At 53.0% G+C, this 258,531-nt stretch overlaps 82 protein-coding genes and 2 non-coding genes across 84 annotated transcripts; 39 read left to right on the forward strand and 45 right to left on the reverse strand.

Moving 5' to 3' along the window:
* Positions 1-18: 18 nt before the first annotated feature.
* Positions 19-717, reverse strand: BDZ83DRAFT_651159 (polysaccharide deacetylase; the record flags this gene model as incomplete). The annotated part of the gene is made up of 1 exon (XM_060510434.1): positions 19-717. The coding sequence occupies one exon, from the start codon at positions 715-717 to the stop codon at positions 19-21; it is 699 nt and encodes a 232-aa protein (XP_060365575.1).
* A 952-nt stretch (positions 718-1,669) lies between these two features.
* Positions 1,670-2,704, forward strand: BDZ83DRAFT_619143 (glutathione-dependent formaldehyde-activating enzyme). Its single transcript, XM_060508102.1, has one exon. It carries the CDS (start codon positions 2,053-2,055, stop codon positions 2,494-2,496), a length of 444 nt encoding a protein of 147 aa, XP_060365576.1. The 5' UTR covers positions 1,670-2,052; the 3' UTR covers positions 2,497-2,704.
* A 1,418-nt stretch (positions 2,705-4,122) lies between these two features.
* BDZ83DRAFT_751570 (uncharacterized protein) lies at positions 4,123-4,812 on the reverse strand (the record flags this gene model as incomplete). Its single annotated transcript, XM_060514068.1, has 4 exons — positions 4,123-4,310; positions 4,365-4,506; positions 4,688-4,738; positions 4,807-4,812. The coding sequence occupies 4 exons, from the start codon at positions 4,810-4,812 to the stop codon at positions 4,123-4,125; spliced, it is 387 nt and encodes a 128-aa protein (XP_060365577.1).
* Positions 4,813-6,314: 1,502 nt separating this feature from the next.
* On the forward strand, positions 6,315-7,406 carry BDZ83DRAFT_791892 (uncharacterized protein; the record flags this gene model as incomplete). Its single annotated transcript, XM_060515742.1, has 3 exons — positions 6,315-7,166; positions 7,225-7,291; positions 7,376-7,406. Exons 1-3 carry the CDS (start codon positions 6,431-6,433, stop codon positions 7,404-7,406), a joined length of 834 nt encoding a protein of 277 aa, XP_060365578.1. The 5' UTR covers positions 6,315-6,430.
* Positions 7,407-8,094: 688 nt separating this feature from the next.
* BDZ83DRAFT_299348 (uncharacterized protein) lies at positions 8,095-9,366 on the reverse strand. Its single transcript, XM_060502238.1, has 3 exons — positions 8,984-9,366; positions 8,272-8,900; positions 8,095-8,217 (listed from the first exon to the last, which is right to left on the reverse strand). The coding sequence occupies exons 1-3, from the start codon at positions 9,219-9,221 to the stop codon at positions 8,113-8,115; spliced, it is 972 nt and encodes a 323-aa protein (XP_060365579.1). The 5' UTR covers positions 9,222-9,366; the 3' UTR covers positions 8,095-8,112.
* A 1,739-nt stretch (positions 9,367-11,105) lies between these two features.
* On the reverse strand, positions 11,106-12,032 carry BDZ83DRAFT_576223 (C2H2 type zinc-finger-domain-containing protein; the record flags this gene model as incomplete). The annotated part of the gene is made up of 1 exon (XM_060504900.1): positions 11,106-12,032. The coding sequence occupies one exon, from the start codon at positions 12,030-12,032 to the stop codon at positions 11,106-11,108; it is 927 nt and encodes a 308-aa protein (XP_060365580.1).
* Positions 12,033-13,839: 1,807 nt separating this feature from the next.
* BDZ83DRAFT_619151 (uncharacterized protein) lies at positions 13,840-16,322 on the reverse strand. Its single transcript, XM_060508103.1, has 4 exons — positions 15,166-16,322; positions 15,024-15,110; positions 14,177-14,953; positions 13,840-14,109 (listed from the first exon to the last, which is right to left on the reverse strand). Exons 1-4 carry the CDS (start codon positions 16,257-16,259, stop codon positions 13,908-13,910), a joined length of 2,160 nt encoding a protein of 719 aa, XP_060365581.1. The 5' UTR covers positions 16,260-16,322; the 3' UTR covers positions 13,840-13,907.
* Positions 16,323-16,786: 464 nt separating this feature from the next.
* BDZ83DRAFT_619153 (glycoside hydrolase superfamily) lies at positions 16,787-19,030 on the reverse strand. The gene is made up of 5 exons (XM_060508104.1): positions 18,613-19,030; positions 18,252-18,539; positions 17,690-18,194; positions 17,521-17,637; positions 16,787-17,464 (listed from the first exon to the last, which is right to left on the reverse strand). The coding sequence occupies exons 1-5, from the start codon at positions 18,685-18,687 to the stop codon at positions 16,872-16,874; spliced, it is 1,578 nt and encodes a 525-aa protein (XP_060365582.1). The 5' UTR covers positions 18,688-19,030; the 3' UTR covers positions 16,787-16,871.
* Positions 19,031-19,910: 880 nt separating this feature from the next.
* On the forward strand, positions 19,911-21,855 carry BDZ83DRAFT_698073 (lactose permease; the record flags this gene model as incomplete). The annotated part of the gene is made up of 5 exons (XM_060511390.1): positions 19,911-20,494; positions 20,562-20,842; positions 20,896-20,967; positions 21,029-21,076; positions 21,134-21,855. 5 exons carry the CDS (start codon positions 19,911-19,913, stop codon positions 21,766-21,768), a joined length of 1,620 nt encoding a protein of 539 aa, XP_060365583.1. The 3' UTR covers positions 21,769-21,855.
* A 369-nt stretch (positions 21,856-22,224) lies between these two features.
* On the reverse strand, positions 22,225-24,068 carry BDZ83DRAFT_740639 (cytochrome P450; the record flags this gene model as incomplete). The annotated part of the gene is made up of 7 exons (XM_060513067.1): positions 22,225-22,268; positions 22,405-22,455; positions 22,508-22,619; positions 22,703-23,328; positions 23,396-23,650; positions 23,711-23,748; positions 23,815-24,068. The coding sequence occupies 7 exons, from the start codon at positions 24,066-24,068 to the stop codon at positions 22,225-22,227; spliced, it is 1,380 nt and encodes a 459-aa protein (XP_060365584.1).
* Positions 24,069-24,607: 539 nt separating this feature from the next.
* BDZ83DRAFT_576146 (pectate lyase) lies at positions 24,608-25,582 on the reverse strand (the record flags this gene model as incomplete). The annotated part of the gene is made up of 3 exons (XM_060504895.1): positions 24,608-24,780; positions 24,863-24,997; positions 25,069-25,582. The coding sequence occupies 3 exons, from the start codon at positions 25,580-25,582 to the stop codon at positions 24,608-24,610; spliced, it is 822 nt and encodes a 273-aa protein (XP_060365585.1).
* A 455-nt stretch (positions 25,583-26,037) lies between these two features.
* BDZ83DRAFT_619158 (fungal-specific transcription factor domain-containing protein) lies at positions 26,038-29,215 on the reverse strand. The gene is made up of 11 exons (XM_060508105.1): positions 28,808-29,215; positions 28,715-28,748; positions 28,613-28,655; positions 28,557-28,561; positions 27,619-28,473; positions 27,418-27,551; positions 27,346-27,366; positions 27,215-27,293; positions 26,909-27,158; positions 26,683-26,851; positions 26,038-26,627 (listed from the first exon to the last, which is right to left on the reverse strand). The coding sequence occupies exons 2-11, from the start codon at positions 28,742-28,744 to the stop codon at positions 26,168-26,170; spliced, it is 2,046 nt and encodes a 681-aa protein (XP_060365586.1). The 5' UTR covers positions 28,745-28,748; positions 28,808-29,215; the 3' UTR covers positions 26,038-26,167.
* Positions 29,216-29,432: 217 nt separating this feature from the next.
* On the forward strand, positions 29,433-31,743 carry BDZ83DRAFT_740641 (FAD binding domain-containing protein; the record flags this gene model as incomplete). Its single annotated transcript, XM_060513068.1, has 8 exons — positions 29,433-29,610; positions 29,686-29,927; positions 29,998-30,108; positions 30,172-30,316; positions 30,370-30,524; positions 30,590-30,747; positions 30,808-31,156; positions 31,216-31,743. 8 exons carry the CDS (start codon positions 29,433-29,435, stop codon positions 31,741-31,743), a joined length of 1,866 nt encoding a protein of 621 aa, XP_060365587.1.
* Positions 31,744-33,625: 1,882 nt separating this feature from the next.
* Positions 33,626-34,129, forward strand: BDZ83DRAFT_529718 (uncharacterized protein; the record flags this gene model as incomplete). Its single annotated transcript, XM_060503318.1, has 1 exon — positions 33,626-34,129. A coding segment is annotated over one exon (504 nt), but the record flags the coding sequence as incomplete, so codon positions are not given.
* A 2,570-nt stretch (positions 34,130-36,699) lies between these two features.
* On the forward strand, positions 36,700-38,276 carry BDZ83DRAFT_576173 (major facilitator superfamily transporter; the record flags this gene model as incomplete). The annotated part of the gene is made up of 2 exons (XM_060504898.1): positions 36,700-36,895; positions 36,967-38,276. 2 exons carry the CDS (start codon positions 36,700-36,702, stop codon positions 38,274-38,276), a joined length of 1,506 nt encoding a protein of 501 aa, XP_060365589.1.
* A 4,343-nt stretch (positions 38,277-42,619) lies between these two features.
* BDZ83DRAFT_751582 (uncharacterized protein) lies at positions 42,620-43,094 on the reverse strand (the record flags this gene model as incomplete). Its single annotated transcript, XM_060514069.1, has 4 exons — positions 42,620-42,748; positions 42,808-42,834; positions 42,905-42,919; positions 42,981-43,094. The coding sequence occupies 4 exons, from the start codon at positions 43,092-43,094 to the stop codon at positions 42,620-42,622; spliced, it is 285 nt and encodes a 94-aa protein (XP_060365590.1).
* Positions 43,095-45,320: 2,226 nt separating this feature from the next.
* On the reverse strand, positions 45,321-48,029 carry BDZ83DRAFT_619167 (major facilitator superfamily transporter). The gene is made up of 5 exons (XM_060508106.1): positions 47,508-48,029; positions 46,895-47,375; positions 46,405-46,837; positions 46,109-46,350; positions 45,321-46,039 (listed from the first exon to the last, which is right to left on the reverse strand). Exons 1-5 carry the CDS (start codon positions 47,682-47,684, stop codon positions 45,786-45,788), a joined length of 1,587 nt encoding a protein of 528 aa, XP_060365591.1. The 5' UTR covers positions 47,685-48,029; the 3' UTR covers positions 45,321-45,785.
* A 2,348-nt stretch (positions 48,030-50,377) lies between these two features.
* On the reverse strand, positions 50,378-51,242 carry BDZ83DRAFT_299487 (uncharacterized protein). The gene has a single exon (XM_060502239.1). The coding sequence runs from the start codon at positions 50,987-50,989 to the stop codon at positions 50,507-50,509; it is 483 nt and encodes a 160-aa protein (XP_060365592.1). The 5' UTR covers positions 50,990-51,242; the 3' UTR covers positions 50,378-50,506.
* A 1,939-nt stretch (positions 51,243-53,181) lies between these two features.
* Positions 53,182-54,895, forward strand: BDZ83DRAFT_299516 (uncharacterized protein). The gene is made up of 5 exons (XM_060502240.1): positions 53,182-53,829; positions 53,959-54,117; positions 54,181-54,330; positions 54,392-54,503; positions 54,563-54,895. The coding sequence occupies exons 1-5, from the start codon at positions 53,492-53,494 to the stop codon at positions 54,824-54,826; spliced, it is 1,023 nt and encodes a 340-aa protein (XP_060365593.1). The 5' UTR covers positions 53,182-53,491; the 3' UTR covers positions 54,827-54,895.
* A 132-nt stretch (positions 54,896-55,027) lies between these two features.
* On the forward strand, positions 55,028-55,749 carry BDZ83DRAFT_730259 (uncharacterized protein). Its single transcript, XM_060512838.1, has one exon. The coding sequence runs from the start codon at positions 55,141-55,143 to the stop codon at positions 55,543-55,545; it is 405 nt and encodes a 134-aa protein (XP_060365594.1). The 5' UTR covers positions 55,028-55,140; the 3' UTR covers positions 55,546-55,749.
* On the reverse strand, positions 55,723-57,375 carry BDZ83DRAFT_719080 (FAD binding domain-containing protein; the record flags this gene model as incomplete). The annotated part of the gene is made up of 1 exon (XM_060512141.1): positions 55,723-57,375. One exon carries the CDS (start codon positions 57,373-57,375, stop codon positions 55,723-55,725), a length of 1,653 nt encoding a protein of 550 aa, XP_060365595.1.
* Positions 57,376-58,825: 1,450 nt separating this feature from the next.
* BDZ83DRAFT_740648 (ABC-2 type transporter) lies at positions 58,826-63,778 on the forward strand (the record flags this gene model as incomplete). Its single annotated transcript, XM_060513069.1, is given in 4 exon segments — positions 58,826-59,103; positions 59,113-62,073; positions 62,132-63,464; positions 63,477-63,778. Coding segments are annotated over 4 exon segments (4,863 nt in total). The 5' UTR covers positions 58,826-58,836.
* Positions 63,779-64,185: 407 nt separating this feature from the next.
* On the reverse strand, positions 64,186-65,583 carry BDZ83DRAFT_751588 (O-methyltransferase; the record flags this gene model as incomplete). The annotated part of the gene is made up of 1 exon (XM_060514070.1): positions 64,186-65,583. The coding sequence occupies one exon, from the start codon at positions 65,581-65,583 to the stop codon at positions 64,186-64,188; it is 1,398 nt and encodes a 465-aa protein (XP_060365597.1).
* Positions 65,584-67,072: 1,489 nt separating this feature from the next.
* On the forward strand, positions 67,073-68,188 carry BDZ83DRAFT_562046 (aromatic prenyltransferase; the record flags this gene model as incomplete). The annotated part of the gene is made up of 1 exon (XM_060503572.1): positions 67,073-68,188. A coding segment is annotated over one exon (1,116 nt), but the record flags the coding sequence as incomplete, so codon positions are not given.
* A 513-nt stretch (positions 68,189-68,701) lies between these two features.
* Positions 68,702-70,366, reverse strand: BDZ83DRAFT_719084 (cytochrome P450; the record flags this gene model as incomplete). The annotated part of the gene is made up of 2 exons (XM_060512142.1): positions 68,702-68,861; positions 68,940-70,366. The coding sequence occupies 2 exons, from the start codon at positions 70,364-70,366 to the stop codon at positions 68,702-68,704; spliced, it is 1,587 nt and encodes a 528-aa protein (XP_060365599.1).
* Positions 70,367-71,804: 1,438 nt separating this feature from the next.
* BDZ83DRAFT_576155 (uncharacterized protein) lies at positions 71,805-75,450 on the forward strand (the record flags this gene model as incomplete). The annotated part of the gene is made up of 3 exons (XM_060504896.1): positions 71,805-72,593; positions 72,685-74,070; positions 74,242-75,450. The coding sequence occupies 3 exons, from the start codon at positions 71,805-71,807 to the stop codon at positions 75,448-75,450; spliced, it is 3,384 nt and encodes a 1,127-aa protein (XP_060365600.1).
* BDZ83DRAFT_619184 (uncharacterized protein) lies at positions 75,330-77,141 on the reverse strand. Its single transcript, XM_060508107.1, has one exon. The coding sequence runs from the start codon at positions 76,948-76,950 to the stop codon at positions 75,787-75,789; it is 1,164 nt and encodes a 387-aa protein (XP_060365601.1). The 5' UTR covers positions 76,951-77,141; the 3' UTR covers positions 75,330-75,786.
* Positions 77,142-77,879: 738 nt separating this feature from the next.
* On the forward strand, positions 77,880-79,889 carry BDZ83DRAFT_556336 (L-serine dehydratase; the record flags this gene model as incomplete). The annotated part of the gene is made up of 1 exon (XM_060503521.1): positions 77,880-79,889. A coding segment is annotated over one exon (2,010 nt), but the record flags the coding sequence as incomplete, so codon positions are not given.
* A 625-nt stretch (positions 79,890-80,514) lies between these two features.
* BDZ83DRAFT_t133 lies at positions 80,515-80,635 on the forward strand. The gene has a single exon. It is a non-coding gene; the product is annotated as a tRNA-Leu (tRNA).
* A 1,514-nt stretch (positions 80,636-82,149) lies between these two features.
* On the forward strand, positions 82,150-83,937 carry BDZ83DRAFT_576231 (D-lactonohydrolase; the record flags this gene model as incomplete). The annotated part of the gene is made up of 7 exons (XM_060504901.1): positions 82,150-82,338; positions 82,425-82,579; positions 82,702-82,895; positions 82,959-83,066; positions 83,161-83,370; positions 83,454-83,550; positions 83,649-83,937. 7 exons carry the CDS (start codon positions 82,150-82,152, stop codon positions 83,935-83,937), a joined length of 1,242 nt encoding a protein of 413 aa, XP_060365603.1.
* A 620-nt stretch (positions 83,938-84,557) lies between these two features.
* BDZ83DRAFT_576291 (fungal-specific transcription factor domain-containing protein) lies at positions 84,558-86,989 on the reverse strand (the record flags this gene model as incomplete). The annotated part of the gene is made up of 7 exons (XM_060504908.1): positions 84,558-85,420; positions 85,468-85,663; positions 85,722-86,000; positions 86,054-86,085; positions 86,144-86,372; positions 86,429-86,825; positions 86,892-86,989. The coding sequence occupies 7 exons, from the start codon at positions 86,987-86,989 to the stop codon at positions 84,558-84,560; spliced, it is 2,094 nt and encodes a 697-aa protein (XP_060365604.1).
* Positions 86,990-88,394: 1,405 nt separating this feature from the next.
* On the forward strand, positions 88,395-89,651 carry BDZ83DRAFT_619205 (uncharacterized protein). The gene is made up of 2 exons (XM_060508108.1): positions 88,395-88,963; positions 89,037-89,651. Exons 1-2 carry the CDS (start codon positions 88,586-88,588, stop codon positions 89,538-89,540), a joined length of 882 nt encoding a protein of 293 aa, XP_060365605.1. The 5' UTR covers positions 88,395-88,585; the 3' UTR covers positions 89,541-89,651.
* Positions 89,652-90,649: 998 nt separating this feature from the next.
* On the forward strand, positions 90,650-94,351 carry BDZ83DRAFT_791915 (uncharacterized protein; the record flags this gene model as incomplete). The annotated part of the gene is made up of 3 exons (XM_060515744.1): positions 90,650-90,684; positions 90,743-93,404; positions 93,466-94,351. 3 exons carry the CDS (start codon positions 90,650-90,652, stop codon positions 94,108-94,110), a joined length of 3,342 nt encoding a protein of 1,113 aa, XP_060365606.1. The 3' UTR covers positions 94,111-94,351.
* Positions 94,352-94,689: 338 nt separating this feature from the next.
* Positions 94,690-101,032, reverse strand: BDZ83DRAFT_299698 (uncharacterized protein). The gene is made up of 4 exons (XM_060502241.1): positions 100,865-101,032; positions 96,347-100,798; positions 96,215-96,285; positions 94,690-96,165 (listed from the first exon to the last, which is right to left on the reverse strand). The coding sequence occupies exons 1-4, from the start codon at positions 100,879-100,881 to the stop codon at positions 94,736-94,738; spliced, it is 5,970 nt and encodes a 1,989-aa protein (XP_060365607.1). The 5' UTR covers positions 100,882-101,032; the 3' UTR covers positions 94,690-94,735.
* Positions 101,033-101,997: 965 nt separating this feature from the next.
* On the forward strand, positions 101,998-102,816 carry BDZ83DRAFT_619211 (uncharacterized protein). The gene is made up of 2 exons (XM_060508109.1): positions 101,998-102,324; positions 102,419-102,816. Exons 1-2 carry the CDS (start codon positions 102,214-102,216, stop codon positions 102,476-102,478), a joined length of 171 nt encoding a protein of 56 aa, XP_060365608.1. The 5' UTR covers positions 101,998-102,213; the 3' UTR covers positions 102,479-102,816.
* Positions 102,817-103,131: 315 nt separating this feature from the next.
* BDZ83DRAFT_299707 (uncharacterized protein) lies at positions 103,132-104,430 on the reverse strand. The gene is made up of 2 exons (XM_060502243.1): positions 103,285-104,430; positions 103,132-103,224 (listed from the first exon to the last, which is right to left on the reverse strand). Coding segments are annotated over exons 1-2 (777 nt in total). The 5' UTR covers positions 104,060-104,430; the 3' UTR covers positions 103,132-103,222.
* A 1,033-nt stretch (positions 104,431-105,463) lies between these two features.
* BDZ83DRAFT_751599 (uncharacterized protein) lies at positions 105,464-106,237 on the reverse strand (the record flags this gene model as incomplete). The annotated part of the gene is made up of 4 exons (XM_060514071.1): positions 105,464-105,579; positions 105,657-105,805; positions 105,864-105,973; positions 106,148-106,237. The coding sequence occupies 4 exons, from the start codon at positions 106,235-106,237 to the stop codon at positions 105,464-105,466; spliced, it is 465 nt and encodes a 154-aa protein (XP_060365610.1).
* Positions 106,238-109,182: 2,945 nt separating this feature from the next.
* Positions 109,183-111,299, forward strand: BDZ83DRAFT_299738 (major facilitator superfamily transporter). Its single transcript, XM_060502244.1, has 4 exons — positions 109,183-109,876; positions 109,931-109,964; positions 110,014-110,596; positions 110,670-111,299. The coding sequence occupies exons 1-4, from the start codon at positions 109,555-109,557 to the stop codon at positions 111,225-111,227; spliced, it is 1,497 nt and encodes a 498-aa protein (XP_060365611.1). The 5' UTR covers positions 109,183-109,554; the 3' UTR covers positions 111,228-111,299.
* A 1,559-nt stretch (positions 111,300-112,858) lies between these two features.
* On the reverse strand, positions 112,859-114,247 carry BDZ83DRAFT_751602 (mannosyl-3-phosphoglycerate synthase; the record flags this gene model as incomplete). Its single annotated transcript, XM_060514072.1, has 1 exon — positions 112,859-114,247. One exon carries the CDS (start codon positions 114,245-114,247, stop codon positions 112,859-112,861), a length of 1,389 nt encoding a protein of 462 aa, XP_060365612.1.
* Positions 114,248-115,992: 1,745 nt separating this feature from the next.
* BDZ83DRAFT_791920 (uncharacterized protein) lies at positions 115,993-116,977 on the reverse strand (the record flags this gene model as incomplete). Its single annotated transcript, XM_060515745.1, has 1 exon — positions 115,993-116,977. One exon carries the CDS (start codon positions 116,975-116,977, stop codon positions 116,225-116,227), a length of 753 nt encoding a protein of 250 aa, XP_060365613.1. The 3' UTR covers positions 115,993-116,224.
* An 873-nt stretch (positions 116,978-117,850) lies between these two features.
* On the reverse strand, positions 117,851-118,636 carry BDZ83DRAFT_776778 (uncharacterized protein; the record flags this gene model as incomplete). Its single annotated transcript, XM_060515469.1, has 1 exon — positions 117,851-118,636. The coding sequence occupies one exon, from the start codon at positions 118,634-118,636 to the stop codon at positions 117,851-117,853; it is 786 nt and encodes a 261-aa protein (XP_060365614.1).
* A 1,649-nt stretch (positions 118,637-120,285) lies between these two features.
* Positions 120,286-122,072, forward strand: BDZ83DRAFT_776783 (aldehyde reductase II; the record flags this gene model as incomplete). The annotated part of the gene is made up of 4 exons (XM_060515470.1): positions 120,286-120,877; positions 121,023-121,385; positions 121,524-121,652; positions 121,753-122,072. The coding sequence occupies exons 1-4, from the start codon at positions 120,622-120,624 to the stop codon at positions 122,070-122,072; spliced, it is 1,068 nt and encodes a 355-aa protein (XP_060365615.1). The 5' UTR covers positions 120,286-120,621.
* Positions 122,073-122,249: 177 nt separating this feature from the next.
* BDZ83DRAFT_576341 (uncharacterized protein) lies at positions 122,250-125,216 on the reverse strand (the record flags this gene model as incomplete). The annotated part of the gene is made up of 2 exons (XM_060504911.1): positions 122,250-124,971; positions 125,134-125,216. The coding sequence occupies 2 exons, from the start codon at positions 125,214-125,216 to the stop codon at positions 122,250-122,252; spliced, it is 2,805 nt and encodes a 934-aa protein (XP_060365616.1).
* A 4,976-nt stretch (positions 125,217-130,192) lies between these two features.
* On the reverse strand, positions 130,193-130,585 carry BDZ83DRAFT_751607 (uncharacterized protein; the record flags this gene model as incomplete). Its single annotated transcript, XM_060514073.1, has 1 exon — positions 130,193-130,585. One exon carries the CDS (start codon positions 130,583-130,585, stop codon positions 130,193-130,195), a length of 393 nt encoding a protein of 130 aa, XP_060365617.1.
* Positions 130,586-133,029: 2,444 nt separating this feature from the next.
* On the forward strand, positions 133,030-134,448 carry BDZ83DRAFT_751608 (glutathionylspermidine synthase; the record flags this gene model as incomplete). The annotated part of the gene is made up of 1 exon (XM_060514074.1): positions 133,030-134,448. The coding sequence occupies one exon, from the start codon at positions 133,030-133,032 to the stop codon at positions 134,446-134,448; it is 1,419 nt and encodes a 472-aa protein (XP_060365618.1).
* An 863-nt stretch (positions 134,449-135,311) lies between these two features.
* Positions 135,312-136,762, forward strand: BDZ83DRAFT_698136 (GANP/Nin1/mts3/eIF-3 p25 family protein). The gene is made up of 2 exons (XM_060511391.1): positions 135,312-136,116; positions 136,219-136,762. The coding sequence occupies exons 1-2, from the start codon at positions 135,565-135,567 to the stop codon at positions 136,498-136,500; spliced, it is 834 nt and encodes a 277-aa protein (XP_060365619.1). The 5' UTR covers positions 135,312-135,564; the 3' UTR covers positions 136,501-136,762.
* Positions 136,750-141,217, reverse strand: BDZ83DRAFT_299819 (coatomer WD associated region-domain-containing protein). The gene is made up of 6 exons (XM_060502245.1): positions 140,865-141,217; positions 140,736-140,785; positions 140,352-140,671; positions 138,394-140,292; positions 137,240-138,342; positions 136,750-137,187 (listed from the first exon to the last, which is right to left on the reverse strand). Exons 1-6 carry the CDS (start codon positions 140,892-140,894, stop codon positions 136,945-136,947), a joined length of 3,645 nt encoding a protein of 1,214 aa, XP_060365620.1. The 5' UTR covers positions 140,895-141,217; the 3' UTR covers positions 136,750-136,944.
* A 689-nt stretch (positions 141,218-141,906) lies between these two features.
* BDZ83DRAFT_751611 (UDP-glucose:glycoprotein glucosyltransferase) lies at positions 141,907-146,502 on the forward strand (the record flags this gene model as incomplete). Its single annotated transcript, XM_060514075.1, has 3 exons — positions 141,907-142,040; positions 142,106-143,279; positions 143,329-146,502. 3 exons carry the CDS (start codon positions 141,907-141,909, stop codon positions 146,500-146,502), a joined length of 4,482 nt encoding a protein of 1,493 aa, XP_060365621.1.
* Positions 146,503-146,619: 117 nt separating this feature from the next.
* On the reverse strand, positions 146,620-149,526 carry BDZ83DRAFT_619248 (DNA repair protein rhp54). Its single transcript, XM_060508110.1, has 2 exons — positions 149,366-149,526; positions 146,620-149,304 (listed from the first exon to the last, which is right to left on the reverse strand). Coding segments are annotated over exons 1-2 (2,409 nt in total). The 5' UTR covers positions 149,368-149,526; the 3' UTR covers positions 146,620-146,897.
* A 188-nt stretch (positions 149,527-149,714) lies between these two features.
* Positions 149,715-152,254, forward strand: BDZ83DRAFT_619249 (heterokaryon incompatibility protein). The gene has a single exon (XM_060508111.1). It carries the CDS (start codon positions 150,096-150,098, stop codon positions 152,175-152,177), a length of 2,082 nt encoding a protein of 693 aa, XP_060365623.1. The 5' UTR covers positions 149,715-150,095; the 3' UTR covers positions 152,178-152,254.
* A 683-nt stretch (positions 152,255-152,937) lies between these two features.
* On the forward strand, positions 152,938-153,258 carry BDZ83DRAFT_751614 (uncharacterized protein; the record flags this gene model as incomplete). Its single annotated transcript, XM_060514076.1, has 1 exon — positions 152,938-153,258. The coding sequence occupies one exon, from the start codon at positions 152,938-152,940 to the stop codon at positions 153,256-153,258; it is 321 nt and encodes a 106-aa protein (XP_060365624.1).
* Positions 153,259-153,344: 86 nt separating this feature from the next.
* On the forward strand, positions 153,345-154,358 carry BDZ83DRAFT_576368 (mitochondrial carrier domain-containing protein; the record flags this gene model as incomplete). Its single annotated transcript, XM_060504912.1, has 1 exon — positions 153,345-154,358. The coding sequence occupies one exon, from the start codon at positions 153,345-153,347 to the stop codon at positions 154,356-154,358; it is 1,014 nt and encodes a 337-aa protein (XP_060365625.1).
* A 332-nt stretch (positions 154,359-154,690) lies between these two features.
* Positions 154,691-155,697, forward strand: BDZ83DRAFT_751616 (methyltransferase; the record flags this gene model as incomplete). The annotated part of the gene is made up of 3 exons (XM_060514077.1): positions 154,691-154,749; positions 154,825-154,999; positions 155,080-155,697. 3 exons carry the CDS (start codon positions 154,691-154,693, stop codon positions 155,695-155,697), a joined length of 852 nt encoding a protein of 283 aa, XP_060365626.1.
* Positions 155,698-156,671: 974 nt separating this feature from the next.
* Positions 156,672-158,140, forward strand: BDZ83DRAFT_719101 (uncharacterized protein; the record flags this gene model as incomplete). The annotated part of the gene is made up of 2 exons (XM_060512143.1): positions 156,672-156,681; positions 157,233-158,140. 2 exons carry the CDS (start codon positions 156,672-156,674, stop codon positions 158,138-158,140), a joined length of 918 nt encoding a protein of 305 aa, XP_060365627.1.
* A 4,692-nt stretch (positions 158,141-162,832) lies between these two features.
* BDZ83DRAFT_719102 (uncharacterized protein) lies at positions 162,833-163,885 on the reverse strand (the record flags this gene model as incomplete). Its single annotated transcript, XM_060512144.1, has 1 exon — positions 162,833-163,885. The coding sequence occupies one exon, from the start codon at positions 163,883-163,885 to the stop codon at positions 162,833-162,835; it is 1,053 nt and encodes a 350-aa protein (XP_060365628.1).
* A 3,708-nt stretch (positions 163,886-167,593) lies between these two features.
* On the forward strand, positions 167,594-169,279 carry BDZ83DRAFT_651208 (uncharacterized protein; the record flags this gene model as incomplete). Its single annotated transcript, XM_060510435.1, has 2 exons — positions 167,594-167,687; positions 168,606-169,279. 2 exons carry the CDS (start codon positions 167,594-167,596, stop codon positions 169,277-169,279), a joined length of 768 nt encoding a protein of 255 aa, XP_060365629.1.
* Positions 169,280-170,814: 1,535 nt separating this feature from the next.
* On the reverse strand, positions 170,815-172,093 carry BDZ83DRAFT_619267 (uncharacterized protein). The gene has a single exon (XM_060508112.1). It carries the CDS (start codon positions 171,754-171,756, stop codon positions 170,923-170,925), a length of 834 nt encoding a protein of 277 aa, XP_060365630.1. The 5' UTR covers positions 171,757-172,093; the 3' UTR covers positions 170,815-170,922.
* Positions 172,094-174,104: 2,011 nt separating this feature from the next.
* Positions 174,105-175,637, reverse strand: BDZ83DRAFT_751621 (uncharacterized protein; the record flags this gene model as incomplete). Its single annotated transcript, XM_060514078.1, has 1 exon — positions 174,105-175,637. One exon carries the CDS (start codon positions 175,635-175,637, stop codon positions 174,105-174,107), a length of 1,533 nt encoding a protein of 510 aa, XP_060365631.1.
* A 2,459-nt stretch (positions 175,638-178,096) lies between these two features.
* BDZ83DRAFT_619269 (uncharacterized protein) lies at positions 178,097-182,858 on the reverse strand. The gene is made up of 5 exons (XM_060508113.1): positions 182,150-182,858; positions 181,988-182,090; positions 181,083-181,929; positions 180,460-181,019; positions 178,097-179,903 (listed from the first exon to the last, which is right to left on the reverse strand). The coding sequence occupies exons 1-5, from the start codon at positions 182,563-182,565 to the stop codon at positions 178,569-178,571; spliced, it is 3,261 nt and encodes a 1,086-aa protein (XP_060365632.1). The 5' UTR covers positions 182,566-182,858; the 3' UTR covers positions 178,097-178,568.
* Positions 182,859-184,263: 1,405 nt separating this feature from the next.
* Positions 184,264-185,524, forward strand: BDZ83DRAFT_576251 (OTU-like cysteine protease; the record flags this gene model as incomplete). Its single annotated transcript, XM_060504904.1, has 2 exons — positions 184,264-184,624; positions 184,686-185,524. 2 exons carry the CDS (start codon positions 184,264-184,266, stop codon positions 185,522-185,524), a joined length of 1,200 nt encoding a protein of 399 aa, XP_060365633.1.
* Positions 185,525-185,729: 205 nt separating this feature from the next.
* Positions 185,730-188,037, reverse strand: BDZ83DRAFT_300077 (acetamidase/Formamidase). The gene is made up of 8 exons (XM_060502246.1): positions 187,824-188,037; positions 187,743-187,761; positions 187,623-187,680; positions 187,327-187,557; positions 186,892-187,194; positions 186,695-186,783; positions 186,359-186,601; positions 185,730-186,230 (listed from the first exon to the last, which is right to left on the reverse strand). Exons 1-8 carry the CDS (start codon positions 187,896-187,898, stop codon positions 185,935-185,937), a joined length of 1,314 nt encoding a protein of 437 aa, XP_060365634.1. The 5' UTR covers positions 187,899-188,037; the 3' UTR covers positions 185,730-185,934.
* Positions 188,038-188,490: 453 nt separating this feature from the next.
* Positions 188,491-190,297, reverse strand: BDZ83DRAFT_300083 (transmembrane protein UsgS). The gene is made up of 4 exons (XM_060502247.1): positions 189,856-190,297; positions 189,661-189,767; positions 189,396-189,568; positions 188,491-189,341 (listed from the first exon to the last, which is right to left on the reverse strand). The coding sequence occupies exons 1-4, from the start codon at positions 190,019-190,021 to the stop codon at positions 188,600-188,602; spliced, it is 1,188 nt and encodes a 395-aa protein (XP_060365635.1). The 5' UTR covers positions 190,022-190,297; the 3' UTR covers positions 188,491-188,599.
* A 2,385-nt stretch (positions 190,298-192,682) lies between these two features.
* Positions 192,683-195,375, forward strand: BDZ83DRAFT_719108 (inheritance of peroxisomes protein 1-domain-containing protein; the record flags this gene model as incomplete). Its single annotated transcript, XM_060512145.1, has 2 exons — positions 192,683-192,935; positions 192,998-195,375. 2 exons carry the CDS (start codon positions 192,683-192,685, stop codon positions 195,373-195,375), a joined length of 2,631 nt encoding a protein of 876 aa, XP_060365636.1.
* A 1,060-nt stretch (positions 195,376-196,435) lies between these two features.
* On the forward strand, positions 196,436-197,976 carry BDZ83DRAFT_698176 (RTA1 domain-containing protein; the record flags this gene model as incomplete). Its single annotated transcript, XM_060511392.1, has 4 exons — positions 196,436-196,685; positions 196,742-196,841; positions 196,968-197,114; positions 197,205-197,976. Exons 1-4 carry the CDS (start codon positions 196,667-196,669, stop codon positions 197,974-197,976), a joined length of 1,038 nt encoding a protein of 345 aa, XP_060365637.1. The 5' UTR covers positions 196,436-196,666.
* Positions 197,977-199,443: 1,467 nt separating this feature from the next.
* Positions 199,444-202,629, reverse strand: BDZ83DRAFT_576246 (GATA zinc finger protein; the record flags this gene model as incomplete). The annotated part of the gene is made up of 2 exons (XM_060504903.1): positions 199,444-199,719; positions 199,783-202,629. The coding sequence occupies 2 exons, from the start codon at positions 202,627-202,629 to the stop codon at positions 199,444-199,446; spliced, it is 3,123 nt and encodes a 1,040-aa protein (XP_060365638.1).
* Positions 202,630-209,069: 6,440 nt separating this feature from the next.
* On the reverse strand, positions 209,070-212,719 carry BDZ83DRAFT_751629 (armadillo-type protein; the record flags this gene model as incomplete). Its single annotated transcript, XM_060514079.1, has 6 exons — positions 209,070-209,277; positions 209,338-211,409; positions 211,471-211,902; positions 211,959-212,134; positions 212,200-212,419; positions 212,537-212,719. The coding sequence occupies 6 exons, from the start codon at positions 212,717-212,719 to the stop codon at positions 209,070-209,072; spliced, it is 3,291 nt and encodes a 1,096-aa protein (XP_060365639.1).
* Positions 212,720-215,501: 2,782 nt separating this feature from the next.
* On the forward strand, positions 215,502-217,768 carry BDZ83DRAFT_300430 (uncharacterized protein). The gene is made up of 3 exons (XM_060502249.1): positions 215,502-216,135; positions 216,194-216,660; positions 216,712-217,768. Exons 1-3 carry the CDS (start codon positions 215,776-215,778, stop codon positions 217,355-217,357), a joined length of 1,473 nt encoding a protein of 490 aa, XP_060365640.1. The 5' UTR covers positions 215,502-215,775; the 3' UTR covers positions 217,358-217,768.
* A 710-nt stretch (positions 217,769-218,478) lies between these two features.
* On the reverse strand, positions 218,479-219,391 carry BDZ83DRAFT_619308 (CFEM domain-containing protein). Its single transcript, XM_060508114.1, has 4 exons — positions 219,172-219,391; positions 218,976-219,046; positions 218,842-218,904; positions 218,479-218,738 (listed from the first exon to the last, which is right to left on the reverse strand). Exons 1-4 carry the CDS (start codon positions 219,250-219,252, stop codon positions 218,681-218,683), a joined length of 273 nt encoding a protein of 90 aa, XP_060365641.1. The 5' UTR covers positions 219,253-219,391; the 3' UTR covers positions 218,479-218,680.
* A 1,841-nt stretch (positions 219,392-221,232) lies between these two features.
* Positions 221,233-221,323, reverse strand: BDZ83DRAFT_t134. Its single transcript has one exon. It is a non-coding gene; the product is annotated as a tRNA-Glu (tRNA).
* Positions 221,324-221,793: 470 nt separating this feature from the next.
* Positions 221,794-222,114, forward strand: BDZ83DRAFT_751632 (ribosome-assembly protein 3-domain-containing protein; the record flags this gene model as incomplete). The annotated part of the gene is made up of 1 exon (XM_060514080.1): positions 221,794-222,114. One exon carries the CDS (start codon positions 221,794-221,796, stop codon positions 222,112-222,114), a length of 321 nt encoding a protein of 106 aa, XP_060365642.1.
* A 461-nt stretch (positions 222,115-222,575) lies between these two features.
* Positions 222,576-225,183, reverse strand: BDZ83DRAFT_300465 (uncharacterized protein). Its single transcript, XM_060502250.1, has 6 exons — positions 224,803-225,183; positions 224,061-224,746; positions 223,895-224,008; positions 223,642-223,833; positions 223,198-223,584; positions 222,576-223,141 (listed from the first exon to the last, which is right to left on the reverse strand). Exons 1-6 carry the CDS (start codon positions 225,059-225,061, stop codon positions 222,971-222,973), a joined length of 1,809 nt encoding a protein of 602 aa, XP_060365643.1. The 5' UTR covers positions 225,062-225,183; the 3' UTR covers positions 222,576-222,970.
* Positions 225,184-226,869: 1,686 nt separating this feature from the next.
* Positions 226,870-227,824, forward strand: BDZ83DRAFT_651223 (uncharacterized protein; the record flags this gene model as incomplete). The annotated part of the gene is made up of 3 exons (XM_060510436.1): positions 226,870-227,007; positions 227,241-227,300; positions 227,462-227,824. 3 exons carry the CDS (start codon positions 226,870-226,872, stop codon positions 227,822-227,824), a joined length of 561 nt encoding a protein of 186 aa, XP_060365644.1.
* Positions 227,825-229,380: 1,556 nt separating this feature from the next.
* Positions 229,381-230,238, reverse strand: BDZ83DRAFT_651224 (metallo-beta-lactamase superfamily protein; the record flags this gene model as incomplete). The annotated part of the gene is made up of 1 exon (XM_060510437.1): positions 229,381-230,238. One exon carries the CDS (start codon positions 230,236-230,238, stop codon positions 229,381-229,383), a length of 858 nt encoding a protein of 285 aa, XP_060365645.1.
* Positions 230,239-231,520: 1,282 nt separating this feature from the next.
* Positions 231,521-233,424, forward strand: BDZ83DRAFT_576267 (ubiquitin carboxyl-terminal hydrolase; the record flags this gene model as incomplete). The annotated part of the gene is made up of 6 exons (XM_060504905.1): positions 231,521-231,605; positions 231,679-231,915; positions 231,966-232,080; positions 232,162-232,981; positions 233,038-233,233; positions 233,288-233,424. 6 exons carry the CDS (start codon positions 231,521-231,523, stop codon positions 233,422-233,424), a joined length of 1,590 nt encoding a protein of 529 aa, XP_060365646.1.
* A 285-nt stretch (positions 233,425-233,709) lies between these two features.
* On the reverse strand, positions 233,710-235,303 carry BDZ83DRAFT_619331 (putative N6-adenine methyltransferase-domain-containing protein). The gene is made up of 5 exons (XM_060508115.1): positions 234,979-235,303; positions 234,712-234,880; positions 234,458-234,574; positions 234,203-234,392; positions 233,710-234,097 (listed from the first exon to the last, which is right to left on the reverse strand). The coding sequence occupies exons 1-5, from the start codon at positions 235,008-235,010 to the stop codon at positions 233,868-233,870; spliced, it is 738 nt and encodes a 245-aa protein (XP_060365647.1). The 5' UTR covers positions 235,011-235,303; the 3' UTR covers positions 233,710-233,867.
* A 20-nt stretch (positions 235,304-235,323) lies between these two features.
* BDZ83DRAFT_619340 (NAD dependent epimerase/dehydratase) lies at positions 235,324-237,070 on the reverse strand. Its single transcript, XM_060508116.1, has 8 exons — positions 236,836-237,070; positions 236,763-236,776; positions 236,645-236,707; positions 236,495-236,589; positions 236,342-236,433; positions 235,988-236,288; positions 235,602-235,937; positions 235,324-235,546 (listed from the first exon to the last, which is right to left on the reverse strand). Exons 1-8 carry the CDS (start codon positions 236,961-236,963, stop codon positions 235,451-235,453), a joined length of 1,125 nt encoding a protein of 374 aa, XP_060365648.1. The 5' UTR covers positions 236,964-237,070; the 3' UTR covers positions 235,324-235,450.
* Positions 237,071-237,310: 240 nt separating this feature from the next.
* On the forward strand, positions 237,311-238,910 carry BDZ83DRAFT_619343 (PCI domain-containing protein). The gene is made up of 3 exons (XM_060508117.1): positions 237,311-237,783; positions 237,842-238,077; positions 238,145-238,910. Exons 1-3 carry the CDS (start codon positions 237,516-237,518, stop codon positions 238,784-238,786), a joined length of 1,146 nt encoding a protein of 381 aa, XP_060365649.1. The 5' UTR covers positions 237,311-237,515; the 3' UTR covers positions 238,787-238,910.
* Positions 238,911-241,335, reverse strand: BDZ83DRAFT_698205 (Gaa1-like protein). Its single transcript, XM_060511393.1, has 4 exons — positions 241,128-241,335; positions 240,799-241,048; positions 239,615-240,728; positions 238,911-239,551 (listed from the first exon to the last, which is right to left on the reverse strand). Exons 1-4 carry the CDS (start codon positions 241,141-241,143, stop codon positions 239,072-239,074), a joined length of 1,860 nt encoding a protein of 619 aa, XP_060365650.1. The 5' UTR covers positions 241,144-241,335; the 3' UTR covers positions 238,911-239,071.
* Positions 241,336-241,547: 212 nt separating this feature from the next.
* Positions 241,548-242,246, forward strand: BDZ83DRAFT_300790 (zinc finger-containing protein). Its single transcript, XM_060502252.1, has 3 exons — positions 241,548-241,678; positions 241,748-241,927; positions 242,017-242,246. The coding sequence occupies exons 1-3, from the start codon at positions 241,629-241,631 to the stop codon at positions 242,150-242,152; spliced, it is 366 nt and encodes a 121-aa protein (XP_060365651.1). The 5' UTR covers positions 241,548-241,628; the 3' UTR covers positions 242,153-242,246.
* A 141-nt stretch (positions 242,247-242,387) lies between these two features.
* BDZ83DRAFT_576232 (DASH complex subunit Dam1-domain-containing protein) lies at positions 242,388-243,260 on the reverse strand (the record flags this gene model as incomplete). The annotated part of the gene is made up of 4 exons (XM_060504902.1): positions 242,388-242,604; positions 242,670-242,727; positions 242,791-242,857; positions 242,928-243,260. The coding sequence occupies 4 exons, from the start codon at positions 243,258-243,260 to the stop codon at positions 242,388-242,390; spliced, it is 675 nt and encodes a 224-aa protein (XP_060365652.1).
* A 2,287-nt stretch (positions 243,261-245,547) lies between these two features.
* On the forward strand, positions 245,548-247,168 carry BDZ83DRAFT_576273 (CRAL/TRIO domain-containing protein; the record flags this gene model as incomplete). The annotated part of the gene is made up of 4 exons (XM_060504907.1): positions 245,548-246,306; positions 246,356-246,397; positions 246,454-246,553; positions 246,606-247,168. 4 exons carry the CDS (start codon positions 245,548-245,550, stop codon positions 247,166-247,168), a joined length of 1,464 nt encoding a protein of 487 aa, XP_060365653.1.
* A 169-nt stretch (positions 247,169-247,337) lies between these two features.
* On the reverse strand, positions 247,338-248,094 carry BDZ83DRAFT_576336 (HIT domain-containing protein; the record flags this gene model as incomplete). Its single annotated transcript, XM_060504910.1, has 6 exons — positions 247,338-247,445; positions 247,496-247,510; positions 247,568-247,660; positions 247,730-247,798; positions 247,857-247,939; positions 248,049-248,094. 6 exons carry the CDS (start codon positions 248,092-248,094, stop codon positions 247,338-247,340), a joined length of 414 nt encoding a protein of 137 aa, XP_060365654.1.
* Positions 248,095-249,211: 1,117 nt separating this feature from the next.
* On the forward strand, positions 249,212-249,930 carry BDZ83DRAFT_751643 (ran-interacting Mog1 protein; the record flags this gene model as incomplete). The annotated part of the gene is made up of 2 exons (XM_060514081.1): positions 249,212-249,288; positions 249,408-249,930. 2 exons carry the CDS (start codon positions 249,212-249,214, stop codon positions 249,928-249,930), a joined length of 600 nt encoding a protein of 199 aa, XP_060365655.1.
* A 1,914-nt stretch (positions 249,931-251,844) lies between these two features.
* BDZ83DRAFT_730308 (SprT-like family-domain-containing protein) lies at positions 251,845-254,137 on the reverse strand. Its single transcript, XM_060512839.1, has 2 exons — positions 253,055-254,137; positions 251,845-253,002 (listed from the first exon to the last, which is right to left on the reverse strand). The coding sequence occupies exons 1-2, from the start codon at positions 253,879-253,881 to the stop codon at positions 251,919-251,921; spliced, it is 1,911 nt and encodes a 636-aa protein (XP_060365656.1). The 5' UTR covers positions 253,882-254,137; the 3' UTR covers positions 251,845-251,918.
* Between the last annotated feature and the right edge of the window lie 4,394 nt (positions 254,138-258,531).

Here is a 258,531-nt window from a genome sequence, read left to right on the forward strand (position 1 = left end):
TGAGTATGCCCACGCACTTCACTTACCAACAGTAACCAGCTTGAGGTTGTTCTGCTTCGCCCAGTTGATCAACCACGGCGTCAAAGTCTGCACCGTGGTGGCGTAGGTCTCGTGCATGAGAGGGATATGTCCGTTGCCGCTCGCGCCAGCCGCAGTGAACTTGGCCTCGCTCTGCGCAGGCGTCTGCCCGTTCCAGTCGCCCGAGTCAACATCATCAGTGATGACCTTGTACCCCAGCGTCTTCATCGTCGACAACACGGATCCGCCAGTGGCGAGGTACGGTGGGCGCATGTACGCGGGCTTCTTGCCGATGATGTTGACCATCGCCTGTTCGAGCTTCTGCATCTCGGTCGTGAGCTGCGCCGTGGTCAAGCTGCCAAAGGTGGACGGGTGGGTCCAGGTGTGCGAGGCGATCTGGTGGCCAGAGTCGAAGGCCTTCTTGACGGCGGTGCGCTGGTTGTAGATGCAGCCGTAGAGGGTGCCCGTCATGAAGAAAGTGGCCTTGGCGCCGCCGTTGTTCAGGATGTCGACGAGCTGGGAAGTGTACTGGTACGGGCCATCGTCGTAGGCGAGGGCGAAAACGCCCGGCTTGGCGCACTTTTGGATCACGACTCCTGCGCTCGGGGCGCGCTTGATGAGTTCCATGGGGTTCTCGATGGGAATGGCGGCCGCGCTGGCGGCCATCAAGAGACCGGTGACGATAGTATCGAGAAGCATGATTGGCGAATCGGATTTTCCGTCGAAGAAGGTAGAGCAGTGAGAGAGCTGATGATGGTTGTAGACATCAAGCTTCAGAAACAGGAATGACCTGGCTGAGAAACTGTCTTATATATGCTTATTCAATAGATGCGCTCAACAGGCGATGATGAGCCCACACGAAGCACTTCAATCTCGTCACGACTAGAGAACGAAAAAGACGGGAACACCTCCTTTGTGGGGTCATTGGACATGGGGTGAACGGCCGGATGCGACCTCTTCGGGAGTTCGCTTCGTGGCCCAAGACGAACCTTGCTTCTCCCAGGGGCAAGATTTAAGAGTACCACGGCGCGAGGCCGGCAGTGAGGGGCCTCTAGGTGGCTCGATTCGACTACATTGGGTCAAGAGCAATCTAGATGAGCGTGCGGGAGGGAAGCCGGTGACAGCATTGATTGAGCAGTCTCATTTAGGCTCTTTTCCTGGTCGCGGGGTGCTTAATCTGGAACGGAGGGTCACGGTCAAAAGGGAGAATTTTTTGGCGGGGGTCTGATGGGCCACCCCGGCCGAGTTGACTGGGGTATATCAGGGCGGCTGCTATTCAGACGACGATGGTTTCTCCGCATATTGAACAGAACCAGACTTTTCAGCTCTTTGGGTGCCGGGGGAAGTTGTCCACGTGCTTTCTCAGAGCGGCTGAATCGGCATAGCGGCACCGGGTGTCGCCAAGGGTGAGATCTTCCGGATCCTGGGGAAGATTTGATTCTTAACCAGATGAAGTTGGTGATGTTGCAATGCGACTGTTCGTCCCGGCTAAATGAGAAAGCTTGAACACCAGCGATCACTGACGCGCTGAAGTTGGCACTAGTTCAGACCACACATGGCCGGGGGAAGGGAGCGCTCAGGGGCTCCAGGTCATGTCTGAGTGCTGACTCATCTCATATTCATCGCTAACTCACCTCAATCTCGTCTCACAGATCTATCTCACTGAAATATCAATCTCACCTCACAGTACCAATGGGCGAGTGAGGTGTATCCCCGCGAGCACTCATACACCGACGCAAATTTCAGTAATCAGGAAGTCGAGCTCAAAATGGGGAGCTCACGCGCCTGCAGGAAGCCAGCCAATCAACGATGACGACTTGATCGAGGCGAAAGTAGCTGATCGTTGGCGCCCTTCGCGTGTCAAACCTGAACAACCACCACAACATCCTCCAAAGTTGATGTTGATTCTGACTTATTTTCATTTCCGCAACTGGAAAACTATCTAACTGGAAGCCTACATCGTATTATCGAGAACGTCCACTACGCAACAGTTCCAACTTCAGTCTGTCAGCCGTTATCAGACTTCATCTCAAAATGGACGTGGAGTGTCAGTGCGGTACTGTCGAATTCAAGACCCCAGCACCAGAGCCCCTCGACATCTACTGCTGCCACTGCTCGCAATGTCGCAAACAATCCGCATCAGCCTTTGGTACATCGGCAATCTTCCCCGCCGATGGCCTCTTCCCACTCACGGATGATCTCAAGTCGAAGCTCCAGGTCTGGACTCGTCTCACAAAGAGCGGCGGGCACATGGACTGCTTCTTCTGCCGGCTATGCGGGACTCGGGTCTTTCATCGCACTTACGATGAGAATGGAGTACCTAAATCAACAGTCAGCATCAAAGGGGGACTTATTTTGGGGCTCAAGGTTGACAGGGGAAAGCATATTTGGACGAGCAGCGCGGTCGTGAGAATTTCTGATGATGCCGAGAGGTACGACGAATCACCGCCTGCAACGCCCGACAGTGGCCAGGATTGAAAGGCTTTCAAGGCCTCAAAATGAGCAAAAACATCTTCAGTCCTCATTCGGCTGTTCAAAGAAACTCGTCTCTTCAGGTAGGGTATGTTTGCATCCCGAATCTAGGTTACACATGCTCCTACTTGCTCCCCAGTGTCATCGTCTTGTCGACTGGGGTAAATTGGATGTAACACAGACTAGATGGTGTGTAATATTGACAATCCACGCTCCTATTAGGTAGTTTAATGCTTATCTCAATTTCCTAATGAATGAACATCTGGGTTATCCCTTCATAGCGATTTCCAGAGCACCTTAGCAATTCGACGGTAAGCAAGGAAGGCAATGTGATACTTCTGGCCAAGGGTCATCGTCTTTCAATAAACTATCCCCTCAACTACAAACTGACGTCAATTTACAGATACATAGTTTGATCATAGACAACAACGAATTATATATTAAATTGGCATTACTTTCCATTCAAACCCTCGTGAAAAACTTCGAAGGGACGCAAAGATTGAGAGTGACGTCCTGATATGGACGCAATCTAGCAGCTGTCGGGAAAAGCGACATTCCTTTGGCGACGAGTAAAGGCCTTTCTAGCCGCACGATAGGGCGATATCAGCGCAATAGACTTACGAAATTTCTTGCAAAGCACCGTAGGCACAAGTGAACGAAGTTCAAATCTCTATTTTCAGTACAATTAACAGCTTGACTATTAGGCAGCCAAATGACTAACGCTACCACAAGCGGCAAGCGGATAACTGCCACTCCAGCCGCATCCGTGGCTAAAGACCGAAGCAAAACCATTGAAGATAGCTATGTCATGTCGCCTATCGGGTTAAGAATGCAGACGAAGGCTTCCTGGCAGCGAAAGAAAGGGTATGTCGCAGTGCAGAAACCGGAGATCCTGAGAAAGACATACGCCGCCTGGCCACACAGGATCAGGTGACGAGGTGATAGTGTGGTGCTGATTACGGAGTCCACTTCTCCGCTTCCCACGGAGGGAAAGCGGGAGTAGCAGGCGTGTCAGAACAACCCGATACGAATTCTACGCCGGGCGGCAGTGGCATATTGAGGCTACCGGGACCGCCAGCGTTGAGGAACAATGCTCGAAAAGGCATGTATCTTTCAGAGTCACGTACAAGGACGTTTGCAGCAGTCATCCTGGCTCGACGGGAGTAGTCTGCCGTGATCTGACCGGCATTGGCACCGTAAGCTCCGGCCACAGTTGACGAGAATGTACCATCAAACCAAACAAACCCGAAATCATCAGGCACATCGATTGTCAGGAACCAAGTCTTCGCTTCGTTGAACTTTAGGTAGCCCCGGTGTTGAATCAGATCACACGAATTGCTCCACGTCGTGCCTGCCGGGCCACGCACTCCATAGATGTTTGTGGGACCTGTTTCGTCACCCGGGCTAGTACTCCATGAGACGAGCGGAGTAAAGCCTGTGCCAAGAGGCGTTCTACCTTGCATGACCGTAGTCAAGTTCAAGTCTGCTGCGCTTTGGGTCGAATCAGAGTACACCCGCAAGAGCTCTTGACAAGGCACAGAAGTTCGAGGAAAGACGTAGGTGGCGAACTCGACACCAGGAGTACACACAGGCGCAGCACTCGTGCTTGAGCTACTAGACGAGGAGCTTGAGCTAGCGGTAGTTGACGAGCTTGGGTTGCTCATTGATGGCGAAATAGTCGTGCTTGAGCTGCTGGACGAGGAACCCGAAGTAGCGGTACTTGAGGGGCTTGAGTTGATGGTGGATGAAATAGAGGGCAGACTGGATGTTCCCGAGGTACTTGAAGAGGTATCGGGCATGCTTGTCGAAGATGTTGATATCTCAATAGTTGTAGAATTCAAGAAGCGTGTCAAGGGGGAAGATCTTGGTTCAACTGTTGTCGATGTCTGGGTGAGAAAGGTCGTTGTCGATAATGATGATGAAGTTGAGACCGAGGACAATAAGGACGATGAGGGTGGCAATGATGATGACGGAAAAGATTGAAGAACTGTGTCCAATGCCGTTGACGTTGGTATGCTGGAGCTGGGTTTCAACGTCCCAAGCGACCCGATGACAACGCTAGAGGCTGTCGACGTAGAGCGGGACGATGTAACAAGGTCTTGAACTGACCCGCTTGGAGAAGTCGCAAAGGGATTACTTGTGGCGGTGATTGAAACTCCCACCGGATTCGAATTCGCTGTAATCGACGTTGTGATACCCTGACTAGACGAGCTAGGAAGTTGTATTTGGCCGTTTTGACACAAGTCGACTATCCCATGTGAATGTTAGCTTCGGCATCGTCAGGGTGGACAAGCTAAAGTTATTGGTGAACTTTACCTCCATATGCTAAGAGAGAAACTGGATCGCAATCAGGCGGTCGTGACGTAAAGGTGACGTGGACCTGTCCAGTAGTATCCTGACAGAAGCTTGCCTGGCTACCAGGGAGGGATGGATGGTAGAATCGAAGAATCCCATCGAAAACGTTGAATGTTGTTGTAATGGCGTTATTCGGTCGCATTCCCATAGCATTGAGAGGTTTATGGCTATCACCTGGAGAGTAATACACAGGTACGCCGCCGTCTAGTAATTCGCCAGCAACCAAGGAAAACACTGTTGCAGTGTTGCATAGCTGACGATCTGCGTTGGTGTTGTGGTTCACGAAACCACCCATTACCCTTTTCTTCAGATTTCGTTTCAAAGTCGAAGGTGGGCCTGGAGTAACGAAAAAGATCACAGTTTCAGCAACTTGCGCGGATGTCGACGTAGATGAACCGGAGCTAGTAGCAGTGGTCGGGGCTAGTCTGCTGGAGGTCAGACTGGCGGACGAAGTTGTGGTGAGTAGAGTCGACGAAGTATCAGATGCAGCGACCGAAAACGAAGAAAGTTGTGAAGTAGGTATTGTCAACGGGGTTGTTGCCGACGCACCAATCTGTTCCGTAACCGAGAGAGAAGTGCCCAGAGAAAAGCTTGAAGTTCCGGAAACCCCAGACGTAGGGTTTGTGGAAAGCTCAATGTTTGTTTCTGTTGACAAAGGTGCGCCAGCGATAGAAGTTGAGTTTGGGGTGGTCTCCAGTCCTGTTGAGCCAGCATCTATCGTCGTAGGCTCCAGGTAAGTCGATAAGTAAGTGAAGCACCATGTTGCTGATAAGTCATTCGCATGGTCAAAGGATGGTACAGACGCTGAGATAGTTTGCGGAAGGAAAAGTAACCTGAGTACAGAACGAGGTCTCATGATGGCAATTGCGATGGTGTCAATTATGTAAAACACATAATAGTGAGGGCTCTTCAACGCATCAGCAAATGGACGACATGATTGCCAGATACATATATGTCAAGGTCCAGCGCCGGGGAGCAAAAGGTCGCTCGTAATTGAAGCAATCAATACTAAGAGAAGATGCTCCACAATATTACAACGAGACATCAAATCTCAACTCCGCGGGACAGAAACTCTTATTTCAACGAGACATCAAGCCTCAGTATCAGACAATCAACTGATTGTAATTGACAAAAGACTGAGATGGAACGCAGTGAAACGTGAGGCGCGATTTAGGTATGTAGCTAGACCGAGAATAGCCTCACAAAACGCCACAATACCAGGCCTAGGCGGTCAGCGTCCCGACATCACGGTTGGGTCTGATATGTCCATTAAAACAAAGTTCCATATTTCAGCCAGCCACTAGGCAGCTCTCACATCGTTACGGCTCAAAGGCCGTCGGAACTTACGCATATGTACTCGGCGTTATTATATAATGAGAGACACATACACTTGTTGCTGAGCTCGCCTCTAAATACTTCCTCCAAGCGAATTTGGCAAGTCTGATGGCCGCATGCCCTCACACTACATCTACCGACATAAAGCGTTGTCATTTCTCACTGAAAGTTGAAGTCGATTGCTTTGATTCAGCGACCAAAGACAAATCCCTCCGTCAAGTTCTTCGTTATTATCATCGTTATTACAATAATGGAAGTCTCTTCTCAAACGACTCTCTTTGTGTGTCGTACTGCGACCATCGTCCAGTGCTTCACCAAGCAGCCATTCGCTCCGTTACGTGGCAGCTGCATGGCGACTCCCGCTGTCGGCTTACCAGCCGTCACAGGACAGCCCATCACCGTTCAACTACAGGCTCCAAATTGCAACAAATGCGGATGCGATACTTGCGTGCACACAGTCTTCTACACGACCGAATACGATGCTTTCTGTTCCACAGGCCTCGCTAAGCAGATGTATGCTGTCACGGAGACATATCGTGGGATGCCTTCGAAACCTACAGTGACATCTACCGGTGTCCCCTTCGGGTTTACCGCAGAAGTTCAGACCTGCACAACGTGTGGCCCGACTCCCGTCGTGGCAACAATCACACGTCCAGTGTCGGAGGTAGCGCAGGATGTCAGGGCGTCGGGGGTTATCACCATACCTGCTGGCATAGATCCTCAATACTCCCTGTTCAGCATGACCGACTTCCCAAGTGCAGCATTGCCATCCGAGTCTACACGTGTTACTGCTGCCCAAAACCCTCAAGGATTAGTTTTGCAATCCGGCTCGGCCCCCGGCGAGACTCTGCCTCTCAGCAAAGACACGTCACTAACGGCGAGCCTTCACGGAGCAGTGACGGCGCACGAGTCGAACCCAGAACAGGCCCCAACGATGGGATTGCTTGATTTGAGTGTCATGCCTTCGCTGCCAGCTACCACTTCACGTGAGTTTGTAATTTGCTGTTATTCTTTGGTCAAGAAATTAACACACAGCGTCATTAGTTCCTATTACCAATACAGTGAGCGGCTCTCTCAAGCAGTACGGCCCATCCGCCATTTATAAGTTTATGTTAGTTGCTGGGCTGGTCCTCATGGCGGCTCTAATGGGATGAGGCATATACACATTTGGTACACAGACTGAGTCTTTGACTAGTCTTTGGTCCTGGGTGAGCGATATTTCTTAAGGACGTGATCGGGGCAGAGACACAGCTTGTATGTACGTAGTGGTCTACATATAGAATCGGTAAAGTCTGCTATGAAATTTGTTGATCACGCAGTCAGTCTATTGTGCTCAGACGGCTTGTAAACATACTCCGTAACTACTTGCCCATATCTATGGGAAAGATAAAAACCTACAGTAAGTTCTAGCGCTTCTTGGTTCACCATACTCAAAGGCACTGTGCCAAGAATTTGGCTCTTGCCCGCTGATGGCCTGGAATGCGACTTTGGAGGACTAACCCCATGCAGCGATCAGCTCAATCCGTGCTGTTAGACAAGTTTGATACAAGCAATGATAAGGCTGAGACCACGGGTACTTTTCCCGATCGTTCCACCGTGAATCGGACGTTGCACAGCCCTTAGGCTTTGGAAAGATACGGATGGTATCGACGCACGCCATTGTCGTAAGAAATGCTTAGACATGTCTTTTCAGCGTTGTTGAATAGTGCTTCAAAGCAGGTCGGTGCAGACGAAACCCCTGTGCATCAGTCATCTTCACTTGACATGTATGACCTAGTATATGTACATGAAGCTCAATATTGTACATGAGAACGAGAATAACCTTCATAAATTTCACGACCCCCTCGAAATGAAGCGTACAAATGCCACCCAGGGAACCAGATTTGGGGACTCGTGATAGTCTACCTATGAATAAGCTCAAGTCATCATTCTTTAGGCGCGACGAGACTGAGAGCGCTGGCCGATGCTTCGCTTGGCGCTCATCATCTTGACACTCTCATCGTAGTCGGAGGTGCCATTGTTGGGATCGGCATCCTTCTGTATTGATATTAGTCCCGCTCTTTCCATCATTGCGTCGAGGGGACTACTTACCGCGTTCTCGGCGCCGCACTTGGAACCAGCATTGTACTTCCCATCAGGTCCATCTACACCAGCAAAGTCGCGCTTGCTGTTCGCCTTGAGCATGTTGGTAGCAGCCTCGGGCAACCACCCATTGATAAAGTCGCCGTGCGAGCAGAACGAGTTACCGCACGCAAGCTCAAAAGGCGGCGTGCCGTTCCATCCGTCCGGAAGCACCTTGCGGAGATCGTAGCGAATCGAGAACCGAAGCTGCGGCTGGCGCTTCATGCCCTCGGGGCACCGGTTCGCGGGCTTGAAGCCGTCCTTCCAGTTCTGAGTACCTGAGTAGGCCGACTCGAGCGTCTGCTCGTTGACACAGTCGTGGAAGAGGAGAAGGGTCTGCAGGTGCGTGGAGCAAGTCTTTGTCGGCCACGCCGCGACCTCTTTGCCCTCTTCTGTAGGGTCGCCTTCGCAGAACCATTGGATGCCGGCGAGTTCCTCGACGTCGGCTTGTGTGGTTCCCTTGGAGTTTCCGGCAACGGTTTTGTAGTTTTGGGGGATGGCGACTTCAGCGCTTTCAATGGCGACGTAGTAGGCGCTGAAGCGAGAGAAGGGGACTGGGGTCATGCCGGTGTCATTCTTGACGTACAGAGTTGGGACCCCTTCCGAGTTCAAGTCAGCAAGAGATCGTCTTGTGATTAGGGAAATGGCTGTGGCTTAAGAAAAGGGTTGGGCTTGAGTTTACAGTAAGAGGAGTAGTCATTGGGGTTCTCGGCAGTTGAGCAACCTGCCTGGAGCTCGGCAGAGGTGTTCGTGTTGAGAGTGACGCCATCGGAACCAAAGAAGGTGTGCATGTGGCTCTTGTACTGGCCCGGGATGACGACGGGATCGATATTCTTGCGCATGAAGGGCTCGGCCACGGCAATGGTGTATGCGTTGGCGATGCCAGCACCGGCAAGCAAAAGAGAAGTAGTAGGAAGCATCTTGAAGTGGTTTACAGGGAGTACGAAGAGAGGTGGAATGAAACGAACGGATATCACCAAACCTATCAAAGAGAGAGACACGGGATTGGGACTGGATGAAGGAAAGACAAGCTCACACTGACAGACCCAAAAGGCCTTACCTCCAAGAAGGCCAACAGCGTTTCTTTAGTATCTATCACCTTTACTCTTCCGAGCCGCCCGATCTCAACGTTTATTCGTCCCATCACTGCCGCCTCCCCAGCAGGTCCGCCGTGCATCCCGTGGGCCGTCGATCCCAGCAAGCTGTATCTCTGTAAGGGTGAAGATGCACCTATTCTGCGGGCCTGGGCAGTTGAAACGTAGTGACCGGCTGGGCAGCGCACTTCCAAAGCCTTCAGCGAATTGAAGTGTCACCTGAATACGGTAGAGCGCCTGGGATGGGGAGGGTACAGGCACCGCACGCCCATGACCTTAATTTCGATTCGAAACGTGCTTGACAGGGTGACAGGTACGCAAATTTTTTCCTAGGCCTTGTGAGTACCCATTAGGGCCAACGATACAGGCCTGCGGAGTGCACGGAGCAATCCAGCGGACTGGACTGCATCAACGGACAAAGTAGAGCGGCCTGTCGGACATTGTGCCGCCTTATCAAGTTTGTTTAATGGTGGGTGGAGGTGTGTAGATATGTACAATTAAGGTGTTGTAGGCAACCTTGTTTCCACTGCCGAGCAGTTTGATTTCAGACTCCAACGGGAGCAATCAACTGCTGACACCGGCACCTGTCAAATTGTTCGGACCTCATTCGTGCCCCCTAACCTCGAAACGGAGCCAGAATTACATAGCATTGTTGGATAAGTGACTTGCTCTAGAAGAGCCCAGAGAAAAAGGCTTAAGACTGAAGGCATAGTTAACTAGGTACTGGCTTTCATTTCTACGGCGCACATAACTCAACATTTACCCTTAAATCAACCCATGATACATGGAGCCGAAGGCATGCAAGTAGTACGTACTTCTTCGTACTTCGCTCTCGCTCTCTAGAAGGAGCCGGCAATCTTAAATTGGCAGCCACATGGCAAGGGAGCTCCCTTGCATCGCGGAGAGAAGCCGTGTTAACCCCTCCATCCATCCCCTGTACCCTCCACTGCATGCGTGCAGGGAAAGCTGCATCGCACATTGTAAAGCTGTGACGTTCTGCCTGCTGCGTTTTTTCATGATCTTAATAGCAATCGATATACGCCAGGTCATCTTCATAACCTTCGTTGGCACACAGAAAGAGGTTACATGTTTACACAGTCTTCGCGTGGTAAAGTAGCCAAGATGTCTGATTTAAGCGAGATAGTCCGCATCCCGCGAGAGTTATTCAGCACCCATTTCTCTTCCCAGAGTTCTTAGTTGGGCCGTCCCATTCTCGCTGAGAGGGCCACAGAACCATACATGTAGTGCGTGCATTCGGGCAAGACTATATGTAGAGCAGATTCCGCCCACAGTATCGTTCAATCAATTATTGGCCAAAGGCAAGTCCCAAATGGGGGGATTACATAGACGCCAGATAAACAAGAATTCCCCTTTTACCCTGTTCCGTGGGAGATCCAGGAATCGGCCAATCTGTCTGACGTTTGACAGGTCTCCATCAACATCAATCCAACGCAAGGTCAACCTAGTCGGTCTGCTGCATGACGTAGATGTTGGTTTAAAAGCGTGATTTCCGAACCTATATCAACATCCTTAAGCTCAATAGCAGTAGAGCTATTTGGGCCTGAATTGTCTCCAGCTATCGTCGGAATGCTTACAATGCCACGTCCAATTCTGCAAACAAGAAGATAACGGCAACGCATATCCATTCTTCAAGTAAATTGGCGCACAAGACAATGCCAACGTTCATTGAAATCCGATACAGCGCATTATCTATCCACACTGGTAGACAGGTGTTTCTGTGTTCCAGTACGCGTACAAGTTCTTGTTCCCCTTCCGATCAATCTTCCCCTGCCGGCGCCGTTTCTCCTTCTGTATCTTTTCCTCGTTCCTGTACTGCACTGCCAGCAGCGATCGCTGCTCCGACGCAGATAAGTGCATCAAGGCACTTCGATCATCCGCCCGCATGCTTGCTAGCTGTTTTGTAATCACTGCCTTCTCTCGCTTTTCTCTCTTCGACAGTGCCTGTGTCCCACCAGGATGCAGCGGGTCCTCGCTGAACTCCTCTTCATCGGATTTTACCCGGGCATATTCTAGCTGTGAAGGTGGGATTCGCATTCGACGTCTTAGGTGATTGATAGACAATCCCGTTTGTTCCGAGGACCGCTTGGATATGATCTTGCCCGACGGCAACCGAAGAGAGTCTTCATCAACCTGTAGCGGCTGTCGACTTGGACTTGCTGGCGCGTTCTGCATATCGCACTCCTCTTCGTCGCTCTCAAAGGCACTCACTTCATTGTCTGCCGCCTCTGAGAAAGTAAAGTCGTAAAAGTCGGCAAATTCGGAGTCTTGGTCTGCTGGGTCAAACCTGCAGTGACCTTTGCCGATCATGTGCTGTTGCACAGCTTGCACCGTTGTCCTCTCTGTCCCGCAATGCAGACATTCCCGGTATTCGAATATGACTAAGTGTAAGTACTTGAAGAGTGTTTCCAGGTCGACGACTAGATGTTGCCGATGTGGGATAAAGAGGCCGTGTGACCTTTGCATGTGAGCTACACTGACAAGGAAGTCTGGTGAGAGATTGGGGCAGAACAGGCACTGTCCAGAAATGAATAGTTGCATGGCCGCGTTGTGAGAGTCAATTAACTCTTTCGGGCAATATAGTATGTTGTTGTTATTCTGATCTGAGAGCGAGTCCATGGAATCCCAAAGTGGCGCAGCTGTTGCTGTGTTCGTTGCTGTAGTTGTTGCACCCGGCATTTATAAGTGGTTGTTTGAGTGAAATTAGCTTCTTGTCTTAGTCGTGAGAGGTGGCGGAACTGGATCCTATTATTGTATTGAAGAATTGAAGTCGTCTTTCCGAATGAATTGATAGAATGAAATAATTTCTGTTCGAATGATTCCCATGGTTATATAACTACGTTTATTCACAAAACCTTCAGATCACCAAGCTAGATGGCGCTGTGAGCATCGACAAGTTCTCAAGCCGGGGCTGATGGCGCAGAATCTGAGCCGCAGGACTAATCCTGTTCAGGCCGAGGATGTGCGCCATGATTGAGACGGTCCACTATAACAAGAAGAATCTGCCAATGAAGCCTTGGTTTCTCGTTGGCGAGGTATGATTCATAATGAACGATGCAGCCACTTTCGGTATTCTACCAATGAGCTGCGAGGTGACTCACCACAATACTTGAGACAAACATCAATGTCAAAGACCCTGAAACCGTTATTTCTCTTTTCTCGCATTCTGACTTAGACCTTGACTGAGCAATATTATCAGGAGATTGGGAGATCAGGAGCCGCAACTGGCCGAAAATAGCCGAGAGTCTAGCGGTGTTCACAATTGGTGCAACTTACGTTGTATATCCGGCAAAAGCCACGCAAAGACCACCGCTACAGTTACAAGCTCAGAGGTGCGGCTCAAGGAAATAAGTGCATTTGGCATTGATAACATTCAGTCACTATATCTGGTTTTGGTTGTCTTTCTGATGTATTCGAAACACTGAGTAGAAGACATCAATTATCGTCCGCATTGACCGGCGACAATCTGGCTAGACAACTCATTGGGCGGGATTTCCAACCCACAGCGACCGTCTGCGGAGCAAGTTCCTTTGAATGTCCCGTCAGTGCAGGCCTGGCCTGCGATGCCACCACCCTTCTTTTGGGGAGCTGTCAACATTGACGTTAGCATGCAAGTAAGTGCAGATAGAGTTGTTCGTGCAGAAAGCATTTGGTGGTAAGACATACTCGCATTGACAGAGGCGGTCAGCCCGAGGATCAAGAGAGCAGCATTTGCGAAGAACCTCATGTTTGATAGGTATCGTCCAAGTTGAGGATAAGTCAAAACTTTGTTAAGTTGGTGTTGGATGAAGGTAGTCCTATCAAGGTTTAAAGCAAAGAACAGATGTGAGAAGAGATGGTATTGTTCATAACAGAAAGATGCGAAACCAGCGCAGATGGCTTGAGTGGTAAATCAGGATGTTTAATGAGTTGTTGTTCTGGACAGTTTTGGCCCTTACTAGTAGGATCTTCGTCGCTACTTAAACATGAGGTAGATTTGTCAACAAGATTGTTACTTGCTGTATTCGAGTCTGTAGGGAAGTTTTCCTTTCCGACTTCGAGATCTTCAGTTGTCCATTCGCTTTCGGTTCCCATAGATTTGGCTTCGCTTACAGCGACTTGCAACGTCGCAAGTTTGGATGACATCCACGTTGACACCTCTCACTCTTTCAGATGAAACCTTCTCCACGTCTATTGAGTCAGCCACCCCGAGTACGCGTCTCTTCAACTTCTCCATGTGACCCAGGGAAATGGAATCACCCTTCGTCTGATCGACATGTGAAGTCGAAACAGTGCAGCAAAAGAAGCTTGGTATTGAGGTTTCCAAAAGACTTCATGTTAGGTAATTCGCACCGCGAAAACCACACAAAGAGTCTAATGGGGTTGGAAACCTTCTGTTGAAGTATGGCAGCTTTTGGCGTATAGTTAGCTCTATCCCCGGGCAGGTGTCTCTGTTACTGAGCATATTGTTTCCAAATCCGCGCGTTCCAGAATGCGACAGTGACGTGTCTTTGACTAAGCACTCATTCTATTCTTACAAGACGTCTCTAGTCTTTGCAATATGCTCAAATGCCACTCAAACTCCTTAACGCTAATGCTGAATCGCCGCAAATTGCGCGTTCCTACGAACATTGCCCCCTCGATATCTTCAGGCAGGATTTCTTTGAATACAGGGCACATCGTCGCCACTCGAAGTATGGTAACCATGGTGAAGGTCCTAAGCAGATGTCAACAACGAGTCTCAACAGAAGAAGCGCTCTGCAGCCTAAAGATTTCACACTTACACCATCCCTCCAGCGAATAATCCAGTGATGCTGTTCGCAGGATCAATGTCGAAAACGTTGATGAACCCTTTACATCCCTCTAGACACATTCTACACCGCTCCAATATCGCCTCCCGGCACGGATGTGTCTCGAAGTGCGCCATGTTCAACATCACGTACTCGATGAAAGGGCGATGAATGATATACTGTCCCGCATAGTACCGACCCTTGAGCCTCAGCACGTTCCACGGATTATTGCCCAATTCCTCAACTCTAATGATACCAGGCGTCATAGGAGAACTCGCATTCTCCGGCTGTTGCCCAGGCGTTCTTCTAGGCTGACTCGTGAGCAGGAAATCGGGGAGATTGCGGTAAAGCGCACCGTGATAGGACCAAAGATCCTCGGTGATCCGCAGTAGCCAGTTGGCGTAGTTGGTGCGCGTCATGCGGAACTGATCTTTGCTATCAAAGACGACGCTGTTGACTCGGTTGAGGAACCGCCGGATTGCCGCGTTGGTGCTGATTTGGAAGGCGACGAGTTCCTCAGTCCTGTAGAAGGACGACGATGCCGGACTCGCCACATCTGCTTCTGGTGTCGCCTGGGCCATGGTGAAGTCTTTGTGCTGCTTAGGTGTTTCAGGGGCTGGATAGGGCACAACGTCTTCGTATCGCGCTATACCTGACGGCAATGTGATAGAGATCTCGGACACAAAGTCGCCTTCGTAGATCAGAGCGACCCAAAAGAGTCTGCGGAAGGCGTCCGAGAACCCTTCATTGTTTCCTGCACCTGTGGCAGCTCTGTTCCTTGTTTCAGTAACCCAATTGCTCGCCGAAGGGAATTGCAAGCCTCTGAAGACTGAGTACACACCTTTTCGCGAGCGCCTCGCACTTGACAGCTGTTGCATGCGCCCAATGGAAAGAATCTGCTACTGCTCCATTCGCATTCATGTATAAACTGCAAGACGTCAGTTTCGGTAGAACAATGCGAAGACTATTAGCATGATTCTGACCTCGCCAACATCGTGCATTGTGCTGCCTCGAGGCTGATTTCAGATGATATGAACCCCAGTAACAACCGTGCTCTCCGCCAAAGTTGTTCATCAATCCCTGGAAAGTCTCCGATAATGCTCGATCTTATGGGTCTTTGGTGTTGACCCCCATCTCGGCCTGCTCTTTCATCTAATGAGATGCGATAGTCCCCGGTGCAGACAAAGGATCCCATGCAGAGCACTAACAACAACAGACAGTACCGGGACGGCGCAGTAAGAGGAGCGACTATGCTTGCAGTCTTTTCCGATGCTACTACCTCGTTGAAAGTTTCGACAATGTCCTCGGGGGAAAGGAGAGGAAAGAAGATGTTCACTTCGGCAAAGTACTCATGGATCACCTCCTGATACCGATCAGCGGCATCGATGGATACTGGGAGACTCCGGTCTTGAAATAATCTCCAAGACTCTGGGGGGCAAATCGAAAAATCTGTACCTGAATCTTTGCGGAAGAAGATGTCAGTTGCTTCCGCTGAGCGCAGCCCTCCTGGAAAAGCTGGCCGTGGCTGTGTTGGCTTCGAGTCCGTTTCTGATAGCAGCTGCTTTACTATCGGCCACTCAAAGACATGGTTCGCATTCGCTGTATGAGATAAAGGAATTGGAATTTGAGCATCTCCATCAGTGTTCCTTGTATGAACCGCGTCTGTTTGGTCCCTCATTGACGTTGAGTCAAGACCTGTCTCGGGCTGTGTACGGTGTGCCGATCCCGGAGTTGTCGCATGCCGTGTAGCTTGTGGTGACGGCGTATCTAAAGGCGGCTGTGAAACTTGCTGGTTCTGCTGTTGCTGTTGTCCAGAAAACACTGGTGAAGAAAGCAAGCGATCTTCCAACATCTGGATACGCTCCAACAAGATCCTGGTATTCTGCTCGATGCGCGGCTGGTTCGAGTCGCGGTAGACGCACTCTACGTTTTGCGTCACGCAAAGGCTGCACTTTGGCTTGGCAGCGTCGCATCGCGTCTTGCGGGCCCGGCAGTTGGTGCATGCCTGCCATACACGGCGTCGTGCCGGGAAGTAATGGGCCGCAGAGAAAGAGGAGGACGGCGCGGAGTCGTCCATGATCGTCCGCCCATCGGCATCGGGAGCACAAGGGTACGAAAGTGAGTTGTGCGATTTGCGGAGATGGAACTGGAAGATGCACTGGAGAAAAGGGGAATTTTGGCGGGATTTAACTGGTTGGGGCCCACGGTTTAAGTGACTTCAGGGGGTATTACGTGGGGAACTTCCCCGCTACTCCCCGGCTGTCCTAGTGCCGCGCGGCGCCGGGATCATGCCGGAGGTCTGTCCGTGATGTTCGGGGTTGGCGCCGGATTTTCGTGGCTTGCCAATACTCATCTAGCAACTACGGACGGCCTGGAGAATATCATTATATGAGGAACTCAGAGACTGTATGACGTACTACCTCAACGAAGAATCATGCCCTACATAACAAGACCTTCGCCTACCTACCTTAGGAAGCAGCAGCATTCGATCAATGCCAAGCAGAGCTAAGGGTTGGATGTCAATCTTTCTTGACTTGAGAAGACCAGAAAAGCCGCTGTAGGACATGTTGAAAGTGAGTTGAAGATTGGAGTTGAAAATATAGTCATCATTCTATTAAACTCAGATAACGCCATTGTATGCAATCCAGGCAGCCTCGTTATGATATCGAGGCCTATGAAAGTTTCGAGTTCATGAAGCAACAGCAACGGGAGTTGCAGTAGCCTGAGCAAGATGCTTCTTCTTTTCATCAGGCGCCAGCTCAAATACGCCAACCCCGGATACAGTCTCTTTAGGCTTTCCTTGTTCCTTCTCAACCTCTGAGGTAATCACCTTGCCCTCCAACCTCTTGTCCCCAGGCGTCATCGGTGCATAGAGGCTCAACAACTCATTCAGCCTCTCGCGCTGAACACAGTTCTCGTACTTCCAGCTGGCAGCAAGCTCGTCCAGCTCTTCAAACGTCTTGTCCTTGAAGTAATCGGCCCATTCGGGGATCATGTACTCCGTCATGGTGATGCCGCGGATGCCGCGGAACACGTGCATGTGCATGCGCCACTGCCACGGGTACTTCTTGTTGTATTGTGCGGGGACGTTGTCCTCGAACCACTTGTGAAGGGGGCCGAAGAGGTTGGGCTGGAGGTGTGCATCGTCGTAGGCCCAGCTGTCGACGGCGAGGTCGCGCTTCTTGCGGATCATCGGGCCGAGGAGCTTCAGCCATGCGGAATCGGGGGATAGGTAGGTCATGCCCATGACGTTGACGTCCTTGTAGGCCCAGATACTCCATGCTGCGGATAGACCTGTTAGCAAATGTTCGAAGATTTCGTGTGGCAAGTTATCTCACCAATGCCTTCGTCGGTATAGATTGCCATTTGCTTGTCAAGCATCTTGTACCGTTCCTCATTGTGCTCTTCGTAGTCTGGGTTGTACTCCTTTCGTTCGTAAATCGGACCGAATTCGCCTACGCCCTGATTGTTAGTAGCAGGTCTAATCATGCTTAAGGCCTTCCATACCGTTCCAGATCGGCACATTGTGCTCTTTCATGAAAGCAACCTTTCGGTCGTACATCTGGCGGATATAGGCATCCTGATCTGCAAGACCTTGGTATCTACCAATGCGATTCGGGAAGCCGAATCCACAGTAATCGTGCACCGCATATACAGAGTTATCGAACACCTTTGTGAAGCCGGAGAAGTCCATGCTAAACGTGTTGCCCTCGAGCCAGAGAATGTGTTCGGGATCAATGTCGCGGATGGCGGGGACGATGCGATCGTAGAAGGCGAGCAGACGAGTCCATTCGACGTCGGCGGGCTCATTGAGAGGGTTGTATCCTGCGATCCATGGGTTTCCCTTGTATCGCTTCGCTATCACCTGCCAATGGTTGATGACTCTGTCTTGAAAATGCTTGTGGTCCCAGAAGGCAGCGTAGCCAGTCGGGTTATCGGAATGCCAGTCTTGGTTCTGGCCACCGGGGGCGGAGTGAAGGTCGAGGATTGTGTAGATCTTGTACTTGGCGCACTACACGAAGAAACATTAGTCGAAAAGAAGACACCGAGAAACATTAAAGGAACCTACAATCTCAATTGCGCGATCAAGATGCTTGAAGCCTTCCTCTTTGATCACAAAGGGGTTCATGTCATCTTCGAAGTGGTGGTAGTTGAAGGACAGGCGGATGCAATTGAAGCCAATTGAGACAAGAAATTCAGCGTCTTTCTCGGTGAAGAAGTATTCGAGGAACTTGTCGAAGAAGAAATCGCACTTCTCCTTGCCGAGCACCTTCAGCAGTGCAGCACGAATCTGGTGCTCACGGCCGGGGAAGCCGTTCATGAAGTTCTCCATCAGCATCCAGCCACCGAGGGCCGTCTAAGTTGCGAACACCGGTCAGTAACTGATTCTCGGGCGCTCACGTGCTGGCTGTAAAGTCGTGGACACTTACGCCGCGGAGGAGGACGGCCTTGCCCTCAGCATCGACAATGCTGGAGCCAGACGTTCTGAGGATTCCGTTTGACATTGTTGCAATGAGATTGGATCAAAACGAGTGAGGATGACAGATTCAAGAACAGGAACCAGACAACCCCAAGGGCAAGTCCAGCTACTAAATAGGACCGTTCACATGTACGCAACGGTACCAAGCCAGAACCTCGTGGAATCCGTCACTCCCATTGCGGAGTCTGCGCATGACGTCCACACAACAGTCCCCATGGCGTCCCATCTTCTCTGAGTAAAGCATCGGTTGACTGAACTCGTACATACGCGCTGCCGAAAACCAACACGCGACCGAAAGTCCCCGCGTTGGACGTTCGGGGCAGACATCGATGCTTCCCCGACCCCACGTTCCCAAGTCGGGGGACTCATTTGGATGCCCCGCATAGCTTAGACGACGGACGACATCAACCGGAGGACTCAAAGGGCGCTAGGGGGAAGGTTTTGGATGCCCCGATAGTGCCCAGACCAGATCGGGGAAAGCATTTAGCTCCCCCGAAAGCTTATGATTCGTCAATCTTGTGGAAAAGAGGAACCAGAGATCTCATGCGTACTCCACACTATCGTCGGCCGACGCTACACATCTTGTGTTGTTCTCACTAGTTTACACGGTTTTGCTACCCTCCATTCTACGGAAACAATCGGACGAGTCAGACGAGCTTGACTTCATCCGCAACTCCTAATCGTTCGTTTCTCCTCAGAGACTTGTCTAGACAACTTCATCTTGTGATGCCCCGGATGTGGGGACCGAGTTTGCTTTTACCCCAGCCCCCGGATCTTCTCCGCATCCCATCATCCGACTTGACCTGCCAACCCCTGTCTTTGTCTCGATAGTTCCCAAGTCTTCCTCGGCAGGCAGAGTCTTTTGTCCCAGGCTTACGGTTCAGCCATCATTGTCGTCTGTGGGTGTGAAGGGTTAGCTTCCCGCGCCAATGGCAACATCGCTCAATTTGGATTTCTTCTTCGCCTAGACCCATATGCCGACTTCGTAACGCCGTCGCTTGACCAGACGACTTGACACCAATCCAAGGAGCAGAACCCAGCAGAGTCTCGGAGCGTTCTAGAGAGTTGTTGACATCTTTCCACCTCGGCAGCTCAATTTGACCACGCGCATATAAGGACACGCAAGATCCCAGCTATCTGGTTCCGGTTGTCAACTCAGAAGTTCATCTCCACTGCTGAGCCAACCTTGTCTCCTTTCTTCTGGCCAAGCTCTTGTCAATCTGTCTGTTCTTCCAAGATACTGCCACAATGAACTTCCTTCGCCAACGCCTCCCTGCCCCGAGGCAAGACCAGCAAGCCCGACAAGCTCGCCAGCAAGGCGGACCGGCGGCCGCGAGCGAGAGCTACCAACCCTCTCGCATCGCCCAACTCGCCCAGGAGTCTCCCATATGGTACAAATCCGCTGCCCGCCGAAAGCTCTACTTCCTTCTCTTTCCCGCCGCCGTCGTCTCTTACGCCACGAGCGGATACGATGGCTCGATGATGAACTCCCTCCAGACCGTGTCCTACTTTGACGACTTCTTCGACAACCCGCGCGGCGCGGTCCTCGGCTTAATGAGTGCCATCATGGCTTTGGGGAGCATCTGCTCCACGCCCATTGCTCCCTGGGTTGCTGATAAATTTGGACGACGATGGGGCATCACGACAGGAAGTTGCATCATGATCATTGGTGCGATCTTGCAGTGCGAGAGTACTGCCTTTGCCATGTTTGTGGTGAGCAGATTTATCCTTGGATTTGGTCTTTCTTTTGCAACGACTTCGGCGCCGAGTTTGGTTAGTGAGTTGTCGCATCCCAAGGATCGCGTCACCATCACAGCTATCTGCAATACCTGGTATGTACTCTCTTAACCAATCAGTTGGAGACAACGGGAATAAGGGCTGACGATGTGTGCTTGACAGTTGGTATGTCGGTAGTATCGCGGCAGCCTGGATCACCTATGGCACTCGAAACATCCCCAGCACCTGGTCTTGGCGAATCCCGTCACTTTTGCAGATGGCACCTAGTGTGGTACAGCTCGCAGCCATTTGGTTTGTCCCTGAGTCTCCTCGATGGCTCATCTCACATGATCGTGGGGATGAGGCCATGGAGGCTTTGAAACAATACCACGGCGAAGGTGAAGAGACGGAGTTAGTCAGATTGGAGTTTGAGGAGATCAGAGCCGCCATTGACAATGAAAAGAGTAAGCCAAAAGAGCCCATGAAGTATGGAACCATCTACTAATTGTCATCAAAGGACTTGGAAGCACTACTTGGGCATCAATGGTCAAAACCAAAGGCAACCGATACCGCATGTTCCTCGTTATTTGTAAGAAACTTGTCAAATCCTGCAAGATTTTGTCCCATTTTCATACTAACGGTTGGAATAGGCATGGGTTTCTTCTCGCAGTGGTCTGGTAACGGACTGATTGCTTACTGTAAGTAAACGACGATTCGCCTGGATCATCGCTTGATGCTGACATCAACCGGGCTAGACCTTTCGAGAATCATGGATACCGTCGGCATCACAAACAAGAACACCCAGGCTTTGGTCAATGGCCTACTCAATATCTGGAATTTCGGCCTTGCCCTGACAACTGCATTCTTCGTCGAACGTATCGGTCGCCGCCCTCTCTTCCGCATCTCAACCTGTGGCATGCTCGTGGTCTTCATCGGCTGGACCATCGCCTCAGCCCGTTTCGCCGAGACCAGTGCCAGCTCCGCCGGAATTGCCGTCATGGCCCTCATCTTCATCTACCAAGTCTTTTACTGCATCGCCTTCTCACCGTTGCCGGTCGCTTACTCCGTCGAGGTTTTGCCCTACTCCATTCGCGCCAAGGGCATGGCAACATACGTTTTCTCAACCAAGGCAGCCGTCTTCGTCAACCAATATGTCAACCCGATTGGAATTCAGAACATTGGATGGCGATTCTATATCGTCTATGTTGCTATCTTGGCTGTAGAGGCTTGCATCGCTTATGGATGGTTCCTGGAGACTAAGGGCAAAGCTTTGGAGGAAATTGCTGTAATCTTTGATGGTGAAGAAGCAAACGTCCGGATTGCGGAGAATGGAAAGGGACATGGCCCCATTGAGGTGGAGGAAACGGAGCATGCGACTTCCAAGGTCTAGTTTGAGCAGACTTTTCGACGCGATAAATCTCATGTGAGGCTAGACATGAATATTGGGAAATGATGATAAAGAGGCTAGAGTTAGCAGATCACATCATTACACAAGAAATAATTTGTTAAAAGTCTGGAATTTTATAAAAATTGATTCGTGAGAAACCAACTTGAGCTACTCTTAAGGTTGATAATTTACCATTCCGTATTAATGGACCTAATCCTGTCAAACCGGACCTGATGAGGGTGTGAACGTGTATTTCCTAGTCTAGAGCCAGCTACGAATGAATGGCGTCCGAACTTTGGACTTTGTGTCCCTCCCTGGTCGGCAGCTGTCTTCGTCGAAGCCTAACATCCAAGCCTTTCTGGGAAACAAACCAGCTGGAACAATGGTCAGCAAACCAATCAATTACATCATTCACGGTGGGATACCTACTAGCATTTATCCTCCAAGAATGCCTCAGGGTTAGTAAGCTCGAGATCGAAGTGCAGGAAGAGGGTCGGGATAAGCTTTACAGTAACATTGTCAGCAGAGAGCACAGCCAAGGGCGTTTAGGGATAGGACCTTGGCCATCTCCATCCAGCTAATATCTACGCCTATAAGTTAGTAACGCTATTGGACTCAAATGCTCGCGAGAGCACTTACTCCGACCAAGGCACACCCGGGCTCCGGATCCAAAGGCGAAGAAGAAACGGTCTATGTAGAATTTGGTCAGAAAGTGGAAGCACGACTAGTCATGGAACCTTACGCATATCGCCATTGTCCTCTTTGAGCCACCTCTCAGGGCGAAATTCATGAACATCTTGGCCATACACTTCCCTACTACGATGAACAACCCAAGGGTTGACGCCGACGACAGACTAAGCATGATGCATGTTAACAGCAGGATCCAAAGTATAGGTTTCATGTGACTTAGAGTCGTGAAGATTGAGACGATACTTACCCCGGCTGGCATATGGTAGCCACCAATATCATAGCCACTTTGGGGCACGACACGAGGAAGAGTCATGCCGACAGCAGGATGCACTCGCAAGCCTTCATACATCGCCGCTTGCAGGTAAGGCATATTCTCAGATTCTGCAACAGTAATCGGATCACTAAGCTTCCCTTGTCTCCAGTGCTCATCGACTTCCTCAACAAGTCGACGTTTCGCTTCAGGGTTCTTCAAAAGATGGTAGATGATTGACCGGATCGAAATTGCGGTTGTGTCACTTCCAGCGAATATGTTGGAATTCGCCATAGAGACCAAGTCAGAATAATGAAACTGTTCGGGTTTCTCTTTATGAACGGCAAACAGCTTCGTCAAGATGTCTTGGTGGTCGGATCCTCGGTCTTGTCTGGCGGCGACCTCGCGTGCAGCAAACTTACGCAGGCTTCCGTGACGAGATGCGATTCCGAGCCACGTCCCAATGAAGGGAGATAAGTAGTCAAAAGTCCAGTAAAGCCATGGAACTTGGCCGATCCAAGCGGCAGATCGTAGCGCAGTCTCGATTTGCTTGAAAGAGCCATCGTCGGACCCGACATCCATGAAGCCGAATCGCTTCGAGAAAGTGACTTCTCCTATCACATCTACGGAGACTTTCTATTAGTAAATCGTCTTTCGTGACTTGAGAGAAACCTGACGGAGAGATTGTACCAAAAGCAAAGAGTTGAACCCAGTTTCCTAGATCCACTGTTCTCCCAAGCATGCCGCCCAGCTTTTCGAGGAAGCCTTGGATGGCGCTGTCAACGTATGGCTCGAGTTCTTTCAAGGATGTCATTGCATATGGCCTACTGATGAGACGACGCTGGGCCGAGTGAACTCGATCATCTCGTTCAGGAAAAATGTCGAATTTACGCCTCCCCTGCCAGACGCTGTAAAAGTCGGACTTGCGGAACTTGGACCCCGCGCCTAAACATATTCACATTCAACGCTGACCTACAAAAGAATGATGATGTGTTGATCTCTTACCGTAGATTGTCTTTATGGACGTGAGATCCGAGATGCTCCTAGCAAAGAGTCCCCCAAAGTTTAGCTCTTGGCATTGCATTCGATCTATTGCCTGTATTGCTTACACTTCATTTGGCGCAAGGCGCACAATCTTGCCATGGACCTCATGCAGACGCATCGTCACAACGTGAAGATCACCAATATACGAGTGATACGCAAGCCATAGTCTTGAAAGACTGGCCCAGTAGGGTCCGGGAACTTTGGCGAATGGCGAGAACAGACGCTGGTAGAGAAGCCAAACAAATAGAAAGACTGTTGGTGTTATTTGAAGGGCCACCAGCAGATACCCTGACTGTTTCTGGTCATTCAAGTTGCTCATTATGTGAAGTTTACCATAGAGCGCCCGAGAGGTATACCGCAGGTGCGGCTCGGGTGGACGAAAAGCCATTATATCGAAAGGCACGGGCCTCTTCGGCATTTCCTGAGTTCATGTATAGAGCCGATTCACATGAATGGCTACAGGTAGTTAGAGTTTGATGTTGCGCACCTCTCTCGGGTTATCCGGCTGCTCCCCACGGGGCACTTATGTTGCACGAAGGCGATCGCGGTAAGATTTTGCGGGGTAAATGCATATGACTGAAGAGACGGAAGAAACGGAAACACTGGCCAGCCAACGAGGGTTGACCGAGATCATCGCGGCACATGGGCATGGTAAGCTGAGTGCCGGCCCCGCTCCGGCCGGCCCCGTTCCCTTCTTGGCCGTGCCGGACTCAATACCCCGGTCGAATCTTTTCAAGGAAGCAACAAAATAAGTATAGTTTCGGTATGATTATTTCTCGATTCAAGTTCATGGAACAAATTGTCTCCAAAGAGCAATCACGCCCATGACGGCAACAAGGTTAGGAAATAGAACTAATATCAAGACCAATCCTGACCGTTAACGACACAGTATGGGGCCAGGGCTCCCTCGCCAATCTCCCCAGCTTCACACGGCTTGACGCAACCTTCGTAGCGTGTGCAGATGACTCCAATTTTTGCGAGACAGTAGTTGGACAAAGTAGCAGTATCGCCATAGTTTTGATTTACTCCCACTAGCAGTCGTCAGCACGGAAAAGTTCCAAGGGTGAAAAACGCTCATCTCCTGGCTTGAGACTCATATTCCATGCAACTTACTAATTACTCCTTGTATTCCAACAAAATTGGTGATGTTGACATGTCGCTGGAACTGCTGGCTGCAATTGCCGCATGACCGGTAGAACTTCCCAAATTTGTTGGCATAGAAGCCGTCGATGTGCAGCCATCCCTCGCCTGCGAGTCAACGATATTAGGACTTTAATGCTTGGATCAATTGTCGCGGCGTCTCAGCTCTCAAGACTCACCGTTATGCTGGAAGACCTTATCACTGGCCTCTTTCGCTCCTCCGCCCCTGACGTATCTCGGTCCAGTACCTTTGAACGTAGCCGCGTCCTCGCACACATCTTCCCACCAAACGTTCTCAATGGTACAGGGACCGCGGCAGTGTACGCCCTCAGCTTGAGCAGGGCCAATGATGGCGTTCTTCAGCGTCGCCCCGCTCTCCAAGATGAATACAGCAGCAGCCTCATCTTGCTCGGTCTGGCCTTTGCAGTCGCCGGAGCTGCCTTTGCGGTCAAAGAGAGCCATACTGCCATCGAAGACCGCGTTGGCTGGGATCAGGGAGGCAGTAGGGAATGAGGTGCTTCCAGTGGCTGTTGGCCATTTCGTGTTGACCGATGGGTGTGGGCAAGGTACGCCTCCGGAGGCTTGCCATTTTATGGTGCTTGTTGAGGTCGTTCGGGTCGAGGTGGTTTTGGTCGACTGAGCGGAAACAAGGCCAATGGCAACCACTAGCCCTGAAATAGTGATAGAACGCATGATAGGTGTAATTCTAGACCGATAACTCAAGCATAGAGGGATGCGACGAGAGTTGCGAATTTGAATCTGATTTTATACATGTGAGGTATCTGTTGACTGACTTGGTCGATCTAACAAAAGAGCCATTGCGTGCGACCATGTTGCGTTACTGTGAGATCGAAACTGGTGGCAATATCTGGCGTTATTCGATGAATGCTAGTCGTGGTAAATTCATCATGAGTTTGTCCGCCAAGACCTGCAGACGCCCTCAAACTCCAAGAGTCCAACTCTGACATCTTGGTGAATCGAGGACTGCCAAGACTTGATGCAGCACCTAGCTGATCTCCCACCTTCTGACGGCTTTGCTTGTTCCACCAATCCCACCCAAATCAGGAAGCTGAGGAGTGCTCCAACGTAACACTAAGGCAATCTCGTGCATACTATGCGCATGCAGCCGAAAGGCTTATTCAGATTCACTGGGAAACGGACGGGGTCTATATCACTACAAGGCTAATTGGACTCTTTGCTCATCTAAGCGCATCGCCCTAGCCACTGAAACTATATGCTACTTGTATCATACGTGATGTCATGCTGTTGTTACAATGTTCATCTGAAGGCTGCATCAGACCACGCATTCCAATGCTCAAAATTCAAGAAGTTCCAAACAACATTAGGATCCACCAAGTTCGCATCAAAGTCCCCAGGAATCATAGCGTCTCCAAGCTCGGTGTCCCCCGGATGGAGGCCAATTCCATCTGACATGAATGCGGGAGAAGTCTGGATCAGCTGGTTAACATCATCGTGCATCCTTAGTGCGGGCTCGGCTTCCGTGGCCACGCTCGTCTGACGCTGTTGTACTGAATGTGTTTTCGCTGCGACGTTGAGCAGTTCTCTGACAATGTCGGCACATCGTCTAGCCACTGCGAGCATCTTCATTGCTTTGAAGATGTCGAGGCTCAGCTCGATGTTTTCCATGACCTCTTCGGCGGGGAAGGGGCAGATGTTGGAGATTAGGACGTGTAGCAGGACCATGCAGGCGTCTAGTAGGTACATACAGTTGTACCACCTGTTTCGAGTTAGCTGTGTTCGTGTTCGAAATCCAAGCAGTGTGAGAATGTTACCATGTCCTGAAGTAAGGTCTGTGAAGGTAGCTTGTGTGCATGAATTTGATGGTCTCCGTGGCAGCTTTTACACACGACTTGACGTGTCGCGAGACCGTGTTACGGTCCGCTTCTTGAGTCTTCGAGATGATGAATTGCCGGTGAAGAAGAATTCTGGCGTTCAGGAAACCTGCCCGTGTACATTAGTAAGACGAGCGCATTGGTACGCCGAGCTGGTGAAGCATACGTAGCTTGAGAACAGTCTTTTGCTTCATAGCAAATTCACTGTCTTCTAGCGATGATGTGTCGAAACGGAGCTGTCTTGGTAACCCAGACTTCCAATCATCCAACTCCCTGTCCAGGTTGAGCGCAGTCTGTGACAGCCTTTGGAAGGACGTGTGACTACTGTGCAGACCCAGGTTGTCTGTCATCCACATGAGAATCTTGGCTAAGTCAACCATAGGATTGATCAAACAATACGCCGAGTTGGGGAAATGCTTGGATATTTTCTTAGCAACATGCACTTGATCTTTTGGTTCGGGCCCAAACTCACCGAGGTTTTTGGAAACGGGATTGAGTAGGAGCTCGGAGCACGTAGTCCTGATTGACGCCCAGCAGAAAAACACATTTCGCTAACTGGTCAGCGTTCCGAATGAACAAAACCAAGTACGGTGCGCAACTTACATCTCGTGTGAGTAAAGAGACCTAGATAGGTTAGCACTACATACATTTACGAGCGTGTTCGCGATTGCCTACCACCAGAGCAAGCTTTCTGGGCTTGTCTCGGAACGTGTATTAGTCGGGATGCCCATGGCTGACGCAGTCCTTATCGCCATACCGCTATACATGTAGCAGCTATGAGGCTTCAACGCATTTTGACCAAATACCGACTGTAGTTTTGAAGTCAGTTAACTGGCTCAGAATACCTCGGCGTTGAACGTTTTGCCTGGAACTGACCATGAGAAATAGTGTCTGCGCGGTTTCAAGCGAACTCGACTCGCAAATGTCTTCAAGGTGGAGCCTTGACCTTTCGAAGAATCTTCTCGCCAGACGAATAGGTGGGTAGAGTGCCTCTTCGTCGCTGGTTTGTCCAGTGCGGTCCAGGAACTCTTTGGTGTGGTCTTCCATGAGTAAGGATGTCTCTCCTGCGGTAATAGCGCCGATAGCAATGACAACATTGTATAGTGCCAGAAACCTTGCTTCCCGACGCATTTGAGCGGAAATCATTATGTCTGGCCTTGAGAGCCTTGACCATATTTCTTCCTCACATCTCTTGAGAAAGGTCATCTGTTCGAGGATTGGGTGGATGTTGTGCAGATTTTGGAAGTACAGGCGAACACATTCCCGCTCAAGCTCCGTCGCGAACGCGGCATCCACCGCGCTGAGGACGACATCGGCAATAACGCCTTGCTGATAAGACTCCCTTCTGCCGCCATTGCTCTGCGGACTTGCCTTTGCAAATTGGTTCTGACCGAGAATGCGAGAGTCCGGGGGTGTCGAGTAATCCGAACTGTGCAGGAGATTTACAATGGAGCTTTGCTTCCGGTGCGTGCCGGCTTCCGGTTGCTTCTGGGTGTTCGCCCGAGAGCGAAGCCGGGCGAGGAAGTAGAATGTTCCCGTGGGTCCGTAAAACTCGGCCCCCTCGGTATGCTCGTTGACCTGGCCGAGGCCGTCTACTTCTTGTTCCGAAGATGTAGATGAACCTCTGTCCATGCGGCTTGGCTCTTGCGGGTTCAGCTGGATTGGGTTCTCGTGCTTAATTGGTTCATCTAGGCTAACTGGTGATGGATGAAGATGCTCAGGCAATGACGGCTGTGGCTGAGGTATCAGCTGAGGTTGAGGCTGCAAACGTTGTTGCAGGCGGCCGGTGGGATCGTATGAGGATGACCTCTTACTCGGTCTGTGGGATAAATTAGCCCCAATCAGAACTCATTATGTTCCTATGACATACGGGTCTTCCTGTCCTTCTTTGTACGAGCACGAGAATTCGTGTCCTTGAGGAGGCCATGTCAGTCCTCAAAAGTATCTATCCTGGGGAGGACAACACACTCACGAACACAGTTGGAGCATGGCGAACTACCATCACACTGAAGGGGATGTGGTCAACATGTCTGTTCGTTGAAGGCATCATCAGAGCTTTACCAACCTTGACTTTACGAGCCCGACATGTACCACAAGCTATCGGCGCACGAGGCCTTCGCTTCCTCTTGAGATTGTTACCAGAGTTCGGGTTGTCCGATGATCTAACGGCTGCAGTGGGGATCTCCGTCTCCATTTTGATAAGATCGCAAAAGCGCAGAGGCTTTGGAACTTTTGGTAAACGTCGAAAGAGGAAAGCACAAAAAAAGAAACGCGAACCATGAGCGGGGCTTCGGGGCTATGAGGCTACAGCTCACTAGTACGGCAGGCTGAGCGGAACGATCATCTGGGACATGCCATGCAGGGGGTTGGCCTTTGAGGGGTGTTTGTGAGACAAGGAAGCTTCGGTCAAAGTTTCTGAGCAGTGAGAGGATCACAAAGCGTCATGAACGTCGACGTCGCTCAGACCTTTACCCCAGAAAACTGGACGAATCGGAATGACTCGTTCGGAACCAATGCTTTCAGCGAATAGGAGGCCGTCCGTCGGAAACTGTTGCGCCTCAGATTGAAGTCTCCCAGCATATCCCATCGGCGTTCTTCCGCAATAAAGACGACCGTATTGTCGTCTTCCCCCGTTTCTTCAGCAGAGATAGTTCTGTCTTTTATAACAAACAGTTTGGCCGGCGGGAACGATGCTTGAAATCGCCCAGCCATCACGCCCAGAGGGCGCTTACAAGGTTGACTTCTCATCTTGTAATCTGAAACCAGACAATGTTCAAGTGGGAGATGTTTCAGTCGAGGTACCTGTTCTCATCGCAGGTGGTGGTCCGACTGGTCTGTTCACAGCATACATGTTGTCTAAACATGGTGGTAAGTATTGACACGTAGGCCTGTGCAATTGTGGGCTCTCCCAGTTCGATGGGGTAGAACGCTAACAGTCTACAGTGAAATCACTTCTCATTGAGAAGTATCCTGAACGGCTGGCTGCACCTAAAGCCCATGCATTGAGCCCAAGAACCCTTGAGATATGTAGACAATATGGACTTGACACAAGAGCAATACGTCAATTAGGGTCGCCTCGTGATGATGCCTACTGGGTCAATTTCTTGACAAATCTCACGGGCGAGAAGATTGGAGTCCTTCCGTATGAGCGGATGGACGCTGGTGTCCTGGAGAGTACACCTGAGGTATGGAAGCAATTGAATTTTCGTCACTAATTGTCTCCAAAGTCAATTACTTACACACGCATTACTGAAGATGATCCACAATATCCCGCAACCCGATTTTGAGAAATTCGTTGCAGAACATCTAGAAACTGACCCAAATGTTGAGATTCGAAAAGGGGTTGGTTTCATTTCGTGTGAGCAGGTAAGTAGAGAAAGTTTCGAGAACTTCCAGGTGCTCCAAGACAAGATATTGACTCCCACACAGCGAGGGGATAAAGTAACGACCGTCGTTGAAGAACGTTCCACGAAGCGTCGTTGGACAGTCACCTCCAGGCATGTTATTGGCTGTGATGGAGCGAAGAGCCAAGTCCGACGTTTTCTGGGAATTGAGACTGAGGGAGAAGATGGATGTAAGTTTTCTCATGGTTCGCGTCATGCAATTCAGCTTACAAAGGGGACGCAGACGAGACAATGATGACGATACATTTCAATGCAAATCTTCGGCCAATTGTGAAGAATGGGGTGGGGATGCTACATTGGATCGCGGACCCTGCTTGCTCTGGTTTTATCATTGCATATGATATAGATGGAAACCAGGTTTTGATCAGCAATTTTGATGTAAGTCGGATCATGTTCTTGCTCCCAAGGCTGATCTCTTCGTCTACTGACTTTGACCGGGCTAGTCAAAGAGACATCCTGTGGAATCATGGACGGAAGAACTCGCACATGCCACCGTGTCGGCCGCGATAGGACAAGGTATATCGATCCGGATTATGAGTTTTAGACCATGGGTATTGAGCCGCAAGGTGGCGAAGGAATACCGTCGTGGAAACGTGTTCTTGTGCGTATCATCCGTAAATTTTCCCGCACGATGGTAATGCACTAATCCTCATCGTCACAGGGTCGGCGACGCAGCACATTCATTCCCTCCAACCGGTGGCCTCGGCCTCAACTCTGGCCTGGCTGACGCGCACAATCTTGCCTACAAGGTCGCTGCCGTACACCAGGGTTGGGCAAATCCACGTATTCTCGACACTTATGAGACTGATAGACGACCCATTGCGGTCATTGCTGCAGCTCAGAGTGTCAAAAACGGAAAGTCCATCTTCTCTTTTCTCAAGGCCATCGGAACGGCCGATGTCGAAGACCTCAACGAGGCCCGGAAACGGATGTATGAAGCCATCCACGACCCGGCCAAGCAGGACTTAATCGCCGAGAAGGTCGAGGGACAACGTGAACATTTTGACAACGTAAGTGCATCTCCACCAGATTGGATTCTGGAAGTAGGCATTAACATAATCCTCTTCAGCTTGAAATTCACATTGGGTATGTGTACGGTGACACGAAGCCACCGGCGAATGCCTCGGACTTTACGCCAAAGTTCCAGTCTGGCGCCAGGTTGCCACATGCTTGGATCAAGTTCACAGAACTAAATGATCAACGGAAGATTTTGCACCAACCCATCGACACGTCGTATGTGAATGAGCTATCGAATGAGCAAATCGAGGCTCAACGCTATTCTACTCTTGACCTGGCGAGTACAGGTACATTCTCTCTCATTGTACCATGTCGAGGAGCTTGGAACCAACGGTTCGATGACTGCAAAAAGGCTCTTGGTAACAAATTGAGTTCTCGCCTTATGCTTTGGGGTGCAGACGTCGATTTCCAGTTTACTTCTGACAGTCACCAAAGACTGTACGATACGAAAGGTGGTTTCTCTGAGGGAAGTGCAGTTCTGGTTAGACCAGACCAGCATATCTTGGGTTGCATCAGCCCAGATGCATCGGCGAGTGACATCATCGCCCTCATTGCAGACCATGTCGATTTACAGCGTTAGAAGTACATACTTACGAGGAGTAATATTGGTACATTTACTGAATGAACTAGAACCGAATGATACCAAGACTGTTGCAAAAAGGATCAGAGACAATTAGTTTCAATGCATGATGATGTGGATGAGGTCTAGGGACAAGAGGTAATGTGAGGCTTCAGTAAAATCGAATATCTCAATAACAATATGGAAGCTTTGGATTGTGGTCATCCTTTCCTTTCAGTCCTGGGTATCGAACAACATTGAGTTCTGCCAAGTGGTCAAGCCAGCCACTGTATCTACTTCATGCAGGTCTCGTAACAATCCACCAGCTACCTTTATATATTGAATCAAGACAAATCAACTCAAATTCGATTTGCAGTTGACCATCGGACAGCCGGTGCCGTCAGATAACTCTCGACCTCTACAACGGGCATATCGCCAAGCGTTGATGAGCTCGCCTGCGAGTCGAAAGAGCGTCGGTTATTCGAACGCTGAGCCAAGACTCTCTTCGTTGCCTTTGAAGCAGGAGAAAGAGAGAAAGAAAAGCGTCTGCTCGAGCTGTGATGTTTTGTCGGTTAGTGTAAGTCTGATCAATGACATTGGGTACTAATTATGACCCGTTGGGTAAGAAGAACTTGGGTGCCATGGTTCTTATCAGTGAATTCTTCGATTCAGGTAAGTAATCTGATGATATTGGACTTCAACCGGTTTTACTGTTTGATCTCAAAGGATTTTGTTCCAATGATGTGCAACATTATTCAACCGCGAGACCTGGAGGGTTTATATAATGCTCGAAGACAGGGGAGTTTTCGAACTGGTGAGTTATGCTACTGCTCATGCGACGGAACAGACGCAAGCACGACATCATCCACGTCATCTCAGATTCCCGTAAGAAAGGATCATGAACATCATTTCCCCTACTTACTACCTACTCTGCCTGGTCCTGGATCATCACTGACTGAAGATCAAGTCACCGAACGTCGTCACGCCTTATCGCTCTCCCAACCAAAGATGGCCACCTGAAGCCGTGCATTGTCATGAGAATGGCTTAAAGTAGCTTGCGCCACTTTCAATGACGCGGGGTGAGCGCTTGTCGGGCGGTAGTGGTGGGATGTTCATAAAGCTCATGTTCACACGGTACGGCGCAGTCCAATCATACACTTCGCAATCAGCCTGATCGTCAGTCCCCAGACTATTCAAGACCCTTTTTGCATCACTCTGCCGATCGCTACATACACGATTGCTAAAGTCAATTGCACTGTTGCTTTTTGCGTATTACAATGGGGTCAGTGGCAGGTGGTGAGAAGCCCAGCCACTGGGCAAGAAGGCAGTCTAGGCAGAACTCTCTGGGGATTCTGAACATGCTACTTGATGATTTCTATAGTCTTCTACTGCTGGTTCGCGTACGGGGTAACACGCCAATCTTTCGCGGGGAACTTTTGACATCATCATAGCAGCACACAGACCTCAACAGGGAAACTTCCGGTCATCTCTGCTGGTCGCTTCCCATTCAGGCTAACCTAGACTCCGAGGGGTTGAGTTCGAGGAATGTTCCGGCGACGAGAGGACTTTACAATAATTGCAGGGTTACCAATAGTCTGAAAAATCGGTGCCGTTTCTGATTCATGTGTTCGTGCGGTGCAAAGCTTACCAAAAGCGATGCAGTTGCTGCCGTGCCTGCCTCACCGGCCTTTCCAGGCCCACATCGGACCGCCTCCGGGATTCTTCGGCACCGGTGACCCCCACGTCATCTCCGCCTTTCAAATTAGTCATCCCTGAAAACTTTGCAGACCCTGCCTCATTTCTTAGACATGCCAACGGATAACACCCTACAACACGGACAATATCTCACAGCACGACGGGAATAACTTCATAATCAGTCATGGATCCAAAGACTTTCCCCTCGGCACCTGCCGCACCGGCACTTCCGCCAAACGTCACAATCTTCTCACCATTCAAACCCAGCACAGCAAAAGCCCTGCTCAATGGCAGCATCTTCACACGGCTCACAGCCAACGCCCAGACCGAACCTTCAAAGCTCGAGGCCGCTCTCAGAGATGTCACTAGACCCGAGGTCAATGATACCTTCTGCTTCAGCCACCGCAACGTTGTCTTGATTTTCGATGGCAACAAGGACGGAGACGATGCTACGGATCAGCACCACGAGCACTTCCGACTCGTCTGCTTGGCGCTTAAGGACGCTGACATCAGCCTCGATGTTGCCGGTTGCATTTTTGATGCTCCTGAGGTCTTGCAGGCTGGATTCCAGTTAGATACGCTCAGCTCAGGCTCTGTTCTGGTCATCGACTTGATGGGCGGTGATGATGACGATGATGATTCGGACGAGGATGATGAGGCGGCCGCCGAAAGATTGCTTATGAGTGGGGACTCGGGCGCAACAATGTCCTGAGCCGAGAGCCACTGAATTACGGAAGACGAGCTTCACCATTCGGGAGCTGCCACGATGGCATTGAGAAGACTATCTGGTCTAGCGGCTCGCGGAACCACGAATGCAAGAATACCCGACTCTCAAAAGAAATTGTGCATTGAGCTTGGCTGCCGAGATCAATGCCAAACGTACAGCTCGTACGCCGATGGCACCAGAAGCAGGTATCATCAACTCAAGCATCTCAGGCACGCTGCGGCACTAGTAAGCCCAGGAAGAATGGGGGCTTCTTGGAAAAGCTAGGAAAGGCTTAATCAACCTTTCTGGTGCAGCCTTGAGCGTTAGCCCCCCGAGACGATCAGGCTCAAGTTTAAGTCCAACCAAAGCATCGGTGAGCGGATGGACTTTACTAGGTAAACCGGGACTCGAATTCTAGCCCCAGTACCTATTGGCCGGGACTTCGGTTGTGCCCTCAAGATATTGAGCCAATTTCTCCATCTTAGACAGTCCATCTATAGTCTCAAAGGTAGATCTTCATTCAACTCAGATGGCACATACTCGATATCTCAGTGCAACTCATAGGAACAATCACAGGTCACTCTTAGTGAACGGATGCAACGGACATTTTGCATCGCATTAAGAGTACGGCAGATGCTACACGGGGTTCTCGCCGGACCAGAGGTATTGTGCCCGGCGCTTTGAATCAAGGTTCCTAGTCTTAGCTGATGCGGGTTTTCAGGCCACCAACCAGATACTGAGCGAGCACCAGAAACAGTAAGAAGGGGGCCGACACAACCGGGAGGCTTGCAGCCTCGAGCAGGCCTACCCAAGCATCTACGGATCCTTCTTGTTCGGAGAAGCGGAAAAGATTTATAATCGAGAAGACCATCTCGTGATGAGTTCGGATTCGGGCCAAGGACGCCAAGCTCGGCGAACGGCTTTCAAGACATTCTTTACGGATACACTGGGGAAAGAAAAAAACTTCAATCTTGGCAAAGCGCCACCCTCGTCCCAAGTCTCTGGGCAACATCTTCTTTTGACGTGCATGGGGGATACTTATGCTACCCCAGGCGCCCAGGCCAGACTTCAACGTTGCGACGAGGATCTCAACCAGGTCCTCGGTCGGGAACCACGTTTTGTGGTGTCAGAGGAAATGGCACTGGAACGTCATCCTCAGGAATGTAGACAATATTTGCGACCACGTGAGCTGGTGGTTGCTTGGTTTTTAAAACATCCCCCTGGATTTTGCCTGGACGTTTAGGTCTTGAACGCATCTGGGCAGCAGACCTCGGAAAAGGCAGGAGATTTCGAACATTTCGAAACGGGCTCGCTCACGTCACTATTGTTTAAACTCCGCAAGACTCCGCGCCCCGTCGTTGGTCGAACGCAACCCTTGCCGGCCACACATCCCGAAATAGGAGTAGATCGCCGACAATCTTGACCGTAATCAGACAGGTCGTGCTCAGTCGGTGAGGACTTCATTGGATGATTCCATTCGGACCTTTCCCCACGCTGCCCACTTTGTATCTCTCCTCCTCCCCCAATCCCCGTCCCACCGCGCGCGGAGAAAGATGCTTGACACGCTTGAGTCTTTTCCAACGCCAGCCAGACGCAAGGCGATGGATCTCAACCGGCACTTGTCGCGAATTGGCGGCCAGCTAGCGGGACCATCCGGTGGAAACTTCGGTCCTACCTTGAATCAGAGACATTTGACCCCCAAAGTCGCGCGACTTTTGGTCTTCTCCCACTTTCAACCAAAGCCAAGAGCCAAGTTCAGAAACTGTGGGATTCCCCTTGGGGTGAAGCTGGGGGGACTGGAGTACGTGCAAGAAAAAAGTTGGGGGAGCGCTATTATCCCAAAGATTCCACTTCGGGGCCCTCCAGAACTCCAGCTGACCGTCAAATCCCAGACTTTTGGGGGCAATGGGGCAATTGGAAGCTGGTTCAACGGGTTCGTCCCCCCCCGGGATGCAAGGTGACGTTCCCCGCGGACGGAGGCGAGAACGAGCTCCGTGTAACGCGCGCACTCTCCAGTCTCTATTCGAGGTTTTCAAGTTGTCAATCTCAACCACTCCAAAAGATCAAGTCACTCGCTCCGCTGTTAACCCCGACCTGAACTTCCCCACGGATGGTCTTATCCTTCCCCACGTCATCCTGGTGCAGCCGAAGAAGCTCCATGTCCAATGCAGCAGCTATCGCGTTCGTTCCAAGCAGCCGCATGCCGCGACTCTGTGCCGAGAATCTGGACTGCAACTAGACCGAACTGGGGGACTGGAGACTCGTACCAGATCCCGGCCCATTCTCCAAAATTCTTACCTCTCACGCGCGTATACTCTTGCTGTGATGGGTGAAGCAGGTTTCACCCCACATAAAAATGTTGTTGAGGGGCGGTGGTTAAGTGTTTCCCCGCGACGATCGGGACTTGCCCGAAGCCTGGCACCGCTTTATAACTAATAGCTTTCCCATCGTCCTCCTTCCAGAGTTAACCTCGAGTCAATCCAGACGACCTCTTGATTCCTTCTTCCGTCTCCCATCCTCTTTCCTCGACACACTCTCCCCTAGTTGTGTAGAGATCCGACAGGACAGTCGCAAAGATGGACTCGACACAGAACGACAAGATCACCCAAGGCGCCGACTTCAAGGGCGCCGATGTCGATAATGTCGAGAACAACTACACCGACCCCAACGCGCCCCGGGCTATGAGCCCTGAGCGTCGCGCAGCAGTCGAGAAGAGCATGAAGCGCAAGCTTGACATGCGATGCTCTCTGTTCGTGCTCATCTACATCATGAGTATGTTCCACTCACCGAGATCTCATCTCACTTGATCGCAGACTTGTAAACTAACGCGGCATGCCCCTCAGACTACCTCGACAGAAATAACATCGCCGCCGCCCGTCTCCGCGGTCTGCAAGATGACCTGCAGCTGGACAACAACGAATACGCCACCTGCCTGAGTATTCTGTACGTCGGCTACATTCTCATGCAGATTCCCTCCAACATGGTCATCAACAAGATCTCCCGCCCGTCCTGGTACATCGCCGCCGCCATGTTGATCTGGGGCATGATCTCAACCCTCTCCGGCGTCACCACAAACTTTGGAGGCATGGTCGCCACCCGTTTCTGCCTGGGCTTCATCGAAGCCGCCTTCCTGCCCGGTGCCCTCATGATTCTGTCAAAGTGGTACACCCGCCGCGAACTCACCACCCGCAACGCCATCCTCTTCTGCGGTAACCTCATCTCCAATGCCTTCTCCGCCCTCATCGGCGCCGGTGTCCTTTCCAACATGCAGGGCGTCCTCGGCCACGCTGCCTGGCGCTGGCTCTTCTGGATCGAGGGTGCCGTCACCATGGGTGTCGCCATCTCCGCCGCCTTCATTCTTCCCGACTTGCCCACCAACTCCCGCGGCTTCACCGAGGAGGAGCTCTACGTCGCCCAGCTGCGCATGACTGAGGATGTCGGTGAGGCTGACGCCGACTCGGACGATATGGGCCCTCTCGACGGTCTCATCATGGCTGTCAAGGACGTCAAGATCTACATCATGATGCTGACCTTCACCGCCTACGTCGTCGGTCTCTCCTTCAACGCCTTCTTCCCTACCCTTACCCAGACCCTAGGCTTCGGCTACGTTCCCACCCTGCTCATGAGCTCCCCTCCCTGGGCCTTCTCCTGCCTTATCTCCCTCATTAACGCCTGGCACGCCGATCGCACCCAGGAGCGTTTCTGGCACATTGTCGGCCCTATCTGCGTCGGTCTCGTCGGTTTCGTCATCTCGATGTCGACTCTCAACGTCGCCGCGCGCTACGTCGCTCTCTTCCTCCAGGCTAGCTCGTACGCCGGCTTCATCGTCTTCTACTCCTGGATCTCCTCCTCGTTCCCGCGCCCCCCTGCCAAGCGTGCCGTTGCCATCGCCATGATCAACGCCTTCTCCCAGCTTGGTAATGTTGCCGGATCATACGTCTGGAACCTCAAGGAGAACGGCTTCCGTAAGAGCTACGGTATCGTCACTGCCATGTTCGGTATCACCATTGTCGGTTGCTACATCTTCAAGGTCATTCTTGACAAGTTGAACAAGGAGCTTGAGCAGAGCGAGGCAGCTGATACCGCCAACACCAGCGCGGAGGAGGCTGAGGCTTCGCACAGGCTGGGCAAGGGTTTCAGATACCTTGTTTAAGCGCTGCGAATTATTATGTGAAGTTGAAACCATGCGGTTTGATACCCAAAAGAGAGCGTATTGTACATTAAAACCTCAACCTTGCCATTCCTTTTCAGGCTCGTGTGAATCACGGGATGTGGCAAGACTTATGTCGATAGAATGGATTAATGCCATAATGAACTGAAACGCATAAAGCGAATCAAGTAAACTACCACTGAACACACAACCATCTTGCCCACTATCGTGAATCCATCCTAGTGTGTAAGTGAAGTCTGCGCTAAGAAATCCAGCGTCCCAGTCATGGGTCACGCCGCAAGACTCAAGCTGCAAATGGAGGGCAGAATTGGAGTAATTCCCCAAATCACAGGAAGAAGAAACTGCAGGAGCAAGTGGAGAAGAGAAATCTCAACTCTGCCAAGTATCGCATGGCCAACTTCTACCTCGTCAGCATTAACTCTGACCACATTTTACTCCCGACAATATGAAGACCAATCTCGCGATTCCCACTCCTCACCCGGCCAATCCCCGCGTTTTCCCAGATCCCGCACTTGTTGTTGACTAAAATACGGATACCTGGGGGAAGATTCCGGAGTCGGCCTTCACTCGGCCCTCCACGCCCTCCACACCGCCCCGCGTCTTGGATTCGGACTGTGACCGAGCACGAAAACCGGACGGTTGTCTCGAAGCAAGGATTTACTCCATGGACTAACTGATGGGTCTTTCGCGCCCCGCCATCTCCTCTTCTCCAAATTCCCACTCTCAGTCCCACATGGATTGCAGTTCGGGTGAGGATCCTTGGTCAACCGCGGGACTCGGGAGGCTGGGGCCTAAACTTTCGCCCACACCACGACCCCAGAAGGGAGTTCTCATAGCCGGACAGGCACGTTTGAGCGAGAGGCTTCACATCAGCAAAGCTCTCAGCAGGCACGGCACGTCGAATGAATTAGATCTGAAATACTCGTCTGTGGTCATTTCATGTTTTCTTTGAAATTGCGTAGAAACATTTGATGCCGCTACTGGATTTTCCTGAATAGAATCTCATTCCGGAATAGAGCCAAAAAAAAAAAAAAAACCTTGTGGTAGATGAGTCAGAATAAATCGCCAATTCGAACCAAGCACAGTTGTGAGAACAAGTTTCAACGGGGTGTGTGTTATAGGTATCTACTCACGAGTGCATGTACTTGAAACTACTTAGGAAACTTCTAGAGCCGCTTCTCAAATTTTACGACATTGACGTTATACGTACTAGCGATGTCTAAGGCTAAGCTTTTTGACACTTCAAGGGGCGATGTACCAACTCCAAGGCACCGGGATGACGACCAAGCCAATGGAATGAACCTTGATATGTTCCATTCGATCAACGCTGTTTCAAACCCGGGGTGTCGTCGAGAGGTACAGGGCCATGACTTGCATGCTGCATGACCATCCCGCCGGCATTGGCTGACGTAGACCACCGAACAAAGGTCCCCAGAGTAGTAGCCGATGGGAACTGGGATGGTTTGCCCCTCTTTGCTACATGAGCGGGAGTATCCGTAGACGCTCTTGATAGATGATCGATCCTGCGGCTCACCTTCCTTCTTCAACCCGGAAGCCACACGGTGCGATCTATTTGCAGACAAGCATGATGTGATTTTGCCTGGTGCCTTGGCTTATTCAGCCTTATGTCTTGGCTAACATTGGCTTATTGGCCAGCTCGGTTGGTTGGATCTGGCATCGTTTCTGTCAATAGTGGTTGTTATCATTGCCCACTGGCAATCCACCTCGATGGATTGACCATACGCGACCGAAAGATGACATGAGGATTAGACAAGGCCTACTAATATTCAAGCAGATCAACTAAGGCAAGGTTAGTTTCAATTTGGACGAGAAGGACCGTCCATAAGTTGCACAGTCAAACAAGTCACTTTCGTAGGTTATCCAAAACTAATACTCTCCTCTTCGGGCGTTCACACTTGGAAACACGACTTTAATACGCCATCTCACTGCTCGGCCAAGTTCAAGGTCCTTAAGTAGTGAGTAATTTGTTCAATCATGCCCGGGGGAAGTTGCGACTGATGTGGGATCAGAATTTAGCCGGTTTGTGATTTAGAAGGCACATGTTTATCCTCGGTCTAGCATAACCCGAATACTTATCCGCTCTCTTGCTTCTCAACTGGGGCTCGATATTTGTAAAGCCAGGGGTTGACCCCACATCACGATGGCATCTATGTTCAATTGGCTGCCAGTGCGGGTTATGTCGAAGTACCTGCTTTGGAGGATGTAGTACTTGGTTGAATCTTTCCTCGACAATATGGCATGAACCATAGAATGTATGAGGAGTGCCACAGATTCCTATAGATTACAAAGTTTTCCGCTCAAACCTTTGTCACTTGATGCTGTGTGAACCTGGGACAGGTGAGCTTATGCTCTTGAATTCGGGGTGATCCTTCAAAGCGAAAGGGCCTTTGAGTTAAGTGTGGTGTATTGAGGGAATAGATCAGATCGCACTCGGTGATGAAAGATCGTGAAATTGTGGGCACAAACACGGACTTATTCCCTCACTGCGATTTCCAGGCTGCCTCCCAAGTGCTGTGACATCTCCTAATTGCATCCTAAGGCAATTTCAAAGCCCAAGCTCTGCCATCTCTTCCTTATATCGGTAGTCGAAAACATTCAGGCGATGGCTCGGGGCGTCATCAACGAACTTTTGGCTGATGTGCGCCTCACCTGAACTTTTGATCGCCGACGGGGGATCACTAGCAGCATGCATGATGCTTCTGAGCCCTACCAGCTTGCATGTAGTGACACTTTCGCCGTCGTCTTACCAAATTAGGTTTATCAATCGGTAGTCGTGTTTTCATAACAGATACTCAGCTCGGTATTGCCACTGGCTCGAAGGTGTTTAGTCGTGGTTCATCACAAGATGCTTACGTCTCTTCCTCATGGAGCTGCGTCGGCCCATCAGTGAAGCCTTTAGTGGCAGACTTTTAGTAGTAGCAATTGCACATCTGGACATTATACCCCTTTAGTCATCTAGGTCAGGACTCCCCAGCGTCAAGTACGTGCCTAGTCGTGCTGTTCCCATTCTACTTGCCTAGACCGGGGAAACATGTCTGATGGTCCCCGACTACCACAACGTCAATGCTCATGCAACGGCCAATCGGCCATAATTCCGGAGTTCACTTCTAACGGCAATACATCACTTCACCGTTGATAAGTCATGGGCTGCAACAGAGTAGTTCGGATGACGCACGCTGTGACCCGAAGCAAGACTTCGTCGTACGCACTCGAGGCTTGAGCGCGTCGCTATATAACTTCAGGCCCCACTGGATCACAGAATATGTACTTAGAAAGGACTCACGTTACTGCAAATAATCAATCTCACGGAATTGCTCTAGATACATGTACTGTTCATCATCGGAACAAGAACGTAACATCTTGCTGCTATCGGCTCATCTCGAATGACCCCATCTAGAGAGATGAAGGCTCTCTCAACTCTTCTTATTATTGCGGCAACAATCACCCGTGTATCTGCTGCCCCAACAGTGGACGCGAAAAACCTGGTATCAGAATCGAGTCTCGGAGCGGAATACCACACATCCTGGTTAGAAGATCCGACCGTAAGGAACCCACCCCTTGCCTCAAGATTACACGAACTTGGACGTCGCAATTAGCTAACACATGATAGCAACCATGGCTTCGAAAAAGAGCGAGAGGACAAGGGGACCCTTGTGATCCTGGCAGAGGCGATTGTGTGACAGGCCTTGGGTGTTACGGATGCGGGGGACACTCGCCAGTGTGCCAGCGTGGGCCTGGGTCAAATTTGTGTTGTCACCGAGATGGCCAAGCTTCCGTGGCCATATGCGATAGAACGCAAGGATAGGATAGTGTCCAAATGTTCCATTAGGTGTTCTTTGGTATATATTCACGTTTATAATTCCTTCTCACCGTGACGAACATAGGTACTTAGATACCCCACGAGACAGATACAAGAAATACAGATATCCTATGTGTAGATCTATGTGTATGCACACGTTGTTGGTCATTGCGAGGAGTTTCTCCATGGGTTATACCAAGCTTTCGCTCAATTGAGGTACTTGCCCATCGATAGGGGATACTTCGTTGTCGTTCTTGGTATAACAAATGATCACAACTTTGATGAAGACCACTCTCCTCAATTTCTTTCTCAGGCATATATCTACACCCAGAACCCAACTTGTCTCAACAACATCGTGGCTTCACAGCTCCCTACACCTTATGATAGCAGCATGTCCATAAAGACCATTAACTAGTAATGTTCATTGAGACCAGCCCGAATCGTAGTGCGTTCGCGACGAGTGAGAACTAGTCAGGACCATGACGCATGCATGTACCCATCTCCTTTATTTTGGGGGACGTTTGGGCCTTCCGTTGGGTCTGCCGTTGGGCCTGCCGTTCGGCCTCCGGTTATTATTGTTATTGTTTGGGCGGCGAGGTGGTTTGCCACGGGCCTCGATGGTATCACCAAGCCCCTGTAATTATGAAATCAGTCGGGGGTCAAACATCGCTTGTGCCTTGTATCTGAGCTTACAGGGACGGCGTCAAGGTCAGGTTGTTCCTTTGGTCGAACTAGTCAGCTAAGAGCACCAATTGGGGACTTGAGCGAGGTAGAGTCGTAGAAATCTCACAAGTGCCTCGTTCCTCTAGTTCCCCAGATCCATTAGCATTCGATATTGCCACAGCTCGTTTGTTCAATCAATTTACCTCGGATAAGTCTTGAACATTAGCCCCGATTTGCCCGTTGGGAGCCGCCAGCGCAGCGGTGGCATAGAATGCAACGCCAAGGGCGACGATGGTTTTGAGGGAAGGGACGAGCATGTTGAATCTTTCTAGCCAAGTCTTGTTCGGTGTCCTGAAAGTTGTGTTTGTATGAGCTGTCTATGATACTAAGCTTTGGGGTCGGGAGTGGCCATCCATCCAATATTTATAGACATCAACTGCGTTGATCTTTACAAAAAAAACACAGGATTTAGAGTATGTTGCTTTCGACACCGTCCCATGCATGTGAACGTTCAACGCTCGTGGCCGATCGCCAACGAAGCCTCATACTTCGGTCAGAACGACATAGACTTTCGCCCACAAGTTTCAACAAGAAGTCTCCACGGCCAAGACTGCATGGCGATGGAGACATCAGAGGGGGGTTCGGCGTGGGACCAATACGCGACCCCCCGAGAACGAGTCACGGCATCCCCATCAACTGAATGTGCTAAAAGCACCTCCAACCAATGCGTACATATAGGAACTATACGCGAACCTGAAGATCTTAGTGTCAAGATTTCATATGCGACGAAGTCTGTTCTGGTGGTGTTGCTTGCGGCACACCTGAGAGGCTAAGAATAGTCCCGCGGACCTCTCACCCATCTCATCTTTGACGAAACATCTGCCTTGATCGAGACATGGGGCAGGGGTTCCTTCTCAGAGGCTCGGCAAAAGTCGACTTGTCTTGGTAGTTGGGGATCGGTGAGCCCCGTGTTCCGTTTCGTTCGGCACGATGGCACGGTTCATGATCGCCGCTGTCAAGAACTGCTCTTATGTAGATCAACATAAATTTCGTCAAATGATACTTCATAACGCCAAGTGCCTTAGACTCATTCTCGGATTTTCCATCAAAGTAGCTCGTTAACTCAACTGTCACAAAATAAGTTGCCCTCTGCTTTGAAGGCTGACACTTTTAACCCCTCATTTGCCTTGACTTCCCGCTTGTTGTACAGAACCAAAACTTGTTTGGACTCTATCCCGCCTCTCCCGCAAAGAGCCTCTTGTAACCCAAACTCAACAGTTTGCTTACCCTGTGACACCTTAAAAGTTGGAAAGTTTACATTGTTTGACAAGGAGTGTTTTGTTTGTCAGATTTTATTCAGACGAGCCTCGGCTCGAGAGGCCGGTGTCTTTGCCGATCGAATGTCTCAAATTGCTTGGCCTTTTGGGAAACACGACCAAATTGACACGGCATCACAGTGGAACAATCCGTGAAACGAATCACCTGGAGGGGATATACAGAATCCAATACCGCCAAGAGCGTCTGGACTGACGATGAATAATGAGGCTGACATTACACCCTGGTTAAAGTTGACGAGAACGATCACGTTGGGAGGGGGGCACAGGAGGGGCCATAGGGATATCATCAATGCATTGTAAGGCTGGGGGGAGCATGGACCGCGCGCGGGGAGCTGAGGCCAAGCGCGGTCCCGAGCTTTGATCTCCCGGCCCGCTAGACCGCCTAAAACTTCTCCCGACGGCAAGAGTTTCTGTTGGATTAGGAAGTTGGATGAGCTGCCGGGGCGATCTGCCCAAGGTTTGGACGACTAGCAAGAATGCCAAGGAGGGCATGGATGTTGCGTGCGTGATGGTAAGTAGATCACACTGCCTGCCGATGACCAATGCTCTCCCATTAGCAACCGAGAACACGTGCAAGTTGAGCAGGATGTTGCGCGACTTGTTTCGAGACTCCAGTCCAATGTAGAAGTAAACTTAAGAAGGAGACATTTCGAGGCGAGCCCAGGTCCAATAAGATCGGCAGAATTGTTCAACTACAGAGGGTTATGGCTAGTTTCCCCGCAAACATAGTGACTTGCCATGTTTTAAATCTCCGAGTAATAAGCAAGTGGTTCGAGTAAAGTTCTATGATAACACTACGATCCGTGACGATGAAATGGGTTTGACGGCCACCATCATTAGCAGTTTTACTTATGCTGCCGTAGTTTTGAGATCTTAGCTACGGTTTCTGCGATCGGCATATCCCACTTGGCATGAGGATGTGTCCTTCTTCTCTCATGATCCAATAGTCACCTGCTTTCATCTAGGATTCTAGAGTTACCGATGTCTGATCTTGCACGTATCTTGGCCCCTCTTTCTGCGACACCGAGAGCCCCGAGCTCTGCGGAAGGCCGAGCCGAAGGTGTGCAGAGCCAAGGCGTACGACAGCGAGCATCGGACAGCTCTCGTAAGGAATACAGATGATTCTCGATCATCTGTTAGTCACAGATGTTGGGGCTAGACATCTAATCACTTGTTGTTGGCGGACCTCCGCCTGCGGACATATCTGTCGTTATCAACCAGTACTAACTAGCTAGGCAAAGTAGGAATCGGGTAAAACTGGAGTTGAACGGGGGTATCGTATTTTGTAATGGAGCAATCAAACTTTCTAACATCTCGGCTGTTGACAACACGTCCAGCCGCGAAATCATGTTCCTCTCCGAAAATGAAGCATGCCTCTCAGTCTATGACGTCTAAGATGCTCTTCAGAACCGCAATAAAGACTTCTGAAACCAAGGAATTCATCGAGACCAAATCTAGAGTCCATCAACTTCTCGACACTGAGTTCTGTTGCAGAAGCAAACGAGATGGGAAGATTGGAGTCTTCTTGCCTTCCTCTCTCCAGCTAGTTTCGCTGCTACAGTGCCGTATCCAGTGGACAAGTCAGGCCGAGGTAATCCAAATATCTGGAGGCTACTTCCTTTCCGATGCGACACTACCAACCAAGCGTAAAGTAGAAAACTTCTAGCAAGTCTAGGAACTTCTCTTTCCATACGGCTCAAAGGGGAACAGAGCAGACACGCCGGCCATGACTCCAAACAGTGCCGCGCAGACATACAAAGGAACCGATGTTGCCGTGTTTCCACTGCTCGCAACGAAAGCAGACACAATGCCCATAAGACGGTTAAAGGCGACCGCGATACCGTTGCCCGTGGCGCGGTGAGCTGATGGGAAAACCTCGACGGTATATGCGTACAGTGTACCGTAGTAAATGTTGATTGCACATGCTGAATCCGCACGTCAGCTAGAATTTCTTCCAAGTTTTGAGGGGGCTTGGAATCAAGTTAAGTACTCACCAATCGCGCAACTGAGGCCGATGTTCTGGTCAGCAGTCGACACCGCTGTGTAACCAAAGAAGAACGCCATGGAGAGCAAAGCGCCAATGGCCATGGTGTACTTGCGGCCGATGTGAGGAAGATTAGCCAGGTAACCAGCGATGATCGGGCCAGGAATGCCAGATATATTGGTCAACGTGTAGTTTCGCCACGTCTCGAATGGCGTCTCGGTGCTATCCGGCACCCTCGAGGCAAGATATGATCTATCACTCTCGGTTAATCTCTTTCGCGTTCTTCAAAGTCTCGTGGCAACTTACGGCAGGAAGACATAAAACAAGGGATACGCCAGACCGATCAGCGTCCAAGACAGCCAAACCAAAACAGTGCTAAGCGTCATTCTCTTGGTGTAAAAGAGACCCTTGACGTGTGCGCCTAACTCGCGAAGCACAAACTTGAAGTTGTTTCTGCTCTGGCCAGCGTTCTTGATCTGCCCGCACGCCGTCAATTTCTCCAGCGTGAGCGAACAGGGTCGGTTGTACTTTTGCGCCATCTTTTGGTAGTTGCGCACCAGATCTTCATCGCGGCCGACGCTGAGAAGGTACTTTGGCGTCTCCTGCAGGCGCATGACAGTCACTCGCGCAACGGACGCGACAAAGACGAAGGCTCCCGAGGTGAAGGAGACGTAGCGCCAGCCAGGATTATTAGACCAGTTGCAATCCATGCCCTCAGTGCAGTTCCATCGCTCCTGGGCTGTGAAGGAGTCAGCATCTACTCAGCAGCAAAACCGGGAACGCCATCGCATCTTACTCAAGAATCCCCATGCAATGAAGCCCACCAGCGCCTGTCCGAAACCCCACCACAAGGCGAGCGCCGTTACCGTCCACTGCTTATTACTCGGGAGGAACTCGAGAAAGACCGTCGGATCGAGCACCAAGTTACCGCCAGCTCCAAACGCCGATAGCGCAGTGAAGAAGCCCCACGATTCGATATTCGGACTCGCACCCGAGACGATTGTCGCGAGGGACGTGATGAGCAGCGTGACGTTGAACGCGATCCTTCGCCCAATGATATCCGCGCCGAAGCCCCAAAAAATCGCTCCGATGAGCAGGCCCACGTAAAGCGAAACGGTGCCCGCGTTCGAGTAGGTGGACGGCTTGCCGAGTTCGAGCATTGCGCCCGCGTTTGTGACGGACTGGACCAGGGCGATGAGCGAGTCGACGGCGTACCCGAAGCCGTTGAGGACGAAGAGCTTCCAGTGGAAGTTTGTCCAGCCAATTTCATCGTTTGCCTGGGCTGGTTAGTCTCTGTAGATAAGTGGTTTGGCAGCATTGAGAGCTGTGTTGGCGGCGGACGTGTCTGGGTGAGAGACTCGTGAGCCCAGACTCTGGAAGCTTTTTTTGTTTTTTTGGTTGGTTCATACGTCATTGACGAGGTGCATTTTCATTGCGAGCACGGGGTCCTCGCCCTCGTTTTCCAGAATGTCTTTTGCCGAGCTGACGGAGGTGTCTTCGATGTCAGAGGCCGGGGCCCCGGAGTCGACCGTCTTCTTCTGCGTCGCCGGGTCGAACATCTTTGCGTCCGGTTCGTGGTGCATCATGAATTTGGATGCTCGGTGGTTGAGAGGGAGAGGAATGAGGCGAGGACGGGGAGAAGCGGAGCGACAGAACGAGAGAGGGAATTGGGCGTAACGAAAGCAGAAAAATGAAAAAAAAGGCAAAATTCAGACCAGTTTAAAAAGGTCCAAGTTGTCTTCACTGCGGGGTGATTTTGTGAGAGAGGAACGAACCTCAACCAATGTTACATGGCCGAGTGAAATTGGCGCAGGGCGAGAGTGTTCCACTATTGTACTTTTGGGATCATGTCGTTGAAGCTATCCTGTTCGTCGTCTGCCGGCCCGCTTCCTATCTCATTCGCTTGGTCCATCTCATAGCGCGATTAAGCTGCATGCTGAAAATGACATGGTTCTCTTGCGGCTGCCATGTTCAAGCGCGGCGTGTATTTCCCCGAGTACAGCAGAAAGCAAGGCACTAACACACCGAGAGCTTAGAAGACAGTGGGGATCTGAGCGAGCTGTCTGATCTATCATAGGTCAGACGGCGTAAAGCCGGGGGCTTCTCCGCCTTCGAAGACGAACTTAACGAGGTTACGAGACTCTAGCAAACGATATGGGCGATGTCTTATTGGACACAGCACTTGTCGAAGCACCGCTGACACCACTCTTGATGAAACGTTTCCGTTAGTGGTGCTTTGGCGGGAGGGCCATTCGCCAATGACGTGGACGAGCATCACCCCACGTGCGAGGCGAAATTGGAGCTCCTGTCGATGTTGGGAGCGGATCAGCGGGGAGGACACTTTGGAGAAGACACAGGCACACAGGGGAGCAGCGCGTTGGCCGCCGCACAAGGCGGCATCCTGGCGGGTCGGGATGAGCCTGTCTTCGATAAGAGAGGTGGCTCGCGGGCCGCCTAGGTCCCTACTGTAAACTGTCATCTTCTGCTTCGTACACAGTGAAGTAGGTGAAGTCATGTGACTTCTTCTGTTATTCCCGCACTTGAGGAGGGGAAATCAACTATTGGGAAAGATTACTGAGCTTGAGCTCAAGATAGGCCGTCTCCTTCTCCCCTCCCCGTTCCGTCCCCATATTTCCCTTGCTCCATCCTCGGCCGTTCCCCACCCGGTCCGTTCCGGGTTTCTCCGGGTTATTCCGGGGTTTGTCGCTCGGAGGGGCGGTCCGCTTCCGTCATTCCAGCATAAAAAGTCGCTGGTGTAAGACGGATCAGTCCGGCATATGGTTTTGCAAGTGATGCCCCTTGCTCTTAGTTTGCTTCTCATTACTGTTCGGCAGTTGTTAATCGTTATGGCGATAAAGAGATTTACGCAAGCCCGAGATAACATCCCACGTTCGAGATATCTTTCAATCTGAAGATATGCGTAACGGAATCGGGGTGTGGGGTGAAGTTCTTTATCTCATACGATATGGCGAATGCTGGATTCAGATATCATTCTCCACGCCGTCAGCCTCACCCACTACCTAAGTCTCATGCCTTAGCTATAGCAAGCAGAAACTATAGTGAAGTTCTAAGCAATGGGCATCACGGGTTGATGGCCATCTGAGTCTGGTGTCTCGACTGGGATAAACCAACCCGACGATAGTAATATCCTCCTGACTTACGGAGTCCGTTGAAGGTGGAACTCGAAATTCTGGTACGTTTTTGCTGGCATCCGAGTATATATTTTGCCCGAAGCATCTTACACATGACGTGATGGAACGAGCCATTCGTAGGGTCTAGATTTCCTGTCGGAAGCCATGCCATCGAGACAATGAATGAATCGTAGGATCACGGGGGCGACGAAGAATCAATTTATCAATGCTGAATACTACATGTAGATACGTGACGACGGATACTTTCATGTTTGAACTATGAAATGGCTGCATACCCCCATGGAATTACCGATGTAGTCCTCAAGCGATCCTCACGAATACCTCACTTGCGGATGGAGCTGGACTTCTAAGCCCCACGATTTTGGATGTTTCCATCGCTGATCGAGATTACAACGCATGGAGCACATGGAAACTCTCTTGGAAATACAGAAGAGCTCTACCAATACGAGACGACGTTGCCGCAATGTCGGCCAAATCGAATTTCGAATAACTCAATTAAGGCGAATGCGGGAGGAACATCGATGGGATGTTTTCGAAAACATCGGAGCAGGCAAATCTGGATATTCGTTGCCCGGCAACGCTCAGGGTTTATGTAGTCGCATCGAACATGCATGTTGAAAAGAAAGCTCGCAGCGCGAACAGCGAGGTGCTAGGGCTGTCGCGACGGGCAAGCAAAATTTATCGCGGCGTCGGTCCGACAATTTATTTTCCACCTCTGTAAAACTGATGCGGAATATGATTGTAGGTCCGGAGATGCTTAGAAGATCGCCGGACCGAGCATTTGGAACACCTCCAGTACGAATAGAGAACGTACTTGACACGCCGCCGACTACGTTTCTTGGCCAACATTCTTTTCCAGGCTTCAGCAGTCGCACCGGTGCTCGTGGACAATACAAACCAACGCGATGGTACACAGACACGGAATTGAGGATGCACGACGCGGAGTTCCCAATTCCCGAGGCGGCGACTTGGCGATGCCGTGACCAAAAGGGTTCTTAGAACATGGCCAAGATCGAAAGCAGAAGCTAATCACTGAAATCCCGTAAAGCTGCCGTACGGCATCCGCACGGCAAAGTTTGAGGCTTCAAAGGCAATTAGAGGATATGTCGCGAGTAGTGTGAAACCTTGCGCCTAAAACTTCAATTTTCTTCCAGGGGACTTGTTCGCTAGTTGCCATCCGTAGGAAACTCCCGTTCGCAAGCAAAGTTTGTGATACATGCGACTACGGAGTCCCGCTTTCTCACCGAAGTTTCTTCCTATCTTCCAGAGTTTGGCCGATCCTTAAAGTGAAACCCATAGTCTTTCTTTTCAGAGCCAGATCCTTTGGAAAATATCGCGTTTTCGTCGAGTCTTCTGGCTTCAATTACTCCAATATCAGGATTCACGACTTCCTTTTGCGGGTCTCTTACGGGTTCAACCAAGCTAAACCAGATACAAACAGCAGACAATTCCCGGTGGGCGCAACACTTGGCTGCCGCCGGGTGTAGCCGGGGCTCGGAGGCGCAGGCACGAGATCTGGGGGCACAAAGAACGACCTTCGGGCGCTGTGATTGCCGAAAACTGTGGCTGAATACTTCGCTTCGATCTGACATTAGACTGCCTCCAATGGAGATATGTGTATCCGTATGGCATGCAAAGCCTTGTGTAATTTTATCGATGGTTGCAACGAAGGCGCGAGGCCTAGAAGAGCGGACGAGCAGGGCCGAAATGGCAGACACGTCGAGTAAGAGTAAGCACATGCGCCGCTACACGGCAGGCAACGATTGCCGATCATTGAACATTGAACAAGCCTACGCGGGGGCCAGGGACTTTTCCAAAGGGGCCAGAAGGATGAACTCAGACATGATCAACCAATTTAGGCTCTATTCGAGAGTCCAAACAACGAGAGACAGAGCCTGCAGGGAAGATCACGACTGGCATGGACAGGACAGCATTGGGCAGCCTGCTGTCAGGCTGACACTGCGCTCACTGGGTTCACTGCACGTAATTTTGCGAAACGCAGATCATCCCGTCTCGCCCGTCCGCCCGTCTAGTCACGAGGGCATGAGACATCAGTCTAATAATGTTCTGGTTGTCTGACAGATGCGCATACGCTGCAGGTTTGTGACAACCCACTGGAGCTGGAAGCGATGCTACCACAGCCCTGATTACATCGACTTTTGGCCCATTTGTGTTCCCAACGCGGTCTAGGTAAAATGCTCTTTTAGAGGACTTTGGTGACTGACCAGTGAGTGAATGCTCGTGCACACCCAGCTCTCCATCGCCCCATCACCGGGGACTGGCGGCGTGCGGAGCTCTCAAGACGGACGGAGCTTCGACCCAAGTGCCCCGACGGAAATCCAATCTGTCAATAACCCTGCCATCGATGGGCTGGGCAGCAAGCTGACTGGGATTTCGTCGGCCAACGGGGCAGCTCTGCTAGACTGCTGTGGATATACCTAGACAGTGGACATTCTCTGCCAAGTTCTGGACCGATTCTGCCATCCGATGGTGCGGGCGGCATCGAGAGCGAAACGCTAGGACTCGATGAAGACCTGAGCCCGATTTTGGGTTCAAGATGGGTTCGACAAGCGGCCAAGCGCCAGTGCCAACCTCCCGAGGTCGGGCTTTAGTCTGAACTTAAAGAGACGCCGATGGGAAGAATGGCGGTTGATTACGAGGTTAGTATCCCTACCCTCACTGATAGAAAGTGAGAGGCGGGGACGCCGTTGTGCGCCGTTGGGCAGACGTATTGTTATCACGGTTCGCGTGAAGGTGTACAGATCAAAGTCCCCCTGAATCGGCAAATCGAAGAGTCTCTCACAGGACCCCAGAAGTCTCACGGAGAGGCAAGACATTTACTTTCTCCGTGCCGTCCTGTAATGTACGCCACCTGAGACTCGAGAGAGCGCGAGAAAAGTCTTCATTTCGACATCCGGTTCCCCGTTACGAAAGCGAATCACCAACGGCGCTTGGCTACATGGGTATCCCCATGCATCTCCATGCGGGGAAATTGGAACCATCGACCTGTTTAGTAGGTTAGGGCCCCGACAACCCGAGTGAAGGGCAGCAGAGCGGTGCAGAAAAGCGTTCCAGTGTGCCAGTATCCTAGGAGCTGAGCAGCTCGTCGTCACAATGGCGTACACCAAGTTCTTCGTACTAACTACGAATAGTTACCGACAGTCAGGCAGACAAGCGTGACAGGGCCCCTTGGTGTTGACCATCACGAAAAGTGGCCTGTCTTGTCGTTCGTTCGTTCCATGTAGCCCCTTGCGAAAACAATGCTGGCGACCCTTTACCATTCCCCCGGGCCATCGCGCGAATCACACCTCATGGACCGCAGTCTCGGATCATCATCAATGACCTTTTTGCTAAAGTTTAGCTGCATGCAAACTCGGCAACCATTTGGTCTTCCCTCAAAATACCCAACTCTCCCGCCCCCGTCTCCTACGACCTTCTCTCCTCCATTTTGCCCGTTTTGCTCTTCCTCCTCCTTCCTTCGCCTCTTCTGTGCCTCTCTAGTACAGGCACATGTAGTGTACCCTCCCTCCGACCTCCTCTTGTGCCTCCCTTGCGTCTCTCCCGCGCCTTTCCCAGGTCGAATCAACTTGAACCCCGCGCGGTCATCCAACAGAAGCTAGAATAAAACGGCTTGGCATTGGGCTGGGGTGGGGTGGTAGTAGCTGACTCAGAATCCACGTCCCTACCTACTTTTGCGAATCCCACTCCGTCCTCCCTTTTCCAAGCCATTCCTCGGCGGCTCATCTTTCAGCGACGGCCTTTTTGTGGTTGTTTCTTGCTCCGCCCCCGTCCTCCTCTTTAAACATCTGGCTGTGCCCTTTCTGGCCTTGTCAAGTTCGTCCCATCTGCGTTTCCCTTTTCCCCACACTTTGGACGTCAAAACGTTTCCCAAAAAAGGACAACCACCATCCGAATCCGTCCCTTATTCAGCGCACTGGGGGCCCCGAGACCTTGGGACCATCGGCCGTTTTCAGCCAAGGGGCAGACTGCGCAATCCGAATATCGTCAAAAAGAGAGCTTGTCAAGATTACATTGGGATACGGATATAGCAACCTGCGAAAGGAAGGGCCAGAACAACAGAGGACTTCCTCGAGGAAGGAAAAAGAGGCGTTTCGACAAAACGTACAACACAACAATGTCAGCACCAGCATAACGGCCCTCGTTGCCGCCGCGCCCCAGCAGCCAGCCATCAATTTCACACTGGAACCCGAATCCGACGACAAAGCATCACCAACACAGACATGTCGGCAGATGTGACCTTTGACATCGTCACGGCCAGCATCTGCGCCCTCCTCATCATCGTCCGCTGTGGCTACCGCATCCTCCTACGATGTAAAGTCCACGATACCTGCCATCGAATGTGGCACGTCGACGACGCCTACATGGCCTTTGCGCTCCTCCCGCTCATCGGCCGCACGACTTGCATCTCGCTCTCCTTCTACCTCAACCCAACGCACACGTATGATGCCGCCACCGAAGAGGCGGCCGCGGCGCGAAATCTCAATGTTGAGAAATTGGCAGAGTATTACGTCATCTCACACAAGCTGCTTATACCGGCTCGCATATTCTATGCATTATTGTATGTCGCTTACACCAACTTACCTGGATCTATCCCGCCTCACCCTGACTGTTGTGAGGGTGGCGGACTGCAATTCAAGGCGGTGTGTCTAACATTCGTTCACTGCTGACCGTGCCGCCTTTCGCATAGCTTGTGGTCGTTGAAGCTTTGCCTGCTCAACTTTTACTCTCGGTTTGTGGACATCTTTGGATGGGGCAAAGCCGTCACGAATGCTCTTTGGTGGTTTATTGTTGTTACGTTTTTTGTTATCTTGATACCCACTCTTGCGGAATGCCGGCCGCTTTACTTGTAAGTCTTTGCCTTTCTTTGTCGATGTAGAGGCCTGAACTCGTCTAACATGGCCATCCAAAGCATGTGGTCCCCTGATCCTACCGGCGCAAATACCTGCCATCGAGCCCTCGGAAACCTCGTCACAATGGCCGTCTTCAACATTGTTACCGATATCGCGCTTATTATCTTTCCCTTTCCCATCTTTCGCCACGTTAAACTCGACAGCAAAGTGTTCGTCTCCACCTATTGGATTCACCAATGCTAGATTATCTGATGACTAACACTTCTGTAGTAAGGTGCAGCTCGTACTCTTATTCAGCATCGCTGGCGTTGTTGTCGTCATCACCATCCTGCGACTGCCCATGATACTGAACCAGGCAGTATCACAAAGATCTCGGTCCATGGTAAGGATTTCTGTCAGCGTATCATAACTTACGATTGCCTGCTAAAGAGTTCTACCTAGTGGGCATCTATAGAGATACTTTGCGCCTGTATCGTCGCAAATACAGCATTCTTTTACGCGTTATTGAAAGATTATCAGCGAGGCCACGACTCTCGCGGGGCAAACTCGAGCTACGTGCAGCAGCCCGATTATTATATGCAAGCGATTCCTTCGCCAGAATTGCGGAGGGGATCCTCGGCGCGCTCCGATGGTTTGGAAGTGCCGGACCATTGGTCAAGGGAGAGCAGATCAAGTAGATCTAGTAACATTCCTATCATAGCATGAATGACGAGACGATGGCACGCATATTGCACGTGTCTACCATCCACGCGATGTTTCTAGGTTGCGACAAGGGACTCCAGTCTTTCTGCTAGCCTTGGAAGACATGTGAATGTTCGAGGATCCAATGAGGACTAGTGCTGACACTGATGTATTGACGTAAGGGGTGAATCAGCCAACTTGGAATGTCACTGCAACAAGCTACCAGCTTCATCACCAGCTTCAATCATCAAATCTCCACACAACCAGGCTCTACTCCGCTAAGCATCCGCACTCGTTAACCCGCCCCCTTCAGTGACGATATTCCAAGACCAGGCACGATGGCAGACATCTCTACCCTCTCTACCCTCTCATCCTACACCTTCGGCGGGCTCTGCATCCTCTCCGCCCTCCCGTTCGTCGGCGTCCCGTTTCCCAACCGCCGCGCCGCAGACTACTACGCCGGTAAAAGCGAGTGGATGTCGCAAATCTTTCGCCGGCGTCTGAGTCCTGGACAAGCCGGATACTTTGGCGCAGCTTTGCGCATCGCAGTCGGCGCCGCTGTCATAGTCCCCGAGACGAGGGAACCAGCGCTGCTCTTCAACGGGGCTGTGGTTACGTACGGGACCTTCAGGGCCTGTGTAGATCGGCGACCTATGCTTCCGCAGTGGGGAATGTTGGCAGCGATTGCGATTTGTCTTGGTCTTGAGCGTCTGTCGCAAGCTACTTTACTTAAGGAGGCCTGATTCGCGAAGAAGGGGGACTCTCATTCTAGACTGATGCTTGCTTCAAATTCTAGGATGGTCATGTGGCCGTGCCGTGCAGTGTATGAGTTCTGTTTGAACATGCTCATGATCATTATGTTACAAAACTGAGATTCCTGATATTGAAGTTTTCGAGACTATGCCATTGATTTTTTTCTTTTACACTTTTCCATGATTCAGATACTCTTTAACCGCATTATCTGCTTGCCCCGGACTATCTACATTCCCCAGCACACGGTGATCAGGTCTCACAACGATCCCTTTACCCGCCTTGATTACCGGCACGACACCATACCAGCTTTCGGGTAAACCGAGGCCTGCCACATCTACAGCCCAGTCGCAAGATGCGAATGCTGGATTCGCATAGTGTAGCACGGTAAACCGATCGTAGGGCACGATATCCAAGAGAGACAGCCCATCAGTCGTGTTTGCATGCGGCAGCCTCGCTCCAGGACAAGCTTGCGGCACATAGACCGTCGGATCATCAAGCAAAGCTTTCGTAACTGACGGCTCATCATAGACGAACCCAAGCTGGAGGGCAAGTGAGTCAAAGTGTCTACTGGCCTCCTTGACAGCTGCCCCCGCTGCAGCGGAAACGGCGCGGCGTTGGAGGAACGCATCCATGGTGAGATCCAATGCCGGAGCTTCTTGTGCCTTTGCTTCTTGGAATTGAATAGCGAGGCCAACGAGAGAGGTACTGACGGAGTAGAAAGCCGCCTCACTGGCCTTGGAGTACTCGAGATTCGCGAGTGCGACGGGTCTACGCTCGCGAGTGAAGCTGCCAAGAAGGTTTTCGGTGCCCTTCCCATTGATAACGGAAGCCAGCTTCCATACCAAGTTATGTGCGTCTGCGATGCCCGTGTTGAGACCCAGGCCACCTTGAGGCGGCAAGCTATGCGCGGCGTCGCCCACGAGGAATACGCGGTGTTTGGCGTCGCTATACGATGATGCCACGCGTGGTGCCGTCTCCCAGGTGGTACGGAGGACCTCCGAGTACTGCAGACCCGGGAGACAGGCCTCGATTGGTGGTACCTCTGACACGGGGCCCATGACGGGCGTAACGTGGACAAATGAGTCGTCAAGGTTGTGTGCGATAAACTCGCTGGGGTGCTCAGGATGGAAACAAAAGTAGAGCATGGCCTCGCGGCCCGGCGGGAGCGCGGCGCGTAGACTGCCTTTGCAGACGATGGATTGGTAGACGTGGCCTGGTCCCATGGATTCGAAGTCGATGCCGTCTGTCTTTGCTCGCACAGTCGAGTTTACCCCGTCGGCCCCGATGATGAATTCAGCCTGGATGCTGTGTCTCTTAGTGTTGCCGTCGTTTCCGCGTTCAGTGGAAGTGCTACATGAGACAACACAGCCAGCTTCCTCTGTGTCGGTGATGTCGACAGAATCGACCTGCCACCCCCTCTTGATTTGAGCGAGGCCCGTCTCAAGTACAGCCTTTTCAAGCAGCCGCTCCAGCTGCGGCTGCGGCCAGTTCACCAAGGGCTCAGCCGTCAAGTTGTGCATCTCGTCGTCTTGACGTTCGTATGGGAAGCTGCCAATCTCGGCATCGACTAGGCCGTAGACAAGCCGAACATGTCCGGCATCTTTTGGGTTGGCTGCTTGTTGTCGGATGTAGGCCACATCCAAACCAGCTTGGCGGAAGATTTCAAGCGTCGACGGGTTGATGGTGTGGGCTTTCGGGTGTTCTGATACGTTGTGGCGTCTCTCCAGGATGATGCACTCGATCTTTTGGCGGGCGAGAAGAAAGGCTGTGAACAAGCCCACCGGTCCTGCACCTGCGATGACGACGCGTGTTTTTTCCATTTTCTGATTGTGTCTTAGTGCCAAGGAACATATACGTAAGTAAGGTCACTTGTGATATCACAGTCATTTGATAACAATCACCTACTTACGCGTATGGCTATAGATGAATACGGAGAAGATATGATGTTACTCTTCGACCATGACAATAATGTGATGCGGGATATCCCAATACCCCTTTAAAAGGTTGAGCGTCTGATCTCTCTTTGACTACCTTGGCTGCAGCTAATAGGTCTATGCTTTTTTTGTCCTCTTCTGTTTCCACCAAGATCAAAGTGCGAACTTTACTATACCGAAGGGTACATATTTTGGCATAGACCATTCTTACTGAAGTTATATTCCATGATCCGACCAGGTCTCTTGCGGGAAATCTCCCTGGTGTGATTGGCCAGCGTTGCATGGGCCACAGGTTAGTTCAAGTTCTTCATTGCACAAAACGATTGACACCAAGCAGCCTAGCTCTTCTGTGACAGTCAGTCTTACCGATCTCAATGGAGACTTTCACCCGGCATACAACAGTTCAAGGGAGATATCGGTCAGTATTACTGTTCTGAGTCTGGCGCATAACAGAGTTTACGCTGTCATCATAAACCTTGGCGGCCGGTTCTGCCTTTCTCGGGAGCGTAAAGTAGGCCGGTTGCCGCTGGCTGCGTCAGTGCTCTAAGAATTCAATCAGTTCCCAAGTCGACGGATTCCCATGATGTCAAGACAGCCTTTCGCTCCCGTATCCGTAACCCCCCTCTTGATCGACGTTTAAACTCAAGATCACGGTCAAACAAGGTTTGTCGCGCGTTGACAGCGAGCGTCAAAGCTCTATGCGGCTCACACTGGGTTGCTTGCTTCCATGTGCCGGGCCATCCGTTCCAACGGACGGGCGGGAAATTCTATTCGAATACTCCGTACTCGCCAAGCTCGCATCCATTTCCTTCTAGCTGCTTACACATTCCCAACCTTATACTCAGATACCCAAACTATGGCCAGGGACTTTGCTTTCCGTTTTAGGTTCTTTAAACTTTCGTCCCAGTCGGAGTCACTCCCGACGCTAGATAACAAGGGCCGGGCTTAGACGCGAAATCCCGTCCCTACGTGCTGTCTGCAGCCGTTGTAGTTTGCTGCCACACCTCAGCGATCCATCCCATCTAAACAGTCCTGTCTGAGCAGTCACTTCGGCATGGTCCAGACCAGCACTCGAAATACTTAATGATAGGTATTAGCAGGCATTTAGCGCCTGACACATGTGTTTTCAGAGCCATGTGGTCATGGTCACTGCATGTTCAGTAATATAATTCTTCAAAGACAATTCAACTGATCCAAGATTGATATCGCAACTCACTTGAAGCTTCACTTTTTTTTCCCGTTGAAACACCCAGAGAGTTGAGGTTGATACAAGTGGACTTCGATAATAACGTTTTGCCAAACCGGCTTTTGCAGCTAGACACGTCTGCATTTCGGTCAACTACAGCCATGTCTAACGCACTCTCCACCGACGAAAAGGCAGAGAACGAGCGGCCAGTTCCACGGTCTTTGCGTCCATCTCGGCATCGCGCCTCTCTTCTTAGCTTTCCAGGCGCTCCACCTCCCAGTGACAATCGGCCTAGATCTGTACACATATCTGCGGACGAATACAAAGCCATTACAGATCTCGTCGATTTAGCAAAGTCTTTCCTCGAGAAACAACAACAAAATGGCGAAGCCTCATTATTTTCGACCCAAAGCGACTCTGTGCTAGACGTCTCAAAGGCTCCCAAGCAAGATGGGCCCCTCGACCCCTTTGGCAACAACTTTGACGCCCGGGAATGGGCCAAGGCATTTTATCGCCTCCGCTCCGACAGCTGCGAAGTGCGCAAGGCCGGCGTCGCCTATCGCAAGCTCAACGTCTCGGGCTACGGATCCGACACGGCCTTTCAAACAACGGTGGGCAACGCGTGGTGGCTCAAGGCCACTGGGGCCATGCGTGGCTTATTGCGTCTAAAGCGTCAACAGGTGCGCATCCTGCATGACCTCGAGGGAGTCGTCAACGATGGCGAGATGCTTTGCGTATTGGGTCCGCCTGGAAGTGGCTGTTCGACCTTTTTGCGTACGATGGCGGGAGACACGCAAGGCACCCAGGTAGCGGAGGATTCTCACCTCAACTACCGCGGCGTGAGTGCCGATGAGATGAAGCGGTACTTCAAAGGCGACGCCATTTACACTGCCGAAGAGGACGTTCACTTTCCAGCACTCTCGGTAGCAGACACACTCTTTTTCGCCGCGAGGGCGAGGGCTCCTAGGACTCGGCCCGCTGGGCTTTCTGCAGACGAGTATGCGACCTGGGTGCGTGACGTGACTATGGCCATGCTGGGGATCCAGCACACGATGCAGACACCAGTTGGCGGGACAGATGGCGACACAGTACGCGGCGTATCTGGTGGCGAGCGCAAGCGTGTGAGCATTGCTGAAGCGGCGCTGAGTTTCGCGCCGATCCAGTGCTGGGACAACAGCACGCGCGGGCTCGACAGCGCCGCGACTGTCGACCTTTGCAAAAATCTGCGCGTCCAGAGCGATATCATGGGCATGGTGAGCATGGTAGCCATTTACCAAGCACCCGAGGAGGCCTACGAGCTATTTGACAAAGTACTGGTTCTCTACGAAGGACGACAGATTTACTTTGGGAAGACGACGGAAGCCAAACGCTATTTCCAGCGGCTGGGCTTCGTTTGTCCTAAGATCCAGACGACACCGGACTTCCTGACATCCATGACCAGCCCAGCCGAGCGCGAGGGCATCGTCAAGCCCGGCTACGAGCAAAAGGTCCCGCGTACTCCGGACGAGTTCGCCGAGGCGTGGCGGACGAGTAGTCTCCGCCACAAGCTCGGCGAGGAACTAGACTCCTACGACGCATCCTTTTCCTTGAGCAGCAGTGGCCCGCGCAACTCACGCACACATTTTGCCGAATTCCTCGAGAGTAAGAAGAGTGATCAGTCTTGGATGCAACGATGGAAGTCCCCCTACACCCTCTCGTACCCACGCCAGGTCCTCCTATGTCTATGGCGCGCACTCGCGCTGCTCAAGGCTTCGCCACAGATGACGGTGATGATGCTCGTTCTTAACCTCTTCCAGACTCTCATCGTTGCCAGTGTCTTCTTCCGTCTGCCCGACACGGCCGAGTCCATCAAGTCGCGCAGCACGTTTCTCTTTACCGCTGCTCTGGTTAACGCCTTTGGATGCGTGCTTGAGGTGCCAGCTTTGTACGCTAAGCGCGCCATCGTCGAGAAGCATGTCCGGTACGCCTTATATCACGCCTCAGCCGAGGCTGTTGCCGATCTGGTTATGAGCTTGCCGTATAAGCTGCTCAACGCAATCACGGTCAATACAATTTTCTACTGGATGTGTAACATGCGCAACGAAGCCGGGTCCTTTGTGTTCTTCGTGCTGGTCCAGTTCGCTATGACCCTGGCCGTGAGCTTACTTTTCCGACTAGTTGCTTCCGTCACAAAGAGCCATACGGCGGCCCAGGCACCTTCAACCATCGTGTTGCTCACGCTGGCGCTCTACACCGGGTTCGCTGTCCCACCCGCGTACATCAAGCCATACGCCAAATGGATCGCCACGCTCAGCCCTGTGTCTTACGGGTTCGAGGCTCTAATGATCAATGAACTCGGCGACGGGCGCAAGTTTCCTTGCAAGACCTTTGTCCCATTTGGTCCGAACTACGAAATGGACGCCGCGAGTATGACCATGATGGCTCGGACGCGCGTGTGTGCCGCGCAGGGAGGCGTGCCGGGCGAGACATTCATCAACGGAAGCAAGTACATCACCGGCGCATTTCGGTATATGGACAGCCATCGATGGCGGAACGTCGGTATTGTCTTTGCATTTGCAGTCGCCTATCTTGTTCTGCATCTCATTGCCACAGAGATGGTGAGTAGCGCGAAGAGTAAAGGGGAGATGCTTGTCTTCCCTAGGGGCAAAGTCCCGACAAGGCGGACGGGAGAGCCAACTAGAGACGTGGAGGACCAAATCACCAAGGGGAAGACAGAAGCCCCCAGCGGCCATGACGCTGACGACAATGCCGACTTGACCATTGACCGTCAGACGGCCATATTCCACTGGAGCAATGTCTGCTACGAAGTCAAGCTCAAGAAGAAGGAGACGAAACGCATTTTGGATGGCGTAGACGGATGGTGCAAGCCGGGAACGCTCACTGCCCTCATGGGCGTTTCTGGCGCCGGCAAGACTACTCTCCTCGATGCCCTCGCCTCGCGTCTGTCTGTCGGTGTGGTTACGGGCGAGATGCTCGTTGATGGTGCTCCGCGCGACGCCTCCTTCCAGCAGAAGACGGGTTACGTCAAGCAGCAGGACCAACACCTTCTCACGTCAACGGTACGTGAGGCACTCACTTTCAGCGCCATTCTCCGCCAACCGGCCCGGTTTTCCCAGAAGCAGAAGATTGCATACGTCGACAAGGTGATTGAGATCCTGGGTATGGAAGAGTATGCGGATGCCGTCGTCGGCGTCCCCGGAGAGGGTCTCAATGTTGAGCAGCGCAAGAAGCTTACCATCGGTGTTGAACTGGCTGCTCGTCCTGCACTTCTGTTGTTTTTGGACGAGCCTACCTCGGGCTTGGATTCTCAGACAAGCTTATCGATCTGCACTTTGCTTGAGACGTTGAGACAAAACGGGCAGGCTATCTTGTGCACAATTCACCAGCCTTCAGCGACTGTAAGTTCTCTTCTGTTCCCCTTTTCCAGTGACTAGTACACTACTAACATGAAGACAGCTCTTTGAGAGGTTCGACAGACTTCTTCTCCTTGCTCGAGGCGGAAGGACTGTCTACTTTGGCCAGATTGGGCGCAACGCCAAGGTCCTGGTCGACTACTTTATCCGCAATGGCGGACCGCGACCCAAGAAGGGGAAGAATCCGGCCGAGTACATCCTTGAACAAGTCAAGGCTAGCGGAAGCGGGAAAAGCGACGTGGACTGGCCCGAAGTATGGCGACAAAGCACCGAGTATGAAGAGGTCAAGGCTCATCTGGCAAAACTCAAAGAAACAAAACACCAAGGCGCAGCACAACAACAGCAGCCACAGAACGATCCCCCTTTCGCCGCTCCTGTAATCACTCAGTTCTCCGAGGTGACCAGGCGATTGGCAAAGCACTACTGGCGCACCCCAAGTTACGTCTACGCAAAATTGCTCTTGACCTTTGGCTCGGCTCTCTTCATCGGCCTCTCGCTGCTCAACTTACCCAACACGCAGACAGGCATCACGATCCAGACCATCGCCATCTTCATGTTCCTCACAACGCACCTCAACCTGACACAACAGATTGTCCCCACATTCGTGTCCCAGCGCACACTCTATGAAGGACGTGAGCAGCCCTCGCGCACATACTCGTGGGCCGCTTTCATGGGCGCTCAAATGGTTGTAGAGATGGCCTATAACGCGCTCATGGCCCCGCCAGCGTTTGTAGCATGGTACTATCTGGTCGGGCTCCAACGCAACGCAGCAGAGACAAACGAAACCGCAGCTCGTGGTGGGCTTGCGGTCTTGTTCATGCTCGTCTTTTTCCTGCAAGCTAGTACCTTTGCGTACATGATTGGGGCGGCCTTCGACCTCGCCGACCAGGCCGCAGGCGTCGGCAATCTTTTGTTTGTTATGATGTTCATCTTCAACGGTATCCTCGGGACGCCACCCAAGTTCTGGGTATGGGTGTACCGCGTCAACCCCTTCACCTATCTCGTCGAGGGATTACTGGGTACCGGTCTTGCGAACGCCAAGATCCAATGTGCCGATAACGAGTTCCTGCTCGTGAATCCGCCTCTTGGACAGACGTGCGGCGAGTACTTGCAGCCCTTCATTGCCCAGGCGGGCGGATACCTCGCTGATCTCACTGTCTTGGACAACTGCAAGTATTGCACGACAAACAATACGAATCAGGTCCTGGCAGGGGTACATGTCGAGTTCAGCAACCGCTGGCGCGACTTGGGCATCTTGTTCGCGTACGTCTTCTTCAATGCTATTGCTGCTTTCGGGTTGTATTACATCCGTGTGCCCAAGCCAAAGAAAGATAATGGCAATGCATCACCATCAACATCGCCATCTCCCCAAGATGGTAGCAACATAGAACCTCCGCCCAAGTTTCCTATGGAAGAGTCGGAGAAGCAAGCGGAAAGGTCCTCTCAGACCACGCGAGCTGGCAAGGTTCTTGGATCACTTCGGTCGTCCATTCACGGCGGCTTACAGGGGCTTGGGGGTGGTGGAAAGAAGTACTGGGATGATGACTTGGAGAATGCCGACGATGCTCAAATAATTGGCAAGGAAGCAGAGTTGGGGTATTTGAGTGAGGGCGAAGAGGGGAACCGGGATGTTGATATTCGCGATTTCTCCATGCAAAGGTCGCCTGTGACTCCTCAATATTGGATTTGATGGGAGGAGGTTAATATGCTTGGTTGGAGTAATAGCTTAAATTGTACAGTTCTCTTGAAAGACCCATCTTGAATCTTGAGGTAGTTACTTAGTATTGGGATACTCACATATGGGCTCGAGTACGACCAGCATGAATGATACAATCAACAGGCTGTATACTCCGTACCGCTCACTGCTTGCTGGACCATCGTCCTAAAGCACGGCTTATTAGTTGTAAAATCACGAAATAATCGGTCTTGGACCGTTTGAAACAGGGAGTAAAATTATAGAAGATGGCCGCACGCCACACCAAGATTGATGGAGATGCTCGTATGCCAAATGAATGGAGAATTCGTCGTTGGAAATCATTCTCAAGCGATCTTTCAAACGAGAGATTGATTCAACAAGTCTGGTACCTATTTGAAGTACTAATGGCTAACATTCGTGCCAGTCACGCGATCCTCCCTCAGTCGACACTCAATGACATTTCCCAAACCCCGGCAAATCCACACCTTGACAATCTTCAATCCAGCCGCCTTGACAACACGATCCAAGTCTTGAAAAGTCCTCTGTCGACCGTTAGGACTAGCAGTCAAAACAAACCCTCCGATGAGCCCCATGGACTGGAACGCTCCGTAATTCTTCAACAATGGGGCAGGCGCATCAGGAAGCAGAGCGTCGCCGCACGTCGGGTGTGGTATGTACTCGCCAATAAGCAGGCGCGACTTCCCAGGTGTCATGGCGTTCCTAATGTGCGTGAACATGGTGGTCAAGTCCTTATCCTGCCAGTCGACAATGACGGACCGGAACCAGTACACGTCGGCGCCCTTGACAGGGTTTTCGTTGAAGAAGTCGTGGGGGGTGAGCTTGACCGCGCCCGAGGTCAACGCCTGCGGATCTGTCTTATTCCAGTGTGTTGTAGCGTGTGCGATCATGCCAGGCTGGTCCTGGACGATACCGACAAAGTCGTTCTTGTGGTGAGGGAAATTTGTACGCAAGGACTGGATTGAGCTGCCGAGTCCGCCACCAACATCAACGACCACGGCGCCGTTCCGAAGGGTGGTTTCCCAGGGATACCCGCGCACATCGGTCAGGCCGTGGAGATACTCGCCCAGGGAAGCGAGCCAAAAGTCGAAACAGTCGCGCCACTCGGGGTGCGCGTTGAGAAACTCGAACTGCCCCATACCCTTACCAATGCTCTTGGCAAACGCCGAGTCTCGCGGCTCGTAGCTGGCGCAAAGAACAGGATCCTTGAGGAGTCCAGGAAGCACATCGGCCGTTGGGAAGAGAAAAGAGGCGAAGCGAACAGAGTTGGCGAGACGTTCATCTGTGGCGAGGGCCGAGGACGCTTCATCGTTGGCGAAGACATCATGAGAGGTCTCGGAAAAGATGTGGTGGGCGCAGAGAGTCCGCATAACAAACCCCAGCTTGCTCGGGTCGGCGATGCCTGTCTTAGAAGCGAGAGCATCGAGTTTCATGGGGCCATTGGCAGCCAGGAGCTGGGGTATCTCCCACTCCACGACCATGTGAAGCGCGCGAGAAATGTAGTAGCTGTGGGCCAGATGGCCGAGACGCCATTGGGGCGTCAAGATTGCCGCCTCGAGCGAGGCCGTGGCAGCGATGACGCGTTTACGGGCCTCCTCGGCCTTGGGAGTTCTCGGGATTCGAACATCATGGTTCATCTTTGCTCCGTTGCTGACTGTAGCCTTACCGGCCGAAGAGGAAGACAGCTCGGCGATGAGGTCATTGGTTGAGGTGGTTAAGACGGCCAGAACCGAGCGGAGGTATGTGATTTGTTCATTTTGCTCAGCGATGCCGATGGCCATGTTGACTAAGAGTGACGAACGTCTCCTACCCCTGGTACTTGTTGACGTATTGGTATTGCGTATCACTTTTCTGTGTTTTTTTTCACCTGATTCACTCTTGAAGCCAGGATATTACCTGCAATTTGCTTTGCAAGTTGAGGTGATATAGCTCAGGGATAGTAATGATAGGAAGCCCAACGGACTTCGGGCTCGCCACTGCTTGTGTTGTATCAATGTAAATGACGTTTTCTTGTAGGGATATGAGTAATAGTCCCGGGCATCAGTGATTCCATTGCAGGGGGCTCTGAGCTATGAATATTCTAGAGAGCTTTAATGGTTATCCTGAGAGTGAGGTACTTTGAGTCAGTCTGTAAAGCTTCGTATTCGTGACCGGTCGGCTATCGTGAGAGCTCGGTTACCATGCGAGATTAAAGATGGCGGCGGTGGTTGCCATATGGTCCGATTGTCCGAACGCAAAGTCTATTAGACTTACTGTTTTCACACGGTGTTCTCACGAATCAGGAATCGCTGTGTTCTAGTCGTCCCCATTACACCTTGGCCTTGTCAAGATTATTGTTTCTACAATTCAAAGGTAGATGAAAACAGCATATTGCTTCAAAGCTCCTTTGCTTCACGTCAAATTGTGAATAGAGCCGCGCGGGGCAGATTTTCTCTTTCAGTCCGCGCCGGCGGCCAAGGTGTTCTGGAGAACGAACTCCGACGCCGTCGGGGCCGATTATTCAAGGCATATCCGTAAGCGGCCAACTATACGGGGAGATCCCCGCCTTGCATGAGGAAAGCGTTCTCACATGCATCAAGGTTAGGGCCCGTGGACCCGTCACGCCCGTCAACCTTACAAACCAGATACATCCCAAACTATAAGTGAACATCCCACCAGTTCGTCGAGGTGGCCCGCCCGCCCGAACAAGAATCTTACCTTCCGCGTGTTCCGCATGAAACATGTAGTTTAACTTCAAGTCCAGCCCTGTCACAAATCACGTCATATCGAGATGCCCATCATCCAGTTCTGGATTCCATGTCTAGACCAGGCCCTCGCCCCTTAACCTCAGGAACCCAGACACACCCTGATCAGTAATGAGTTTGGCCGTGCCTGCAAGCCGTACGCTTTCGCATTCGCTTTCCGAAAATGACCTAGCCTTAGTAGAGCGTTGGTTTTTCTCAACTGCAACAACCGATTGAGATACCTAAAGAGGCAACCCATTGTCAACTTAAGCATTCGACACATACAGGCCCAGCAAACAGTGACTCAAGCAAGCTCCAATATAGGAGCTTTGGTGACTCGAGGCACCCAAAAAGCCAGATCTAACCATCAAAGCGGAAAAGTCAACGTGATTACGGATAAACGCCAGAGAGTTAGGATATCAATTTTCGACCTCAATAGCCTCGAGAGGAAGATTATCACTCAACGATGGCCTATCAAGCTATTGGCACTGCCAAGCGGAACATCTACAACGAAGTTGACGCCCTCCCCTCCAATTATACTTCGATTTCGAAAGGAGGTCCTCCCGCCTCCTCATGGCTCCCTACCCTCCACAACACCCTTTCCTCGCTCCTTAGCTGGACGGGCTCCTACCGAGCTCACATCCAGGACGCTCATCTTGCCTTTGTGCGCGAAGCCGTGGTTCCCCGCCTGAAGCAGCCGCCTGTGGCGTCTGACAGGACAAACTACATTCTGACTCACAATCATTCTCCCTATGAAGCAAGCGTCGCCTTCTCATCTCGCAAAGATGCCAAGGTGCGATTCACGGTGCAGCCGCTGGTGGAGTCCAGCTCTGGACCTGCCGGTGATGATCCTCTAGGGCAGAAGGGACTGCGTCATAAGCTGGAGGGTCTGGCATCTGCTTGCAATGCGGATCGAACTTGGCTGGATGGCTTCCTTGATTCTGTCCTCCTTACTGAAGAAGAGGAGACCGGCTTGGTCGAAATGAAAGCTAATGATGCACTGCCGCGACAAATTTGCTATGCTGGGTTCGACCTCGAGTCCGAGGAGAATGCGACCATCAGCATGAAAGCGTACCTTTTCCCGCAACTCAAGGTTCTTGCAACTGGCCGGTCGCTGGTGGACATCACCGAATCCGTCACGACACGCCTCGCCGAGGGCGACCGGGCAATGTTAACCGCGTGGGAACTACTCAAAACGTATCTCATCTCTCAAGGTGAGGACAACATCAACATCTACTTCCTCGCCATCGACTGCCTGGCTCTCTCCATGAAGCCTCGCTTCAAGGTCTACGTACACACGCACGCCAACTCGCTCGCCTCAGCCCGTGACGTCTTCACACTAGGCGGCCGCCTCCCTGCCTCCTCGGCCGACTTTCTCCCACAGGTGTGGCCTTCACTCATGGACTTGGAAGACGTTTCCCCGGCCGAGATGGAAAGCTTGGAAAAGCCGCTCAACCAGCCGGACAGCAAGTATTGCGGGCTCTGCTTCGCCTTTGAGATGATGCCGGGCAAGACGGTTCCGCAGGTGAAAATGTACGTGCCCATCTGGCAGTATTCCCGTGACGAGCCTGGGGTCGTTGAGCGCTACGAGCAACTCCTTCGGACGCAGGGTATGATATCTGGGAAGTACGACTTTGGAGCTGCTGTTCGAGATGCTTTGTGAGTGATCTCTTATCCTTCCATCAACGCGGCTAATATGCGTATGAGCGTTAATGCTGACTCGTGGTTCTCTTCAATCTAAAAAGTGGCAAAAATAGAGAAACAGGCCTGCATACTATGGCATCGGTTTCCTCTTCTGGTAAGGGCATGGGGTTCAGCGCCTATTTCGGGCCAAAGTTTTGGGAACGAGCTTCATTAGACGACTTTGTAGGAGTCTAGCCAACCTTTATCGTACAAAGATGACGTATTTTGATCAAGAAAACATGGCAGTTAATTTGTCCTTCCAAACTGGGAGAACGTTAGATACAACATAATTCAACGCAGGAGCCAGACCTTAGAGCCCCATCGCCATTGGAGTATCATTGACTGCAGGGTATGCGGCTTGGTCATATCACATTGTGTTTCTAGCACCAGAAAGCATAGAAAAGCTCATTTTATAGTGCAGAACAGCTCAATCATGGATACGTATAATTTCGAATAACCTACTTGACCTATCACAGATGGAATCTTACATAGCCTAGTCATGTTTGCGAGGCACCAACTTGACCCATAGAGGGTGCTTGTCCCAAATGCCGTAGCTCTTTTGGTCCAACCAGTCAAAATTAGGGTCAGCCAGTTCCAGGTCGAAATTGTACAATAGACTGGCAACAATAAGTCTCATCTCGGGGTACGCAAGGCTATGCACAAGATTAGTCACTGGTTTCATTCTGGAAATAAAGATGAGGGAAGAAGTTAGAGGACAGGAGTGGACTCACTTCTTGCCGATACAGTCTCTCGGTCCCGCCGAAAATACCTTGACACAATCTCTCCGATCACTCGCATACTTCGCAGGCCGGTCCTTGTCGTCTAGCCATCGCTCAGGCACGAACTCCTCAGGCTCAACAAAGTTATCCGGATGGTGCGCAATCGCGTATAGTGGAATGTCAAGGCGCGTACCCGCTGGAACATTGCGGCCGCAGACGACACGACCTCCGGGAGGGACTATCCGCGGCATCGGTGTCGGCGCAGGCGGGTACACCCGCATGGCCTCCTCGATACACGCGTTGAGGTAGGGCAGCTTCCGCAATCGAGTGAAGTTCAAGTCCTCCAGTGAATCCTCAATGGCGCCGTCAAGCTCCGCGCGCAACGTGGCCATCTTGGACGGGTGTGTGAGAAGCAGGTAACTCAGGGCCGAAGTGGCGGCTGTTGTAGTCTCGGTGCCGCCAATCATGAACGTCGCGGCGTTGGAGTACATCTCGGCGCGCGAGATGCCCGGCTTCTTCTCGCTTCCGCTGTTCTGCATGATCATGGACCAGATGTCGCTGCCAGAGTCGTCGCCGCGGTCCAGGCGCTTGTCGACACGGTCCGTCGAGAAGCGGTTGTGTCGGGCGCGGCGCTCGCTGCTGCCGCCCCAGATGAGTTTGAGCAGCAGCGGGCCCAGGGGTGCGTGCCAACCCATCATAGTCATGCCGAGCGTGACTGTCTTGATGGTTGAGTATGTGTCGCGAACCCACTGGCGCGCCGAATGATCGCTCTCAAGCATGCCGAGCGGCTCGCCGTACATGAGGTCGCCCATGATATCGAAGGCGAGGTAGCTCAGCCACATCATGAGGTCGACGCGACCATCCCCATGGGCAGAAGAAGCAGAGGCTAGAGCAGGCTCCGCGTTCTCATCCGCCAGCTTGCTCATCAAGTTGCGAACGTGGCCCTGGACAAGACTCTCCTGCTTGAGCACGGCACGATCGGAAAAAGCGTGCGAGAATAAGCGCCGCTGCCGCTGATGGTCGGCATCGTTCTCGGCCCGCACGATGCCCTTCTCGGGCGCCGCCATGTCCGGCCCCAGTCCGACATAGTCCTTTGGCATATCGCCACCGCCGCCCGCTTTGGCGTAGATGTCGTGCCAGGCATCAGGATGGCTGTAGCTCAGCTCATTGGGGCCAATGCGCACAACGTGGCCGTACTGTTTGTGGAGTAGCAGAGGCCAGCTGTGGTTGGTACCGTGGGCGCGGTGCCAGAGCCATGGGATGGTGGTGATGCGCGCGAGTAAGGGCCCCGGGTATCCCGCCAGGGGATGGAGGGTCAGGTAGTAGATGGTGCGTAGGACGAAAAGTCCGAGAATGGCCGGGCCGAGAGTCCAGAGAAGTCTTTGAAGGACCGACAGGTTGATTAGGTGAGCGGTGCAAGGGATGATGTCGAGGAACATGACGAACTCGAGTTGTTAGTGAGCGGGGAGTTCTAGACCGAAGTTCCGAGGGACGTGCTGGTTCAAGTTGTTCTCTTTTTCGCTTTTTGACTTTCCTTCGTTCCGGATGGTACAAGTAGTAGTGGATTCTCTCCGAATCGCCGGGACAGAGGACCGATCTGAGGAGAAATATTGAAGACTCTAGAGAGGTTGTCGTCACTGTCCGAGTCCAGACTCTTCAACAATGAGGGGTGAAAATGACAACTGAAGCAGATATGGCCTGGGTTGTTACTAAGACCACAGTACGGCGGAAAGCGAGTATCCCAAAAAAGGATTTCCCCAACGGGCAACTCATATAATCGATAGACTCAACCCCGAAGCCGAAAGTGTACTGGGTGTCGCTATTTTCGCATTCGCAACGTCCGAGGGACCCGAAGCAAGGGGCAGGGCAGGGCAGAGGCGTTTTGACGTAGCCGTGTGCCTGAAGGGCCGTCAGCTTGAGATCAGAGGCTGGACGGGGAGGTTCGGTAAGAGTTCCGCGGGCCATGTATCTAGGTTCTTCCGAACTTCTGAAGTCGATCAAGAGAGCAGTGAGAGCTTTGAAAGGCTGGAAGCTTTCTCGCATAATTTCCCATATGACGGAATCGGACATTATCACAGGAGAATAATTTTCCTAGGTTCAAACTCTATCATCTTTAATGTTGGCGAGAAGGTTGCGCCAAGGCCCAAGGTGCCCCGTCATCCTGCGCTTGGACGAGCGTGTATTCGTATTTCTAGAGAACCATATTTGACTCAATCAGGCACCGAATACCCGGTCGTGCACGGTGTGTAATCGTCCTCGCTACCCAAAATGGCTAGTATAGATGGCATGATCGGACGGTTGTCAACCACACCGTCGGGGCACTGCCGAACAAAATGTTCTGCTTTGCACTGCCGATCCATCATGCCGGGTGTCTGCTTTGCTTGGGTCTGGGTTACTACTACGAAATGCCGTTTTTTGAATAAACGTCGGTTCGGTATGTGGAGGCGGAGGGAGATATCATCTGAATACGAAATACTTTCGGAATTAGAGCCAAGTTGTGAAGATACCTTTGAGGTTATTTCCGAGTTGAGGCCATGGATTGTATGCCACAAGCTTTCAAGCGCTGTTGCCCGGAATAGGCAATACGTAACAAGATCGAGGCAGAATCTCTCTATCTCTCTCCTTCTTTCAGGGTGCCCTCGGCATACATTTACATATATTTACTCACTTGCCTATTCTGAACATTCGTGGAGATCGACAGAACCAACAACTCTCAATTATATGCTTAATGAATCACGAAGTCCACGTATTTTGCCTCACATTTGGTGACCACTGATCTGGAACCAGTGACTTCGCCTTTCTCTTCATCCTTCTTATAACAACACTAACTTACATATCATTTTGTTCATTAATACTTCTTTCATCAAGTTACTCAACATGTCTGTCTATCAAAGACCTTCAACGCCACTTTCGGCTCCCACTTCACCTATACAAAATTCTTTTCGGAATAAAACACAACAAGATGTCATCAAGCCCAAAAATTCTTCAATCTTTCTCAATGTGCCCCAAGCATTCTCAGCTGGAGGCATCATCACGCCGCCGGAGACTCCGGCACAAAAACAACAACATGCCACAAGCGAATCGTACGAAACACTAATCGACTGCCCCATCTCCAAGGCCAGCTTCCTCCTCGCCCAGGCCTCCCTGGCAACGGCACTGTCCGGACGTACGTCATCGTCGACTGAATTCAAGTTCCGGGACCCCGAGGCCTTCGGAGCGGAGACGGGCACGGAGACACGAACACGAACACTCCGTTTCGGCACGGGCCTCGATGGGTGCTTCACCACCACCAGGGGCTTCCTTGGATGTCAAGCAATGCCCCCAACCAACGTCATCAACCCTAATATTAGTAATTCTTCAAGAAGCTTGGGCCAGATCCAACGCTTGCCTGCGTCTCTCAAGGCGTGGGAGGTCGTTCATTGCAATTTGCCGCGCCTGCTTCGAGCACGACGAGTGCGTCATGCTGTTGACGGCCTGCGCGAGCGTGCCGCAGCTGCAGATGGCAGAGACGCGTGGGATGATTTGGAACAGCGTCACTTGGCGCGAGCGGCGCTCGTGTTGAGCGCGCTGGCTCACGCTTATATGTTTGGCGAGGAGCAGGATAAGAACAAAGGGTGTGATGGACGATCTCAGGTGCCGCGCCATGTTCTCGATCCGTGGGAGAGGGTCTGCAAGGCATTGGGGAGAAAGCTTACTGGGCGGGTAAGTGCACCAAGTGATGTCTCCAAACATGTTTGCAGAAATTAACGTGCCACAGGTGCCCGCGGACGATGTCCTCAACAACGCCATGGGGAATGCCGCTTTCAACTTAAGCAGCGCGTACTTTGGTCTCCCAGAGGAGCGCCTCTCCTCAGGACTCCAAGGCACAATGGAGGGCATCTTCGCACCCGCTCTCTCCGCCATGGCACTCGCGCAGAGCGGCGTACTAGCTGACCAGCCAGACCAAGTCACGCACTGCCTCGAAAGCCTGGCAGCCAACATTGTCCAATGCGCTGACGTCTTCGAGGCCATGACCCTCCGTGACGCGGCAACCTTTGACCCCGTCGTCTGGATCAAGACGTACCCAGCCATGGGCCGCGCCGTCACTCCCGGCGAATTGGGCAACAGCGGTGCCGACACGCCGCTCTTCCACGCGCTCGATGTCTTCATCGGCCGCCAGGACGTCAAGGGCGACTTGACGGCAATGCAGAGCGACCGCAAGGCCACGCTGCCGGCCAACATCCGCGCCTTTCTGGATGCTCTCGGCGACAAGGCCGGAAGCGTGAGAGACTACGTCGCCGCGTGTGCCGCTCGTGCTCCGAAGGATGTTTCCTCGGAAGAGCAGTCGCAATACCGCCACCTCGAGGCAGCGTGGGACGGGCTTCTGCAGATGTACGTCTGGTTTCTCGAGCGTCACCGCGTCAAGGCCATTGGCGTCACGGGCGTGTCGCTGAATACAGGACGACACTCGACGAGCAGCGGCGTCAAGAGCACCGACCAGTGTAAACATGCCGGCTCGCCGTCAGCAGAGAAAGGAAAAGGAAAGCCAAAGATGCGGCCCGAGGCTATGCTCAGCATGCAGATGAAGGCTGGCATGGCGTCGCGACTTGGCGGCCGCCCTCTGTGGCAGGATGCGCGCATCCAGTCGCAGGCGGTGTACGAGGGCAGCACGGTGGTCGAAGTGAAGCTGGATGCCAAGTTGCCCCTCGAGGCAGGCGATCGAGTGCAGATCTGGCCGCCGAGAAAGAGGAGAAATCTCAAAAGGACGTCTTCTCACCAGCGACGGTTGCGGGCTTCCACCCCTTCAGAAGATCATGACGCGTCGTCGGATGAGAGCGTCGAAGATGGTGAGGGAGATGAAGCTGAGCCGAGATTCTACTCCATCGCACGTGTGGCGACCGACTCAGCAGGAGAGAGAGGCATGACGATCACCCTGACAGTCAGCCAACACTCACCCGAGGGCCTTGTCTCCTCATTTTTGAGCAACGCCGCCCAAGGCACACGTTTGCGTCTTCGCCCATGGCCCAGTCTACGATTCCGCCAGCCACGCGATCTTGCCGTGCCGTTAGTCCTGATCGGCCAAGGGAGCGGCATTGGTCCATTGGTAGGCTTCCTCCACGAGCGGGCGGCATGGGCACAGCAGCGCCGGGACAGCACCGGTGATGTAGGCGAACTGCTCCTTGTCGTCGCTGCCAAGACACGCCGCCATGTTCCCTGCTCGCTCGACAACCTAGAACATCTCACTAGGGTCTTGCCGTTGACCATCGTTCTGGCCCTCAGCCAGGAGGAACATCACTTCAGGATCCGTGGTGGGATCCGGACCCAGCTTCCCGAGGGAGAACGACGCGTAATGCGCCACTTGGTAGAACACCGGGATTCCATCCATCATCTCGTCAAAGATGAGGGCGGCCACGTCTTTGTCTGCGGCAGCTCCGACTTTGGAGCCTCGGTGACGAGCAGTCTCGAGCTAGGCCAACCGCAGCAAGAAGGTAAAGGCGTAAAACGCTTCGAGGAGAACAACTACACAGACATCCCCTCACCTCCCGCGCACTGGGATAGACTCCACCAAGATCTCTTCACCGCTGTGAAAAGACAATCCAAACCACAGTCACCGGCTTCCTCTTCCACGACCTCTTCCTCCTTGCCCATCATTACCCCCTCCGAGCTCGCAGCCCACAACTCCATCAACTCAAGTTGGGCCGCCATCGAAGGAACTGTCTACGACCTGACGCCCTTCCTCACCATCCACCCAGGTGGACCAAAGACGCTCCTCGAGTCAGCCGGCACCATCGCCGACGTGCGCTTCGCCGAGACGCACGGCGGGCCGCACGCCCAGGAAATCAGGGGCTATCTGCAGCATTACGCCATTGGACGTCTACCTCCAGCCAAATGTCCCAGAGACCTTAGCACTCTTCAGATCACGTCAGCGAAACTGACGGATGCCCTGGTGAGGATGCAAAATGCGCTCACCAATAATGCGGCCTTTGACGGGAACCGCGGATCCGTCCCGGTATACGTGTATGAGGATGCCTTGCTCGTGTTCGCCGATGGACTGGACGGTGTGATGGCCATTCTGTCAGACATTGCCGCAAATGGCGAGTACGGAGACGCTTCAGAGCTGAGGGAAAGCGTAGCCAAGACACAAACGCTGTTGAGAAAGGCATTTTCAGACCTGAAAGACGGCTGTAAGCGCTACATGCAAGCCGCCGGCTCCAATGGCTCTGATTCCTTACTCGACGAGAGCGAGGGTCTGATCCAGAGGCTGCACAAGGAGCCCATCAACCAAATCCATGAGGCTATTGATGTTTGCAAGAAGGGTCTTGGTGAGCTAGGGTCTCTAACTTCGGAAGAGGCGAATGGGAGTAGCGAGGTTTGTGACGTCTTGGAGGAGTTGACCACTACTCTGACGAGCCTTGCCCATGACTTGCTTCGTGTCATATCTCTGGCCGAGACAACTGGCACCGCAGACTTGGAGCAGCGGACGACCTGTCGAGAGGAGAATATTTGTGCATCGCACTCTGCGATGCCAAGCGTTGATCTTTGAGCGTGTAACAATACATGTAATGAGCCTCATTGTTTTCAGCGGTTTCTTTTGAGCGTTCCCAGTTACATGTAGATATTTAGAACCATATAGCCTGTTCCAATCTTTCCAAATCAAAAATTTCATGTTCATCATAAATTTGCTCCTCCCCTAGAAACTTATAAGAAATGTTGCCACCATCTACGCATGGCTTACTGCTTTCTGTCATTTCGGGGATCAAGCCTTGAGACCGGAAGGGTTTACCGATGCGAATGTACACTTCCACACAGAGTTATCGCCTTCATAGAGATACTTTCCACGCTACCTACGTCAAAAGCTTCCAAGTCTGTCCCCAAATCTTTACAAAGCCCTCCCAACATACCTCCTCTTCCTCTGCCTTCTCGTGACCGGCACCCTCGGCTCATCCGGCCCCAACCCAATCAATCTCCTCCAGTGAAAATGCAGCGGATTCTCCTGACACGGCGGCACCATCTCATACCCAAACGGCGCAGCTTCCAAAAAGTCCAACGGTCCCGTATCCATCTCCGGCAAATTATTCTGGAACCAGCGTAACGAGACGTGGAATTGCGACGAAGGCATCGTGTGCCTCCCAAACAGGTGCAGCGGCTCGAACCACTCCTCAAACGGAGTTGGGTAGCGTGCGTAGTACGGGTACGCCCAGATCCGGAGCTCCTGTAGGCGCGGGAGTTTGTCGGCGGCGGATGTCCACGTGTCGACCCATTTGATTCTCTCGGCGATGACTTCGTCTGCTTCCCGATCCATGTATGTCTCTATCGGAGCTCGCCAGGTGAAGTGGAGCTTTTTGATGCGGGCTAGGGAGGCGGTGAGTGTGGTGTCGAGGAAGCGGGTGAGGGCTTCTGTGTTGATGAAGGAGAAGGTTGTGTCGTTGTAGATGGAGCCGATGGCTTCTTCATGCATGCGTTTGCACGTGAGAAGGGTAGCGAGGAACGGGCTGAACTCCTTCACAAGAATCTGACGACGTTTATCTTTGGATGTCTCACCCGTCTCCTCCCCCTCATCGCCGTCTCCGAGTGAGAGTTGCTGAAGTTCTCGCAGAATAGGCGGCTCCTCTTCACACTTCCAGTGGTTACACCACGACGAAACGATACGAAAGCGCCAATTTTGAATCGCCTCGCGTTCTTCTTCGGAACCGGGTCCCACGCCATCTTGCAAAGTCGCCGGGTCCGCAGCCGGCGTATTGAGCACGCGGGAGAGTTCGTCTTCACGGATGTCTTCAGCGTCCAGGTCGGCGATGCACGGGCAGTGAGATAAGGGCGCTAGAGCGGAGGCGCTGGATTTATACACATGTTGAATTAATCCGTGGGCTTGCCATAAGTGGCTATATATGTTTTGGCGTATTTCGAGTGGGAGAGATGAGAAGAAGGCTGATTGTGGTTGTGGATGAGGTGCGTATTTGGTGGCGGCCGTGTGAGGCTCATGCATGCCTGTGGTCTCAATCTCGGGTGAGTGAGTATCCCCGCCATCATCTTCCGGTTCAGCCATGGTTGGCGATTGCAGAATGAGACGAATTATGAGGGTGAGGTAGTCTAGAATAAGATGAAGTGAATATTATCGCATCAAACTGAAACTACCCGAATCTGAGGTGAGATGTTGCGTGGCATCAAAAGCGTTGACCACCACCACCACCCCTCCTCCGATCCTTTGGTGAGGGACCTCCCCGAACAGGCTTAACGTGGCTTACGACATTGCACTCATCCAATAACGATAAGGCTGGTCCTGAATATGGATGCCTATTGCATGGAGTTTCCTCTCATCCAACCAACACCGCAATAATACCTCCGGATACAACCATCTCACATGTTGCATCTTTACGATGAACGACAACTGTCGGCAGTTTCAGCGAGAGAGACAACAAGGTTTTCCACGAGTAGACAAGAACATCACCAAACCATTACGTTACCCTGATGCCCCTCGGTGGAGTTTACAAATCTACGGCGAATGATTGGTCAATGCGACCATCTGTTTGTGTCTTACCCCAGACCATCGGGATCCGGCTGCCAGGGATGATGAGTGGCAGCACGCAGCAGCGCCAGCATTCTTTTGTATCTGTGCTCTGGGCTCTTATCTCTTTCTCAGGGCAACCCCTAGACCGCCTTGTCAAACGCAAAAGTTTACACAAATGACCCGTTGTTGAGAAACTTCTCTCCTCTCTCTCATTGTGCTCACAAAGACATCTCAAGCTCATATAATAGTCATTCAACTGACCGGCGTTGCTCGTTCCAGCAACAGCCATGAGCAGCCGTCCTATCCAGCGGCTCGCCCAGCTGCGTGGGGCATCGTCATCGGCTCGACGCGCTTCAACGCGGCTCGCCGGCCCCAACTACACCACACTCTCGGCCAACAACCCGACAACTCGGCACCAGATCCGACACACTGGAAGAAGCCCAGCAGCAGCAGGAGTATTCACAGGTCTTCAGTCGACGAGGCTATTCGGAACTACAGCACAGCGCCGCAATGAATCCGCCTCCGCCTCCGCTGCGGAAGATGAGGAAGATGCGGGAAGCTACAGCGAAGCGGACCACGAGCACGCCGTCATCTCAACGTTTGATCTATTCTCCATTGGCATCGGCCCTTCGTCGTCTCACACCGTAGGCCCCATGCGCGCCGGCAACATTTTCGTCGCCGACCTAGCGGAAGCCAATCTCTTGCACAAGGTCAACAAGATCCGCGTCTCCATCTACGGCAGCCTGGCACTGACAGGCGAGGGCCACATGACGCCGTCGGCCCTGCTTCTCGGCCTCGAAAGCGCCGATGTGGAGACCGTCGACACGGCCTACGTGCCGGAGCGCTTTGCCGAGATCAAGGCGAGCAAGAAGCTCTTTTTGGGCCAGGGTCTCTCGGACGGCAAGGGCAAGGAGGTCGCGTTTGACTATGAGCGGGATTTCGTCTGGGAATGGGGTCGCAAGTTGCCCATGCACAGCAACGGCATGCGGTTCACGGTCTTCGATGACGAGGGTTACGTCTTGGCGACCAACGACATGTTTAGCGTTGGCGGAGGGTTCGTCGTCAACGGTGCCCTGTCTATCAACCCGGACGCATCGCCGGCATCGTCCTCGTCCATGACGCAGGTGGAAAGCCCAGACGGCGAGACTGCCGGAAGGCATCCGGCTGATTTGGCGGAGAACATGTTTTACAAGGAGATTCGCCGCTCCGATGCCGCGGGAGACCGTCGGACGGGCGCCGAGGTGAAACCCTTGGACGAAGCAAAGGAAGACCCGATGCTGCTCGAGGGCGCGCAAGGCGATGTGCTTTCCCCCATCGCTTCGACAACCGGAAACGGCGTCGATGAACACGAAGGATCCGAGAGCTCTACCAACGAGCCGTCTGGCCCCCGTTACCCCTTCCGTGACGCGACCAGCTTGCTCGCGCTCTGCCGCAAGCACAACCTCACCATCGCCCAGCTCGTGTACGAAAACGAAAAGAGCCACGGGTACACGGACGAGGAGATCTACCACAAGCTCTTCAAGATCTGGCAGGTCATGGACACGAGCATCCTCGAGAGCGTCCAGGCACCGCTCGACACCAAGCTCCCCGGCTCCCTCAAACTCCATCGCCGCGCGCCCGCCCTCTACCGGAGGCTGACCCGAGGCCTCTACTCCACCGCCGGCCACACATCCCCCAACCCCTTGGACAAGGCCACCGGCGAGAAAGCCTCCCTCCCCGGCTTCTCCTCCGCATCCACCCCGGCAACAATCAACAAATCCAATGTCCCCGGCTTCAGCGTAGGCCGCCGCCAACCGCCCCGGATCCTAGGCTCCCTGGACCACCCCATCACCCCCTCCCCCTCCCGCCGCACAACCTTTCCCACCATGGACTACCTCACGGTCTACGCCATCGCCGTCAACGAAACAAACGCAGCCGGCGGCCGCATCGTCACGGCCCCCACAAACGGCGCAGCGGGCATCATCCCCGCCGTCCTGAAATACACCATCGAATTCATCTCCGACGACCCGGAGCGCGACATCCCCACCTTCCTCCTCACCGCCGCAGCCATCGGCATGCTCTACAAGCGCGGCGCCACAATCTCCGCCGCGGAAGGAGGTTGCATGGCCGAAGTAGGCGTCGCGTGCTCCATGGCAGCCGGCGCGTTCGCGGCGTGCATGGGCGCCAGCCCCGAGGCCATTGAGCAGGCGGCCGAGATTGGCATCGAGCATAACCTCGGTCTGACGTGCGATCCCATCGGCGGATTGGTGCAGGCGCCTTGTATCGAGAGGAATGCGCTGGGCGCGATCAAGGCGATCTCGAGCGCGAATTTGGCGTTGAGCAGTGAGACGGGGACGCAGAAGGTGAGGCTTGACGATGCGATTCGGGCGATGAGGTTGACGGCCAAGGGGATGCGGAATGAGTTCAAGGAGACGAGTTTGAGTGGTTTGGCGACGAGCGTCCCGTTTAATATCCCTGTTAGTGTGCCCGACTGCTAGATCTGGAAGGTTGCTTCATGATTCAAGACGGCTTGTTTCTTTGGTTATTCGACTATTTTGGTATGATGATAGACTTGGGAATAGATTTACGGCCTTTCGGTGGACGAGACGCATCAAAGAGGTTCAGGCTTGAACCACTACCATTCCTTGATTTGCGGTTTTTGTCTCTTCATTAGGGAGACTGGAGTTATCCAACCCAAGAAAACAAGAATAGAGGAATCGTGGTCAACCAAACTACAATGGTATCTGACATCGGCTTGCTGAGTCTGGGCATGAGCTGCGAATACCTTCTAGGCTATTTGGGAGCTCCTCTCTGAAGAAGCTATCCGAGTCTCAGAGACCCACACATGGAGAGTTCCCCACAGCAAATACCTCAACGGGTCAGACCAGCAACAACTTGCAAATGTAGCAAATCTGATCCAAACCAAGGAAGAAACATCGAGCCACGAATCCAAGATCCAGAATAACGCCTTGGAGCATCGATCACAGAGATGAAAACTGACAAAAGTCACTCCCATCATGCCGGTAGGACCGCCAAGCTGTCATCAAGACTGGAGACGCTGACGATCCTCTCGTAGACGGGCCTTGAATCTGCTGCCGTCGCCAACCGTCCAACGAATCACACGGCAACTTGGCCGAGCGGTCTAAGGCGCCAGACTCAAGTTTCCCATCAAATGGTAACTTCCCCATAAGCGGGGCGTATTCTGGTCTCGAAAGAGGCGTGAGTTCGAATCTCACAGTTGTCACTCGTTGCTTTTTGATGATGGGCTGAATGGCTCTCGTCACGATAACTCTCTTTTGCTTCTCCCTCTCTTCACGTCTATGGCGTATATCATGCTATCGGAGAGTTTTGGGTGTGGCCGGCGAACTTGCCATGTACCCCGCCGTGTTATTTCCTCTCACCAAACACCCGGCATGGCTTCTTGAGCATCGGGAGTTGATTGACTCAAGTATCCCTACAACCACCCACACCCATGGTTCGTGAGGGGAACCTCCTCCAAAGGATTCAACCTTCTTTCTCCATCCCTAATGGAATGATGATTGACAAGTATCCTTCCCGTTCTACCCGCTTTTCCGGTCTTCTCCCCGCGCGACGGACAGACATCGCAACGACGTAAACTCTTTTCCGACTCATGGGTTCGTTCCATCATGCGAACAGGGGTCTCTGTCCACACCCAACCACCAGGGCCCCCAACAGCCAAACTCAATGGGGGACAAAGAAACAAACTTGGGGCTACCGCCAGGCTAGGTACTCAAAGTGTAGTCTCCGATTGATTGTGCCCTAGGAAACATCATAGGCTGTAGCCATTTTAAGCTTAAAGGGTCGTCCTTAATATCTAAAATCAAGTAGACAACTACTGATCAAAACTGTCAGTGAGTCAATTAATGGGTATTGGGAACCGAACTGACCTCCGAGCCGGAGCTCGGGGATGCCCTCTCGCCCGGACCTTGGTGTCCACGGATATCCCCTCCTCCCCCCTGCCAAGTCTCGAATCCATCATCAATGACTGGAGCTCTGGCGTCATCTACGCCTTTTGAAGTACCGGATCATGGATGGCATGGTAGCAACGTCGAAGGCAGTAGATCATCGAAGCCAGGCCAGCCCAGGTCCGTTTCCCGCCAGGCTTTTGGAGCTTCTGGGTTTTGCTGTCTCTTCCCCGCACCCCGCACCGCGCCCCGGGTTCTTTACCGTGCAGTGGTTGCATCCTCTTCCTCGACGTTTTGTTTCTCATCTGCCATATTACTCGGGAATCCGTGTGCCATCCCAGGACAGCATGCATCCTGCGGCCTTTGAGACCGGGGTGAGATATGGACACATGCTTCGAATACGACTCAAGCACCGATTCATAGGCGCAAAGTGGACAATGTGGAGGAGGAGGAGGACAACTGCCGTTAATTCCCTCGGACAACCCGGGTAATCTCCGCCGAACAGGACAGTCCGCCCTCTCGGTGTCCACCGCGGCCACTGCCCAGACTTTTTGGAGTCTAGTCTTCCTGGGATCAACATGAACAAGGGCCCAAAGATGCAAGCAAGCTAACCACGCCTTTTACCCCTCCTACTACTACCTTGCTCTGCGCTTTACGTACATCTCATATTGGTATCCGTACCTTGCGCGCCAGTATCCGTACCATCGGTGAAGACTAGAGTCAAGGACGGAGAAGAGCCATGGACTTGGCGCCGGGGTATAAATCAATCTTAACCTGCAACACAATCCCACCCTTAACCACCTGGTCGTCGTCGCTCCAGAATACCTCCGTCATGGCCTCCTCCTTCTCCATCGCCGCCAGCCTCGCCGGCGCAGCGAGTCTCCTTCTTTCCTCTTCGGGGGTGCATGCCCAGGATGCAGCGGCACAGAGGGCGCTCCCCGACAAGGCACAGATCATCGACCAAAAGAGCTTCAATGTCTTGGAGGTCGTCCCGCCGCCTTTGGAATTTAATGCTACGTCGGTATGTTACCCGGAAAGTCACTTTGCCATGATTGATAAAGTTCAATGAGGGAGGAACCCGAGTCATTGACATGAATTTGAAAATAGGAATTCCTCTGGCCAGGTGTGACGCATGAATCTCTCACTGAGAAGCCATTCCACATCTACGACCCGGAATTCTACGACATCATCGGCAGCGACCCGTCACTGACCCTCATCGCGACTTCGGAGACGGATCCCATCTTTCACGAGGCAGTTGTATGGTATGTTGGGCCCTTACTCTCCCGTTACTCATTCACTCGCTCACTCACTCACTCACTCACTCACTCACCACCCTACCTCAACCTTCTCATGCGTGACAACCAGCTAATGAAAACATCAAAAGGTACCCCCCGACAGAAGAAGTCTTCTTCGTCCAAAACGCCGGTCCCCCAGCAGCAGGAACCGGCCTCAACAAGTCCTCCATCGTCCAAAAGATCCGCCTCGCCGACGCAGAGGCTCTTCGTAACGGGTCCCTGGGTACCAAGGAGGTCACGGTCACCACCGTCTCCTCGAACCCGCAGGTCATTAATCCTAATGGTAAGGATCACCAACTCTCTGCGCACACATAATGAGTCTATAGAATTCCTGACATTCCCGCAGGCGGAACAAACTATAAAGGCCAAATCATCTTCGCCGGCGAAGGCCAAGGCGACCGCGTACCCTCGGCGCTGTACCTCATGAACCCGGTAGAACCATACAACACCACAAGTTCGTCCAAACCTCCCCAAACTTCCTCTCCAGCGTCTCCTTCCCCTTTCCCCAAAACCTCGAAAAAGCTAACCATGCACCTTCACCCCACCAGTCCTCGTAAACAATTACTTTGGCCGCCAATTCAACTCCCTCAACGACGTCGTCGTCTCCCGCCGCAACGGCGACATCTACTTCACAGACACCCAGTACGGCTACTGGCAAAACTTCCGCCCCGCGCCGGGCCTGCCGAACCAGGTCTACCGTCTCAACCCCACCACGGGAGCCTTGACCGTTGTCACGGACGAGTTTGTGTCGCCGAATGGTATGTATTATTCTGCTGAAATTCCCCGAGCCCGGATGAAATGTGTAAGGCATTTACGAGAAAGCTGACTCGTGATAAACCAGGCATCACGCTCTCTCCAGACGGTACATACGCCTACGTAACAGACACGGGCATCTCCCAAGGCCAATTCGGCACAAATTTTACAAAGCCAGCCACAGTGTACGTCCACATTCACCCTCCGCCCCATCCCTCTCCCCTCGTCTTCACCCACGTACATATCCCCAAAGCTCAATCGAATTCATCTAACCCCATCACAGCTACCGCTTCGAAGTAAAAGAAGACGGCACCTTTGAAAACCGCAAAATCTTCGCCCACACATCCGCCCGCCTCCCCGACGGCGTCCACTGCGACTCCAAGGGCAACGTCTACGCGGGCTGCAACGACGGCGTCCACGTCTGGAACCCGTCCGGCAAGCTCATCGGCAAGATCTACACGGGCACCACAGCGGCGAACTTCCAGTTCGCGGGCGACGGGAGGATGGTGATTACGGGACAGACGAAGCTGTTCTATGCCACATTTGCGGCGTCGGGTGTTGCGATGACGTGAGGTGGGCAGTGGTAATGGGAAGTTATGTCGGTGAGAAGAGAGCGATTATGATATTCTGGAACATACTTAGTTAATGCATACAACGCATTGGATACAAATCTACGATCCGAACAACTTGAGTCCATCAACCCGACGAGATATCAAGTCAGCTCTTTACATTACATTCATTTCTCATTCATCGTCTAATATATATAGTACGCAACATCCCCTGTGTCGGGTTTGGGGTGGGCAATACCACCACAGCGGTAGCACAATCACCCATTCAACCTGGTTGAGCAGGATCCCACCTTACCTCGTGTACTTCCTACCCGTTGAGCGAGTCTGTAAAGCTTTTCAGCCACGGCAAGTCGATCGTGTCGACGTTTGGATCTTGGACCTTGGTATCCCAGACACTCTGCAGAAGCTTTTAGCACCATTTACGTATGTCTATCACAAATCAAACGTACCCAGTCCAAGGCCATGGCTGTATCCACTCCCGTCATTGGAATAGGGATGGACTCTGACGAACTCGCGGTTGGCATGTATCCCCATCGAGCAGATCCATCCTGTTCCATCCATGCAGTTTCCACGGGTTGCTGAGGCATGTACGTAGGTATAACGGGATCTATACGGGTTCAAGGTCAGCTGAGGGCTACACGAACACGACGTCCATGGGGGCACCCACTGCAGGCGAGCTGGTAAGACGGGCGCATTCCCATATCAGTACCAAGCACTCCATCCGAGCTAACCGTCTCCGGAGTGCTCTCGTAATGGTCTCCAGTCGACAGGCTAAGCATACGGGACAAAATCTTGAAGGCCCGAACGGCTTCGCTGGAATCTTTTCGGTTGGACTTCCAAATGTCTCTAGACGCCTGAAGAATGGAAAGGAGAGGCTCCTTGTCAATGTGTATCCCATTCGTGTTGTGGCCTTCGGGGCGTAGAAGGTGGGACAACTCTAGGCAGAGCATCATATCCGCAAGGAGAAAGTCGTGAGTGCTCAGACTGGAGACGAACCAGCGCTCGCGTGATAGACGACCTCCAGGCTTATACTCCTCGTTGACGTTGAACTGAATCTCCAAGATTTTGGTGGCCGCATTGATGCAGGCGAACCTGGAGTGCGCGAATCGGATATCCTTGCGTCCAAGTGTGAAGTACCGGCGGTGAAGGACGATGCGGGCCTTCAGGTACATGAGCTCTATCCAGAGCCGTTGCATGATCAAATCGACAGTGTCTTCGACGGAGAGAGTGAATGATCGATCTCGTAAGACGGGAGGGATTTCTTCATGGGCTCTTTCCAACCGCTCATCCAAGCGTAGGACCTCTCCGTAGTCGGGACTGCTGCGACTTGCCATGCGCGACACAATATCGCTGAATACCACCACAAGTCTGGATTTCACAATCGTGTACATCACTGGCGTCCGCTCGGCCTCGGTCATCGGACGCTCAGGGGGTAGCTTGACTGTAGCCTCGTCAAAATCTCTGTCATGGAGGTTGCGAGGTAGGCCTGCTTGCATTAGATTGCAGAAATCACGTAGGGAAGAATGATCAAACCTGTGTCGAAATATTGAGACTGCACGTTAGAGGGAAGGCCAAATTGGAAGGCTATGAGCACATCGATTTCGGTGACAATTGTCCAAAGGCGCTTACGCATCTCACCTTCAAAGACTGACATGCCCTTGAAATGGCTTGGGTCTCTATGCATTCCTGAATGCATTGCCAAGCGAACGATAATGGACATGAGGATTGCCTATTCGGCGTCAGTTCTGGGTGGATTCGTTCTTAGAGCGCAGAACATCATGGCATACCGTGCTCTGCTGTGCATCGGCTAGTCGGAGATACTCTGAACCAAAGTACAGCATCATCGTTTCGACCTTGTACTTCCCAGGGGTCGTGTAGTTGTCTAGGGCTAGACACCGCGCACAGTGACTGCGGAAAGTATCGGCGACGTAAGTTGCAGGTCCCAAGTCGCCAGGGACCGCTTCGTCTGCCCTTAGACAAAAGAAGGCAGCATGGTTGATCATGGCGAACAAGAGTGCAAGCCAAGTTAAAGAGAATTGACTTTGGTCTTCCCAAAATTCATGAAACTAGAATATGTGAGCGTCTACGCAATAGTTGAGTGTGATCGGTTAACCCTTACCTCTTTCCAGAAAGTAGGCACATGGAACATGCCTACGCGGGGGGTGCCAAGTTAGTAAAGCACGTATACAGTCGAACTTTCAGGACGTACACCAAGCAGGTTCTTTTCCTTCAAAAAATCGTTCAATCAGCCTAGTCGTGATATTCTTTGGCGGTAACAGTGCCATGAGAGTAGTCATGTTGGCCGTTGGGAATGCCCCTGAAAAAAGAAACGGCACGGTAGGTTTCGAGGCAGCATTGCTGGCGGGCATGTCTTCAGGCTCTTCGGCGTCACATACTACATATTTCTTGGTTTTGAAATGCGTAGTGAGCCTGGTGATCTTGGGAGAAATCAGTACAAACATGGCTTAGCTCCTCAATGCTTCTCCAAACTCACGTCGTCGAGAATGGCTTCCCAGTTGGCAGCATCCACATACCGCACCCTGTCCACCATCGGGCCCGCAGTCGTCGGCTCCGTGATTCCCATCAGGCTGGGGGTTTCAGTCCCGCTGGAAGGCTGTTTGGCGCTGACACTAGACGCGCTAGATTCCGAGATCGGGTTTCGCGACATCTCGACCTCTCGACTCCGCATTTGGCCCAGCTCCTCGGTCAGACGGTGCAGCTTGGCTTGCAAAGCCGCCATTTCGGCAGACTGCGGTGTCTGATGGCGGAGAGCGGCATGTTCAGAGCTCGCACCAGGCCCTCCTCTGATCAGATACGGCACGATCACGCAGGAGCTCGCAAGGCCCCGCTTCTCGCACTGGTCGCAAGGATCTCCGCGGTTGCACTTGCGCCTGAGAAACACGCAAGGCTGTCAGATGCAGTCCAAGGCTGTTCAGGTCGTCCATGGGTAAACTCACTTCTTCTCGCGACATATGGTGCAAGAGTACCTGACACGGCTGCGCTTCTTGGAACCCTCGTAATCGGTCGGGTCAGTGCCCGTCGCCTCGGTAGCCATTGGAGGGTATCCGTAAATTGGATCCTTTCGACATCCGAGCTCGGTGTAGTAGACTCGTTTCTCTGAGGCTTACGACTGCGAAAGTGGAATTCGGCATCAAATCCTCCAAAAACCAAACTCGGCTGGGCGTAAGGCGGAAAAAGTCGACTGGTTCATTGACGAAAGTCGATCTTTTGATCAATCACGTTTCCTGGCGATTGCCGCCAACGACGACTCACCAATGGACAGGCATGCCGGGGTCCTGTCATGTTAACGTAAGCAGGCCTGGCCATACGGCGTTCGCTACCAGGCTCGATGGAGACGATGCAAAGGCCCAGAAGCAACTAACATTTAATTAGCGACAAATCCATCTGCCATGCATAATGGATACAAACACAAGCCCTGGTCTGTCGTTGACTTGCCAAGTCATGGCGGAAGAGGCCACAATAGGCCTTGGCCAAATTGCCGTTCCATTCCCTAACCTGAGGGTAGCTAGTCCTCAAATTTTCGAGGAGCAAAAAACGTCGCTAAAGCCACCTTGACAATTTGTAAATGGCAGACAGAAACCTAGGTACTGGACATCATGTCGAAACAAGATAGTCCTGGTTGATACCGAGTTTATGAACCCAAGTCAAGGCCGCTAGAATATCTGGAGCATGGAGGGGGGCGGATGGTCTTTATGTAAAGATGTCCCGGGTGGATTTGAGGGCCACACGTCTATTTAAACTGTGTATCCCATTCCATCGGGACCGGAACATGTCCAGAAGAAGGTGAACCGTCTGACGGCATGCACGTCTGGTGTAACCACGTCGGCTTGTACGCGAGCGGTTGACTGGTCAAGGGGCGAAATCCGGAGTTAGAAGGCCGGAGTTGTGGTTTCTGGCGCAAGATGATGGTAGATTAAGCCGGTCGGCCAGCTCGACAAGGGTCCTCGGCATGCAAGCAGTGGCATTCTCATGCTGTTGGAGCTAACTTCCAACAACATCAGTCCGTGACCACGCACTGCTAATTGGATGGTTCGGAAGGACTGACCCGCCTGTGTTGGCTGACTTGTCGAATATGTGAATCTCAATGCTGCAAGGGAGGACATGGATCCGTTGAAACAAATGGAGAGGTATTGCTTGGTATTGAACCTCGTTGGCGCACCGGATTGCTTTGATCCAATTGGTATTTTAGTTCAAGAGCACGCCAGCACGGTGAGAGCGACTCAAGTCGCTGTAGGGCGCACGTACCACCCTCGGTGAAGGTGCCTGCCGGCCACCTGCCTAGCATTTCAAGCTTTCGTGGCTCTTTCCGCGGGGTAGGTACGGATACCTACGGAGTGTTATTACTAGGCAGGAAGACCCGACTCCCCCCCCTCCCTGCACGGCGAGGTACCCGCTTCTACGTGGGTACCCAGCTTGGTCTGTCCAATAGGACGCTGCTACTCAGAATGACGTACAGAGGAAGGAGGCAACCACCATCGCAATCTTCCGCCAAAAGTCACCGTTATCGTCGCATCGCGGGCACACCATCCTCAACCCAAAACTGACGACCGCGACGACTTCTACACTCTGACTGCTGGTGCTTCACATCTTCTTAAAGTACGACGGGCAGCGAAGGCCTTGTATCGCACAAATGCCCGAGTCACAGCGCTCCGCGTGGTCATCCCGCGCCGACCTTCTCCTTCGACCCGTCGAGCGTCCGGTGGGGTACCTGAAGCGCGCCAGCATCGCGGCCTGGTTTCCCATCCGCGGCATCTGGTACTTTTTGCGCAACAAGGAATTCTACCCGCTGTTCCTCAGCCGCCTTCTGCCGTTATCCATCATATCATTTCTCGTTTACTTCATCCTCTTTACCTTTGCCTTCCTCCCACAGTTTGCACTTCTGGCCATCTTCCACGGATGGGGCGCCTGGGTCAATGCGGTGGTGCTGGTGCTCGGAGAGGGTCTCGTGGTGATCCAGGGTCTCTTTGAGGGATTCTTCGTCGACGAGTGTCGAGTAGATGTCTTTGATGTGAGTTGAATCTGTCGTAGTCTTTGATCGTTGGTATTTTCTTCGGTTTTATGGTACTAATCGTTTCCTCAAGGCCACCCTGATTAAAGAGTCGCAGACAGAACTCGTGGCCCCCCACAGGATCCTCTTCCCCGATGCCCCCACCGCGGTCAAGATGCTCGGCAAGCCGACGACCCCTGCCGCCTTCACCCCATGGTCTATGATCCAGATCATCGAGCTGATAGTCTTCTTGCCCCTCAACTTTGTCCCGGTTGTTGGCACCCCCGCTTTCATCATCATCACTGGTACGAGACTGGGCAAGCTGGCGCACTACAGATGGTTCCACTTGCGCGGGCTGAGCAAGAAGGAAGCCAAGAACGAAATTCGGGCGAGGACGTGGGAATACGTTTGGTTTGGCACGGTCGCGATGATTCTGGAGCTGATTCCGGTGTTGTCTTTCTTCTTTTTGTTGACTACTTCGGCCGGGGCCGGGCTTTGGGCGGCACGGATTGAGGATGAGAAGAAGAAGCGAGCTGTGGACGCTCTCATCGGAGAGCCTCTACCGCCCCCGCCCCCCTACGAGGATGATCCGGTCTAAGAGCTGGTAGAAGTGATTTGAGTACTAGAGTATCTCTTGGAATCAAGCAAGCAGGCAGGCAGACATGTTAATACCTCACTGATAAAATCTAAGTTTTGTCATCGTTTCGGCATGCCTCCATCGCGCTAAACGTGAGCACCATCATCAACTCGTACACTCTTTCCTTGTGCCTTGGGAAGTAGTTTCTTGGGCCCTTTGCCACTTCCATTTTGCATCCAAGGTACCTTCCCTTGATCCCAGCTTGCCATGAATGGCGACATGATCATCTGCCACGCGTGCTTTTCGTCTCATAGACTGGCGTGGAAGGTGCTCTCTTGCTCAAGTTGGTCTACCACAAGGAACCTCGTCTTAAAGGAAGGTAGGTAGGTAGTCGAACGCCCTCATGCTCCTGCCTCCTACCTTACCTAATCCCCTACTCTTCACCCTTCTAGAAACTCATGGCAAGGTGTTTCATGCGTGGGCAAGTACGTACTGAACTTCAAGGCACAATTTCTGGATCCCGGAAAGAACATCAGGAAGGAGCCAGCCCAGTGCCTTGGAACTTGAAGCACTTGGATGTGCGTATCTCAAACTGATATTTGAGGCCCATTGAAAACGACGTTGGGATGTATCGCTCCGCATACCCTTTCCATACACGAAACGAGAGGAAGCGGTTGGTTTAAGAGCAGGCCTTGATGTTGACTGCATGGGAACCGGGGCTTTCTCAGTGAAGCAAGCCGGGTCTTGCTCTACACGATACTACCGACACCTTCCTTCCTCTGTTGAAAAGTACATCGTACGTTTGGTTGCGTCATCGGCCACAGCTGGTCCCAGGACATTGATAAGAGGAAAGAGAGGACGGTGACTTCCTTCTCACGATCCGGCTCTGCAGAATTCTCTCCTGTTCTTCCCCGTCCTACTTAATCCCCCAAGGACCCCCATCTCTGCTCTTCTCTTCTTCTCCTCCTCTTCATCCTCTCTCTCATCTCTTTCGCCCCATTCCTTTTCACTCTATGTTGTCATTGTCTGTCTTGTTCGCGCCGTTCTTTGCGTATTCAATCCGATCAGCGTATCCTACGTATTCTACGTGTTCTTCCTACACCTAGATCCGGCGTCTCCGATTGCCCAAGATGCGGGCTTCCCTCTTTGCCATGGCGGCCATGGTGTAAGTCTTTTCTTCCTCTCCATTCTCAGTCGATTTTGAAGCTGACAATTCATCTCAGTGCTGGCACTTATGCCCAGCCAACCTGTCCCGCAGCGGCGACCACCACGGTCTTCATCACGGTTGACTCCAATAACGACCCTAGTCCCTCGATCGTTCTTCAGACTGTCACTGCAACCGTTCCCTTCTCTGCCCCTTCCCCTTGGTCTCCTGCCCAGTCTGGTTCCCCCGGTCTTCCGGCCACTCTCACTGTCACCATTGACAGCTACGATCCCCCTCCTGGAGGATCTCAATTCACCGGCCCCAAGCCTTGGGAGTCTTCCCCTGCTACAGGTGCTCCTGTCACTGTTGTCACTGCTACTGTCTACTCTCCTGGTTCCGGCGACCCCAACGGTGGTTCCCCTGGTTCCCCTGGTAACTCCGTCCCTGGTGGTCAAGGAACGACGACTGTTACGCTTCCTGGCCCTCCTGGCGTTCCTTGGAACCCTTCCCAGTCTGCTACCACCGACTGCCCGTTTGCCACTAATGACCCCAACGGCTCTGGCAGCAACACTGCGGGTGTCACAGTGATCACCACGACGCTGTACAAGACAGACGTCAATCCAAGTCAAGCTACACCCGCCGTGGACTCCGTTGTTGCAACCTTCACGGTCACATTCCCACAGCCTGCCGCTACTGGGTCTGTTCCTGGCTCTGCTGCAACCGACGGTGCTGTCGATCCTGCATCTGGCGAGCTGTTCACTTACACCTTGACTGCGCCCGCTGCCACTGGCCCTGCCGTCACCAACGCTCCTTCTGACCCCCATAACGGCAATGGGGGTTCTGTCACTGATTTCACCACCACTCTCTACCGGACTCGTCCTGACTCTGGTCAAGGAACGCCTGTCGTCGACACACTTGTCACCTGCTTCTCTGTCACTTTCCCTTCTGCAACCGGCACTGGACCAGTCACTGGTGTCCCTGCAGCTTCAACTCCCGCTCCGGGAAGCCCTAGCAGCGGCGGCTCTGTTAGCACCACGACTCGCTACATTCCCACCATGGTTCCTGGTCCCGATGGTTCCTTGAGCTACTCCGTCCAAACCGTTGTGTCGACATTCACAGCTCCCACTCCCGGCTCTCCCTCTACAGGAAGCTCAGGTGTCACAACTGTCTATCTTCCTGCTAGCCCTGCTGGCGCCACCACCGTGGTTGTCCCTGCCGGTCCTGCGGGCGGTTCAGCTGGAGGGGCTTCAACTGTTGTCACCACGACTCTGTACGCTTCTCAGCCAACCATTGGCAATGGAAACCGACCTACTGATCCTTCGGACCCGGGCAACGTTGTCGTCTTCACCTTGACAGTTCCCCAGTCTCCTGCCGGTGGGGCCTCGACTTACACCACCATTCTTCCTAGCATCCCGGGAGATGATGGTTCTGCTAGCCCCAGCTCTGTCTCGGTTTCCACTGCTACGATTGTCCTGACGTTGCCGACGCCTCCTACAACCCCCGGAGATACCACTCCTCCTACAATCCCCGGCGGCTACGGTGACCCTGTGCTCCCTGGTGCATCTGGAAATCCTTCGACTGGTATTCCCGGCTCAAGCACGCCTGGCTCTGGCACCCCTGGCTCAGGCACCCCAGGCTCAGGCACTCCTGGCTCAGGCACTCCAGGATCTGGTACCCCCGGCTCAGGTGCTCCGGGCTCAGGCGCTCCCGGAATTCCGGTCACAATCACAGTTCCCGCAGGTGTTGGCCCTACGGGCACCAACGGTCTTCCTGGTGGTGGAGTTCCCATTACGCTCACCATCCCCGCGGGCGGTGTCTCCCCTACGGATACGAATGACCTGCCTGGAGGTGGAATCCCCATCACACTCACAATTCCCGCGGGTGGTGTTTCCCCGACAGATACGAATGGTCTTCCTGGCGGCTACACTGATCCGGCTCAGACTGGCGTCCCCCCCTTCGGCGGTCTACCTGGACCACAGATCACTGTCACTGTTGCTCAAGGAGCTCCTGATGGGAGCGTTCCATCCACTGGCGCTGCTGGCGTGCCAACTTCAGTCATTGGTAGCTACTCTGTCCCTATCGACCCTGCAACTGCTGCTGCCGGCTCTGAGAACTCGCCTACTGGCATCACTCTCTGGCCGGCGCCATCGACGGTTGACAATGCTCTTCCTGGCGCTGCAACCTCGACTTCATGCACCAGCTCCGAGACCACCACATCCACGACTGTGCTCACAACCAGTTTTATCAACGTCGTCGCCGATGAGACCACCACGTACACGTTCCCTTACGAGTCTCTTGTCACAAAGGTCGATACCATTGTCGCATCAGCCTCAGATGTAGCTGTCACGGGCGGCGCCGTAACTGGTGGCGTTGTCACTGGCGGTGCTGCTGGCTCTGCCGTTGTCTCCACCATCATTGGTGTTTCCACCATTCTCGGAGTCTCTACCATTGCTGGTGTCTCCACAGTCGGCGGCCCTGCCGTAACCGCATCCACGGCCGAAGCTCCTGCTGTCACCGTCTCTCCTGCCGTCACTCCCGCTGTCTCTACTTGGCAGAGTGTCGTCGTTCAGAGCTCTGTTGTCCAGATTTTCACCACCGGAGTCTTCACCTCTCTTGTACAACCTGGCGGGGTTCAGAGGCGTTACGTCAACACAACTGCAACCTTCAGCACACCCACACTGACGCCTGTTGCGACGCCCATCTGCACTGGCACCACCGAGGTCGGCAACCAGGTCCTCGATGTAAGTCCCTGCGCTACTGCTGTCTCAAAATCTCATTCAATTGCTGATTCTTTCCACATAGTTCGATGACGTCTCGTCTGGCCCGCTCTTCAACCCTTACCATCGGTTCTGGTTCTCCAAGGGCTTCCTTGTTGGTCCTCCTCCGCTGATGCCATTCCTGCCCTCCTCTGGCGGCCGTCTCGTGGAGTTTGTGCCTCCCGTTCTGTCAAACACGTCTTCAGACGACGTCTCTGGCGACACTGCGCAGATCGGCATGGGAAAGCTGGCGTCTTCTCCTTGCTTCCAATTTGACTTCTTCGGCATGAACCTGGGTTGCCACTCCGACTCCGTGGTTCACAACCAACTATGTGTCTTCACTTTCACTGGATACAGATGGGATGCAACCAACGCCACCGAGACAGAAGCTGTCAGCCAGAAAGCTTGGGTCAACGCTTGCAACCAGTCTTCCGGCTGCCCACTCACGCCTTTCTCAGCTGTCGATTTCACCGACCTCAGCTCCATCCTGATCACTCTGCAAGTCGATGGCAAGCCTCAGGTTTGGTGGTCTGATGACATCCGCGTCGGCTGGAGCAAGAATGATTGCGCGACCGCCAATTGTCGACAGCAGTTCCAGCCAGAGAACCTTCAGCTCCATACAGGTCCCTTCTTCTACTGGACCAGCTCCGGCCTGAGGGTTCTGTCTTCGTCCAGAATTAACCGGGGTTGAGTGTTCAGGAACACATGATGATTACAAGAATGAGTGCAGAAATGGTGGATTGAGAACTGTTGTGTTGCTACACGATTTGATCCGAATTTCTTGGGCGGTTCATTGCGAGCCGGGATGTGTGCTGAAATGACCATGGGAGAAAGGACCACCTACACCTATGTATGCTATTGCTAATATTCTACATGAATGATTTTGGAGGTCCCATAATATTGTCCTAGTCTCACCCCGCTTTCATGTGTTGATTAATACGCAGTTAAGTCTGCCACCGTGCTATAACGTGTGAACCAGGAGTGGTCGTCGTAGAGTGATGATGTGCAGACGGAGCACTTGCATCGCCATGCCCATGTTTAACGCGGCGACGTCGCTGCAGGTTCTTGAATTCGGCAAAGTCCAAAAACCTCTCGAGGCTGTACTGATAGGCAGGTACGGCAACGATTGAACTTTTTTGAAGGAAGCGGAGGGCTGGGATTGCACGACAGGTCTGGAAGCTAAAGTGTGGGCCGACGGACAACCCAGCGAGATCAGCAGTACGCCAGTCTCCAGTGAAACCTACAATAATCATGGATAAGACGAACAGCAGCTGGAAGCCTTCAGATAAGACATTTTCTCTTCAATCTACTCTACTTCAAAGTCCCATTCTATCGATTCCGCGCGCAAGTGCATCAATCTCTGCCGCATGTCTCACGCCTTCGGCCGAAGAGTGATTCCGGCCGCCGACCGGAGCGTTGCATTCTGGGCAGACCGTCTGTTGCATCGCCATACCACATTCGCCAATTGTGAAGGGGTGTCCATTGCGGCATGTGTACCAGTGGCCTGTCCCCGAAAACTCCTTGCTCATGGCCGCGTAGACAGCTCGCATCTCGTCGGTAGAGACTTCGCTGTAGAAGACGCCGTCGTGGAGCATGCGCCTCGCTGTCTCGACTTCAAAGGCCAGCGTCGCTGCGGACGGATTTGCTTTGATGATCTTCTCAGCTTCTAGGAGGTGGCCGTCGCCGAGCTTGATCATGCTTGCTTTCGTGGATGAATTTTCTGCTTCAGGTGCCTCTGGTGCGTCAGTCGTCGGCTCAGCCTCGTCGGGCGGTGCAAAGTAACAGAACATCGCGAGGCAGATGTGGCCTTCGACTTCCAGCCGGGAATAGTTTCTCATTCGCGCATTCTCAATCAGTTGCTTGCAGTCCTTGATGTATGGCATGGGATCAATGCTGGCGGATTTGGCACCGTCGCTGTCGTTGTCGGTCGTATTGCAGCACAGACTGATGTAGTCAGAGACCAGGAGGAGATCACACCGTAGCGAGAGCGTCATGGCGTCCAGGTATCCACCCATTTGGATTGCCGACTCGTCAAACGAGTAGTCGCTGGTTTGTCGCCGCTTGTTGACGTGCCATACCAGGTGTGCCACGCGCTGATACGGCTGCTCTTCTTTCCTCACTGACCCGAGGAAATCGGCGATCTGATGTCGGAGCGTCTTGAGTACCGCGTGCCTGGTATTTCCCGTGAGCTTGAAGAGATGGGTCATTTGTTGCTGCCGAGACCCTCTGAGAGCAAATGTCGACTGGGCCATGGGAAACCCCAGCTGCGTTGTAGGAAAGCTGAATTTATTCTTCTCCATCTTCTGCAGGTTGTCTTGTGCAGCAAAGAACGCGTCTGTCAACTTTTGCTTGACACTATGAGCCCAGCTGATGAACTTTCTCGTCGACTCATCAAGAAGACCACGTCGAACGATTCTTCCATATCGGGAGATGTTTCTAAGAGACCCTCGGCAGTCGGGGCACACCTTGATGTTAGTTACCGAGAATGGATGGGAGCCAGATTTGACGGCCGTCGGCACTCCTTCAGGCGAGGCATCGTAAAGATCCCGGAGACCCATCTGTCCGTCCATGGTCGTGTAAGTGTAGAAATGGCCGCAGTCTGGGAAGATGCAGGGTTCCTCGTCCAGGTCCACTGAACGGTAGTCATCCATGAGGATAAGATCGACCACCCTGTTCTTAATGTCATCTGCGGCACATGTCTGGCAATACCTCTCGGCTGGACAACGTTCACCGCAGACGGAGGGGCCTTGGCACTGTCAATACGTTCTTACTTGACCAGAAGAAAAATAACTTACATTGATGTCCGCACTTCAATACCTCGGCACACCGCTTTGTGCAGGGAATCCAATCACAAGGAGCGGCGCAACTATCATCGCAAGTCAGCAAACATTGAGAAGTTCCATCATCACAACGTGACGTGTACTCACGGCATAGTACACTTTGAGTGTGGGCATGAGGATGGGCACGTCTCCTCTGCGCACGGTGGGCAAGGCTCGTGGCATTTCTTGCCGCACTTTGAGTGCACGCATTGGTTCTGGCATGGAGATGAACACGGAGGGCAAAGCTCATCTCCATGGCAAGCTGCTCGACAAGAGTGGCTGCAGGATGTGTAGGATCTGCCACAGGTCTGTCGACAAGCTTTGTGATCCTCCTCAACCACCTTACCATCTTTTCTGATGCGACATGCCGAGCATAGCGACTTACATGCGTGGCCGCAAGGCCGCTGAAAGCCACACTCGGTCCTGCAAAGATAGCTATCCCTGGTAACGTCTACGTGGCAGGACACCTTGACAGCGTGAGCGCATCCGGGCACCACTTTGTCGACTTGCACGACACACTTGATCACAGATGGGTCTTGAGCTTTCCAGCAAGCGACCGTGTCAAGAGTGTGACCGCAGGGAAGCTTCAGACCAACGCCGTGCAGCACCTCTGTGCAAAGCTTGTCGCAAGGCTCTCCACAGCGTCGGCGGCAAGGGTGGTCACAGTTTTCTTTTGGCCTGACACAGTCCTCGAGACATTTGATGGCGTTGTGAAGGTGATCGGAGTGGCAAGGGCCAGTACAGGCGTGGCCGCATGCCAGCCGACGGTCACACCGGAGTTTGCACCCACCATCGGGAGAAAATCGAAGGAAATCCTCAGGCTGTGACACAAAGCTCTTATTCTGAGGGTGCCGCGGGCATTGTAGTTCCAACCTGTTGCCGAAGTTGCCGCCGTTCTGAAGGATCTCCGTGACTTGCGCCCACATCGGGACGTGGCTCGAGGTATGTGAATTGCCAATGATATACATGCCGTGCTTAGCCCGAGATAGCAGAACATTGATGCGGTTGGAAGTACTGAGGAATCCACACCTGTTATCGTTATTGCTGCGGACAAGTGAGATAATGACAACGTTGGCCTCCTCGCCTTGAAAGTTGTCAACCGTTGCGGCTCGAACACCGCTCAGAGCATTTGTCTTCGCAGCTTGTCTCACAATCATTAGGCTGCCCTGAGAGGTAGAAGCAGGTTCCATCTCAGCAAGATCATCCATATCCCGGTCATTGATGACGATCTGCATGACGGAGCTGAGCTTCTGTCGTAGCTTGTTCAGTTGTCCTAAATAAGGCGTCAAGACGGCAATTTCCCCAGATTTGTACACACCCTGCCTTAACAGATGGGACACAAGCGCCGAGACAAGCTCAATCTCGAGATCGTTGGAGTACGACGTCTCAGCAGAGTCCTGATCAGACTTTCCCCCCGATTCCGGGCTTTCGTGGTGAAGCCAAAAGAGCCTCCGAGCCATGCCAGGGATCTCGGGGTAGTCTTGCACGTTCTCAGAGTCTGATAAAGATGGGTACAGTGTTGATCGTACTAGTTCCGCAATCGATGGGTGCATCCGGCGTTGCGTATCGAGGACACTGAACGGGATCCTCGGGACGTTGGGCAGTGGTTGAACAAGTCTCTCAAAAAGGGACACATCCAGAGAGTATTTGACGCCCGCCGGGTTTGCCCGTTGGAGTCTCCAGTCTTGTATCTGAGGGCGTAACTGAAGATGGTCCCCGATCAGAATGGCGTGCTCGATAGTCGGCAAGAGCGCGGTCAAAAGATGGGCTTCCAGAACTTCACCCGCTTCCTCGCACACAAAAACCTTGCCGTGCACCCGACGAAGAAGATCAAGATTGGTGGCGAGGCCGGTGGTTGTAACACCAATGATGTTCGCTTCTTGAAGACAACGCAGATCAATGGAGCTTCTAATTTTGCTGTTGTTGTCTTTGTGTTCCTGGTAAACCTTGTGCATGTTCGACAGCGAATCGATCTCTCCTCTCAGCACTTCGTCAAGCCATCCTTGGTAGAGCAGGATGCGTTCCTGATGGTAGAGCTCGGATAGCTTCAAGTGGCGCAAGTGCCGAAGTGGGCGCGTCGCATTGGTAGACAAGCCGCCAGCGAGCCACTTTTTGAATACATTCCCGCGTGAGTAGGATACCGTTTGCCACCCCTCTCCTTCATCCTCAAAGTTCGGCAAGGTTGGCCCCATCAGCTCTTCGTATTGGGCAGGGTAGCGTTCGGCAAGGTGATGGCGTATCTTTTCGTTGTCTTTACTGAAGATGAAATTCGAAAGCGTATCGCGAATCTGGTCTGTGTCGCCGTCCAAAGTCTCGACAGATTTGTAAAGAGCCTGACCTTCGGCAGCCGTGCGGGTCATGTCTCGAGCCACCGCTCTCAGATTCACAGGAGCCAACCTGTCGGACTTGGATCGGGAGCCAATGCGAATTATATTCTGGACACCACCATCCAAAAGATGCTCCAACAATTGGTCCAAAGCATGGTTGGTGTAGCAAACGCATATAATAGGCCCCAACCTTGCCTTCGATTTGTTGGCAAGCAAGACTTTGATGAGCGCTTCTCCGGTATAGCTCTTCCCTGTACCTGGGGGACCTTGAATCAGGGCGAAGGATCTTCCGAGTGAATTAAGAATGGCCTCGGATTGAGTCTTGTCAAGACTGGAGTGCCTGCTTAGACGCGATGGATTGATCGCATCGCCGGGAGTGTACAAGAGTTTCCTGCCATCATTCGTCAGGCAGCTCAGATCAAATGAGAAACCAGGTCGCCTGGAGTAGAGCGGGGGAGGATTATCCGCTGGTCGACTCCCAGCACGAAGCGTTAGAAGGTCTTGAAAAGGAAGATCCAGGGTCTTTGACATGTTTTGCAATGCCTTTAACGGAGGGGTGAAAGAAGCCAGTAGAACAGACGGGAATTCGAGAAGACGACGATGCTGGCGGACGACCTGCATGGTCTTGAACCACCTTAGAGATCTCTTAATCTCGTCGATTCCTGTGTCGACTAGATGTAGATGTACGTAGGCGTGGGTTTTATCGTCAAGCAGACTGTAGCGCGGGGCCTCGTTCTTATGCTCCTCTTGGTCATCTCCTTGACCCTGCTGGCTCCCGTCTTTGGGAGTTCTGATAGTCGACCTTGAGACCTGGAAGAAGAAAATACCGCCCACTTCATCAACAATACAAACAAGAGCTCCATCCATCAGTCTCTTTCCTGTCCACCAAGTGCCGCGCTGCAATTTGTCTAAACCTATTGTGGGTCGAGGTTGATCAATTTGGACAATGAATTCAAGGCCTGACCATCTGTCGAAGGCCATGTCGACGGCAAAGGCGTTGTCGTAGGCCACAACTCGTGTTCGAACATCTCGCATTTTGACGTTCGACTCCACGGTTGTGCGAATGGCGCTTCGTAAATCTTGGAGTGTGTCCTCGCGCAGAAGGCGGAAATGCCGATCCAGCAAACCTCGCAGGCCTTGCAAATGGTGCTGTGCGGGGTTGGCAACCGGCAGGTATTCGTCTCGAGAAGACATGATTTCTTGGTGGGTAGGCATGAGCTTGATATCCGAAATATCCTGGTGGTCATTGTCGTGGCGCTCACGGCGTTTGGAGAGTTTTCCAGGCAAGTCCTGGCTGAGAGTGAATTCGGCCATGGCACCAGAAGAAGCCGAGATATGGACAGCGTCAACCAGAGTATGGCCGATACCCAGGCGGCGGCAAACATATTCGAGATGTCTTGTTGCTTGCAAGGTATGGAAGTCGCTATCTTTATTGCCGAAAACATCTAATCGCAGCTTGATTCCTTCGACAATGGGATGAAAGAGGGCATTGACAATGTTCGAGGTGCTGGTGTTGATGACCTTGGCCAAGACGCCACAGGATAGAGCAAGTGCTTCCATGGCAGAAACGCCCGTGTCTTCGAAAGGCAACTCGTACCAGCGATCAACGACATCGAAGACAAAGTTGAAGAGGGTCTTCAGGCGTGTGGCGTCGACTCCCAGGAGCAACCGATAGAGCATAGCCGTTTCCTGTTCAAGGACCACAGAGTCTACAACAGTCGGGTGGAGCAAGACTCGGAACAGAGGCGAAATACGCGATTCCCAGAGAAGAGATTCGTCCTCAGGCGTTTTAGCTGAAGCGACACCCTCAATGACATCTCTGACGAGCGGCAGCCGACCGTCAGCGGCCATCTCCTTGACGACCTCTTGCGCCAGGCTCACATCTTGCTCCACCAGACTGAGAGCAGTGCGGAAGAAGTTCGACGTAGTATCGTCCCAGAGCAGCGAAACCTGTCTCGGCTGAGGTCGAAGTCGTTTCCACTGGAATAGACGCTCACGCTCCGGGTTACGCGCTCGGCTTGAGGCATTGGCGGTTCGGCCATCGATTCGTCTGGCATTTGCTGGTGGGTCGTCGGGTGACGCATTGCTAGTTTGCCACTGACCTTGTTCTCGACGGTCGGGCTTGTTGCCTGTATCGTGAGAGAATTTGCATCTTGAGCCAAAGCCACAGGTTCCGGTCCTCAAGTAATAGTGGCATGGACCGTTTGTAGACGAAGCCGCTCCCGGGCGTTTTCTAGCGCACGATAGACGTTAGCTTCGAGATGACGGACTATAGACCGAGGCGGTGGCCATGACTCACCCATTAGTTCTCCACATCTTCGGGCTCTTGGTGAAGAGTTATTGTCAAGATGTTTGTTGATGATTGGTATCAAGCATCCGCTCCAGAGTGTCGATAGGCTGCAGTAATCCAGAAAGACAAGCCGGCAGAGGGGGCATTATCGAGTGCGAGAGCAGCCTCGTCCTTATGAGGGACCGACTCTAGGGCATGGCTCAGCCAGCTTCTTCTTGGGCTCGTTCATCTACCAGACAAAGCTATGGCATTTCCAACCAAAGAAAGGTCCATGCAGCAGCTTCAGGAAGGCTCTCTGCACAAGGGACCAGGCACCAACCAAGCAAAGCCTAGAAAATCCATTGGTCAAATCGACCGTATAATGCCGGGGCTCTCGTGGTTTCAGGGCTTACGGGTCGACGTTGGACGGGCTTGCATCGCGTATTGATAGGAGACAGGCATGGTGTTGTGGGCACCCTGCAGCGAAGAAGCGGGAGGCCGTCAACGCCAAAGTATGCGGCTGCTCCCGCGGCGAATGGGAAGGCGGCTCGGATTGGCGTTCCAAGACAGCCATCAAAGGTAAACGGCATGCCAGGGAGAAGTCAGCCCAACGGTCTCCTGGTTGGCCTCGGGTGCCGTCATGTCGCGGACCAACATTGTGCTGCGGCCGTCTCTGGCTGCCTGGCAGATGTTGGGGCTGAGGTGGTCGGAAAATCGGCCGGCAGGTGACCGGGAGGCCAAGATGTGGAATGAAAAAGTTGAAAAACACTGTGACGGAACTTTTTGGCCGATTGAGAGAAAGGCTCACGATAGAAGACGGGTTTGTAGTCGTCAAATGGGAGGTGAAGTGAGTGAGACGAGGTTACTTGTAGAGTCAGTCATACAGTGGTGCCGTGCGGGGCGCGACCAATGCCTGCATCATTTAGTCCTGGTCAAATTCAACGACAGCCAGGTACCCTAGAAGACTACCTTCCGTGTCTGCTTCGACCTTGACCACGATTAAGTCAACAAATTCCCAAGGGCCAGAAACAGGTCAGCATCCGGTCAAGGCCAAACTTATACACGGCCCAGACACCACAATTGTCTTCCATTCATCCCTCAGGGCGCGTGCAGGGCTCGGGGCACAAAGTAGCAGGATGTCCATCGTCAGCCCAATGTTTGAGGTTTTTGCATGTGCAAACTACATACGTCCACTCGGGGTTGCGGCATTTATCCAGGATTGGGATCTGAAACTCGAATATATCTAGGTTCTTGCCGCCTTCCGCATCGCCAATTCTGCCTGCGGTTCTGCCTACGGGACATTCCTTGCCAGGACTCATCCTTCCTAGGTGGCCAATGACACGGAGCACGCTCGGGATAATCAGCATACTGCACAGCCAATGCTTCGGCCCCGGCGGTGCCCCCTGCTCACCACAGTTGCCGCTAACACATTGCACAAAGGAGTACGTGACGACGTGACGGTCTCCGAGACGGTCCAGGTAGTGCCCACTGTGAGTACTTCAGAGACTTTGATTCCAAAGTTGGCGCCTATGGTTCATGAGGTACCCATCGAATACGTCTGACTGACGGTGATTGCTGGGCCAGCCAGCGCAACTTACTGTCACCACCTCCCACAGAAAGACCGACCTGCCATCGTTTTCCTGAGACTTCTGTCATGTTATCGACTGCTAGAAAAACGACATGGTAGACAATACCCGGATGAGGAAGAATGATCTGGGAGACTGCTAGGCCGGTGGTTGAGAGGGGGGCAGATGCGATCGAAAACCACACAAGCAATGCCATGATGACACGATGAGCACGGACAAACAGGATGAGCAATGGGCAGATACTACACAGCTACCTAGAGTGCTACCATTCGTTCAATGTATCAGTTTGACGTCTGCAACTTTTGCTCAATTGGTATCCTTCCTCCTCATCGAGACATCTGGGCGCAAATAATGGCGCAGATAAACGCAAGCGTCACATGGATAGGAAGTACACTCAATACCCGTTTCGGCTCAATTTGGCGATATATTGTTCCACAACTCAGAGTGTCTGCGGTTAAGGAAGGCCATCTTCGACGTTCGCGGTAAACCTCTGCGCTCGACCTTTCCGGCCGGTGCCACCGTGCAACCTGCCTAGGTACGATCGCAGATCTCATTGTTCTTCTTACATTAACATTGATATACTGAGTGAAGCGCCACAGTCCCGTGCGAAATACCCCCATTAGAAGGGTTCTACAACACCAGCATGAAGTTTCGCTTGCACTAACTTCATGATCACGGATGAATCGTATAGGGCTCAATAGCACGCCATAATACAAACGTATTTATTCCGGAAAGGAGCAGCTGAACAAGCAGTAGCGGCAAAAGCGAGAACCAAGAGCCGAGAACACATCTAGTCATCAGGCTCTGCGGATTCAAGTCAGTACGAAGTCTGCCATCGGGAGAAATTCAAAGACGCCGACTTACACGCGTGGATGCTATCCACAACAGGGCCCTGCTGCTGGTACGCCAAGTAGGCCTCATGCATTCCCTTCCAGCCATCAATGCAGAGCCAGATGTGCATGAGATCCGAGCTGTCAGCAGACTCCTGGTCGGTCTCGTTTCCCTGCTGACCAGCGAGGCGAGGCGCGTCGGCAGCTCCAGGGGCCACAGCAGCCTCAGCAGCCAGAGAGGACAGCAATGCCTTGCGAGTCCAGTATACCACAAGATCCACGTTCGCGCGTCCGACACATTGGAGCTCAGTGGTATCCCACTGACTAGTAACTTCCTGCTTGGCGTGGAAGAGGTCGCGGTCGGGAAGCCAGTCAAACTTGATCTGGTAGTTGCCCGAGAAGTCAGATCCTTTGGCATCACAGAAGTTGAAGGAGATATCTGGCCAAGTCGCTAAACTCTTCAGCTCGAGTTTGGTCTTCAAGAATACCGGCTGTCCAGCGTGGCGCTGCTTTGGCACGACATCGGGACGTTTCCGATTACGCTTGTGCGCGAGCGGCGCATCGTCGGTCAGGGTTCCGATGTGGACGGTGCTGGCGGCGATGCGTCTCTTGGGTGCCTTGTTAGGCTGGGGTATCTTGTTTTCAGTGTTCCAATGGTCAAACACGCGACCCCAAATCTTGCTTCTGATCTCCGTGGCATCGACGTTGGGCATTCGGTTGCAGGTCGCGAGGTCCTTGATCCACTTCTCCGGGATCTTCTTCTGGTCGTCCGTGAGATCCGACTCTTCCCTCAAGGATTTAATGGCCATGGCTAGATAAGAGAGAATGCTTTTATTGAGGTCAGCTGTTCGTAGGGAAATCTCATAGTTGGTTAGATGGCAGGATACCTTACCGAGATGATATGAGGAATTCTGTTGCTGATGACTCAAGGCGCGTTCGTAGTTGAGCTGTCGCGCTGGTGGTTGGGATTTGCTCGGTATCAGGACACCTTCGTCGTGTTGTGTGGAGAGGACTTTTTATTCAAGAAAAAGATGCCCTCGACAAAAACATCATCAGCTCAATTGGGCCTCTGGATGAATACGCGATATATTCGTGAATACGCCCAACCGCCAGTCTGGACCATTTTTCACCCAGCTCGCGGGCCCACACCTGAGGCTGCAAAGATTGATTCACTGTTCAGCGATCAATAATACCAGGAAGGCACGCGAAAGGCAAACATCTTTGTCGCGGTCTGAGTCGACGACAACATGGATAATTGGTGCCTAAGCAGCAAGATAGGAGATGAGGGAGATTAGAACATGGCGCCTTCCATTTCTTCTCCTCCGTAACTAGTTCGAAAGGGACTAGAGGATATAGTCAGCATAAAGGCTGCCTTTCATCTTCATTATTCGGCCAGATGGGCTTTCATATGTCCTAAAAGGGAGTCTGTACCTGGCTTGCGCTCAAGGTTGTGGGCTCAACCCTAGGGAAACCTAGAAACAACGAGATCCAAGAAGAGTTCACTCCCCCGATGCTGAACTGGGAGCTACATCTATTGGTGCTCAAGCTGAGAAATATCTGGTTGCTCATGCTGGGATTCGGACTCGGGTACTCTCGTATGCGCTTAGCCTGTCGTCGAGTAGGCTGGTTGGCGTTGATAATTATGTCAGACCATTAACCACTCCACCAACCAGCCAATTTGACCTGACCCGTCGACCTAGACGGGCGCCTGCTGGCTGATGACAGGAACGGTGTTGAGGGTGTATATAAAGGTTCCTTTGGTGGCAGCCTTGTGTGGACGTGAGGTGTCCGACGTGCGGAAGGTACGGCAAGGCTTCAGCCATCACCGCCTGCTCGCATCTGCCTTGCCTAGGTATGCAGTCACGTGAAGAAATCATCCGCTCGCATGGCACTTCTGGAGAGGTCCCAGGGATTACCTGGGAAAGCCCCGGCGGACCCCTAAGGGGCCAATGGGAACTGGATGTCTGGGGATGCACGTCACGGCACCATCACATATGAAGGCACATTGACACCTTGCAAAATGAATTGACTTCTCTTTATTCTATCTACTTGCTAACGTGCCCAAAATGAATTGGCCCCCATACTTACCGATGATACCGTCGCTTTCCTCTCCTCCCCTAGTATCATGGTTTTCCTCTGCCCATCTCAGCCTCCTCTCGCTATCCACTTAAACAAATAGCTCCCAGGCGTATAATCCTTACAATCACACGGTATTAACTGAATGGAAGCGGGCCCATAATGATCTCGAACAAGTCATGCATGATACGATAGGTCGGTCTGCCCTCTGTAGCGATATCGAGGGCCTTGGCCAATCGCCTGGTCTCGGATTCTGTCAAGCATTAGTAAGTTACCTTAAGTTTCTCTTTTCTGGGGGGGAGGGGTTGTTCACTCCATAAAGGTACGCACCATCAATCGACCAGAAGTCCTCACGGGTTGCCGGAAAAGGCTTGATGTCTAGGCACGTGTGGGTATCAATCAAGGTCATGAGGACTGCGTTGACTCCGTCTTTGGCAACGCGTTGGGCGTTCACCTGCCTTCGTTTGGCATTTACGGACCTAATGAGAGTCAGCACATGTCTGTATATTCTCATTATTATTACGTGGGAGCACCAACCCGACAATGATCCAGTACTTCCCGCGTTCGGCTGGGCGGGCCTCGGGGCCGCGATCGGGAAGAGAGCTTTTCTGGATATTTCGTGCCGTACTGGGCTCCTGGACCTTGGCCTACGGGTTCAATCCCTGAGTGCTCTGCCGCTGGTTTTCCATCTTTTCAAGAGTCTTCTTGTCTATGTGAAGACTCAGCTTATCAATGCGCTGTTCCATCGTTTGAAGCCCTTTTTCCTCGTTTTTACGCATCTCGGCTAACCCATTCTCTATAACTTGGGTCTAGTTGGCTACCTCCGCGGTGAGTTTCTCCACGGCAGACTTCAGGTGCTGTTGTGAGACCGGCGCGGGCTTAGAACTGTCATCGAACGAGGTGCGTGTCATTGCTACGTTGCTTTAAAGGCCGTTGAACAATCTAGCAAGTGACAAATCAGTCTCTAATGTTATTAGATCGAGTTGTTTGACGCGGTGGTTTGTTGTGAGTGCTTTAGGACCTTTGGGTGGTGCCTTGAGTTGCGGAGCGCTTGCGACTGACAATAGAGTTGGATGATAGATTCACGATCAGCAAAGTGAGAGCAGAAGAAAAGACGAACAACTAACAAGTCTAGGCGCCAAGGGGGTTTATATATTGTGCTTTTGAGATAGTTTCGGCCCCTGGGGCCGTCGCAGTCTTCTTGAATACATAATAATCGCGAAGCCAATAGACCAAGATTCTCGCATTATGTGACCTGGCTGGCCCACCTTGGCATCTGCAGCAAAATTCGGCTCATTTCGTAGCTCGGCCGTAAGATTGGTTATGGAAGCTTGCTGGGTCATCTCCGCTTGCTACGTATGGTCGATGCTGAGGCCAAGGGGGAGGAGCCACATGATTCTATAGCTGTCGGATTGGAAGTCCAATTCGACCTCGCGGCAAGGGGCCCGCGCAGGGGCCACTTACGGGCCGTACTTACGATAATCGCGGCCTGCCCAACCTGCGGTTGGAACCTCCCTTTTCCACCTTACGCAGAAGTTAATACAGACCAATTGACCTCTTCGTCAACCCACGGCTCGAACCAGAATCCCTGTGATAGGCATACCAGCAATAGCATCGGTGATGCGCTGATGTAGGCGTGCTGAGTACTCTGTTAATGCTCCTTGTTTTGATCGGCGCTAAAGATACTGAATTTTCTTTTAAATTAATCGAAATACAAATATGCTTTCGTATGATAATAGGTAGATAAAGTGGAATGCCGGTTATTAACACAAGATTTGATTATTATCATCTTAATATTCCTTGTTTTCTTCCATGTAAGTATATTCACTAACGAATACACAAAAGACGAAACACAACAGAATAGGTAAAAATAATACACATAGCAAGAACAGTGTTAGTAATAGTATTAGTTATAGTAGAGCTAGAGCACAAAGCGGCGAAGGACTGTATTACCTACTTGGGAGAAGGTGGGCTAAAGATTTTAGAATCGTGTTTTAAAACTGGCTCTTTGCTACACAATCAAACCTCCGGAACGGTGTGTTGCGAGCCTATGCCAGAACGCATCTCACAAACCTCGTCTGAGAGGGTCTCCATATGCCCTGTTGTCGATGCATTTGATTTGGGAAGTCGGCAAATGCCTTGGCCAAGTCATCTCGGAGAAGACCGAGAGCCCCATCCTGCGCATGACCAGTGGAAAATGTGGTGGAATTGTTGGTGCTCCCGTCCATGGTAGCGGTATTTGGTTGATGTTGTGACTTGAATCGGGAATGCCTGCAGAATTCTGAGAAAAAGGAACGCCAGGGTGATGGTAGTGGAGTGTTTGGAGAGGAAAAAGGAATGGGAACGAGATGGTGGACGAGTGGGGTTTATGTATGGGCATCAGAGGCTGCTGGACTCAACCGCCATTGGCGGGAGTTGTTGTTGTCGTCTCGACTCTACGAAACCCCGGCACTTCGCTCGAACACTTGATGCATGAGCTTAGGATATGCGATCTTCTCATACTCCATGCCGAGATTGGCGGCGAGCTGGCGGATGTCGCTTTCTGTGTAGCATTAGTACTGGGCCCCAGGCATCTGAGTCAAATATGTCACATACCGTTCATGGACCAAAAGTCGGCCAAGGTTGCGGGGATCCCTCAACATTCAAGAATTTGTACGGGTTAACCTGTGGGAGGAGGCGGGTAGCATCCCCAGTAATGTCGCGCCTCTTCACTTTCTTAAAGCGTCTCGTGGCGTTGACGACCCTGGTGTGCGTCAGTGTCATGTGTCGACAGTGTGTGCCTCGAGTAACTTACGGAACCATGTGTTTCAACCCCCGCTCTATTCATCAACATCCAAGTCTTTGTACATATTCTGTACGGGGTATACAAAGAATAGACTGCCCTGAAAAGAGAAGTTTAGAGGGGGAATGGCAGTATGGGTGCGGGCAGTGGGAGAACTACAGATAAAGATGCTATGGTTTTGAGCGAAAGCTCGTTGTTGCCGAAAATGTTGATCTCTGCATCTTCATTACATCGGGGCTGTGGTCAGAAATGGACGATGAATCAGAGAGAAAGACGGAAGATCCTGACATCAGATCTGGGCGAGAGGAAGCCAGACTCTCTCTTTCCCAGATCGGGGGGTGAACATTGTGGTGAAGTCTACGTTCTCCGTGTAAAGCCGTCGAGTCGAAGTCGCCAGATGTGGCTGGGCACCGGGTGTGGTCCGTGTGTCCACCGGGCTGTGGCTGATGCCAACGGCACACCTCCACCTCCACCTCCAGGGCAGGCCAGGAAGCTTCTCTCTTCCACTCACGCACCCTATCAACTACTTCGCCAACAGAGCAGCCCTCTTCCCTGCTACCTTTCATACCAAAGATCCCAGCAGAAGAAATCGCCCTCCATGCTCCGTTCGGGACCCGTCTCCGAAGTTGATACTGCCTCGAGGCGGTCCAGCTCCGATCAGCAAGCAGCTAAAGCCGGAACCGGCCGGTGACAAGCGTTGATCTCGATGGGGCCACCAAAGCAGCCAGGCCGTTTCGCCGATTTTATCCCATCTTACCCACCCCCGCGGGCGGATTGACGTCTCGATGTCTTTATTCGATATGTTCAGCAGCTCGCCTACACATCCCCGAGTCCCCGAGCAATAATTTCCAGTCGCAGTCGCATTCACAATCGCAAACAATCGCAAACCGCATACCCATACGTGCTTACGGAATATCAGTACTCGACTTTCTCTTTGATAGCTGCGACGGGCAAGTCAACTCGTCTCCACCCACTTTACCGCCCCCCGGATTGCGTTTGTTTCAAAGTGGATTGCTTTCCTTGTTCTCCAACACCCGGCCAGAATGCAGCTTGCCCGCGGCCGGGGTCGGCGCCGGGGGGTGGGTGGCCATTTAGGTGTGATCGATAGTGTCGCTTCAGCGCCGCCATGACTCGAGCAGACAGCGTCGCTTTCCAAGTATTAAGGGCCTAGGGTGGGCGCGCTTGAGGATTTGGCGCCGTTGAAACAGTTTTGCTCTGCGACGACACCCCTACTGATCTCTTCATTCTTCATGTTTCTCGAGTACCTTACTGCTATTTGTGTCGGCTATTGACTGCTGAGGAGGAGTTCTACGGGTTCGGCAACTGAAGCATGACGACACCGAGGAAGCTTGTGCAAGAAGCCGCTTAAGTTATCGAGATCGGAACGATACCCGTGTCTCGGCATTGCGATTGGCGCGCTTCTCCGGAATAGGGTAAAGGGACATCATGAGCTCTCCACCTCCTCACATCGCCCATGATGTCGAAAAGTCAGGGCCACGGCAGACCATGGAGGCGCTTGTTCACGACAACGATGGCGCTCGCATGAAGGAAGCCGTACATGGCGACGAAAAGGCGCTTCCGTCGTCTTCATCGGACGACGACCCGCCGGGAATCGTGGCGCAGGACACGGACCCGGACACGGATGCTGGGCACGGGGCCGGCGCCGAGGCCAGCGGAATCGTGGGCCGGGTGCTTAGTCGGGCCACGTCGAGGTCCAGCATTGTACAAGGTCCGCCTCCCGATGGGGGCGTAACCGCGTGGATGGCTAGTAAGTTGCTGTGTGCCATGAAGTCAGATCTCGCGAGGCTAACTCCAACAACAGTCTTCAGCGCCCATCTGGTCATTATGAATACCTGGTGAGTCCATCATAAGCTGTGTACGTCCAGCCAAACTAATAAATCTCAGGGGCATCGTCAACTCATTCGGCGTCTTCCAATCCTACTACACAACCCTCCTCGGTCGCCCACCCTCGGACATAGCCTGGATCGGCTCCTTCGAGGTCTTCCTCCTCTTCTTCATCAGCACCTTCAGCGGCCGCCTCACAGACGCCGGCTACTTCCGCCACCTATTCATCGCCGGTTTCCTCTTCGTGTTCCTCGGCATGTTCGCCACCTCCTTCTGCTCACAGTACTGGCAATTATTCCTCTCGCAGGGAATCTGCCTAGGCCTCGGCAACGGCTTGCTCTTTTGCCCAGCATTATCAACGGCGTCCACCTATTTCGACAAGAAAAGGGCCCTCGCGCTGGGTTTCGTGTCGATCGGAAGCTCGACGGGCGGGCTGATTTACCCCAGCATGGTGAGGCAGCTGCTTCCGAGTATTGGGTTCGGGTGGACGATCCGCGCTATTGCGTTCGTGCAGGCCGGCACGCTGGTCATCAGCTTCATGTTCCTGAAGCCGAGGGTCAAGCCCAGGAAAGCAGGAAGTATCGTTGAGTGGGCAGCTTTCAAAGAGTTGGAGTACACTTTCTACGCCATTGGGTCCTTCCTAGTAAGCTCTCTCTAGTAATCTCATCTATTACTCGGTATCAGTCTCCCCAGACCTTTTACTTACAATTCCACAGAACTACCTCGGCGTCTTCTTTGCCTTCTACTACCTAGCATCCTACACCCGCGACATAATAGGCCTCTCCTACAACGCCTCCCTCAACCTCCTCCTCGTCCTCAACGGCGTCGGCGTGCCAGGCCGCATCCTCCCCGGCTACATCGCCGACCGCGTCGGCTCCATAAACACCCTCATCCCCATGTCCCTCGCCTCCGGCATTCTCATGTACTGCTGGGTCGCCGTCTCCTCGACAGCGGGGCTCTACGTTTGGACCCCCTTTTACGGCCTCGTCGCCAGCGCGATCCAGAGTCTGTTCCCTTCGGCGCTGAGCCAGCTGACGAGCGACCCGAGGAAGCAGGGGACACGAATGGGTATGACGTTTACGATAGTGAGTTTCGCAGTGTTGACGGGTCCGCCAATTGCTGGAGCGATTATTCAGGCTGAGGGGGGGAGGTATGTGGGTGCGCAGGTGTATGCGGGGTCTTGTCTGCTCGCTGGTATGTGTTTTTGGTGTGCGGCGAAGATGGTGAAGACGAGGAGGGCTGGGATGGGGTTGAAGATCTGGGTCAAGGTTTGATGAAGTGATGATCCTCTGGAGCTGGTTGAGAGCCTTTTGATGTGCGTTTTTGTTGAGATGATTTCTTCTCTGCTAGATGGATTCGATAGACAGAGTGCGGCGTGGAGTTGATGATACGGCTAGAGACGTCGACTCGTGCCCCAGTCATTTAATGTAATTAGCATTGGACGATGCTTGCAGTGACCAAGATTGAGGTGTTAGTATTCTGTCAATATTGACAAAACCAAGCTGTTTCGATTTCATTTAACTAATAGCTTTCGCCAGACCCCCACGACGCACCGTCACAACTGATTTTCCTTTCCGAATTGAAACCCCCGCGAATTCCCTTCGGCATCCGCCATCACAAATGTTTCGCATTCTCTTTCTCTAGATCAGCATACTCCACGGAAATCGCCAGCATCTCATCCTCCTCCTCCCTTACGCTACCTCAAGTCTCAGTAGCAGACTGGCCATCAGCGCAAGCGGGCATTAAACCTAGCATTCCCGAATGAATCGTTCTCAGTATCATCATTCCCGAAATCCCTTCTACGTGCGAACAATATGGATATCTCCAGGCCTCTCATATCTCTAAAGGCACCAAGTCAACGACCACCAGCCCAAAAGCTCGTTCCGAGATGAAGCAATTGCGTTCACCAAGCTAGAAAAAAAAAAGGCGGAATGGTAGAACTTCAACCTCCAATGCTCCTCCGATCTTCCCCTCTCTCGGCAAATGTGCAGCTAGACAGCCTGTCATCAAACCCAGAAGTCGACCCCAACTAAACCTCGCAGCAAGATGTCGGGCCCAGAGTCAAAGTAAAGCCAAAATAAGGCAAAGCCAAGACTAGGCAAAGTGAGACACTTCATCAGCACACGCACACAATTCCCGAATCCCGTCCAATAAGACGCTGTACCAAATAACCCCAAGCCATCAACCCGCATTGCATATTCCGGAAAACAACCCTCCCCCTCCCCCGGCACGGCCGTTGTCGAACAACGCTGCGCGAGAATTACCACCATGCAGATTCTCGGATTTCGTGCATAATCGAGTGCGAGGCAAGCTGTGCCACCCGGCCGTAAGGTACCGGAGGAAGCTGTCTGCCCCGCATCGCACACGCATCTCATCAATACCTGAGTCAATCATGAATTCCCAATTGCGTTCCGGCATTACGGCCCCCACGTTTCCTCCGGAGTTGCTAGGAAAGGAAAATGCAGAAAGAATGTACCGTGTCCCGGATTTAAACGAGTTTCCCAAGTTTCTCGACACACTGAAACCCGGAGCGCATCCGTCAGAAGGCAGGTGATCCGATGCAGTTTCCCCCCTTTTAACGACCCCTCCTCTTCTAGAGGTACGGCTACGGCCGTTTGATATTTTTTGGACTTCTTGACTTTCGTCAGAGTTTCAATCTCTTTTTCAATGTTCCTAACAACGGTCACATACAATGGCACCTTCAGGATGTAGAGTCAAGATCAAATGGTATCTCTTGTTCATTCGTGATATCTATCTAAATGCTAAAAACCTGAGCTGCAACAAAACCAAAACCCTCAACGCTATGTCTATCTCAACGAAGAATCTAAGTATCTATAAGAGTCAAAACAAAGGAAAAGAAAGAAACTACAAGAAAAGAAAGACACAAAACAACAAAATTGAAACGTCAAGGAAACCCCCCGACCATCCTCCTCACACTCTCCCCGCCCAGCAACGCCGCCAGCCTCGCCATATCAAGCTCCCCGAGCGCAGGGTACACCCGCTCCCGCGGCACCTCCTCACCAACCGCCAACACCCCCTCGTCCTCCATCCACTTGCGCAGCGCCACCTTCATCGGCGCGGGCGTCATGGGCGAGTGGTACAGCATGTGCAGCGCCTGCGCGCGCATGTCGCTGACGTGCTCGTCGCCCTTGTTGTCGTGCAGGTGCGGGTTCCGCGTCTCGATTTGGTGGATCTGCACCGAGGCGTGTTGCTGCCGCGAGCCGTTGCTGCCGTTGCGGCCGAGGCTGCTGTTTCTGCTGCTACTACGGCTGCTGCTGCCAAGGCTGACGGGCGAGGCGGGAGGCGACAGGAGCTGCGACATGGACGACGGAGATATCGGGCTGCTTGCGTCTGAGAGTGTGTCGCTGTTGTTATCGTCGTCGAGTCTTTGGTGGTTGATGTGGCTCTGGTGATGATGATGATCCAGGTCGCCCATCTGCTCCAACAGGTAGAGGTACTCATACGGCTCGACGGCAAACCCGCTCGCCATCCTAAGCTTCAGCGCCAGGGACATCGTCATGGCGTGTTCCCCCGCGTTCCCCGTCGTAATGCAATCCGTTCCGTAGCCAGAGAACTCTTGCAGGAGGTTATTCAACCACTCGTTCACCACCCGCGAACTCCGTCCCCTCCGATCAAACATCAAACGCCCGTTCCGCTCCTTGGGCTTGGAGCTCCACGACACCCGGACCATGGCATGTTCCGCCGTCGCCCTGGAGAGGTGGAACCCAGCGGCATAGCTCTTGCAGTACTCGTTGATGGAACCGGGGATATAGTTATCGGCATCCACGAAGCCGACGTACTCCCTCTCCATCAGCGCCGCAACAGCCATGCCAACGAGCATCCCTTCCCCCTTTCCGCTGTGCACGAGCCCGTCGTCGTCGCTCACCAACTCAGGAGCCCCCGCCGCCGCGAAAGCGTCAGCGACGCCAAGGTCCTTTTGGTGCACCGCGATCGCGAAGCGATCCGCCTCGCGGCAGAAATTCTGTAGGATGTTGACCTCCGTCTCGTACCGGTCGTTGTAGCCGCCCTGTGCCCGGTTGCTGTTGGAGACGAGGACGATGAGGCAGTCGTGCGGGATCCCCGAGAAGACGGACTCGATTGTGCGGAACTCTTCGTTCATGCAGAGGACGACGATGGCCATGCGCGACTCGATGGCAAGGAAATCGTCCCGCGAGACGGTGAGGCTTGAGGAGGTGCTGCGTCCTGAGCCGGCGTCGAGCTCGATGACGCGCTGGAGCTCGTTGATTTGTATTGAGCCGAGGCGCTCGAAGCGGGAGGGTCGTGTAAGTCTCATTGTAAGGCGATAGTAACAGTGAGAAGACGGCTTGACCGAAAGGAAGTAGGGTCAGGATAGTTGAAAGATGTGATTCGAGTTGATTTGCTCTGCTCAAGAAAGAATAATGTACTGGATTCAAACAAAGACCGGTATGGTTAAATAGGTATTTGTACTTCACTCGAGCAGACTTCAGAGTAGTTTGAGCTTGGTGACTCTTACCTCTGTCTTCCCAGATATCCAAGCAAGACCCCCTTCGCTGGCCATCCTTATATGTATTAACATTTGTCCCTGTGATCCAACGGCCCGGCTCGTTGTCCACCCCAAGCCAAAGCACCAACGGCAACAAGAGCGTAAAAGAGAATGGGTAGACAGACAGACAGTCAGACTACGGTTGGGCGTTCCAACGGCCGTAATCCGGCTACCCAGGTAGGTAGGCCAGATATCGAGACCTCATTCGCAAAACCACAAAAAGGCCCCCAACGGCAACGGGTAGACTGTCGTTCAACACCTCTGCTATCCCATCGCATTGGTCAGGTCCCGGCAGGTTGTGCTGTTGCTCGCATTTGCCTAAAGGGCCGTTGCAGGGCCCACGTTTGCTGCGGTCTCTGCTGGAGAAGGGGATCCAACGTTATTCGTCAACTTTACATTGTATGGAGAAAGTGTTCCGTGGACAGGGGTTGGAAAAGAAAAGGGGAGAGGAAGAAGTCCGAAAAAGAAAGCAGCCGGGATTGTCAGAAAAATGATGCAGAAACGAAGTGTGCTGCACTGCATTCAACCTACGTCAAGTCCAAGTAACCAACAAGCGACCTCCAACACCGGCCATATCTCGACAGGGGTCTTTACACGCTGCGCCTCTCTCCTGCTGGAAAAGTGTAAGTGGGTAGAACAGACGAAGCCATTTACAACAAAGAACGTTTCCTAAATAATCTCCACTGGCAAGAAGCGTAACAAGAGTAATTATGAGCAACTGGACATCGATCATTCAAAGTGCTCATATTACAAATCACGTTCACAGAAAAGCGAATTGTACGTATCCAAAGTGCCGTGGTGAAGAAAGACGGACACAGCCGCTGTCAAGATACCACCGCATTGGTTGTGACCAAACTCAGAACTTAATTGATCCTAGCAATCTAGGCGCATTCCAAAAATCTCACGTGCGTTGGTTTCCCTTGCCATGGGTTTGACTCAGGTTCGAAAAGTGCGAGAGAGCCTTGTACTGGGGAACTGGGGGTGGCTCTCCTCGAAGGGCCAGTTGGGCGCGGTTGTGGCTCTCTCCTTTTCACCAACACAACACACACAGCCACGCACCGCGGCTGTTGGTTTCGTCTTACCACATTCAAAAAGTGCCTGAATGGTTCCAACTTCCGCTTCGCCTTGGGGAACCAATGATCTCATTGCTGTGCTGAGTAATTTCCGCCGCACAGCCGTTGGGTCTAGATGATAGGCCCAGGGGTGGCTTGACTCTCGAGTTGGCCTCGTTGAGCTCCTTCGGTCTTCTGGCAAATTACATCGTCCCATATCACCCCCTCACTCGGTGTGATAGAACGTCAGAGTAACGAGCAACTGGCTTTTTTTGTCTTTCTCTCTCCTAATTGCTCGTCATAGAATATCTTACAATTGTGCCAGGACCGAAGGCTACGTTCCATTGTTTTCCGTACAGCCAATTAAACCAACATCCAACGCCAACGTTCACAATTTGCAGTAATAACCACGCCCTGTTCCTTTGATATGCCAGTTCCTTCCATCCCTAGCCAAATCTCTCGCCGCTTCTCCAAAGGCCAAAAAAGCCGTTGCTCAGGTCGGAGTTGTACTGATATTGGTTTTGCCAAGCTTCGCTGCTAGCAATATTGTCGTCATCTGAATCATATTCTCACATCATTCGTCAAGTCGTTCGTGACCTTCATTTCCTCGTGTTATGCCACATCTCGTGACTTTGTCCGAGCCGGTACAGTAACTGTAGGCTACGAGGGTAGACAAGAAAGTTCGAGTGCTGACTCACTTCTTTCGAGTGGACGAGCCCTTCTTCGGCGTGGGAGCGCAGAGAGCGCAAGTGATAGAATCGGCACTTTTGCCGCCCTCGGAGGACTTGGAGCTGGAGACGGTCTTCTCGCGCAACTCGCTCATCGCAGCCGTCTGAGACTTTTCGTGAGCATCCTGCTTCTCCTTGATGCTTCGGTTATTGTCCATGATTGTCCTCGTGTCGTTTCGATTGTTCTGCTGATCCTCGTCCAAGGCTTCCTGCTTGAACCGACCGGCGCGAATGTCGCCTTTGATATCCCTGATGGCTTCCTTGTTGTCGGCTCTTTTAGCTGTCACAGCCTTCTCGAAGGAGGATACCTGAAGCTTGACATTTTCCATGTCCTTGTTGGCTTGCATCAAGCGGAGCTCCACAGCTTGAAAACGGATGTCATCTTCAAGACTTTTCTTCTCATCGACGAGATTTTGCTGCTCAATCTCGCGAATGGCGTCATCTACTGCCTCCAAGTGGCTCTGCATCTTCGCGATGGCACTCTTGATAGGCGGTAGCATCTCGTCAAGTCTGTGGTCGCGTTTGGCGTCAATCAAATTGCCGACATCGGCAAGCACCTTCTTCTCCGAGTCCTTCAGGTCTGCGGCGGTGACAGCCTGCATGTTTTTAGGCTGGCTTGCTGCAGTTAGCAGTTTGTTGGACTCCAGCATCGCGTGGATGATTCGCTCGACATCAGCCTGGGTCAGTGGCTTGGTCGCATTCGGATCCGCCATAGTCATGATAGCTGCGTCTGCGGTTGAAGGAACTGCCTTGGTGAGAGTTGCCGGAATTGGAGCAGTCGTAGTGGGAGTCGCGGTGGTGTGAGCTGCGGCACCGGTGGAAGCGGAAGCTGCGATATCTTCTGCCGAAGTGTTTCGAGCTGAGGAAAGTTGGGTTCCAGAGACTCAAGCGGAAGGGATTCTAGCTGAAGAAATTCTAGCTGAGATTGGAGTAGAAGAGATTGACGATGAAGAGATTTACGATGAAGAGATTGACGATGAAGAGATTGACGATGAAGAGATTGACGATGAAGAGGTCGGCAAAGAAGATTTTAAACCACCGGGCTGAGCTCGAGAGGTGGATCCATGGAGGCTGCCGGAACTTCCTGCCTCAGTTCCATACGCGGTCTTCTTCTTTTGCTGGCTCGACTGTTGATTGTTCGTGGTAGGTCGAGTCTCTTCACGGGCGTGGCCCTGCTGCTGGGGACGAGAGACAGCCCGAGACTCAAAGAGCTCCTCCGAGCTCCGATCCCGATTGGTGAGTGATGTTCTGGCACCTGCCTGTCCCTGATAGTTGTTGCCTTTTTCATTTTCAGTGATTTGAGTCTTTGTCCAACTCGTCCTTGTGGTGTTCTTACCGCTTTACCTGGTGTTGTTAGCAGGATACTGAACTCCGCCAGCCATAGTCACAACGATCTCTCTGGCCATCAACTCACCAAAGGGGATGATGTGACATCTACCATGCATATGTAGCCATTTGCTGTATCCACTGTAGTCAGAGTGTGCGCTCTTGGCCCTGCGCAAGGCGGCAAACTCGTGAGCAAAGCATGTGCTAAGTTCGGAGTTCTTGTTAGCACGATCGTGGATCATCGTGGCGAGGTAGCTCGTCTCAATTCAAGGGTCGTCTTGGAAAAGACACCAGGCTATCCAGACTTGAACAATGAGCGGCTGAGTCTCCTTGAAGCTCGAATACTCATCGGCTCGCACCATGATGGCAACGGCACTTTGAATGATGGGATGTTCAGGTCCAGGAACCCGGACAGAGCGGCGCATGATCTTTCTGGCATCCACGTAATACACGTCGGCAAGCTGGGTGTTGGAGTTGATGAGAGGTTTCCTGGTCTTCCTGAACAAGGAAGGAAGGCTGCTCATGCTGGCGTTTTGATTGGCAGCCCAGTATTTGTTCCTGAACTTCTTCTCTAGACGAGCGTCGTGAACCATGTTGAACCAATCCGCCAAGGGCTTTGCACGCCAGTTGTCAAGACTAATAAAGATTTCGGCTTTGAGATAGCGCATGAGGTCAACAATCTCTGCTTGACCCTTGTTTTTCAAGACTGACTTGGTGGTTGAATGGTACGTGTTTGCACCCAACAAAAGGCCTTCTGTCTGCCGAGTAGTCGTGACCGTATGCATGATGTTGTTGTATATGTCGCTGAGGTCAGGGGTGTGGATGATCTCCTTTCTCATGGCTTGGTGGGCTGCCTGTTCAGAGTATCTGATCGTAGTCACCATGTGTTTAGTTGACGCCTTTGCTGGAGCTTGCCCCCGCCTTTTGAAGGCGCTGGTGGTGTGCTGGTCCGCTTCATGGTCGTCCTCGCTCTCATCAAGAACGGCAGCAGGTCGCTTCCGAGAGTAATAAGCCATGCTCAGCGTGCCCTGTCCCGGGTTCTGTCGGTTCATGGCTTTCTTGCTTGGTATTCCTGTAGGAATATGTATTAGAGAATGGTAATGAGTTGAGGAGGAGGAGCGTGAGGGATATTGTGAAGAAGTAAAGGTGAATTGTAGAAGAAGTGTAAGTGAAGATGGGTGGAAAGTCGCGATGGGGAGGTGCGGATAAGAGAAAGTAAACAGACCGACGAGAGGGCAAGAAATGCTCTTTTGCGCGGTCAGTGGTGTAAAGGAGGAGGACACAGAAAATCCAGGAAGGAAATTCTTGCGCCGGAGGAAGGAATGGAGGAGATGAAGTCAAAGCTGAGAGAGGGAACTCCTGTCTGGATGAGAAGATGTCGCGTCGCGCGTTTGGAATGTTGTGGGAGGAAAGTCTGCGAGGTGAGGGCTTGAGTCCGAAGGGGAGCTGGAGCCTGGGGGCCGAGGCAGATACGGAGGAAGGTGAATACGAAGACGAAGGTGAGTATGAGGGTGAATATGAGGACAGAGAAGGAGGTGAAGTCGAATCGCCGCCTGCCTGCCTGCGGCATGACAGTTGCCCCAGGCCTGGGCCAGTTGTTACTTGGAGCAGATCACGTCGTCAAGTCAGAGATAGTTCATGGAAGACGAGAGGTTGTTGAGAAGACACCAATCATCGGTGAACGACGATTTATAGGAAGACATGTCTCACAATCATCCGCCGAAGAAAGGGCACATCCCCGGGTCTTGCAGCTTAAGTGAGATTCATCCACTACATCACGCGGTATCTCTTCCACTAATTGCCTTACTATATGATTATTTCGTCCACTCGATCCCGAGATACTCGTTTGTTGTTAGAAATTCCGAAGATCCAATGGAAGTGGTGGTCAACTCCATAGATCAACTCTGCGCCGGTGATATAGGTAGACTGGATAAATGAAGTCAGCTGTCATTTTTGACACACGTGACATGAACTCAACAATATTCCTCATTCCGTACTTGCCCTTCATCAGATAGCCGACTTTCACTTTGTACTGCGGATCGATCCTCCCAAGCTTCGAGATGTTGGAGCGTCACAGCAGACGTCACACGAGACAGTGATTGGACGGAATCAGTTGGATGCGGTCACAGCCTCTTGCTTCCAACAGACCAATCTCAGCGTCGATTACAGATATTTCAGGATATTGGACCATACAGTCACTCACTAGTCACAAATCGTCCCATTCTTTTGAAAATACTAAATATTTACATGTGATCAATCTTGGATGATCTAGGACTGTTACAACCCTTGGCATCGACTCTCCAAAATAAGATATGACTATCCAGATCAAAGTGTAAAAAGGGGTGTCATTCAACAGAAAGTTACTGGTGTGTATCAAACAGGATAAAAGTTCTGATTTCTTCGTTCTACCAACAAAATACGAAGACGACATTTGTTACATCAGACTCAGTCACATCAATCACATCACCAACACCATAACCTCAAGAAACCACGAGCGCACTCAAAGCTTCGACATCGTAGCACCAAACTCCAAAACCCCGCAGTCCATCAATTCACCTTACTAAGAAGGCCCCTTGCCAATCCAACTGTCTCAACACACTCATATGCTAGGCGATGCCCCTCCCGGCTCCCGCTCGTCGCCGCCCAATGCTCACATAATCCTCTTTCCCCCGCCCCTCCCTCGGCCCGGCCCCGCGAACGGCTCCGGTGGGATGAACTACATCCATCACCCATCCCATCTTCCACACAAACCACCAAGCCTCTCCCCCTAATTGGAACCAACCAAACATTCTCAAGCTCTTCCATGACGACAAAAGCTGAGAAATCATAGCTCTCTTCCTCTTTCAAGACGGAGAATTCTCCCCGCTCAAAAGTCCGTTACTGTGATATACTCACAACCATCATCAGACATATAACCTCAAGCTCCCCCATCACGAACATCATGAACTCCCAAGCTCACCACCACCTCACTTCTTCCCACCCTCCTTGACTTTTCCAAGAAACTGCCACCATTCAGCAACTAACAACTTCAAACAAAATGTCACTCAATATTCCCAACCCGTCGCTGCCAACCGGTTCCACAATCGTCCTCACAGGCGCAAACGGCTACATCGCAAGCCACATCGCAAACCAACTCCTCCTCCAAGGCCACCACGTCCGCGGCACCGTCCGCTCCCCGTCCAAAACAGCATGGCTAGCCACCCACTTTGACAAGACCTACGGCCCCGGGAGGTTCACCCTTCACGAGGTCGCCGACGTCGAGAAGGACGGGGCGTTTGATAATGTTGTCAACGGTACGTTCACCCTTTTTCATTCACCCTTCTCTTCATCTTATTTCTTCGTCACGTTGAGCATAAAAGAAAAGAGTAAACAATGTAAGCTCCAAACGGTAATACTAACAACCCCAACCAGGCGCCGACGCAGTCATCCACACCCTAGCAATAATGAACTTCTCCCCCAACGACCCTACCCCGGAGGAAACAATAACCTCAAACGTAAACGCAACCCTCTCCATCCTCCGCTCCGCAGCCCGCGCCGCTGCTCCCTCTCCAGACAAACCCGGCGTAAAACGCTTCATCTACACCTCCTCCTCGGGCGCAGCCGCCATGCCCCGCCCCGGAGAACCCTACACCGTCGACGCGACCTCGTACAACCATCAGGCCGTCGCCATCGCCCTCTCCGGAAAGGGACCCAAGGGCATGGCGGGCGGGTACATCACCTACTCCGCCGCAAAGACCAGGGCCGAGCTGGAGTTGTGGAAGTGGTATGAGGAGGAGAAGCCTGGGTTTGTCTTGAATTCGAGTATGTTCATTGATATATGTCTCTTTCTTTTTGTGTCCAATTGCCCGTCTTTCTCCTCTTCATATCTCCTTGTCCTCCTCTTTCTGTTCCGCTGTCCTCTTCTTTCATATCTCCGGGCCTAACATGAATAATCGGTAGTCGTGCCCAATGCCGCCCTGGGCAAGGTCCTCCTCCCGGAACACCAAGGCTTCCCCACTGCCGTTGGCGCAATGCGACCCCTCTGGCAGGGAAAAGTCACGCCCGAGTTTGTCGCAATGTTCCCAGCTCGTAAGTACACGATTCCCCCCCGCTGCTCTGGCCTGCCTCACTCGAAATACTTAAACAACCATGATCCCCACCCTCTGCATCCCAAATTAACCCCTCCCAGAATGGTACTGCGATGTCATCGATATAGCTCGAATCCACATCGCAGCACTCCTCCTCCCAGATGTCCAGTCCGAACGCCTCATCGCCTACGCAGACAAGTTCAATATCAACGATCTCCTCGCCGTCTTCCGCCAAATCCAACCAAACCGAACCTTCCCCGACGATCTTCCTGATCTCCCCTCCGATAAGGGCACTATTGCCAATGAAAGAGCCACTCAGCTGATGGAACGTCTTCAGGGTGCCAAGGGCTGGATAAGCTTGAAAGATTGCCTGGCGCCGTTGGCTGAGCAGTATGCAGCGGCTGAGGCGGAATCAAAGTGATGTCGAAACGAAGTCAGAGGCGAATGGACACATGGGCGAGCTTCACCGGGTCGTATCTTTGAGAACTCAAAAGCCTTTCAATTGTCCTTGGAGTACTGTTGGACTGCCGCTTGGCTGTCTCATCAGCCCAATGGGATGGTGTATATCTACAAGTCGCGCTGAAGCCAACCCCCGGTGCTAGGCTTGGAAAGTTGAAAAGCATCGTGTCGTAAAGTGAAATTGGTATCTGAGAGAGAAATTTACATCACGATCTATCAGCAAAGTTAGTAGTGCACTCATCAACAACAGTGCGGCTTTACTTACGCAGTCAGACTCATCCTTCCCCTTAGGAATGCCCATCGCCTCGAAAGTGGCAGGTCCCTGGCCTGTCGCTTGCTTCTTGGGAGGGGGCATAGTCTGAGCACTAGGAGCAGGGCTGGGTTGCTGCTGCGGGCGCGGCTGAGATGAGGGCGGCGCACTGCCCGTTCGACCCGGCTGCTCGGCAAGGTCTGGTCGGTTGGGGAAGGGCCGGGGCTGACCCGCCGGTCCAGGACCGGGACGCGGTTGGCCCGAAGGGCTAAGGGGCATTGAGTCAATCCGCTGAGGTGCCGCACCTCTGCCGTATCCATACTGAGCATCAGGGGGGATGGATGATGTTCGCTGGCCAAAGTTGCCAGCTTGTGCAGGCGGCGGCGTGGGCTGGCCGTAGTCGCTTGGGCCATAGCTTCCCTGCTGCGGAGGGTACGGGCTTTGCTTGGGCGGCCTGTTCGCGGCTGGGTTCGGAGGAAGGCCACCTGCCGCTGGGTAGGGTTGGCCAGGTGGCCGCGCTGCGGGACCAGGGCTCGGCTGGCGATATCCAGCAGGCCCTCCGACAGGCACACGACTGCGCGGGTCCGAACCGGCCGGCGGAATCATGTTGCCCATTGACTGTGAAGCGCGAATGTTGCCTGCGGGTCCCGGGGGACCACCGGGACCGGTGCGAATGCCAAACGCGCTGCCGGGGCGATCAGAGTGTGGGCCAGAGACGGGACGACCACCACCGTAGTGAGGGGAGAGCTGAGGTCCAGCGCCCCTGCCACTGCCGCCGCCGCCGTGGTGCATTTCATCCTCGGGATACGGTGCCGTTGATTTTGGTCTGTTCAGGTTGAGCGGCGCAGGGCGGTCGTCCTCTGGGTATGGAGCAGCCGACTTGGGCCGGATTGCAAGGTTGGATTCGAGGTTAACGGTGAATGCGGCTGGCCTGTTGCCCATGCTATTGGGTCGTGAGGGATCAGGGTAGTCAACGGTGTCGTGCGGCGCCGAAGTAGGGTGCACTCTGGGCGACGGGTGAGGAGATGTCTTGGCCGACGTAGACGGGTAGCCGGGGTGGGCATCGGTCGGGGTGACCGGCGCGCTCTCGGAAACAGTCGGCATAGTATTCGGCTGCTTGAAGCGATCGGGCCTCTTGCCGCGCTGAGAACCATGCTGCGACTTGATCCTCGTCAGCGTCGTAGTCTCGTGGTCGGCCTTGGTCAGACTCTTCTCGTGATCCAAGGCATCGATTCGGCCTCTGGCGTCCTTGTTGCCGTGGTCAGCAGCCGCTTCGTACCAGAACCTGGCTTGGCGGAGGTCCTTGGGGACGTGAACGCCAATCTCGTAGTAGTATCCCATGGCAAATTCTCCAGTCGGCAACTTGGCGTTGGCAGCATCTTGAGCGTACTTGAAGGCCAGCTGTTCATTCTTATTGAAGATGCCCTCGTATCCGAATAAGAACCATCTGCTCACACCGAGCGACGCCTCGGGCTGTCCTTGCTGGGCGGCCAGCCCGTAGTAATGCAGCGAGTACGCCGGGTTAAAGTCGCACCCAAGCTGGCATAGCTCGTAGGCCTGACCAATCTTCAACTGAGCCTTGGCGAAGCCAAGGTATGCAGCCTTCTCGATATACATCTTGGCCTGGTGCAGGTCCGTCTGAAGCAGAGCCTCCGGAACATCAATGTCAGGAAGGTCCCTGGCGAGGAGCATTCCATAAACATACGACCCTTGCGGCGCATCCTCGTCCGAAAGGTCAGCGGCCTCCCTAATAAGGTCTAGACCTCGCTGGTAGTCTTTCTGGTGGTTGTGCTGGCCGAGCAGACTCATCATGCCCAACCGGTACATAGCGGCCGAGTCTTTGAGTCGCAGACCGAGGTAGTAGTGCTCGACGGCTTTACTATAGTCGTTCGAGTTCTCAAACAGCATGCCCAGACGATACTCCGCACGCGCGTAGCCAAGCTCTGCCGCGCGCTGGTACTTTGTGTACGCATCTCTCTTGTCAGGTCTGCAGCCAAACTTTCCAAACTCGAGCCACTTTGCTTTCATAAAGAGTGCCTCGGGATGTTCCTGGCCCACCAAATAGTTGACAATGTTGATTGCGTCGACGCGCAGCTCGTGCTCGACATTCGGTGTCTGGCGGCCACTCTCTGGGTCTCGACTTCTGGCATCCATGACAATCTCAGCCCAAGCTAAGGTGTCGCGAGCCCATGACAGCTGCATAGAAACATTATTCGAGTGCAGGACATGTTCGCGGGCGTTCCACAAAATTGTTTCCTTTTCCTCGTCGGTCGGGGGGACGTTATCTCCTGAGAGCTTGGGGAAAGGAGAGAACGAGGGCGCCGCGCTGGGCCGCATCTTATGAGGGTTGTCGCTCGCGCTGTTCTCGTGGAAGGGTCTGTAGGAGTCGGTCGGGCGTGCGCCGGCTTGGGCGTCGGATCCTCCTTTCGGCGGCAGCGAAGGCGCACCAGAATCGGTTGGCTTGAGGACAGAGGACAGGGACGGCTCACGACCGTGTCGGTTGGTAATGTTGTTGCTGGAGACGGCTGCTCGGTTCGGGGAGACTTCGCGGGCTTCAAGTTCCATGCGCTGAAGGTCGTTTTGCATGTTCTGGGGGACCTGAGGCGTTACACTGTAGGAGAGGTGTGGTCAGCATAAGGCCTTCGGGTTAGGAAAAGGGACGGAACAAAGACAAGGAACGGCGCCAAAAACGGCCCCATCTCCAGTTCCAGCCAGCGGGAAAGGAGGGACCCATGGTCGATCCGCCAAGATTAAAATGAGGGAATACGCGTACCGTTGAGGAGCAGGTGCAATGACCTCGGGCATGTAGTAGTCATCGAACCCTCCAGGAACGAAGGTTGCGCCGAATTGTGGCATCTCGTCAGTTGTGTTTTTGGGCTGAGGTGCACCTCCATAAATAGGAGGATATCAGTCAGCGGGGGTTGAGTCGAATGACGTTTAGGTTGGAGCCACCGCCAGCTTTTTCTGTGTGGTGGTCTCTTTGCTACAGTTGGGCCGGCCGCCTTCTGGAGCCCCCGGGAAAAGGAGCTGCTGCTGCTGCTGGCTGTTGCTTCTCGTCGGGCTGATCTGCTTTTTGAGTACGCCCGGCAAGGGTACGGGAGGGGGAAGTAATCCTGAGTGGGGTGGGATTTGGCGAAGAAAAAGATAGGTAATCAAAAACGATCAATAAAGGCTGAGCTGATGTCGGAACGGGCTTGGGAGAATATCCAAGTCCTTGGGTCCTCTTATGAACTGTCTCTGCCTTCACTTGCTCTCTGTCTTGAACCGTAGGGCGAGGATGTCCGAAAGCGGGGTGGAGAGTCCAGGTCGAAGCTCAAAGCATCTGGGATTCTCGACGGCGGGCCCTTTCCTTTTAGCGTGCAGAAAGAGCTGAGTGTCCCCTTTTCTCTTGTGTGCGCGAGCCGGCTAGTGAAACATGGGAGCAGGTTCGGATAGGCGTGCCAGGTGCCAATGTTGCATTTCTCTCTCGGGCCAGGAGTGAGGGGGGAAACTCCCTTCTGTTTGTCCCATTGCCCAGAAAGCGGGACTGACCAGGGAAGTTATACCAGGAGGAGGGGTCGTTGATCTCGTCGCAAGTCGTTGAGTATGCCCATGGTACTCCACCGCCCAAGCCGCAGCACGGGCGCTAGCTCGCTGTGGCAGCATAGGAAACGGATGAGCTGAAGCGCAACAAGCCTTTGTCTTTTTTAGCGCTCGTGGTCATGGGCATGCTGATGTCGGTATGTCGCTGTGCAGCTCCTTGCTGCGGCCTCTCGAATTGAAAGGTACTTCGTCTGTACTTTCCGGGTTGACAGTGGGCGGAGCAGGGGGTGGGCTGGTCTCGAGGATCAGGTACCGAAAGGTAATCGAGGGGGGCCGCTCCAGGATGAGGCATGTAAGACGTTCAATAAGCGTTGGAGACCTCTGTTGTCGGTTTGATGGCCGTCCATGCCGTCAGTGACTAGGATATGTCATCTGACCAGCATGAACAGACGGCGTGGCAGTGGCAGCCCGTGGCCATCCGAAGACAGAGGGCAAGTGTGGTTGAACGCAGAGTAGCGATAAGTAATCCTTTGGAATTCTGACATATGCACATGGCACCCAGGGAGCGCGAAGATCTCAAATCCTTGTGCGCTTGACTGTACGTATTTCATTTGGCCATGGCAGATGCATGCAATCGTGGTGTTGGTAGGTGGAGAAGAGTAGGTACTCCGTAGAGCAAAAGCAGCAGCAGCAGCAGATTTCCGGTTCGGGGGTCCTTCGGGCTCCCGGCTTGATAAAATGAGGTGGTCCCCACGAAAGGAAATGGAAGAGGGCAAAGGAGGGAGATGAGACTAACCAAGGGCTTTTCCCAGATGAAGACCAACGTGTCCATGTCCTCCTCCTTGTGGAAGCTGTAATACCTGACCCTCGGAGATGGAATGTGGTCCAGACACAGCGGCTGTTCCACCACGACTGGCGCTTCTAGTGCCGCGGCCGTTGTAGTGTGGGCCTCGCACGGCACCCGGCGCATGTCCCTGGCCAAGCCGCGCGTACATCGCCCATCGAGCTTTGCACCTTTCGAAGGGTGTCATCCCCTTTGAGTACGGATACCACATATTTTGTTCTTAAATGACAGCAGGGGGTTTCGTTTGGTAGGTGAGAGTTCGGCTGAATCAAGCTAGAACAAAGTTGGGAGGAACCCGCGGGATCGAGTGGCGTATACCGGGGCGGGTGGACGAATGTCGAAACTCTGTTGGCGATGGTGGCTTGTAAATCCGGGTATCGATGCTCCGGAATGCGAGATGGATAGGTCGGTCGATAAGGTAAGGTAGGAAGAATCGCTTGACGAAGACGTCAAGCGATACAATCTGGATGAGGTGGGCGAAAAAATAAGATCAGGTGTGAGGTTGAAGGCTTCCATTGAGAAGATATTCTTTTTTCTGAAGCAGAAGCAGAAAGAGCAAGACCGCACCATCGCAGGTTGCTGCTTCCTGCCGTTTTTTTTTTCCTGCCATTTTTACCAAATGACGGGAAGGAAGGCCCAAAGGGTCGGTCCTTCCTCCCTCACATGGTTTCAATTGCTACCCGTCCCGTTCTACAACTTAAGCTTGGAAGGCACGCTGAATACTCGTTCCTTCCTACCTACCGAAGGTAGAGGTACCTCAAGTAGATGCGACACGGCGATATGCACGGAGAGCAACACGACGGGAAGGTGCATCTGACCGAGACGAAGCAGCCAATCATTCTCATCATCTCAGTCATCGGTGGTTTAGATGAGCAATAGAAGACGTGCTGTCGCGACACCGACAAGGCGGCAGCGTTGCGCTGCAGTCAATCCCTCCAATTCCACCTCATAAGGTATGTTACTGTGTCAGGGCCTTTGGTGGCTGCTTGCTGCATCGTGTTACAGAACGTGCAGAACACCCCGCCCCCATGTCCTGCCCCTGTAAGGGAGAAGAAATCCATGGAGGAATTCCAATCAGGCATTGGATGCATCACTGGAGCCTGCGCCACTGTCCGACCGTTGACCCCAGAGGCCCCTCTCAATCTCACAATCGAAGGCGCCTTTTTTCATCCATTGCATTTCATTGTGCCCCATTATCCGTACTCAATACGGTCATTTCATTTTCATGCCTCTTCTTATGGGATCTCATGTAAACAGTACTGACCACCCTCATAATATCAGTCAATCCATCTCCCTCTCGTCTTATTATGAGAAGGTGAGAATGATCCTGTAAATGTCCATGAGAAACTCACTCTCCAAGCTTAACCAATCACTTGCAGTCCGGGTGTTGATTGGCAGTGAATAACATTCACACCACACAGTCCCAAAACTCAATCAAAGGTCCTCCACTCGGGTATCTCGCGTTTCCCTGCGCAGCCCGCTTTGCTCAGCCACAATGTCAAATTCGAGAATGTCTTTTTTGCTCTGTGTTTCCAAACATAGAAACAGACCCTTGCTGCTTGCATTTCTCGAGTGACCAATGAGTGACTTTGCATACCTTACCGCAGCTGCCCGTCCCGTCCTTTGGGGGCCAAGTCCCCGATCGCAATCGGAATCGCTTGTCTCGTTATCGTTCGTTCCACTGCTTGGCGGCAGCTTCATGAGTGATATGAATTTGGATCGATTTGCGCAAGTCTAAACGACTAACATTGAAATAAAAGGGATATAAGACAAACTCATTCGAACTCATAGCCTTCAAAATAATGACACTATTCCGACATGGATTCGGGTACATCGGAAAGGAATACAGGTCACCTGATAACATCGACTATCACCAAATTTACTATGGAACAAAATGCAAAAAAGCAAGCTATACATGGCATTATGTAGGACCGTGAGCCAACATACGCTTCCACCATTCAAGGTTGGAATCGTACCGCTCGGCCATCGACTACAACGGACGGTGCTTGTTGAAGATACTTTCACCTTTGCTCACTATATACCTCTCAACGCCCACCAAGTGAAGGTCGGCTGTTAAGCAAAGGGCTCATGCTCACAAACCAGAGTCTTCTAGTCTACCTTACCATAAGATCTCACTCTCAATCCCTGATTATATGTAAGTGCGTGTGGGTGCAATGCACTGAGGATCATCGCAGCACTAACTCATACCATGTATTTCTGCTTGGCACTCCGAATTTCCCCAAACCCACGTCATAGGTGCCACAACGGCCATCATCCGATCCAACCCGTCCCATCTTTCCACCTAGAAGTAACCGTCTTCGACCAGGCCGTGCCCTGTTCTTCGAGCCACTGAGTGTAACCTTGCCCAAGTAAACTCCAGAGCCGATACTCAACAGCATACTTCATCCCCATCGCGATCCGGAGAGACGAGACGAACGCTCTCTGGCTGCAGTGTGGAAGCATCGCTCAAAAAGAGATCCCCAATGTTTCTAGGCTCCATCTGCCCACCATCGACACGTGTTTATTCTGCAAGCTGCTTCTCCGGGACCATGTTTCCGTTTAATGTGCTACTGCTGCTGCTGCTGCCCACTAGGAACTATTTAGCCGCGCGTATACCTAGCGCCGTAGACTCCAAAGGCTCATGTGTCATCAGCGCCTGGATTCGGTTCCCGACGGGTGGTTTGCGGCAGATCGACAGTTTTGACCCAATCTTAACCCACGCATGCTTACTGTTTTCGTCCTCTATCCGCCTATCACTTATCAAAGTCACCTTCCTCTGCTGACCATGCGGACTTCATGGATCCTGGAGCAGAAAGATTATTGTCCTCCGCATTACTCAGCGCGATGTCTCAAAATGGGGTTGCTGTGATGTTAGTTTCCACATCATGTAAGCGCCTTCTCTTGCGGTGTACGTTTTCGCCTGTTGTCGAGTCTGTCGGCATCCCATGCCGGCACAAAGACTCTAGGAGGGCAAACGAGAAGCTCTCATAGTATGCGTTGTCTCAACCATCAAGACAAGCGAGGTGGGCCGCAATCCCCATACCAAACGTTGAGTTAAGATCTCAGAGGTAGTCAGGGGTCCCGTCTTATTGATCAACGGCGAAACAATTCTTGCAATCTCCCTCCTCTATAATGACCATCTGACAAAGCTACTTATCAGTGGTCGTCGTACGCGGATTATTTAGGTCCAAGACCATCAAAGAATAAGGTAGAGCAAGGTATATTGCTGTCTAATCCTTTCGCTTGTCCTCTCAAGCCTTTGACCAGACCATTCAATTCAAGAAGAAACCAGTTTATTGTCTACTGAGCAAGGCTTGGAGTAACAGTCTATCCCAGTACCGGACCCCGGATCTCTTTCCCCGCTGCTGGTCCAGCCCTTCCCAACCTTGCAGACCATATAGTAGAACCACCACAACCTATCCCAAAGTCTTCCCAGAGACTACCCAAACTTATACGAACAGAGTCTCTAAGAACCATTGGAACCACCACCAGTGTTACCGCCCTTACCAACACCACTAACAACGCAGTGTCCAAGAGACGGGTCACACTGCCTCTGCGGCGACCTGCGCCCGAACCCGCCGCTAACCTGCTCGGCCTCGAGCGCCTCCATGCCGCGGGCGGCAACGGCGGAGTGCGAGGCGTCGACTTTATCTTCGGCGATGACGTCCCCGAGCTGAAGATCGTCGCCCTCGTGCTCGGCGAGGAAGAAAGTGTTGGCGGGCTGGGTGCCGTCGCAGCTGGCTTGGGCGACGACTTTGCCCGCGGTGTCGGTGCAGTAGACTTTTGCTTCGGCCGAGGCGGCGAAGAAGGCGGCGGCCGCGATTTGGATGGTGGGGAGGGTGATGTGTTGGGTCTTCATTGTGGATGATTTGGAGTTGTCTGTTTTTGGGAAGAGCAGAAAAGGGGTTGAAGTTGTTGGACCTAGAGAAAGCGAAGGTGCTTTGGAAGATTGTTTGTGATCAGAGAGATGGTTGTTAAAAGTCTTGAGTGCGTGATGAAGAGCAAAAGGAAGATTTTCATTACAGGATCAAGGCCTCCTATTTATGTCATTCGACAGGACAACTGTGATGGATGAGATGGTGAGGCCTTCTCGTTACCCATACGGGTAACAGGTTGCGGCGCAAAGGTTCGGCCACGCCGTAGACAGACTTGAGATTCTCATGATTCCCCGATCGTACCTCACCGTCATCTGACTCAATTATTTCCGAGTTCAAGAACTTTGAACGGCAAGATTTCTGTCTTGCTTTGCCTGTGTCATGAAGCAGTTTGCCAAGGTTCCCTTTGCAAACGAGCCCGACAATTGCCATCATCGTGGCTCTACCGTATACAAGTTAAGCTTGAGAATGACTTAATGTGGATAAACGGGCGTATCTCTTTCACGCCGGCGGCATTGTCAGGGTTGGTCATAAGAATACCGGCAGCGTTCGGCCGTCTCGAGACGCCGAGTTCTCAAGGATGTTTCCAGACCTGTCTACTCTGGGGAATTTCTTTCAAGATGTCGCCGTAAGAACAAGGAGGCCTTGGTTCGTTCTGTCATGTGTTCAATATCAAGGAACAACGTAATGCTAGTCATAAGTGATACTGCCTTACGAATCTACCCGGTTTCTCGGTTCACCTTACAGGCTCACTTACACAAGGCCACCCTGATAGCAAAATGCCACTTTCCTTCCACAATGTCTATCACGTGTTCCAATAAGTCGTAGTAAGGCCCCCAATGAGCAATAGAAGTAGGGGCCACGATCGCCGACTTGGAGCTGTTGTTCGGAGTAACCCGCGTTTCAAAGGGTTGAGGATCATGTTGTCTCGGCTTGAACCGATGATACTCCGCATGTTCACGACTGCCTACTTGGCTCAGAGACTCAACATTTTTCGCCCTCGCCCCACTGAGCTCAAGTCATTCAACAAGCAAAAGTCGTGACAACCCAAAGCCAGTGATTGATTCAAGTTCATGAAAACAATAATTCCCGAGTTTTGAGAAGTTGCCGTGTTTCATTGACTGTAGAGTCCAGACCGTTAAGGCACTGGGCATTACTCTACAACAAAACAAGCTTCCGCTAGACTTTTGATAGCCGCCAGGGCTCCTACCTACATTGCTATCTCTTGCGGCAATTGTTTCCGGTTTCCCCACGTAAATGAAGATCTTAGCGGGGTTGGCATAGAGTCATACTGTTCGCGGCTCTTTGCATGCAACGACTCAAGTTTCGCGAGACGCATTTCCGAACATGTCAATGTGATTCGCTTAAAACTGCCAATAAACTCAATTATTCAGAAGTTTTCACTTTGACAAACGAAGTAGGTAATGAAAATGTTGAAAAAATGTTGAAAATGCGAGAGCGAAACTTTGCGGCAAGTCTTCTCGGATCGTCACGCGTTGATTCGATTGCCAAAGACTCGATAGCTTCTTACTTTCAAGACCCTCAACCAACACCAGGTCATTGACGTGAAATGACTCCTTCAATGAACTGCAAGCCACACAACTATAACCAGCCGCCATCGCGGCGAAGCCGAGGTGGGCATGTGGTTGTCGACCAAGATCGCCACTGGGTTAATGCGCAGCGCCAAGACCACAGAGGTTTGCAGAATTAATAGCAATTCTAACCAAATCTATTCGAATACGGCAAATAAGCAGATCAAATCGTTTTCCCTGACTCGCCGACCCAAGGTGCCGGTAGCCCACATGAGTTGCGTTACTCATGAGTCGTTGGAATAATACAGCGAACCAATGCGCGTTTCGCGACTTACACGGCTTATATTGCCTGTGTGGACAGAAAAAGATAGAGATTAGCGCGCAGTGTCCGTGAGTTGCGGTTTCATCTTATTCTTAGTGTGCAACCATTTCCGTAATACGGTTAAGCGGCAACGTGCCTTCGGGGGCGGAAAGAAAGAGAGAGAGGGCAGATCATAATAGGATCCTGAGGAGATGTCAAAGCTTCTAGAAAGCCTCGTTTGAATTAGACTTCTTCTAGCGGCAAACCTAACTGGAGACATTTCCCATCCACCCATCAAACCCCAACTCAAAATAAGTATCCGCAGGATCGGGACAATCAGAAAGGTGTCCGTATCAGAATTCAGGGTGTTGGCGGTTAGGGGTGATCCCCGCCTCATCCGAACTTTGAGTAGGCCGGGCGACTGCCCGAGGGGAGATCTGCTGGTGAATAAGTATATGAGACTGCCCTTTGAGGGCAGCGGCCAAGCATCGTCGTGTCTGTCCTTTGAGTTCCTTGTTCTACTCTGCCTGGCTTTACATCGTCCATACTTACCATTCTCTTTCCCACGTCATTCTGAACCAAAAGAACAACAAAGATGCGCCGCGTTCCAGTACAAAAGAGGCCAAACGCCACCCGCCTGGTCCAAAGCCAAGGCCTCGTCTTCGCAGACCTCGTGGCCCCCGGCGCCTCGGAGCCGTACTGGCCAGACGACCGCTACTACTCCTTCACCGAACAGGAGATGAACCTCCTCGAAGAAGCCGCCAGAGACGTGTTCGCAATGTGCTGTGAAGCAGCAGACTACCTCGTAGAGCACCCAGACATCATCACCAAGAAAATGGCGGTCCCCGCCTTCGCCCTGAAACAAATAAAGGCCTCGTGGGACCGCGAACCGGCCTGGGGCAGCATCTACGGCCGCTTCGACATCTGCTTCGGCGGGCTGGAGCACCCGGACCCGCGGCTGCGCGTGCCCAAGTTCTACGAGTTCAACGCCGACACGCCGACGTCGCTGCTCGAGGCGGCGTCGATCCAGTGGCTGTGGATGGAGCAGACGGGCCACGGCAACGACCAGTTCAACAGCATCACGGAGAAGCTCATCGAAGGGTGGAAGCGCAACATGACGCTCGTCGAGAAGGAGCTGGGGCATAAGCCGACTGTCCACTTCGCCGTTGGCGAGGGCGAGGCCACGGGGGAGGACGCGATGAATACCATGCTCCTGATGGAGACGTGCCAGCAGGCGGGGTGGATGACAAAAGCGCTGACGATGGAGGAGATTGCGAAATCCAAAAAAGACGGGCGGTTCTATGATGCGCAGGGAGAGCACATCGACGTCATCTTCAAGCTTTATCCGTGGGAGTATATGGTCGAGCAGCAGTTTGGCGAGGCGTGTTTCGAGGACATGGAGAACATTGGCAAGCGCGACGAGGTAGGGAACTACATCGGAGGAACAGTCTGGATCGAGCCGCCGTACAAGCTCCTGTGGAGCAACAAGGCTGTCTTTGCTGTTCTCTGGGACATGTTCAAGGACGACCCGCGGGGGAAATGGCTTCTTCCCACGTACTTTGACAACGAGGCGCCAGCCTCTATGACGAGTTTTGCGCGCAAGCCCATCTTTGCGCGCGAGGGCGCCGACGTGGTTCTCAAGAAGGACGGCGAGATCTTGCAGGACGCGTCGACGGGAGACTATGGCGCGGAAGGGTACATTGTGCAGGAGCTCGCCGTGTTACCCGAATTCAAAGATGCCAAGGGCAGCTCGTGGTATCCCGTGCTGGGTATGTGGTTCGTCGACGGCGATCCCGTGGGCATGGGGATCCGGGAGGATGGCACGCCCATCACGACCAATGCGTCTGTGTTCATCCCGCATTCGATTGAGGATGGACCCGTAAACTACATGAGGCAGAAGATTCCTGACCAAGAGGAGATTGAGAACTTGTTGCGGGTCGAGCCGTTCTTTGATTCGTTTGACAAGGAGGAGAACGAGATGATGAGCTATATCAAGAAGATTGTAATTTCGTAACAGGTTCATTCTGGGGGCGAATGTCCTTTCGGCGTGTTTTTCTTGGGAGAGACTCGAAGTCTCCTTTGGCGGGAATGAAATGGAGAAAAATACAGTTCCTCATGACTTTGATAATCGCCTCCTGATAGTTAGCAATTCAGTATGAGAGCATGGCATGACATTTGGAACTCCGGTTTCAATGAGCATGCCGGAACTCAGAAGAAGTTGTGAACCAAAGTCCCGCGAGTATACTCATTACCCCAGAGAGAGTTCCCCATGAGTGCCGAGACAGGTCAAGTCCGAAAACCCTGCGAATACCTCCCGTTGGCGAGTGTAGAGCAGAGTCGTCTCGCTACTTGGTATTCAGAAGCAGCACGTATCAGAAACTAGACGCGCGATGCGCAAGATGCCCGGCCTCGGTGAGACTGGATAGTTGACCTCCGTTTCGCTTGCATCCTCGTCGACAGAAGAAGATTTTGACCAGATACGCTGGTTTGCCATGTAGGAAGAAGCTTCCGCCAACTGCCCGAATGCCATACGCGTCCGTGATGCCGACTTGCCGGATGGGAGGTGCGGGAAGACAAGCAGGACCTTTCCCAGATGCTGCCGGAACCCGGCACGGCGGGGTGCCGGGAGTTGGGGAAATCTGAAGCGGATCCAGGGACCGGGCCGGGCGATACCTTCGGACTTCGCATCACGTGAACCAGCTGCATTACCTCAGCAAAGCACTCGACGCTTCCGTTGATGACCAGCTCCCAGGCAGCTCCAAAATTGCCTAAACTTAGAAAGGCTAGCGCCGTAGTGGGCAGGACCCCTGCACGGACCCGGCCAGCTTGACGGCACCTTTCGTCAGCCTCTCAGCCTGCTAAGCCAAACACCCAAAGCGTCGAACCTACCTTGACCTAAGCATCTGGACACTCCAACCTTTGACCCGATCAACACCACCACCACAAACCCACGTCTCTCCAATCTTCCTCCACGAAACCACAACGAGGCAGACTTGTCAATCGACGTCCAATAACAACAAATACCTGCCTTCGTTCCACGACCGTTGCCGACATCAGCCCCCGACAACCGGAACACCACCAACCAAATCCACCCCGCAACACATACACACACATCACAACCACCACCAAAATGGCGGACCGCAACCTCCAACAGGTCCTCACCCAGCTCAAGACCAAGGGCTCCTCCCTCCCCTACACCGAATCCTCCGCCCTCCTCTCCAAAGCGAAACTCCACCTCCTCCAGCTCAACGCCCTCACCCCCTCGAACCCCAAAACCTCGCCCCAGCTCCTCGCCCTCGCCCGCGAGACCTACGAGCTAGGCGCCCTCGCCTCCATCCGCGCAAAGAACCCAGACGCCTTCACCCGCTACGTCCAGCAGCTCCAGCCCTTCTACGAGCTCCCCTCCAACGTCCTCCCGCCCAACGTCCCCGAGCGCAACAAGGTCACCGGCCTCTACCTGCTCCTCCTGCTCACCCAGGGCCGCTACGCCGAGTTCCACTCGGAGCTCGAGAGTCTGGCTAACCGCGAGGGCGGCGGCGATAGCAGCGCCGTCGAGGGCGACAAGTACCTGGGCTACCCCATCCGTCTCGAGAGGTGGTTGATGGAGGGCAGCTACGACCGCGTGTGGAACGCCCTCAAGAGCCGTGAGGTGCCCAGCGAGGAGTACGGTGTATTCTCAGAGGTAATACCCCCGGTTGTCTATTCCCCTTGGCCCCACGATGATCTATACAAGATATGCATATAGTAAAGGACCGTTGACGCTAACACTCTCAATTCTTCAAAGATCCTCACCTTCCAAATTCGCTCCGAAATCGCCTCAAGCAGCGAGCGCGCATACCCAAGCCTACCCATCAGCTCCGCAAAATCACTCCTCTTCCTCGACTCCGAGGGCGACGTCATCTCCTTCGCCCAGGCGCGCGGCTGGATCCTGAAGGAGGGCCACATCTTCTTCCCCGACACCGCCGAGGGCGTCGCCGCCGAGGATGGCACCACCGAGAAGGAGATGAGCCAGATGGTGATAGAGAACGCGCTGGGATACGCCAGGGAACTGGAGACCATTGTGTAGACGTATGGTTGCAGAAGGAAACGGGCGTACTGTTTTGATGTATTAATATTTTCATGCAATTAGACAGACCATGGAAAGAGGAAAGCTCGGATACAGGAATCCAAGCCGGGCGTTAACGATCTCATCATGTATGCATACCAGACAGCGTGACTTGTGTCCATTCTCGGTACTTCAGGCGAATGGCGAGCTCTGGTAGTGCGCTGAGCACGCGGGGACATCGAACGCTGGCACATCAGAGATCATGGATCAAATGATGACATATATTCGTCTCCCACAAAACTATTGCTAACAATCAAAAGCCCGGGGTTTTCATCAGACACTCCAGTCTGTCTACTGTAAACTTTTCCCAAGACCAATCCCCCCATCGGCCGAGCGTTACTGCACTAAATCATGCAGTCTTCACCCCATCATGGGCCGACGACATCTATTATACTAGCTAGCTCTCTACGCAAAGAGCTTCAGGCCACTGCCGTGCTTGCCAACCTCGCACACCCCGCAGACCTTGCAAACGGTGCCCTTGTACTTGCTGTGGTACTTGGAGCCGTCAAAGGCGCACTCCTCGTAGGAAGTGCCGCTGTAAATGGGTGAGTGGCTGGCTGCGCAGATATCAAACTCGGCAAACTGGTCAAACTCAATCTCAATCGCATCCGAGGGGTTGCGCTCGCATTGAGCCTTGGCTTTCTTGGCCTATAAAGAGTGTCAGTCTGGTAAATCGTAGGGATGGAATGTTGATACTCACGTTTTCGGTCAGCTTGCTGGAGCCGCCATTGGCAATAATGCGGTTGGCAAAGCTCAGTGCTGAACCGTAGTTCTTGTTTCTTATCGCCAATTGCATCGCGTTGTGCAGGGCCAGCTGGCGATGAGGAACCTCAATCTTGGGGATGGTAAAGTAGGCTGACAACTCAAGGTTGCGCTTGAGCTGCTCGCCAGTAGTGCCGAGCTTGCGACGGCTGAGCTCGATCTCCATGGCCACGGCATATTCGCTGGCGGATGTGATGAGCTTCTTCGCCTCGGCGACCTCGCTTTCGCTTGAAACGGCGTTGATAAGGATGGCGTGGAGGATACCCTTGAAGATCTGAAGACCGTCCTCGAGCTTGTTCGTCTTCATCGAGTTGTAACCCTGTTGCAAATCATTGGTCGCCAGGAACTCGAGATCCCTGGGCACAATCGGCAACACCTTTCTAGGGTCCGTCTCATCAATCGTACGTCGAACATAGTTGACCAACGGAGGAAGGTTTGCAGAGGCCGGGAGATACGTTTTTGATGCCTGGTAAACTTCGAGGAAGCGGGGCTTCAGCGGCGCGAAGTTGACTGCTCCCACTTGTCTGTTGAGGAGTTGCATTGCTGACTCGAATGAGCCACCGGCAACATGATCCACAGCCAAAGGAGAGTTGCGAGCCCAGAGATCGGCCTCGCTGCTTCCAGCGCCACCAGCGTCGGCACTGTCAACATTCACGAAGTCGCCCTCAATCTCGGGAACGACATCGTCACCCAGATCCCAGCCTGCCGCATCCTCGTCATCATCAACGTCGATGAGATTGCCGTTCTTCTTCGCGGCGGCATCCTCCTCGACGTCATCGTCGAAGCCATTGGCAGCTGCAGGGGTATCCTCCAAAGACAGTCCCTCAACCTGGCCAAGCAGGGCCTTCTCGAAGACAGACTGGGAAGTAGCCTTGGTAGGCCAGTTTGCCTTAAACGTGGGGACGACAGGCTTAGGAGGAGTCAGAGCCTCCCCAATCGTAGGCGTCTCCAGTTGGTCCTCGGTGAGACCAGTGGCCTCGAGAATAGCCTGGCACTCCTCCTCCAAGCCGTGGGACTTGGCGGTCATGTATGCCAATGGGTCTGTGTCTTGTTAGTCAAGATCTTACTAATGCTTCCATTGTAGCAACTTACAGAGGTCAATTTCCTTGAACATCTGGATCCTGTCCTCAACCTCGCCGAGGTAGAGGGCGTTCTGGAAGCGTGCAGTAAAGTCACCTCTGTGCTCGGCAATCTTAGCCATACGTGCCAGCTTAGAGTGGTCACCGGTAGACAAGTACAGGAATGAAAGCTTGTCGAACTGCTTGAGCTTTTGGTAAGCCATCTCGACGACCTGGTGGTTTCCGTGAGCCAAAGCCTCGGCGCTCAGCCTCTGCCAAAGCTTAGGACGATCCAGCTCCTTGGCAGTCTCGACGGCAACGTCCAGGTTTCCGCACTCGATTGCGAGCTCGAAGCGGGTCGCGGGGTCCTGCACGAACTGCAGAGCAATCTCGGGGTATCCCTTCTTTTGAAGGTAGGAGATGATGGATTGACCAACAAGACTGGAGTTCTGGATGATGTGGAGCATCTCCTCGTAGTTACGCTTGACGAGGGCCAGCTTGAATCGGTATTCGGTGGGATCGACGTGGAGAACCTTGGGCTTGGCCGCCCTGTCAAGGCAGTAGACGTTACGGCCCTTGACACGGACCAGATAGACAGTCTGGTCAAGGGTGCGGACGATACCATTGTCGCCATTCAGAAGCGTGTACTTGATGTGGTTGAGGGTCGAGTACAGCAGGACACCAGCATCATCCCAGGTTGCACTCTTGATACGGATAGTCTCGTGCAATGTGCTGACCTGCTCGAGGGTCTTCGTCACGATGGTGACGTTGTGCTTGCTCAAAAGAGCCGCGTACAGTCCGTCATTCGACCACACAACGTACTTGACACCGTTGACAGCCAACTCGGCGACACTCTTCTTCTGCCCAATGTCGTAAAGATGCACAGCGGTGGGCGTAATGATAAGGAGGTTGCCGGTACCACCGAAGTAGATGTCGCTGGTTCCGACGGGAGGCTTGAAGGAACGGGTGGTGTTGTTGGAAAGATCCTTGATGTCAATTGTCTGACTAGACGTGTTCAGCACAGCGAAGCGGTTGCGGGCGACGAAGATGGCGGAGTTGCCCTGGCCGCGCTTCGACTCGGTAGGCTCAATGGCACCAGATCCATCGCGAGGGAGGTTGATCAGTTCGTAAGATCCGCTGTCGGAGGGAGAGGTGACGAGGACGGAGCGTTCGGCCGGGTTGTACGACAGGGTTCGCGGAGGGGTCCAAGGGCTTCCAAGCTTCTTGAGAGAGAGCAAAGTCGGGCTTTCGGTACTCTTCTGGAAGTCGTAGGATCTGACGTGCTTCTCCTTGGTGATGTAGAAGAGGTTGTTCTGGTATACTGATGATGCCGGTCTCTCTCTCTCCAGCTTGAAGACCATGACACCGTTATCGTGGCCAGCAGCGAACAAGTTGATCTCGGGGTGGGCGGCAATGACCCAGAATCGGTCGTTCTCGCGCTTGAAAGACTGCACCGCGGTGCGCTTATTGAGGTCCCAGACACGGATGGTCTTATCTTCGCCAACGGACAGGATCAAGTCTTGGTGGGGGTGGAACAAGCAGCCAGAGGCGTTCTGGAAGTGTCCTCTGCAGGTGTCAACCTCCCAGGCCTTCGTTTCGCTCATGCGCCACAGCTTGACGAGTCGGTCATCGCCAGCAGACACAATCAGCGGCATGGTCGGGTGGAAGGCAACCCAATTGACACCACGGTCATGGCCTTCCAGGACAAACTTGACAACAGCATCGGTGTTACCAAACATGTCGGTCTGGTTCTGGTTCGCGCGCGCGACCTGATCTTCGAAGGTCATCGATGTCGGGGCCGAATGCTTCTTGCGCAAGCCGGAAATGTCCCAAACTCGGACAGACTGGTCGAGGGAGGCAGAGACGACGAGATCTTCCTTCGGGTGGAATTGGGCGCACATTGCGTAGTGGTTGTGACCTGTCATGGTGCAGACTGCGAATCAAAGTTAGTCACCTTCACGGCCATCTCGGGGTCCTAGGGAGTGGGCGCACTCAGAGAGCGGTTTTGCCAGTTCCATATCCTAATCGTCTGATCGTCGGATGCCGACAGAATCCATGGCAACTCATGATGAAAGAAGACGGTGCGAACGTAGTCGAGATGACCGTTCAAGGTGAAGAGGCACCGGCGGGTCTGGTAGGACCAGACCTTGATCTTGTAGTCGTCACCTCCAGAAACGAAGAGGGGTTGTGTCTTGTGGAAGTCAATTCCTCGAACCGGGCCATCGTGCTCTTCGAATCGATCGATCAATGTTCCCATGCGGTAGTCCCAAAGCTGAATCGTAGAGGAGTGAAGTGCGACGAGGATCCATGGTCTGGTAGCTGTTCGTCAGCAAGGGGGCAGACTTGAAGATGGGAAGCTATGGGTTGAAAGCTTACCTCTTGGGATGGAAAGCGATGCCCTTTGCGCGGGAGGACTTGGACTCGAACTGTACACTACGTGAGCAATGGACTCGGCCAGAGCATCAGATCTCGTCAGAGACCCAATGCGCCGAGGGCGGAGCGTACCTTGGTCAACATGCCCGAGGAGGCCTGCATTTTGGCGGGGAGGTGAAGCCGGAGCTTCTAGCAACCAGCAGGGGGGGGGAATCAGGCGGCACCTCTGGAGAAAATGGGATTCAAGTGCAAGCCAGCTTACCGACCGAGAAAGGCTGCAGCTGGAGTCGAAGGGGATGGTGACATTCACGGGTCACGAAAAGAGAACGCGGTGAAGGGGTTGGATGCGTAGAAGTATCCGTAGTGAGGTAGAGAGATACGTAAAGGCCACTTCCTCGTCTCAGAGCCCCTAGTAACAATTCCGCTTCGTGGCCATCTGTAAAGTGTGGGTTATTTCTGTGGGTCCAACCTAATGGGCGCCGATTGACAGGAGCTGCCCGCATCAGAGTTCCGCCGACAACCGTGTCCTCACCGCCCGCCCTTTACATACGTACCTTAGGTAACTCAGCCAGGTTATGGGGACATTGACTCTCCCTTTCAATGAGGTGCCACGCTGCCAGATATGGGGTCCTAGGCTGGGCAGAGCTGAGGTAAGCAAATGCCCCTCCAATAGGCCCGTTTTTCTGCCGTTTCTCCCCGTGGACCTAACACCCCTGACAGAGGAGACGCTAATCTTCTTTGGTACAGCTCTTTTGTCAATGTGTTCAGAAGGCGCGCTCACTTACACCAGTCCCCCAGACTCAGCACCTACCGATACCTGACGTTTGACCCGCCTACCATACCTAACGGAATTCACCTCTGGAAGCCCCTCCAAGCATTCTTGCACCAGCCATGCGACAGAGGCGATAAATAAATCACCTTCTGCGGTGTCCCTGCCTTTTTCCTCTCCAAGCTCAAGATATTTTCTTTCAGAAGTTGTCTGTCTTAATATTCACCCACCCTTGCCCTCTTTTTCGATTGGAAGGTACAAGTCGTCGAGAAGTCACTCCATCCATTCTCGATCCCGAAGAAAGTCAACACTCTTTCTCTCAATCTCCAGAACCAACAACTAGTTGCAGGCACCCACGAAGCCGAAGGACAGCCTTGCGCCGGCCGTCGCGCTCCCTCCTTCACCATGGTGCGGTTGTCGCAATTGCCAATGGGCGTTGGCCTGTCACTTTTGGCAGCCGTCAATGTCGCCGCAGTCCCCTCTGTGACTGTGGACATGAAGGCTGCCTTTCCTTCCGGCCCCTATCTCCTCGAGCTGCTGTAAGTGAAGCTGCCCTTCCCTCTCCCCTTGTTTGTTTCACTGCCAGCTGACACCTTCGTTCTAGTGAGACAGCTGCTGGTGAAAACGCAACTGCCTACTTCCCTCTTCTCGACCGCATTGCTAGCGGGCACTTCAGCGAAGCCAAGACCGACAAAGAAATCTACGACAAATTCCTCCTCACTCTGAATGAGGATGGGCACATTACCACACCGGACGCTCTGTCTACTTTCAAGCTGGCCCTTTCCCTGCGAACCGCCGCTCCTCGCATTGAAGCCCACTATCAATACTACCGAACTGCCGTAGAGCCCAAAGTCGACACCGATACTCAAGATAGCTGCGAAGTCTGGGCTGAGCAGGGAGGAAAACAATATTGCAGTCCGTCCCTGGATGCCGCAAAGGATTCTACTTTGGATGGCGCAAAGGTGCTGCCCTTCGACCGAGTCCTAGGATCTGGCAAGGAGGCCATCTTGTACGCAGATCCAACTTCGCCTTCTTTTGGATCTTTCCACATCGCGCTGGCTCAGAAGGCTCGTAATGGAGAGCTCGAGTACCGCCTGCGTTACACGAAGCCGGCCGGCAAGTACGAGGAGCCTCTGCCCGTCAGCGGATACGGAGTTGAGTTGGCCCTGAAGAGGACCGACTACATCGTCATTGATGACCGAGAAGCGCACCAGGACGACTCACAGAAGACCGTCAAGACTGAGAAGGTCTTGGACGCTGCCGAGGAGGTCGCTGACCTGAAGCCGCTATCAAAGTCTGAGGTACAGGAACTTGGTCTGAAGGCTGCCTCCTTCGTCATGCAGAGCCAGAACCCCTTTGAGACACTCCTCAAGTTGTCGCAAGACTTCCCCAAGTTTTCAACTTCCATTGCCGCGCACAATGTGTCCGCCGAATTCCTCGCCGAGCACCAGCTCAATCGCCAACAATTGGTTCCTAGCGGCATGAATGTGCTTTGGATGAACGGAGTGCAGCTCATTGAACGCCAGATTGAGGCTTTCACCATCATTGATCTCCTCCGCCGTGAGCGCAAGCTTATCGACGGCGTTCGCGATCTTGGCTTCACGGGCGGCCAAGCTGTGTCTCTCCTTGGCCATCCCAAGGTTGCCGAGTCCAAGTCAGACGAGGAACCCCCGCGCTTCGACTGGACAGATGACCTTGAGGAGGAGCAGGTCATCATGTTTCTCAACGACCTCGAGAAGGATGAGCGTTACCAAGATTTCCCTGATCAATTGACTTCGGTGAGTCTGATCCTCTTCTGCTTGGGGTTAAAATCCTAACTCCTTACAGCTCCTTCAGCGTGTCTACCCTGGCCAGCTCCCGCCCATCAAGCGCGACATCTTCAATCTCATCATACCCGTTGACTTCTCCAAGATGGAAGATCTCAGCGTCGTGGCTCAGATGAACTCCTTCGTCCAGCGGAAGCTTCCCATTCGTTTTGGTCTGGTTCCTCTGACGCCCACTGAGGACGCATTCCAAATCAGCAAGATTCTTTACTATCTCCTTGACAACTACGGCTTAGATGGCTTCATTGAGTATCTCGATGCTGCCATGCAGGCCTCCAAGACTGAGAAGCCGGACCAAGGCTCGTTTGACCAGGCGATTAAGGACCGTGAGCCTCTTCCAGACTCGAAGATCCTCTCTTTTGCCGAGGTGGTGCAGTCGGACGAGCTTGATAGCATCGTAAAGCTGGCTAAGAATTGGGCAAAGAGACTCAACGCAAATACGCCCGTTCCGCCTGTCTTCATCAACGGTATTCCAGTTCCTCGCGAGGGCAACTGGCTTCAGGCCATGAGCATGAAGGCTTCCAGTGACTTGCAGGCGATTCAGCGTGCCGTTTATCTTGGCATGGTCGATGAGAAGGCCTGGATCCCGGATTTCTTCCTCGAGAAGGCCGTCAAACGTCGCAACACCTATATCTACCCAGAAGACGAGAAATCTCTGCAGGTCCTCGATGTCAACAAAATCTACACCGAGTATGACAGCCTGTTCAGCAAGGTCCCAGTGATTGAGGCTTATGCAGACTCGACGAAAGAAAACTGGGCTGTTCTGACAGTTGTGGGCGATTTCACCTCGGACGAGGGAACAAACCTTCTTCTGTCAGCTTTGGCTTTCCGTCGTAACAACCCTGGCGTGCGTCTGGATGTCGTGCACAATCCTTCAGCATCCGCCTCAGCTTCCAGTGCGAACACAGCGTTGAAGAATGGTGGCGACAAACTTGCTGAAGCTGAGACTCTTTCCGACATCAAGGACCTCCTCAGTGCCGCTTCTGGTGATTCGGATGCAATCCTCACTGCAGCCCTCAACGAGTTCCTCTCTTTCGCCGCGGTCAAGCCAGGTTCGAACCTACTCATCCTCAACGGCCGTGTCGTTGGACCTTTCACTGCAGACGACCCCTTCCAAGGCGATGACTTCCAGTTCCTCTTGGAGTTTGAGCAAAAGGCCCGCATCCTCCCCGTCTATGCAGCAGTGGACGAGCTTGGATTGACAGACAAGATCGCCGGTCCCCTGGCAGCTGCTAAGATCACGTCGGTCACGGCGCTGTCGACTATCTCTGACCTCCCTGCTGGCATTTTCGAGTCTGCGCCATCATTGCGCGTCAGTGCCCACGATGCTTGGAACTCAACTTACACTGCCATTGAGATCGGAAACCCCGAGACATCAAGCATTCATTTGGTTGGTGTTCTCAACCCTGCCAGTGAGCAGGCACAGCGGTGGGCGCCTATCCTCAAGGTTGTCTCTGAGCTGGAGGGCGTGTATCTAAAGCTCTTCCTTAACCCCAAGGACAAGATTGACGAACTGCCTGTCAAGAGATTCTTCCGATACGTGCTTGAGTCAGAGCCGACCTTTGATGAAGCTGGCAAGGTTCGCGCACTTGAGGCATCCTTCAAGAGCTTGCCCTCCGAGGCTCTTCTTAACGCCGGCATGGATGTTCCCCCATCGTGGCTCGTTGCACCCAAAGTCTCGCCCTTCGACCCGGACAACATCAAGCTTAGCTCCATCAAGTCGAACGTGCACGCCTCATACGAGCTTGAGAGCATCCTTATTGAGGGGCACTCTCGTGAGGGGGGACAGTCTCAGCCTCCCCGCGGTGCGCAGGTCGTTTTGGGCACCGAGAAGGAGCCTCACTTCGCCGATACTCTCATCATGGCCAACCTTGGATACTTCCAATTCAAGGCGAACCCAGGCTTTTACAACATCAAACTCAAGGAGGGCAGGAGCACCGACATTTACACCATCGATAGTATCGGTGCAAAGGGATGGGCTCCTGTGCCGGGTGACGAGGGCACCGAGGTGGTGCTGATGGATTTCCAAGGCACGACTCTGTACCCTCGCCTGTCACGCAAGCCAGGCCAAGAAGAGTCCGACGTGCTGGCCGAGCCCGAAGACAACAGCATCGTCGGCCGCGGCCTCAAGTTCGCCGGAGGCATCCTGGGCAAGAAGAAGTCCGCGTCTGACGAGGAGCACGCTGAGATCAACATCTTCTCCGTCGCCAGCGGCCATCTCTACGAGCGCATGCTCAACATCATGATGGTCAGCGTCATGAAGAACACCAAGCACACGGTCAAGTTCTGGTTCATTGAGCAATTCCTCTCCCCCTCATTCAAGGATTTCATCCCGCACATGGCAAAGGAATATGGATTCAAGTACGAGATGGTGACGTTCAAGTGGCCTCACTGGCTGCGTCAGCAAAAGGAGAAGCAGCGTGAGATCTGGGGCTACAAGATCCTCTTCCTCGATGTGCTCTTCCCCCTCTCCCTCGACAAGGTCATCTTCGTCGACGCCGACCAGATCGTCCGCACCGACATGATCTCCCTCGTCAACCACGACCTCGAGGGCAAACCCTACGGTTTCACGCCCATGTGCGACTCCCGTACCGAGATGGAAGGCTTCCGCTTCTGGAAGCAGGGCTACTGGGCAAACTACCTCCGCGGCCAGCCCTACCACATCTCGGCCCTCTACGTCGTCGATCTCCGCCGCTTCCGCGAGCTCGCCGCGGGCGACCGCCTCCGCCAGACCTACCACTCCCTCAGCGCCGACCCCAACAGTCTTGCCAACCTCGACCAGGATCTGCCCAACCACATGCAGTTCCAGATCCCCATCCACAGCCTGCCTCAGGAGTGGCTTTGGTGCGAGACGTGGTGCTCCGACGAGAGCCAGCGCGTCGCCAAGACGATTGACCTCTGCAATAACCCGCAGACAAAGGAGCCAAAGCTCGATCGTGCGAGGCGCCAGGTACCCGAGTGGACCGTCTACGACGACGAGATCGCCGCCCTCGATCGCAAGCGCAAGGGTCTGCCGGCTGAGACGCCAAAGAAGGAGGAGAAGCTCGAGGTGGTTGTTGGTGACGACGGCGAGGCCAAGCAGAAGCCCGTTGTCGTAGAGGAGGTGGAAAAGAACACAAAGAGCCGCAATTGGGAGGAGCCGCCCTCGGAACAGACGCATGTTAGAGACGAGCTATAGACACACGTCAAGATTTCACTGAGGTCAGAGAACCTTATGATTTCAGTGTAGATTGCGCGCAGCATTGAGCATTACATAGAAAGATAGGAAAGAAACGAACAATCACATTCCATGACATTTTCTCCATCGTTTTTTATTTGGTCTGAAATGATGAAAAAAAAGGAACGCTCGACATGCCATCACGTCTTCTTCAAACGTGAATAAATCTAGCTCTTGTAGAAATATTGATATGGACCTCTCATAAAGTCCAGTATCAAGCAAAGCCCCCCAAACACCGTCGCCATCCCAAATCCATACAACTCCAAACACCTCCTCTCTGTTGACTTCTTCAAACAGAAAATAAGCCACAAGTTCATAATGCATATCCGTAACCATCCGTCGGAAACGACGACGCTCTAATGAGAAATATACTGGAACACAGCAGACACCTCCGGCTCCCCACACTCCTGCCTCAGCAACAGATCCTGAATCGGCTTCAACCCCTCATTCACGAAGTGGTTCCACGTACTCGTGTCGCCGTACAGCATGGCAGACGACTTCATATACTGCCTGCCATCGGGCTTGCACCGCTTACATTTGAACGTGTCGTGCGTGTCAGATTTGGTGCCGGGCCGGTACTGGAACAGCTCGCGCAGACTGTCGAGCGAAAAGTGCCGCTCAACGTCCTCGGCGGAGTCGACGACGCAACTGGACAGCGATTGCTTGTGGGACTGGCGCTGGAAGATCTTTTCCTCAATGGTTCCCGTGGCGATGAAGCGGTAGACGAAGCAGTCCTTCTTTTGCCCGTCACGCCAGACACGAGCGAGAGCCTGTTGATCTGCGGCGGGATTCCAGTCGGGGTCAAAGAGGACCAGGCGGTTGGCGCCGATGAGGTTGAGGCCACAGCCACCAGCCTTGGAACTGAGGAGGAATACAAACTCATCTCCGTCCGGGTTGTTGAACTTGTCAACAAGCTTCTGGCGCTTATTAACGTTCATGGTGCCGTCGAGGCGCAGGCAGCCGTAAGCCCGGTTCCGGCAGAGCTTCTCAAACAGGTCAAGCGTCTGTGTGTAATTGCTGATAAGTACAATCTTGTCGTTTGTGTCCTGGCGGATACGGGCCAACATGCGGTCGAGGACTTGCATCTTGCCTGAGTACCAGGGCTTAATATCTCTATCTCTGCCACGCGCCTCTTTCGGGACATAGTCTTCGGGGAAGCAGTTCTCTGAACCGGGCAAATCGTCCGAGATATTGAGCAGATCCGGGTGGTTGCAGAGTTTCTTGAGGATATTGATGGCTTTGAGGGGCTGACTACCCTTGCCACGGAGAAGTGCCTGGATGTCCGGACTGGTGATGAAGTAGTTGTAAAGATCGAGCTGGAACGGTGCAAGATTGCAGAACACGACATGCTCATACTTGACGGGCAAGTACTTGGATAAGATATCGTTGGTGCGGCGAATGATAAACTTGTTGACAATGCCCAAGAGCTCGGACAGACACTCGTCGCCCTTCTTCCTTTCTGACTCGAGTGCGTCGGCGTCACGTCCGCGGAGAATCGGAAGCTCGAATCTCTTGCGGAACTCTAGCCGAGTACCAAGCAGATCCGGGTTGGCGAAGCTGATCAAGGAGAAGTACTCGGACAAATCGTTCTGAATGGGCGTTCCGGACAGAATGACTCGTCTTGTGACATTCAAATTGTTGAGTGCACTAAAAGTCTGACTGTCTCCGTTCTTGAGACGATGGCCTTCATCGCAAAGCATAAGGCCGATCTTGGTGTGCTTCAACTCCTCAACGTTGAGACGAAGGGTCTCGTAAGAAACGATAATGACTGGTCGTGTGACTGATCTGCCGCTCGCAATAGCCCACTGACGCAGCTGTCGCGTAAGCTCTTCCTTTGACGCCTTTCCGTCGATTGCAAAGGGCGTGACGGCATCAGCACCAAGCCACTTGACCAATTCGTTGGCCCAATTGCGCACCAAACTGGAAGGGCACGCAACAATGGCCTTCTGAATCGTGCTCTTTCCAGCATCCGGGGATTGCTTCAGGAGAGTCCAGAGCAAAGTGATGCACTGTAGGGTCTTGCCGAGACCCATCTCGTCGGCCATGATGCAGCCATTGGCCTTCTCTTCAATCATGCCAGTGACGCATCTGTACATGAACTTGACACCCTCAACCTGATGTGGTCTGAGAACCTTTGCCAATCGTGGGTCAATGACAACGGGAACTCGTGGGTGCTCCCCTTCGACCTTTTTCTTGATTCCAAGAATCTCCGCCAAACTCTTGTGGACGAGAGGCGCGTCGATCTTAGTCTCGGCCTCGACATCCTTCTTGTCTTCCTTCTTTTCGGGCTCTTTGGGCTTATCGTCGATGGTCGGATCGTATAGTACAATGGCAAACTCGCCACTGGGATCGTGCAATGGCTTGGCAATGAATTGTGCTCCCGTGCGCAGGCCAAGGGTTGGCGGAGGTCGGTTCGGGTTATAGGCACTGGTATTCTTGTTGATCAGAGGCACTGAGAATGCCTTGCGGAATACTGTTGACTTGTCCTTGGCCTGGAAGACGGGGAATCTGTTCGCATCTCGGTTCGCTAGAGCCAGGCGATCGGCATTTGTGTAGGGCTTGTCGGCGTCAGTATCGCCATCAGCGCCCTTGTAATCGACCCTTCTCTTCTTTCGCGCCGGTCTGTCGGTTGCGACTGTTCTCGTTGCCGATCCAGGACATTTGAACGGTCTTGACAGCTTATCGACGGACTGCGGAGTCGGCCATCGCTTAGACGGCACGTTCTCCTTGTTCGCGATCGGGGTGGCGGTGACGTTGACAGTCCTGTGGAGGGGTTAATACAGTGCCGTGTTAGTTGGAGAGGTATTGGACTAGGGTTGCGTACATTTTGAACCGCGATTTGTGGTGAAGTAATGCTGCGGGTGCAGTGAATGCGCAATCCCGGGAGTAAGGCTTCGCAGAGACCAGCAGAAAAGTGGCGGATGAAGATGGAGGGAGAAGAATAAGAGCAATATTCCCGGTCGGAGGGCCCGATGTTGATTTGGGGCAAAGCGCGACTCGACCCGCGTCGCCACTCAAACACGCTTTCACGTGCATCAGGCACCAGGGCCCATCAATTTAATCTGCTTACCTCACCACTTCTGCTTACCTAAGGCTTCCACTGGTGGGGCCCACTCACTTCTAGGTTGTCTGTGCTCACTTACACCCAACTCCCTCCTCTTCCTCCTCTACATCCAACCTGTCGACGTTATAAAGAACAGCTTCACGAGACACTCAGCGACAGTCTGGCGCGTCATCCTTCTTCTCGGAACTGATTCTTCGTCAGCACTAGGTATAATGTCAAGTGGCATCTTTTGCTCCTAAATCATTTCCAATGATTGACCAATAGTACGGCGCAGTGAAGCCGTGCGTGAGAGCCAAAGTTGGCGTCGTTTTAGTCTTGGTCCTAATGATACAGCTGACGATTCTACCATGATCATACGTGGCTAACTAAGCCAGGATGCTTGGCTTCCGCCCATCTTGGCGACTTCGAAAGCTTTCGAGTTCCCTTATAACCCGTTCTATCTGTTGAGGAGAAAGCAAGTGCTGTATCGGATGCTTCCCCATCTGCAGTTATGTCGTCCGGAATAGCAAAGTTCGAATACAGTCACCGTATCGGCAAGGAGACCATTCGTCTTGTGCGCATATTAGGCTGCGGAGCAACTGACGATGGACCGTTGCAGCTTTCACTAGAGGAACATGCCGTTGCTGACCTGCCAGCTTACCGAGGGCTCTCGTACACATGGGGATCGCCTCTCGCAGAAAAGGAGCCCTCTCAGCAAATCGAACAGCAGCCCGCGACAGTCTCAGTGATGCTCAACGGCCGCAGCTTTGAATTGTTTCCGAATCTACACGATTCACTGTGCTGGATCAGAGCGCACAACTCTTGCGACCTGTACTGGGTCGACGCCATCAGCATCAACCAGGCAGACGATATCGAGCGCAGCATGCAAGTCGGCATCATGGATCGTATCTACAAAAAAGCTACCCGCGTCGACATATGGCTAGGCTCCGTCACTGAAGAGCACCACCCAACTGAGGTATCCCGTTTGGTTCATACAATGGCCGAAAATACCCAGCGGAACTTCAGCTTCGACCAAGAGAACTCCTTCTTTGACGACGATGCTTTGAGCAGATATGGCTTACTACATGTTCCGGATGATGTGTGGTACGCATTCGTCGCCTTCTTCGAACGCAAGTGGTTCAATCGTGTTTGGGTCGTTCAGGAGGTGGCCTTGTCAAAAGACGCATGTATTCTTTGGGGCAACGATGTTATTCCGTGGGAGACTGTGGCGTATTGCTCCGACTTTTTGTACGAAAGCCGTCTCTACGAGCAATTGTCAGAGGTCTTGTACGATAACAACCCTACTATCAAGGACGTCAAGATCGGTAGCAACTCGTCGGGCATCGTTGCAATTCAGAGATGTAGACACGACATCCTCGATTTGTGGGACAGCACCACGCTAGATCACATCGTCGGCCCGCTCGCCTGCACAGGGGGAAGCAGCAGAACCAAGACAGCCGGTGCGCTGTTATTCCTGATGCTACGGCTGACGGTCGGAGTGGAGGCCACTGACCCAAGAGACCAGGTTTTTGGCTTGCTGGGCATCCTCAATCTTCTCTTGGACCTTAGTGGCCGCACAAGGACGGAGTTGGAGGCCAACTACCGCAGACACTGCACGCCTACCAGCATATACACCGATACGGCAGTCTTCATCATGGAAGAGTGCAACAATCTGACTCTCCTGACGGCGGTCGCCGATGGCTCGGTCAATAAAATTGAAGGTCTGCCGTCCTGGGTGCCCGATTTCTCCGCAAACGGGCCGTCTGCCCTTCTGGCGATGAGATGGCCCGCCGAGATTCCCTACTTTGACGCCTGTCGTTCCATGCCAACGAACTACCGCGTCGTTGATGACAGGCTTCTCCACGTCAAGGGCTTGTGCGTCGGCACTATCTCTTTAGTCGGAGAGGTATACTCGGAACTAGCCACGAACGGAAGCTTCACGCAGTGGGCCGACTTCCTCTTGCAATGTGATCCCGTCTATCAGCCGACAGGGCAGTGCCGAGTAGAAGCATTCTGGAGGACATTGATCGGCGATAGAGACGCGTTGAGGCACCCCGCCCCCGATAGCCTCCAAAAGGCGTTCCATTCCTGGATCGCAGACCACGTTGTGTGGGAAGTGTACTGCGCGATGAAGAAAGGCGCCGATATTGAAGAACACATCAGCCGTCTAGATAGCATCAAGAGACTCGCCGCGTCGGATGTCAGCAAGACGGTGCCCTCGTGTGATGTGATTATGGGGTATCTAAAGCAGCTCAAGGAATGCGAGAAGCAGGAGCAAGTTGAGGGCCTGTTTGATCGCTTCAAGCACACTTGCCAGGTGTATGTGAATCTCGCGTTTGAAACGCTCTGGGAGAGGCGGCCATTCCTGACGGACAGTAGCCACATGGGGCTTGGAGGCCAATCTGCGCAAGAAGGGGATGGGATTTGGGTGGTGGCTGGCTGTCCGTCACCGCTTGCGCTTCGAGAACTGCCGGTTTCTTCTATTTCTGGGCCATTTAGCTATCGGTTGATTGGGGAGGCTTACGTGCACGGCATCATGCACGGGGAGGCTGTTGGTGAGGATGTGTCTTGGGAAGATGTCTGCATCCAGTGACGGCATCTTTGGTTGATACTTTTTTTACATTTTTATTTTTTATAACATAATTTGCATCTTGTTAGGATGAATTGCAGTTTTCTGGTCAGATGTATCCTGAAGATAGAGAATGGCCATTGTTCAATGAACCAAGAAGTGAGCAATGTTGAATTCGTGGGTACTTCGGTGAGCATTACACCGAGGCTCACCGAAGTGCTTTCTCGTCGGTGAGTGGGAAGGTGACCCCCACAGTAGGAGCGTTCGAGGGTACCTGCTGACACCCAAAATCAGGTGAGACATTGGGCCAGACGGTTGGGGCCTGTCGCATGCAGTCGCCGGTCACCTCACTTCTGCGGCCCCCAACTCGAAATCTTCAACACGACACAACCAGCGCAAGCCACACATTCCAACGTTTTCTTGCGCCGGGCACACTCTTGTCTCAAGGTACGCTGACTGTTTTCAATTGACTTGGTCCAAAACTCAATTGACTTCATAGCTGCATATCGAGTCATCGACATTTGGTTCCCCACGCCTGACGACAGCTCCATCTTCACATGCTCCGCATCAAACACTACCACCACCACCACCTTGTCGTCTATTCGTACGGAGACGCTCGCCCGCAACGTCTCTAGTCTGGGTGGATCCCAAGACCCCCGGTCCCCCGGCACCTCTCCGCTTTCTCTCACCAAGCTTCCCTCGGTTCCCCGTCTCAAACGAAACAAAGCACGGCTCTCCCTCACTCTCGCTCTATCTCTCCATTACCTACCTAACCGACTCCATAATGGCCGTCCCCTCCCACCCCTCCTCGTCCTCCTCCCCCGGGACCCCGCTCCGTCCACCTTCTGCCCGCATCTTCTGGATCGTCGACAACTGGCCCTCCATCCTCGGCGGCACCGTCCTCACCCACTACGCACATTATCAGTACCTCTCCCGCGTCCGCAGTCCGAACCCGAACCCCGTCAAGAATGCCCGCTTCTGGGCTCTAGCTTCTGGCGGATGGATGCTCACTTACCTCGGCATATGCACAGGAATCGCCGTCGCCCAAGCCAAAGTCAACCACTACCTCGACCCTGACAACCGCCTTCAATACCGCGATTCCTAACGTACTCGAACACCTTCTACTAGCTAGGATCACTACTTCACTGCTGCCTCGCAACAAGACGATCCTATCCCAGCCAGCCGCCCACAATGTCCGCCGACTTCTGGGCCGGCTACATAAGCGGCGCCGTAGGCATCATCATCGGCAACCCCCTCGACCTCCTCAAAGTCCGCCTCCAAGCCCGTCCCGCAACCGCCCCCTCGACACCCCTCCCCTCCGCCTCCTCCCCGCTCCCGCTCCCGAGCCCCACCGCGGCCGCAGCGGCATCCTACCTCCGCCACTTCGAATCCCCCGCCTCCCTCGTCACCGGCTCCGCCGCCCCGATCCTAGGCTACGGCGCCCTCAACGCCCTCCTCTTCGTCTCCTACAACCGCACAGAGGCCGCCCTCAACCGCGCCCTCGACGTCCAGTCCAGCCTCTGGACGACCTGGCTCGCCGGCGCCGTCGGCGGCCTCGCCACCTGGGTCGTGAGCACCCCGACCGAGCTGATCAAGTGCCGCGCCCAGCTCTCCTCCCCGCCCGCCTCGAGCTGGGCCATCACCAAGGACGTCTGGCGCGCCGAGGGAATCAGGGGTCTCTACTTTGGTGGCGTGGTGACTGCGCTGCGGGATAGCGTCGGGTACGGGTTTTACTTTTGGTCATATGAGATCACCACGCGGTGGATGGGTGTTGGGGGCGACGGCGTGAAGGAGACGAATCTGAAGGAGGAGGCTGCCAAGGTGTTGCTTTGCGGTGGTCTCGCGGGTATTGTGACGTGGGTGAGCATCTTCCCACTCGACGTCATCAAGACCCGCGTCCAGACGCAGGCGTTTCAGGCACAGGCGCAATCACTCGAGAGGTCACCTTTGCTCGCGGCACAAGGGCTGTCGCAGCAGCAGCAACAACAGCAGCCGGCGAAGCGTGCAGGCGCAATGCAGGTTGCGAGAGAGGCTTACCGCGAGGGCGGGATGCGGGTCTTCTTCCGCGGTCTTACGGTCTGCAGCGTGCGCGCCTTCGTCGTCAACGCCGTGCAGTGGGCAGTGTACGAGTGGGCCATGTATGAGATGGGCGAGGGCCGAAGGCGACCAGCCACTGTCATTGAGCCCGCGGGACAAGTCATGTGAGGAATCACGACATTGATATACTTACAGGGTGAGGAATTAGTTATTCTCCACTGTTCTGGAAACCGTGCGGCGGTCTGTCATTTGGTGTCCTAGATGTCACCGCAATGTTGCCGCCTGAGCGTGCACCTTGATGGAAAAAGTTGCCGAATACTCTCCGGCATCACAGACGACCACGCAATCACACAACGCAATCACAGGATAACGAACTGGACGAGCTGAAAATGGTGTCGATTATATAAAGACACCCAAGATCGCTGAAGCGACTACTATAGATCTTTTAAGCACCAAATATAGACGAAATACAAAGCCATCAGATATCTATAGTTGCAATCATGACCGCGACCGAATCCAAGACAGCCTCTCTAGCCGAACTCAACCGCGTCTTCTGGGAGTCTGTCATTCCCGATTTTCTCTAAATTGTAACCCATTCTCTCAAGTCCTGAAGCTGACATGGATATGACCGTAGTGCGAACGCGGACACCTTCCTGGAACAAGACTGGATCAAGGTCTTCTCTGAGCAACTCACCCGCTTCCTCCGCGCCCAAGCCCCAAACCTAGGTCTCCGGTCCCGCGATACAGATCCGTCGTCGAACCCCGTCCGACTTTTAGACTACGCTTGCGCCTCTGGCGGTGCTTCCTGGGTAAGTATCTTGTACGCCTGCGTCCTACATATCCCTCCCTCAGCTACAGTACCCTCTGACAAGACAATGCATAACCACAGGCACTCAGCCCCTATGTCGACACCATCCTCGGCATCGACATCGCACCGGCCATTGTACAGCGCTACAACGACTGCGCGGCGCGGCTGGGATACTCTCCAGAGCAGGCCCACGCTGTCGCGGGCGACTTGGCTACAAATGGAGAGCTGGCTGCGGAGGGGGGGTTTGATGTGGTTATTATATCCATGGCGCTTCATCACCTTGATGATCCGCGTGGGATGTTGAAGCTGCTTGCGAAGAGGGTGAGGCCTGGTGGGGTGGTGATTGCTGTCGAGGGGGTTGATTATAAAGCTACGGGGTCGGAGGTTGAGGGTGGGGTGCTCGAAAAGGGGAAGGAAGGCAAAGGGGAGGTAGGGTTTGAACAGCATGGGGGCAAGGCTCATGAGCACGATGTTCATGAGCATGAGGTTCACCAGCACGAGGTTCTCAAAACTACGAATCGGCACCTGGTTTTCAGCGAAGAGCTTTTCAGGGGCTGGTTCCGAGATGCTGGGTGCGGCGAGGGGAAGTTTATCTACATAGAGAACGAGGAGGTCAGTCATATTCCGGAGGAGGCTTCTGGGAAAGCTGGAGGGTTGGATAGGAAGATGGTTATCGCTTCTTCGGTGAGGAAAGAGTGAGAATGGATTTGCGATGATTTGGTAGGAATGAACTATGCTCGTTAGCAGTTGAATAGTCGAATGAAGCAGGACAGAGCCCCCCTTTCCCCTTATCAAGTTTCCGGTCACAATCAAATCAATTAGCAGCCTCGAGAAAAACCAGCCGGCACCCATAAAATGAATCCTCCACTTCTTTCTCGAGCAAGTTTGATCCCCTCAACGCCGAAAACCCGTGCCGCCGCAGCGCCATCTCGACCAAAACCAAGCCACCCCCCAACTCTATTCTCACGAACAGCCTCACTTTCACCCATCAACCTCCTCAACCCTCAAGGTCACAACCATACGTCAAACGAGCCAGCCTTTATTGCCAGCATACTCTCTCCCTTCCACCAGGCAAACGGGGGTCCAACTCCCCCGGGCGCTGTAGCCCAGTGGTGGAACACTCAGCTGGGGACGGGGGATTTCCACATATCTCTAAGGAGATGGACCTCGACCCCATGAGTTCGACTCCCCGCTCTGGCTACTCTCTTTTGCACTTTTTGCACTTTCTTTCTTAGTTGAAGACTTGCTCATTCATATGTTTTTGGGATGGTTTGTGTTTTTTTCTTTCGTTTTCGTTGTTGTGGTTACGTGTTCTTTTACAACCAGAATTTAGATAACAACTCATCAACTTCGCTCAAGAGTTGATGACGAAAATCCGACCTCTCCTGTTCTACATATCTAAATTCTCACATTAGCTTATTCTTCAGAGTCGAATCTCACTGTTTCTTCATTTGGACGAGGAGGTGATCGTAAGAGCAGCGGTTACGAGATACGCCATGGGACCGAACCTCGTTCCGTTTCTCACGACCTATAGTACGGAATACAATTTCATATAGCTCAAGTTATGAATCCTACCAAACGTTTCAATCAAATCATAAGCCACAGGCTTCGGGGAGTGAATTGTTTGTTGCCTTTCCTCCCCAGGGCTAGTTCTACCACAGTCGATTGACAACATGATGACAGGTACGGCACATGAACCATTCGTTCAGCAACTATTATTGAGAACATTTCAAATTCATGTGTGATATGTAATTAGTTTTCCCAAGAATGAGTCATGGCAAGCCTCTGGGTCTGAAACTTGCTCGCTCATCACTCGGCGCCTTTTCTCGGAGACATTTCTCTTGCCCGGCCAGACCGCCCCACTTCGGATCCGATCTTCTCGGCAACATTTCACGGCCTCGGAGACATCCCGCAAGGCCGCGCCTCACGCCGGTACGCCCGTTTTTCACGTGGAAGAGCATATAAGACGACAAAAGACCCTCAATAATAGCAGGAAATATCACAACCGCATCGAATACACGCAACCCAATTCTCCAAGCTTACGCTATATGACAGCCATACTACAACTTACATGAACACCCTTTACAAACCTCTCTTCAAAGCACTCCCGCTAACAACAAACGTCATCACATCCAATATGTCCACCCCAGCCCTCCACGACGTCCTCGTCATAGGCGCAGGCCCAGCAGGCCTCGCCACAGCAACGGCCCTCTCCCGCCAGCTCTACACCACAGTCCTCTTCGACTCGAATCTCTACCGCAACGCTCGCGCAAGCAACATGCACAACGTCCTCGGCTTCGACCACGTCCCGCCCCCCGTCTTCCGCGCCAAGGCACGAGAGGACCTCAGGGCCCGCTACGCCGAGACTGTGACTTTCGCCGACGGCGTCGAGGTCGTCAAGACTACCAAAGTCAAGGACGGGCTCTTTAGGGCCGAGGATAAGCATGGCAAGGCATGGTTCGGACGGCGTTTGGTCCTGGCTACCGGCGTCACGGATATTTCTCCAGACATCACAGGATACGCGGACTGTTGGGGCTACGGCATCTTCCACTGCCTCTTTTGCCACGGCTTCGAGGAGCGCGGGGCGGAGAGGGTGGGTGTCCTGGCGTTCGGGTTGACGGGGAGCGTTAAGATGGCGACGCATATCGCGTACATGGCTCGGCCACTGGGGAAGAAGGTGACGATATACACGCACGGCAACGAGGCTCTCGCTTCAGAAATTAGTGCCATGACGAATAACCCTTTTGTCATTGACACACGGAAAATCACATCGATGCGCATGGCTGGCGGTGGAGAGCACAGCACCAGCGTGACGCTCACACTCGGTGGAAAGGACGGGGAAGAAGGAGAAGAAATCACAGAGGGCTTTCTCGCTCATGCGCCGTTTACGAGGCCCAATGGCCCCTTTGTGGAGCAGCTTGGGCTGGAGACGGCGGAGAACGGGGATATCAAGACGGCTGCCCCTTTTGGGGAGACGAGCGTTTCTGGGGTCTATGCCGTGGGTGACTGTGGGAATATGGTCAAGGCTGTTGCAACGGCGGCGGCGAGCGGTGCGCTGGCTGCGGGTGGCATGGTCGTGCCGATGCAGATGGAGCCGAGGGTTAAGATGGATGTTGAGGCTATGGAGAAGGTTATTGGGTAAAGGGGGTGTAGACGATGGAGGTTACAATAGAAGATGTATTTTTGGGTAAGAATAGGTAGTTTGACTCCGGAGATGTATAAAGCCGGCGTATTGAGGTTAGAATAAGAGGATTCGAACTACCCGAGACGAGAATTGCTGTTCTCAAGCCCCCTTTCGGAGGTGAAGTCCGTTGTGGACCAGTCAACTATGTTCTCGAACAACATATGGAGCCTACCACTTAGCCAAACCATTGTAAAATCTCAAAGAGTATTTTAAGTAGCCCAAATTAGACCCATTACCGCTTCCTTCCCGCATCTTCGCAGGATCACCAACCTTGCTCAAGCACATGTTCGAACCATCGTCGGCACTAAGAACCAACCAAACAAGCAACCCCTTTCCCTCAAGTCCACGAAACCGAATTACTTTTACCGTAGGATCAGTGACCCGTCTTGAGTGCAGTAGATCTTAAAAAGACGGTCCGACTATCGTTCGACATGCACTAGCGTCCACCACGTCGTCCCCAATTCCCGGCGCGGTATATCCGTCCGTCCTCCAGGCAGCAGAATTAATTTTCCCCTCCATCCACTCCCCCGACTTGCGACCACAAAACCACGCACCCCTTTTATTGCCGAGAGTCTTTGTATTGTCGAATCATTGCCTGTCGGGATATCAGCTGAACGCCACATGTCAGAGGCGGTATGGGGGAGGGGTCTCGAGTTCTCTACATTGAAGCCTGATCCGGCCGGCAAACCAGACTGAGGGTCTGTGGAGATGAACCGGCTTGATGAGTCTCCCCGTGAAGGCTCAACTCGGCAGTCAAGGACAAGGATTATAACCATGATTCCGTGGTTACATGCCGCCGACATTGTCGGGAAGAGGTTGCACTGGCTGGCATCTACAGAAACACAACTTGCAGGAGGGATGCAAGTCGGACAAAACTAACTGAGAAGCTGTATGAGCTCCCTGCAAATTCCTCCTCATGATTCTTGCTCTGGAAGTGCCTCAGAAAGCACCAGCTCTTCTGCCGAAGGAAAAGACCTATGCTCAACACATTATTGAGTGGCTTTGTCGCTGAGTAATAACCACTTCTTTCACTGGAGTACTGGGGTGCATGACGCGTCAAGTTCCCGTACATGGCTCAAGTGAATCTTTCTACTTTGAGTTTCCTATGATTTGGACTTCATAATACTGACAAGGGCCTGGCTATATCGCCGCGGCCTCGGGGATTCAACACATTGAGGCTGCCTGGTCTTGCTGGAGCTACCCGGGCGCTTTGATTCGTCTTTCTTTGCAACTTGGCATAAAGCCCACCCCGAAAGCTTGAATCCTGGGCCGGTATTCGAGCCTCAAAAAGGCATGTAGTACAGACCCAAACCGAGGCCCAATAACACCGCCCCAGAATCGTGATATCCATGCCTCTCAAAGGGAAACTAGGCTGCCCTCAAAAGCCTCGAGATGTCGATGCGGGTTTCCGGGGGGGGGCACCAAGTCTTTACCCTATGATCAGGACAGATGCAAGGGGAGGGGAAGAGCTCATGATCCAAGAGTAGCCCAACGTTTTCCAAACGATGCGCACGAGAAAAAAGTCGCTGTGGCGTCCTCGAACTAGATTGATCTTCTTTGGCCGCTTGACGTCGTACTATCTACCCCCTGAGGTCGCTTGTCACCACCCATTCCGACCCGTTCCTCAATGTTGGAGCCTGATTTGAGAACCCTCTTTCCATATGGCTAGCATTTTCAATGGTGGATATGGTCAACATAGGGAGAGTAGGTAGGGGATACAGGCCTCATGGCAAGCATGCTGTCCTCATTATTCAATCATGAAAATCAGGTAGATGACTGTCAATCAAAGACAAGAGAGGTGTAGATGAGGCCTTTAAGAGGTCCATGGGCCATTTGGAAGAACTTTGCACAATGTGGCAGTACATGCTCGCTTGTTCCAACTTCAGCCGAGGAAATACTCTTCCACTGACCCTGGCAAAGGTCTCCGTCACCAACTGACAGGGTCTAATTTTCTTCTGAATGAATCCTTCACAGTATTACTTCTCAAGCTAAGTCAACAGCATAGGTTCCTCTAGAATACAAGACTTTAAGATGTCAGTCAAGAATGAGGATACAAATGCTCGCTGGCTCATCCATAACTTGAGAAATCTCAGTGCTCGCCCACCCACCATAGCAGACCGAACACGCAAAGACATCGTCATCGGAGAGACTGATTCATAGGATATTTTGTCTGTCTATCTGAGGACAACGATTGACCTCTCTGGGCTTCCAAAGAGTCAAGATCTGATGCCATTCATCAACCACACCACCTCTGGAATTAAGGCCCTCCCATGGAAAGGTAATCTCATGTCCAGTAACTACCCGCTTCCTATGTGGATACTCGATGAAGGATCGGTACAACATTGGACGGGATGGATTTCATAGTCGCTAGGATGGATTGGAACCGGTCTACAGATTGGGCATTCAGTCTTTTTCCAGCAAGAACCGCGGATGCCGCCAAGGGTGGATACTCTCTGCCATCCACATAAACGTAAAGCAGGCCGCGTCAATGGGGTCGCTCCTATGCCGAGAGAAATAAACGATGCACGGTGAGATGAGACGGACGTGGTACCGTCGTGGATTGCTCTTTTTCAAAACTCTCCCAAGATCTTTCCTGGGTGAGGCACCGCTAGACGGAGAATGTGGCCAAAGTCCCACAGATACAGGGGAAAGCCACACCTTCAGCCTAAAGCTTCTTCGACGGGCACATTTCAAAGAGATGGAGATGTTCTCGGAGCTAAGGCAGACGTCCACAGCCACCGGCGGAACTTACTCATCCCGCAAGAAACATCGCTGATGGCCCATATCATGCCGCAATCCAGGGGTGGAACGTTACATAGGAAAGAAGGGCAGCAGCCAAGAGTCGTGACTTGTATTCCCTTTTATTTTTGGGCCAGTCCCCATCAAACTCGAGTTGGACCTGGGCTGCGGGTCTTCAGTGCATAGCAACCGCACCGTGGGTGTCTATCTAGTCTACGCAGACCATCTAGCTAAGCCCCTCTCCGTGAACTTCGCTCTAGCGTGCTGGCCCAACGCGGATGCTGCCCTCAGAATAAAATAGGATGAGGCATCGCAGGCAGCAGGTGTGGTTCCGGGAATCTTGCCGTTGGCCCAGGAGACGCAGGACACATGAATCGATGAGGCAGGCAGACAGACAGATGGGCATGAAGCCTAGAGACCGTCAGCTTCCCATGAGAAATGATCCACGTTGATGCTTGGTCTGCTTCTGATTATTGCATCACTCTGAACCGAGGAGTAGTGAATAGAAGCACCGCTAGCTCAGTCTCTGCCATTGCGGAAGATAGTGAGCAGTCTTCTCTTCCGCCTTCCGGTCCGTGACATGCGGAAAGCAACAAATCGAGGAAAGGCTTTACTTGTATCAACACGCCTCGGTACGACTATACACGCCTCACCGTCAGTAATCTCCATGAAGATGTGCTTTAGCATCGCCTACCCCCCGTTTCCCAGAAGACCGGAGGGTTCCCACCTAAGCAACCCGCCGGCGGGCATTTATCAACCGTACCCTATATCCGTACATACACAGAAACTCGCAAAAATAGAAAGAAAGGAAAGCGGCAAACAAAATAGCATGTTCACCTGCACATGAAATGTGTTATCCCATCACCTTCACCCCACGCAGGCGCATTAACGGAATTAATCCTCGACGTTACTCCCGCGCGCGCCGTTTCCCGCTTCTGCCCCGGAATACCCCCGCTCAAACCTAATCTTGTTCTCATTCAAACATTCAAGTTCGGTATCAATTGAAATCCTTGACGAGAATACCGCCGTGTTTTTATTCAAGCTAGAAGGAATGTCCCCGCGAAAAGAAGCATGCCGGAAATACTTGACACAACCGGCGGGCTGGATCATGCGCGCGAAACCCCGCTGCTATCAAGCCAACATCAATATGTGTTCCCACCTAAACATGATCACGTAGAACATATCAAAGGGAGACAAGGGCCCTGTTTTTAACAAGCTTGATATGGGAGGGAATCCCGGTGCGAAAATCCGGAAACTGGAAAAAATGAAAATCATGCTAATGGATGAAAGGGATGTTGTTTCTTGGGGTGACGCGGGTGGGCGTTGCTACTTTTCCAAGGTTGTTTCTCAAATACACCCACCCAACAACAAGACTGGTTGATTATCCTGGCCTGCTGTATATCCAACTGGACAAAACATGATTTTTGTGTTGTTTTGTTGTTTTCTGATTCGTAGCCTTCTTGCCTAAAAACAAGTCATGCTTTGTGTGTTGAATCGCCTTGGGTCTGTCTTGGCTGTTTGTGCTCCCCGTGTTCAGGTTTGTAACAAAGAGTCTCAGGATGGGGGGATTGTTCTTGGATGGGAAACATGGTAACAGGGGCGGAACGCCAATGGGGTAAAAAAATTATTTTTTTCGGTCGAGGGGGAAGAAAGCCCACGCTTCTCTCCCTCGAATCAGGGCCCTTCTTGTCATCAAGAAATTGGGCACGTATTGGATATATCCTTCGGCGAGAAAGCTCCAACTAAACAGAAAACTCCATATCCAACCAAGATAAGCTAGTCTATCCAGACCAAACCACGGTGAATCCCAAATGTACTCCTGGATCTCAGTGATCCAAAAACACCGCCATTAATAAGATAAACCTGTACGCCATGCTTTGAAACATTTCATGCTCGAATGAATCATCCTTTTTAGCTATAAAAGAAGAGCTCCTCGGACCTCGTAGTCATCGACCGGTGAAGGCGGGGGCTCGCGTATTCCGACATGGGTGACACCAAGACACTCGGGTTGTAAATCGTAGCGCTCATCATGCTCGTGTGGGAATCCCCGCCCTGGGCAGTCACCCACCCCATCGACTCCCTCGTGTCATAGCCCCCGAGCTGCTGGTGGTGGTACACAGGGGTCTGAGGAGGAGGCACCACCGCCTCAGCAGTCGCCGTCGTCGTCGTCGTGTGTAAGTCGCCAGCCACCACCCCCGGCGCATTGATCTGCTGTCGCTCGCCCTGGTACCACCACTGGTTCTCAAAGCCGTTGTCGACGGTGACCATTGCCGCGGAGAGCGCCTCAAGGTCATGTCTCCGCCCGTCGTCCCCTCTCTCGCGGGCCACCGGCGTGGCGTTGGTGAGGGAGACGTCGCGGAACTTCATGGACAGCTCGGAAGAGTAGTCGTTGACCTCGGACTCGTCGGGCATGCCGAACTCGCCTGGCCACGATGAGGCCGACCACGGCATCTCGTCCTCGCCCAGGCGGAAACGTGACGGGACTTCGGGCAACGCTTTCCAGTAGTCGGGGGCGTTCTGAGCCCGGGGTCGTTGACGCGGCAGCGCTGAGCTTCCCAGAGCATCCGGTTCGGCGTCCCAGGGGCTGTCGTTCCATGGCGGCGGGGCTGAGCTGCCTCGTTCGTGTGAGGAGCTCGACCGACTCTCTTGTCGAGATTGTCTGCTGACTTCATAGTGTGGCGGCATGGGTGGTTGCGCTTGAGGTGCGTAGTATTCTTGGATGGGTGGTGAAGATCGTGCGGGTTGATGATGATGTTGAGGTTGATGTTGATGGGCTGAGTGTGAGGGCTCTGCTAGATAATTTGTATTTGTTGGTGGGACTTGTCTGGGAAATTGGGCGCGATCACGGAAACCACGAGAGGCGTACGTGACGGAGTGTTGGTTGGGTGCATGTCTGGGTGAGAATGAGACACCAAATTCGAAGTGGACGAAGATCTGAGGCTTCCGGCTTGAACTCGACGCCATATCGTCAAATAGGTGAGGTGGGATAGGTTCTGTTCTCCAAATGGTGCCCATGATGAAAGGGGGGAAGGGACGTCCGTGGTTGATATGAGGAACGGGAGGCGGACTGGAGAGTGGATGCCCTAGATTCGACGGCGGTCTGGGCTAGGGTGAAAGTAGGACAAAGCGGAGATAGAGTCGGATGAATGCTGATGTATGGCAGTATGATGCGGTGCCAGTATCCGTATGTACGGGGCCGAGCTTGGGCTCGGACGCTAGTGTCAAAGGGATGTGTGTGTGGATGTATGTGTGATGTTCTGCAATAATGGGCAAAGAATGAGGTGGTGTGGATTTGATGAGACCAACAGATTTCGTGTAGGTGTGCGATGGATGGATGGATGGATGGATGGATGGGTGGACAATGAGAGATGTATGTAGTCAGATCAGATGCTGCGGTTCATCGTCCCTCCAATGTAAGCGGATGTTTACTTTAGTCTTGTTCTGAGCGTATAGCGTATAGAAAAGCGAAGTAAGATACAGGAACAAGGCCACTTCGAATGGAAATTCTGTGTATGATACCTAGTAAGTCGAGGCGTTTGAAAGGCGAGCGCGGGGCGAGAAGTGGCTCCCGAAGGGATTGGAAGGAGGAGGGGAGGTTTGTGGCGGAACACAAGCAAGACACCGCCCGGTACAGGCCCCCCGTCTAGGAGGAACCTAGGACCTAAGCTGCTCCTAAGCACCTAAGCAAGCAGAGCCAGCCAGCGCAGGGTGTCCGAGGGATGGGGCAAGGAGGCTAAGATAGAGGGGCCCGGGGGGGGGGGGGGGCGAGGGTTAGCTGCCACCTGCATCGGTTTCTGGTGTTTGGTGATGTGAACAGTGATGGGCAAAGAAAGGGCTGCGTGAGTGAGAGTGAGTGTGAGACTCGAGAGCGCAGAAGGGGAGAGGCGTGCAGTGTGAGGCGTGAGGCGCGAGGTGTGAGGCGAGGCCGAGACTGTGGAGGGCGGCTGAGGCAGCAGAATTAAACCCAGTTACGCCAGTATGAGAGTGACCCGTATCTGTGGGTAGGTATCTCAGACTAGTAGTACGGATAATGGCATTGGCAGCTCATCGTTTGATGCACAGCACGGCCCCGAATGCCGGGGACCTTGCCGTACGGATGTAGGTACGGAGGAGTACTCTTCTTTGAGTGTGAGGGATCACTTGAGGTAAGGTACGGATAGATAGGCTATGTAATATGCATCAGTTCACCGACCGTCTGGGAGCAGAGCAGAGCAGAGCAGAGCAGAGCAGCAGACGACCAAAAGTGAGAACGGACTGAGAAGCATGGTACAGCCCCTCGGCGCCTCGCTTCCATGTCTGGCAACAGCAGGTACCCGCTTCGGACGAAATGCCGCGAGCGAAGGAAGCAAATGTAATTTGACGACGCAAGCCAAAGTTCCTCTGTGTCTTTGGAGCCTTGGAGGAGTTGAGAGGAAATGACGATGCTTTCTGGCGAGACGGGAAATTGAAATTTCAAGACGCGGGATGGAGACCCCGATGCGGCCATGGAAGGATGCCGAGAACGAGGGCGAAGGCCAGCCAGCTACCTAGCAGAATATCGGCTTCGTGAACAGTGAGATAAAAGAGCGGAAAGCGGACAGCAGTAGCGCAGCAGCCAGCTGGTTGGGAAGAAGAAAAAGGGCGGAATGGAATGGGGTGAGGGATGAGGGAGGCTTGGCCCAGCTTGGGATGCTCGAAGGATGAGAAACCCTGGCGGGACGACGTCGAGGATGGAGTGACGGAGTCTGTGGACCATGGGACCGTGGGCCGTGGTCACTGGTCACTGCCCAGGTGGTGTTAGCTGTGGAGGAGATCAAGGTACAGGGTACAAGATCCGTGGGTACAGGGGTACTCCAAGATACGTACCGACATCTTCTTTCTTGAATCCGAATCTCAGAATCCAAACTTTGAACTTTTGACATCAACAACTGATTTGAACTGTGTGACTATCTGCGTGCCGACTTCCATGTCAGACTTTGGCACGCCTTGAAGGGTTCGTATCTTGACCAAGACAGGCTGCCAGATCTCGTGAGATGCCTCCACTATAAGCTTAAGATCATGGAATTCCCTGATGGATTAGTGGACTTCCATTGCGGCTTTTGCTCACGCTGACTGAGGGGGCTGATGTTGGATATCCTACTTATCCAATGCCTAGGGCCCCGTCCTCAAGGACATCCAAGGCACCGTCGGAACATTGAGGGCATGCAGGAGAGTCTAGACAGGGTACAGGCCCTCAAAACACCCTAGATACGTACGTACTTGGTACCCCACGTCCACTGCGTTTTGATCATTTCTTCTGCGGCCTCGACATACATCCAAGTGCCACTCCACGACACTATTCTCTCGGTCTCAGTGCTATCAACATCTCTCTTTGGATAATGGGGGTTTTACAGCTCGCTGCCTAGCCAAGATTGCCGTAAATCATGCACAGCGAGTAGCCTCTTCTCATTTGGTGTTGGTGTTCACTCATCTTGCCACTTGAACGCCTCAAAAACCAACGTAAAATAAGAACAAGAGACCCCCTTTTACACAATCCTCAAAACTCCAGCTCAGCTAAAAGCTGCCGGCTGATGATTTACAGTCGATCTTCGCCCCCATCCCCCCATACGTGCCCTCACGGCCTCCCTCCGTGTCACATCAGATCTCTGATCCGCGTCCTTGACAAGCACGCGCTGAACAACACTGCTGTCCACCACAAGCGCAAGACAACGAAGCGAGCCACTCACAAATCCAACCTACTGACAAGTTGCACCAAGTGAGAGTACCTACCCAAGTGAAAAGGGTTGCGACCGGCCGTGTGGCCCGACTAGTTCGGGCGTCCCGATGGTGACATTCGCCCCCCGTCCCGTCTCCATACTGCTGCCCATGCTTGCCAAGGGTCTCCAGTTTGAGTCCGCCGATCAGCCCCTCCACCGACAGCTGCCAATCATCGCTTTTGCATCTTGGGTATACAACCCCCCGGCCGTGACCTTGTCGACGGATATGATTGGGCCTTGGAGGGAATTGACTCTTTGTGGTTCAAGGTACCTGATCCAGACTCCCCATCTGTTCCACTGGTCGCGTGGAACCGCATCTCGTTCATCAATCAGGCAGCCATATAAAAATTTCCCGGTACCGCTCAACCGCCATCAAGAAAAGTGTTTCGACTGAACCTTTTCCAAAGATGAGGGGGGCACGGGGAGATGAAGATCCCTTGCCGTTGTGGTGTGAAATTGCCTCAACAGCTGCAGCCAATGTGTTTTGCAATGTGCCGAATCACCGACCGTCCCTTGATCAGCATTTCTGCCCATGCTCTTTGTTACGGGGAAAACGCCATCGCCAGGTCACACGGGAAGCGGTCAGTCGAAGAAGGCTTGGAAGGACAGGCACGGCAGGGAGGTGACGCATGATGGAATCTTCGAATCTGACTTCCATGAGTGGAACCCGGTCAGCACCCAAAAGATCCAAACTTCTTCCAAGATTCCTACATAGCCATCAATCTTTGTACGGGTACTTATGACCGAAAATATCGCACAGCATTCATAGCTCACTCTGGCACTGCCTGAAAGCTAGGTATAAGTATCCCAAAGTTCAAACAAGCAGGAACGAGCTTGGAGAAAACGAGTACGAAGAAGCCAATTGGAAAGCTGGGGACCATACGGGGCAGCTAGAGGAACCGCGGGCCCGGTAATACGGGATAATCATATTGAGAGCATGCCTCATTTCAACTCGGGGAATTATAATTTGTCTCCCGGGCAGCTGCCCTGGTCTGCCGAAATGTCCGAGTGGTTCGTCAGTCATCACCGAGGTACGGGTATCCATGATCCATCTGCCATTCACTCATTCCAATGCTGATGTGTTCGTAACTTCGTATGCCCCGAATGCTCTCTTTGACAGAGTATTGCGAGTGTTATGTAAGCTGTGCATGAGCCACACCTCTTTCCCCCAAGCCACGTGCCAGCTTTCGCCACGTCCCACTCGGGAAGCGCCGCAAGGTGTGGCTTGGACTGCTATTTTTATTCTCCCATCCCAGAATCCCAATTTGATGGCAATATTATGTAAGTGCGGTCTCCACCAACAACGCACCCCTTCCGTCTCTGCCCCGATCCTCAACCGCAGCCCCCGAGTCCGACCCCGATATCGAGCGGCCTTCTGCCCTCTGCCTTGACTTTCTCAGCAGCCTGGCTAGGATCACCTTAATCCAAGAACACTTATTTTCAGTGTTTGTCGGCCTCTCTCCGGGAAGGCGAAGCGCGATGGAAGCGCGCACTGGCGAAGAAATAGACGCCGCAAGCGCGATCCTACACCCAAACTGGGGGGGCCCCTCCATCCATGTCGAAGGAAGCTCTGCTTCATGAGCTCCGCCTCTCCGTCCATCTATTTCAAGGTGTTGCCGCGATCCAAGCTTCCTGCTTGAATTCTCCTAGGAATACTCATCTGTTTTCGAGGCTCTGAGTTTGGCGTGCCGTACTAAATGTCAAGGAGCCATGTTTTGCTGTTATCATTCCCTCCGAGGACTATGGACAATGACCTACCTTCGTTTTCAGTATGGTGTGGATGCTAGAAATGCATCAAATAGCGTGAGTATATCGTAACTATGTTTCTAGATTTGAACCCTTATAAGCAATTAAATGGTTTATACGAGATATATGCGGCGCAGCAGGTGAACAACTCTTTCAATTTTACCTGACATGCTTCTCACACACACCGCACCCGTTATGTCAAGTCATTCTCCAACCCCCGAGGCACTCAGTCTCCTATGGAGGCTCCGAGGCTCGGTTGGCCAAGAACATCTTCGTCGTCCGGAGCTGGGACGCCCAGGACCCGCCGCGCGAACCCTTGGCCATCCGTGAGGACCTCGCAGGCAACATTGCCTGGCACACCATCTCACAGCAGCCGCTCTCCGAACCCAGAATCGAGTCTATTAGCTTACATGTCGACGTTTTGGAGCGCTGGCAGCGGGGATGGATCAAGTGGCATGAGCAGCACGCCAGTCCTGACGATGACGACTGTATCTATGGAGAGCTGCCGGGCGACGACGACGTTTACCATTCAGAGGGCAGCAGCAGCAAAGGAGAAGAACAAGACGATGAAAACGACGATGGAGAGCTCTCGTACTGCTGCGACACTGACCGGTCAAAACGAGGCCTGCCTCTCGTTATCGAGGCGTTCAACAAGGAATACACCACGATCCACGACTACGTCTCAACGCTGCACCCGTGGCTGATGGGGTCACGGCAGGACATCTCGCGGACTAATAACCTGATGGGCGACAGGACGTCCGGGGAGTGTGAGAGCCTGGTGGTGGATGTGGCCAACCTGGACTATTTGAGCACCATGGACCAGAAGCGCTTTCCTCGTTCCGGATACACTGGTACCCGATTCTGTCTTCGGGCATGAGCCACGAGTACAACGACTGGCTTCTGAAGCATGTGTTGAGGCCTGATATTCCCCTTGGGGGTGCGGTTGGCAAGCCGCCATCCCCGCCATACGCATAAAATACCACACATACGCTGAAGATTTGATGACACTTTTTGAAGCAAGACAAAGTTCTAGGGCAAGGTGCAGGGCCGTGAGCACCAACTTGAGGCACAAATAGCCAATGGAGCACACATTTAAGCAAAGTCTCGGCAATGGCCAAGCGCAACTCGACGGTCCGGCCCCGCAAGCCATCCGCCCCTGTTCCGATCCTCAACCACAACCCCCAAGTCCGAACCCGAGACTTGATTATATCAGGGCATAAGACTTCGGTCATTCATGATACTTTGATTGGATTGCCTCAAGCTACCTACTTTAAGTGTCAGCTTGAATCTGAGTTTCGGCCCCCTTAGCGGGCAAAGGGCGATACAGGCTTGCACGGCGCAAATTAGTGACGCCGCAAACGTAGGGATCAAGGACGGAACGAAAGGCAGGTGGACTCGGATTCTTCAGTAGCACAACCGCCTCAAGTTAAGAATTCTAAGGTGCCCTTTCCTCTGCCACCATTCTTCAAAATATTAGTCTCTTACGATTCTGAATATTCGGCATATAGTATGGTTTGAGTAGGAAACAATGTTTCGCCGTTGACGCTCGCTCTGTACATACCTACGAATAATCACATAAAGCATCTCAAGTTACGAAAAGACAAAAAAAGAGTTCACCACCGATGTGGCTACATCTCTTGGTGCACTTTCTGGGAATCGAACTCGAACCCGTAACCTGTCGTCGAGTAGGCTGTAGGCGTGATTGATTGTTGACTTTAGACCACTCCACCACCCAGCCGGTTTGACCTGACCCGTCGACCTAAACGGGCGCCTGCTGACTGGTGACAGGAACGAGGTTGGAGGGGTATATATAGGTATATACTAGGTAGTGACGGAATACTCTTATGTCTGGCCGTACCTGCCTTTTGCTTCCGACATGTGGCGGACAGTCCACCCATCTGGTCTTTTATCCTTTTCTCGTCTGCTATTGTTCATCTTTACCTCGGTCAAGACCCAGCCGCATTCGAGTCATCGTTCTCCGCTACAGTGAGGAGTTGCAAACACATAGTACATCACGCTACTTTCCCTCATGCTGAGAGGGCAAGTCCTCATTTTGAAATGGTATTACCATCGATCCGCATCGAGATAGCTCGCTATGTGAACCGCCTGTGCCATACCAAATTACGGTCAACTGAACTACGACACAGTGCTGTTCTGGTCCTCCCTTTCAAAAATCAACCTCCGGTTCTGCGCCTCTTAGTCAAACAAAACCTGCGAATGATTTATAGCGTTAAGCGAAAAACACAGGTAGCCCGGGTCTCGCGAAGCCATATTACACAGCCTCGGCTTCTAGCCAACCCTCCACACCCGGCCCCTCTTGGTCCCGCGTGAGGGAAAGGAACCCCCCAAAGACCTAGGCTGCTGTTCAAGGGCCGGCCCCCGTGAGAGACCATTCCAAATGTCGCTCATTGGCTTTGAAAGAAGATTTATTTTCTATATGCAATTCTTTCTACAAGAGGTACCCATAAAAGTCATAGTAGTGTCGTGGTCTGAATAGCTTCCCAATCAAATAAAACCCATTCACCCGAGAGCAGCCATAACAAGACGATTGCCTCCGTTGGCACTAACAGCAGCCCCGTTGACCCAGCGCCCCTCCTCGCTAGCAAGGAACCCGACGACGTACGCAATGTCTTCGGGAACCCCAATCCGGTCCGCCGCCGTCGTGTCTCGAATCTGCCCGTCGAGATACCCTGCAGGCAACAAGTCCTGACTATTCTTGATTGAGTCCGTCGCCGTCAGACCGACAATGACGCTGTTAAACGTCGCCTTGGTGGTCTTGCCAAACGCCTCGGCGAGAGAGCGCGTGTAGCTCTGGAAGGCGGCCTTGCTGGCCCCGTACGTCATGGTAGGATCCGAGTTGGCCTGGTACGCCAGCACGCTCGAGATGGCAATGACGCGCCCGCCGCCCTGAGAGGGCAAGTGAGGTATGGCGGCGGTCGTCAGGGAGATGGGGGCGAACACGTTGGCCTGCATGACTTGAAGGAAGACGGGAAGCGTCGTGTCCTTGATGGGCTCCACCTTGGAGTAGTCGCTCAGGACCGCGTTGTTGACGAGGATGTCGATGGAGGTGGTGGAAAGCTGCTGGAGCGTTTGGGAGACGATTTTGGGACCAAAGGTAGGGTCGAGTGCGTCTGCTTGGATGGCGATGGCGGTTTCTACCCCGAGTTTGCGGCACTCGTCTAGAGTCTTTTGTGCCGCGTCAGAGTTGCTGGCGTATGTGATTGCCAACTTGGAGAGACCCTTGCGGGCTAAGTGGATGGCGATGGCTTGTCCGATGCCGCGAGACGCTCCGGTGACGATGGCTGTCTTGCCGGCGAGCGACCAAGGTTCTTGCGTAGCTGGAGTTGAAGACATCTTGGGCGATCTTGGAATCTTTGGTTGATGTAGTTTTGAGAGTTACGAGTGTGATGAATGTTAGAAGTGATTGGTGAAACTTGAGAGAAGAGCCGTGGCCTAACAATGTCATTTATAAGAATCGCTCTTCTGGGTTTATTTTGAGGCAGCTCAACGAGCCGCTCCTTCTATCGTCTCCTAGGGTACACATCTTGAAAGTCCGCTGAACAAATTACATGGCATGTAATCGAAGGGAAGATCACCGCAGCGGAAGGTGATGTGGAGCTTGCGGAGCGGCACTTGGACATTACAAACGGCGCCGAGAAGGGAAATATCGGCCGGGGAGGGAAGGGGTAGGGGGTCCGGGGATAAGAGGCGTTAGTCGCCGAAACTCAAAAAAAATGCATAGTTGTAGTGTCCCGCACCGGCGTAACTACAGACCGGACGAACCTCACGAATCGATGGAAAAGTCTCCGAAGTATGGCATTTGTTCATGCGATCGCAAAGACGGGACTTCGGGTTATTGACCGTGTCCGCCTAGGCTGGAAGGAAGTATGCGCAACGCTAGGATGGGGTTGTGCCCAAAATTGAACGGCGGACATTTTTCCAAGCATCGGAGACATGTAGATTTCCTTTCTCAATGAACTTAGTCATCTCGCCTATTGCCGTCAATGGCAATTTTCGCCTATGACATGAACAACTAGCTCTTTGATGCTGTTTATGATTGGAGAAAAGAAACAACATCTCTTTTTCAGATTGCGCGAGGCGCTTGTTTATGGGTATCTTGAGACTATCATAAACGTGCGAACAGTATAACTTCAACCTCAACGATGGCGGCTCATCGTTCCTTGAAACCCTGAGTCCTGAATAAGTCCGTGGCACTTATGCTCACTGAGAGGCCTTATTCACAACATTGTCATAGGATTTCTTGATTTGCTGGATCTTTTTCGTTCGTGTAGTTGCAAACCGCAAGCGAGGACTTCACGATGCCAAACCCCGTAAAGGACTAGTAGACGTCACCAACCAACGTTCCCCGAACCTTTCCCGAACACAATGGGAATCAAATACTCTTGATTCGAACTAAAAACGCCATCTGTTAACAATCTCGATGCTGGCCTATGTTTCAGATATGGTAGATGGTAGTCCCGTGGTACTGATGCGAGTCATCGCCACGGTCTTAGACATGAGGGAAGTATATTGATTTACAGGTTGGTCTGAGCTGTGGTCTTTAGTGACGGTCCTATCGCTGCCAACCTTCGATTCTCTCTTTTCGGCTTAATAGACATGTTTGTCTGGCTATGCGGATGTTGCCTTGAGTGTGTCCACCATGATTGAGGATGCTTCTCTGAGATTGTGGGCAAAGTGGTAAAGAATAAGAGACGAGCCATGGCCGATGATAGATGTGCTGACCTGCGCTCATAGCTGAGTCGTCGCTAGCTACTGGCACATGGAAATACGATGTCAATAAGAAGGAGGATATGTTGTTCCCCAAATGGAAGATGGCCTACTTCCGTTGTTGGCGTGAAAATGTTCTTACATTCGGCGTTGGGCAGATTTGATTTCAAAGCTCTCTAGGAGATGGCACAAGATCCTGAATAAACAGAAGAAGAGAGGCATTTAGATCACTAGAGACATCGGAAGGGAGCATAGCCAAGTTCAAGGCATGTAGTCAGTTCGTGAAACAATGAGGCAGTCAACCTCATGCCCCGTGTATTGTATGGGTTCTTTGGCGTACAATGAATCAATATCAATCACACAGAAACACAGAACAGTCAAGTATCAACGAACAAAATGTATTTACAAAACAACGCTTAAAGAAAGGCATCTTATGCCCGCCAGCGCATTTTATGCTCACCAGCACAGGGAGAAAAACGTCATACCAAAGTATCGCGTTCAAAAAACTCCCAACCTGCCCACTTCTCCCTCCCCAAATCCACGGGGAACAGGGCCATATCTCAGGCACCTATTCCCCTCTCATATACCAATCCCATAAATCCCCGGGGCCAGGCCGTCTTTCAGGCCTGCTGCCCCTCCCATATATCTGAGTTAAATTGCCCGAAGGCTTGCCCGAAGGCCAAAAAAATGTGCCCGAAGGCGACCCAAAGAATCCTCGAGGCCAAAACCGTCTTTCAGGCCTGCGTACCCCTCCCGTATACCATTCCAAATATCCACGGGGCCAGAGCCGTCTTTCAGGCCTGCGAATCCCTCCCATATACCGGTCTTGCCCCTCTTTCCCCAAAGCTGTAAATCTGTCTAGTTGCTGCCTTTCAGCTAAGCAAACCCAGGACGATACTACCAATAAAGGGTTTAAAGAAGGGGAAGAGAAAAGAAGAGAAGAGGGGGGTTTAAAAAGGGGTGGTCACGAAGACTTAGCCGGTGTGCCCGTAGTAGCCCACCTGGTTCCCCCAGACCCCGTTGTACTGGTACTGGCCCAAGGTCGCCGTGTAGGAGGTGGCTTGGGGGTACTGGAGAGGGTAGGGCTGGGGGAAGGCGGCAGCGGAGACGGCGGGCGGGGAAGGGAGCTGGGCTCCGAAGTAGCCCATTGCACCGCCGGCGAAGCCATTGGCGTCCCCACGCGATACGGAAGGAATACGCGCGGGAGCGGGAGCGGGAGTGGGAGCAGTAGGAGGAGGAGTGGTCGAGGCGGCGCGAAGGAGGGAGGCGGCGATGACGGGTATCAACTCCGGCTTGATCTTGCCCACCAACTCGGCTATCTGCCCGGCCTGAGCCAACTCCTCTGGAGTCGCGGGTGCCATCTCCAGAGGGGGACTGGGCGGGGGAGTGACTGCTGCCGCTGCGGCCGGGGGAAGAGAGACGGAGGCTGCCTGTTGTGTAGGGGGCAGGGTCCAAGACGGCACGTAAGCTGGCCGGCTCTCGCGTCTGGTCCTCTTCACTGTGCGAGGTACTTCCCCGATCGGGGTGGCGGGCTGGTGCTGCTTTGCGTCCATGTCAAAGACGAAGTCGTCAAGAGCATGACATGTAAGGCGACCGTCCCATTCCGGGTTGTGGAGGAATCGCGGATCGCGCCAGGTGGAGTGGGCGGACTCGGCGAAGTGGTAGACCTCGACGACCCAGCCGTTCGCGAGAGCGGACTGCACGGCGGCGGGGAACCCTCCCTCCATGTCGCCATCAAGATTGCCGTCGCCCGTAGCGAGGATCATGACGCCGGGGGCACCGAGGTTGTCGAGGACGGCCTTGCGCATGTGGTGCTGGACCGTCTCGTCGACCCCCTGCTCCTTCATCGCGAAGGAGCCCGCAGACGAAGTGTCTGCGGGTACCCGCTGGAGGACCTTGGCGGTGTAATCACACGCCTCAGCCTCCTGCAGGTACAGGGGGATGGAGGAGGTGGAGGAGGAGGACCTGTTGTTCCCGGCCTTGTTGTTGCGGGATCCGACGATCACGCCCTCCTTAACCTCTCTGCCTCGTTCGAGTATTCCCCTGAATGCGTAGAAGGAGAAGGCGGTGGATGAGAGGCGCTGGTCTCTAGACATGCCCATACGCTTCTTCAAGTCATTGAAGAAGGACACGGAGATGTTGGAGCCGTCGGCGTAGATGTACAGACCGCGGCCGCACTGCTCCGGGTAAGCCAAGGCCATGGACTCGTCGCGAGCGCCGAAGCGCTGCTGCAGACGGGCGGCCAAGGGGAGCTGTGAGCTGGGAGGAGGTCTCTTTGCAGTCTGCTTGTTGAAGAGCCTTTCTCCCGCGTTGTCGTTGTCGTTGGCGGCGGCGGACGAGTCGGAATGGTAGCCCGAGTCTGAAGAGGCCCGAGCTACCACTCCGACAGCGACGGTGGCGGCGGCGGCAGCGACGACAGGCTTCTTGTCCTTGGAGTCGACCTTTGGCCTTTTGGCCTCGGCCAAGTCCAAACTCTGGTAGTTGCGCTTGGTGCCAGTTCTGGCCATTTCTTCTGTGGTGAATATAAGAGGGAGGAGAAGAAGTGGCTGAGACTGTTTGCTTGAGGTGCTCTCTGACTTGCAAAGAGGCTCAAAGCAATGTAAAGAAGAAGAGTAGTCTCTGTCTGGCGAAGAGAGAATACGTGTAGATGAAGTAGAAGTCTCGTGGACTCGCAGATTCTCAAACAACTTGCTAAAATCTCCCAAGGAAGTAGGTGGTTGTGTAGGAGATGAAGAAGATGAGTGAGATGTTTCTGCTACGTCCGAGGACTGCAGAGAAGAGATTGGGGAGTCCATCTTATAGTGCCGGAGATGAAGACGACGATGGGAACCTGTATGGTGTCTCTGAGCAAGTTATCTGTATCCGAAGAATACTTGAAGTATGTTCGTGATAGCTAAGGTGCCGGGAACCCTCTTGGGCGCCCTCGGTGACAGTCAAGGTACCGGGAACCCTCTTGGAATCCCAGAAAGAAGATCAAGGGTGGGTGTTACGGGAGGAAATTGAGTTTGGCGAGTGCGGAATCAACCGTAGAAACCGTGGTACTCATCGGAGATAGCAAACTCTGCCCTGAACGACCACCTTGAAGCTGGCCGTGATGTCGATCGAGAACCTGACCGGGTTCTCACTAGCCAAAGTTCACGAGGGAACCTCAGGTCTCTGGCTCAAACTTTTCTTCAGGGATTTCGAGTGGCCGTATATCTTGGCCGAACAGGTTGAGGAGAGAAGGGCAGAGAAGGGTTTCGATCTGAAATTGGGGCTATGGCGACCCAATTGTCGACTTTGTCTTTGGCACTGGCCTGATTGGCCTAAGTACACTCTCAGTTCCGAGGTTTGGAGGTTTCCGTAGATCTTGGACGGCCGGGTTGCTAGAATGCCCAGGTTGCTGGAACTGTAGAGAGGGGAGATGCCGATCGTTGTGTCGAACAGTGACAAGGCTCTGTTGTCGATAGCCTCGAGGTGGGTTTGGCTTGGATCCTTCAATCGACACCCAAACACAAATTCGATGCAACCAGTTATCTTAACCAGAGAAGCAACTGAGAGCAAGAAGGAGGGAGAACACCGATGTAAGCCGTGGGTGTGTTGGAGCCGTCAAGTCGTAAAGTCTTCCTACTGTCCAACGAAACGCCGACGCCACCCAAGATACCAAGGACGGGGTATGCAAAATAAACACCGGGAAAATCGCGGATGGCTCGAACTCGAGAGAGAAACAAGCACAACAAGGTAAAAGAAAAAAGAAAGCAAAGACTTTGGAAACGAATTCAAAGTCTTCGGTCCGACGACGAGAAGAACGGTTCAAGACTTGATGGATGAACGCCACTATCCGAATGCTTCAATCAGGTACACCCGGATAGACGATTGAGAGGATTAGAGAGATCGAATAAGATCGGATGCGTATGTCGGTTTCCTCGGGGTTGAGAGGGTGAATCTGAACGTATACTCGCGGGTTGAGAGAGTGGGTTGGGAGAGAGAGGTGAAGTCGAGAATAAGAAGGCGAAAGGCGGTTATGAGTAAGAGTAAGAGTAAGGAGAGGCGAGAGGTGTAGTCGGAACTAAGAATCGAGAACGTCAGCGAATCATTCAATCCTAGCCGCCTTTGGGCAGAGCGAGGCTCAATTAGCGTGCTGCGCTGCATTTGCCCCTCACCCACGCGAATCGGTTCGCCCAAAGGAAAGGGTCCGATCTCTGGGCTCTGAGTGTAAAGTGGGCAGTACACGGGCACAAACGTCCGCTCGGGTTGGATGGGGGTTGGGTGGGACTGGTTCTGGCGGGTTTACTTTATTCAATACACTAACACTTGGGGTTCATATATCGATGAGTAGAGTCTCCATTTCACATTATTTGTGAGTTTAAAAGCATCGATTGAGTAGAAATAGCTATACAGAGACGAATAGCGCTCATTTGGTTCAATTGACGACTTTCTACGTCGAAATCTCGTTAGAAACAGAACATCTAACTGCTAAGACACCTTGCTCAAGATTCAGCGGTAGAGTCACACAACCCGGCACATGACCTTGGGGGGCGAATCAGATCTACGCTAGCGCCCCCTGGTCGGGTCCAGCTCTGAGCCTGTCGGGTTCGCTGCACTGGATCTTGCATCTGACTGGTGCATCACCGTACTTATTATGGGGCAAGGGTCCTGAGGCAAAAAACTGCCAAAGAAGAAGCATGGAAGGTTTCCAGACCTGAGGTACCCAAGGTAGCCGGAGGAACTCGGCCGGGCCGCTCCCTCGACGGCACAGGGACAGCCAGCTACCTACCTCAGCCACTCACAGGGCTTGGTTCTTCTGGTCCAGCCTTTGTCTTGTTCATCTTAAGATGTCTCACACCCCTTCAAAGGCCTCGAGGTTGGAGGGCGCATGGTGATGAAGATCATGAAAGTGTGTGTGGTTCGGCGTATCGCTGATGGATTGGTATGAGCTCAAGTTTTTTGGGGGGGCTTTTTTTTTGGGGGGGGGGGGGGTTGAATCGTGGCAAACGCACTTGGATCAATACTCCTAGATAGACACCAAGTTGTCATCTCATAGACTGAGATCATCCATTGACCGCTGTGGGGTGTTCCTATGTAGATATCAATTTCATCAAGGGCCATGATAGTAAACACGCCTGAAAACAACGGGAGCTCTGAATAGGTACTGTTCATCTCAATTGTGCAAATTAGGTACTTGAACAGGCATCATGAACATCGTATCATGATGCCCTGACGATGATCATCTTTTTTTGATACAGTGAGCCATTTCGTTTCCCCCTCAAAACTCCAAAAAAGCCAATAGGTATCACAGCAGTCCGACCCGCCGAAAAAACTCCGCTCCCTTTCTACCCAGGAGATCGAATCCTCCCTACCTTAATCCAGGGCCTTCGATTGTAGCTTTGCATCGAAGGGACGGAGAAGCAGGGATGATGTCGGTTAGAATACACATTGATGTTGCTCAATCCGTTGGATCAGTGAGAAGGCTTGGGCGTGCGCAGACTGGAGTGGACAAAGTAAATGTCCTCGAGGTAATTGGCACGCTTCGCCTCGTCGGCTTGCTCCTCCTCCTCTTCCAACTCCTTTCTCGTCTTCTTGCGACGAGCGGCGCGCTGCTCCTTCATGAGGCGATCGTGACCGTCCAGATCGCCCTCCTCGCGCATGCGCGACGTCTCTTGGGCGTGCGCCTCGACGTAGCGGACCAGGGAATCGGCGGCCCAGTCGCGCAGCTCATCGCCCGTCTTGCCCTTGGCGGGCTCGGTGACCTTGTCGAGGGCCATCTTGACCTTCAACTCCTTCTGCTTGGCGACAGCAAAGGGCTTTGCGCGGGAGGCGCGTTCGGCCAGCCACTGCGGGTTGCTCTTAGCAAGGTAGGCGAGGCTGTGACCCGAGTTGGCATTGTCCGGGGCGAGGCCGTGTTCGGGGCGTGCGATGGGCGGTGTGGAGTAGAAAAAGATTCTGCCGTTCTCGTCCCTGTTGTACTGGCTGCGCACCTCTTCGGGGATCTGGTCGTTGAGGGACTCGGCCAGGGTAAAAACCTCGGGAGGCCTAGGGGGGTTGTAGGCATTGGCGGGCTGCATGGCATTGGGCGTGTTGGCCATGGGGGTGCGGGCTGCAGCGGGATGAGGCTGCATTTGATGATGGTTGTAGGTCGGGCCGCCCATGGGATTTGCTGGCATCATTTGTGGATGCATTTGGTGGTGGCCGTGCTGTTGCTGGTGGTGGTGCTGCTGTGGGACCGGCGCTTGGGCCTGATGGTGCTGGTGCTGTTGGTGCGGCGGTAGGTGGTGCTGCTGCTGCTGGAACTGAGGCGCTGGAGGGGGAGGGCCTTGGTGGTGGTGTTGTTGTTGCTGCTGCTGCTGCTGCTGCTGCTGAGGGTGCATGTGCTGTGGTGCGTGGTGGGGATGGTGCTGTTGCTGCTGATGGTGCTGTGGGTGCTGTTGGTGTTGCTGGTGCGGGTGCTGCTGGTGCTGGAACGGGCTTGGCGCAAACCCCTGCTGCTGGTACATGGGGCGGATGGGCTGCTGCGGAGAGTGAGACGCCTGGTGAGGGAGTTGGGGTAGAGGCACCGGCGTTTGGTGGTTCACCGCGACTGGCGATGCTGAAGCATGCTGAGGCGTGTACTGCTGAGCATACATTGCTGGCGATGGCGAAGGCGCAGCTCCCATTCCGTGCCCATAAGGCGTGGGAGGATTGCCCATCGACATGTCGCTTGGCGTCTGACGCATCGCCTGAAGAACTGAAGGTCGTCGCGCAGGCTCTTGGCTCATGGGCGGCGGAGAAGGCGTAGGCTCAGGTGGAGGAGATTCCTGTACGACCAAAGTCAATTTTGTCAGTCACGAAAAACCAAATCAAGGTCAAGTGAAGCCCAAAAGGTAGGCTGTGAAAGCAGAAAAAACTAACGCGCGATAGCAAGAGTGAAAGTGATTGTGAGATTGAAAATTGCGGAGCAAACGTAAAGGAGAGTGTGAGAATGAGGATGAGAATGAGAACAAGAGTGAGAGTAAGAGGTGAAGGCACACAATTCTGTTGCAAAGCACGCCTGATACGGGCTGCAGGGTGTTGTTATCCCACACGCGTCCCTCCCTTTATCTGTCTGCACTGCATAACCGAGAAGGACGACGAGAGGGTGTGGTGGTGCTGGTGCTGGTGCTGGTGCTGGTGCTGTTGGAGGGTTGGCAATGCTCTCATCCACCTCCTTCATCCAGGAGGCGGCACGGTAAGGCTGTGTGGTATTCGTGCAGGTGTTCCAGTGTGTATACCGTATTCCTGTGAGAGACACACACCCGTCCGGTCGAGGACCAATCTGATAGGCAAAACGAAGGAAACAACAGGGAAAACCAAATGAATCACATCCAAACTCACGTTTGATTCTCTAGGACGCCGATGCACGGCACCAATAATGGGCGGTGCGTTTGCAGCCCCCCAGGTCGGCTTCGGGAGCTCATCCGTTTCTTTCGCATCCGCCTGCAGAAGGTGTTTGATCGGACTGGGTACCTTCTTGAGCCGCCGCGGCTGATCAAACAGCTTCATCTCGTAGTCTTTCTCCCGCACTTCGTCGGGCACGCAGCTCGTCCACGTCTTGATCTTGTTGAATTTACAAGTCGCCTCGTTGTACCGAGACTCGCACACGTACACCTCCTTATCCGCCGGCAGACTACGCGGCCGTCCTTTATTGAACCGCGTAACGAACATGACGAAGCACCGGTCGAGCACCTCTTCAATCTGGTGGTCGCGATACTGGCCCGTCTTGGCCACCTCGTTCTCGAAGAAGTGCTTCTCGAACCTGTGCACCGTCTGCTCGGGCCGGTAGTACCAGCAAGCGTTGATCCATCGCTGTCCAGCTCGGTCTTGCCAAGTTCGGAATATTTGCGCGACAATGGGCTTGGCCATGTCGTTAACATTGCGAATATGCACCCAGTCACCTACACGATATTAGCACCAATTCATCCTCTTCGAATAGCCCAGGGACCGGAAACAGAACGTACCGACTCGCCATGCTTGACCGTTGTGCTGAATTTCCGATAGTGGCAGCTTGCCATCCTCGTCACGGAATTCGTCGTCCGGCCTCGACTTTTCCTGCGCAACCAGCTCACGTGCTTGCTTCTGCAGCTCGACAGCGGCTTCGTAAATGTCACTGGCCTCCTCGTTGTACTCCTTTGCGTTGTTGAACATGAGATCGATATCCTTCAGCGCATCGTCGACACTCGAGTATTTCTTCCTCTTAGCGTTCCTCTTAATGTTGTCGAGCGCAATAGGGTTGGTGATGACCTGGTAATAGTCCGGGTTCGCAAGCTTATCAGGCAGCTTCTCAAAGGGACCAATGAGCAAGTCGCCGTCGTCTGACTGGAACTTGCGCAGGCCCTTGATGACGTTGTGAATCCGCGCCTCGAGCGGCGTCAAGACTTTGGGAGGGCGGCCGCGCTTCTTATGTTCGTCTTCCTCCCGGGCCTCCTCAAGCTGACGCTTGGTGAGCGACGTCCGGCCACGCCTCCTGCTTCGTCGGCGTTTTCCGTCATCGTCGGACTCGTCGTCTTCCTCCTCTTCCTCTTCCTCCTCCTCCTCTTCTCCTTCGTCCTCTTCGGATTCGGCCTCTGGCGATGAGTCTTCTGCGGGCGGAAGCTCGCCCAGATCGGGAAGCTCAGCCTCTTCAGACTTGATGGTGCCCTTGGCAACAAGTTTCTGTAACTCTTTCTTGAAAAGGTCTCGGATGACGGTGGCGCTCTTAAAGATGGCCGAGGAAGGCCGATTGTACACTTGCGCATTGTGACAAATCTGTGCGAGATCGCGAACAAACTCGGGAAAATCTGTGTACAGCTTTTTTTGGATCTTGTGCTGCTTGGGGTCAGTCTTGTGTCGTGCCAACAAGGCTCCACGGATAGGCAGGACATACACGAATGGTGCTAAAGGCGATGGGGTTCTCGATGATCTCGAAGTAATCGGGCAGTTGACGCTTGTTCGGGATGCGCTGGAAACTAGCCGCCCACCATTCACCGCTGCAATGACAAGTAATTAGCAGCAAGACAGGCAAAGGGCGCGTCTAATCCGAACATACTCTTCATCCTTGTAGTTGCTCACGGTTGAGCTGATGGTTTGGATGACATCCAAAAGGTCGCCAGGCTCGGATTCCACGGGGGATGCGACACCATCATCTGGGTCTCCGTCTGCATCAGCGTCCGCGTCAACCTCACCATCCGCATCTGCGTCTGCGTCTGCATCTACGTCAATGTCGCCATCTGCATCCGCTTCACCATCGGCGTCGGCGTCGGCGTCGGCGTCCGCATCGGCATCGGCATGAGCGCCAGCGTCGATATCCATTTTGTCAGATTCAGCCGGTTTCGCAGAGACAGTCGGTTCGGGTTGCTTAGCATCGGCGGTGCTGGCGTCGGGTGCGTCGGTCATTTCGACATCTTTTGTGACCTTGGCCTCGATGGACTCGCGCACTTCGGGCGCGTCGCTGCGCGTCGCCATAGTTTCGTCCAACCTCTTTGGGGAATCGCAGAACGAGGGCAGCTAAAGGAATCCTTTTCTCTCTGGTGGCAATTGAAGGCACAAGGATTCAAGCGAGACACTAGACCCTCTTGATTGGCAAGGTCGGGTAGGAGAGGAGGTCGAGGGCTTCCGTCGCAAAGGTGGGAATTTACAAGTTACTACGTTTCTTTGGGGGAGCTGAGGAATTGAAGGTTTGCGAAAGCAGTGAGGCGGGAGCTGGCCGGGGTCCTACGGGTACAAGTGGTGCTGAGAGGGGATGTTAGCAAGGAACCAGCCCGGGGCCGGTCGTGGCCTCTCCCGGCTCCACCTCGGCTAACTGGAACATTGGCGGCGGGCAATTGGACGAGACTTGGATCAACGGCTTCTTGTAACTCGAGATGTACCTTTAGCTCTTCAACGGGTGAGGAGGAACTTGGTGGTGCCGTCTCTTGTCCCTAATCTCTCGCCTCTTTGAGTAGCTTCTTTTTTTTTATCATGATATAGAGAAGGAAAGGGAAGACTCATTGGTAAGTTGATTCAGTCTTTTATGCCAAGTATCATTCCTCAAAGCCTTGGGGATAGAATTAAGAGTTCGTTCCATGATAGTACCTCTCTGACCTGGCACCATGATATCCCGTATCTCAGTCTTCTGCAGGATAGATACTTCATTCCTGTCTCTTGGTTTCGGAGACAGCCATTTTGAGCTCTACATCAACGTTCCTCACAGCTCTCAACATGTTGACAAAGCTGCTTGTCTGCCAGCTCTATAAGCACTCGGCGGAGGAAAGACAAAGTGGGCGACTGTAACGTGGAACCATGAAGTCATTGTCACTGCAGCAGCGTTTATTGGAGTAGTTCTCCACTCGGAAACAATCAAAGACAAGCACAAACCTCCAATCCCAGCACCAGGACCCGTGGTGTGGACGCCGTCATCCTCTGGGTTCTCGAGTCGGACAAAGCTGCTGCCCTACCAGAGTGTCCAGAGCCTCGGTCTGACCTAGCACAGCTTAGGTACTGCTTAGGTTGAAATACATAACTTACGTTCCAGCTGTCAGAACGCTCAGGCTCAATTTCCAACGTCTTCCCACCTTCCAAACATCACACGTCCTGTTCAAAGCAGCTTTCTAGAGCTACTTAATAAGCGGAGAAGCTTCTAGTGCATCCGAACTCTCAGCAACAGTTATTCTACCCTACCTTGCCTGAACCTTGCGGTGCCACCGCTGCAAGCCAACTCCATCGTTTTGGATCCAACATAGCTGCAGAAGCATCCTTCCCGCCTCCTTCACCGAGGAACCTCGCCTCAGTGTTTCTCACGCCGGACGACTCTACGAAGCTGACCAGGATTGAAACTTGAGTCAAAGCGGCCCAACTCAACGCGCATCCCTATTACCTACGTCTCACGTCCAGATTCCTTGGCACTCGAGTCTCCAGAGTGAGAACCCGCCGTTGGTACTCTGCGATAAGATAAACCCCTCCGTTCGAACCCCGCCATCAAGAGCTTGGTGACCATCGGCTCTCCGTCCGGATCCGTCCCCGGCCAAGATCGTCTACCTTACCGTCAGTCGCTACTCTATCTCAATTTGAAGGCTGTGTGTCATTGCATCATCAGACATCTCAGCTTGCTATCTTGACTTTAGCCCGCATACTCATCATCTCACAGACCCCTTTAGCAGCAAAAGCACATCCACATCACACACAATGAGAGCCAGATACAAGGGTCCGGGAGGCACAGGCGTCGTCTCCCTCGAGGACACCGCAACAGTCGGAGACCTCTTCAAGGAGATCAAGGACAAGACGGGCATCGCCGAGTTCACCCTCAAGTACGGCTGGCCCCTCCAGACCCTGACTCTCGAGCACAAGGACGCCAACGCCAAAGACCTCGGCCTCAACGGCCAGTCTTTCAGCATCGAGCCGGCCCACCATCGCGCAATCACACCCCCGCCGGCGGCCCCGGCCGCTCGAGGACCGGAGGCGTCCAAGAAGCCCCGCCTCGACCCCGACGCCGACCCATCCCCTTCGGACATCAGCATCCCGTGGCCGGAGCGTGAGTCGACGTTACGTGAGTACCTGGCTGCCCACTCCTATCCCCAAACTACTTCCCATCTGACGCATGACCCAAGTCCTCCGCGTGATGCCCGACGACAACAGCTGCCTCTTCACCGCCTTCGGCGGCGCCATCCCAGGCAAACAAATGGAAGCCAAAGAGCTCCGCAAAATGGTCGCAGACTACATCCGCCAGCACCCAGACGACTACCCCGAAGCCGTGCTCGACATGCCCGTTGAGAAGTACATCCGCACAATCCAGGACCCAGAGCGCTGGGGCGGCGCCATCGAGCTCGGCATCTTCTCGGACCTCTTCGACCTCGAAGTCGTCGCGTTCGACGTCAAATCCCAGAACCCGCTGCGCTTCGGCGAGAACAAGGAATCGCGCTGTATCCTCGTCTACTCGGGCATCCACTACGACCGCATCGCCTGCAGCCCCTCGGAGCCGCCGCACTACTCCCACTCGGATCTGCCTCCGGAACTCGATAGGACCAACTGGAGCACTGCCGACGACGAGGTTCTCGACCGCACGCGCGCGCTGATTCGTAAGTTGCACGAGATGCACTACTTTACGGACACCACCGAGTTCTTGCTGCGGTGTACCGTGGGCGGGTGCGACTGGCTGGGCAACGGGCAGAGGGAGGCCAACAAGCACGCCAAGGCGACTGGGCACATGGGATTCAGCGAGATCAAGGATGAGCCTGCGGGCGGTGGTGGTGGTGCTTTTGGTGGATCGTCGGCGGGTGGTGCCGGTGGTGTTGCTTCTGTTGGTGGTGCTGGTGGTGCCTTTGGCGATAATGCGCTGCGCAAGTGCGACACTCCTGGCTGCGAGTGGTTGGGCAGCGGTACGGCCGAGGCCAGGATTCACACGGGCGCGACGGGACACACTGCCATGACGGAAATTCCGGATTTTTGATGAATTTAGACAGATGGCCTATTGATATATGCATGGCGGGGCGGAGTTGTCGGGCACGATTATATGAGGAACAAGGACCGATGACTTGGGGAGTTTGGCTTGTTTAAATCGAGGAATTTCCATTGGACAGTGAAATTTCACGGCTTTATAATGAGTTTTGGCATCTCATGAGTGAAATTCACATGAAGACTTGACGACTATAATAACTCGTGACTACGCTTGCCCAACCTCATTCGCCTCCGATCAAACTCAATGTCTCAGCTCTCGTTCAATCACCCAACGAGACAGACAGCAGGACGTAAATGTAAAGGGGAAGCGGAAAGAAAAGCACACAATATCTCCAGCTCAGATTCGGAAAGAGCCAACACCTCTCACGCTCAAACCTTCTTCCATAACCCCAATCTCATCTCTTACTCCTTATACGTCAATCCACCACCATAGCTATGCGGACTATTCGCCCCGCCCTTGGTAACAGTCCCCTCCTTCACACCCGTCGCGAAAGCACAACTGCCCAAGTCCCGCTTCTCGACTTTACCCGCGCCCGGCGAGATGTCAAAGTCAAAAATGTCCATCGGCAGGCCAATAGTCGTGCACGCGTTGGGTATGTCCACGATGCCCGCGACGTGGCCCTGGATGGGCGCGCACGACATGAGGAGGTAGACCTGGTAGTCGCTGTAGCCGAAGCGGCGGAGGTATTCGATGACGCCTTGTTGTTTGCGTTAGCAAACACACAACGATCAATGTCTTCCATTCACAACATTCAAGGAAGCAGTGGGTTAAAATGCTACTTAGAGGAAGAAAAAGGAGAGAAGAAAGAAAGAGGAGGAAACGTACGAAGACACGTCTGGCGATAGGCCACAGTAACATCCATGTAATGCTGCTTCCCGTGCTGGTCGACCGAGAACCCTTCAAAGTAGATGTGCCGCCCAGGACCGAACTGCGGCTCGACGGGGCCGGGGATGTAGATGGGCGACTTGAGGTCCAGGTCGGCGACGCCGTTCTTGATGACTTTGAAGTTTATCGTGATGACGCCCGCCATCTCGATGGCGCCGCAAAAGGAGATTTCTCCGTCGCCCTCTTGGACAAGGTCAGTTCGACTACTTTCATGATGGGGGACACGGCCTCTGCCAGTCGAGAGAGGAAAAGAGTCGGCGTAGTTTGAAAACTTACGGGAGAAGTGTAGGTCGCCAACGCTGAACTTGGCGCCGGGGACGTGGACGGGGAGGTAGACTTTGCTTCCTCTGCTCAGATTCTTGATACTATTCCCCTCAAAGTCAGTAACTCTTGTCCCCCATCACCCCCGAGTCTCCTCATCACAATCTCCTGAAGGGTAGGAAAAAGGAAAGAGAAGAATGCTCAAAACTCACTCGCAGTTCCCGCCATGCTCAGGCCGCCCAGGAATCGTCCTGGCACCCTCCTTCCCAACCTTCTCCTTGAGCTCCGCGTCCGCCGCGCCGGCGTGCACGTTGATCGGCTCCGGCGGCTTCGCGACGTCGCGGTCGAGCTTGTTGGCCGCGATGAGCTCGCCCTCGCGCGCGTTCCAGGTGTCGAGGACCTCGGCGGACGGGGCGCACCCCAGGATGCCCGGGTGGATGAGCCCCGCGAATTTCACGCCGGGGATGTGTCTGGAAGAGCAGTAGATTCCTTCAAAGTCCCAGATTGCTTTTGCCCTTTTTCACGCGGTGGTGTGTTAGCTTCGCATTCCTTCTTGGCGTTTTGACAGGAGGGATGAGGCTGATTATGAGGATGACTCCCAACATGTACAATAGTGTTGTCGGTGCTCGTGAGTATGAGTAACTTACGCGGTAGGATACATCTCATCCAAAAACCCACCACCGTTATTCTTATCAAACACACCCGTAAAACCCCAAGGCTGGTCCTCAAACGGCTGGACGTCCATGATCTCCACCAGCAGCAGGTCACCCGGCTGAGCGTCCTCGACCTCAAACGGACCACTGAGGTAGTGGATCTTGGTCAGGTCAACGTTGAGCATGTCGTCCGCCGAGTCGTTGTTGCCAATCTGGCCACCGGTCCTGTCTTTTGCGTAAGTCTGTGGGACACTAACAGACGCCAGTTGAAAGAAAGAAAGGTCATTTACCAGTCTACGCATTCAATCTTGACTGTCTCGCCATTCTTGATGGTGCCGGAGAAGGGGACTTTGGGAGGAGGTTGATTAGAGGGTATTGAGACTTGGACTCTTTCCAGTTAAAGCACTCACTATCTGGATGCCACCTGTTCTGGTGTTGATGTCAACAAACTTGACGCTCGAAGCGTACATCAGCGGCACTTGAGCACTTACATGCAAGCCAGGTTGCTCAGAAGCCGGCTTATCAAAGCTGACCTTATTGGCCGTACGGATACCAGTCTTGCCCATGGTGAAATAGTTGAAGGCAAGGTTAGATGTGTCAGTCAAGCGATTCCAAGACAATGGGCCGAGATGAGATGAGATGTTCACTTGTCGTTATGAGATTGAGTGCCAGGACAGGTCGCTCTGCTTCCTAGTGTGGTAGATATACACGTATCCAAGCCAACGTCTCCAAACTACCCCGCCCTGACCTCCTCGGAACTATCTCACCCGGCGAATGAGACGCCTTTCTCTCCTGCCTCGACTGGCTATCTATCCCGAGTATGGGATTATCCCCAACTGCCCTCTATGAGATGGGAGTGGTGGTGGCTACTGGGGAGTTGCAAGTGCGGAGCTGGGTGCGGGCTGATAAGAGCTTTTGCCCGATACCGTAAGAGGCTTGTGCCTGGCAACCCCCGCATTGGCTCCGCCCGTCGGCCACTCTCCAAAAACCAATCGATAAGAGAGCATGGTGATCTCATGTCGCATGACGGCTCCTATCATAAAACGTAATTGATTGGAATCCGGGGGTTGGCTATCTCGGCATCTGTCGTTCACGCCTTGTCGGTCCCCTTCACCCGTACTGTTGCAGAAAAGAACGTTGCAAATGTCCACAGAATGTCACCCTATCCCGGCATGTCTGGATTCACGCGATTGAGTTAAGCCTACGGATGGCGAACCCCGAAAAGCGACAGACGAACAGACACCCTCGCCGTTCCCTTGTCATTTTCCTACTCGTGCTTTTGAGCATCACCTGTCGGGTTGGCCGGCCGCGACTTGAGGTGAATGGCATCAATATCGCCAAGGGAGAGGTTGAGGAATTCGTGCTTGTTCGTCCACTCCTGTTGGCTCGCGGCGAAAGCAGCCTTCTCGGCGGGAGGCGGGGGAGGGTCGGTAATCTTGGTAATCAAGTACGCCGTTGAGGCCTCTGCAATACCGTAGATCAAGACACCAACGAGCGGGATCTTGATCAGTGTGTAAAACCCGATGGCGAAGCCGAACAACAATCCCTCACGGTTCCGGAACCAGTTCCTCTTCTGCTCCTTGGTAAAGTGCACGCGAGAGAAGTACGGCTCTAGAAGCTCTCTCATCAAACTCCTCGACGCAAAGTAACTCTGCAGGAAGATGACAATGTACCGCTTGGGCAAGAAGATACCTGTTCCAAAGATGACAGACGCAGGCCCCAATCCAACGGCATTATTGAATGTGTAGAAACTGGCTGCGGGCAGTACGAATCTACCGACGATGGGTAGGTACGACAGGGCGAATACGGCAAGGGAGATGGCACCCTTTCGAGCGAAGCGGTACAGGAACATGCTGATGGCTTCGGCCGTGCTAGTCGTGTGGGTGCTGCCGTCGCTGACCTTGTACATCTTGAGGTTGGGATAGTACATGTCTCGAAGCTTGGTCGGGTCCTCATGCTTGTGTTTCTGGACGTACGTCTTGTCAACCCAATTCAGCGAGTCCATGAACCTGCCTCCACGTTAGCAAAAGACCCAAGGGCTGGGGGGTAAGATGCGGACTTGCATGTTGTCGAGCGTTGGGGTGACGTAGCGCATCAGCGCCATGAGGAAGAACGGGACCTGCAAAACATATTCCTCGATGAAGTTGAGGCCACCAACAAGCTGGTCATCCCAGGTGACATGGTCCAGGCTCAAGAAGAATGAGAGAATCCAGAGAAAGACTCTGACGCCAATGATCTTTCGCGCTGTGTCAATAATTGCTATGAGGAAAATAGGAGTATCTCGGCGGTTTTTCGTGCTCCTGGCGCAGGGGTTTAAGGTAGACATACGGGAATGGAGATGACGAGACGGATGGCAAGGCCACTCAAGACGGCAATGCCGGCTTGTCGGTAGTGGTCTGAAGTGAACAAGGCAGGATTTTGAAGGGCTCGTTGAGCTTGTTGGAAGTTAGCATTTTGAGCTGTGTCAATGAAATGCAAAGGAACTGGAGTCTGGATGCTATGGGCATGGTTCCATCAACTGACCTCCAACCAGCGTCAACTGGATGCCCCGCAGGATTTGGTTCAGGTCGAAGTGGGAGAGGTCGAACTCCCGCTTGAGCCTCTCCTTGTCAATGGGAAGCTTGTCGAGCTGCTTGTCGATCTGGCCTTCAAGCTTGTCGCGCCTTTGGCCCTTTTCGGAGGTCGCCATGGTTTCTCGAGGTTGTGGAAGTGACGATGCCGATCACTACGAACGTTGCTGGGTGTTGAGGTTCGAAATGTCGAGGGTCTTGGAGGGGCACGCGAGCTGTTGCGACCAGGTCAGCGCAGGGCTGGGTGCTTGGCCGGGAGCTAAACTTGCTGGGAGCTGGAGCTGAGTGTGGCGGGAAGACGATGACGACACCCATACCGGGGGCGAGTGGCTGAGAGACCTAGGTAGCGCCTAACAACCTAACGCTGCAACCGGTACATCCGGAAGGTCGGATGGTCCGAGCTTCACCGAGTGCGGGAAGCCCTCGCAGGCCTTATCTTATCGATATCAGAGATAAGAGCAAGGCACAAGTGTCCAGGAGCTTCAAGTACCTAGGGACCTTACCCTACAGTAAGGTGCCTAGCATGGCAGGTACTTCAGACACTGAACCAAACTGTACAATTGAGGCGCCTCAGAGGCAAAATCATTCGCTTGTATGAGGGCGAGCTGCATTGCGATGCATCAGCGCTGAACCAGTCAGCTTCGATGATCGGGTGCAAGTGGATTACCTACATAGACATTGAGAGATGTGGCACCGGTTCATGTCGAGTTGCTGCGGCTGCGGCTGCATTGCGCACGCGTCGAACTTGCATCCCAGAACGCGTCCCTGGGCTAAGAGCTGGAACCCCTGCATGCATTGCTCAAAGCTCGAAGCTCGAAGCTCAGAGCTTTCAATGGACCAATAGTAGGTCCCTGAATTGTTAACCCCCCAGGCATGCTGAGGCTCTTCAGGGTAGGCATAAACCCAGGTGATATATCTGTAATTGAATAAGGCGGCTGTTGTCATGGGGGACCCGAGGCTCTCGAAGCCTTTTTGGAAACCTCGGAAGCTAGTTTCTGGTTGAGAATGCGGTGACGGCCGGAATGACGAGGCAACACGAGCTCTCTAAGCCTCAATTTTCAAAGGCGAGGGTTGCAAGAGCGGAGCTGAAAGGGTATCCGTAATCAAATATGACCACTGCTGAAAATGCCAGGTTTCCACTGGATTTTATGTTGAGGTTGCCCCGTCTCATCTTTGCCGTTTTCTTCTAAGCGAACATTACAACGCCTGGGCTCCCCATATCGATCCCCATACTCATACGCAGTACGGAGTACGTACGGATAGTCATGGAAAAAAGTTAAGGGTGCATTTTGGCCGGGATACGTCGGCTGTCCCCGGTGTGACCCCCCAATGGACTGCGGACGCGGCACCTTATTCGCGAAGCGACTACGACGTGCAATCTCCAGGTTAGCTCCAGATGGGACCGGGCACATCACGAGGGCGCGCGCTTCAGTGAGCCTAGTCATCCTAGCTTGTTCTCCAGATCTATATAGATGGTCTCCGTGCATCAGGAGAAGGGGCCAAGGAAGAGATCAAAGCGAAGTTCATCACAACAAGATGGGTGATGAGAATCTGGCATAACCGACTCATATCAGGTATGAGAGACAGTGAGTGAGGGGGCGAGTGAGTAAGAGAAAGAGAGAGGCATGTGAAAGCCAATCAGGATATGCTTGAGTGAGTGAGAGAGTTCGTTTTGTCTCAAATTCCCGCAATACTGGAATTGAGGGTCTCTCCTATAATTACCAGGTGGCAATGCATGTTCAGCATCACTCTACTATGTACGGAGTATGAGTCTGCCAGTGTGTTTGAGCATCATCCAACTCGAATGAGGTAAAGTGAGATGATGAGGTACGTCAGGCAAGGAATGATCCGGTAGAAAGGGAGAGAGAAAGTCTCATCGTACGGCCACAGGGTCGAGTGGTTAAGGACGGTGGGTGCGGGGCGCGGGGGGCCCATCGCTATCAAACGGCGACGCGATGGTTCAGGAAACCGGCAGCGTCAGAACCCCCCAGTCTGGCGCGTGTTTCCTCCAAAGCCTCGAACGAGTCCCCAAGAAGCCGTGACATCGTTAACCCCTGGTCGAACCATGAGCAAATCCCAAATTCGTCCAAGCTTCATCTTTTTGTCCATCCATCCATCACCCACGTCCGCCGCGGCTTCCCCCCCCCCTTCCCTGTCGCCCTGCCTCAATCTCAATTATCAAAAACCTTTTTTTCCCTTCCTCTTACTTCCCTCCGCCTTCCGATCCCTCCTCCTGCTCCTCCTCTCCTCATTCGCTTCTCCGGGGATACTCTACACACCCATCCTCTTCTTCTTCCCTTCCATTCGCTACCTATCGTGTGGTGGCACAAGTGTTTCTTCTTCATCTGAAGGGTACTGAGACCGGAGCAAGACATTTTATTTCCTAGGTTGCCGATTCTCGTTCGGCTCAAAAGGGGGTCCACGTCCTTCCGCGCCGCTGCATTGGACCCGTTTGTCTGCCCGTTTCTCGGATCCCTCAAAAAATACCCCCTTGCTACGGTCATCATATCAGTCTTCCGCTTCCGATTTGCACCGCCCTATCCTCTCGACCAAGGCCGGCGCGCTAAACAACGCGACAGAAATCTACAACGCACACGAACGTCACCTCCGACGACAACTTTCCCCTCCCAAGGCCTGTCATGTACTCGGTGTCAGCTTCGACATGACCCAGGTCCGACTCGTAGCACTCGCCCGTCAGCTGATAGTTCCCGCACGTACGTCACGACATTGCTCTCCTCTGGCTGAGCTCCCATACTCTCCCTTTCCCTAGGGATACCACGATGGAATCTCTACGCCCCGCCTATCCGGCTCCACGCCGCGTCGCAACTGCCCCGATACCAACACACATGTCACGCCCGGCACCGTCCACATCTGCCGGTGGCCTTGTCGAGACACTATACAACCACCCAAATGTCAAGATTGTAGCATTTGCTGCTGCCTCAAGAGGTCGAGCTCGGAGTCCAGGTCGCGGCCCTTCAGACGAGCCCGGCTCTTTGTCCGCCCACTCGCAGCTCGAGAGGACAATTGCCATTGGTAAGTTGCGCAAGTCCATCTAGATTTTCATGGCCATTGCTGATTGGGGGCCATCCCAACAGGGCCGTTCCGAATATACCGTACAGGATCCGTCGCCTTTTTGAATTGCGGCTCTGCTCTGCAGCCAATGTTGCCCAAAAGCCAATGCTGGGCTCTAGCCGAAGATTCCAGCAAATTCGTTCTACAAATTCGCAGACCCAACTACTGGAGGATCGAGATTCCTGTCAACAACGCCGATGAACAGGAATTGGCTGCGGCACTGAAGGATGTTTGGGATCAAATATTGCAGTTCGAAAAGACGGAATGCCCATTCAAGCGGTCCTTTACAGTCATCCTCCCCGAGAAACCAAAGACCCCCGTGAAAAAGCGGCCTTGGACACCCCCGGTCAAACGAGCCCTACCTGTCCTATCGACCCCAGCTCACGAAGTCGAGGTGTCACCGACTCCAAAAGCTCTGACGCCCAACACTGGCAGGAGAGCTTCAACATCTTCTCTCCGCGGTCGAAGCGAGCAACGCCGGCTGTCCACTGTCAGCAATGACTTTCATTCAAGCTCAAGATCCCGTGATCCAAGTGCCGCAATACCGAAAGCGGCAGAGCCCAACGATGCCGCGCTTACTCCCACGGCCGAGAGACCTGCCGTTGCGACAGAATTGAAGATTCCGAAGCGCGGGGCGGAGGCAACCCGCAATATCGACAGCAACAATACGACTCAAGAGGTGGCTGAACAGGAAGGCTGTGCGTGTGACGTGGTCGAGATAGAAAAGACCGAGCCCAAGGGAAGTCATGAAGAAGCCATATTCGAGGACTCAATTGCCGAGGAAGTGGAACCCGAAGATGAGGCTCGTCAAGCAGATCTGATGGTTCCCCCCGAGGAGCCATCAGCAAAGTCACCAGGACTTCAAGTTACGTACGGTGATGTTAGTGGCATTGAGGCACAAAACAACGCTGGCAAGGAGGCGACTGCCGCCGCGGTCTCGCCAGCGTTGCATGCCGCCCCACTACAAGCACCTGTGACAGTACCTTCGACGGAGACGGCCGATCGCGAAAGGGACGCCCAGGGCCCTGTTGTTCCCCAAGTTTCTATCAAAATCGACGACTCGTTGACCCAGCCAAAGGAAAGCAAGACAGGCATCCAGGTGGAGACTGTGGTGACTGTTGAGCCGCCAGTGACTGATCAACGGCTGCAAAACGATATCAAGGAACAGCTGGTCACTGTGGAGGCATTGCCCAAGACACCTCTGTCGGCTGAGGCAAGCACACCGACGCCTACTAACATTTATGATGTGATCCGGAACTACGAGATCAAGATGGCCGCTGCGTTACCTGAGCCTACGCCGGCCACCGAACCTGTCGCTGAGCCACAGGCTGTTTGCGAGAAATCAGCAGTAGAGACGGGCAATCCCAGCGGAAACGGTTCAAGCAGTGAATCACAGTCTGCGACCGACGAAGAGGCAGTTCTCGAGGGTAGCGGAGTTGTGGGTGGCAGAAGAAAGAAGCTTCGCGGGTTCAGAGCCGGCAGAGCTCTGGTTCCCCCACAGTTGACCCTCGTCACCTCGCCACCGTCAAAGTCGGCCATGAGATCGACTCCGATTCTGGATGAAGCGACTTCGCCCACCGGTTCTACCGATTCGTTCCACAGTTCAAAGTCATGGCACTCGCCCGCTCAGTCGCCGATTACGCCTGTCCCCAGGTCTCCTGCCTCAGACGTGTCTCCGACGAGGTTCCCGTACCCTCACGATAACATTTTGATCCCTAAAAAGCCTTGGCACTACCGCGACATTTCCGATCTGACTGTCACCCCGGAGACTCGGCGAACTTGGGATGCCACTTCGTCTCTTACCGATGACAGCTCGCTAGAGAGCGCTGCCACTGCGCCAGACATGGTCTCTGAAGTGGTTGAGCAGCCTGACAAGGTTGCTCTTTCCGAGGATGAAGCAGCAACCACAGCTGTCGTGCGTCGCCCGTACATCCGACACAGATCAACCACCAGCAGCATTTCCGTCGGCCGCAGAGCGCTCTCCCCTCTGCCGACAGCGGCCAACCTTTTTGCGCCCACAAGCACCCAGGCCAGGTACCACCCCCTGAGAAGCCGCCTGGAACTCGTCCGCAGACTCCCCATGGCCATCGTGTCCAAGACCTGCGAGGTTCTCTTGGGTCCGCCGAGTCATCTCATCGCCCTGATGCTTCAGGTGGCTGCTAAGATCGCCGCCGGACAATGGCGCGGTATGATGTTCGGGTTCGGCGAGGGCGGCGAGACGATTCCCGTACAGTGGGACTATTCTGACGACGAGTACGATAGCTGGGGCGAGAACGACGATTACTATCTCAGTCAAGTCGAGTCATCGCGTGCGAATAGCGTGGTTGGTACCGACGACGGCGAGAATGATGAAGCCACCAACAACGCGAACGGAACGGGTCGCGGGTGGGAGGTTGACTGACGGGCCCCTAGGAGGCATCAGTCTGTAATGATTTCATGTATGACCACTGTATGTTTTGATCGCCAGGAACTGCATCTAGGATGGAAACCTTTTTGGGCGTTTTCTTTTTCGAGAGAGTCAAGGAAGCAAAGCTGCACGGAACGGGCCTTGGATCTGCAGAGGTTTCGCGGGTGCAGATATCCCGACAATGTGTGGCATCACATGTTGGGTTCTGTTCTTTCTATGATGTATAAACACTTTTGGGAACGGTGGGAAGGGGATAAGGGCACTTGAAGGATTTTGCTGCCCTTTTTTATTGGCATTACGAGGCATTTAGTCCAGTATGCTGGCCTTGCCAGGTACTATTCAGGGATGAATTCATTTCACGATTTCAAGAGCTTGTTATAGTGCCCTGCGTGCATTGCCAATAAGTGTAAGCAGCCACACTTGGTCCTCGAAACGTCACCCTATAAGGAAAGAATGTACTGAAGAGGCTTGGGAAGTCTCATCGGGTCATCTTTGCAGACCGCTGCATGCCGCAATGCTCATGGCGTCCCCAAAGAATCTCCAGTCACCGTCGACTCGACAGCGTCGGGTACGTCTTCCGGATTATTGACCAGACTGCACCGGGTGACTGGGAAAAGCCAAGGGTACCCAATGGAGATCAAACACACGAGATAAACGACGGGATGACAGCTAACAAGAGCCTGCCTACATGCCGGTATGTATTTGACGTTCACCGTTGGGCTGTCTCTCGTGGGCTGATTTGAATATCGCCCGAAATGGAGACAAGAAACATTCCCCGTCGTCGAATCAATGACCCAAACTGCGATTCTTCGCGAAGCTTAGGCTCTCTGTGAAGTATTGAGATGTTGTCAGTCGGGTCATCTTTCTGCGCGCGTCGTATTCGAGGGATGGATGCGATTGGTTGATGGCAACGCCTCGTGAGGCTGATCTCGAGGGGGGGGGGGCTTGGCGAGCGTATTCGTCGGGTTACGATTTCGATGCATGAGTAGTGGACAATTGGAAGATTACCGAATGTGAAAAGTGCATGTTTTCTGTTGATGGATTGAAAGGGCGTTTTTGAATAATGTGCGTATGGTGCCTGATGTTCGTAAATGTATATAAATGAACGTGGAACGGAAGTTCTCTTCACCAGCTTATCCCTCGAGAACTATGAATTGCAGCCGCATTTCTGAAGAAAGCTATGATATTTTGCAGCTTCCCGGAGATTACTTCAAACTGAATCTATGGTGACTGCAAGCACGAAAATCCTAGAAACTGGCCAAGCTCAGGGAAGATTGGAACAAACATGGAGGACGGCAAATATGGTAAGAATGGATAGCCCCCCCTAAGCAGACCCCTTTACTTACAAGAAATCTAAAAGTTGATGGAAGCTACTACTTCTACGCCCCAAATAAGGCAGCACCCACCTTCTTCGCCGTAGCATTTGCTGCCTCTGGTATACTACACTTTTGGCAAAGCTAGTAAGTCTATTCATCTCAACCATTCTCCTGGTAAGACTTTGGAAGCAAAGGACCAAGCCAGCCAGCCAGATAGCCACCTCAGGGAAGAGTGACTTTTCTGATTTCAGAGACGATTTGATAATCTAGTCACTACAAGTTCTTCAAAGTCACCGCCCTCTTCTCCTTCTGCTGCCTCCTCTTCACAGCCGGCTTCGCCGTCCGCACCTACGGCGCGTGGCACTACGACGACCTCAACATCTTCATCGCGAGCGTGTGCCTCATCTACGCAGCTCCGTGAGTAATGACCGTTCTCCTCAAATCCACATATCCGAAATGAGCAAAAAACGAAAAGAGAGGAACCCTCAACTCACCCTTTTTCCAAAGACCCCTCCTCGAATTAGCAAACTACAACATCCTAGGCCGCGTCCTCTACTACGCCCCCTACGCCTCCCCCCTCCACCCAGGCCGCGTCCTCACAACCTTTGCCTTCTTCTCCAGCATCGTCGAGGCCTTGAACGGGTGGGGCGCGTCCTACTCTGCAAACCAGTCCCTCACCCAGCGCGAACTAGAAACAGGCCACGCACTCATCAAGACAAGCTTGCTCCTCCAAATCTTCGTCCTCGCCTCCTTTGTGGCTCTCGCCATCGTCTTCCACCGGCGGTGCGCTGCCGCCGGCGTAGCGTCTGTACGCGGCGTAACGGGCCCGATGGTGACGCTGTACGTCAGCGTCGGGTTGATCTCCGCGAGGACGTTGTTTCGGGTCGTAGAATACTTCAGCCTCGCTCAAGTCCGGTTCGACGCGCAGACGAAGGAGGGCGATATACCCCCCGCCATACGCTACGAGTGGTTCTTTTACGTCTTCGAGGCGAGCCTGATGCTCGCCAACGTCTGCATGTTCAACGTCCGGCATCCGAGGCGGTATTTGCCCGAGCGGTATACGGTGTACCTTGCCCCGGACGGGGTGACCGAGGTGGAGGGTCCCGGTTGGAAGGATCCGAGGGCGTTTTGGGTGACTGTTCTTGATCCGTTTGATGTGAGGGGGTTGATCAAGGGGAGGGATCGCGGGATGGAGAGATTTTGGGAGAGGGAGCGTGGTGGGAGGGGTGGAGGGGATGGAGGCGTAGAGGAGGGGGTCGAGGGGAAGGGTGCCGTTTGATTAGATTTGTGATTGTGTTGAAGGTTTTGCTTTGGGTGTTTAATGTTGTTTTGGACTTGTGTTTTTGGATTTCCCTGTCTTGCGTTCCTTTTTCTTCAGTCTGCTCAAGTCTATGAATCTCGTCGGCCTACTTGGTTGATTCTATATCCAGCTACTCTCTCCACGTCCGTCTCAGTACACTGGCGTGGCATCCAGGGAGCAGATTGGATACAAGTCCATTAATCTCTCAGTGTATAAGCAGTATCGCAAGTCAGAACACGATACAAACCGAACGCCCCGGCTATCCGCTCTGTGACCTCTTCATGAGTGACCCTCCTTGACTGGTAATGAATCGGGTCAAACAATATGATCGTTTCCATGTTTCCATATAATCCGGATTAGTTGGTGCAAGTTAAACGACATGCCATCACGTACTTTACGTTTTGAGGTCTAAACGCGGCCGAGGGGAAAGACATCAGACTTGCCCTGACATAGTCAAGTACCCACAGCAAATCTTGGGTACCGTCATCGCCTTGAATAGGTGGGCAGAATACATCATAGCAGTGAATCAAGTTGGAGATCGAGATAACGTCGCTGATACCGTTGTACGAATACTCACTCCGGACGTTCACAGCCATCACATCCACAACAGACAAACAAAAGTCTTCATACAAACAAAATCCATGGGGTATGTCTCATTCAGCTACATTCCGTTTCATATAAAATGGCTAACACCAAGGCCGAAGGCCGATGATTCGCATCCCTCACCCGTCTCTCATCTGCCTCAATCACCCACCATTCCCCAAGCCCACCAGCGCCTATGATATCAAGCGGGTTTATCCCGACAAGTACTCCATACGTAGGAGGGAAAGTGCGAACGAATACAGACAAAAGACGAAGAAGAAAAAAAACACCGCTTCCAACCAATCCGGCCTTTCATAAATGCTTGATCGCTTCTTTTCTAAGCCCATTCCGCTCCGCAAAAAATCATCCTTGGCTAGCACCTCCTATATAGAAAGATCCCAGACCAGATAACCAACCACTGGGGTACAGGAAGGGCTGCTTTTCTTTTGCTGTCCTTTCCCACCTCCAAGAAGCAAGTAGAAACTTATGATGCCAATCTACCCATAATGATGTTGGTGTGGTATCGCAAGCTGGTCAGTTCCGGCCGTAACAGCGAGTGACTGATATATCACCCGAACAAACTAGATTTGCGTTCTGACCCCCAGTCCATGACGCCTCGTGTACCTTACGTAGAGAAAATGTCAAAGTTCCTAGAAATGTTCAAGAAAAAAAATCGCCGGGGTGATATCAACCATCCTTGTTGGCGCCGCATCTAGGCAGTAGGTATTACCAGGCCATTGCCACAAGACCTTGGGAAACGAAAGTATAATGGTATCTCAACAGAAAGGGCGTGCGCTTGGACCGATAGTATGTGGGTTCTTAGTAAAATAGATAGATGCGTGAGTGATCATTGTCGCTCTCTGGTTATTCCCGTATGGATGTCATTCCGCCGCCACTGCCGCCTTCGAGAAGAGGTTGACTTGGAGGAGGCATGCCTTGGTGACTTTTAGAGACAGAAACAGACGTGGCAGGTGTGCCGTTCCCTGAGCTGTCGCTGGGTCTTGCTGGCGTGCTGTTGCTGGCCTTGACTTCGTTTTGGAGCTGAGAGGAGTGTATGGGCGAGTTCGACTTCTTACTGAGTGCGTCTGCGTTGGTGTTTGCGCCTCCTCGAGACGAATTGCGCGGTGAAACCCGTCCAACCTAATCCTGATTAACATCGTCGTCCTCCACTCGGCTTACTACAGAGGGCTCGGCGCTTCTCACCTGCTTTGCCCAGCGTAAACCGCAGCTGTTGCAGAGGTCTCTTTGACCACTAGGACCTCGTCGCCATTCGGGCGTATTGCGCGTATGGCAGTTGGCGCAGTCGCGGACGACATTGCCAACTCCCTTTCTCCTCTTTCTCTTCTTCTTATTCGATAATAGGCCGCCCAGCTCTTCAGCAAGAATCCTATTGACCTTCTCCATCTGGCGGAGCTCGAATTGCCAACTGGAGCACTTTGTCGTTCGCAGCTCGTCGAAAATGTTGTCGTCCGAGGCTAGGGCAGCATCCTGCGAGCCTGGCATCGCTTGCCCACCCGGTAGTGAAATCGGCCCGGCCTTTACGAGATCGGTGCTCTGTGTTGTGAGTTGCATGTTTTGGTTGACCTGTGAGGTCGATTTGACGCTTCCCGGGGGTGTGGCCGCCGGTGCGATGCTCCTCGACGACGCCTTGAGAAGTTTGGTCTGCGCCAATAAGAACGTGGGCTTCTGACCATCCGAGGCATCTCCAGGATACAAAATGGTTTGTGCCTGAAGTACCTGTCCTCTCCTGTTGTGAACCTCGTGTTTGCATGTCACTATTTTGCCTCTCCTTGCCTTTTCGATCGCTCGGCCAAATTCGGCACGACTCTCTCTACGCATGAGCTCCTGCATGCTGGTACCTATCAGGGTGTCTGGCTGCAAGTCGAGCAAAGACCGAATATTAGAAGACACGAAGAGGAACATGCCGGACACCGAGATCTTGGTCCATAATTCGCTGTCGCCGATGCCTCCGTTTGCCTCAAGGTCTCGCCGGCTCAATGCGAAGACCGGTCGTTTTCTCCCTACCAGAATGATACATTTTCTACCTTTTCCGTGCTCGAAGAATAATGAGCCGTGGCTTTCGAACCATGTGTAGCCACTTTGCTTCCGCCTTATGCGGAAGACAATGTTGACCGAATTGCCCGCCGTGGCGTCTTTGAGTTCACGGGTAACGGGCACAATATCGGACGGGTGGCATACGGTCGAAAGGGAGTTGCCTACCAGCTCTGTCGCGTCGTACTCCAAGACCCTCTTGCAAGAAGGTGACAAGTAGAGGAACAGCCCTTTGAGTGAAAGAACGTGGACAACATCGTCGGTGTTTTCGAGAAGCATCTTATCCCAAGACTGCTTGTGCCAGTCAGACACCACACCCTTGGGGTTGAATTGCTGTAGCAGGGTAGACACGTCGTCGACACCCAGCGTCTGTCCATTTTCGGCCTCGACGGTATTTTGATTGGGGGGTGTCCAAATGTACTGGCCAATATCGCTATGTTTGTAGTTGACCTTGACACCTCCTGCGTCTTGGCCCTGAGAGATGGCATCTGGGCATTCGACGAGATCGATTTGAAAGCCAACAAAGAACCGCACCTCGTTGGGGTCGTCCCACGGGATCGGAATCATTGTCAGCAGATTCAGGAAAGGCTTTCCGCCCTTGCGATAATTGATCAAACTTTGCTGGACCTCGCGGCCTTCTGCAATCTTCTTTTTGAGGTTGTAGACTGACGCGTCGTCCACGAATTCACGCTTCGAGCCAGCTTCGACCTTGGCGTCGGGAGCTTGCAGGAATCGACAATTTTGGCCGACAATTTCATGACGGCTGTAACCCGTCAAGTTCTGGAAGTTATCGGAAACGTAGATAATCGGGCAGTCGTTCAGTGAGACATCGCAGACCACGAATGCGCAGGACATGTCCACGGCGCCGAGATGAATCTCGGGATCCTTTCTTGTAGCAACATACCATAACGCCCGCATCATGTCGAAGCCGCTCTTTGAGTAGACATTCTTCTCCTTGGACTCTGCACGGGGCGTTTGAGGTCCCATGGCGGGAGTGGTCTCTGCGGTTGCGGCAGGTGCAGCAGAAGCTGGTGTCTGGCTCGTTGCCATGGACGATGATTGATTATGGGGGGACTGTGAAGAAGTCTGACCAGAGTTGGTTGACACCTCGCGGGATAATGTTGACGGAGTCGTCTGAGGACCGCTTGACACAGAGCCGAATTTAGGCACTTGGGCAATCGGTCTATTCGATTTCTCTGCCGGTGTTTGGTATTGCTGACCCATACTCAAAGCCTCGTTATCGGCGTTGTCGATATCTAATGGCGTGTCAAGGGCAGACTGTGGTGCTGTTCCGGGTGTTTCGTCGGCCCCCAGATCCATGGTCATGTCGTTGGCGGTGGTGTTTAAAGGGCTCGGGAAAGCGTTGACCATGGATGTTTGGCCGTACATATTCATACTTGACGTAGTCGGCATACCCATGTTGGCGTACGCCGGAGGCATCATTGAACTCATCATATCGGGAGAAAAGGTGGTGAATGCATTTGTCGGCGACATCTGCAGTCCGTCTTGGGTAGCGTACGCCTCCATGCCTCCAGGTATGGAGATGTTGCCGGGAACACTGTTGCCCATCGCTCCGTTATTCGTCATGCTGCCGTCCATGCCGCTATTCATGCCGTTGCCCATTTGGCCGGCCATATTAGAGAATTCGCCGTTCATGGCCGGGTTTTGGAAGGGATAGTTGAGCATCTGGTTATCATCAGCGCCGAATTCCATCATGGACATCCTCCTGTCGGCGCCGGCGTTGTGGTTGTTCTGGTTTGAGGGCATGTATGGTTGGTGTATGCTGCGGCGCCGTTGCAGTTCATGGTTGTTACTGTTGATGATGTCGTCGAGCGAGTCGCCGTTGCCGCCAGTCATTGACATGCCATGACCTTGGTTCATTTGATGGTAGCCGTGGCCGCCTCCTTGGCCTTGGCCCTGCATCTGGCGTTGCTGAGACTGTTGCGACATCTGTCGCTGCAGCTCTTGGGGAGTGAGCTGCGGATAGAAGGCCTCCATGGCGATCGCATCGGTGTCCCAAGGACCTTGTCGTTGATGGTGAGCCGGTCGTCGTGTCGTGTCGTATCAGTCGATGGTGGTGGTGAGGTGCAAGAAGTCGTCGAGTCGCAACCAGTGGGTGGTTCGTTCAGCCGTCCAACTTGTACTTTTCTCTCCCGAGGCGCCGGCTTAAATAGTGCCACCGGTGCATACGGTCGGGGGTGCGATATCGCGTCACAATCCTCGGCCTCCTGTCATGGACCAGTACACGGATTGTAGGAGTTGTGAGGGGGAGGCTGTCGTGTGCTGCGGGAAAAGTAGGTTAGGGTCCCGGCAATTCAACGTCGGCCAGATGAGTATCGGTGGTCTGGTTTTCGGGGTTGGCGAAGAGCGGGATAATGGCGTCGAGCGCGGTGGCCGCTTGGTTTTGGCGAGGCAGAAATGCGGTACGCTGCGCGGCGGCGGGGGATGTCGTCGGGGTGTTGCTGATGTCGAGTCTTGTCGTGTCGAAGAATTGGGCGTCGGTGGATTCGGAGGCCGGCCGTGGTGGGAGCAGATGTGAGAAACAGTCGTGGGAGGACCCAGGTTGGCTTTGTTGCGGGGAGGGAAGATGGAGTTTGATGGACGTTCTCGGTGGTTGATTCCAGTGTGCCCAGTCACCCACCTGGCAGTTCACAGTACGCAGTACGCAGTAAGTAACTATGTAACTATGTACTCCGTACCTTACGTAGTGGTGGACGGACAGGCGAAGGGGGGAAGAGACGTGATTGGGGGCGGCATGGCAGCAGGGCCCACGGCTCGGCGGCTGATGTATTGCCATGTTCTTCTCATGGTACAAGAAGTCCGATAGGTACCTAATTGCGCCCGAGAGATACTTGGCTTTGCCTTGCTATCCGCTTACCTTACCTTGGACGTGGGCGGGCAGCATTAAGGGCGAAAGAGCGGACAGTCACGGTCGCTTCCATCATTTGAGAGCCCGGTGCGCTGGAGTGGACCGGGGATGCTGGGTGCCACTGCCTATTTCCTTGCGGATACTTCCCAGGTTGGGTTTACATTGAAAAGACTCGGCGCGTTTGGGTAGCGACGGACGAGGACTGGGACGGGGACTGGGACGGGGAGGAAACGAGACGAGAGGTCCCTGGCACCTGGGAGCCGTCTACCCTACCACCCTTCCTTCAATAGTGCCCGTGCTGATCCGGCATGTTTTGGCGGCGGGAGGTTGCCTGCCCTGCGCCAAATGTGCCTATGTGCCTAGGTATTCCTGAATCCTCTTTGACTGAGAAGTGAGGTATCCCCCACCGCCGGAGGAAGACCACCGAGACAGGGCATGCCGGCCATGGGATCTTCGGCATGGCACATCGTTTCTAAGGTTGTACGACCCCAGGCCCCGTTCTCTGTCCTTCTCCTCGGTTCTTGGACTTCACCGTATCCGTAATAAGGTACTACCTTGGTTTCACCGGGTATGTGATGGTGATGGGCCATCATGCTCTAGACAGGTTTGACAGGGTGAAAACGACCTGGTTGTTTCTATACAATTGCAATAGTGTAAGCAGCCTTTTATGCAGGAAATCAATCAACACGGTATGAGGTGAATGGCTATTCTGGAGAACTGCCCTACCCGGAAGTTCGGAGCCGCCAGAAAGAAACCAGAGGAGAAGAAGACCCAAATAACCCCATGTGACAGGAATGGTGTGCCGAGCGATATGCCCTACGTGACTGCGTCCGGATCAGAGCCGGTGGGAGAGATTTGATAAGCATGGATTGCGCGTGGCAGCACCATGCTGAGTGAAGTCAGAGACTGTCTGAAGTTTGAAGACTGCGGCTAGCTGAGGTGTTCAAGACAAATTGAAAGGAAATAGGCCGGTCAAGAAGCTGCGATCCGTCGTGGATCTGTGGTGTTCCGATTTCTCGGCCGTGGCAGGAGTTGGGTGGAATGTTGAAGATGCTGCCCGTGGCTGACGGGACGCGGGTAGGTGTCCGTACCTTAGTTTTGGTGCATGGCATGCAGCATCTCGTGGAAACAGGGCATCCCCCCACCTGGGTCATTGGGCTTGCTGAGTGAGTGAATGAGTGAGGAGGTCTAGTAGTGTAAGGCGCAAGGCTTGGTTTGTTCCTCTTTCTTGCCTATGAGAATGCGCCGACTGTAAGCCCCCATGGCCCCCAAGGCTTCTCCCAAGAATCCCCAACACTCAAGAGGTGCGTTTGAAGAATGCCAGCAGCAAATGGAATGGTAAAGTATGTGCCCGCCATGCCACAAGATAACGCCAATCGTGCTCGAGAGAAACCTCTTTCGTCATCATTTGGGGGTGCTGGGTGTGGCTACACGCAATATACATTACTTTATGTATTGCCCTGGACCAATGTGTAGGCTGTCTGGATGTACCCCTCGAGTGGAGAGGGATAACCCCACCCTTGCATTCAGACTGGACGCTGAATGGAGGGAGAAGCGACAGAAGGAGGATACGTACTTTGTACCTGTCTTGATTCCATGTTCCTGCAACCAATAAACGGACCGCCACACTTTCCCATGTCTTTTCCACGATTTCGACAGATGAGCAAAAGTAGGTAGTGCCATCCAACCTGGCCAACTTGCATCTACACCGCATATCGACTTGTTGGAATCATACTACTTACTTTTGTCTGCCATCTGTCCCTCGACCAAGTACTGCCAAATGTTATTTGATCATTCAAGCGGTGCCTTACCATCATCCAGAGACTGAAAACGGTACTCACGTACGCAGCACCATACAAGCAGGGATGGGCTTGCGAGCAGGACAAGCACGGACAGAGTTGACTTTTCCCCAGCAGAAATCCATTTCGTCATTTCTCCTGGGGCCTTGCCGCCTTGGACAGCCTTAGATTGACCCGACACTCACACACGGAACGCCAGACCAACCCAAACAGCTGCAGCACCAACTCCCCACTGAAAGTCTAGTCTCCTACCCCCTTCCTTCCCTTGACACCCTTGGTTTCTGACGTGCTCACCTCCAACACACCAACAACACTCTCGTACCGCACTCATACCTTGCAGTTCTTGACTACCTTACTTTGGTTACAAACAGGTCAACTGCACCCAAGCTCGAGCAGCAAAACGAACTGTTGGTCCCATCCCATCTTTCTCTCCCGCCAACTACGGCACCACTTGCTGCAGTAGCACAGCAGGAAACCTATTAAGGAAACCAATTATGTGAGGAGAGAACGTGAGCAAAGTGCATTCCCCATTTCATCTCCCCTAGCGTAGGTAAAGACTGCACACCTAGGCACCATGGCACCTAGGGTTTCTCCCATTCACCATTTCTAAATATGCATCGACACCATCTCCCATCCATCCACTTTCGATTTCCCATGTCATCGGCGATCGACCCTCTCTGGCACTCTGCCACGCGCCCTCGATCACTCCCTACCCGCACACAGCAAAAAGACCATTAATCCTTTCGCATCGCCGAGACTGGGAAAGAAATCCAGGCAGGCCTGAGCAGCGGCCCGAACCTGGGTTAACCACAAACATCCTGCAGCCAATGCCACCGCCCGCCCGCTCGTCTCACACAACAAACCTTCGTGATGCTTATTCACGATCTACCCGTCGTGCCCTCCGCCGTAAAGATCGCTGACAAGGCCCCTGACTCGGCGGCAGCCACTTGGCCAGCCAGCCAGCCAGCCAGCCAGCCAGCCCCCCTCGGCAGCAGCCTCGTTCTAACCCCAAAGCTGAGATGTGCCCCAAACTCTCTGTCTACCTACCTAACCTTACGTGCTCACACGATACCTAGTTTTGCCTCTTTCCTGACTGAACCTATCCTGCCGTGCCTGCCCGCGTTTCGGCGCCACATGAGACCTCAGCCAACCGCCACAAGCACCACACTCAACAGCGCACCTGTGGTCTGCCATGTGACTCTCGCCCACCAGAATAGCCCCGAAAGCAGTAAAGATCAGCAAAAGAATGGCATACCTTGACGATATATGTTGCTAGTTATGCTAGAAGAGACGTCTCCTCATCATCCACAGACTCGAATTTTGGTCGCGTTGCCAAAGTCATGCGCAGAAGAGCTTTACCTCTTGCATTCATTGAAGCATGAGACAGAACCATCGCCATTTACGTCGTAGTAACCTGAGCCTCGTAAACGGATGCGAATCCGACTGTACTTCTCCTTGCAGCGAGCTGAGGCTACCAGCACGCGTACTTGAAGATAACGTAACGGGCATGCATCACTAGCACCTCCCCGTCCGTTTTTGAACACCACCCGCAAAACCTGACGTGCCCTGTCCCTCTAGCTAGTTAGCAGACCACATCTTGAATCAAAGTGCGCTTTCCGATGGTGTCGACGAAAAACCTCGGGGATCACAATGCAAGAGAACCGTTGATGAGCAACACAACAGCATCTCGCACAACAACGATTCCTTAGTAGAGATCCGTAGGCCGGATATGATCCGAATATACCTAGTCATCTTTAAAAATCGAAAGCTCGGGGCATGCGAGATGCGTGTCTCTGTGTCTCTGTGTCTCTGTACGACGAACAAGCAATCAATCTCCCGAGTAACCGTGTCACACAGATCCCCATACCCAGCATGGCATTCTCACAATCGATGCAGAAGAGAAGAAAGAACGCGGTAACACCAGAATAATGCTTTCTTGTCCCCCTCCTCCACTCCTCCGCCTCCCCGCCGCCATCCCTTACGATGGGAGTACGAAGAAGAAGAAACAGAAGGACCTTATCCGACTCCCGGTCCGACTTGTACTTTGGACCTTTGAGGTTGACTTCCGAGATTCTAAGACTTGTCAAACATCTCACTAGGGAACCGGGCCAACCAAAATCGACTCGTAGCTAAGTAAGAAGAGAAAATCTCTCCCAGATATCGGCCAGTGGCTTTCTCTACCATCTAGGTGTAGGAACCTCAGGTGCAAGTCAAGCGAGGTCCGGGGTGTAAGTCTGAACCACCCACCCCGCCATATCCGATTTCCACACACCTTTCGGTCCAGTAAGGAGGGGTGGCGAACAGCCATGGCAATCCCATTTGCCCATATTGAATTCTCCATGACTTGCCTTTTTTTGTTTTCTTTTTTCTTGCTGAAGGAATTCATCAGTCAACCAATCAGCTTTACCAAAACTGTTGCCCTCCAAGCAACATCGTAACCCACCAATAAACCCGGCTACCACTGACCAAGCAAAACTCCAAAAATGAAAACATACAACACCAGGTATTCGCTGATCGTCACCGACTCAACTACTAATCTGGCCCTCATCGGCTTGTCTATGGGAGAGCGGACGGGATCCCGAATTCTCCGATGGGTGTGGTCGTATGTGCTTGTTTGCAGATGGAAATCCTATTATATCGGGTGCGAGTGAGGGAATGGGGAGGAGGGCTTTGGTCTGGGACAGGAGAAAAGGTCAGAATACCGGGAAAGAGTAGAATAGAAGCAAAGTCTGAAGGCTGGCCGCGAAGAGTAGGGTGACTCATTCACACTTCGTCCGTAAGGTCCTCAGAACGCTTAAAATCAAACAAAAAATGGTTCGACAAGGTACGCCCCATCTCAGCTACGCCAAGCTCAGCACGTGAAAAAAAGACGCCATTCATTCCATAACCACGTTCCCATTCGAGCTTCCTAGCTCTAGATCCATCTCCAGCCTCAAAAGGATATGCCCGAGAAGGCAATAAAAGCATCCAGGATCGTACACAAGTCCACAAACCACCTGGGCCGAGAAAGCTGAAGACGAGACCCCTCCAAACAAGTACGTCACCCAAGGCGTTGGGGCGTCAGGCGTTGCCGCTACGTTTCTTTCGAGATTGCCATTTCCGGTGCTCAGCTCGTTCAGCCTGCTTCGGACTTTTCTCTACCAACGCCAGTGTACTGGGTCTGACAGACATGGTGGGGAAGGCGAAGATAGTACGGGTGATGCCAAAGAAGGACGTCTCTTTCATCGAACCCCGTCGTCTTTCGTTATTAACGTCACTCCGCCGTTCCTTCCCGGTGATACCTCACGATAAAGTAAACACCAACACCTCCTTGTTCAGGTAAACGCGAATTCGTCTTATTTCGAGCCAAACTTCCAATCATTGGGCATATCTCATCTGCGTGAATTTCTATTCGTAAAACAACCACCCCTCTCTATATCATCATATTGCCATCACTTATGGCACCGCTGAAGAGGGGACTGCTTGATGATAAAACCGGGGGTACTGTAGAACTGAACCCCCTTACAATAGTGTCCACCCCGCGCTGTATCCTCTTGTTTTTGCCACCGAAATCGCCCCACGCCGGACCTTGGCTCCGAGTCTGCTTCAGCAGCTATCCAAGCCCAGCGCTGTTTCTCGTGCCTCATAGGCCCTCCCTCGACCGCTCGGTGCTTGTGGTATCATCGACTGCTTCTCTTCTAGTACAGCGGTCCGCGGCGTCCTCAGCGTGTCTTCTTCGTTGCGGGTGTGTGCAACACGTCATCCCAGTATTTCATGCGCAAGCTCATCTCCTAAGAAAAGTACGAGGTGATCGCTCTTTGAGATTCGGGCGAGAACTGCTGAAGCAGCGGTGTAGGGTCCACGCCTGCCTGGGACAGAAGAGCCTTGATGGCGAGTACTACGCGGCTTGCAGTCTGTCCTGCCAAGGAGTCTGCCTCCAGAGCCTGTGCAGTGAGCACAAAGATCTTACCAGCCTGGCCAACAACAGCCGGATGTTGCCTGAATTCATGAATTAGCATCAGTCATATTTGACTACCCTCGTCTTGGAAATATACTCACTTGTCAATCAATTCTGCCAGGTAGGCGTAGGCGTAGGGCGCGGCCTCCTCGTCATTTGTGACGGGAAGGGTCTCGATCCACTGAGCCACGATATTGTTAGGGTCCTGAACTGAGCCGGCGTTGAAGTGAAGAATCTTGGCAATGGCAGCACAAGCATTCTCCGTTGCGTAGACGTTGTCCTCGCTCCGCGCCTCGGGAACCTGCGTCACTTGGAAGAGGAAAGGCAGAGCGCCTCCCAAAAACTGAGCCCAAGGAAGACCTCCACGGTGGGCAGCCACACCAATACCGTAGGCCGCGGCCTGGCGGATGGCGGGCGATGAGTCCCTGCAGCCATCAACCAGGGGCTGGGTGATGAGGTTGGCGTACTTTTGGCTTTCGGTACCGCAGTACTCCAGCACATCGTCCATAATGCAGAGACCCCATTGGCGCTGGGTAGGGTCTTCTGACTTGAGGAAGCCCTCGTAAGTGGGAAGCAGGCGCTCCCATGATGGGAGGAAAGCGGCACCGTGGTTCTTGAAAATGGCATGGAAGGCCTTGTTCATATCAGACAGGAGTGTCTGGTCGTCTTCGATGGCCAACAAAACGTCCTCGGCTTCGTCTTCCGCATCCTCGACCGGAAGGCCCTCCTTGTCCTCGAGACGCTGAGCAACACGGTCCTTGTAGTCTTCGATGGCAGAGTGGACTGAGTCAATGAAGCGAGAGAGGTGGTCGGCGGTGAGGCACTCCTTGCCAACGACTTCGACAGACTCGTAGAAGCACTGGTACATCTCTGCGAGAGTATCAATCGCAGGTTCCGCGGTCAACACCTCGAGAAGCTTATCCACAGTCGCAGCCCAGAGCCCGGCGAGCTCGTTTGATGGGCTACCGTACGTCTTTTTGTAGGAGCTCAGAAGCTGAGGCACCAACTTGGCCGAGATGAATCTGACGGGGTCGTGGAAGAAGAAGGCCAGACCAGGGAGGGCAATCTTCTCCATAATCTCGGCCACGTAAGGGGCGAAGCTTCCCTCGAGTACCTGAGCGTACACAACAAGCAGCTCAATGGCCATGTTCTTGTCCTCCATCGTGCTAGTCCGGATTCCAATCATCTTGCCCTTGAGAGGGACAAGTTCCCAACCTTCCTCCTGCTGGATCTGCTCGACCTGATCGTCGTCGTCCAGGAGCTGGATGTCGGCCTTGGCGCTGGCGAGCTCGAGAAGAGGTGGCATGACGTTGGGCAGGAAGGGAAGGAACTCCTGGCCGAGGACTCTGCACATACGTCCCCAGCAGTGCATCAGATATTGCGCCTGAGGGTCATCAGGATCGGTGATGTTTTGCTGAATGGAGGCAAGGAGCTGGACAAGAGTCATGGCATCTTGGCCAAGTCTTTCCTTGCCAACAGCCAGGGCGATCAGCGTAGCGCACTCCATAGCCTTGGCGCGGAGAAGGCGGAACTCCTTGTCGTTTTCTCTCTGCAAAACACTGACCAACAGAGGCATGAGGGTATCGTAGTACTTGGAGAAGGCAGCCTCGGCAGCATCGGCGATAGTGGCGATGGTCGACAAAGCCTGCTCCTGGACGTAGCGCTTCTCGTTCTGGAGCAACTGGAAGAGGTGAGACAGAAGCTCATCGAGGTAGGGCTCCAGAATGGACTTTTCGGCCTCCTCGCAGAAGTTGACGAGGGCAGCAGCAGCGTGCGACTTGACACGAGCCTCAGGAGAGTCGAGGACCGGAATGATGGCCTTGAGAACACGATCGTAGTAGTCGGTCTGCATCTTGGGCGCGAAATCGGTGCTCATCTGGCCAAGAGCATTACAACCAGCCCAGCGCACACGGGGATGCGGGTCCTTGAGCGCAGGAACAACCAAGTCGAGAACCTGGCTGAGCTCACCGATCATGAGCTCCCGGCAGCCTTCAGAGATGGCGGAAATAGCCATCAGAGCTGCGTGCCTGTCTCTCCAGGCCATGGAGGTCATCATGCGGGGCAGCCAGTTGAAGGTCGGTGCCAGGATGGTCTGGCCGCCAAGCTTGTTGGCGAGTCTGTCCATGCACTGCTCTCCAGCGACGTGGTTCTGGTCGCTTTCCTCTTGGTCCAGCTATAGAAGTGTTAGTACTCCAATGATGAAAATTTCAGACAGTCCAAAAAGTGTCACTCACATCGTCAGATGACAGCCACTCAGCCGCATCGTCATCGTCCTCGCCGAGGTCAGTCATGAGGCTGAGGCACTGGGTGATCATATCGTTTGTGTAGGTCTCGTCCTTGCGGCACAGCGACGGTGCGTAGTCGGCAAAAGTAGCCATCAACTCGAGAGCGTTTTGGCGGCAAAGATTATCAAGCTCCTTGTCCTGGATGACGGAAATGCTGAATTTGACCAAGTTGCCGAAAAGAGGCTTGAACATCTTGGGCGCGGTCTCGGCCATGTCAATCAGAGCGACAAGGGCGCTGCTAAGGTCCTCAGAGTCGTGGCTCTCCTTGATAGGCGGCATGATGTTGAGAACATCGGTAATAAGAGGGTAGTACTTGGGCTGCGCCTTCTTTCCCAAGCTCCTGAAGAAGGCCGCAAACGCCTCCATGGCGGCCAGGCGCACCTTGATGAAAGTCAGCCGGTTTGATATCGATGGCAAACGGATCGAAATTCTCCTACCTGAACGGAATCGTCTTTGAAGCCCTTCTGGAAGGCCTGGATAACGGTGTCCTCGTGCTGCTTCTCGATAATACCCGGCGTCGTGGCAAAGACGCGGAACGCCGTCTCTCTCTTCTCGGCGTCGGGCGCTATGCTAAGCTGGAAGAGACCGCCCAGCAGCTCGGGCCAGGAATCATCTGCCATGGTGTTAGGCTCAGAACGTCCCAAAGCATGTGGAAGCAGAATGTGTGTGTCGACGTACTGTTTTCGGTGTATTGCCTCGCGACTTCAGCGACAGCGTCACTGATCTTGTTTCTCACGGCACGCTGGAAGTCACCGCCGAGGCTCTCGAGAAGCTTCTGGCGGATGACGGCAGCCTGGTCCTGAGACAAGGACAAAAACATATCAACCAGCTCGCCGCGGTCATTCTTGCGGCTCTTGGAGGCGATTCTTCGGAAAATAACGGCGGCAAAGGAGCGTATCTGGTAAGCAAGGTGGCGCGGTTAGCTGGAGGTCAGAAGAACGTTTGTGTTTACATGCGTAGGAACGGCGAGGGAAGGTAGAGGCGGATGCGTGAGGTGCAGGGTGGAAGAGCGTACCGAAGCATCAGAACCGACTTGAACCTGCTCAGCGAGGCCCATCAACAAAACCTCGGGTCGGGTGGCGGTCCAGTTATTTTGAAGGTGGTCTTCGGCCTGCGATCGAACCGAGTTGTCTGGGGATTGGAGAGCTTGCAGCAGCTGCGAGAGCTCTGCGTGGACGTCTGGGGGGAGGACAGACATATTTGCGACTGAGACGGGAGAGGGTGAGGGTGGTTGGTAGTCGAGTCGTCTGCTGGTGGTTTTGCAGATTAATTAATTACCAGCCCCAAGACAGCGCAGCCGGGGCGGTGTGAGGTTGTCGAGGGCGCAAAGCTTGTCGAAAAAAGAGGTAGGGTATACGCGGGGGAGAGGCGGATAAGAGTCGGCGTCGGGTTATGTTTTGTTCTGAGGGGTACTTTTTTACCCTTTTCGGTGGCCCAATGTCTCTGGACCTTAATTTTTTCCCAGTCTTGGTGCGCCAAAGTAAGCGAACGCGTGTCGGACGAGGATAGGGAGGAGGGCGGGTATATGCAGTCGTCTTCTGGAAGAAGGGACTGATCGCAACGAGTTTTCGTGTGCTTCAAGAGGCACGGTTCGGGTGGTGGAGGGAGGTTTTTTTTTTTTTGGGTCGAAAGGGAAGAGAAAAAAAACAAAGGACCATGCGGGAGTCAAAAAAGTGAGGCAGCAAGCCCGCGATGGTGAGGGACCAGGACTGGGGGGTCTTCTTCGGGTCTTCTTGTCGTGGAGGGGAAACCTGCAAAAAATGACAATAATTTTGGCAGGTTTTTGGCGGGGCTGTTGCTCAAAGGTGGGCTCCACCTGTACGTCCCTCCCGCCCGGCGTCCGTGGTCACTTTACCTGCCTTACATAGTAGGTACCTAGTTTATTGAGGTGGTGTTGCGACGAGATTTGTACCCGTGGTGCCGTGGTGGTATGTACGAGGCAGCATTATTAGCAACTCAAGGCACGAAAACGCGCTGTCCCTGGGCTGTCGGTGGTCTGCCCGCCCCTGGCCCCAGCTTGAGGAGGGGGAGGAGGGGTGACGGATGGGAGGGGTTCTGCTGTGTAAGTGCCAACGGTACCTTACGGAGTAGGTACATCGTCACATCCCCATCCTGTGTACGTATTGAATAATTTGTTAGTGACTTGGACTTTTGACTGGCTGTGGTTGCATGTGAAGACTGGTCTCCACTGACAGGGTCAACGTTTGATCAAGGTTCCCTCCAATGCACAGGCACGCAGACGGGCAGTGAGAGAAAGAGAGAGAGAGAGAGCAACGCTCGTCAACTTCTTTCCAGGCCGTCGGTTACCAAGGAACCCGTTGGCTGGTATGCCCCAAAATGCCAAAACTCTACCCAAGAGACATAGTGACGATACAATCCCAAAAGGACAATGTCTAAATTTTGTCATCTGACAATTAACACTACGTTGATTACAGTGATAGGTATCCAATCGAACCAACTCGCCCACCAACTACCAAACGCAATCAGTAGTATCAAAGCATCTCAGCCAAACGATAAGATGGAATCCGGCCACGGTAATGGAATGTGTGGGGGGAAAACATGAGAGGAAAAATCTCTGCCGAGGAAATCACAAAAAGAAAGAAAAGCCTGCTGGCAAGCTTCACCATGTCAAGATGTGTTGCATGAAGCCGAGAAGCTCTCACAAGCAAGGAGCTTCCTATCTTGAGGCACTCACATTTTCGTCCAAGCTTCCGGCTGCCCTAGTATAAAAGACGAGGGAAAATGGCTGTACAGGCCGTATTGCGGACAAGGCCCTTTGTTTCTACCGTTGTGCCTGCCATCCTACGTCCCGGAGGTAGGCTTGGACACATTTCTCTAGTCACAGATGAGGCGATGCATCAAGGGACGGCCCTTTCTCAGGCTAAAAGTCAAGACGGTACGGCGAAATGTCCGGCCACATACAATGTACAAAGCCCGTCTGAATGGCAAGGCTCAGGCACAAATCGAATAGTAAACGACTGGTTGCAATGGTGCTGGAGATGCACAAGGGTGCTGCAGGTGGCTGCCGACAAGAAAGAGACGAAAAGGGGAATGGATCTTGCATGGAATTCTTCATCTGCCCTATTGACCACATCCCATGGGTGATGAACGTTGGCCGAGACCAAATCCCAACTTTCCTATATCTAATATAGGTATACACCAGTCTGACATGATTAAGGTAGAATGTATCTAGATACCGTAGGTATGTATTTGACCGAAGTATGCGGAAGGGGAGGTTATCTGGCTTATGGGGTATGTGAAGAAGACGTAACCAATGAGAACCCGGTCTGCCAACATACCTGTCGAAGGAGGGGTAACGGACAGATTCCTTGCCTACCTTACACTTGCAGTGTAGACAACCTCAGTCCATTCCAACGTCCAGCACCCAAAAACTCCCCGCCGGCGCTGTTTCTATCCCTGGGGTTACGTCTCCGGGGTACGCAACCTCGCCGTGTCGTGGCTAAGTTTTACCACCGTCCTCCGTAGCGCCTGTCATGATGCTTCACTCACCTTACCTTAGGCAAAGGCAACTACCTTAGGGAGGTACCTAGCTAAGGTACCTAAGGTAAGGTCCAGTAGCTGCAACCCCTCATCTTGCTTCTTTTCTTTTCTCCCTTTCCCCGCCTCAGTCTGGTCGTCGGCGTTGGTGGTCGTTGCCAGAACTCTCTTCAGACCTTTTACACATAGTTCAAACCACACTGTCATCTCGCTGCTCCATCATCCCGGCATCGCGACGTTCGAAAACTTCAGCGTCTTCTGCACGAGTCAAATCACGTTTTAACCAATAAAGTACCATATCCAAGAGAGCCGTGGAACACCCCGTAGAAAGCGCACGTCAAGTTCGCCTCCCCTGCCACCTTGGGATCCGTCAGATCACTGGAGCCCCTCAATTGCGATCCATAGCTCTACGTAAGGCGGTGCAGCTTCCCCGGCCCAGGCTGGGCAACCGTCGCTCTCGGGCGCAATCAGCCGACCGTTGACTTCTTCATCTCTCGGCGCCTCGTCAATAATCCCCTCAGCCACCACAAAAGAAGCGCCTTTTGCAAAGTGAAAAGGCATTACTCATTGAAGAAGACTCACGCTAAGCCGACATCACGAGATCCTGGACAAGCAAGTCACTAAACTGCAGCAACATAGCAAGCCGCCAACCACCATCGAAACCCCGCCCTTGATCGTTCTGCCCATCTTGCTACAACATCCCGAGTAGACCGTCTCGTACTAGGTTGCACCAACATCTCCCGATCGAATTAAGCCATGGACGCAACACCGACGTCCGGGGCGCACAATGACGAAGCCATCATAACCTCACCTCCTGCTGTTCCTCAGCGAACTCCCTCCCAGACGAGTCTGCACAAGACCACCCATGTCCACGCTCATCGTCAGAGCTTTGCCGAGAATCTGAGAAACGCGCCTGGCTCGCCTCGCGCCCAGCGACACCCCTCCTTCACCCAAGCTGCTGTACAGGATCTTCTCAACCACCCACCTGCCGCCAATAAGCACTCGAACCCGCGCTTTGCAGGCCGCGACTGGCGCGATATCTCGGTCAACGAGCTCGTCGCCCAAGATGACTTCAGATGGGTCACTCTGGACACCAGTGTCGAGGAGGCCTCGATGGTGCGTTCTCTCTTCATTTTGTCCAAGTGCTTTGTATCTTGTACTCACGCTGTGGTAGACTCTCGTTAAACACAGCCCGTCCAACGTCGTTCTGATCCGAGAAGATGCATCGTCCAAAACCGCTGTTTCAACCTTTGACTACAATGACCTAAACACATATCTCCTCGTAGTTGTAGGACTCGCCAGGCCCGACGAGGAGCAGGTACCTCTGTACGACGAAATCGTCAACAAGGCCCAGACAGGAGACCGTATAGCCCTACGAGATATCCAGCCGCTTTGCCGCAAGGAGTCACTCGTCACCTTGCCCTTTGATGAGACACTGGAACGAGCCATCGAAGTGTTTGGCAGCGGTATCCACCGCGTTCTAGTCACAAACCCCTCGGGCGACGTCATCGGCATCCTCACTCAGCTCAAGGTTATTGAGTTCTTCTGGAATGAAGGCATCAATTTTCCCGCCATCGACAGATTATACCCCGTCCTGTTGCGCGATCTCGGCATCGGCACACAGCAAATCGTTTCCGTCAAGTGAGAACACGCTCCTCTTGCTAGCTTGCGATATGAACTAATGTTTTGTAGCTCCGACAGTATTCTAGGAGACGCCCTGGCGCTCATGAACGCCGAGGGTCTGACGAGCGTGGCTGTTATTGACAACGGCCACAATGTTGTTGGAAACATCTCCACCGTAGATGTTAAGCATCTGACGAATGCTGCCGACGCGCCCTTGCTTAAGCAGTCTTGCATGCACTTCATCTCCGTCATCCTAGGCGAGCGCGGCGTCGAGCACGGCCGCGACTCTTTCCCGGTCTTCTACGTGAACCCGTACTCGACGCTGGCGCACACTGTAGCAAAGCTGGTGGCAACTCAGTCGCATCGCATGTGGGTTGTTGAATCAGCGTCTCCGTCTCCGTCCGCACCGGCTACTCCCTTGTTGGCGCCCACAACGTCCTCAGTGCTGGTGCCGGGCATTGGTTCCGCGCCTCAGTCGCCTCTCCCGACCCAGGTTTCGCACGTTGTACCTGCCGCGGCCATGCCAGGCGCCCATCTCTCCGGCCGTCTGACCGGTGTCATCTCGCTGACCGACATCTTGAACATGTTTGCAAAGTCGTCGGGACTGCGGCCGTCGGACCCGGGCGAGCAGCGAGCGCGCCGTCGCAGGAGCTCCAGCAGCTCCATGCGGCCGAGTCTCGACTCGTCGAGACCGAGCCTTGACTCACGTCGATGAGGAAGACTTGATCTTTGGCAAATATGGAGCAACAAGGAAATCCTAGAAAGCTTTACATCAGCTTTTAATGACTGGCGTTTATGGGTTCGTCACATGGGGCTTCTGCTCTGGCTAGAGCATGCTTGTGCTCACTTTTCGTGCTTTTTTCTGTTTCCATTAGACGGCCGAAGCTTCAGACGAGATATTCTAGATCACTGTCGATAACAAGCGCTTCCCGCAATATATGTGATCTGAATATTGTTCCAATTTATGCCGCTCATCCGTAATACATGGGATGAATCTTCATCACATGCATGAGCTCCGTACCTATATTGTGTCTGTCGTTCTCTAGGCAAGTGTCCAGACGTTGCCAACGACGTTGTGAAGAGGGCAATCATTCACTGATATCTATACGTTCCACGTGAAGCAATTAGATCATTCGCGTATAGCCACGCAGAGCAGACCATCAGTCTCCAGTCGTCTTCTCAAAATCGTCTTCATATTGGGAATGCGTTCGGCTGGGAAGACCTCTATACTTCTTCAAGTCCCCTTGATCGTGACGTGTCGAAAGATCAAGTGTGTGCCCCAAGATGCTGCCATCAGCGTGCCGGCCTTCTGGATTCCAGATCCAAGCATGATGATCATACCTCCCCTCACCTCAGGAACCGATAACCTGGCATAGGTTACTACATTATCTCACGAATAAACATGCGCCTAAGCAAGTCTCACATTCCAAGAGAGTCAAAGAAAGGGGCCCCGAGAACCCCCACTCTCTTTCATAGCAAGTTCTCAAGCAAGTCGGCCGGATGAAACTAAGTACTGTGTGACACTGAGAAGGGTGCCGAGTGTATCCATCATGGTGAATATGAGGCAGAATACGCATGGGGAAAAAAAAGGACCGAAGAAAAAAACAAGCTATCCATGGCATTATGTAGGACCGTGAGCCAACATACAACCTCTAGCTAATGAAAGCCAGAATTATACCGCTCGGCCATCGACTACAACGGACGACGCTTGTTGAAAAGCAGTCCCACTTTGCGTGCCTATGAAGGCATTCCCCCTGCCACCCCAACCCTCGATACACCGGCCATGCAGATCCAGCTTTTCATGCCTCACAGTCAATGAGAGTGAAAGGATATTTTCTAGCAATGATTTTTCTCATTTTACGTCGTATATATGTACTAAGTTGGAGTTGTGGTCCACACACTGAATATGTACACTTCACACAACAAAAACTTCCCCCCTACCTCCCCCATCTCCCTTACACTCATCAACTCCTCCACGTCGGATTTAAGCCGTGACCAGCTTCAGAGAGTGGGATTTTTTTCGAGTCGAGTTCACACTCTAGATGGGAACACCAGCAGCGGCGCAGGTGTTCTGGGCCCAGGTAGAGGCAGCAAGACTAGGAGCCCAAAAGTCAGTATTTGGAAATGCTTGATTGACCCCCCCCCCCCTCCTCCATTCGGGAAGAGAGAGGCAGAGAGAGTGATAGAATGTCCACTTACGCGTCGGAAAGCTGGCAAGCACCTAGGACGCAGGTGGTCACGGCGCTGTTGTACGCGGCGGAACTAGATGGTATCCAGCACATATCAGTCAATGGGCCTCGTGAAGGGGTCCCAAACAGGGGGCAAGAACTCACGCGCAGATGCAGGCGAAGTCGGTCTGGTCAGTACAACCCGAGATGGGGAAGTTGTCGACGAAGCAGGGGCGCTAGATATCGAGGATTTTTCTTGTCAGCCACATGGTTCGAAACTTGGAAGCACCAGGAGTCGTTTATCTATCTGGAGGTAGACGAGCGAGGAGGACTGGAAGATGTGAGGTGAGGTGTTTCATACCGCGCAGTCGGGGAGGAGGGAAAGGTCCTGGGCAGCGACGAGGCTGGCGAAGAAGGCGACGGCGACGGTGGTGAACTGCATGTTGACTGGTTGATCTAAGGTGGGATTGGTTGTAAGTTTGTTTTTGGTAGTGATCTGAGAGTTGCTGATGTTGTGCAATTGGAAGGGTTGATCACGACATCTGGGGATGATGATTGGGTTTATATAGATTGTTCTTCGTCCTCCTCTTGTCTGATTATCCTTCACTCTTTTAACTTACATTACATCGATACCTTGCCAACGTCAGGAGCCCATCATGGTCCTCTACCCCGCAAACTACCACCCACATTCTTCCTTTCCCATATTTTTCGATGTTTCTCGCCTTGCTTACAGTCAGAAGTGCAGTACGATTGGAATCACCCCCAAATTTTCACATGATGCCGAAGTACAGCAACAAGAAGCACGAAGCTCCAAGCGGGGTCGGCCGTTGAGGGCAAGCGAGGAGGCTTTCGCCAAGATGGTTCATCGCGGCATTGGAAAGCAACCCCAGACGGATGTGACGTCCCCCAAAGGGAACTGGCCAACATCGGCGACTTTGCCGGATGGAGAACTCACGGGGAGACAGACGTTTGGAGGTTGAAAAAACTTGATTCAGATGATGTGGCTGTACGTAAGTCTGTTTACCTCAGCAAGGGGGTTGAAGAGTGATGGAGGGCATCATGCTGACTTGGACCACATCAAACCAAGGATGAACCCCCCTCGAAGTTGGGCTTGGAGATGTCCAACTGGACATTTCTTCATGGGACCAAAGCATGAGACGAACCTCTAGATGGTAACGGACAGCCTCCGCTGGCAATGCCTTGTACCATTGACCGGCTCCGACATACGCTTCCGCCTAGACTAGTCACTTGCAACGGCGGAGAGCTTTTCAGCCGTTACAATATCGTGCCAAGACCTAGTCGATTAACACGAGCACATATAACGCCAAAAACCTCCCAAAGTTCCCTCCGCTCTGGCCCGCAAAATTTCGGCCGATCACAAGGCCAACTCGGACATGGAGGCATCTCGACCGATGTGACATTGGCTTAGAGTTGCGGGGAAGCTTGTAAGTAGGCCTATCCTTCACTTCCCAGCCGCATGTCTAGCCAGGCGATGAGAGGACGAGGGCGGTTCATCTCACGTAACCGTCCGTATGACAACTGAAAACACCCACGTCACTTCCATGAGATCCCTCTCAAAAATTTGGCCAGGCACGGCACGGCGCAGCGGTTGCTGGGTGATCGGCTCTGCTAGGAACCTGGATAGGGAGGTGGTCTCTCCCCAAACCCCGCTTGTGGACTGCTGCAAATCCGGGGATTGCGGGGCGGGCGGGGGTGGTATTCAGTCCAAGTTATTCCGGGGGAGTGTGAGGTTACATTCGGAGGTCAGTCAGGGTGTGGCCAAGGACGAGTTCCTGCATCGGGGGAAGCATCGGGGACGGGGAGGAGTTCGAGACGCCGCCGCCTGCGCCTCTGCGGGTAAGAAGATGATTCAAGTGAGAGTGGCTTGCCGAGGCGAGGCGTCATGTTAGAAGATGGATGGAAATGGCTTCTGATAATGTAACTTTGAACCATGGGACTGACTGACTGCTCGCTATACAATTTTCGAATAAGCCGAGATGAGTTGTCTTTAGACGACAAACCAGGGGCAAAGAAAGGTGTTTAGAGCTCGGAGTAATGTCAAATTCATCACTAGTCGGACAAGGCTTCCCCGCGCCGGCACTTCAATGCCGCTTTTGGCATCTGAGATTGCAATTGCAGGGGCTGGGGTTTAAATGACGGCTTGAAGTGTTTACGAGTGGATGAATGACATCTTGTTTTTATTGAGGTTAAGCTGACGGGCCCTCGCAGAAAGTCCGAACAGAACGGAAGTGATATTTTGATGCAAGGACGATCGTTGTACATACATCTCAGTTTCAGCATAGCAGACACAATGATGCCAGGAACATGAAGTCATGAGCAACGAATATGTCAAAAAACAGACAGATATGCTAGATCTAAAGATGAAGGCGGTACTAAGTAAGGGGAAACAAAAGCCAAAAGATTCCGAAACCGAGAATCGAACTCGGGGCTATGCCTAACTTCTCTCTCATAGAGTTGAGAGGGCATCATGTTGGCCACTACACCATATCGGATGTGGATACCTTGACTCGCCGAAATTTTGCTTAGGTAGAGAGAAGGCTAGGTGGTGTGCGGAAAGTGCAGAATCAAATTCACAAATTGGATGGTTTGGTTATAGACTGACGTACTTTTCGTCGTTCTCCTTATATCTTTCATATTCATAGGAGAGAAAAATCAAAGACATTGTATGAACTAAACCAAATGTGTAGGTCGAATTGACTTTCAGAAAGGTTCGTCTGCGCTTGGGTGGGTGTCATCTCAGTCGCGCACTGTCCTCTCACACTGTCCTTCAAAACTTTCAAACCTCCAATATCTCACAGTTCATCTCATCTCAAAACTCACTTACAGCAACCCCAACCCAACTGATATCTCACAACGAAAACCATTGCACACGCACATATACACGCACTTCCTTCCTTCTCATGCAAGCAGAAGAAGAACGCAACAAGCGCAGCATCACATATTCTCTTTATCTCAATCCATCATGGCAACCACAACATCCCAAGACTTCACAACCTACTATCTCCAACGCACCACCCAAGAATTCGCAGAAGACCTCGACAAAGTCCGCGCCGCCGACGACTTCAAGGCCGAGTCGCTGCCCTTTCTGATTCACGCCCTGCAGCAGGGCACCGCGCTCTACTCCGCCCGGGACCAGGAGCGCGTCGTCAAGCCTGCTGCTACTGCGGCTGTCGCCGTGGATGAGGATGTAGACATGGCGGAGGAAGCCGCCCCTAAAAAGGAAAAGAAGGACAAAAAGGACAAAAAGGAAAAGTCCAAGAAGAGGAAGTCGACTTCTGGTTGAAGAGGGGTTCACTGTGGCGAGTTCCTTGATATGGAGGAATCGGAGGGCGGCAAACGTCTTTTGCATCGCAACATGGGCACGAATCTTCGAAAAGCCAAATGGTCATTTATCCGTCCGCCGGAATTTGATTTTCATAGGACATTCGGACTTACGGCGTGCTACCAAGCCTCACGACTGAAGAGATACGCCAATTATTGCAGAGCATCGAAACCCGTTCTCAAGCTCTGTGTGGACCGAGAACAGCGAAACGAGTCAACGAGACAGGAGCGCAATCAAAAAAATTTCGGGACAAACGAAGGAGTTTAGTTCGAATAGCTCTCTCTGAAGCTGCACTGGTAGCTTCATAGACCCTCGTCTTTCGGGGGATTAAGGAAATCCCGGCGCGAAAAGTTTCTTGGGGTACAGGATCGGTAAAAGTCAAAGGGCGGCACGAGAGAGCCTAGGGTCAAAGAAGATAGATACCCTCAGGGGATTTGAGTAAGGATGAAGTTGGCACAGGCACAGAAGATGGATAATGGCAATCGTGTACGGAGCCGTAGCAAGACCAATGCAAAAGAGTCTCACATCCAACACAATCCATTGCTGCTGTGTCTCATATCATCGGGGTTTGCAAATCATTACGATAATCAAATAATGATTTAACTCTCCAAGCTGTCATGAGGGTATCTCTAGGATTAAAGATTAAAAAAAGAAGAAGAAAACGCCCTCAGCCATGCTTCACACATGCCGTCGCTGTCTAATGCCGTGATCGACCCCATCCTCATTACCGCGTCATTGTTGTTGTCGTTCCGTACCAGCACTTCATACCGCTCAACGCGGTACACAAGCAACTCAAGATTAATCCTTTGCCGATAAATCAAGCCAGCCGATACGATCGGCGGCCGGTCTCCTTGCGTACTGCCCAGCCTTTGATGGCCAACACGATGACGACCCAGGCCATCAGGACGCCCACGAGACCCATGGTCACGGTGTACATGAACATGGCATCGAGGTTGTAATGCTCCATACCCTCGACAGTGTCGCTAGCCTGGCCTATTGTAAGCCATTGCTCGTTCGGAGTAAATTAGTTGAAAGGAAACTTACACTCGCCATGAAGATGATTCCGCCAGAAATCAGGCCAAAGGCGGCAAGGAGCTCCGTGGGAGGTCTAGACGGGAGAATGGACTTGGGAGGCTTCAGGTACATGATGACATATGAGAATCCACGAGCAAAAGAGGCGCCGGTGAGGAGGTTACCCCACTGCTTGTGAATCATGCTCGAAACCATAGAGTGCTGCGTGTGCGAGCTCATCATGATGCCCAGGAGGAGGATGACGAGTGCCGGGATAGGGTTTATGGAGAACTCGTATTGCTTCGGCGGCTGCAGATCCTTCTTCTGCCCTTCCTCGTCGTGGTAGTGCTCAGAAGCGGCGTTGATGACTGATGTGTTCAAGAGCTCTCGAACGCGACTGGACTCGATGAGCATGCCGACCTGGTTCCATGTGTTAGTCAACTCCGCGACTCACGATGCTGTCGATGAGAGGCTTACCAGTCCACCACCAATGAAGAGAACGGTGATTGAAATGTGCTCTAGATCCTGTGCGCTGTACTCTCCTCCCCAGTTCCCAAGATGCTCGAGGAAGATGTTGGTCGATCCGTAGACGAAAATGAGGGCACTCTCGACAAACTCGGCCGAGGGCCGCCACTTGCCGCCGGCACGCTTCGGTTGAACATTCCACGCCTACCGGAGCAAAGTCAGCGAACCGGTCCCGAACACGGCCGATAATGGATTGTAGACTTACCCATCCGAGTTCACCAAAGCTGCCTGTCCATCGACCAAGGGTCAACAAGCCAAGCCAAAAGAAAATGCCGCCCTTGACCCAATGCGCCAAACCGCTGAAGATGCCGTTGCCCTCCTATGTATGGTTAGCGTTACAATTCCAGCAAGCTCGTTCATGTGTTGCTTACAAAGAACCGCCCATAGGTCACAATACCTAGGCACAAGGTGACAAACCCCAGCGGCAAGATCAGTCTATCGACTGAGTTGTAGAAAAAGACTAAACCCTTCAACACGCGCGAAGGAATCCTTCCCGCTACCCTTGCAATCGCCGACCTGGGGTTGGCACTGGTGTTCTCGTTCCTGTTACTCGGCATGGGCATGGGAAGGCCATCCTCAATGTCGTCCTCTTCTTCGGCGTACTCCTTTAGGTAGGCATCGGAGCTGCGCGGGGACACCTCATTGGACGACGAAGAGCGGGAATGGCTCCGGAGCGATTCGGTACAAGGCTCAGTGCCCTGCCCGCTATCGTTGGACAGGCGATACTCGCTAGCATATCGAGAGCTGTTGATGAGGTGGTGCTCTGCCATGGCAGCCGTAGAAACTGGAATGAATGATTGGTATTCGTTGTCGTCGGACGTCTCGCGACTGTCGTGCCTCAGAGCTCCAGCAACTCGTCCTACAAGGCCGATCAGGACCTGCGCCAAGAGGACCCAGGTTACTAGCCAGCCCAGCTTGTGGTGTGCATTGTTGGGGTAGAGATCAGGTGTGCTGGCATTGTAAATTGTTCCTAGGAGAACTCCAAGCGCATTCACTGCCATGAAAACGAATTGTAGCGCAAGTGTATATCTAGAGCGGGCAATGGAAAGCATCACAGCTGCCAATGGCGTGTAAGTCGGCGCAGAATTACTGGTCAGAGCTCGGCAAACTTACCAATTGGCAGAACGAATATCCAAGCGAGCACCATAACCCCAATGTGTGCGTACATTATCCCCGCATGGTCGGCGAGCGCAAAGTATGTTGGCGGATAGCTTTTGGATTCGGCTTTCGGCTCGTCTGCGCCGTGGGCCATGCCCATGTCCATCTCCATGTCGCCGGCGCCGGCGCCAGCTTCGTGAGCGCCGTGGGCAATAACCAAGGGCGCAATGCCCAGTACCACCGCCGCGGTGATTTGGCTAGCTGACAATCTCATCAAGGGCCTCTTTGCGACTAAGCTATCCGTTGTCGCAGGAGGAGAGGAGGCAATGTCAGATTCGGCTATGTCGCAAAGAGGACCTCGAACTTTTCCCGGATCTATTCAGACAAGGTTCAGTAGGGCGGGTGGGTCTATTTGGTGCGTCTTTGCAGCCTCGTACGCGAAGAGAAAGATAGCAGGATGGTAAGCTTCAAGATAATCGAGAAAACACAATGTGCGAGAGCGAGGTCGGGTCGCCTTTATTAAACAGCAAGTAGAGTGGGGTCTCGCGAAGAGAGGATTTGAGACGTCGCACCGGCGCCAGCACCGCAGCGGAGACCGAGAGAAGTCCTTTTGCGACAAGATTCTTGTCTAGATGTGTAAATGAGGTACAAAGCCACGGTGAAGGGTAGGCAAACGATAGCTTCTTGGAGCCGGCGTCGGTACACGGCGATGACATGGCCGGGCTTTAGGTACCTTGGGACTGGGCAGCCAGAAGTCAGGTCATACCCAGGCGCATTCCCCATCTCCATCGTACCTTTATGAGATGGGACAAGAAGGTACCGGAGGTGCATTGTACATGCTGTCAAGGAGGCTTCCTGGAAGTCATCCTGCCCACCCCATGTAAGGTAAGGCGGCCGCCGCGAAAAAGAAGTCACCGACCGTGGTAGACGCGAGGCGAGTGGCAGCAGTATGCTCGGCAGCATGTGTGTGTAAGTGGTGACAAGGTCAAAAAATGTGCAGAGACCGACTCCGAAGGTTCCGAAGGCATCCACGAGCGAGGGTCCAGCCAAGTCCAACATCATCCAGTGACCAGAGAGAGGACTTAGGCCAAGAGCTGTGCGGGATGGAAACGGTAGTAACTTGTCACCCACCTTGCCCTTGCTGGCGGAGGTACTCGAGGGATGTACCCGCCCACCGACCCGAAGCTACGGGAGCTGTCCGGCGCGAGCACGTTGGAAGATGGATGGAGGTGAGAGGGTAGGTAGCTTGAAGGAGTGACATGTGGACGACCTGGAAGATGCGAGAGCTTCATTCCCTGAGATTCCACCTTCTTTCCTCCGCGCCGTTAGTGATGCTGGTGGGGCAAGCACCACACATCCTGAGAAATCTAGTGGGGGTGCGGGGAGCTTTCCTGTACCAGCTTACCAGACTAGCTGCCCTACTCCAGCGGATTTCGCGGCAGTGACGCCATGAGACCCTGCCAGAACTTTTCATAACCACCTCATTGGAGAGAAGAAGGTTGCGATGAGTGCAGTAGCGTGCATACTTAGACGGGCAGGCAAGGTAGGTAAGGACCGCAAGGTAAGGTAAGTGTGTACTCACCTTGACTGCCTTGGGAAACAGAGGGTATACCCGGGAGCAGTTTGCATTAGTACTCTCACTCATCCGTTGGCTCACTCACACACTTACACGCTTAGTCATTCAATATCATCCATCAACCATCCCCGATCATGACATCTAAGTGAAAACCTCGTTCTCGATAAGTGAGTGGCTGCATCTCATAAAGACACATGATGCGTCACTCATTTCATATGTTAGCCTCATGAGGAAGAGAAGAGAGAAAAACCTCCAGCAATGAAATGTACTCCCTCGAACATGGAATCCGTGACCATGCAGCTATGTGTGATTCTCCCGGGATCAACGGGGACTAGGGACACCAGGTAGGTCAGTGGGTAAGGTAGCGACTACGGGGCAAATAGACCTACACCAAACAAAACAACCTTATTGCCAAGATTGCGGCAGCCGAGTGCCGCTTTTTGTTGTTCAATCACCGATCAGTCTCTCTCGCCTTACAGTACCTCAGGCCTCAAGCGCCCTGCGAGATGGTTTCTGACCACCAAGCCGTCAAGAACACACGCGTCGATTCGTGGTGGTCGCCGCAGTCCCTCGAGCGTCGTCGTCAGAGGTGCGAAGCTGTCTTTGTGTCCACCCATGGTTCTGAAGAAGGGTCTATTGGATTTGTAAGTCGACAGTACAACGGACCAACATTGCTAGAGATGTGTGTCCCACCATGTCAGATTCTTACATGAACGTGGCGCCCTCCAAAGACCCAAAGACCTGTGAATACTTCCGTCTAGGCATGGGAGTTGAGTCACACGGGGAAGACGGGCGAGCTACCTATCGCCATCGCATAACTCCGTCGCATCACCTACCTATCCCTGTCCTGTCCTGCCTTGCCTGCGTCGATCTGTAGTGTAACTTCCATGGAGGTTATGGTATGGTGTGCGTCGTTCCCACTCCACCGATGGGTGAGGTAAGCAAGAGACTGAGTCTCTGAGAGGGGCCCGGCCACAAGCTAAAATCTCATAGGGCAGAGAAAATGATGTTTGTTAATAAGCAGAACGAAGACGTGCAGGGCCCCCAGTGCCGGCCGATGCGGGAAGCGCGAAGTACCGACATGAAATGTCTAGGTAGGTAATCTGGAACGTAAGAATCAAAGAACGAAACCAAAGTGTCGGCCGCGCTTCCGAAGCTCCGTCTGTTGAGAGTAAGCCGCGTCAAGTTCTTCTGACGCCCAGCTCTACAATCACTGCAACATCATCTGGAGGCCTAAGGGCTGTGTTTTCTTCTCACCCCGGGTTGGAAGTTGAACGACGCCCGGCGGGCGGCCGAGCCTTTGCCAACGCGGCGCCAAGAAGAGCAATTAAATCGGACACGGAGGATACACAAAAGCTCCGTACAAACAGGCCATGTACGGAGTTCGTTACGGCGTGTCTCACGTCCCGTAACCCCCGTAGACCGACCAGCCATGGGGTTGTGAAACTTTCGAACTTCTGATTTCCTATATTGATGATGATGAACTCGTTTCCATGTCACTTCTATTCTGCTGCCTACCTGCAGTCTGCAATGATACTTTGCTCTGCTTCTCTCAATGGTCTGACTTCAAGGGAGCCAATGAGTTTTCCTGCTTCTCTCTGCGCCATGTCCTTGGCCTGAGTATGCTCAATATGAGCGGTTGACCGAAACATAAGGTGAACCAGGCCCCACGTTAACAGACGCTGGTCCCGATGATTCACTTTGAATCACCACTTACAGAATCCTAAGGAAAACGGCACAGTGGTACGCCATACAGTGGCCGCATTACAAATGGGACAGGCACCTGGAAGCCAACAAGCAAAGGATAAGTCAGCCAAGGCAAAAATTAAAGCAGCCTCATGAACAACAAGTTCCCGCAGCTCCACCAAGAGGAGGGGGAAAAAAACCACCTGGATGCAAGCAGGAAACCCACCACCCATCCACCCACCACCTGGCCAAATCCACAGAAGAAATCCGTACGTGCGCATCCTTGCCTTCGATCCGCCCTTCAAACCCGCGATCCCGCCCTCTTCCTTGGCTCCACATGACAAAATGGCGGGTACGTTGTACCTTCGATGTACCTACCTGAGGTACCTCTCTCATGGCCGACCGGAGCTGATGGTTGAACAACGAAGAGTCTATAAGCGAAGGCCCCTCTTTTCCTGCGGCCTGCGGTCGGTAGGCCCCGGAGTCAAGTCGGAGTCCGACCCGCATCGATCACGGGGCATCGTCAAAATCATAGGAGTTTCTCAAGGCTACTCTGTTTGACATGACGTTACCTACCTATAGGACACAAAGCAAGTATCAAGTTCTGTGCAATTACAAACTAATCTTGAAAATCACATCTGTAGCTGAAGGGCGGGTATCTCTATCACCTTTCCGACTACAACGCTCAGTATAACAAGGTAAGCTGAACATACGAAAACATGATGCCGCACCAGTTTGCTCCGGCGTTCTCATATTCGAAGCCAGTGAGGGTGAGATTATGACATATCACCCACAAGACCCTAGTCTATTCCACGCCAACTGCTGCACCACACCGCCCTCAACCGCTGCTGCGTTAAGCTTGCGTCACAAGATATCGGAACAGCGCATCCGTTTCGATGCTACCAAGAAGCAGAAATTCCTTGGTGAGATGTAGACCGCAACCGCCGTTTCTAGCCTTCCAGGTGGCGCTCCACTATCATCGTACGTCCCGCGCCGTCACGAGATTCGACTTGCCCGAACCTTCCGGCGGTCTCGTTGCGCTGTGTAACCTTGCCGCAGAGCCATCGCGATGCACATGGCCCGGCTCAGGTACGCGGATTTTCCAATCGCCGTACGATCATGAAAAACTCGATGCTATTGTGTTGCACTAGAAGCTCAACGCACTCATACACTCATTGCGGGATCGTCTGGTTTCTATGATATGCGTAGGTCCATCCCCACTTTCCTGCTACCCCAGCATGCTATATCATGACGTCCATTTACCGTCTTCGGATCCGAGGCTCCGGCCAAGGTCCGCTACCATTTCTGCCCCAGTCTATCATCTGGACGGACTACAACGCCGATCGATCTTTCAACTTCCATCTCTCGTCACTCTGGACCACCTTGTTTTCCTTTGCGAGCTTCTCCAAGATCTGTATGACCCCACCGCTCGCCGGGATGTGCAGCTCCTCAGGAACATCAGCATAGATGACTTTGACAAGCTCCATGACCGTCCAGGCATAGGGATCGCCCTCGATACCAGAGCCCTGCCTCGCCGTCCTCAGCGTACGAATGACCTGCTCCTCTCGGGCCTTCCTGTGGTTGATGTAGTCTTGGATCTTGGACGGACCGTTGTCAATCACGGGCCCGTGACCCGGATACGCCCTTCCCTTGAACAGGCTCTGCATTCTCTCAAGACTGTCGAGGTAGACGGTCAAGTCCTCGAATACTGCGGTACCCTGGCCCAAGACGTTATCCGCCGTGAACATGGCGTCCTCCTCCTCTAGGACGAAGGCCATATGATCGACGGTGTGCCCCGGGGTGAAGACAGCGGTAAGACTGACCCCGTCGACGGAAAACTTTTGGCCGTCCGAGATGTCTGACTGGCCCTCCTCGGGTTGGTTCTTGAAAACCTCGGAGCTTGGGGACAGCTGTAGCAGCTGCTGGATGCCGCCCGTGTGATCATGGTGCCAGTGGGTGATCAGTACCTTCTCCACCGTCGCCTGTTCCTGCTCGAGGGTCGACTTGACCGCGGCGATCCACGATGGCTTGCCCTCGCCCGTATCGATGAGTATACGGCGGCTGCCTGTGCCGACCAGATATGTGTTGGTGCCCTGCAGCGTAAACTTTCCAGGGTTCCCGCCCAGAATGCGAATGCAGGCTGGGCTGAGGCGCTCGATCTCGGGCAGTGCTACTAGTTGTGAAGCCATTATGTTGTTGTTCTTGTTATGATTCAGACGGGCGATATGTCTAGCCCCGGGTGTGGTTGAGTAGATTGGCCGTCTTAGTCACAAACCAGGGTTGCGATTACATTGGGAAAGCACGCTGGACACAAGACCCCGCATGTTCCTTAAGGTATGCGACAGAGAAATAGCCGCGACGTGACGCTGGGCATTCAGTTTGGCGAATAGAACAAATTGGTGCTACATGTACGTGAAGACGCAATGGAGGGGCAATGAAGATGCCGAGGTTCTAGAACAAAATGCGCCGAAAGGCAGGGCACTTTGAGGTTCGAGAGGTCCAGTCTCTTGTAAGCAGCTTACCTCAGCAATGTCTAGGTACTGCGTGCTAAATCTCATCAGTGACAGTGACCTCACTGTTGCGCGGCCGCGTTGCGACGGGAGGGTCCTTTTCTAGACCCACTGAAAAGTGCCCCGAGGTCCTGTGGGAATTCAGGGGCATAAGGGGGACTTTCGGCAGGCGGATAAGCAAAAGTTGTTATCGATAAGAAACCGCCCGATCAGGTGCCGATAAGACTGGATTTACTGCCTGTTGGCCGCTGGCGCCACGGAATCTACCCGTCTGTGCACCCAGCGCCAGCTCCAACATTTGCAACTTCCAGGGATTGTTTGTAAGGCCTTTTGGGAACTGTGCCTTCCCGACGATCCTGAATCACTTTGCTCCTTGCGCATGAAATCTGTCGCAGTCTGGAGCCTTTGGTTCTTTTTCCTTCTGCACCACCAACTTTGGCCTCTTCCACGGCTGCGACTGGGGCTGGAAGCGACAGCCCGCGCGGACCTTCTCGATCTTCGGCTTGCGCCATCCACCAAAGCTCACCCACCCGCCCACTCTCTGGGGAGCTTCAACACGGCGCGAATTCGCTCCTTCCGATAGTCCAAACACCCTCTACTTGCTCAGCATCACTGGCTCAGCTTTTCTAGCCGGTAAATCCTACTCTCGCTCTATATCCCCGTCTCTTGTATTCTAATTGACCCATTTTATTGCGACGAACTCGCGGCTAACTGTGGATTTCTAGTAGTATTGTTGCGCTCGCCCGACTCCGGCCGTTACTGATCCACGACGCCTTCCTTGCCCATCATCGAAATCACACACTTATATTCTCGGTTTTGGATCAATTTTTGACTTGGTTTTTTGGCGCAAGAGGGAAACTCCCAGTATTTTGCCTCCTTGGTGCTTCAAGGCAAGAGAAAATAGGCGAAAGAGCAGGACGACCGACCGATCAATCAAACAACACCATCCACAACACCCAAGATGTCTGCTCGACCAACGACGCCGATGTCTCCAAAGACCGCCAAGGTCAAATCGCCCCTCCCTGGCACACCGGTCTTTGGCTGCGGTCAGTAGGCCCTAATTGTTCCTTGCCGCGACAGCAGGAATGTCCCAGAGTCAGGCTGACAGGATACAAACAGAACACATCCAGCGGCTGTTCACCCAGTCCACAGAGGGTATTACCCAGTGTGTCCACCACTACAAGATGATCCTCAAGAACATCTTTGAGCAGACGCCTGTTGTTCCGCAAACATTTAAGAACTCTGATGGACAGGTCATGACGTCTCTCACATCCAACTACCTCTGCCTACAGTGCTCTACCATTGTCAATGAGGACGATCGTCTCAAGCACGGCACAAAGAAGCAGCATCGCTTCTGTATGTGGCTCATCACCGAGAATGAACGTGAACTTCCTAACAAAGTTTAGATGTCGACTCAAGGAGTGGTGCCCTCTACTGCCAGATATGTGATGACCTAGTCTGGGACCCCACTCTCGAGGAGCTTCGAGTCCGCAAGATGGGAACCGGAACTTTTTCCAGTAAGTTGTCCTTACCCATCAGAGGCATCACCTCTCACCTCATATCGCGACTTGCGTTGTTGCACTGCCGTTCTTTGACTCCCAGCTACCTGACCAACATGCTGATTAATCTTCCAGACCGCAAGAGAAAGCACGATGAGATGTTCTCAGATGGTGTCAAGGATAGTTCTGCAAGCAACCCAGGCTATATCTCCAACAACACCACCACTGCTTCTTGCAAGGCTAATGGTCTGCGCGGAATCTACAACGCCGGAGCAACATGCTACCAGAATGTGGTGCTGCAGAGCTTCCTCCACAACCCCCTCCTGCGCAACTTCTACCTCAGCGACGGCCATCAGAGCACCGATTGCCAGTTGACAAACTGCCTGAGCTGTGCCATGGATGACATGTTCCAGGACTTCTATGCTGTTGAGAATACTAATGGATTCACGGCGGCTAGTATTCTGTCTGGATTCTGGATCTCGGAGAAGAAGGCATTTGAGAACCTCGTCACCACCAAGGAGCAAGATGCCCATGAGTTCTTCCAGTTCCTCGCCGAGGAGTTGCATGAGCGAAACGGAGATGGTAAGCGCCCAGAGACTGGAAGCGAGCACACATGTAACTGCATCATCCACCAAACATTCTACGGCAAGCTCCAGACTGGCACTACTTGCCAGAATTGCGGAGGCGTCACCAACGCGGTCCAGTCTTTCCTGGACCTCAGTCTTGGACTGGAAAACCTCTCTCACAAGAGAAAGAAGGGAGGTCAGAAGGTACCCAGCCTGACTCTGCAGGAGTGCCTGGACGAGGAGTACGTCAAGTCAGACAAGTGCGAGTATCGGTGCCACAACTGCAGCTCGATGCAGCAGGCCAAGAGAGCCACCAGCATTAAGCGGCTGCCAAATGTGCTCGCGATACAGCTCAAGGTATGTCTGGTCGCATGATTACGGTGTCCTTATCGCCAGCTAACAATCATTGCCAGCGATTTGAGTACAAGCAGGGCCGCCATGACCGCGCATCAAAGATCGAGACGGTGGTTAACTTCCCCCTTCAGCTCAACATGCTGCCATATACTACCAGAGGTAGAGGCGCGGACTCCAAGGATGCCTTTGACCTTGGAAGATCTTGCACGTACGACCTCCTTAGCGTGGTGGTCCACGTCGGCGAGATCGACACGGGTCAGTTGACATATAACGAACCACTTTGAACACTTTTATTGACTGAGCACTTAGGCCACTACGTATCCTACTGCCGAGTAGGCGACCAGTGGTTCAAGTTCAACGACCACAAGGTTGAAATGGCGTCAAAGTCAGACGTCATGAGCGCTCAACCCTATCTGCTCTTCTACATTATTCGTTCACTTTCGTAATTTCATACCTCGAGAGGGAACGAGAACGTCTCATACCAAGCAGTGTAAAACAGTAATGCCACCAGGTCAAACGAGGTAACACGGTGGCCCGCCGAAAGTATGGGAAAAGGGGCGCTTTGGAATGGCGAAGGGGTGGGCGACGGAGAATCAAGCATCTTGTTGGCGTTGGAAATAAACGTGGGTAATGCATCATCTTGGGCCTTTTGGCAAAGGCGAACAACAAAATCCGCATTTTGAATGGCAATCCGAAGGAGCCATCATTGTATAGAACAGCGATCAAGCGTATGTACTTTCTATTGAAATCTCGCAAACCAGAAACATGTGTCAAGTCGGGCCCCTATCAGGGCCAGAGGCACCCGTCTATCGTCACGAGCTAGCCAACCGAGGTGATAGGAGGGCCGCATCGCCAGGGAGATACTTTCTAAGGATGTGTCCCCCCTTTTTCAACTCGCAGCCGCCTCCCGCCACGTCCAGTCTTTGCACTCAAAGTTTGCATAACACCAAAACTCGTTGCTTAGCCCTCGCTCGTGGCTCGGCTCATACGTGACGGTCCTAACACCTAGGGGCTTGTATATCCTGTTTACCAACTCGGCCATGCGCTCGCCAGTGCAGACGATGATGCGGCCCTTTTCGGCGGCGTCCGGCTTCATCATCCACCGGACCGACATGGCGGCTGGGAACCAAAAGACTTTCATCAGCATGGGAGCGTTCTTTCTTCTACTTGAACCCCAGGGGGGAGGGGGTGGTCTGCGCGACTGGACTGGGGAATTGAGCTTACTCTTGGTCTGGCAGTCCTCACTGAGGAATGGCGGGTCGATGACGAAGCGGTCTACAGCACCCTTGAGCTCGCCCGGAAGCTTGAACGGCTGCGCAAAGTCGTAAAAGACGAACTCGGGGAAGACGTTGAAGCGGTTGTCGTGCTCCAGCAAAAAGACCTTTGGCCGGGCCTCGCTCTCGTCTCGTGCAGTCTGTAGAGCGGTTACTAAATCATCCAGAGACATGGCGAATCGCCCCTTATGGTGGGTGCTCTTACCAGTATATTATGCAGGGCAACAAACACACTGGGCGCAGACACAATCGCAATCGTCGTGTCCGCATCAGCGCCCTCGAGAAGCTGCCTCGCCAAGAAATTCGCCGTCTCGTCAGAATACTACAATGAAGAAAACAAAAAAGCGTCAGTGAGACTTTTGTTCTCTTTTTCTCTGTCTCTCCAGAAACCCCCCCTGCAAATTGTCGCATCGCTTTTCCGTGTCTTGATGAAAAAAAAAAAAAGAAGGTCCTCCTTACCCAAAATTGCGACTTATTCCAGTCCTCCATGAACGCCGCCATGGATATCGGCGCCTTCTTGGCCGCTTTCGCCTCCGCTAGCTTCTGGAGCCTCTCAAACTCTTTCAGACGGGTATCCTCCTCGGCCTTGAATTCGGCCAGCGCCGCCAACGCGTGCGAGGAGAGAGTACTGTCGGCGCAAGAAAAATGTGTCAGTCTATCTTGTGTCATTTTGTCCGGTGGAGAACCGGGGGGTTGAGTTTTTTCAATTCATTGGAGCTGGCTTACAGAGGCTCGTCCTCGCTGTCTGAGATGCTCATCTTGACTGTGCTTTGACGGAAATTTTTGTGGTTTGTTCGATCAAAGGGAAAAAAATGAATTCTGCAGGTAAGCCAGCCGCGAACAAACAAAGTTTCAGGATAACGACTGCAGTGACCAAGAGGGTTAAAATGTAAGAGGAAGACTGAGTCGCAAAGTGAGGTGAAAGGACTGCTAAGTCTGTGTCAAGGACCCAGTTTGAACTGTCAGAAACTACACTGTTTCAACGAATCAGCTTTGATTTTGCAGACATAAAGTACCAACTAATGCCAACACCACGGAACATCAATCACACTGAAGAACGTTCGCACATTTGAGAGATGGTATTCAAACTGTACATGGATTCCTCGACTTTTGCAACTCTGTCTAGCTGACTACTTATATACACTCTAAACGACTTGCTTGCCCAGAATCAAATTCCTCCAACAAATGAAACCCAGGCTTACTCGTCAAGAACGTGCAGGTACTTGCGCTCCTCCTTCTTCTCCTTCTCTGTTGCAGGGGGCAGGTCGTAGAAGTTGGCACTGCGGAAACCTTGCTATAAGGAAGTCAATACATGGGACTTTAATAGAGGAAATCACAGGCGTCCTTACCAAGTAGTGGTATGTGAACTTGCTAATGTCACCGGGCTCGATGCCAAGGTCCTTGAATGTCTTGGCCGTCTCGTCAATCTCCTGGTCAATGAATTCACGCTCAACCTCGTCGGCAGACATGGTGTGCCACCAGAGGTACTTGTTCAGGAGACCGGCGATAGGCTTGAGAACAGCCTTGGGGAGGTTAATGTGGCGGCGCTTCTTGAAAATTTCGCGGTCGGCAAACTCGGCAATCTCGGCCATCGAATACTCCTTGGGGCCGTAAAGCTCGTAGGTCTGACCTGCTGTGCTGTCGTCGTAGAGCATGACCTCGAGAGCCTGGCCAATATCGATGGACTGCAACTGTTAGGTCTCAAGCAGGGTAGGCATCGTTACAGAGAGCTTACGTGGACGGGCCTGAATCTCTCTTGCATGTTGTTGGCAGTGAAGAGGTTCATTACGTTGGCGAGCTTCAGGAGGAGGTTGTCTTCGAAACCGAAGACGGGCGCCGGCCTCACGATGGTGGTCTCGGGGTAGATGCTACGAGCGACTTGCTCACCACGGGCCTTGGTGCGGAAGAACTCGGATGTCGACTCGAGGTTGGCGTTGTAACTGGAGACATGGATAAAGCGATCGACATCGTACTTGGCAACAGCCTCAGCTATCCGTTCGGTTCCCTCAACATGGACGTCCTCAAGGGAGTAGTTCCTGGGCGTTTTTTAGCCATCGATCTTCAAGTGCCCCTCGCTTCATAAACCTACTTGGTGGGGTAGTCGCGGCCGACCAGGTTGTAGACAACATCGGAATGTCTAACGCTCTCCTCGATCGATTGGGTGTTGTAGAGGTCGTACTCCTGTAGCCATCTCATTAGTCCTCCTAGACTTCAATCCGCCAAATCGGAAGGGAGACCGTACAAGGAAGACGACTCGGCCAAGGTCACCAGAGACCTTCAAGTGGCGCTTGGCCATCTCCTCGCGGAAAGGAACGACAACGGTGCATCCCTGACGAGCTACACAACTTGATCAGTACTGCAGCAACGGTTCGTCGTGTATCTATGGTCGTACCGAGCCTGTTCACGATATACCGTCCAACCTGTCCCGTTGCGCCGAAAACCGTCGCAGTGTGTCCTATAATTCGCCCTTAGACAAAGGCTCCGTAATCAAAGATTCGATCGATTCATACCACCGAGAGAGTGTCTGTGATCAGAATCGAGTCAGCAACGGCCCATATATATGCAATTGATCGGTATGCCTACCTTCCGCCCTGGGTTCGCAGGATGGGTTTGCCGGTACGGGTGATGGCAACATCGGAGATGGGCCTGCTTCTCAAGGCATTGTGCGCGACCTTCTGGGTCGACCGCACGGCGGTTTGAAAGGAGGCCATTTTCGGATATCGAGGCTGCAACAAATAAGTGCGGTGGCCCCTCAATTGACTCGCAACTGAACGCTTCTTGACCGGCCGAAAGCTCCAAAGTCGCGAGCTTCATCCAGAATCCCGGACGGAAGGTGAGCGGGTCACGTGGAAGCAAGTGCACGGCCCAATCTATGGTCATAGGATCGGAAAAACAACCATTGGCTGCCCTGTCCGGAAGTGGGCCATGACCAGAAGCATCCGAATCGGTGCTGCGCTACGTACCTCTCTACCTTAGCTGACTGACCAGGCTGCTAGCTAGCCGCGTTATGTGCATCGCCCCTCCGGAGCTGCTACTGGCAACTGCTGCTGCTTGCATTCATCAACACCATCTACACAACTACCAGACGAACTCCCCGGCATTTTCCACGACGAAAGTCCGCCCCCGAGCCTCAATTCCTCTGCCTCTGAAGTGAAGCTGCTATCTGAGGAAAGAACTGTCACGTGGTCTTTCTTTAACGATTCTGTCGTCATCCTCAACCCCTCCGAAGCTCACACACCCACCAACCGAGACCTCCCACCAAGATGAGCGCCGACGCAATTCCCGACTTCCTGGCGGAGCAGCGCGACGAGGCCCCCGAGGAACTCCAGCACCTTGTTCTGGAGTTCGAGAACTACTGGGAGAGGAAACTCTGGCACCAGCTTACCGACGCCCTCGGCCAGTTCTTCAGTCACCCGGGCAGCAAGCCCCAGCGACTCTCCTTCTACAAGGTCTTCATTCTCAAGTTTGCGGATAAGATCAACCAGCTTAAGCTTGTCGACCTGGCATTGAAGGCTGCTACTGAATGCTCTGGTAAGGCATAGTCACACAGGAGTGAGGAGAGGACATGGAACTGACAAGGCCTTGATAGATGATGAGGAGCGCCTCACATTCCTCCAAGGAGTCGCGAAGAAGGTGGACAACGAGAACTCACAGGATGCCCTTGTATACGCTTCCGTCGCAGTTGCCAGAGTAAAGCTGGATCTGGAGGATATGGACGGCGCTCGCAAGGACCTCGACACAGCCGAGAGAATATTGGACAGCTTCGACTCCGTCGAGACGATTGTCCACGCAGCATTCTATGATGCGAATGCCAACTACTACCAGGTAAGCTGTTTGCCCACCTTCCCCGAGCAAGTACAGGACATTCTCTGATATGGTTTCCAAAATCCAGCGCAAGATGGAGTTCGCAGCCTACTACCGCAACGCCCTTCTCTACCTCGCCTGCATCGACATCAACTCCCTCACACCCCAGGAGCGACACAGAAGAGCGCTGCACCTCAGCATCGCCGCATTAGTCTCCGACACCATCTACAACTTTGGTGAGCTGCTGTTGCACCCTGTCCTCGACGCCCTCAAGGGCACACAGGACGAGTGGTTCCGCGACCTCCTCTTCGCCTTCAACCGCGGCGACCTCCAGGGCTTCGAAGCTCTCTCGGCTCGCATGCGGGCCAAGCCGTTGCTCGCCGAGAACGCCGGCCACCTCCGCCAAAAGATCTACCTCGCATCCCTCACCGAGGCCGTCTTCCGCCGGCCGCCCCACGATCGTGCCATGTCCTTCGCCGATATCGCTCAGGAGACTAAGGTTCGCCCCAACGAAATCGAGCACCTCATCATGAAGGCCCTCAGTCTGGGTCTGCTGCGCGGCAACATTGACCAGGTCGACGAGGTGGCGCACATCACTTGGGTCCAGCCCAAGGTGCTTGATATGAAGCAGATTGGCAACATGCGCCAGCGGCTGCTCGACTGGGACTCGCAAGTCAACCAGCTTGGTAACTGGATCGAGACCGCTGGTGGCGACGTGTGGGCAGCTTAGTGGATAGCAGAGGATACCAGGTTTATGGGCGGAAAGGAAAATTATGCCTGTAATAAAGGTCTACAGTGGCAGGGGGAGGACCAATGTACACCACTAGACTTAGAAGAGGAATGGAAATCGGCCTCCAAAAAAGGGCCGTTATGATTTTGATGACAATGCTACTGCCCCTTTTCCCGATGCGCTAATCCTGAAAGCTCAAATAATTTTGGCAGTTGTCGTTTCCTAACTCCGTCAGGAATAATGCTGTCATTTAGACTACGTGATCAACCCTCTTAGCACCATATATCATGCACTTTTTGACTTGGCTGTAGGCTGTCCAAGCACGATGACGGATCCCATGAGCCAGGCAGGCCACCACACTCCCCAAATGATGACGGGCGTATACATGCCCCAAACATCCCAACCGAAAGCCGCTTCCTTTAGAACCTCACCGATGCTGATGTTAAAGTACGACGAGACAGAGTACAACGCCGCCGTCGGGGATGCGAGCTGGAGAAAAGCGGCGCAGGCCCAGCGGATGGCCGCGTGGTTTGGCCACGGCCTCATGAAGGACAGCGGGCTAGCCATGACACCAACGAGGAAGGCGAGAGAGAAGTTGAGGGTCGCCAGAGCTGAGAGGAACATGCCGAGCAGGAGGAGTGAGAATGACTTGATCAGCTGGTATTGCTGGACCGTAGGGTTGTACGTTGAGGCGAGGAGCGATGAGATGAAAAAGGGGAGGGCACAGTTGGTGAGGGCGAAGACTGTGTATGCACCAGCGAGCATCTATAGGATTGAAAAGTGAGTATTTGCATCTTGGTTGAGCTGAGAATGGGAGGGAGAGCTTACGTTTGCAGGCATGTGGTTGAAGATGTACAATGGCACGACACCGAGGAATTGGCAGACGGCTACGAGACCCAGAGGAAGAAACAGATCGCGTTCTACGGCGGGAACAGAAGGTGACGATGTATTTGTTCCCTTTGCGGTTTCGAGTACCTCCTGAGATGCAGTGCCCTCACTCTCGGATTTCACCACCGCGTTGGGCGCAGCTGATGGCTGGTCCTGGTGGCCACTCTTCACCCAAAGGGAGATTGCGGTGATGGTGAAGCTGGCGGCCAGAATCATGGCACTTGGTAGGTACGTGCCGATGCTCACAAACCTCTCCTTCTGCATGAGTAGGTAGAAGAAGAAGCTCTGGTGGAGGTGCTCAAGCAGGTTGTTCAAGCTGCGGAACGTTCCTTCGACAAGGCGGCCCATTCCCATCTCATCGTGCCACCCTTCGCCGAATGGTTGCAAAGTTACGGCGTCCACATGGTAGGGAATAAAGCTGCTATGCGGACCAGAGGCGTGGCCGAGCCCCTGATTCAACATGCCGCGGAGCATCGTGAGGAGTCGGTCCCGGTACTTGTCGGAGTGCGACCACATCTCCTGAATGGCAGTGCCCATACCCATCTGTCCACCCGCGATATTAACGACGGAGTTGATGAGGTCCAGGTTGGGGAGCTGGCCGTTGATGCCGTCGTAGATAATATGGATGGACTCGAAACGGTGTTCCTGCGGATAGTCGATGGCGATGGCACCCTGCAAAGCGCCAGACTTAAGTGGAAGTGAGTTCACACGGGAGGAGTCATGCGAGTCGTGGTATGCGTCGACCCATGCCTGGGTGCCCGTCCTACTGTCCGGAGGGATGACGAGGATGATATCCTTGGACCAGAGTGACCACCGCTTAAAGTACCTCGCCAGCGTCAGCGCCAGTGGAAGGCCATTCTGGTTGAACTTGTCATCGACCGTCTTCCAAGCCGCGATGAGCACAATAGCCTCCGTGGCATCACCGCGAGGAGCTTGAAGAATGGCGTAGATGTTCTCTCCGGTATATACGTCGCCGGCGGATTCGTACGTGTAGTTTTGGCGGCCGACCTTCAAGCCAACGCTTTTGAGGATGCCCTCGAGCTTGTCATTGATTCTGTCATGTCCCAGTGATTAGACCAACAACGCTTAAAACAGCCGCGAGGATGAATTGTGGTGCACCATACTCGTAATTTGACTTATCCCTGACCGAGTTAACCTCATGCTTATACGCCCTCAGCACATGCTGATCACTTCCACCGAAATACGTGTGCACTTGACCCGGAAGCAGCGCATTCTCGGAAATGTAGGTTCGTCGGGAATAGTCGTTTAGAGGCAATAGAAACAGCCATGCGATTCCGCCTAGGATGCATGCAAGCGAGATGTAGGGCGGGAGCTTGAGGATGCGCGGATCGCGACGCAACGACAATGCCGAAGCTGATAAGATGCGATGTCAAGTCAGCTACAACAGGGGTAAGAGTAGGGGGGGATCAAGGGGTCTCTGGGTTATTCTCACATATCAGTCGCGACATAACGGAAGCTGTTGTTCTGCAGCTCCCGAGAGCTGCGCGATCGCACAATTAGGTCGTCTTTGTTGTGCGGTGACTTTCCGAAAGGACAACCATCATCTTTAAAGATGGGTTGCAAGGGCGTCTTGGGGATAGAGGCGGAGCAGTGTCGGAGGTACAAGTGACAGGAGTACCCATATATTCATTTATCCGGGCGCGTCCCCTCGCGTTCCACTCCTAAGTTTAGTTCAAGCTTCGGGCGACTCTATCTGTCAGGTACCTACCTGGACTTTTTAGTGGATCCGGGATTACGGAGGCACTAATCCCCGTCGTTTGTGAGCGGTGAAGCAACTTTTTTGCGGCTCACCACCAAAATTCTGCCCCGCCATTGCCATCTCGAGGGTCAATTTTGGGATTCTGCCACTCTCTCTTCCATTGAAATCGGACGCAACAGCGATAACTCACAGGTCTTTGGTGCTTTCTCTCGTCGCACCCGCCGAACCAGCAAAATGGGCGTCACCAACAAGAAAACCCTGACCAAGACGCGAAGGAAGACGAGGTAAGGGTTTTTAGGGAGCAAACGGAAAATAAAAAGTCGTCTTTTGGTTCCTAACAAAGCATATTATAGGGATGTCGACCAAATCAAGGCCGATTTGCGCTCGCCGCGCCACCTCCAACGTTTCACGGGATCGAAAGCAAAGGAGGATCTTCCGGGATTAGGTCAACATTATTGCATCGAATGCGCCAAATGGTTTGAGACTGAGGTCAGCCTCGTGGGACACCGTAAAGGAAAGCCTCATAAGCGCAGGTTCGTCTTCTGCTACTACACTTCCATGCCTCCGGCTGGCCAACATATGTTCTCGTCTGTTGCGGCCCCGCTAACCTAGTCAATTCCAGGGTCAAGCAGCTGAAGGAGGAACCGTATACCCAGAAAGAGGCAGAGGCCGTCGTTGGCATTCGAACAGACGACAAAGGCCCCAACAAGGGAGGCCCCGAGAAGGCCCTCGACCAGGAGATCGAGATGGAGACCTGAGATACGCTTGCCCCTTGCCCACAAGTCTACCGTGGCTCAAGAGTAGACGCTAGATGATACCCTTTCACGACATAATGTACTGGAATCGCCATCAGCCCTTTCTCATTTCTGCACCCTGAAGGGCCGTGGTCGGGAAGTTGAGATCCAGCTTGTGATGGCCGGGGGCGCAAGGCAAGCAAGCGGCGGCGATGATGCCAGCGGTGAATTTCCACAGCGGATATCTGTTGAAGCACTTTCACCGGATGCCACGGCCGCGCGGTCTGACGATCCCGGTACCCCGACCTCTCGTTGTCTCGGAGCCTCCGCGGCCTCCCGCGCGACCACGCGTTGTGCCTCCTCGTGTAGAAGGTGCCGGCACACGGGAACCTCTAGTAGCTGTGCCGGGAGTCTTGTATTTCGGGGTTGGCTTGGAGGAGGCGGGTGGGTTTTCAACGAATGAAACGTCGGTGGTCCTGGGAATGATTAGCAGGATACTTACAAAGCTCTCAATGGAGGAATCCAGGGTATGGATCAGTACATAAAAGTCGTCTCGCCGTCAAAATCATTGCTAGGCTTTTCAAACGCGCGAGGAATGCCTGTGAATATGCATGTTAGAAATACCGACAAGGTTGCACCTGAGATTTGGTTGGAACTCGTACCTGATCCTGCGGCTGCGTTCATCTCTTCTTGTAGCTTCGCCCTTTTGAAGGACTCGGGAACAGGGCCCTAGAGAGGAAAACGAGCAAAGGTCAGCATTGGCTAGTGCGTCGCAAGATAGCTTATGGAACAATCGTACCTCTTGAAAATCGACGCAAAAGGCATTCATGTTCAGACCGTACATGAAGCTCGCAAAAGACTCGCTGAAGCGCGCCAAACTCTCGTGCATCAGCTGGAAGTGCATCATATTGGCCTCAAGGTCGGCCATGGCGTCCGAGAGCTCGGCAAAGGCGGGCTCAAAGGTGTTGAGGGGAAATGATTCGCCGCCGCCGTGGACACTATCTCTGGCGGACTCGCGAAAGGAGGATCGCGAAGAAGGGCGCAGAGGCGTGGTCGGGCGCATAGGTGTTGTCGGACGGGAGTTGCGCGTGCGCGAGGCGGATCGCTTCTCGTGAGCGTCGTAGTCTGCCATGATGGGCAGTAGAATTGAGATGTACTGTGTGCAACGCTTTGCGTTGGGGACTCGGCGAAAGAAACGTTGTCAGATGCTTCGGTGTCGGTGGCAGCTGTCGGTATAACGCGGGGTGTCGAAGTAGCTGTGGGGTGAGCTGTGGTTGCTGGTTGATGGAAGCTCAAGTGAAAGTCAACATCAACAAAGCTGACGGATTTGGTGACCCGATATCAGGTACAAGGCTCGCTATCTTTTTTTTTTTATACCTGGCGGGGTTCGATCTTCCAAGGGCATGGCCCCGCACTCAGCGCAAACCAAAACTGTAGTTCAGCACGTGTAGGTGCTTCAAGAATCGCCCGCCATCTCTAAAAGACCCCAGCAGACAGCTGGTCATTAGGCGGGATGACGCAAATTTGGGTTTCCTCAGGCCCATCCCAGGTATTAGAACTTGGGCAGACAGGACTCCCGTCATGTTCCGTTCCATGTTCACCTAAGGCAAGGTAGGGAGGGTATCGAGCGCGTCTCGCGTGGCTCGGCCCCGAAGTTCCATTAAGGTAAGTAAGGGTACGGGGTATGAATAGGTACCTCACCTCGCGTTCGCCCAACCGGGCAGGGAGGAGACACGCACAGGTAGCCTAGGTAAGGTAGGTAGGTACCTGGCGCCCCTTGCCCATCGCATCCGACGGGAGGTCGCGTGGTCATTTCTGATGATTTTTGGTGGACCTGCTGTACTCCGTAATGAGGAAGGTACGGATACCGGTACTCGCACTCGCACTTCCCCCGCGACCCTGAGGCATCTTACGGATTCGAATACGTCGTATTTTATTGTGCTCGTCTACTCCGTACTTTTTACGGTTTACCACAGCGTTGATGTTCACCATTTTGCAATCCTGAACGACCAGAATTGACCACCACGTCCCATTTCACTGCAAAAGGTTGCGCGCATCCGACACCCCGCTCTCAACGACATCCCACCTCAACCTACCCATATCTTATCCCTCCCGGTCGGCCTCCTTGCTGGGTCCGCAAAGCTGTCCAGTTCCTCTCCCACCACACCTCAGCACCACAATAGTTCGCCAACTCCAAGGTACATTGGGCAAATCCACAGCTGACACCCAATTACTACAACAACAGATACCAACTAAGGCACCTAAGGTCCAACGGTACTCTTGGAAGCTGTGCCAGTCCGGAACGCTCGGAAATTGAGCAACTCCTGCGCGCAGCGTCCACCAAGTTAGCAACTCCGTGAAGCTCGAACAGCCTCCAAGGGGTACGAAGTACAGCGCTCGACCCTCGCTACATTGCGCTTACCCAGGTATTGTCGCTGAGGTGTCGTCGTCCTCCTCTTCCTTGTCCGCCGCGTCTAAGCCTCCCTCAATCCCCGTCGCCCCCGACTTTCCTCTTTGCTCCAAGCTCAGTCCGCGACTCTGCCCCTCCGTCGCACATTCACTGCCCACGTAATAGACCCGGCCGGTCTCACTGCGTTATCCATCAACCTCTCTGTACCTTGCTTCGATAGTCCTCTCAACTTTGCTCTTCTCGTCTCTCTGCATTGTCATTTCTTGGCCGCCAACCGCATAGACGCCAGTCCGTAAACTCTCCATCAGCCGCGTAACCAAAGTAGGTACCTACCCCTAGTCTTTCCCCAATCCTCACAACCCCTCCATACCTTAACTCCCCTCCGGCGCATGTCAGCCACCCAGTCTGTCCCTCCCTCCCGTCACTTCAACCTCCGGCGCAAGCCATATTCCGGCCATCCGCGCATCACTTGGCTTGATTCTTTTCACCTTGCCAAATTTCCTCTCCAACCCGCCGCCATTTGCCAACGCACTACACTTTGGGATGACCCTGCTGACCCCGTCTCAGCACCACTAATATAGTCTGAAGCATTGACTGACGTCGTCGACTGATGCCGGTCTGTTTGAAACCACAAACCTCGGCCTTGCCTCGAATTTTTACGTTCCCACAAAGCTCCCTCCAGTACGCTTCGGGGACTCGCCTTGCACAATTGCCATTGACTTCGCGATTTGGACGGCAGCTCCTAGTCCGACCCTCTGTCCGGAAATTCAACTGTCCCTCCAAGCCCTCAAATTACAGACGATTCCCAGCACTCGGATCACCACAGTCACCGGGCCTTCCCAACCTCAATAAACCCCGTGTCCTCCTCGAGTCACGGGTTGACGTCGTCCTCTGCTCTGTGGCCGTTGCTCTTGCGTGCGCATACGGCCTATTTTATCAGCAAACCACCGGATCCAAATCTGACCCTCAACCGGACACCGAAATCGCAGAACCTCACCCATCAGACATCATGGCGACGGAAATTCCCCCTGGGAGACCGGGCAACCTCACGCCGGAGCAGGAGGAAAAGTTGCGCCAACTGTGGAACCTCATTCTGTCCTTGGGAGAGGAGACCAGCACCGCTGCCGCAGACAGCGCATCTGCTAGCGTAGCACCGAGCGAGACGTCGGCTGCCGGCAAAGGCGACAAGCCCAAGAAGAAGCGCACTTCATTGTTCAGCCGCAAGGACAAGAAAGAGGGCGCCGCGACATCCACAGCCGTTCCAGCCGGTATCAAGGAGGATGGCGAGGACAAGTACGGCCAAACGCAACAGTTCAAGCAGGCTTTGGCCAACCAAAGTCCCGAAGCTTTGCGCGCCACGATATGGTCCATGGTCAAGCATGACCATCCCGATGCTCTTGCCCTGCGATTCCTGAGAGCGCGGAAGTGGGACGTTGAGAAGGCTTTTGTCATGATGATCTCCACAATGCATTGGAGATTGACCGAGATGAAGGTTGACGACGAAATCATGAAGAGTGGTGAGGCTGGTGCGCTGGAAGCTGCGCAAAATTCCGACCCCAAGATCAAGCAGTTGGGAGAGGACTTTATGACACAGGCTCGTTCAGGCAAGACTTTCATCCATGGCCTCGATAAGGGAGGACGCCCGATCTGCCAGGTTAGGGTGCGTATGCATAGACAGGGGGAGCAATGCGAGGAGAGTCTCGAGAAGTATACTGTCTTCTTGATCGAGACAGCGCGTATGGTTCTGGCCCCTCCTGTCGATACTGCTGTAAGTTTACCCGTGTTTTGATGGTCCGGCTTGTGCTAATCGTGCAAAGACAATCGTATTCGATATGACCGGCTTTTCACTGGCAAACATGGTTAGTCAACCCCGTATAATGCGACTTGATGGATTATCTCCTTACCATTGCTTTAGGATTACACCCCTGTGAAGTTCATGATCAAGTGCTTCGAGGCAAACTACCCCGAATCTCTTGGTGCCGTTCTGGTGCACAAGGCCCCTTGGGTCTTCCAAGGTCTGTTTATCCCCCTGATTGATCTCAAGTAACACAGCTAAACAATTATCAGGTATCTGGAAGATCATCAAGGGTTGGCTGGATCCAGTCGTAGCTGCCAAGGTCCACTTCACCAACAATGTCAAGGAAATGTCCGAGTTCATCGAGCCAAGCCACATCCTCAAAGAGCTCGACGGCCAAGAAGACTGGGACTACAAGTACCTGGAGCCAGTCGCTGGAGAGAATGACAAGATGAAGGATACGACAACGAGAGACGCGCTGCTTTCTGGAAGGGAAGAACTGGTCCACGAGTACGAGGAGACAACCCTTCAGTGGATCAAAGAGGCTGGGACAGACAAGGAGGCAGCCATCAAGGCACAGCGCGAGGACCTTGCTCGCAAACTCAGGGATGACTACTGGAAGCTCGACCCTTACCTCCGAGCAAAGTGCGTTCTGGATCGGACTGGCGTTATCCAGGATGGTGGCAAGATCGATATGTACTCCAAGGGGGCACCTGCTCCCGCCGCTCCCGCTCCCGCTCCTGCTGCCGCAGCTCCTACGCCGACAGCCGCACCCGCACCCGCGCCGACCAACGGAGCTCCCGCGGTCGAGACATCGGCCGATGATGTAGACTAGAGACCGGCACAGCCGGCATTAGATTCACGAAGGACGTACACGCAGGTTATGAGAATCGGTTGGGGGGATAAAAGTGGTTGAAAGAGCCAGAGACGTTGAATTACGGGGAACTGATATCCCTGCTATTGAGTTAAGGGCGGGGGTGTTGAAAATACCACAATTGGCTTCTCTACATCTTGGACTTGATATCCTCAAAGAGAGCCTTGAGCTTGTCCATATCAGTCGCCTGCTGGGGCCAACCGACGCCGAGACCCTCAGTTTCGTTTGGCTTGGGGATCTCCAATGGGTGTCAGTACGCGAATATGAGGCGCTGGTGAGAAGTGTTACCATGTGGAAGTGAACCTATGATAATTAGCTATGATGAATGGCAAGGTAGATGAGAAAAGGGGGAACACTCACGTGGTCGACCATTTGATGAGCGATGCGGCCATTGTTCTGGAGGATGTTGTAATCGGTGGCACCGGTCGCGGCGACAAGCTTCTTCACAACAGGCTGTAATAATGTAAGGGGTCAGGACGAACGCACAAGGGGACGAGGGAGAAACTGGGGGGGGAAACTGACGAGGAGTTCGCTGAGCTGATCGTCGGGGATATCAGCCAACTTGGCGCCGTGGTGCTTGGGGATGACAAGCTGCGGAGACAATGTAAGTCTATAATTACAGGATCACGTGACATAAATGAGTTCTTACAGCATGGCCGCGGCTCAGGGGGTTGATATCGAGGAACGCGAGTGTCTTTTCGCTCTCAAAGAGCTTAAAACAGGGAATCTCGCCTGGAGGGGAGAGAAATATCAGTTGATTCTGCGGTCGGCGGAGGTTCGGAGATGTCTTGGGGTTGAAATCAAATGAGGAGCGGGAATTGGGGGGGGGATAACCACAAACCCTTGATGATCTTGCAAAAGATGCACGAAGCCAGGCTGGATGTCATGGTGATGAGATGTTGAGGCTTGCTGTTGTATTCGAGTGTTGAGAGAGTGACGGCAATGTTGAAAAAATCACCGTGTCAATTGCGAGAGGGAAAGGTGAGTGAGGATGATGAAGTTGAGCAAAGGGAAGGGTTGAAGAGATGCGGAGGGCATATGCAGTGAGGTGGGCGGGGATACGGAAGCTGAGGAAGCTTGTGTGGGGTTTGGGGATTGCTATGACCGGGCAAGGGGCTGGAAGGTACTTAGGAAGTAAACTACCTCGAAAATATCGGAGTGGGACCTCCTATCGAACTCACCTCTTGCCTTTTACCAGATGTGACCGTTGGATGGCCCAACAGACTCCATTCCACCAATCTTTGGCACACCCTCATCTGGAGCATCCAGGTTCGAATTTTTGTTTTTCGAGTTTTGTACGTCTTGCTCGGTCGGATCCATTTGTCGCTTTTTCTCTGCGACGGATTTTGCAATTTGCAGTACCCTTTTTGTAATGCAGGAATTTGGACTTGGCATGAGCTCCTCAAGCAGCGCGCGTCGTAGTGAGGGCGAGAGGATAGCAGCGCCCGACCAACAGCGAGCGCGGCGCACGGCGCAAGGTGCTGAAGGAGCTGCTGGGCGCTGCTGGGCTGCTGCACGGGTGACCTACCACACATACCTGGCGCATCTGGAGACCTGATCCCTGGCACCATCGTCGTCATACCCCTCCTTCTGCTGCGCAACGCCAGGTCCTTTTTTTCTACCCAAGCCGACATAACCCCACCTTGGAGTGAGTGACTGAACAGCCCTGGCCGAGTCGTTTGCTCGGCACCTGGAAGCAAGGCAGCCAGCCAACATAAGGCGGGCAGTCAGACCAGAACAGCGTTGTTCTTCTTCCTGGAGTGACATTCTCCTTGCAGTAACCTACTTGTGATACCCAGCCCGTCCCGCGTCCTCATTGATTCGCGCCTTACAAGCTTCGTCAGGCTACATACTATATCTTGAGCAAATCGATCGCACCCGTTGCGCCAGCCAGTATATCTCTACAACAGCACCAACGAAGAAGCCCTGTTCTACGAGAAGGAAGCAGGTCCATTCTATCGAAGCAACCACGTACAAAATACTCATCCCCCAAAAGCGAACACCATGACCCGGTACAAAAGCACCCCTCTCTACGGCGGCGCTCTAGTCAGCGACTTGCCCGACAAGTTCGCCGATGTCAGGTTGGTCCTCTCCCTATCTCATGTCCCTCGCCTTCCTCTTGCCACTCTCTTTCAAGCTCCAAGTCACCCGACGTACTATATCTGCAGACAGACTAACAACCCCTTTTCAAAAACCTCAGCAAACTTCGCGAGGTGCCCGACAACCAAGAAGTCTGGATCGACTCGGACGGCTTCACGAGCATCATCTTCGACATCACGGAGCGTGTCGGCCCCGCGGGCTCGAGCCCCGAGATCGACGGCCGCGCCCTCACGACGCACCTCGAGGAGCTCGTCGGCGAGGACGTCGACACCGTCAAGGTCTGGAACACGACCGAGACCTCGTTCTCGCGGCTCAGCTCCGACATCCCCGCCTACACCCTCATCGCGACGCAGACCCCGCACGCGAGCAAGTCGTCCCGTTCGTCGTCCTCGTCGGCGCCCGATTTCACGGCCATCATTCTTACGCTTGTCCGTCTTGAGAAGGAGTCGACGGATATCTTGGTCACGATTAACGTGCCGCATATCAAGGGCGAGTACGACGAGGCGGATGTCGACTTGGAGCTCGGGAAGCAGGGAAAGCTGATTGGCGACGCTGTCGAGTATGCTGCGCGTATCTGGGAGACGTTCAAGGTGAAGGACTGGACTTTGTTCCAGGAGGTTTGAGTGAGAGAAAGAGAGAGTGGAAAGGGATGCGACGAGAGGAAATGGAAGACGGAATACGGATATCCCCAGAGTGGAAGACGGATGGAAAATGTGCATGGTGAGGAGGTTCATACCGCATGAAAAGCAGTCAACATATTTGGGTATTTTCCTTCCACCGCCGGGTGACGTCAACATGGCGGGAAGGACAGGCGGCGAAGTTTGACGATGATTCGAGATGAAAGCCACGCCATCTCTTAGGTTCTTTAGGTTTCACTGGTTGAATTGTATGCCGAGAGTTATGATATCAAGTAAAATCAAGTGAAATTTGTGAATGTCTGTATTCAAGGACTCTCCCTATATTCATAGTCTTTTGGATCGCTGCCTCTGTTGACGTCAAGAATTACTAGATATTGGGATAATTGTTTGACCGTGACCGATTGCTAGGCTACATGGTTATACGATACGACAGCCGACTGGACGAGCCACGAGTATCCTACGGGCCCTCGGTATCTCGACGGAGCTACACAACGGAGCTACACGAGCACAAGGAGTCGAACAGTGATCATCATTTGGCGCAAGGAACAGAAGAGGTGACGATTCACTCCCCGTATACTAAGTAAGAGTTGTCAACTTCATCTCACCTGCTATGTCCCGCCTACGTCAGTTGATAAGGGCTTTCTTAATCAAACTTTCGTATCGTATCTTGTTGAAAGAGGTGGAAAGTAATGGCCTCATATGACACACCTTGGTTGTTCACCAAAAGTTGACCTCTTCAATACAATTTCGACTAGAACATACACCAACTATCTTACCCGTGGTGGAACGTCGACCCTCCCGACGCTTGTGAAGCTTCCCCGGTCCCGACGCGTGATACCAAACGATCAGGGGAATGAGAAGAACATCCTCAAAACCCTATAGGATTCCTCCTCAGAAGTACCTTAACTTGAAAACCTGAAGCTCTGCACGACAAGCGGAACCGATCCAACCTCTGGAGAAATAAGCCCCTTGGCTAGAAGCCCATCTTGCTGTTGGGACTTGGTAAAAGTCGAATAAGACAATTTTCATCTTAACTCATGAACTATTGGTTGTTGCTTAGGTATTATTGTCCAGTGGGCACGACCAGAGCAACATGAGAGGTGGTAATTAAATCTGGAGCATTCTACATTCGACAAAGAGCAGAACATTTAATGACTATCCCGCTTAGGATGATATTGCAAAGGCACGCAGCAGGTAACCAGGAAACCAACTACGATATCAAAGAATAAGTCACATCCTAGACACAAGCTTTATAAGATTCCATTTTCCGGTCACATGCTCGTCAACTGTTTCGACCCGCTCCTTCAAACACTTCTTGATCTCCTCACAAACCCAGCATCCGATCAACGGCAGTATATCTACTCTATTGGGTTGGCATTGAGGTGGTTTTTGAATCCTTCAACATATGTATAAAAGTGTCCACGTCGACTGGGATGTGGTCACTATCAAACACAAAGTTGACGCTGAACTTGCGGACGTCAGCTGCGTGGGCCATCTGCTCGATGAGATCTCCCCAAGGTAAGTGGCCTGATCGCGTTCCGCCTCGGCTGTCCCCTACTCCTGTTACGCCCGCTAATACGCCTCTCAAAGTGTACTCCTCGCAGTATACTTAGAGAGTGAATTCCATGGATGAAAGAAGGCAGATGGTAGTAACGGTAAAATGATGGCACGGAAGGTATTGAGCGGCAAAGCTGTGAATTAAGCCACTTCAGCAATTACGTACCATATCAAAAACTTACATCTTAGTGGCTTGGCTCTGAGTAAATGACTACGCGCTTACTTCTCTGCCTCTGCTGGATCCAGATTAGTTCACCATTATCTGATCATGACATTGCTGCTGCTTAGCATGATGGTATCATACACCACGAGATATGAATTGAAGAGCCCACGAGAGGTGGTGATTGATATTTGAAGCAACGAGCAATGAACTTCATCCAACCTGCCCGATTCCAACGCCAATGCCTCATGTTCTCCTATAACGTCAAATCTACCAGCTGAGAGCCAATCTTGTTGACATCCGCTTCCGAATCGGGGGTTGCGCGGGCACTGCCACCTCGCTTCGCCCAGCGTTCCGCAATGATCTTCATCACCTCCTTCTGCTGGCTACCAGGGTGCTCCTTCTTCACCACCTTCATCTGCTCCTTGAAGAATTGCTGATACTCGGATGGCTTCCCGGCGGCTCTGGGTGTCGGTTTCGTCTGCTTCAACTGCGCCTTGCAGGAGCCACACCGATGGCGCTCGGGGTTGATACTCTTGGAGTGGCGCTTGTACTCGAGCCCGCATTCGGTGCATTCCCACATGTACTTGAAATCGATCTCGTACGAGTGCTTCGTCGTCACCTCGATGCCTCGATCCCCGAATCGCTGCGAGCACTTGGCCGCCCAGATCTTGAATTCTTTGCCGTGCGGGTTACCAGTGATGCCGTTGACCATGAAGTTGGCCAGATGACAAAATTCGTGTGCGACGACGTTGAGGAGACGATTTTCGTCATCAATTACCTTCTCCGCGAGCTCAATGGAGGCGTGATGTTTGTGCGTGACTGATTTCTCAGACCCGTCGGCGTTCTTGGTGCGAATGGTTTCGCGCCTCCAGTTCGCTCTTCCCGCTGTGGTGTTGAGTTTGGCCGACCACTGGATCTTGACTCCTCCTGTAGACTCAGCTAGAGACTGCAGCCTACCCTGGGTGATGGCCTCATCAAGTTCCTGAAGGAATGCCTGGGCGACGTCGTGTTTCCTCTGCTCGAACGCCTTCTTGCTTTCTTTTCGGTTCGCAGTAGTTGTCTTCTGTTCTTTTGCCTTTTTGGGACTTTTCGCCGGACTTTTTTGGGCCGGGGGCAATATCAGTTTCTTGGGCGAGTGCTCCTCGTTCCAATCATCCACGAACTCCTGACTCCAGAACATATCCATACCAGGTCCGTGGGGTGTCTTTGGGATGCCTGGGAGCTTCGTGGGGGATACCAGCGATTTGGTGGATGGCCTCGGTGGTGTCAATGGCGGAGTTTTTGGCGGAGCGTCATCTTTTCTAGCCTTGCTTTGCTTAATTGTTGGCTCAGCTGTGCTGCATTATCATGTTAGCAAGGCAACAATGCCACTCACGAGGTGGCTCTTACATGTCTAGCCGGCGAAGAGCATCTGCCATATCTTCAGTGAGATCAACGATTGCCGACTGTGGTCGTGTCGTTTTCCTCCTAGGCACACTCTCGGTGCTCCGTTCCTTCGTTTTGGCGGTCTTTTGAGATCTGCTAGGCCTGGAGTCTGGGAAATCGATTTCTGGTGCTGGTTTTGTGACTGGCTGATGCTCCTTCTGTCTCGGCGCGGTTGTCTCCTGACTGCGACCCGATACTGGACCACGAGCTCTCGAGGCCGTAGAGTCGTGCCCAAAGAGTGTCGAAGTCCCATCGTCCTCGAGCTCTGATGCAGAGTCACCAAAGAATTCAGAAATGTCGGCCTCGGTAATTTCAGTTTGCTCGTTTGTGCTGCTGTCTGATTCATCGTCTGACTTTGGTGATGGATTTCCCGTCGGCGTCACGTCTCGGCTTCTGACGCGCAGCTCCCTCACTCCTACACGAGGCACCTCCTTGGATTTGATAGGAACATCGAATAGATTCTGTCCCTCATTTCTTGAGAAAGTTCCGAATGGCCTCAATAAGGGGTTGTCTGCCTTTGCACCAAGCTTCCGACGTCGCACCGTTGGCGGCGCAGTCTTGACTGTTGATTCGACGGCATCGGAGTCTTTCAAGTTCAATACATTCCACTGACGAGCTTCTTCTTCGAGCTGTCTCGAGGGTGAAGCATCGTCATCGCTATCAATGCTGGTGGCCGTTGTCTGGGCAGGTGCTTTGGTTGGCCGGCGGAATTGTTTACTCCTTTGCAGGACGGCATCTAGGTCGGGGAATTCGTCCTCACTAGACGAGGCAAAGTCGACGTATCCAGTCATGGTGTTGAAATGATTGCCGATTGTAGCTGTAAGTCGGATCCTCTCTCCGAGTCCGGTACCTTGATCTTGGGTGTGGCTTGACTTTGCACGAAAGTGTTGCAGAGCCGCCTTGTAAGGTAGATTGGTGCATGTCTCATCGTTGCGAGGGGCAACCGCGAGCTGAAAGTGGAATGGTCATTCTGGAACATTGCCCAATCAAGCTTGTGGAAGGCCATTCGACACGTGACTTGGTAGTAGCCGCAAACAGACACGTGACCATGCTGCATGATGAGTACTGCTTAGATACCTACTGGGGATAGAGTATGGTAAAGTACGAATAGGAATTCTAGTGAGCTTTGGCTGGAAATTGACAATCACTGGCAATAAAGCTGTGCATGGAATTTGGCATCTCCAACTGCTTCACGTCTACCTAGTGAAGAGCTCTAAGCGCGATACCTCCTGTCAGAGCATCAACTATTACTGTTAGGCCTCTAAAGTCTGGAGAAGCAAGGAGCTTTCAGATCACGGTTTGGACCAAGAGTGGCGGCCGTTCGAGGCTAGTCCTGGGGTGACAGGCCCCAGGTTCCCCTGCAAAGCTGAAGCTTGATGCATTCGAGTATCCAACTGCACAGCCCTGGACGGAACGAAAGAAGACGTTACAGAGTTGTCCATCAGGGACCATCATTAAGGGGAGATAGACCTTGAGCACACCGACCTTTGCTAGGCAGTGTCACGAGCGAAGTGCGTCTCGCAGGTCGGTGGCCATGAGATAGATCTACGTTCTCCCAAGGACAGTGATAAGATGCGACCGCCGATAGGATGTCCTGTAATGCAGTGGCCGATCAGGGACGGGGAATGCTGTGTGTCAAAACACCGGACCGCTTCTGAGCAGGCAATCGGCACGCACGGAAATTTGATCCCTCTGCCCAAAAAGATAAAGTACTAATTAGTTATTACTGTGTGGCACGGAGGGGACCCAGCCAAATGGAAGTGCGCATTGTTCAGGAAAACAAGATGAGACCCGCTCCCGTCAATGAAGAGTCGCCAGCGTCCCGAGACTCCTGTACTCTTGCCGAAAGGCCTACGCATGGCCTTCAGGAGTCTAGATGCCACGCCGTCGTGAGGTCTCCATAGTGCAGACAAGCAGAGAAAGGAAATGGGGAAAGATGCTGCCCGTGGAGAAGAAGGCCGCGCGGTACGGAACATGGCATAAGGAGAACGGACTCAAGCCTGAAGTTCTGCCCTCGCTAACTTACAGAGTCATTGTTAAATAGTCCGATTTCCAATTGCCTTATCAAGCCTCTGCAAGATCAAGAACACAAAGCGTTCATACGGTCAGGTGCCCTAACGCCGGCTATATGCTGACAGTCACAACGGCGGTACGGTGCTAGCATCGCGAGACAAAGAACAAGAAACAGACGGATTGTGTGGACTTGGTGTCTTATCTGGCCCCGGTTCGTACCGGCGGAACAAAGAAAAGAACCCCTGGAAGCCCGTTGCTGAAAAGAAATTCGGGCTTTCTTTTTTTTTTTGGGGGGGGGGGGGGACGGGCACCGATGCCACCGAACCGTTGTCCGCTGCGCCACGAAAGCCACCCAGCACCGGCGGGAACCAGAGAAGTTGGAGAGGGATCTAGCATGAAACCGTATCCCATTCCCGGGCGGCGATGCTGACGCTGACGCTGATGCTGTTGGCTGCTCAGCATTAGACGGTAGAGGTTCATGAAGAGTTGATATCCGTAGATGTGCAGTGACTTGAGAATCGGATCTGCACCAAGGCCGGATTGAAGATGCCCGGGTCTTGCCATCACCACATCGCAGTGGGCTTTTCTATGGGATACCCATCTCTGCCACGGTTCAAAAATGCATATAGCGAGGCCCATCTGCTTCAAGACTTGCAGCAGACTGAACGAATAATACCGATTTTTCGAGAAACGATAGCTAGCATGGACGATTTGCCATTTGCCATTAGCTAGTCAAAGTGACGTAAGGTACGAACAGGTAGCAATTTCGGAGGCAGCCCGAAAGCACACTCTGCCGGATCGTTATAGTCCAGCGACTTGTGATATGAGGATGTGTAGAAAAAGACCTGGTGAAGGACGGGAGGTATGGGCGAGCGGACGCCCCTCCCATCGAGATCGTTGCGCAAACTCGGAATCCGGCTTTGCAGTGGATTCTTGCATGGTGGAAAATGGGTAGCTTGTCATTTTGGTGTGTTGCGCTATCGTTCGCAAAGGGGAAAAGTCGATTCGCTAGGCATGCCCGGAAAATGCCATGGCATGGAGCGGTACCTGTGCTATTCCAATTTGGCTGGACTGCGGTCCAGTCACTCCGTCTGGTGTTTTTTTCCCCCACTTCCTATTCTCCAACCAAGTGGGTTGAGGAACGTGTGTATGACAGCATCCTCGTAGACCGTACAAAACATTTGATTCACATATTGAAGATACCCATATCCGTATTTACGTACTAAGGTAGTGCATAGACGGATAACTGTATATACGAATCAGAGAAGAAATATTCGGGCAAGAAAGGAGGAGCGGGCAAAAGGCAGTTGCGAGAGCCCGACGCCAAGACAGACAACAGTGCGCCTTCCATTGTTTGACTCTTGCTCAGTGAGTTGTTCAATGGGGTTACCTTAGTGCCGACTGCCCACTGGCCATGCTGGTGTCTTTCCAAGTCTCTGATTGACTCGTTCTAAAGCCGGTACCTGCATCCAATTCAGGTTGGATTTCCCACCCATTCGTTATCGCTAGGCACTTTAGCGTTGGCCCATTCTTTTCTTTTCTTTCCACCCTTACCTAGTGAGGTGTGTAGGCCTCCTTTTCGGCTTTGATTAGCACCCCCGCCAGCCTCTTTCCCACGTACCTTTTGCCCCCACTCTCCCGCCTCCGCCCTCGCGGCCCCCTCCAGGTTTCTTGTCCCAAAACCCAGGCATAACCAGGTGCCAGGCTGAAATCCTCCGGAAGGCCCCAATTTCAATGGATGCATGCACGGATGGTGAGAGCATTGTGCTCTTCACCGCGAGAATCTCCATCGCAAGTTCGTGCTATTGCGTTGGCCTCCGAGGGTTGTGAAGGTTGTGACTTTTATAGAAAACTCCCTTGCGTCCATTCTGCTTTCATTCCGGGGAGCCAGAACCATGCAGAATATCCAGGAACCCACCCAGCTTACTAGCACTGCACACAGTATGCGAATAACTTCAGCTTGACAGAGAAGGCCGCTCTTGAAATAAACAGTGGACCATCAAGCGCGAGTTATGGGTCTTGACTCTCGACTTTGTGCATCGAAATGGAAACAAATCGACAAATCGTTCATCGCCTTTCTCCTGGGGCAAATTTCGCACTCGGCACAACTGTCGTCATTCCACTGCACCACAAGGCCACCATGTGCCTGTAAGGTAGCATTATACTATCTTATATACCTCAAGCACAGGGCACATGCTTTACTAAAGTCGCGTTCCTACTGGGGTGAACTTGAAGCAGGTTTTGAGCAGTTCGTGCAACGGAGTACAGATATGGATGCCATGCGCGACGGGCAATTGCCACGGGCCATAGCGCCAGAGTCGAGGGATTGAGACCACTGATCATCCCGAGTTTAACATGGCATTGTTGTCATCCAATTCAGCCATTTGTTGTTGACGGTTGTTGATCTTTTCCTAGCGGTGCTGATCTGCTGTCGGGCCGCCTACCTACTAAAGTGAAAGTCACCAAAACGACGCGTCTCTGGGGCATGAAAATCAGCTAACGCGACGATATACTCTACTGTGTACGTATATATATACAGTGCGAAGAGTGAGTATCCGAAGATAGATCAATGGTGGGTTCACACTAAGGCAGGATGCAGGCAATGTGTTGGCCGCAGGTACTTGGGATTCGTACGTCTGTCTGCGTATTGGTGTGCTTCCAGTTCGGTGGTGCAGCGGTGGCAAACCCAATGCATCCTTTGTCGGCGTGAGGCCACTTGGCAGCCGACAGACACGAAGTGCAGCCAGCATTATTACGAGCTGTCGACTCTGGAGGGTTGACAAGACTCGTGTTCCAGTAGAGACACAACACTTCTCGTGCTGTTCGCGATATAGCGCGAATATATAGCGGCAACTGATATGTCTGTTCGATACCAGTTGCTCTGGGCGGACTGCCGCAGTCAACTCACGTCACCAAACTTTGTCTATACCTGCTGTCGAGCGGCATATCCGATAACTCACAGACTATAAGTCCAACCTGCGATCAATCCGATCTCTTCGGCCAGAGGTCAGAGTGTGCTGAAGCCCGCCTCTGTCTCTGCTTGCGAGCTGCAGCTGACAGCTCGCTCAGTCCGAAGGTCAAAGCGAGCGGCCTTATCAACTCTATCTGTGTGCGAGAGAAATAAACCAGATGTTCCTACTTCCCAGAGCTGGTCCGCGGATAGAGTTGCAGTACCGAAGTACCCAGTAGAACAAGCCCACCGAGGCGCAGCGGCTGTTACTGGGACGGAGATATCAGCTGCCCACCCACGACCATCCGCAAAAGTCTGTGTGTGTATTGCTTAACTTGCTTGTCCTTCAGCCTTCAGAGCCTTGGCTGAGGCCGGATGACGGGGACAACCGTTGTGGCTCGGAAAACGCACGAGGGTTGCAGATAATGCGGCAGCTGCACGTCTGTCACAGAAGTAATGGCAGACGAGTTGACGGTCG

The sequence above is a fragment of the Colletotrichum acutatum genome (assembly GCF_030867785.1).
Source record: "Colletotrichum acutatum strain CBS 112980 chromosome Unknown BDZ83scaffold_40, whole genome shotgun sequence".
In the NCBI taxonomy this organism is placed as follows: domain Eukaryota; kingdom Fungi; phylum Ascomycota; class Sordariomycetes; order Glomerellales; family Glomerellaceae; genus Colletotrichum; species Colletotrichum acutatum.

What these genes read in the sequence shown, in the direction of transcription:
- BDZ83DRAFT_619143 (XM_060508102.1), top strand. Translation starts at nt 2,053, where the DNA reads ATGGACGTGGAGTGTCAGTGCGGTACTGTCGAATTCAAGACCCCAGCA.
- BDZ83DRAFT_299698 (XM_060502241.1), bottom strand. An exon ending in CACTCAAAGTGTACTATGCC is followed by an intron (nt 96,286 to 96,346) that starts GTGAGTACACGT and finishes TTGCGATGATAG; the next exon opens with TTGCGCCGCTCCTTGTGATT. An exon ending in ATTGAAGTGCGGACATCAAT is followed by an intron (nt 96,166 to 96,214) that starts GTAAGTTATTTT and finishes GACAGTGCCAAG; the next exon opens with GCCCCTCCGTCTGCGGTGAA.
- BDZ83DRAFT_619158 (XM_060508105.1), bottom strand. Translation starts at nt 28,744, where the DNA reads ATGGTAGTTCGCCATGCTCCAACTGTGTTC. An exon ending in TCTCTTTACTCACACGAGAT is followed by an intron (nt 27,294 to 27,345) that starts GTAAGTTGCGCA and finishes CTGACCAGTTAG; the next exon opens with CGAAATGTGTTTTTCTGCTG. An exon ending in TCCCGTTTCCAAAAACCTCG is followed by an intron (nt 27,159 to 27,214) that starts GTGAGTTTGGGC and finishes AAAATATCCAAG; the next exon opens with CATTTCCCCAACTCGGCGTA.
- BDZ83DRAFT_300465 (XM_060502250.1), bottom strand. Translation starts at nt 225,061, where the DNA reads ATGAGATTGTCAGCTAGCCAAATCACCGCGGCGGTGGTACTGGGCATT. An exon ending in TGACCTATGGGCGGTTCTTT is followed by an intron (nt 224,009 to 224,060) that starts GTAAGCAACACA and finishes AACCATACATAG; the next exon opens with GAGGGCAACGGCATCTTCAG. An exon ending in GCTTTGGTGAACTCGGATGG is followed by an intron (nt 223,834 to 223,894) that starts GTAAGTCTACAA and finishes TTGCTCCGGTAG; the next exon opens with GCGTGGAATGTTCAACCGAA.
- BDZ83DRAFT_619205 (XM_060508108.1), top strand. Translation starts at nt 88,586, where the DNA reads ATGCCCGAGTCACAGCGCTCCGCGTGGTCATCCCGCGCCGACCTTCTC. An exon ending in GTCGAGTAGATGTCTTTGAT is followed by an intron (nt 88,964 to 89,036) that starts GTGAGTTGAATC and finishes CGTTTCCTCAAG; the next exon opens with GCCACCCTGATTAAAGAGTC.
- BDZ83DRAFT_619211 (XM_060508109.1), top strand. Translation starts at nt 102,214, where the DNA reads ATGCTTCGGCCCCGGCGGTGCCCCCTGCTCACCACAGTTGCCGCTAAC. An exon ending in CGGTCCAGGTAGTGCCCACT is followed by an intron (nt 102,325 to 102,418) that starts GTGAGTACTTCA and finishes TTGCTGGGCCAG; the next exon opens with CCAGCGCAACTTACTGTCAC.
- BDZ83DRAFT_299516 (XM_060502240.1), top strand. Translation starts at nt 53,492, where the DNA reads ATGTCGGCAGATGTGACCTTTGACATCGTCACGGCCAGCATCTGCGCC. An exon ending in CGCATATTCTATGCATTATT is followed by an intron (nt 53,830 to 53,958) that starts GTATGTCGCTTA and finishes CCTTTCGCATAG; the next exon opens with CTTGTGGTCGTTGAAGCTTT. An exon ending in GTTAAACTCGACAGCAAAGT is followed by an intron (nt 54,331 to 54,391) that starts GTTCGTCTCCAC and finishes ACACTTCTGTAG; the next exon opens with TAAGGTGCAGCTCGTACTCT.
- BDZ83DRAFT_299819 (XM_060502245.1), bottom strand. Translation starts at nt 140,894, where the DNA reads ATGCAGGCCTCCTCGGGCATGTTGACCAAG. An exon ending in CCTCGGGCATGTTGACCAAG is followed by an intron (nt 140,786 to 140,864) that starts GTACGCTCCGCC and finishes CGTAGTGTACAG; the next exon opens with TTCGAGTCCAAGTCCTCCCG. An exon ending in CCAGCAAGCTGACCGAAAAC is followed by an intron (nt 137,188 to 137,239) that starts GTGAGTATCAAC and finishes CACTCTTTATAG; the next exon opens with GCCAAGAAAGCCAAGGCTCA.
- BDZ83DRAFT_299738 (XM_060502244.1), top strand. Translation starts at nt 109,555, where the DNA reads ATGAGCTCTCCACCTCCTCACATCGCCCATGATGTCGAAAAGTCAGGG. An exon ending in CGTAACCGCGTGGATGGCTA is followed by an intron (nt 109,877 to 109,930) that starts GTAAGTTGCTGT and finishes CTCCAACAACAG; the next exon opens with TCTTCAGCGCCCATCTGGTC. An exon ending in ACGCCATTGGGTCCTTCCTA is followed by an intron (nt 110,597 to 110,669) that starts GTAAGCTCTCTC and finishes ACAATTCCACAG; the next exon opens with AACTACCTCGGCGTCTTCTT.
- BDZ83DRAFT_698205 (XM_060511393.1), bottom strand. An exon ending in AGGGATAAGTCAAATTACGA is followed by an intron (nt 240,729 to 240,798) that starts GTATGGTGCACC and finishes GGGACATGACAG; the next exon opens with AATCAATGACAAGCTCGAGG. An exon ending in TCAACCACATGCCTGCAAAC is followed by an intron (nt 239,552 to 239,614) that starts GTAAGCTCTCCC and finishes TCAATCCTATAG; the next exon opens with ATGCTCGCTGGTGCATACAC.
- BDZ83DRAFT_619308 (XM_060508114.1), bottom strand. Translation starts at nt 219,252, where the DNA reads ATGCAGTTCACCACCGTCGCCGTCGCCTTCTTCGCCAGCCTCGTCGCT. An exon ending in GACTTCGCCTGCATCTGCGC is followed by an intron (nt 218,905 to 218,975) that starts GTGAGTTCTTGC and finishes GATACCATCTAG; the next exon opens with TTCCGCCGCGTACAACAGCG. An exon ending in GCTTGCCAGCTTTCCGACGC is followed by an intron (nt 218,739 to 218,841) that starts GTAAGTGGACAT and finishes TTGGGCTCCTAG; the next exon opens with TCTTGCTGCCTCTACCTGGG.
- BDZ83DRAFT_730308 (XM_060512839.1), bottom strand. Translation starts at nt 253,881, where the DNA reads ATGACTGGATACGTCGACTTTGCCTCGTCTAGTGAGGACGAATTCCCC. An exon ending in GCTCTTCGCCGGCTAGACAT is followed by an intron (nt 253,003 to 253,054) that starts GTAAGAGCCACC and finishes ATGATAATGCAG; the next exon opens with CACAGCTGAGCCAACAATTA.
- BDZ83DRAFT_300083 (XM_060502247.1), bottom strand. Translation starts at nt 190,021, where the DNA reads ATGGCGACCTCCGAAAAGGGCCAAAGGCGCGACAAGCTTGAAGGCCAG. An exon ending in GTCTCGTCATCTCCATTCCC is followed by an intron (nt 189,569 to 189,660) that starts GTATGTCTACCT and finishes ACAGCGCGAAAG; the next exon opens with ATCATTGGCGTCAGAGTCTT. An exon ending in ACCCCAACGCTCGACAACAT is followed by an intron (nt 189,342 to 189,395) that starts GCAAGTCCGCAT and finishes ACGTGGAGGCAG; the next exon opens with GTTCATGGACTCGCTGAATT.
- BDZ83DRAFT_619167 (XM_060508106.1), bottom strand. Translation starts at nt 47,684, where the DNA reads ATGATGCACCACGAACCGGACGCAAAGATGTTCGACCCGGCGACGCAG. An exon ending in CATTGCATGGGGATTCTTGA is followed by an intron (nt 46,838 to 46,894) that starts GTAAGATGCGAT and finishes ACTCCTTCACAG; the next exon opens with CCCAGGAGCGATGGAACTGC. An exon ending in TTGTTTTATGTCTTCCTGCC is followed by an intron (nt 46,351 to 46,404) that starts GTAAGTTGCCAC and finishes CGAGAGTGATAG; the next exon opens with ATCATATCTTGCCTCGAGGG.
- BDZ83DRAFT_299348 (XM_060502238.1), bottom strand. Translation starts at nt 9,221, where the DNA reads ATGCTTCCTACTACTTCTCTTTTGCTTGCCGGTGCTGGCATCGCCAAC. An exon ending in CAATGACTACTCCTCTTACT is followed by an intron (nt 8,901 to 8,983) that starts GTAAACTCAAGC and finishes TGAACTCGGAAG; the next exon opens with GGGTCCCAACTCTGTACGTC. An exon ending in AGTGCGGCGCCGAGAACGCG is followed by an intron (nt 8,218 to 8,271) that starts GTAAGTAGTCCC and finishes ATATCAATACAG; the next exon opens with AAGGATGCCGATCCCAACAA.
- BDZ83DRAFT_619331 (XM_060508115.1), bottom strand. Translation starts at nt 235,010, where the DNA reads ATGAGCATCTCAGACAGCGAGGACGAGCCTCT. An exon ending in TTGCCCTGCATAATATACTG is followed by an intron (nt 234,393 to 234,457) that starts GTAAGAGCACCC and finishes ACCGCTCTACAG; the next exon opens with ACTGCACGAGACGAGAGCGA. An exon ending in TGAGGACTGCCAGACCAAGA is followed by an intron (nt 234,098 to 234,202) that starts GTAAGCTCAATT and finishes TTTGGTTCCCAG; the next exon opens with CCGCCATGTCGGTCCGGTGG.
- BDZ83DRAFT_619340 (XM_060508116.1), bottom strand. Translation starts at nt 236,963, where the DNA reads ATGGCCTCCTTTCAAACCGCCGTGCGGTCGACCCAGAAGGTCGCGCAC. An exon ending in GTATATCGTGAACAGGCTCG is followed by an intron (nt 236,590 to 236,644) that starts GTACGACCATAG and finishes CAAGTTGTGTAG; the next exon opens with CTCGTCAGGGATGCACCGTT. An exon ending in TTGGCCGAGTCGTCTTCCTT is followed by an intron (nt 236,434 to 236,494) that starts GTACGGTCTCCC and finishes AGATGGCTACAG; the next exon opens with GAGTACGACCTCTACAACAC.
- BDZ83DRAFT_698136 (XM_060511391.1), top strand. Translation starts at nt 135,565, where the DNA reads ATGGCGGACCGCAACCTCCAACAGGTCCTCACCCAGCTCAAGACCAAG. An exon ending in AGTACGGTGTATTCTCAGAG is followed by an intron (nt 136,117 to 136,218) that starts GTAATACCCCCG and finishes AATTCTTCAAAG; the next exon opens with ATCCTCACCTTCCAAATTCG.
- BDZ83DRAFT_619267 (XM_060508112.1), bottom strand. Translation starts at nt 171,756, where the DNA reads ATGTCTTCAACTCCAGCTACGCAAGAACCTTGGTCGCTCGCCGGCAAG.
- BDZ83DRAFT_619269 (XM_060508113.1), bottom strand. Translation starts at nt 182,565, where the DNA reads ATGGCGACGCGCAGCGACGCGCCCGAAGTGCGCGAGTCCATCGAGGCC. An exon ending in CGGTCAAGCATGGCGAGTCG is followed by an intron (nt 181,020 to 181,082) that starts GTACGTTCTGTT and finishes AATATCGTGTAG; the next exon opens with GTGACTGGGTGCATATTCGC. An exon ending in GGCGTCCTAGAGAATCAAAC is followed by an intron (nt 179,904 to 180,459) that starts GTGAGTTTGGAT and finishes TTGGTCGTACAG; the next exon opens with GAATCTCCTCCACCTGAGCC.
- BDZ83DRAFT_619153 (XM_060508104.1), bottom strand. Translation starts at nt 18,687, where the DNA reads ATGTCAAACGGAATCCTCAGAACGTCTGGCTCCAGCATTGTCGATGCT. An exon ending in CAATGTGCCGATCTGGAACG is followed by an intron (nt 17,638 to 17,689) that starts GTATGGAAGGCC and finishes ATCAGGGCGTAG; the next exon opens with GCGAATTCGGTCCGATTTAC. An exon ending in CTATACCGACGAAGGCATTG is followed by an intron (nt 17,465 to 17,520) that starts GTGAGATAACTT and finishes GTCTATCCGCAG; the next exon opens with CATGGAGTATCTGGGCCTAC.
- BDZ83DRAFT_299707 (XM_060502243.1), bottom strand. Translation starts at nt 104,059, where the DNA reads ATGGCCATTAAATCCTTGAGGGAAGAGTCGGATCTCACGGACGACCAG.
- BDZ83DRAFT_300430 (XM_060502249.1), top strand. Translation starts at nt 215,776, where the DNA reads ATGGACGCAACACCGACGTCCGGGGCGCACAATGACGAAGCCATCATA. An exon ending in GTGTCGAGGAGGCCTCGATG is followed by an intron (nt 216,136 to 216,193) that starts GTGCGTTCTCTC and finishes ACGCTGTGGTAG; the next exon opens with ACTCTCGTTAAACACAGCCC. An exon ending in CAGCAAATCGTTTCCGTCAA is followed by an intron (nt 216,661 to 216,711) that starts GTGAGAACACGC and finishes AATGTTTTGTAG; the next exon opens with CTCCGACAGTATTCTAGGAG.
- BDZ83DRAFT_619343 (XM_060508117.1), top strand. Translation starts at nt 237,516, where the DNA reads ATGAGCGCCGACGCAATTCCCGACTTCCTGGCGGAGCAGCGCGACGAG. An exon ending in GGCTGCTACTGAATGCTCTG is followed by an intron (nt 237,784 to 237,841) that starts GTAAGGCATAGT and finishes AGGCCTTGATAG; the next exon opens with ATGATGAGGAGCGCCTCACA. An exon ending in CGAATGCCAACTACTACCAG is followed by an intron (nt 238,078 to 238,144) that starts GTAAGCTGTTTG and finishes TCCAAAATCCAG; the next exon opens with CGCAAGATGGAGTTCGCAGC.
- BDZ83DRAFT_300077 (XM_060502246.1), bottom strand. Translation starts at nt 187,898, where the DNA reads ATGGGCAAGACTGGTATCCGTACGGCCAATAAGGTCAGCTTTGATAAG. An exon ending in GAGCATGGCGGGAACTGCGA is followed by an intron (nt 186,784 to 186,891) that starts GTGAGTTTTGAG and finishes TGAGGGGAATAG; the next exon opens with TATCAAGAATCTGAGCAGAG. An exon ending in CTATCGCCAGACGTGTCTTC is followed by an intron (nt 186,231 to 186,358) that starts GTACGTTTCCTC and finishes GCAAACAACAAG; the next exon opens with GCGTCATCGAATACCTCCGC.
- BDZ83DRAFT_619184 (XM_060508107.1), bottom strand. Translation starts at nt 76,950, where the DNA reads ATGGCTGAACCGGAAGATGATGGCGGGGATACTCACTCACCCGAGATT.
- BDZ83DRAFT_619249 (XM_060508111.1), top strand. Translation starts at nt 150,096, where the DNA reads ATGTCGTCCGGAATAGCAAAGTTCGAATACAGTCACCGTATCGGCAAG.
- BDZ83DRAFT_619151 (XM_060508103.1), bottom strand. Translation starts at nt 16,259, where the DNA reads ATGGACGACTCCGCGCCGTCCTCCTCTTTCTCTGCGGCCCATTACTTC. An exon ending in CAATGCACGATGTTGGCGAG is followed by an intron (nt 15,111 to 15,165) that starts GTCAGAATCATG and finishes GACGTCTTGCAG; the next exon opens with TTTATACATGAATGCGAATG. An exon ending in TTATTCGCTGGAGGGATGGT is followed by an intron (nt 14,110 to 14,176) that starts GTAAGTGTGAAA and finishes ACATCTGCTTAG; the next exon opens with GACCTTCACCATGGTTACCA.
- BDZ83DRAFT_730259 (XM_060512838.1), top strand. Translation starts at nt 55,141, where the DNA reads ATGGCAGACATCTCTACCCTCTCTACCCTCTCATCCTACACCTTCGGC.
- BDZ83DRAFT_300790 (XM_060502252.1), top strand. Translation starts at nt 241,629, where the DNA reads ATGGGCGTCACCAACAAGAAAACCCTGACCAAGACGCGAAGGAAGACG. An exon ending in AAGACGCGAAGGAAGACGAG is followed by an intron (nt 241,679 to 241,747) that starts GTAAGGGTTTTT and finishes AGCATATTATAG; the next exon opens with GGATGTCGACCAAATCAAGG. An exon ending in GGAAAGCCTCATAAGCGCAG is followed by an intron (nt 241,928 to 242,016) that starts GTTCGTCTTCTG and finishes AGTCAATTCCAG; the next exon opens with GGTCAAGCAGCTGAAGGAGG.
- BDZ83DRAFT_299487 (XM_060502239.1), bottom strand. Translation starts at nt 50,989, where the DNA reads ATGTGCTTACTCTTACTCGACGTGTCTGCCATTTCGGCCCTGCTCGTC.